This window comes from Mytilus edulis, chromosome 3, assembly GCF_963676685.1.
Source record: "Mytilus edulis chromosome 3, xbMytEdul2.2, whole genome shotgun sequence".
In the NCBI taxonomy this organism is placed as follows: domain Eukaryota; kingdom Metazoa; phylum Mollusca; class Bivalvia; order Mytilida; family Mytilidae; genus Mytilus; species Mytilus edulis.
In genome coordinates this window covers 61,511,229-61,799,586 of record NC_092346.1, presented here as the reverse complement: position 1 = coordinate 61,799,586, position 288,358 = coordinate 61,511,229, and the positions used below count along the sequence as shown (strand labels likewise).

At 32.1% G+C, this 288,358-nt stretch overlaps 10 protein-coding genes across 16 annotated transcripts in view; 3 read left to right on the top strand and 7 right to left on the bottom strand.

Annotated features, from left to right (window-relative positions):
- The window catches only part of LOC139517036 (keratin-associated protein 19-2-like), a 13,317-nt gene extending 2,451 nt beyond the window's left edge, over positions 1–10,866 (bottom strand). Inside the window, exons 1-3 of one of the 2 annotated variants that reach the window (XM_071307625.1) lie at positions 10,792–10,848; positions 9,606–10,180; positions 9,269–9,375 (exon numbers count right to left, since the gene is read on the bottom strand). In XM_071307625.1, coding sequence (XP_071163726.1) covers positions 9,365–9,375; positions 9,606–10,170 — 576 coding nt within the window. In that variant the 5' untranslated portion in view covers positions 10,171–10,180; positions 10,792–10,848 and the 3' untranslated portion in view covers positions 9,269–9,364. Of the gene's footprint in view, positions 1–9,268; positions 9,376–9,605; positions 10,181–10,791 lie in introns of those variants that run through there. The other variant, XM_071307624.1, reaches the window with a different exon arrangement.
- A 20,414-nt stretch (positions 10,867–31,280) lies between these two features.
- Positions 31,281–33,432, bottom strand: LOC139514909 (uncharacterized). Of its 2 annotated transcripts, none has more exons than XM_071304498.1 (3): positions 33,350–33,432; positions 32,239–32,909; positions 31,281–31,515 (listed from the first exon to the last, which is right to left on the bottom strand). In XM_071304498.1, the coding sequence occupies exon 2, from the start codon at positions 32,905–32,907 to the stop codon at positions 32,251–32,253; it is 657 nt and encodes a 218-aa protein (XP_071160599.1). In that variant the 5' UTR covers positions 32,908–32,909; positions 33,350–33,432; the 3' UTR covers positions 31,281–31,515; positions 32,239–32,250. The 2 variants fall into 2 exon arrangements, with proteins under 2 accessions (XP_071160599.1, XP_071160598.1); XM_071304497.1 differs by having other exon boundaries at positions 33,345–33,407.
- An 8,905-nt stretch (positions 33,433–42,337) lies between these two features.
- Positions 42,338–45,481, bottom strand: LOC139517034 (aspartate and glycine-rich protein-like). Its single transcript, XM_071307623.1, has 3 exons — positions 45,418–45,481; positions 42,916–44,209; positions 42,338–42,485 (listed from the first exon to the last, which is right to left on the bottom strand). Exons 2-3 carry the CDS (start codon positions 44,207–44,209, stop codon positions 42,466–42,468), a joined length of 1,314 nt encoding a protein of 437 aa, XP_071163724.1. The 5' UTR covers positions 45,418–45,481; the 3' UTR covers positions 42,338–42,465.
- A 3,055-nt stretch (positions 45,482–48,536) lies between these two features.
- On the bottom strand, positions 48,537–51,788 carry LOC139517033 (keratin, type I cytoskeletal 9-like). Its single transcript, XM_071307622.1, has 3 exons — positions 51,597–51,788; positions 49,139–50,387; positions 48,537–48,712 (listed from the first exon to the last, which is right to left on the bottom strand). Exons 2-3 carry the CDS (start codon positions 50,385–50,387, stop codon positions 48,693–48,695), a joined length of 1,269 nt encoding a protein of 422 aa, XP_071163723.1. The 5' UTR covers positions 51,597–51,788; the 3' UTR covers positions 48,537–48,692.
- An 18,238-nt stretch (positions 51,789–70,026) lies between these two features.
- On the top strand, positions 70,027–72,385 carry LOC139514908 (uncharacterized). The gene is made up of 2 exons (XM_071304496.1): positions 70,027–70,964; positions 71,703–72,385. The coding sequence occupies exons 1-2, from the start codon at positions 70,028–70,030 to the stop codon at positions 71,729–71,731; spliced, it is 966 nt and encodes a 321-aa protein (XP_071160597.1). The 5' UTR covers position 70,027; the 3' UTR covers positions 71,732–72,385.
- An 18,318-nt stretch (positions 72,386–90,703) lies between these two features.
- Positions 90,704–101,586, top strand: LOC139517032 (pro-neuregulin-1, membrane-bound isoform-like). The gene is made up of 3 exons (XM_071307621.1): positions 90,704–91,561; positions 95,896–95,965; positions 97,860–101,586. The coding sequence occupies exons 1-3, from the start codon at positions 91,074–91,076 to the stop codon at positions 97,866–97,868; spliced, it is 567 nt and encodes a 188-aa protein (XP_071163722.1). The 5' UTR covers positions 90,704–91,073; the 3' UTR covers positions 97,869–101,586.
- Positions 101,587–115,943: 14,357 nt separating this feature from the next.
- Positions 115,944–239,990, bottom strand: LOC139517031 (gephyrin-like). 4 transcript variants are annotated; one of them, XM_071307619.1, is made up of 19 exons: positions 239,879–239,990; positions 235,110–235,188; positions 234,608–234,665; positions 234,040–234,132; positions 232,542–232,636; positions 230,192–230,258; positions 229,358–229,489; positions 222,947–222,967; positions 189,686–189,830; positions 184,710–184,841; positions 183,843–183,935; positions 172,874–172,929; positions 158,502–158,680; positions 147,746–147,899; positions 142,932–143,053; positions 142,375–142,462; positions 141,020–141,093; positions 117,447–117,615; positions 115,944–116,351 (listed from the first exon to the last, which is right to left on the bottom strand). In XM_071307619.1, the coding sequence occupies exons 1-19, from the start codon at positions 239,925–239,927 to the stop codon at positions 116,121–116,123; spliced, it is 2,037 nt and encodes a 678-aa protein (XP_071163720.1). In that variant the 5' UTR covers positions 239,928–239,990; the 3' UTR covers positions 115,944–116,120. The 4 variants fall into 4 exon arrangements, with proteins under 4 accessions (XP_071163720.1, XP_071163721.1, XP_071163719.1 ...); XM_071307620.1 differs by lacking the exon at positions 222,947–222,967; XM_071307618.1 differs by lacking the exons at positions 115,944–116,351; positions 117,447–117,615; positions 141,020–141,093; ... (7 more) ...; positions 189,686–189,830; positions 222,947–222,967 and adding exons at positions 208,957–209,711; positions 213,502–213,589; positions 219,204–220,890.
- Positions 239,991–240,405: 415 nt separating this feature from the next.
- Positions 240,406–260,442, top strand: LOC139517027 (two pore calcium channel protein 1-like). Its single transcript, XM_071307569.1, has 19 exons — positions 240,406–240,896; positions 242,642–242,724; positions 243,721–243,841; positions 244,175–244,303; positions 245,171–245,293; positions 245,840–245,958; positions 246,762–246,863; positions 247,785–247,911; positions 248,367–248,571; positions 249,636–249,780; positions 250,295–250,459; positions 250,740–250,804; positions 251,184–251,265; positions 251,594–251,663; positions 252,261–252,483; positions 255,103–255,193; positions 255,457–255,573; positions 256,170–256,336; positions 257,085–260,442. Exons 1-19 carry the CDS (start codon positions 240,642–240,644, stop codon positions 257,219–257,221), a joined length of 2,526 nt encoding a protein of 841 aa, XP_071163670.1. The 5' UTR covers positions 240,406–240,641; the 3' UTR covers positions 257,222–260,442.
- A 2,733-nt stretch (positions 260,443–263,175) lies between these two features.
- Positions 263,176–270,709, bottom strand: LOC139515353 (uncharacterized). The gene is made up of 3 exons (XM_071304919.1): positions 270,656–270,709; positions 268,812–269,025; positions 263,176–263,342 (listed from the first exon to the last, which is right to left on the bottom strand). The coding sequence occupies exons 1-3, from the start codon at positions 270,707–270,709 to the stop codon at positions 263,212–263,214; spliced, it is 399 nt and encodes a 132-aa protein (XP_071161020.1). The 3' UTR covers positions 263,176–263,211.
- LOC139517026 (transmembrane protein 179B-like) lies at positions 268,910–285,683 on the bottom strand. 2 transcript variants are annotated; one of them, XM_071307568.1, is made up of 6 exons: positions 285,287–285,427; positions 278,327–278,529; positions 277,045–277,179; positions 276,297–276,390; positions 275,286–275,461; positions 268,910–269,025 (listed from the first exon to the last, which is right to left on the bottom strand). In XM_071307568.1, the coding sequence occupies exons 1-5, from the start codon at positions 285,383–285,385 to the stop codon at positions 275,327–275,329; spliced, it is 666 nt and encodes a 221-aa protein (XP_071163669.1). In that variant the 5' UTR covers positions 285,386–285,427; the 3' UTR covers positions 268,910–269,025; positions 275,286–275,326. The 2 variants fall into 2 exon arrangements, with proteins under 2 accessions (XP_071163669.1, XP_071163668.1); XM_071307567.1 differs by lacking the exon at positions 268,910–269,025 and having other exon boundaries at positions 273,716–275,461; positions 285,287–285,683.
- Between the last annotated feature and the right edge of the window lie 2,675 nt (positions 285,684–288,358).

The following is a 288,358-nucleotide window of genomic DNA, read 5'->3' as shown; positions in this document are numbered from 1 at the left end:
ATGTGTAAACTGTCAACTTTTGCAGCTTTCATTGATTTCAAAAAAGCATGATACTGTAAACAATTTTTTATTATTTTGTAAACTTGAGTCAAAAGGAGTTAGTAGTAAAATGTTGAATGCTTTAAAATCTTTACACCATACAAGTACAGTCATGTGTGATATCGACGATATCGATATGATATCGAATCGATATCGACAAACGAATACACCGTGATAAAACACACTGTCGATATCGACGAATGAAGATAGCAGGAAAATACAGACTGTCGATATCGTCGTTATCGACAATAACAACACGATATCGAATCGAATCGAAAGTTCTGAATTAAAAAATGTATGAACAACCCAGACGTCGATATCGACAACAGCGATGCGATATCGGTTCGATATCGACATAGAAAATTTTAAACCTCTCCCCGATGATATATGGTATATGGTATACATTAAAGGAGAAAAAAACCATTATCTTTAAGAAGTGTTGACAACCCAGGACTATTTAAGAAGAAGATCACACAGAGGACAAAAGACAAACCCGGTAACAAATAAGACATACAAGGACAAACAACAACATTTGACATTGAAACTAAAATAAATGAAAAACGCAGACCCCGACCATACCATAAATTATTATTGCGTTAACATATATGTATGGATGAATGTCAAGTTAAGATATTTTACATGATCTCTTAAATGCATTGCTAAAATAGACAAAAATCGTATTTAAACTGGCTTTAAAAAGAAAATTTACGGATTAACTTCAACCAGAGGAAGAAAAATATAAACGCACATAGTCTCCCTTTCGAATGATACAATCAATATTCAAATTACTCTCATGCGTTGTCAAATGAAGATCTTCATAGTGTTAATAAAACTTTACGACAAAAGAGATAATTACAGCTTTCCAATTGTGAACTTTTCATTTCTAAGTAGGAACATTCCAACAGCACCTGTATACGGGGTATATATCTCCCAATTGATACAATATTCCCGTGCTTGCATTTCCTATCATGATATTTTTTATAGAGGATTGTTGCTCACAAGGAAGCTATTAAACCAAGAGCGCCAAATGGTGAAGTTGAACTTCGTCAATTTTGCGGACGCCATCACTAGTTGGTTGACTGTTATGGAATAAACGTCTCACAAATGATATAGGATATGTTCCTTACGTCGTAACTACAATCCCGTTCACTCTCATGAATGTGACCTACCGAATTAAACTATTTACCGGATTTGTTATTACATAAGCAACACGACGGGTGCCACATGTGGAACAGACCCTGCTTACCCTTCCAGAGAACCTGAGATCACCCCTAGTTTTTGGTGGGGTTCGTGTTGCTTATTCTTTAGTTTTCTATGTTGTGTCTTGTGTACTACTGTTTGTCTGTTTGTCTTTTTCCTTTTTAGCCATGGCGTTGTCAGTTTATTTTCGGTTTATGAGTTTGACTGTCCCTCTGGTATCTTTTGTCCCTCTTTTATACGATGTAGTTTTAGTTGTTGTTGAATCTATGGGATGTTTGTCGATATCAATTCAATATCGACAACTAAGACAGAGGTTTCAGACCGTTGTTTAAGTAACGGGATGTTTTTCGATATCGACAACCAAGACAAATGTTTAAGGCCGTTGTTTGAGTTATGGGATGTTTGTCGATATCGATTGGATATCGTCGATTTAATCGATATCGACAACAAATACAGAGGTTTCCGGCTGTTGTTCAAGTTATGGGATGTTTGTCGATATCGAACTTATCTCTGTATGGTGATATGGGCTGGATTCCCAGCAATGTAAAGCAATGGACAGCTGTTTTTACATTATGGTCCACATTTTGTAAAATGGACAATGATAGATTGAACAAAAGAGTATTTATGTGGTCATATAAGTATGGAAATAAACCAATTAAAAATTGGTGCTGCAGAGTAATGACTAAGTTTAAAGAGTATAATCTTGAACCATATTGTAATTGTGATATATTGTTAACTAAAAAGGTAATTAAGGATATAGAATGCTTAGCTATTGATTTATATAAAATTGAATGGCATAATAAGCTGGTTTCGAATGAATATGCCAAACTACGTACTTATAAATCATCTAAAACAGAATTTAAGGTAGAAAATTGTATTTGTAAAACTATTGCAGGGAAATGAAGATGTGCTTTTGCAAAATTTCGCTGTGGTGTTGCTCCCATCAAAATTGAAACGCGCCGGTATCAGAACTTGCCTATCAATGAAAGAATATGTTTTAATTGTAATGATGATACCATTGAAAATGAGAAACATGTTATTTTGAAATGTCCACTATATACAGATTTTCGTGCTGTATTGTTGTCTTGCTAATTCTTTTTGTCATGATTTTAATAGTATGTCAGATGACGACAAATTTGTTTTTTCATTAAGTGATGAAAATGTTTACTTTTATACTGCCAAAATCTGCTATGATATTTTACTGAAAAGAAAATGTTCATTATTTTCTTAAAATTTGTATACTTTTAATATGTGTTATGCTTTATATTTTATGTGTGTATATATATATATGTAAATGTATATATCATTTTTATAGTCCGCTCTGATAACTCTTTTCAGAGTGGCTCGTGATTTATATGTGAAATTGTAATTTTATGTAAATGATTTTATAAGAGGTGAGATTCAAATAAAATATTGTCTTCATCAATATAGGTCTCATAATAAAGGGATGTCAACGAGTACTAGAGTAATCGAGTGTCGCTCGGTAGTACCGAGTATCGATTATCAAAATGTTACTCGACTAATCGGTTCATTTTAGAATGTTGTTGCTTTCATACATGTAAGTTTAAACACAAATTATTTTTATTTGGAGCGCCTCCCGATAAATTCTATTTTAGTCAAAACTAATAAAAATTAAAATAAGATTCTAATGCTTGTGTTTAAATTTTCTCACATCAGAGGTACATGTAGGATATAGAAACAAGAGCATTTTTCCCAGGCTTACACTTTTATATTATCTTAGTCAATCCCCCACATCTGTACCGTCAGAGCATATATTTTCATCAGCAGTACTTATGTGAGCCACAATTTGTTCCTGTGAAAAAAGTGCCAGTGGAACTAATATCACAGGAAATATGTTCTGGGAGAACTTTTTTCACAGATGATTTCTATATAATTTGTTCCATCTCTATAAAATAAGATTCCATACTTTACCTGGTAAAATATGTACCGGGTTTTTGAAAGGAGTAGGTCCGGTAAGGACCAATTTTGGCCTCAAATTTCATGTTCATCTGACGAATGATTTTGACCACTTTTTAAACACTTAAGTGTCTGTTTTATTTGAATCAATTAGTTTATGTGAAATATTTTAACTGATTTAGTCATAAAAAACGTACCGATTCAAGCTGAAATATGAAAAATTTACAAAATATGCCGAAAAATGTCATTTTTCAGATGGTTTTTGTCAAAAATGAAAGTGGCCGCATCCGTGTTCATCCTCAACCTTTATATATGTTATGTGTTATCATAAAATACAACTTACATTTAAATATTCAGGATGAACACGAATGCGACCACTTTCGTTTTACACGAAAACCGTCTAAAATTTAACTAAAATGCTAGAATTGTGAAGATTTCAGTAATTTGGCATGACTTACTGGTGCTAGTACCCGATATATGTGCCTTGCATTGTCAAAATCAGCCCAAATTTATGTAGCAGAAGCATTCTACTGTCCAATGAATAACTAAAAGTTTACATTTTAACAATTTTGTAAAACTGCTATATTTTGGGCCAAAAAGGGGTCTTACTGGACCTACTCCTTTGTTCCGTACCTGGTGAAATAAGTTCCAAGTTCATGATATTTGCTCTTTTCCTGGTAAAATAAGTTCTTGGTTTGTGAGATTTGTTCCTCACCTGGTGAAATAAGTTCCTTGTCTGTGAAATATGTTCCACTGGTTAAACAAGTTATCTTATATATTGAGCATTTGTCATCAGTAAGTTATAGTATGAAATTCAAAACAGTGTAGCTGTGGCCATTGATTGACACATTAAATTCATCCATTGACTGGGACAATTTAGGTGAACGTTTGTATGTAACGACCAATGCTCACCATGTACTTTTTAAAGACACTTAAACTATGGGGTCACCAAAGGTTCTCAACACCTAAATAAAGTAATTCGAAAAATTAATCAGAAATAACACGATATTTTGATTTATATCAATTATATAAATCAAAACACAAAGGTTATTCCTGATTAATTTTTCGAATTATTTTATAATTAAAGGCGTTAAGAAACCTTTGTTGACCCCACAGTTTAAATGTCTATCGTAGGTACGTCATGAACAGTGGTTGTTATAGACAAACGTTCACGTAAATTGTCCCAGTCAATGGATGATTTTGATGGGTCAATCAATGGCCACAGCTACACTGTTTTGAATTTCATACTAAATGTTTCGCTGTGCGATATGTTGCAAAGGTACTTACTTTCTGTGAAAATAGGTTTCAGCAGAACCTATTCATCGATTTCTATGAAATATGTACATGTTCGTTTAAAATTAATATCACAGGAACTTATTTAACTTTTTTAAAACTCTTAATATCAATTGGAACAAAATTCATGGAGCTATGATTTTTGTTCCGGAACTTATTTCACATTTGTTCATAAAATCTTTATGTCCGAGAATATGTTGACGAGACAAAAATTTTAAATAAGAACAAATTCGTTGCACCCTTATCGACCCTCAGAAAATGATTAATGGCATCAGTAAGTTTTAATCAGCACTCCTTTGTTGATCAATACATGTGTTTATTAATGATTGAATTTCCCTTATACTGTTGTTAAAGTAATAAATTTTCAATAGATATTAATTAATTACTTTATTAGATTATTACCATTTTATATAACTTAGTACATGTAGTTAATCGCTCGGTAAATTCAACGAGTAATCCATATGATTAGTAAATCTTGACCGAGTTGACATCCCTACTAATAATATAAATCTTTGTTTCTCTGATATTGGCAATTCTAATTCAAAGTCTTTCCTCCTCGAATTTTCTTATTAACATTTTTTTTATTTCGTTCAGAATTTTATTTCGATCAGTTTCCGGATGATAATATACTTAAATCCCGCCTTTTCTTCATGTGCATGTCCAAAGTCAGGAGCCTGAAGTTGTCATTGGTTCGTTTTTGTCACAATTGTTTTCATATCGGTGCCTTTTATTTATAAGCCACTGTACGGTATAATTCGTTTTCTCATTGTTAAAGGCGTTTTCATATCGTTTCGAACTTTTTCACTCGAATTAAATGTTTAAAATTGTCTAGTAGTTTCAGATAAAACAAAATTTGATCATTTACTCTTGTGAGTGTTTGTCAAAAGAGACGTCTAAACTCACAAATTGAAAACACAAGACCAAATTGACAAAAAGACAAACAAAACAAAACAAAACATAACAAAGAATACTAAACTAAATCCCTACCAAAAGGGAAACTAAAGGATAGAACCTACTCCACATGTTGCATTCGTTTCAAGTGTTTCTTGATAGCTTCCTTTCATACATTGAATTGACATAATTATGTCAACATGTTTTCTTTTTCTTTCATGTAATGGATAAAACGACAACAGCAAAACTGATACATCGTCATATAAACCACGCCAATCAACAAACACCGAGAGCTTTTATAGGACTTCCATGTTGATCAATCACTTGCATATCCTTAATAAATATGATATGTACAAAGAACAGCAACCGTATATTCTAAAACAAAATGCACAAAGACATACAATGAGAACAATACACGGGACCTGTTAGTCAATGCGTTTTGTTTAAATATACTTTTTTTTTCACTTTTTTTGGTCAAAAATGCTATTTGTACTGTATAAAAACCCCTCCACTAATTTTTTTTACATGCATACGTATGAAAAATGCGGTTTATATACAACGTTGTTTTCTATTTGGGACTTGTTTATATTTTTTCGCTTTAGCTTGTATTATATTTTCCTTCGGGTTTATATAATCCGTTCATCCTATTTAAACTCTTCTAAATCTAAGAGTCTATCCAAAATTGAGGTAAATTATATGACCTTCTAAATACCGTTTCGATCCTTAACGTCGCTGAAGAGATATCAAATGTCGAAATCCGGATATGGTGTATAAATGTTTGCACCCCATGTTTGCAGTATACTATCTTCTCCGCAAGTTCATTGTTTTCTGTTTGGTATTAAATTGGTAATTAAGATACATGTTACATCTAGTGATTAATTTAGTTGGCAATCGTCAATGGCAGTTGACAGGGTTTTTAAGAACATCAGTTGTTCGACCTGTTAGTCAAATGCGTTTTGTTTAAATATACTTTTCTCTTTTGTAGTCTTTTGGAAAATGTTGTTTATGATGTATTTAGACCCATCTACTAAGAATTTGTTTTACATGCACACGTATAAAAAATTAATATTGGCAAAGTGGAATTATGGATTCTCAACAGATTTATTTTAAGGAGTTGTTAAGGCAGTTTTGCAATTTTCTAGATTCACCATCATCCAAATCCTCAACCCTCACAAATACAAAATCAAGAATGTACAATTTACCAAATACATGTGGTGTATGACCAAGGAGGGTATACAAAGTAATATTAATAATTTTGTAGAGAAAGATATATGTTTATATTAAATCTTGTCGTATACCGTGTGCCTAATTTTATAATTCATTCAACCCCATGAATGTTTTTCACTTAATCATTTAATGACCAATTATAATTAAGATAAGAAATCGCTCGGGCAAAAATAATCACGAATATAATGCCTACCCATGTTAAAACAACCAATAAAGTATAGCTTGCAACAATTATTTCGATTCTGATTAGGACAATTAAAGGTAATTTCTATGTCCGATGTGTATAAGGGTAAAGCGATTGTGTAGGCTCTTCTATGAACCTCCCTTTTGTTTGTAAAGAAGCAAACAGCTGGCACTGTGATTTTTCAGAGGGAGGAGTTTTTGAACAGCCAGCATGAACGGTTGTCGTATCTTGGTCAAATATGTCAATTTCGGAATGCAACACATTGTTGTCATTGTAAAAGTATTAGTAACAAAATGTGTATCATTTTAGTGTTTGAAAGTGTTTTAATTTAATGAAATACATTTAATAAATGCATACCAATTTGATAAAATTCATTTTTCTGCCGTAGTCAATATACGCATGTGCAAACTAATTTTATTGGATAATGGAGCATGGGTTTGTTTACAAAGCTAAAGAAGCACGTCATATTAGAACTTTTAACTTCCATTGTATCGTATGAATATACAGCTTCGCCTCGTGAAGCAATATATTTAGTGAGTGTATCTAGTGTTTTTCCTGGATTTACGGTCATCAGGAATGCTCAACCCCAAAATAAGAAAATTAAAGAAGTAAAATATTGCACTGGTTCCGGTATGTTCTTATATAGCTTTCGTAGGCAGAAACGATATGACGCTTGGAGATTTTTTTTAAGTGTTTACCATAATAACATTAAAACAAAATAGTATATTCAAATATGTTTGAATACATAGACCCTAAATATATCACGGTGTTTCGTTTGCAAATGTATAAAATATCAAGCATAAAATTTAAACAATTTTAGAGTTTGTATTAATATGTTTAATTGAAAAAGTAGCACAAGGGTGCGAATAGTTTTTTCAGCGTGAAATACGATCAAGTTTAAAGACTTTTCAAAGGTATGAACAAAAAGTGCAGAAACAATTTGGATAGCAGTGTTGTATAGAAACAAATTTGTTGTTGTAATATCAAAGTATTTGTACGATAATGACATTTTCAGGATCAACTGATCTAGTAACAAAAATAACATAACTTTTTTCAAGCGCTGATTGTGATTGGGTAATAAGAAGTATTGACAAACAACTGTCCACACAACGCTATACAGAGAATTAAAGATAAAGCAGCTTTGTCAACATGACAATACTGCAGGAGAAGACTTTCTGCGAGGGTCAGCAGTTGCTGCCACTGCCGTGACTCCAACCGTGTTACTCTTGTATAAATATATACATTGGGGAGTCAGGTTCTGTGATTATGCATTATACATGGAATTCTCATTTACCAATTGTAATTGTTATTCTCTAACAATAAAACTTAGCCAATTGTGAAAGTTCTAAACAAAATAATGATTTCCCATTCAAGGGATAGACAATGTTGTTTGTTACTGGTAGAAAAAAAAGGCATGAAAAGCTAAAATAACATAAAATACACCACTGAAACTCTATCAAAGGCAACCCTTTTACACAAAACAAGTGCTCTTTTGGTATTTTTCTTGTTGTTAATCATGGTCAGGTGATTAGTCGTATTTGATCATGTAACAATCGAGAAATACTGTGACTAACACACGACGAACATACCAGCAGTCAACTGTACATGCATTTATGAGTGAGAGGTTTAGCGCTTTTAAACCAGGTTTAATCCACCATTTTCTACATTTGAAAATGCCTGATCCAAGTCAGGGATATGACAGTTGTCCATTCGTTTTTGATGTGTTTTGTCATTTGATTTTGCCATGTGATTAGGGACTTTCCGATTTGATTTTCCTCGGAGATCAGTATTTTTGTGACTTTACTTTTCAATAATGGACTGCCAAATTTAGATGGCGTGACTACATCCTACTATTAATCTTTTTTGCCTTTTTCTTATTCATAGGTCTCGTCTTGAAATTTGGCAAGTGGTCAAGGTACTTATTAATGGTGAAAGACTCACGGTATGCTGATGTTTTGTTCTTTTCCTCTTTTTTTCTGTTTTTTTTTATCTTTACCAAAAAGGTTATTTTTATTCATTCTAGTAAGTTGTAAAAATTAGTTAAACATCTATTGGTTCTATTGTTCTTAATTTTAAAGTGTATTTGTGTGCTTACTAATAGATTTGATTACTCTGTATATTCAAGTGAAGGTATAATGTTTTATATGTTGACCTTTTTCAGTTTAAAACCACATATGATTGGTCACCTTCTTTGGTTTTCTAACCTCTCCTCAAACAGAATGATGTTGAAACTCTTTATTCCAGTTGTTTCAAAAATTAAAAAAAAATGAACTGCTTTTCCTTTGATAATTATGGCAATGTTACTTTGTAAAACATGATAATTATGGCAATGTTACTTTGTATAACATGTTTGTTTTACACCACGTTCTTCTCGCGAGATTTAAAGTTCGATATTGTTTAAATTATAAATGTTCTTTTCTACATAAAAAATGGTTTAAATTCTTCTATAGATCACAAAAGCACAATTAGAAACAGTAGTACATGTCATGTACACGAATCAAAATTGAAAGCAGTAAGTAATATTCAAAATTCTAAGTTTTATTTTAATAAGGATCTTGTGAATTTTGTAGCACTTTGGGACTGTTTCTGTTACTATGGTGCATATGATAGTCCTCAATACTGACCTACAAATGAAAAAAACAGAAACTTGTAAATATAAGGAATATGACGACTAAATTAAATTATTAAGGTTAAGTACACTAATATGAATGTTATTGTTCGTAACTTGTTAAAATTAATTCTGATATTAATAAGAATAAAACATAAAATGCACGCTTGCATCATGCATGCTTGCAATTTTCATTGACATGACATTTGTTAAAAGATTTAGAATAAAAAAATTACTAATATTTACCATATTTTCCTTTTCCAATACTGACAACACCATGACCTTTTCCGTATCCTCCGCCAATACTGTATCCTTTTCCAATACTGACCAAACCATGTCCTGAACCGAATCCGTTTCCGAATCCTTGTCCACCTCCGATACCGTATCCTTGTCCACCGTATCCTCCGCTAATACCGTATCCTTGTCCACCGTATCCTTTTCCGTATCCTCCGCCAATACCATATCCTTGTCCACCATATCCTCCGCCAATACCGTATCCGTTATCAAAACTGATCAGACCATGTCCTTCACCGTATCCGTTTCCCCAGCTTTCTTCGATATCAAAGTCATTTCCATATCCGATATTTCCATGGCCATATCCGCCAAATCCAAGATCTGATCCGTATCCGCCATTATAACCCTGGTCGAGACCTCCGTAGTTCTGCCCGAACCCACCATATCCTCCTTTTCCGTATCCTCCAAAGTTCTGTCCGTATCCCCCGTGGATTTCAATTCCATGTCCATATCCACTGCTGTATCCGTATCCAAAAGCCATTGAGGCACAGAGAGCAAGAGCAACTAATCTCAGCATGGTGTAGGTTCTGTCAAATGTAGAAATAAAAGTGAAATGATCTAGCAAAGCTGAAAGTATTTTATGATGATAATTTCAATTTTATTTTCAATTTAGAAAATATCAAATATCAATTATTAATGCTATCATTTTTCCTATCATTAATGCTTTATTTATTGTGGTAACCGAAGTTTTATTTTTATTTTTCGCATTATATATTAATGTGGTTAAGAATTAAAGGCTCAAACAGTTCTCACGTTGTTTCGCTTAAGGTCGTTGCAGTTGAACTCGACCTTCCATATCAGTAAAATCTATAAGAATAAACATTCCAGGAACTTCTTCTTATGTAAATTGTAATATTTAGTGTAATTAGGAACCCATCATGAACATTTTTCTGTACACGTACTTTTTTGTTAATCTTTTTCTTTACGGAAGCATAACAGACAGTGATGTAAATAAAAGATGCAATTGCCAGTTGCAGGTTTTTTTTATAATTTTGACTTAAAATCAGAAAATCAGAGCTTTATATGTGTTCTATACAAATGTAACACTATTATGTCGTATTAATTAATTAGGTAAGTTAATATGCATGTAAGTTAGTGTAAAAACAGTCAAAAAACATATATTCAGGAATGAACTTACTGTTGTTGTGGGATGTTTTCTTCAAATGTTTTAAATGGTCACCGACACTAGAATAGACCGTTCGTTAGGTTTATATAGAATAAGTGTTTCACAGATTTGGTATGACAATTATTTATTATGACATATAACCGTCAAAATGGACAGTAAATGGGGTATATTATACAACATTTACATAGAAACAACACATATATCACTTATTACATCACGGAGACTAGCAGATTTCACAACTTTATTGCTGAGCACATGGTATTTGACGAAACAAATACCACCAGAAGCACGTAATGGTCTGTTGTAGACTGTTTTATTATTATCTTTGTTATCGATGCTTTATACAGCAAAACATAAATTAAATAAAAACAATCTGTACTGTAATTACCAAACTTGAAATAATACGATATTGTAAATATACTAGTCAACAAAAGAAACGATACACGACTTTGAAATAAAATTTATCAAAAAGTATTAAATATAAAACAAAATGAAATACACTATTTTAAAAAGCTTCCATTTGCAATGTATGTACATGTGATAATGAAAATCAAAACTTGTCGGAAAGTATCTAAATTCCCTGTAAACGACTATAGGGTGCAAATAAGTTTTGCGGAAAGTTGAATAAAAAATCGACAGGTAATTTTCTAAGTACTAAATAAAATTTCAACTTTGTTTAAATATATTCAATATGCTAATCAAGTTGTGTTTCATGTTGTAACTAATGGGTTGAAATATTGTTTTTTCATTTTTTTGGGAAAAAAAGTGTTTTTTTGAAATCTCAAAAAATGCAAAAAAAATAATTTTATTTTTGTCTCAAATCAATGCTTTGGATATGAAAACAACACACAGTAAATTTGGAACATTTCGGATTAGTTTTAAGATTGTGACCGCTTTTTGAATATCATTTTACACATACTGTCTATGGTAAATCAGTTGATAATGTATACATTTTAACGATTTCTCGTGGGGCCGAACTTTGGTAAACAAATAAACGAGGAAACTGTATGAATTTTAAAAACAAATTGATGGCAAACATTGTCTTTACTTTTAAAGGAGAGGTTGGAATCATTAGTTGAAACTTCTGTTTTTCAAATTGTCGTTTTATGTAAATTTTGTAAAAAAACAAAAAAAAATCGTCAAAAAACATCACGAAAGCAAAAAAATATTTTTTTAAACGGATTTATATTTCCATCATGATTAAGTATTACTACCTTCTATATTGGTCCTATAAACGGAAAACTTTATCTTAAAAAAAGTCTTGTATCGTTTCTTTTGTTGACTAGTATAGTTCAAACTTATCGCGTTTCAAATAATTATAAAAAAATCTAGTTTCAATACGGAAGTTATTTAGACCCCTTCATACTCGAAATCGAAGACTTTATTAACAAGTTCGAGTTTTTACTTCAATTACTTCCCTTTTTTCTACTTGAATAATAACCTCAAATATTACAATTATTACGTATATAAATTAGTTCTGATTTTAACGAATTCATTGTATATATATAAAAGATCGAAAGTTTCGCCTACTATACGAGGGAGTTGGCTTTGTTTTTTGCTTGGGACAGATATTTTGTGTCACTAAACAAAACTCAGATTAATTAACATAAATGGGATGATTTGTTATCTATTACGGTTGTTTCGGTTCCCTTATGTGTTTTTGATTCGATTCAAACTTGATTGGTGTCCTTAAAATCATAATAAAACTATGACGGACTGATTCTTTCCTCAGACTAATAGGCGAGTGATATGAGAGCCAAATTCACATTTTTAATGCACCTACCTAACACACGGCTAATTTATATATCACTGGAAAGCTAGAATGTGTACTTTCTAAATATCCCGGTCGTCAAAAGAAATTATGGTGCATTTTTTTTTTAATCGAGGTCAAAGGTCATGATACTTCCAGTAGAAAAATCGAGTCAAAACAAATACAAAAATGAAACAATTTTATAGGAATGCTGTATTACTGTTGGGAAAATATATTTCTATCATAGTATTAATTATTTTTTGTTGATTTTAACGGTACCGCATGTTACGTAACGTTTTCTCTCTGAGTCTTTGAAAATCAACCATTAAGTCACACAAATGTATCTGTAGTCGCCCTTGGATTATCTAAATCTTATTATACCTCCATATCATTTGATTGCACGTATTTATAAACATATATCTGCAAATTTGATATAAATAATCCGAAACAAAATATTTGAAGCAAGGGGAAAATATAAAAAAAGAGGGACGAAAGATACCAAAGGGACAGTCAAACTCATAAATCTAAAACAAACTGACAACGCCATGGCTAAAAATAAAAAAGACAAACAGAAAAACAATAGTACACACGACACAACATAGAAAACTAAAGAATAAACAACACGAACCCCACCAAAAACTAGGGGTGATCTCAGGTGCTCCGGAAGGGTAAGCAGATCCTGCTCCACATGTGGCACCCGTCGTGTTGCTTAAGTGATTACAAATCCGGTAAATAGTCTAATTCGGTAGGTCATATTCATGAAAGGGGATTGTAGTTACGACGTAAGGAACATATCCGATATCATTTGTGAAACGGTTATTCCATAACGGTCAACCAACTCGTGATGGCGTCCGTAAAATTTACGAAGGGATGATTTCAACTTCACCATTTGGAACTCTTGGTTTAATAGCTTCCTTGTGAGCAGCAAACCTCTATCAAGAAAATCATGATAGGAAATGCAAGCACGGGAATATCGTATCAATTGGGAGATATATACCCCGTATGCAGGTGCTGCTGGAATGTTGCTACTTAGAAATGGAAAGTTACATATGACGTGTTTTTAATTGTTTAGAAAGTCCCATGATGAGCTGTACATTAAAATTGAGGAAGCGTATGGTCTCCTGTTAGTTTGAAAGCCTACCAACCGCTTCAAGATCAGACAACAATAGGGCGGATTTTTTTTTATTATTGTAGTGTAATATGTTGAGTCTGGATCATACCGCAATTTCATTTACATCACTAAATCAGATATAACAAGAGTACTAACTAACATTACTAAAATGAGTAAATTGCTGCTAGTATATTTATATCAACAAATTGACAATTTTAACATAAAACATCAAAAGGAAAATATGACCACTCATTGTACGTTAAACTGTGTTTGATTTTACTTTAGTCGGCTGCCGTGTATATTGAGATATCTTATTAATCAAACAACACTTGACAAAGGAGTACTTATTTTAAATTACGCTAGTGATGAACTTCGGCTACTTTGGCACTACGTATTACTTTTTTATATCTTGTTTCACCGCTTCAAACGGAGGACAAGGTTATTCTAATATTGAACCTTTTATTTGGCTTTCTTATGTTAAAATCCCGTTAGCGTATAACCTAAAAGATCGAAATGTCGGACCAATGGGATGTAGGACCATTTAGGTGTCAAAATATTGCGCTATCGGAATATTATAGCTTCATTTTAACTTGTAATCTCATCATTCTTATTGGTCAAAATATCCATACAAAGACAACTTCCTTGGCATGGGCATATACCAGTACAGCAGAGGTTTTGCGCAAAGCGGACACAATATCTACTATGTACAGATTGAATTAAAAATTGGAAATGGACATGAGGGATTTGTCAAAGAGATACCAACCCGTTCAAAAAGCAGACAACGACCGAAGACCACCAATGGGTCATCAATGCAGCAAGAAACTTCAAAACCCGGAGGCGTTCTTCAGCTGACCCCTAAACAAAAGTGAACTAGTTTGAAATGATAATGGACGTCATACTAAGCTTCGAAATAAACTCAAGAAATTAAAACAAAAAGTCATACAAAAATAAGAAAGGCCAGAGGCTCCTGACTTGGGACAGGCGCAAAATTGCGGCGGGTTAAACATGTTTTTGCAATCTCAATCCTCCCCCTACGTGAACAGTTCAAATCTTGTAGAAAGTTGGATAACATCATACCAGACCGATGTTGCCTTTTAACCAACCAAAGTCATACGGAGAACTTTTATTGTTTCTGTAGTTAGGTCGACATTGTCTTGGATAAAATTTTGACCCCAGAAGAAAAATAATGCCATGTAGAATGTATGCCCAATTTTCAATTTTTCTCATCTGTTGATCAGTCAAACTTGTTAATAGTTATCAAAGGTGCGTCCACAAATACGGTGCATTTGTAATGATAAATCTAAATGAAAAAGAGTTAAAAAGAATAAGACAAAATTTTAGAGCTACTGTATACAATATTGGATGTACCTTGGCCTTGCTGAAGCTTTATACATGTACATTGTAACTATAAATTGACCATATATTTTTAGTATTTGTTGAAGCTGATAATATGTTATTAAATTTTCTCGGCGGCGATCCTCGGGCATAAATTAAGTAATTAAAGTTGTTAACCAGAATACTTCCTTGTGTACAGGCACGTCATCTTTAATCGTCGAAATGTTAGTAAAAGCTGTTTTATGTTCAGAATAAAATAGCTCTGTACTTTCTGACTTCAAATTTTGTAGCAAATATTTAGCGATGCAAGCTCGATGGTATACAGATTTAATAGTAAAATTATCATGAGTTATTTTGTAAATCAGATCATTACGTCCACTTGTATTTTTGTCCATCTGATGAGTTAAGCCTTTTTCAACTGATTTTTATAGTTCGTTCTTATGTTGTACTGTTATACCACTGTCCCAGGTTAGGCGGAGGGTTGGGATCCCGCTAACATGTTTAACCCCGCCACATTATTTATGTATGTGCCTGTCCCAAGTCAGGAGCCTGTAATTCAGTGGTTGTCGTTTGTTTATGTGTTACATATTTGTTTTTCGTTCATTTTTTTTTTAAATAAATAAGGCCGTTAGTTTTCTCGTTTGAATTGTTTTACATTGTCTTATCGGGACCTTTTATAGCTGACTATGCGGTATGGGCTTTGCTCATTGTTGAAGGCCGTACGGTGACCTATAGTTGTTAATGTTTGTGTCATTATGATCTTTTGTGGATAGTTGTCTCATTGGCAATCATACCACATCTTCTTTTTATATATATTGTAGGAGATATATGTATTAACACTTGAGCTTGCTACTCAGAGGATACCTTATGAAGTTGTGTAACTTGCTTATAGGCTTTATACATTTGCAAAATATACAAACAGACAAATCAGAATGAGTTGTAGATCTACTGCCCTCGTTGATATATGAGAAGAGACTGGTCGGTAGAATTGGTACATGTAGTACAAAGTCTTTTTACAGAAAAAACAGAAGATGATAGGTTGTACTTACTTTTGAAATATTCATAGCAACTCTTATGATATTTTGTATTTTCAAATGGAACGTTTTTATTTTTTTCATATTCATCGACCAGTCTTTAAACTTCATCTTTTCGTTTTCCCACTGCGGCAATACAACTGTATCTTCATTTAAGTGTTTAATTACATAGTTTCTATGTAGTAAATACATGACAGACTATGCATCTGTGTCAATGAATGGATAGTTTTTGCTCTTTAGCATAGGAAGGGTTTCATTGTGAACTGGACTGTGAAAATTTGACACGACTCGGAAGATTTTCTACAATTTTCCGATACGATTCCTTATTTAGAAATGGGTGAATTCTAAAGAACTCAAAAACTATGTTTCACTTTGATTTGATCTTATTTTCGGACGATTTTATATATATTTAAGCTCCACTGAAGTTCAAGATAGAAATAGAACCGTTTAAATATGAGTTATCGTACTCTAATAGCACTATAGGGAAAACGGTACTATTTATTCTGCCATTGGCGACAATACTAACATTTTCTAATTTTACCACTTTTTATAATAAAAACCTGGATAAAACAGTTATGTGTGGTGTTAGTACTTTATTACTCTATTTTAAAAATTGAAGCCAAATAGTATCATGACCAATTTCCAGCGGAGCTTGTTTATGTTATCCATGCCCACCGTCATTTTGCAGCAAATTTACAAAATTTTGAAAGCCTTTTCGAATAATTCTCTAGAAAATATTTCAATAGGTTTTAAAATTTATATTGTAAATATAAACACTTCAGTTATTCATAGATATATAAAAAAATATATTGTACCCTTACATCCAATCACGGCGCTCCTGAGTTGACTTCCTTCACCTGTCTTGGGTACACAAAAGGCGAACCTAATGCTAGGAAAATGTAAGACTACCGTTTTCCCTATAAGTACACGGAAATCGACTAATATATTCAGTAAAAAACGATAACGAAATAGATAAGGGATTCCGGAAACTATAGTGATGTTACCCAACATCATAAAATTACAGAAATTCGTGATTTTAAGAAATGTTGAGATAAAGTCTTGATCTTGAATGAAAAACGACAACTGATGAGTGATTTGGTGTGTTCTAAAACGGATAGAGTGCAAAAGCATTAAATAAGAAATTTAATTGTAGATCCGAAAAGGTCAAGATTATGAAAATTTTCTTACAAAATGTCAAATATTTAGAAGGAACTCAAAAGCATGCGGAGTTATAGTTGTAAATATTGTTTTTCATTATTTTAAGAATCTAATTCACGTAATTATTATGTCTAAAAGATGAGATACGACTAATTTCTTTTGCTTGAAAAACATGTCGTATTTTTACAATTTTCAACTAATTTCTGAAATAAACGTCAATTTTACAAAAACTGCACCGTACGATTTTGTGACGACCGGGCAAAAATCAAAGTTAAATCATTATTCTTTCATTTAAAAAAGAAATTATCCGTGTGTTAGGTGGGTGCATTAAAGTCCTTAACTAGACGTCTTTTTTCAAATATTACACTCGCCTATAAACAATATTGTAATTATTTAGGAATCACAGCATGGTAGACTAGTTCTGGACCCTCAATTTTCGGACCAAAACATTTTTGACACAGCATTTTATGCTTTTGCAAACTTACTTACACGTGTGAAACTTCTTTTTTTATTATTTCAAAGAGCCATTGCCATTACAATGAAAAGTGTAAATATAATGGTATTTACCATTACATGATAGAAAAAAGAATGAAGCAGTATTTTCCATTCATTGATGGTAATATTTCATAATTTTGGCATTAAAATTACTTATTTCATAATTGACAAAACATACAAAATTTATAGTTCCAAAGCTTTATCTCAAATAGTAGAAGACATAGTTTAAAGTTGGATATATTTCATTATTTATATTAAGGGAGCCTACAATTAAATTTATTCTATACGACTGTATGCATTAATGGGATATTCCATATGCAATTTTCTATACTTTTTTTTATATATATTTTGACGTCGTTTTTTTAAAGTAGCCACTAATTTGCCAAATTTTTTTAGGCTACTTTAACACAGACATTTCAAGAAATTGGAGGGTCTAATGTATTTCCAAGAACGGAAAAAAAACCACATACATGCAGTTCTGATATTACTATAAATAAAGAAGAAATACAGTAGGTGGAAAAGAAATGTATTACGCTAATAAAAGATTGAAGAACTGATATTCTCATTCAATTTAGTTTAGAATTTGATATTTGTTTAATCAGAAACACTATGGGAATTACAATTTTAATATATCTGTATGTATTGGTTTTCATTGCTGTTCTTAAAATAAATAATCGTGTAATTTTCTATAGAAATTTCCCCTATATTTCCCTATAGATTCGGTTTCATTTTGCACATATTGAATTAACTTGATGGAATTATCGCACTTTCAGCAGAGCTGCACTTTTCTCTGCCATTTCAGGAGATACTTGGGTACCATATTTTTTAGAAAGACGTCATGTAGATAAATGCGATAATCTGTTGTCTATTGACATTAGTTTATATGAATGATTTATGACAATTAGTTGAGAAGACCATCCCATTGTCATGTGCACTAATTTCAAGCGTCATCATGTTATTACATAAGCTAAAATAGATAGCTCTTTCGTTAATTTTGTTAATTTAGATTGACAGTTTAACCTACTCTGGGGCGATATGAATCCGATATGGATGCTAAGATCATTCTAAGTTGATATATTTAGAAAAGTACTTAATGTCTTTTTTTGTTGTTGGGATGTACAAGTACCCAGCCACGTCCACTTTGTTTTTGTTTTGTTATATGCATTTGTATTTGTATCCATTTAATGAATTAAGCCTTTTTCAACTCATTTGTATAGTTCGTTCTCATGTTGTAATGTTACACAAATGTTTGGTTAGGGTTGGGATACCGCTAACCGTTGTTTAAATCCGCCACACAATGTACCTAGTATGAAATTCAAAACAGTGTAGCTGTGGCCATTGATTGACACATTAAAATCATTCATTGACTGGGACAATTTAGGTGAACGTTTGTATGTAACGAACAATGCTCACTATGTACTTTTTAAAGACACTTAAACTATGGGGTCACCAAAGGTTCTCAACACCTAAATAAAGTAATTCGAAAAATTAATCAGAAATAACACGATATTTTGATTTATATCAATTATATAAATCAAAACACAAAGGTTATTCCTGATTAATTTTTCGAATTATTTTATAATTAAAGGCTTTAAGAAACCTTTGTTGATCCCACAGTTTAAATGTCTATCGTAGGTACGTCATGAACAGTGGTTGTTACAGACAAACGTTCACGTAAATTGTCCCAGTCAATGGATGATTTTGATGGGTCAATAAATGGCCACAGCTGCACTGTTTTGAATTTCATACTATGTACAATGTACCTGTCCCAAGTCAGGAGCCTAAAATTCACTGGTTGTCGTTTGTTGCTGTGTTGCATATTTGTTTTTCGTTCATTTTATTGTACATTATTTAGGCCGTTAGTTTTCGCGTTTGAATTGTTAAAATACATTTGTCATTTTGAGGCCTTATATAGCAGACTATGTAATATAGGCTTTGCTCATTGATGAAGGATATACGGTGACCTATAGTTGTTAAAATCTTATTTGGTCTTTTGAGAATAGTTGTCTAATTGGAAATTATACCACATCTTCTTTTTTAAATATGATAAATATTTGACCTCTCTACCATTAACACAAGAATTTCTCTCTATTAGCACAGGCACTTGTCTCAGAAAAAGAAAATTCCTATATATCTTAATATAACACAAGGTACTTAACTATATTTTTTTGAAAAATGTCACTCAGTCCCGAATTTCCGTTATTTTCCGATTTCTCGGTTTTCAAACCTACTTAAACTTATTATGCCGTAAATCTAAATTGATATAGATCTATCTACACAATGGTATATAAAACAACTACCATTGTTGTAGAAATCATTTAAGTAGCCTCAGAAGTCGGTCAACGTGATTTGTTTTTGCATACCGTTCCAGTTTTTTGAAGGGTTTTGGAGCCATTGAAGGCCAAAGAAGCTATAGAACAAATGATGCAACATCATGCTTTCTGGGTGTTGACCCCAGACCTTTTTTAATTTGAAAATGCTAGTTCTGTTATAATAATTTTTTGACATTATTTTGGTCTAAAAGCAAAATGTATAGATTCAGTGTAAGACTTCAGTTTCTAGGGACAACATCAACAGACCAATATGCATGATAAAGCAAAAATGTAATTCACATAGTTAAGTCTGTGGCTTCTGTTTTTTTTAAAACTCACGATCAAGTTAATAACAAAGTTACTGAATTACAAAATGAATACAACACTAACAGAATACAGAAGGGCAATCAATGAACAATAGACAAATAAATAAGAAACATTGATCCCGAAAAATCAGGGGCTAAGTCTGAGGGAGAACAGAACTTGCTTCTTGCAATTTGATATGGAGACGAGCGTTTGGTTTTGAAATTTCCTACATGAGGCATTTGCCTCAATGTAGTTATGACCCTGTACTAAAAGTGAGGTAAGTGTTCCTGAGAAATATACCTCAAGTTAAATGAAACCAATTTTCAGACATTTCTAGTATATTTAAATGATAGTACTATTTCTACTTTTATTATTAAAAGATTTGGCAAGTGTTTCCCAATTTATTTTTTGGAGAAAAAGATGAATTTATGAAGAATCTAGTGCTATATCATACTTTCGATTAGACCTGCTGAGTTATTTATTTTCAATACATTGCAAGTCAGGTAATTTATTTTCAAACTACCACAGAACAAACCATTTATTTTTAGGATTATCAAGTGTGAGTTATTTATTTTCAAAATCCTCCCCTCCCAGAATATCAAATGGTGTCCCCTTATACATTGTAGGTACAATGATCGGTAATTTTGAAATAAATCTAAATCTTTATGTTAAATTCTTTGGATGTGTAATGGTTAATATTTTTTTCTGGGCAACCATTATTTATTTATAAGTTGCCATTGGCTTTGGATTAGCTTTCAGTAACTGTGCTAGTAACTACAAGTACACTTTAGTTCGAGATTGATACTTGTCTTTGTTAGATGAGATTTTTTAAAATGTTTGTGCTTCGTGCGGATCTGATGAGTGAAGTCTTTTCAAACTTGTTTTTGCAGAATAAAATTGAGAATGGAAATGGGGAATGTGTCAAAGAGACAACAAACCGACCATAGAACAGACAACAGCAGAAGGTCACCAATACATTTTGTAGGTCTTCAACGCAGCGAGAAATTCCCGCACCCGGAGGCGTCCTTCAGCTGGCCCCTTAACAAATATATGTACTAGTACAATGATAATGAACGCCATACTAAACTCCAAATTATACACAATTTAAGAAACTAAAACTAAAAATAATACAAGATTAACAAAGGCCATAGATTCCTGACTTGGGACAGGCGCAAAAATGCGGCGGGGTTAAACATGTTTATGAGATTTCAACCCTCCCCTATACCTCTAGCCAATGTAGAATGTCTTGTTTTGCTGTTACACCATTGTCCCATGTAAGGTGAGAATCTTGTGTTCAAAAACAAGACAAATCCCGCCAAATCTTTCCCCTATCCTATGTCAGGAGACTGTCTCTATTTGGTTTCTCGTTTACATTTTCACAGTTTGTAATGTTGAATCCTTTAAAACTTACCGTGCAAAAAGTGTTTTGCTCGATGTGAAAGGCCAAACGACAACATATAGTTGCTTTCACCAACGTCTTTTTTTAATCTATTGGATAGATGTTTCATTGGAAATCATGATACCACATTTCCTTGTTTTCAGTCGTCGTCGTGCATATCAATCTACTCAGTTACTCTTTCTGATTCTGAGCCGAGCAGCTGCGTGTTTACTTTTACTCCTTCCACGTAGTTGGTGGAGAAGCAGGTCAAAAAGTATGAAAATTGATAGACCAATAAAGTAATTCAACTTTTTGTCGAAAATAAAGATGTAGTGTAAGCGCATGTCGGCCTCTAAGTGAACCTTTTTGTTTTACAGTTCATCACTAATGTGGATGAGAATAGTTTTTCGGATTCAAGATTAAGTCTAAATTTATCAACTTTTAAGCAAGTTCACACAGGCATGATCCAAAAAGTAACCCTCACATTGTTGATAAAACAAAACCATTTACATTTAGGAAAAATTATAGTAAACAAATATAAAATCACTAACAATGTTACCTCCCAACCAAAATTTAAAAAAAGCTCTTCAAATATAATATAACGTTTTTTTTTTGTATGAATAACGTTAAGCATGCATCAGAATAGAAACACACAATCTTCATTACATGTTTGTTTACCATTTCTTGCATCACGGGTTTTCACTTGGCCTATGTGCACTGGGGTAAAGCTGGTGACCGTAACTGCATTCACGGTCATCCCAAGATGTCAGATGAAAAATTAGGTCAGTTTCAGTATTGTCTGTTAAAGTGTTTCTATATCATTTGCTTTACAAATCATACATTGAAACGATGTAAATTTATAAAAGAATCACTCGAAAATCACTAATTACTTCCGAGAAATGTGCATAAAACGGGAAATTCGATTTGAAAAAATCGTTAAGATGACCGTAAATCATAATCAAAATATTTTCAAGATGACCGTAACATAACACAAGGATGACCGTGATTGGTAAAAAGATGACCGTAACTTGTAAAGGATGACCGTAATTTGTAAAGACTGACTGTAATTTATATAGGACGACCGTAACTTTTATAGGATGACCATCAATTCTAAGAAATATCCGTATTGTATTCAAAGCTTTTTTGTTGAGTTTGTCGATCTCAATAGGGGCTCGGTTAGCGGATATAAATATGTTTCATAAATGTCTTTTTTTTAAACTATTATAATATAATTGGCCATATTTAGGATTTATAACAATGATAGTAAATTGCATATTTCTCGTAAACAATGAAATATTTATTGATATCGACGTTAAAATTTTAACACAAATTGACAGCGATACGACGAAAATTTGAAGAAACATGAATGTGTCCCTAGTACACGGATGCCTCATCTACACTATCATTTTCTATGTTTAGTGGACTATGAAAATGGGATAAAACTGTAATTTGGCATTAGAATTAAAAAGATCATACCATAGGGAAAAAGTGCACCAAGTTTTAATTTTATTTAACTTGAAGCTGGACAAACGGACAAACAAACAGACGAACAGACGAACGTACGCACAGACCAGAAAAACATAATGCCAATAAATGGAGCATTAAAAACATTAATAATGCATACGAATATTTGGTAATCGAGCCCATGTGTATGGTTCCAGAGGAAGCAGATTAAAATCTTAATTTGAATGATATATGCAGGCGGAAACACTTTTGAAATTGAACAAAAGAATCGAAGCTCTGTGTTTATCGAGAAAGCGATAAATGTTAACTGTAATGTTTGATATAGTAACAAAATTTTAAAAAGTTAATAGAAACAAATAAAACGACAATTTTCTTATTTAAAAAAAAAACATTTGCATAAGTTTTCAATGTATCTATTACATAGTAATGCAAAACAATATGATATCAAGTCGACGACATGGTTCTTATCGGGGCCTTTTATAGCTGACTATGCGGTATGGGCTTTGCTCATTCTTGAAGGCCTTACGGTTACATATAGTTGTTAATGTTTGTGTCATTTTGGTCTTTTCTGGATAGTTGTCTCATTGGCAATAATACCACATCTTCTTTTTTATATATAGTATCTATAAGTTGGATGTAGAAAATGCATAACCTCCGATTTTTTTTTATCACGGACAGAGAACATACCATTCTTTAGTTCAGAAATTTTCGTGTCTGCCCTTCCATTATGTGAATCAAGAAAATATTCCCCAAAACAGGTAACGGTTGTATCGAAAAGAGAAAAATCGAGTGCACCTTTTTATGTTAGGGCATGTTTGGGGTGTATATTTTGTCTTTAAAACGTACAAAGCAAGATTATTTTATATAGCATCTCGCTTCAGATTCTATCATTATTATATATCAAAGCTACAGGTTGACTTTATAACGTAAAAGAATGACAGTACGAAAAGATGAAATATATGGGTAAAGTGAGATACCTATCTAATGAATCACAATAAAAGAGTAGGTGTGTTCGAATAGCTATTTTTTTCTAAAAGTACTTGACGACAGTCTTTTAATTTGGATGATGAAAATGGATATCTTCGAAAATATATGATTTTCTTGTGTGTGATAACTAGGGTTTATAATCTTCAACCACTGAAAATGTTTAGTCTGCCCTTCCACGAAATATTTAATTAGAATTTTTTTAAATGCTTAAGAATTTTCAAAAATTCCATCTAACATCCGAACAGACAGTATTTTTAAGTTGAATCAATGCACACAAGATCATTTACTAATGCTCATTAGCTAGTAGATACATTTGTCTTTTAAGATATAACTGACATATAACGATCGATCGTAATGGTGCTATGTGGATAAATTTATCAGTTTTCAAGAGCAAAATTGACAGAGCGTCATCCCTACATTGGCTTCCATTTCTACGATTGTGAGCATGAACTGGCGTAATGGGGAGATAATTTTGAAGAAGTAGAATCCTGACTGTATGAATAACATTTCTGTATATATACAAATTGACAAAGTTCCGCCTTGTGATACGCTTTTCGTACAATACTATTTTAAGGATCTACTTTACTGGAGCTCACCTTCACTAGTTTATTCGAATGATATTTTCAAAATATTTCTGTTATTTTATTTGCACGACAAAATGAAAGACGATATAATATCAATGGGTGTACATGCAATTTTTTGGCATTTTTTTTGAAAAATGTGTATTTATTATATGTCATTAAAAGGAATCCCAGAAACAAAAAAAAATCTTTTGTCGAGCAGTTGAAGGCTGTGCACCGCATTTTTTTTCATTATGCTTGTAAGGTGTCATTTTATCGCGCTTTTGTAGCATGTTTTCCCTTCTTGTTCATTTGCATGTCTTTTGGCAAATTCATTTAAAAAAATTAAACCCTCCACTGTAAAAAAGATACATATGGTAATCTTTGCATTTGAAGCACGTCTTATTTTCTTCTACCTATAGGATAAAACTCTCATATTCATATGTGTATACCAACACGATTAATCATTTGATACAAAAAGATAGTTATATAAGTACGGATATTTCTTAGAATTGAGGGTCATCCTTTAAAAGTTACGGTCATCATTGACAAATTACGGTCATCTTAAAAGCAGTTACGGTCACCCTTGTTATGAATCGCTGATTCTGTTACGGTCATCTCGATTGTGATTTACGGTCATCTTGGCGATTTTTTCAAATCGAATTTCCCGTTTCATGCACATATCTCAGAAGTAATTAGTGATTTCCGAGTGATTCTTTTATAAATTTACATCGTTTCAATGTATGATTTGTAAAGAAAATGACATAGAAACACTTTAACAGACAATACAGAAACTGACCTAATTTTTCATCCGACATGACCGTGAATGCAGTTACGGTCATCAGCTTTACCCCAGTGTATGTGGAAGCCGAATTTATCATGGTAAAGGCAACGACCATTTAAGTTTAAAATAGGGGTGATTATGGAGAAACAATATGTGGTCAAGCTGATGACAACAACAAAAAAACTAAAAAAATCTGAATCCAGATTTTCTCAATTTAGCTAGCGTCGAAAAAAAACTGTTCTCGCAATTTTTCTGACACAGACAAAAAAACATAACCCCACTTTATTTAAGTGAAATGGTTGCTCCCTAGTGTCACTCCACTCAGTGCAAACAGAAATGATATAGGAGATTTAGGAGAACGTGAAGATATTAATGCAATATCAGTACATTTTTTGAAGACTCTAGTGTCAATTGAAAAGGTTTAGTGTTGTTTTCATTAGTTGCTTGCATTGGAGGATATATTTAAACTTCTTGTATTATATAAGCATTAAACAGATTACGTCATAAATGTCACAAAATGATTGTACACATGTATGAAACTCCAACTATACTTCTTTGTCATAACATAAACGGTAACAACAAAAACGGCATGTTAATTATGACAAAATGACTATTTATGCCTTGTCATTCATGTACACCAAATAGTATGTACAAGCAACTTGGGGTACATGTTAACCGTAAACTAAATCAGATGCCATAACATATTTGAATATTATAAATGTTACTAGAACACACCACCCGTGATATCGCGGTTTCGTGGCTGAATTAAAGTATATAACTATGCGTAAGCCTTATTTTAGTATTGGTATTGTCATCTTATAAAGTCATGCCGATTATAAGATACACAGTTTTCTCTACTTTCAAACACTTTCTGATTATGTGGAAAACAAAAGGGTCTGTAGTAGTGTAATTTTTAATCTTCACCATTGTGCTATATTAGCTATTATATATAAAGTTGAATTCTTTGATTTGTCGTTTTTACCCGATGACGGCTGACATATTGGACCTCGTTATTTTAGTATTATAGATACCATATCTCTCTATATTGGTATGTTATCCGGTATCTCTATATTGGTATGTTATCCGGTAAACGCAAATCTGAAAGTTTCTTTATTTGAGTGCTCCCCTAAAATAAAGTTATTACAATCCACCAAAAAAGAAATTGTTCCAGTTACAAAATTTTTAATATCTTACAGGTTTATACACCACTACATTCAAATAATAAATTCTGTTTAAATAAAAGCGAATATTTTGAACAACCAATCTACTTTTCTCATAGATCCTGACATCAAATTACATTCGATTTAACCGGATGACTGGTAAAAATTTGTCAAACATGCAAGGTGAAAAACAGCCTCATTTCAAAGTGCCAAAGTGAGAAATTAAAGACTTATTACTCTTTAGGTATTCGTCATTACTATAAAAAGCCGTGTGCTCGACATAACGAAGATGAAGTTTTATTAAAGTGAATGAATGAAACACTCATGTTTACAAGGAATATTTTAGGTGGTCGATTTTAACAATTAAGTATAAGATATATGACTAAAGTCAGCTTATTTGATTTTTTGAAAATTAGTATGAAGCAGCATATTGTGAACAGTTTCTTTAATGTAGCAAAGGGTTTAATAACATTAACGGTACCAATTGTCATGCACCAGATGCGCATTTCGACAATACATGTCTCTTCAGTGATGCTCGTGGCCAAAATATTTGAAATCCAAAGCTTATATAAAAGATGAAGAGCTATAATCCAAAAGGTCCAAAAAGTATAGCCAAATCCGTGAAAGGAATCAGAGCTTTGCATGAGGGAGATACATTCCTTAATTTATAATCATTTCTAACATTTTGTAACAGCAAATTTTAACAACACAAAAAATCCGTATTTTCCTGGCTACTGGGCTGGTGATACCCTCGGGGACTAACAGTCCACCAGCAGAGGCATCGACACAGTGGTAGTAATAACATTAACGGTACCAATTTTCATGCACCAGATGCGCATTTCGACAATACATGTCTCTTCAGTGATGCTCGTGGCCAAAATATTTGAAATCCAAAGCTTACATAAAAGATGAAGATTTAAAGTGTCCCACCCCATCTTTTGATATGATAAGTGTGATTCACATACGAATATTGAGTCTGTTCTTTGCTTTGAAAAATCAGGTACCATAATTTGTTCTACCAAAGATGGGTTAATCTTGAAAAAATCTTTATCTGAAAGTAATCTGTAGTTTGAAGAGATTAAAAGATGAGGGACGAAAGATACCAGAGGGACAGTCAAACTCATAAATCGAAAATAAACTGAGTTGTTGGTTGCTTAAGGTCCAGTTGCAAGCATATCATGCATGTTCAGGACGAGAACAAATTAAGTTCATGCAGTTAAATTTGGACTGACAATAAAAAATACGGATTTATAGGATAGGGACAGAAACTTTGCCTTGCAACAGCCAGCATACGAACGCTTCACACAGTTGTCAAAATCAAACGCACAAACTTATCAAACGAATGGATAACAACTGTCATATCCCTGACTTGAATCAGGCATGTTCATATGTAGAAATGGTGGATTGCACCTGGTTTCTAGTAGCAAGTTTAGCCTCTCACTTCTATGCCATCGCATAAAATTCCTGTATATTGACAACGATGTATGGGAAAAAACAAACAGGCACAATAGGTAATAATGTCAAAAATAGGGGTACAGCAGTCAACATTGTGTTCATCACTATAAAAACAAACAAATATGTCACCAAAAGAATGCAAAAAAAGCATGTTCACAAGCACATCAGCAAAAACAAAAGATAAGAGAATACAAAAATTTACCGTAGTACAATAACACAATGACGGGATGTATGAGTACCGAGCCACGTCAAATGGATATTACCAACATTAGAATAAACTGTACAAGTAAACAGTAATTTATATAAAAAAAAAAAACAAAAAAAAAAAGAATGTGTCCCAAGTTCACGGATGCCCCACTCGCACTATCATTTTCTATGTTCAATGGGTCGTGAAATTGGGGTAAAAACTCTAATTTGGCTTTAAAATTAGAAAGATCATACCATAGGGAACATGACTGTGTACTAAGTTGCAAGTTGATTGGACTTCAACTTCATCAAAAACTACCTTAACCAAAAATTTACAAAAAAGTTGTGTGATTTATTTTAATGAATGGCAATAATTTATTTTGATTTTATTGAACCATAAAACTAATTTTTAACTCTTCACATACCATAAAACTAATTTTTGACTCTTCACATTTTACATAATCCGATAATCCGCTTGCGGATTATTCAATGTGAAGAGTCAAAAATTAGTTTTATGGTTCAATAAATTCAAAATAGATAATAGCCATTCATTGAAATAAATCACACAACTATTTTGTAAATTTTCGAAATTCATCATCAAGTGACGAGTCACGGAGCCAGTCGGACTAAAATCTTGCCAAAAGGATTAAGTAAAGCTCTTTATCGAAGAATTGAATGCTTCTTTGGTCTTCTTTTTATGCCCCACCTACGATAGTAGAAGGGCATTATGTTTTCTGGTCTGTGCGTCCGTTCGTTCGTCCGTCCGTCTGTCCCGCTTCAGGTTAAAGTTTTGGTCAAGGTAGTTTTTGATGAAAATGAAGTCCAATCGACTTCAAACTTAGTATACATGTTCCCTATGATATGATCTTTTTAATTTTAATGCCAAATTAGAGGGTTTACCCCAATTTCACAGTCCACTGAACATAGAAAATGATAGTGCGAGTGGGGCATTCGTGTACTGGGGACACATTCTTGTTGTAAGTTTATTTGGCTATGATAGCGTAAGTCGGAGCACATATCGTTGCATTTGAGAGAACATAAACATAAACTGATCGATGTTACATTTGGTTTTAAGTCAAACATCACGTTAAAACCCGAGTGCTAAACCCGACTAATTGAACCTCGTGAAACACCAATGTAATGTTATTAATGCAATGTATATATACATCATCTTATTGTTTGCATTGTATGTTACTTATGCTTGTTTTTGATAGAATTGTTCAAATGGAATACTAGTAGCCAATTTACAAAACACAAGTTTTTTGGTAAGTTATCTTTATGACATTTCAAATCAGCAAATCAATTCACAATGCCTTGATAATTAAATAAACTTTTGTTTGCAGTTTCTTCTCATGCATACAAAATATAATTTAAAGAGAGAGATAAAGAGAAAAAACCTTTGCTAATTCAATTTCCTTTCAAATTCAAATTGACTATACACTGTTTGATAATGTCAAAATAACATTGATTAATAATTGAAACAAGATATGTATTCCAAGGCGGAAAATGTTGATTGAAAGCAACAAATATTCTGATGAAACACTGATTTCTTATACCATAATTCAACTTTGCTTCAGTTTGCTGTTTTAAGTTCACACATTCTGTCCGTTCAATATACCGTCGTTTACAAAAGAGAGGCAAAAGATACCAGAGGGACAGTCAAACTCGTAGATCGAAAATAAACTGACAACGCCTTGGCTTAAAATGAAAAGACAAACAGCCAAATAAAAGTACACAAAACACAACATAGAAAACTAAAGACCGAGCAACACGAGCCCAACAACAAACTGGGGGTTATCTCAGGTACTACGGTAGGGTACATGTGGCACCCGTCGTGTTGCTCATGTTATTACAAACCCGGCAAGTAGTCTAATTCGATAGGTCACATTCGTGAAAAGGGAACGGGATTGTAGTATCCTACCTATATCATCTGTGAAACGGTTATTCCGATACAACTATTTCGTTTTAGACTAATGTACTTAGTTTTATGATTAATGTGCACTTCTTATTGGTTGGCGTTGTGGTCCTTCAACGGAGCAAAACATTGTGTTTCATATTAGGATGATCCATCAAAAGTTGGAAAACGAACCAGTTCTAATATTAAAAGACTTGATAAATATTGAATGACATTTTTTTTTGGCGTTCTTTTTAACAACAGTTTTTTTCTTTTCTTTTTTTGTATCATAAATTTTCATTTAGATTTGGACAACAATTTGTTTCATATTAGAAGATACAATGAAGCAATAATAAAACATAAAGAGGATTGAAATCAAAAGAAAAAGGTCTTTTTTGACAAAATAACTAACACAACACAAAAAGTCGAAGTTGTACCAACGGCCGAGTCTTACCTAAACCGGAGATGAACTAAGGTGTACCAGTGGGGTAACCGGTTCCAGTTTCAATTGGAACACCAGTAAACCATGAGTTCATATAATTTTATATGTTATGTTCGAAGTAATATGTGACTGTATGCTAAATTGAAAACACAACATTAGAGTCCTTAAATCACTAATATCTTTATTTGAACAAATATTATACATAGGTTACCCCATTCACACTACGTAGGACGATTTGATACCGCACACTATCACATTTGTTGTATTAATGCACGCAATGCACAATAGTTTGGTCTAGTACCGGCTGGTATATTGCCGTTTCTATTAAGTTCTTTATTACAACTACGAGAAAAACGAAGTGATCAGAATATATCTAAATAAACATGCAGGTGCAATGCATATAGTGAACTGCACATTTATTGGCGGGATGTGAGAGTGCGAGAATATAAGGATGTAAAGAAGAGAGATGAAAATTTAATTGCAATGATTTATAATAAATACAAATGGAAAATATACAATACATGTAATCTTGATGAATGTGTGATATCGAAATAACTAATAGTATATCCCGAAAATACTTTATTTTCAGATATATCCCTGACAACATTAAATGAACGATTCGATATCTTCTAACCATATGGTGTCTCTTTCAGTTTGGTTTGAAATTTGATGTTTCCTGTTAATCGTCAGATTTGAAGTGGCTTCAATTGAAATCTAATACACTATTTATGTGAATTCAATACACTCATTATTTAGAAATGTACATGGATATAGTAAAACACCATATATTTATAAAATGTAACACAAATATATGTGTTTGGATTTCACATAAATTCTATAATAATTGTCAATAAATTAAATGAATGTTTATTAGAAAAAATATATGAAATCTTTATGTTGAAACTTTCTTCCTCAAAACACATATCTATAAAAGAGAAAAACATAATGTATTATAGTTGTTATCATATATTGTATTTTACTGTAAATTATAAAATTTAAAATCTAAGTGAGAACAGAGAAATATAATATTATATGCCTCTGGTGAAACATATACTACACAAGGATAGTGGTCATATTTATTTTGATAGTATATCGTCTTTTCTGGACACTGACTTTTGTCTCTAGATTTTGAGTTACATCTTAATATATTATTCATTGATTATTTTAAGCCAAAGAAAAAAGAATTGAAATACAGCAGGCACAAAACCTGCAAATGGCGAAATTTGGTTTTAAATCAGAGAACCACGTATTTCCGCATAAATGCCAAAGTAAAAGTGCATCATGTTCATAAAGTATACTTGTCTAGAAGAACAAGGATAAACAGCAGTTGCGGTAATGAGAAAAATCGATGTTTGTATCTTGATGTACGCCAACGTTCCTAATTTCACCAAAATGTGTTTCTGAAATTCTTTTTACTAATGGCAAAACTGGAACGATTCATTTACATCTGAATTTTGCAAATACTTAGAATTAGACGTAACATAATCGTACATAATAAAAACGTAGCATTTTTCTTGTCATGTACTAAATAATATCCACACATGCACGTATCTTTCATTTAAAGTCGAATCACAAAAAATGTATGTTGATAATGAGGTTAATGCATATAATAATTTCATTTGAAAAAAAAGTCAAGAATAAAACCCACCTTTTTATAAATTTATCCAAGCACTGATAAACTTCTGCCTCCTACTCCTACATTTCCACGTCTAGGTGATCTGCCGGTTCTTCCAAACCCTTGTAATTGATTTCCGGTTAATCTATTCTGACCTAATAAACTTCCAAATTGAGAACCTCCCAACGCATTCAGAGAAGATTGTTGAGAGAATAAATTCTGACTACCGGTTCCAAAGTCGCTTAGTTTTGTTTGCTGTGTTAAACCTGTGTTTCCACCAAGTGCATTTGATGCAAACTGTCCAACGCTTGCAGGTGCTGGCTGTTGTTGGTTAAGGAATCCAAGATTTCCCCTTTGCTGAAGAGAATTACCTCCTGTGAACTGTTGTAATGTCTGTCTTGTATTCCCGAATGATCCAAGATTTGCTTGCTGTAATTGCGCTTGTTGTAGATTTGCTTGTGGTAGTATTGTCTGTGGTACACTAGCTTGTCTTCCAAACTGAAGACCACCAAAGTTGTGGTGTCCTCCTCTTCTTCTAGATAACAAGGACGATAATCCACCACCTCTTAGAGCATGCCCAATAGCTGCTTCGGGGATATCAACGTCCAATGCTTGAAGGGTAAGCAGGTCATTTAGACTTGACATCTGTGCAAGTGTTAATGAGAAGCATGCAGCTATCGTTAAAATGCAAAACGCCGCCATTTCTGAAAAAAAGTAAAATGTAATGAACATCAATGAGTAAGTAACATCAGAGAATCTATACTTCTGTATTTCTACAATTTGTTATGCTGTATTCTTATATAAACAAATGTCTGCTTTATTTTTAGTCCTGTCCATTTCATCAATTTTTGGTACATGCATACCATGACGTTAATGCTTGTATTGATATACCTTTAAGTTACTTATAACTGCAATATTTTTTGTAAGTTATAGGTACCGAATTAATGCAAGTATAAAAATAATGCCGTTTTAAAGAGTCTTTAAACTAAATGTACATTGTTTGCCAAAGATATTATGTTTCTGTTTAGATTAAAAAAAACTTTACATTAAATGGATTCTAAATGAAACCAGCCTATCCTAAAAATATGTATATAATTAGTTGATTTTCCCCCTTGAAATATCAATATGACATATTATACCTTACGTTTAAAATGTAATAGATCCAACGGCAAAATGGGAGTATGTAAAATATGATAGATACATTTATACACCAGAAAACATAAATATTATGCATGTCAAATTTAATAGGTGTTACACGTATTAAAACATGTAACCTTGTCGGCTTGAAGACTGGACATGATCACTATTGTCCATATCTAACAATGCATTAATCTCATGTCAGTATTAGCTAATAGTTATGACATCGTCATGTATTCAATATTGATGACAAAAGTTGCATGACCTGAAATTGACAATACTGTATCAACAGTTTTGTGTTGAACATTGTGAATTACGGCGTTGTTTCTTTCTTATTTCTTATTTGTTATCAGTACTCTTATATATCTTTCAAACAAACTTTTTTTATAAAAGCTTTTGGGAAGACGACCGTTGTAAAGTGGCATTCAAAAAGGCGATTCATGTCCAAGTTGTGTACCACTAGCAAACATTGTTAAATCGAATTGGCGATATTGTATTGTAAACACTATTTTTTTAAGCTGTTTTAATTTTAAAATGAATTAATGGTCTAGAACCTGTTTATCTGTTTTATAAATTTCCTGCTTGTACTGATCGTTATAATTATTTGCTTAGGTCGACACCATCAGGACTGCTTCATGTAGTAAGGGAGCTACCATTTGATTTTTATGGGGGGGGGGGGGGGGGGGGGGGCTAGGATGAAATTTGAAAAAAATAGGCAGGACAGGAGTTTTGAGTAAAAAAAAAGGCAGGATGTGACACTTGCAAAAAAAAAATGTCAGGATGACAATTTATGTAAAAAAGTCAGGATAAACTAAAAAAAAAAAAAGCAGGACCGAATAGAGTGAAAAATAAAAAGGCAGGACAGAGATTACAACTAAAAAAAAATGCAGGACAAAATTTTTCATCCTACGAATTAAGATACCTGAATCAAAAGTATTTTCTTCTATTGAATGCATATGAGCTTATTCAATATTTAAGATGCTTTATATAGTAAACTGTTTATTTTCTGTTTGTTCAATTTGTATTTAAGTATTTGAAGGACTTAGGCAAGATTAACATGTAATTGTTTGATGAGTTCCTTTTGTTAAATAGAGAAATTTGTTTTTATTTAAACTATACAATTACAAATGTAGATGTTTCACAATTCTAGCAACAGTTAGCAGATGAATGGCGACCACAATGTGTCATTACTTGTAAACACTAGGCCAAAATGGTCAAAGTCCCATAACTCTCGTAAACAACGTGCTTGGCAGTAGAAGTGGTCACTATATCATAGTTTTCTTGTCAACTACACAAGTGCCCATAAATAGAACAGCTAAAACAGAAAAAAGTAAAGATCCATGTCATATGCAGAAAATAACGAATACAAAAAAGTAAAATAACAAAAAACCGAACAACAAGGCAAATCGATAATTCCTTTAACAAATGGCAAAATCTAAAGCTCAAACACATACAACAAATGGAAAACAACTGTAAAATTCCTAACTTTGGATAGACATATTCTTTCTTATGTAGAATATGGTGGATGAACTCTGGTTTTATAGCTAGTTTAACCTCCTCACATACAATTGCGTTATATTAACAACAATATGTGAACAAAACAAACAGACATAATGGCAGTAAAATTGTCAAAATTTTGGTACAGCGGTCAACATTGTTGTGTTATAATCTGAATCACTTTTAAAGACAAACAAATATGTAACAAAGACAATCAAAATGGCATATAGATAAAACATATATAAGCAAAAAATGAAAGGCAAGAATACAAAAATTTATCGTAGCCTAAAAACAAAATGGCAGGATGTGTAAGTACCGAGCCACGCCAAATGACAATTTAGTATAGTGTGCTTCCCACTATGACAAACACACTCATAAAATCATGAAAGATTAAGTTTCTATGACCTTAGAGGAATAGCTTAAAAAAATATGTCATTATACTACAATAAGCCTCTAACAGTCAACGTCCGATAACTCTCGGTATGCATAATAACAATCAATAAAATTGAGAATGGAAATGGGGAATGTGTCAAAGAGACAACAACCCGACCAAATAAAAAACAACAGCAGAGGGTCACCAATAGGTCTTCAATGTAGCGAGAAATTCCCGCACCAGGAGGCGTCCTTCAGCTGGCCCCTAAACAAATATATACTAGTCCAGTGATAATGAACGCCATACTAATTTCCAAATTGTACACAAGAAATTAAAATTAAAATAATACAAGACTAACAAAGGCCAGAGGCTCCTGACTTGGGACAGGCGAAAAAATGCGGCGGGGTTAAACATGTTTGTGAGATCTCAACCCTCCCCCTATACCTCTAACCAATGTAGTAAAGTAAACGCATAACAATACGCACATTAAAATTCAGTTCAAGAGAAATCCGAGTCTGATGTCAGAAGATGTAACCAAAGAAAATAAACAAAATGACAATAATACATAAATAACTACAGACTACTAGCAGTTAACTGACATGCCAGCTCCAGACTTCAATTAAACTGACTGAAAGATTATGATTTCATCATATGAACATCAGGCACAATCCTTCCCGTTAGGGGTTTAGTATCATACCATCATAACATATATGAGAAGAACATAACCCGTGTCATGCCAACAACTGTTTTTAGAATAAATGTGTTTAGTTCCGATGCAAAGACCTTATCAGTGACTCAATATTAACGCCAAAATATGCAATCTTTAATGACTTGACAACAGTATCGTAATTATATCCCTTCTTAATAAGTCTATTCAAAGGTTTTGTAAGTTTCTGAGGTGAATACTGACACCTTTGTGCTTTATAAAGAATATTACCATAAAAAATTGGATGTGAAATACCTGAACGTATTAGAAGTCTGCATGTTGATCTATATTTACGAATGATGTCTTTATACCGATGATAAAATCTTTGTTTTAAGTATGAACTCCTCCTAACTGACAGACGGTCCCTAATGAGTAATGACTGTCTTTATGCTATAATATGTAAAATTGTCCAAGTCTGATACCCTCCATGAAAATTGTCAAGATAAAGTATGTCCACCTACTCAAGCTTCCAGACTTTTTGCGACGAAACAGCGTTCACAAAGTGTCATTTGCTAAAAAAAAAAAGTTAGATGCGTCCCCGTCTCATAAAGTTGAAAAATCTGCAATTTCAATAACACATGTGGACAGAACTACCATGGTTGTCTCACATATCAAAAATCAGCTCAAAATCTGGAGGCGTATAGAAAAAAAAGTCCGTATATAACTGATTTTCAACAATTTTCAAAGTTGTCAACCCTTAATTTTGGCAAAAAAACAGCTGAGCGAAACGAAACTTAAATTTGATCTGTAACTCATCAAGGTTAGCTTACATACAAAAAATCAGCCCAATATCTGAAAGCTTTTAGAAAAAAAGTCCGTATAACTGTGTTTTTTCAAAAATTTATCAAAGTCCAAAGCCCGAAATTACAGAAGAAATTAGCCGAGCAAAACAAAACTAAAGCTTGATCTGTAACTCATCTTGGTTAACACGCATACCAAAAATCAGCCCAATTTCTGAAGGTGTTTAGAAAAAAAAAACTCCGTATAACGGTTTGTTGCGGAATGACGGAATCATGGAATTACGGACAAGGGTAAAACTATATGGCACCGACAACTTCGTTGCGGGGCCATAAAAAAAATCAACCTTGAATGGCCAAAGTCCCATAATTCTTGGAAAGCATTGATCAAACAAAATGATCATGATAGCATAATGGTCTGGTCAACTACAGATGATGATAAACTTGAAAGCAATTGGACATATGATCTTCAATGATCTTAGAGAAGTGTTCTCTATGTACCTTAATGGTGAAATGGAACGAAAATGAAAAAAAAGCCCCATAATAACTTAGGCAAAAAATAACTAGTACAAATAACGATTAAGATTGTGATTGGGATGCTTCACACGATAAAAAACAGACATCGTTCGGGTATTTGAATTAAGAATGAGTAGCGTTCACAATGTGTCAGTATGCCAAAGTAGGCACCAAACAGTCGAAGTCCGAAAATTCTCAGATCATTAAAATGTTATTGAGTCAAAAAGGGAGTATAGTATGGTCATTTATGAATCTTAGTTTTAAGTAAGATCATAATATCACAACGGTCTGGTCAACTACATATGATGTTAAACTATCATCACTAGTTAAAGGGCAAGATGAAGCCCGTCTCAAGCTGCATTAAAGACCTATTGATGGACTATTTTCTGAATAATCAATATTAGTCAAAAATATATTTAAAGTACTGTCACTTTAACATGATCACAATTGATCAAAACACTTGTGACCTACCGAATAGACTATTTACCGGATTTGTAATCACATAAACAACACGACGGGTGCCACATGTGGAGCAGGATCTGCTTACCCTTCCGGAGCACCTGAGATCACCCCTAGTTTTTGGTGGGGTTCGTGTTGTTTATTCTTTAGTTTTCTATGTTGTGTCATGTATACTATCGTTTTTCTGTTTGTCTTTTTCATTTTTAGCCATGGCGTTGTCAGTTTGTTTTAGATTTATGAGTTTGACTGTCCCTTTGGTATCTTTCGTCCCTCTTTTAGTACTAACTAGAGTAGGAAAGTTTAAACCATGTCAATATGTCACAAATTTTTCCAATCTAAATGGCAGTATTTCATAGTCAAATGCTCTTGAAAAACAAAACATTCTTACCAAGAATGAACGATATCGGAAAAACTATATTAATCAAGTAGTGCATTTAGGGTATACATCATATAGTAATATATAAAGTATATTATATACAGACATTTATTCAAATAGAAAACTCTCTAAAATCAGTTTTTCTCACATTAATACTCATTTATCAGAATTAAAGTCTCAAAGAAATCACTGTGTATACTCTAAGTTTTTCTTTACTATACATTTTATACCCCCTCCCCTGTTTCAATTTTTTAAAGAATTTGAAAACAAGACTTTAATTATTGCCAGCTTACCCTATTTGCATATTTTCTGATAAAAAATGCCTAGAACCTGTTAAAAACTGTTTTGATAACATATTGAAAGTATATCAGAATATCATAAATGTAATGTTTAGCAGTCAATCATTACAACATTCAAGATTATATAAAGTATCCAATCCAGCCTCTATCTCCAGTCCACATCTTACTGTATGCCTATTTGTCAATTAAAGAACACATTTTCTGCCTCAAATGATCAATTTAGAATTCTTGTCACAACAGTATCATCTTTAACCATATATCTGACACAATTTAGCTACTATATATACTAGAAGTGTTCAAACAAAGCCATATTTGCAATAGTTGTATGTATGCAGATACCAGTCTGAGATATAAATTCACTTAAAATGTTGTAGAGATGACTGCTAACATTTGATTTTTGCATAACTTCCAATCATAGTTACTGTTTTCTATATCAAGAACTTTAAAATCATAAAATCATAGCATTTACAAGTTAAATTATTTGTTTTATGACCCAGGGGGTAGGCAATTTTCTATGTTTCTTGCCCCTGGGGCCTCAAAATGCCTTAATAATTCTGCTGTTTCTAGCAATTTGGAATATTTAGTACATATTCAGGATAGAACACACTATTGTAAGTTTTCTTGAGATATTTTTGTTTTTCTAGCTTGTATTTATTATGCCGTGGTGACAAAAAAGCAGATTTAGGTGTTGCGGCTTACTTTTGGGTTATCGAAAGGACACAAATACCCCATAAATAATATTCAGGAAGGATCTATGAGTTTCAATGACTGCGAAGAGTAAATATAAGCACTTCTTAACAATTTAACTTACAAATATGCAAATATTATAATTTAATTTTGTATCCAGGACTTTAAGTAAACTATGCATACTGTAAACTGTGAATTTATGCTGAGTCATCATATTTAAGGCCCAGGATTCTATCAATCTTCATTAAATATTTATAAAACTTCTTATTTGAGTTAATTTCTTTAAAATCTGTGAAATAAAGCAAATTTGGTTAAATTCTGAATGTTCCCCTTTTTCACCCTATATAGGTTGCATTTCTGTAAATATTGACAATGCAATTTCCCATAGGAACTCCTTTTACGGCTAAAACTGTACCACTTTTACTATGAAGTTTTGAAAAAAATCTTATCCTAGAATTGAAAGTTCATATGCACCACAATTTTTTTCAAAGGTCAAAATATAGGGCTGTGCGGCATATTTTCAACGTTTATATGCCCTGAACTTCTCAGAGTTTAAACTTACACTAATTTTCTTAACTACCCCTACCTCGAATGAAAGGTTACCACAGATTTCAATGTAAACAATATGCACGTGTTTATTTACTGGTAACATTCCCAAGTTCTGTCTCTGCGATATGGAACACAGAGAGCATAACTGGGAACCAGTATGTAAACAAAATGAATTTTCTATGAATATTCAATTACTCCCCAAAAGAGGCGTGTTTTGAGAAACAGCTGTATTTACAAAGTGCAACCTATAAGGGTTGTGTGGCGTTCTAAACTAGATTTTATGAATTGTAAATGTTTTTTCGTCTAATCTTAAACAGCTGGGATGTAAAATAGTTATCACATTCGGACTTGGTGTGTCAGCGTTAGATCTCCCTCTAGGCTCCGGTCATCGGGGCGATCTTACACTGACACACCGCGTCCTCGTGGGATAACTATTAATGAAATCAAATAGTTTTTGCGCTTGTTAAACACTCTATTCAACTCAACACTTTTTCATATCAAATTATGTTCCCGGGTATCGTTTTTCCTGTTATCACCAAACAACAATAAATGCTTTCGTTGTTTGTTTTCCAAATAAGGCTTTACTTTCTCATAAAGATCTAGAGATCAATTAATTGGATCGAAGTGGTCCGGCACATGCAGTTATTTTCCTTTTTGTGTTTTTCATCAATAATATGGTGGTGTAACCATCAGGCATATAGACCTAGAGATCTAGTGTCTTTTGGTATGAGATCCTGGTCCGTGAGCAGGAAACTGCATGAGGTCAAGGTCAAAAGTAAAGCTCTTACTATTATTGTAGACATAAAAATCAATTTTTGAAATCTTTGGGTTAAAAAAACCCGTTATGACTATTTTCCTTAAAGAATAATGATTGCTGACCCAACAGACATAACACATGGCCGCTGCTGATGAACACAATTGAAGAAAAAATCTTTTAGGAAAGCACTGTAAGAGTAAAATAGCTAACACGTATCAAGTTTTAACGAAAAATAAATATGAGAAATTTACTGTTTTTCAAACAAATATGACAATTTTAAACTCCAAAAAAGGCAAAATGGATTCAAATAGCTTAGAATGAAATTCGAAACAGTGTGGCTGTGGCCATTGATTGACACATTAAATTCATCCATTGACTGGGACAATTTAGGTGAACGTTTGTATGAAAACTAATAAAAACTGATGTAACGTAAGTTATTTGTACTAGTAATTAATGTACGAATGTTTAAACTCAAACTTCCACCCTCTGTCTTTTTTACTATTGTTTCTTTAATTATATGTGTGGACTATTTTTTCCTGAATTTACGTAAAAGTATAGAAGAAAAACAAAGAGTGCATTTTATTTTCTACAGGGTATAATATGAACCTATATTTGTGCAATACACCAAGTTTTATTTGTATGTACGAAGAATTAACTTTCGACCTCAACCTCAAATACGACAATTGAAAATGAACAGACAACATCGTGGTGGTAGAAAGAAGACGGACCAAAACAGATCAGCCATTAGACTACTGTAACAAATTAATACAACGTAAGCTAAAAAAACAAGTAACCGAAATCAAATTGACGCGGGTTCAATTTATATTGTTTAAACTATAAAATTAAACTATATTTTGCCTGTCGTAGTTTTTCAAGAGTCTTTTTTGTTGTTGTTGTGTATACATTCAAAGTATCCTTATTTTCGTATTTGTCTCGACCACTGCTGGGTGCATGAAATCATGTTTAATGTGTGATACCACGTTTACAGTTTTAAACAAGCTAAAATATTTAAAATTTAAAGGTTTGTTCATCTCGGGGATAGTAAACCTGAGTCTTATTAACTACATTTCTTAAATGTTTGGTTCCAACGCTCATCAAATCCGTATATCATTTGGTCCTATTAAGTCTTTTTTTAATCGAGCGCCACATATGTCTTATTCTATAGATTGTATACTACTTCACAATATCTTAATCGCTTTATTTAAAGGTTAGCGACTATTAAAACGTTTAATCCCACTGCATTTTTTAAAATCTGTCATAAGTCAGTCTGAGGCTTAGTCGTTTATTGACGTTAGTGTTTCTCGTTTCTTATATAGATACGACCGTTGGTTTTCTTGTTTGAATGGTTTTCCTGTATGAATGGTTTTACACTTATGTCTAGTTATGTTTGGAGCCCTTTATAGCTTTGATGTTCAGAGTATGACAAGGCTCTGTGTTGAATGCCGTACTTTGACTTGTTTAATTTATAAATTGTGACTTGGATCGAGAATGGTCTCAATGGCACTCATACAGCATCTTCTTATATCTGAATAGGTCAAACTCTTTTTTGTGTGAACTTTTTGACCATTTAAGCTTAGTTTTATTGTAATTTAGTTGGTATTATACTTTTTTGTTAGGATAATGGTATTGGACAGTAAATATTTCAAGAATTGTTTGCAATTCTCAAATATATGCAATTATTTGTTCAAGTTAAATGTGTTGAAGTTTTAACAGATATTTTACAAAAGTCGACACCAAGGGTTGTCTATATCTTACAGTAAGTTCTGAGCTTTAAGTTCACATTTAAAGACGTATAAGGAACATGTCAACATAAGGTACAACAAGAAAACGAGAAGGAGATATAGCAACCCACCGAGACAAATAATTTAAATGCATTTAGAGATTAACATACGATTTTTGCCAATAGAAAATATTGCGGGTATTGGCATTGTTTACTATCAATAGTATTGTTGATTTAAATCATTGCATAATTTCTTAGCCAAAAATTAATCTCAATATATTCAGTAAAACGATGTGTTTTTTTTTGTATTATTTTATTAATTTGTTAACAAAAATACATATATAATGATTTGTTGATGAGCTGTAGCTTTTAAATCCTTGGGCCGATTTCAGCGCTGCCACTCTTTGTGTCGATTGAGACCAACACTATGTGAATATGTTCATCGGTTTAGTATCGTCTGTATCCACCTGACAACAGAAATTTATTAATAAATTATTATTTGGTATATAAATTTTAAAACAAACTAATGCAAAAAGTACTGAAGTATTGTGTTGCTTCAAGTGTGTTCATAACTATCATGGGTAAAATATACAATATTATATTCGATCGTAAAATATTACACAAATGAAATAAAATAAAATTTACAGAATTGGTTTCGTACGAAGCGCTTTCCTGAATTTATCTTAATCGGAATTCGTTAGTTAAGCTTTTACGTAATTCAGTTCAGTAAAAAAAAAAAGAGTGAAATAATGACTCTTCAAACGAAATAATACATTTTATTTAAATCTTTACAAAATAAGTCTAGGATTTCCAAAACGTGGTGTCACGAACATCACTGATGAGACATGTTTTGTTGACTGGTTCATCAAATTGGTAGCATCTAACAGTAATACTTACCAAAGGACTTGACAATTTTAACTCCTCCGAATTTTTTACCATATCCGCCATAGCTTTTTCCATACCCTCCGAAGTTCTTTCCAAATCCTCCGAAGCTCTTTCCGAACCCTCCATATTTTTTTCCATATCCTCCGAATCTTGGTCCGAAACTACCAAAGTTTCCTCTAAATCCTCCAGATTTCTTTCCGTATCCACCAAATCTTTTACCGAAGGCTGGTCTAAATGTATTGAACCTCTTTCCGTATCCTCCAAATCCTCTATTAAAGACTGGTCCAAATGGTCCTGATTTCTGTACATATCCTCCTAATTTTTTATTAAAGACTAATCCTGATTTCTTTCCGAATCCACCAATACCTCTATTCAAGATTGGTCCAAATGATCCTGATTTCTTTCCGAATCCACCAAATCCTTTGTTTGAGACTGGTCCAAATGATCCTGGTCCCTTTCCAAATCCACCAATGATCTTTCCTTTTCCATTTAATCCTTTAACAAAGTCTGGTGCGAAGGAACCTTTCTTTCCGAATCCACCGAAGTTCTTTCCGCTTACACTACCGAAGCTGTTTCCTCCAACAATGTCCAATTCATTGCCGATGCCATTGTTAAGTCCCCAGTCGTTACCATTGTCAATGCCGTTATGTCCCCATTCATTACCATTGTTACCCCATTTTTGACCGTTGTTTCCCCATTCTTGACCGTTGTTTCCCCATTCTTGACCGTTGTTTCCCCATTCTTGACCGTTGTTTCCCCATTCTTGGCCGTTGTTTCCCCATTCTTGGCCGTTCTGTCCCCATTCATTACCGTTGTTTATTCCCCAATCGTTTCCGTTGTTCTGACCATTATTGACCCATTCGTTTCCGTCTTGACCATTTTGTCCCCAGCTGTTGCCGTTGTCGAGACCATTGTTTCCCCATCCGTTGCCAATGTTTTGTCCGTTGTGACCCAATCCGTTGCCGTTGTCGAGACCATTGTGTCCCCATTCGTTTCCGATTTCATGTCCGATTTCTCCCCATTCATTGCCATTTTCATGTCCGTTGTGTCCATTGTCATGAATGTTCTGAGACCATCCATTTCCATTATCGTGTCCGTTTTGGACCCATCCATTGCCATTGTCAATACCGTTGTGTAACAATCCGTTGCCATTGTCAAGTCCGTTCTGGTCCCATCCGTTATCAAGTCCTTTTACACTTTTACCGCCAATTGAACCACCGATAGATCCACCATTCTTCCCACTGTGTAATCCCAAATTGGCATAAGAAACGGCCAAGCAAGCCAAGATAACTGTGAACTTCAGCATCTAACAAAGAAAAAAAATGAAAATCCGATGAATTTCTTAAGTCAGAATAATAAAAAGATCGGGCCAAGTTTTTTGAAACGCGCGTCGACGTACACAATTGTAAGCTTATCTTGCTTGGTATGTTGATGAGGTTTTTTTGTACATTCATATGTTTTTTTTATATTCAAAGTAGAAGAAAATCATTAAAAAAAAATTATAAATTTTAAGATGATTTTATTGTTTTTTTTAAAGCATTATTGTTCTATGTTTGGTATGTATATATCCTAATATATAGTCAAGCTTAAAACCTAATTTTTGAATATTAAACAAGTGTTTGAGACTAATATTTCAAATCTATCACGTATTTTGAAAGTATTATTAGTGAATGAAAAAACATATCTGTTTTGTCCTGCTGCTTTAATTTTCCACTTGATTTTCTTTAATTAATAACTGTTAAATTATAGGCGCTAAATACAGATCACTACAGATCGTTCATGACAATACAATAAAAATAAACAATCGTGAAAATATGTATAATGCGTTTTTCTAGTGTTTCTGTGTTCACTTTGTTATTCCATAGATAAAGATGTAAAAAGTGTTGTTTTTTTTTATCATTGTAGGAACTGTGATATTATAACATAGTATAAAAGAAACAATAAACGACTTAGATATAACCAATATCATAGTAAACGGCAAACAGATCCGTAGGTACATGATATTTAATAAAATACATGTATGTTGCTAGTAACATTCAATCCCATTCAATCTATTTTGTAGTTTGTTTTAGCACGTTTAAAATGAAATCAACTTCGAAACAAAATTATATGTTGAAAAAGGATAAGTATACTAAATTAAATTTAAAAAAAATATATATATAGTCTATAAGAAAATTTGTATTCTATGTACTTATAAATTTCTATGGACGATATTTTGTTCGATAATATTAGATTAGCATTTGCTTAAAAATGAAAAATAGTTTCGGTAGAAATTTGGTTAGAATATTTATTCAATTCGTTGAAGAAACAAAATGGCTAAAATTTATCTAAAAAGCAGTGAAACATCTATAAACATCTTATTACCAGGGTGCAAGATTACACTGGAATTTAAGCAAAAGATCCAATGGCTTTTTAAAAAATGCCCCTTTTAGAGAGTGGAAAATATGCACTACCTTTTTACGAACAAATCCTAACTATTCTTATGATAACGCACTTGTACTAAGATATACTTACAGTGTAGTTCGTTGTTCAGTCTGATGATGGATGAATCTACTGAAGATATTACTCTATATATAGGTAAGGTCTACCCATAATTTGACACTGAATGTTATATCATAATGGTCAATGTTGTACACAATTTTTGACAGGATAGGTGTAACTAACATGTAAGATTTATCCTGTCTATGTTCTGGACATGTGAATCTGCACAAAGTAATTAATGTACGAATGTTTAAACTCAAACTGCCACCCTCTGCCTTTTTTAATATTGTTTCTTTAATAATATGCGTGAACTATTTTTTCCTGAATCATTTACGTAAGAGTATAGAAGAAAAACAAAGAGTACATTTCATTTTCTACAGGGTATAATATGAACCTATATTTGTGCAAGACGCCTTTTATTTTTATGGCAAATTTGGACTACGAAGAATTAACTTTCGATACGACAATTGAAAATGAACAGACAACATCGTCGTGGTAGAAAGAAGATGGACAAAAACCGATCAACTATTAGACTACAAATTAGTACAACGTAAGCTAAAACCCAAGAAACCGAAATCAAATTGACGCGGGTTCAATTTATGTTAATAAAATATTGTTTAAACTATAAAATTAAACTATATTTCTCCTATCCCTGTTTTTCAAGAGTTTTTTTTTTGTCTTGTGTACATTCACTAATTTTCTTCTTTTTGTATTTGTCTCGAACTATGCTGGATGCAGGAAAGCAAATTATCATGTTAAGGTGTATTACCACGTTTACAGTTTTAAACAAGCCAAATTATTTGAAACGTCAAGGTTTGTTCATCACAGGGATAGAAAACCTGAGTCGTATTTAGCACATTCTTTTCAATGTTTGGTTCCAACGCTTTTCAACTCCGTATATGGAGTATTTGGTCCTAAGTCTGTTTTGAATGGAGCGCCCACAGATGTCTTAACATCTAATGTAGACAAAACAAATAAGAAGCCTGCATGGTATCTTTGTTGAGGTTTTTTTCGGTGTATTAACGTGTTGGATATGTATTCTCCTTATCATTTGTTAGTTATGGTTTGGTTGTTCATAAGATAAGGTTGCATATGTTGTATACTACTGTATAATATTAAAGGTTGGCGCCTATTAAAACGTTTTTAAAAACCCGCTGCATTTGTTTGTTTAGTGGATGTCGTTTGTTGACGTCGTTCATAAGTGTTTTTTGTCTCTCATATAAATTAAAACTTTACGACAAACGAGATGATTTCAGCTTTCCAATTGTGAACTTTCCATTTCTAAGTAGCAACATTCCAGCAGCACCTGTATACGGGGTATATATCTCCCAATTGATACGATATTCCTGTGCTTGCATTTCCTATCATGATTTTCTTGATAGAGGGTTGCTGCTCACAAAAAAGCTATTAAACCAAGAGTTCCAAATGGTGAAGTTGAAATCATCCCTTTGTAAATTTTACGGACGCCATCACGAGTTGGTTGACCGTTATGGAATAACCGTTTCACAAATGATATCGGATATGTTCCTTACGTCGTAACTGCAATCCCCTTCCCTTTCATGAATTTGATCTACCGAATTAGACTATTTACCGGATGTGTTATTACATAAGCAACACGACGGGTGCCATATGTGGAGCAGGATCTGCTTACCCTTTCGGAGCACCTGAGATCACCCCTGGTTTTTGATGGGGCTCGTGTTGCTTATTCTTTAGTTTTCTATATTGTTTCATGTGTACTATTATTTGTCTGTTTGTCTGTTTGTCTATTTCATTTTTAGCCATGGCAGTGTCAGTTTATTTTCGATTTATGAGTTTGACTGTCCCTCTAGTATCTTTCGTCCCTCTTTTATACCGTTTGGTTTCCTTTTGAATGGTTTTCCTGTCTGCATGGTTTTACACTCGTTATGTTTGGGGCCCTTTTTATCTTGCTGTTCGGTGTATGCCAAGGGCTTCGTGTTGAAGACCGTACTTTGACTGGTTTACTTTTACAAATTGTGACTTGGATTGAGAATGGTCTCAATGGCACTCATACAACATCTTCTTATATCTAAATAAGACAAACGTTTTTTGTGTAAAATTATTGACCATTTAACCTTAGTTTTTATTATAACTTTGTTGTTATTACACTTTTTTTGTCAGGAAATGGACAGTAGATATTACAAGAATTGACTGTAATTCTAAAATATGTGCAATTATTTTGTTATTATGGTGTATTTAAGTTAAATGTGTTGTAGTTTTTATAGATATTAAGATTTTTAAAAAAAGTCGACACCAGGGGTTGTCTTGATCTTGCAGTACGTTCTGAGCTTTAAGGGCATACGATACAGTTACAGGGAAGGTAATGACGTTGCTAACGTAAAATGTTATTTTCGCGACTTCAAACTATGACATATCGGGAAAAGATGCATTTTTCGACTGATTTTTATCATTCAAACTGATTTAATTTGAAAACGAGTGCTTGGACCCCTATTTTTTAAAACAGCAAGTTGTATCGTTTTGCAAGGAGATTATGTGACCCAAATTTTATAAAACTGTAAAAAGCGCAATTTTTTTAATTTTGATAAACATTCAGCAAAAAATGACGTTTTTTCCTCTATTCATGAACATTTGATAAATATAGAGTTATTTCGAAATAAAAATTGCATAATTTTTAATGATACTTATACAATACAGAAATTACCGATTATTTAACAAAAAACAATTCGTGTTTATCTTTTAAAACAAAAAAGTTGTGTCTTTCTTTCGAAAAAGAAAATACGGACACAAATCTGAATTTTGAGCAAATATCCAAAATTTTGACCTCATTTTACTCAAAAAGTAGCACATGAAGGTATATTTTTTATTACATATTTGATTTAATCAGGTAAAAAATAGCCTATATGCAAATTTTCATCATCTTGTAAATACAGGTTCAAAACTGTATCGTATGCCCTTAGTTCACTTTAAGGCAAGAAAACGAGAAGAAGACACCTATATAGACAAACAATTAAGAGATGACCATACGATCTTTGCCAATAGAAAATCTTGGAGTCTTGGGTTATAGCATTGTTAACTATCAGTATTGTTGATTTAAATCAGTATGTAACTTTCTTAGCCAAAATCAAATCTCAACATATTACCACTCCAAAAGCCTTTTAATCAGTAAAACGATGTGGGTTTTTTTTGGTATTATTTTATTATTTTTTTTAACAAAAATACATATATAATGATTTGATGATGAACTGGAGCTTTCAAATCCTTGGGCCGATTTCAGCGCTGCCACTCTTTATGTTGATTGAGACCAACACTATGTGAATATGTTCATCGGTTTAGTATCGTCTGTATCCACCTGACAACAGAAATTCATAAATAAATTATTATTTGGTATATAAATTTGAAAACAAACTAATGCAAAAAGTAATGAAGTATTGTGTTGCTTTAAGTATGTTCACATTTATAATAGAAGCATGCACAATAATATATGTCATCGTTAAAATATTGCACAAATGAAATAAAATAAAATTTACAGATTTGGTTTCGTACGAAGCGCTTTCCTGAATTTCTCTTAATCGGAATTCGGTAGTTAAACTTTTACGTAATTCAGTTCAGTAAAAAAAAAGTGAAATAATGGCTCTTTAAACGAATTACTACATTTTATTTAAATCTTTACAAAATAAGTCTAGGATTTCCAATCAGTGGTGTCACGAACATCACTGATGAGACATGTTTTGTTGATTGGTTCATCAAATTGGTAGCATCTAACAGTAATACTTACCAAAGGACTTGACAATTTTAACTCCTCCGAATTTTTTACCATATCCGCCATAGCTCTTTCCATACCCTCCGAATTTCTTTCCAAATCCTCCGAAGCTCTTTCCGAACCCTCCATATTTTTTTCCATATCCTCCGAATCTTGGTCCGAAACTACCAAAGTTTCCTCTAAATCCTCCAGATTTCTTTCCGTATCCACCAAATCTTTTACCGAAGGCTGGTCTAAATGTATTGAACCTCTTTCCGTATCCTCCAAATCCTCTATTAAAGACTGGTCCAAATGGTCCTGATTTCTGTACGTATCCTCCTAATTTTTTATTAAAGACTAATCCTGATTTCTTTCCGAATCCACCAATACCTCTATTCAAGATTGGTCCAAATGATCCTGATTTCTTTCCGAATCCACCAAATCCTTTGTTTGAGACTGGTCCAAATGATCCTGATCCCTTTCCGAATCCAATGATCTTTCCTTTTCCACTTAAGTCTGGTGCGAAGGAACCTTTCTTTCCGAATCCACCGAAGTTCTTTCCGCTTACGCTACCGAAGCTGTTTCCTCCAACAATGTCCAATTCATTGCCGATGCCATTGTTAAGTCCCCAGTCGTTACCATTGTCAATGCCGTTATGTCCCCATTCATTACCGTTGTTACCCCATTCTTGACCGTTGTTTCCCCATTCTTGGCCGTTGTTTCCCCATTCTTGGCCGTTCTGTCCCCATTCGTTGCCGTTGTTTATTCCCCAATCGTTTCCGTTGTTCTGACCATTATGGACCCATTCGTTTCCGTCTTGACCATTTTGTCCCCAGCCGTTGTCGAGACCATTGTTTCCCCATCCATTGTCTTGTCCGTTGTGACCCAATTCGTTGCCGTTGTCGAGACCATTATGTCCCCATACGTTTCCGATTTCATGTCCGATTTCTCCCCATTCATTGCCATTTTCATGTCCGTTGTGTCCTAAACCGTTTCCATTACCCTGACCATTAAGGCTCCATCCATTGCCATTGTCATGAATGTTCTGGTCCCATCCATTTCCATTATCGTGTCCGTTTTGGCCCCATCCATTGCCATTGTCAATACCGTTGTGTAACAATCCGTTGCCATTGTCAAGTCCGTTCTGGTCCCATCCGTTATCAAGTCCTTTAACACTTTTACCGCCAATTGAACCACCGATAGATCCACCATTCTTGCCAACGTTTAATCCCAAATTGGCATAAGAAACGGCCAAGCAAGCCAAGATAACTGTGAACTTCAGCATCTAACAAAGAAAAATATGAAAATCCGATGAATTTCTTAAGTCAGAATAATAAAAAGATCCAAGTTTTTTGAAACCCGCGTCGACGTACACAATTGTAAGCTTATCTTGCTTAGTATGTTGATGATTTTTGTACATTTATATTATTTGTTTATATTCAAAGTAGAAGAAAATCATTAAAAAAGATATACATTTTAAGATGATTTTATTGTTCATTTTAAAGTATTATTGTTCTTTGTTTGGTATATATCCTAATACTAGTATATAGTCAAGCTTGAAACCTATTTTTTGAATATTAAACAACTGTTTGAGACTAATGTTTCAAATATATCACGTATTTTAAAAGTATTATTAGTAAATGAAAAAAAAAACATAACTGTTTTGTCCTGCTGATTTAATTTTCCACTTGATTTTCTTTAATTAATAACTGTTAAATGATAGTCGCTAAAAACAGATCACTACAGATCGTTCATGACAATTAGATAAAAATAAACAATCGTGAAAATGTGTATAATACGTTTTTCTAGTGTTTCTGTGTTCAATTTGTTATTCCATAGATAAAGATGTAAAAAGTGTGTTTTTTTCTATATCATTGTAGGAACTTTGATATTATAACATAGTATAAAAGAAACAAGAAACGACTTAGATATAACCGATATCATAGTAAACGGCAAACAGATCCGTAGGTACATGATATTTAATAAAGTACATGTACATGTATGTTGCTAGTAAAATTCAATCCCATTCAACCTATTGTGTAGTTTGTTTGAGCACGTTTAAAATGAAATTAACTTCGAAACTCCGACAGAATGCATATAAAATTATATGTTGAAAAAGGATTAGTATACTAAATTAAATTTAAAAAGAATATATATTAGTCTATAAGAAAATTTGTATTCTATGTATTTATAAAGTTCTATGGACGATATTTTGTTCGATTAGCATTTGCTTAAAGATGAAAAATAGTTTCGGTAGAAATTTGGTTAGAATATTTATTCAATTCGTTGAAAAAAATGGCTAAAATTTATCTAAAAATCAGTGAAACATAACATCTTATTACCAGGGTGCCAGATTACCCTTGAATTTAAGCAAAAGATCCAATAACTTTTAAAAAATGCCCCTTTTAGAGAGTGGAAAATATGCGCTACCTTTTTACGAACAAATCCTAACTATCAGTCTTATGATAACGCGCTTGTACTAAGATATACTTACAGTGTAGTTCGTTGTTTAGTATGATGATGGATGAATCTACTGAAGATATTACTCTTTATATATGGTAAGGTCTACCCATTAATTTGACACTGAATGTTATATCATAATGGTCAATGTTGTACACAATTTTTGACAGGATAGGTGTAACTAACATGTATGATTTATCCTGTCTATGTTCTGGACATGTGAATCTGCACAAAATACACAAAAGAATTATGTAACGAAACACTTGCCCATTTCTTATCTTTTCCATGATATTGTACACTTCATTTTTGGTAATGCATAAGATAAGACATTAATTTTTACAAGCATAAGATATCAAAGTAAAACATTATGGAATCTGCTTTCATTATTTGTATTCTATGGTTTTTTTCATGTTTAAAAATTGAATTAAATCAAAGGTTTGCCGAAATGTTAATAATAATTTTAAAAAATGATGCTACCAGTTGATAACCGATGAAGGCACAAAACAGTTTCCATTGCTTCAAATTTTTATATCGAAAAATATCTATTTGGCTTGATTTAATTTTGATTAATATGAAATTTTTAATTTGCATGTAGTTGGAGATTTCTTTTTCGCCGAGGTCATACAGTGGAGATCACTTCTAACCTCTCATTAGAACTGTCAGAATATCTGTCATAGAACTGTCCTAGAACAGTTCTACCTAGAACAGTTCTACCCTAGAACTGTTCTAAGTAGAACTGTCAGAATCAGTTCTAGGTAGAACTGACTAAATCAGTTCTAGGTAGAACTGTCAGGATCAGTTCTAGGGTAGAACTGTCTAACTCAGTTCTAGGTAGAACTGTCCAAATCAGTTCTAACCGTAGAAATGTCAGAAGAACTGACTAAATCAGTCAGGACTGTAGAACAGTTCTAAATGACGTCACTGCAGTAAGGGCACTTTAGAATTTAGAAGAAATAAATCACTTCCAATTACTTTGCTATAGCAGATTTTCTGTATTTTTTACTGATCAAACGTAACATGTACAAATATCGAAGTGAATAGAAGGTTATCCAACTCATCGGAGAAATATTTTTATAAGATTGCATACGGAAACATCATTATTTACGTTTCTTCGTTCCCCGTTTTTAACAGTCTCTTCCTAAATATAACCCTGCATTTAATTCATGGAATTTTAATCGTAATTTACCTTGTTTGCCTTGGATTTACATTCATTTAAGATTCTGTTTTGACAAATTTTCAAACGAAAATTGTACAGTGGATGAATTATGGGATATTAATGAAAAAAGTGTTGTTTAACGTAAAAAAAAAACTATGTGAATTTGCACCATCTCGTCAATTTAGCCAGACTTATCCACGATTATAAATGATATCTGGGAGTCTGGAACGTCAGAAAAATATACTCGATCTGAACATGAATGAAACATTTGCCCCTGGACGTTCGGCTACAAAAAAAATCATGCATTTTTCTTTGCCTTCTTCAAATTATATTAACAGTATACTATTCCAAGAAGAGAACTTCCCATACATGTACTTTTTATTTTAAAATAAAGTATATGAATCAGTCATGTGAGTGTTGGATGATGCCGTTAAATAGTTTTGTTTTAAAAAAAAACAACATCACAAACTATACAAACTTAAAAAGTCACTTTAGTGACGGTTCATTATTATGGATACAGAGAGGAAATAACGGCGCGCTAAATTTTAAGATATGTCGCTATTAGTCTGCCATTACTGGATATCACACTGGTTCCCGTAAAATTTTGACGTCATAAAACAAAATATCTGACGCCACAATGGAAAAGTGATTGTTGTATGCTTCAAAAGTTCAAGAGGCCGGGTCAGCCAGGATTAGCGATAAGGTGTATTGTGTTCCAAAGTTGGTGTCATTTTTATCATACGATCCGTCCTGACATAGAAATATTATTGGTTTACAATGACTGAGGCCATATATATTTACATGATAAGTGTAAATAAGTTCAGTTTTGGTTGATGTGGTCAAATAATTTTGTTAAAACGACTCGGTCTGATACATGTATATCGAAACTACTGAACTTTGTTTACAATTCAATATTTTGAATAAAAAAGAGGAATTGCAGAAAATTGCTGGTACTCTAAATTGATGTGGAAATTTTTTTGTAGCCAATGTGTTACAATATTGCTGTCATTTGAATTATACAATCCATCGTGATATGTAACTATAACTTAAGTGATTTACTATGCAATTATATATATATATATTAAGATTTACATTATGAAGTGTAAAGATGGTCAGTTTTGGTTGATGCTGTCAAATATAAAAAAGAAGATGTGGTATGATTGCAAATACAGCTATCCACAAAAGACCAAAATGACACAGACATTAACAACTATAGGTCACCGTACGGCCTTCAACAATGAGCAAAGCCCATACCGCATAGTAAGCTATAAATATGGTCAGTTTTCATGGTTTTGGGTGATGCGGACAAATAATTTTGTTATATCCATGAGTCAGTCTGAGATATCAAAACTACTGAAATTAGTTTACGATTCAAAATTTTGATTAAAAAGAGGACATGTTGGCACTATAAACTGATGCGAGCATAATTTTGTTTTCCAATGCTTTCATTTATATTAACAATCCATCCTGCTTTAAAAATATAAGCTCGTGCAATATAAAATTCTACTCGAAACAATATTCCCCAATATTCATGCAATAACCCTATAATATAGATCATTTGTATTATTATGATTATACACTCCATCCTTACATAAAAATATTACAGATTCATTATGCGACTATAAGAGTTACATAAAAAAGAGCAAATATGGTCAAATTTGGTTGATGTGGTCAAATATGGTCAGTTTTGCGTGATGCTGTCAAATATGGTCAGTTTTGATTGATGCAGACAAATAATTTTGTTACACGAGTCAATCTGAGGTATGAAAACTACTGATATTTGTTTCTGATGCGATATTTTGAATAAAAATAGGAAATGCTGGCACCCTCAATTGATGCGAGAAAAAAAAATGCACTTCAATGGGAGCATATAGTTGGAACCCCTCTTTTAAAATGGCTGGATCTGCCCCTGCATGCTGGCACCATAAATTGATGCGAACAAAATTGATTTCCAATATTGCAGTTATTTATATACTACAGTCCCTCTTGACCTAAAATTATAACTGAATTACTGTGCAGCTATTTAGATTTACATAAAAAAGGCAAATATGGTAAGTTTTGGTTGATGCGGTCAAAAGATTTTATTACACGACTCAGTCTGAAGTATGAAAACTGCTGATATTTGTTTATGATTCAATATTTTGAATAAAAAGAGGACATGCTCATTGGCGGATCAAAGGGGGGGGGGGGGGGGGGGGTCCAGGAGTTGGAACCCCCCTTTTTTTGACGATCAATGCACTTCAATGGGAGCATATAGTTGGAACCCCCCTTTTAAAATGGCTGGAACTGCCCCTGCATGCTGGCACCATAAATTGATGCGAACAAAATTGTTTTCCAATATTGCTGTAACTTGTATATTGCAGTCCCTCTTGACCTAAAATTAAAACTGAAGTACTGTGCAGCTATATAAATTTGCAGAAAGAAAGAGCAAATAATGTCAGTTTAGATTGATGCGGTTAAAAGATTTTTGTTAAACAGGTCTGTCCGAGGTATGAAAACTACTCGTAAACAGATATATTACATTTGGTTAAAGAGGTCAGATAATTTTGTTATGTGATAACGAGCCATCCTGACTCCCGGAATAACCAATGTAAAACAATTCAAATAATAATGTCCCCCCCCCCCCATAATACTTACGGCCTAATTTATGTACAAAAAATGAAAGAAAAACAAACAATTTATATAACACATCAATAAAAGATAATCACTGAATTACGGGCTCCTGACTTGGAACAGGCACATACATGCAGAATATGGCGGGGTTAAACATGTTCTCTTGCCGATTATAAATCTGAAATAAAACCGGCAAAACAGCAAAACTATATAATATTAATCGCTATTTTGCCGAAGCCTTTATATTTAGACAAAGATTTCTTAAAACTTATAAATCAATTCTAGCCGTAGAATTTATAAATCAATTTTAGCCGTCGAACTTATAAATCAATTCTGGCCGTAGAATTTATAAAAATCAATTCTAGCCGTAGAATTAGAAATCAATTCTAACCGTAGAGCTGTTCTAGAAGTAGAAATGTTTGGTCAGTTCTAGCTAGAACTGTCTAAAACTGTTCTAGGGTAGAACTGTCAGGATCAGTTCTAGGTAGAACTGTCCAAATCAACTGACCAAATCAGTTCTAGCTAGAACAGTTCTAACCTAGAACTGACTAAAAGGTGTCAGGCTGACAGTTCTACGTACTGTTCTAGAACAGTTCTCCTGACAGATTTAATGAGAGGTCAGAAGTGATCTCCACTGTATATTAGTATAGATAGTTATTACACCAGAAACTCTTCATGAAACCAAATCCTAGTGATTTTTTGTTTTTGTTGAGAACACAATTGATGAAACCTTTCCAGATGCCCAATTCTCTGAAATCAATTTTATATCATTATCTACCGGTCATAACAAAAAGGTTTTCCAGGTAAGATGTTTCAATGCAGTAATTTTAAACTAAAAACTGTATTTTAATGGATGGATCTTTTTAAATAATTCGATTGCCGTAATCATACTTCATTATGACTGGAAATTAAAATGGATTATCATTTGAACAAGGAAACGTGAAAAGCGGTCAAAACCTGAGAAGTGTGCTATAGACATTTTAGAAGGGTACCACAAGGCGTCATACTTCGGCCTATACCCTTCGATATTTTCATCAACGATTATTTTTTTTAATTAAGTAAAAATACTTTGTCCTAGTCTTGTAAATGTCTCCATGCAGCAATTTCATTAAAGGAAGAAGACAGCAAGTACTTAATTACATGATTAACTGTTAAAAAATGTAAACTAAACCAGAGAAATTTGAAGCTATCTCTGTTCGTAATTGAACGAATGAAAAAATTAGTCTTTGATTTATAGTGTAAATGGTATATCTTTATCAAGTGAAATGAAGTCAAACTACTGAGTGTTACTATTAATTTCGAATTAAATACTTTACATATTTCAAATATATGACATGTCAACTGTACTTTCGAATGATGGTCGAGACATCATTTATGTATGAATATCAAATAATTTATAGATATAAAAAAAGAAGATGTGGTATGATTGCCAATGAGACAAATATCCACAAGAGACAAAAATAACACAGAAATTTACAACATTAGGTCACCGTACGGCCTCAACAATGAACAAAGCCCAAACCGGATAGTCAGCTATAAAAGGCCCCGAAATGACAATGTAAAACAATTCAAACGAGAAAACTAACGGCCTAATTTATGTAAAAATTGAACAAAAAACAAATATGCAACACATAAACAAACGACAACCACTGAATTACAGGCTCCTGACTTGGAACAGGCACATATATACAGAATGTGGCGGGGTTAAACATGTTAACGGGATCCCAACCCAACCCCCTAACCTGGGACAGTGGTATAACAGTACAACATAAGAACGAACTATAAAAATCAGTTTAAAAAGGCTTAAGTCATCAGATGGACAAAAATACAAGTGGACGTGGACGGGTACTTGTACATCCCAACAACAAAAAGACACTATAGTCGGTTTTAACTGCTTCTTGGAGCTCCTGTTTTTTGTTTTGTATCATACATGTATATGTGTCGAATTAAAATTAAATTTACTCGTTTATTTACAGCATACCAGCAAAATAAAACAGATTATTTCACTCTTATCGAAAAGTACATTGAATTGAAAATTAGCTATGATGACTTTCAGAGCTCATGTTTTTAACACTTCTAAGAAAACACTCCGTCTTGTAGATTAATGAAGAAGGCACCATTGTCCTAGGTTCGGTGCTCATCTTTTTAAGATTGTTCTTGAAACCAGGTAAAAATAACCAAAACAGGATTTGAACCTTCTCTTATTCTATATTCATATTTAGGCAAATCTTCTCTTTATATGACTAAGACTCCTTCTAGCAAAGCGCAAGGAAACATTTATAACTTCATTTAAACTTTGATAGATAGTTGTCCCATTGGCAATAATTGGAAATTATATTTATATTAAGTGTATATCTATCAATGTATCCTTTGTAAGTATCATCATAATGTGGTCATTTCATGGTTCTCCTAGCGTAAAAATCGTTTTTAAATAACATGACAGCCAAGTAAGAATAAACAAAGTTACTGTGATTCACATATTCGTAAAAAACAAACCATGTATCCAGCAATACCAAGACATGTAATACTTAAAAAAAATCGTTTTTAAATGAATGAATAAATAGAATGGAATTCAAAACAGTGTGGCTGTGGCCATTGATTGACACATTAAATTCATCCATTGACTGGGACAATTTACGTGAACGTTTGTCTGTAACGACCACTGTTCACGACGTACCTACGATAGACATTTAAACTGTGGGGGTCACCAAAGGTTTTTTAACGCCTTTAATTATAAAATAATTCGAAAAATTAATCAGGAATAACCTTTATGTTTTGATTTATATAATTGATATAAATCAAAACCTCGTGTTAATTTTTCGAATTACTTTATTAAGGTATTGAGAACCTTTGGTGACCCCATAGTTTCAAAGTGTCTTTAAAAAGTACATAATGAGCAGTGGTCGTTACATACAAACGTTCACCTAAATTGTCCCAGTCAAAGGATGAATTTAATGTGTCAATCAATAGCCACAGCCACACTGTTTTGAATTTCATTCTATATAGTCATTTATGACAAATCGTTGGAGTTAGAATGAATTTGATGTTTTGCTTTAAGGATTAGAAAATTGAAGAGTAAGCAAACTTTATTTCAGTTATATATGAGAATGTATTTTTAGTGATAAAAACAAAATACTTATGGTAAGCTAGGATAACCATAAAGGTTACATTAATAGTTATACGCTAAATATAAAAATAATTTTGAATTTTTGCCAATGAACCACTATTTATCAGAGTTTAAATGAAGTTACCGGTATGGTTTAAACAATGAGAAACACCCAACAATTCAATTAAAAAAACTAACAGCCTAATTTATAACAGAACAATTCACGAAAAAAAAATATGCCAGACATGAACCACCGACAACCACTGACCTAAAGGCTCCTGACGTGGAACAGACATATAAAGCAAGTGGCGGGATTAAAAATGATTTAAAGCGCTAACCCTCCCCTATCTTGTAACAGTGGTGTAAGACAAGAAACAATGCAAAACAATAAAAGATAAATAAACATGAGAAACCGCAAAAAACGACAATCACTCATTTACATTATCTGTATATTTGAATTATGCAAATAATTCACTTTATAGTTTAGAGCATCGTAAGAATTCTTCCTTACTTCTGAAAGGAATGTAGGGCCAACATAATGACTTTACCGTTATTAGGATTTTTTTCCTGCAAGTAAGAGAGTCGGGCAAACACTTTTAACATTCATAAGAACCTGCGTTTTTTGTCTTTAATAGACATCTATAGTTTGTAAAGAAGATTGTGATTTTTTTCTCTTGAAGTTTGGTTCCAAATAAAGTCGTCAAATGATTTTAACAGATATTTTATTTATTTTTTCAAAGATCTTAACATGACAGCCAAGTAAGAAATGTAAAACAAAATGTATATGATCTGTAAATGATTTCAGAATGGCCCAGGCTTTGACATCGGTTCGTGTAAATAAATGTGCAATTTCCTTGAATATTTTGGATTCTCGTTTTTTTTTCAGATTTATTTAGCTTTGATATTATTTTATATTTTTTTTTCAGATTTATTTAGCTTTGATATTTTTTAATTTTTTTTTTGTCTTCGATTAACGGTTTTTAACTACCTTTTTGTATTTGTAAACTTTTCTCTTTCAGTTTTTCAACTCATGTAAAAACATGTAAAACAACCTAGAAAATAGCTAGCTGTTCGGAAAGTTGATTATCTTCTTTGTTTTGCAAATATTTATCAAAAATAACATTTTAAAACAAAGGTATATACAATAATATACAATGTTTTGAATTCTCATTTTACAAATTGTTATGCAGGATTTTACTTTAAAAAAACCGCTCCCAAATTGAATTATTAAAATCAAATGATAGTTACACACTGTGGATCCCTTCACGCTGTTGATAAATAAGTTAATAACACAACGTGGACTGTTGTATTCCTTTTTTTGACATTTATGCCTTGTTCACACATCGTAGTCACTGTAATGGAATATTATGCGACTGTCATACTAGTGAAAGATTTAGCTAGCTATAAAACCAGGATTAATCCACCATTTTCTACATAAGAAAATGCCTGTATCAAGTCAGGAATATGACAGTTGTTGTCCATTCGTTTGATGTGTTTGAACTTTTGATTTTGCCATTTAATAAGGGACTTTCCGTTCTGCATTTTCCTCGGAGTTCAGTATTTTCGTGATTTTACTTTATACAAATGAATTCACCTAAAATTTGTAAGGGTTCCGCTGAACCATTTGTCTCGCCTACTTTTGCTGTTAATCACAGGCTCAACAAAAATGAGGAAAAAAATCAATATTCCTCTTGATATTTTATTTTGATTGTAAGAAGCTTCTGTCCAAATTTGGTAAAAATCCAGGATAGTTTATGAATCAAATAAATGTTTTAAAAACTTAAACTGCAGACTGAATATAATGTTAACTGGAAGAAAAACTAAGCGGTATGGGCCTTTGCTCATTGTTGAAGGCCGTCCGGTGACCTATAGTTGTTAATTTCTGTGTCATTTTGGTCTCTTGTGATGATTTGTTATTGTTTAATTTGTTATAGTCCTACATTAAGATATGCATGAAACAGATCTATCCCATCGAATTTGAAATAAAGGATACACCAGATATAGTTATAAAAATAATATCATAAATATGTGGTTTGATCGACAATGGTGCAACTATCCACCAAAGTTCAAATAAAAGAAATGTTAGCAACATATTCCTGGTATAAAAGACCCCCCACATGAAAAATATGAAACATTTTAATTGAGGAAACTAACGGTCGAATTAATAACAAACCAGTTTAAGAAAAAAAATATGTCGGACATGAAACAAGGACAACTACTGAACTACAGGCGCCTGACTTGGAACATAAATAATGTGGCGGGGTTTAACAGGTTTGAAGACACCAACCCTCCTCTAACCTCGGACAGCGGCGAAACAGTTCAAAATAAGAATATACTATAAAAAACACAGACCGGACGTGGCAGGGTATTATACATCATTAAAAACAAAAATAAAAAAAGACACAACGTTTAGATCTGTGAGTACTCAAAGCCAACTTATTAAGAAAACACGTATTAAGACTTACTGGTATATCTAGATTTTCAATGAAGGATGATTGAAAGTACAAGTTGACGATAAAAGACAGGGGCGGATCCAGCCATTTAAAAAGGGGGGTTCCTAACCCAGGACAAAAAGGGGTGCGTGTGTTCCAACTACATGTCCCCATTAAAATGCATTGATCTTTAAACAAAAGGGGGGTTCCAACCCCCGGACCCCCCCCCCTCCTGGATCCGCGCCTAAAAGAGACGAATTTAGCTTCCCAATTGCTTTCCTATCACAATTTCCTTAAAAGGGAGTTGGTGCATACATAGAAGGTTTTAAACAAAGGTTTCCAAAGTATAAAATTGATGTCATCCTGCAAACGTTCAACGGTTGCCATCACATGTTTGTTTAAAAATCACATAAGACAACGGATATGTTCCAATTGTCGTTACCCCAATTGCTGAATGTCACATCACTGATTTAGACATTTTTTTACACCACGACAAATACGATATTTGCCACATGTGGAGCAGGATCTGTTTACTCATTTTGGAGCACATGAGACCACTACCGTTTTTGTTTGATTCGTGTTGTTCAACATTGTGTTTTCTATGCTGTGTTGTGTTGTGTAGACTGTTGTTTGGTTTCTGATATTTTTTATTCTTAAACATGGTGTTATCAGTTTGTCTTCAATTTATGAGTTTGGATATTCCTTAACTTCTTACGTATCTTTTACTTCTCTTTGAATATACAAATCAAGATAAAAAGATTAACAAAACGGAATCGCATGAAGTAAAAACTATTTGATAAGCAGCTCTTCTTGAATGAATAAATATATAGATGCAATATGTTTTGATAGATTTGGAGGTCAAATACAGTGTAACTATTAATATTGAATGAGATATTAGTCAATCATATGACGTCATAGCTTTTCCTAAAAAGGTAACGTGCAAAATCATCAATATAGTTTTCTGAACTTTGACATTATTATCAACTCTTACTTTTTCATTATCTCATTCTCTATTATAAAGAAGGTGCATTATGATTGAATCAACCGAGTTAATTTTGTTGACTTGTAGGTGTCAATTAGATATGGTCGCATATAAAGTTTTACGATTTTAAGCCATTGAAACTCATGTTCGAAAATGTCAGTGTTTCATTCATAAATCTTCAAGGAATTTCGATATAAAATATAGAAAGTGAAAATATATAAATATAAATTAGTATTATACACTTCAAAGGTCAGACTGAGCCGAAATATTCAAACAGAGCATACAATCTAAAAAAAAAGTGAATCAAATAAAATGATAAGTTTAATGGTTTCAATAAAAATTGCAGTATTTAAATGTGATTATATTGAATGGGTAAACAATGCACTTTATACATATTGGTTTATACTTTTGTTTTGTTGTTCTGTATTACTAGCCATCTAGGACTTCCGATTGACACGAGAATCACTTAAGGTGGCTCACCCCAATAGTGACCCCCGGTTGAATTTTTTTATTTTCACATATTCTATAGATTTTTTTTTTATACTGAATCCAAAAATGCAAAGAAAAAAGGGGGTCACCAGGCTCGTTTTCTCCTCAAATTCAGTGCTCTGATTCAATTATTTTAGTTTTAATGCTGATATTTCTTTTTTTTTCAATATGAACTCGGTTGACATATTGATAGATACAACAGAAAATTGCAAATCAGCAAAATTACAATTCACAAAATAAGTAATAGAAAAGTATCATAAAAATAGAAAACATTGGCCCCGAGGTCTTAGATTATGGGACTTAGTCTAGTGTTCCGGAAATCATGGAATTGTGATACGAGAAAAATTATCAGATGATTTTCGTGCAGGTAAACAAATCTTTAAATAAAATGTTAAGTATTAAGTCTGTTAAGTCTATAAAGATGTTTTTAAAGCATACTATACGGGCAGAGACATATATACACATATATGTCTCTGATACGGGTCACAAGTTTACCTGTTTTTGAAAGCTGTCCGATGACGTGAAGTTGTTTATATCGCTATCATTTGTTTACAGTTAATCCTTGCGTCATTGGCAAAACATTTTCAAAAATAAATATCCAAGACATCATTTAATTCAACCGGTTTTTAAGTGAATTCAAAATATGGTACGAACGGACCCAAGAGGCGACCGTGTAAGATGAGAATGCGTTTTGGGAGCGAAGCGGCACCAAATACCGTCGACGTCATACATGTGACTTTGTCAGTATTTATATATTCTTTTTTTTAATGTTATGCTTAAATAATGTATATTTTTCTCCTTTTAGACTTTTATGCGAAAAATAAAGAAAGCACTCTGAATTTCTGACCGTTCGTATTTCCTGTTTTGAAGAACGTTTTGCATCACTTGTTTACATCGTCAAGGGTGCTTTCATACACGCCCGCGTTCCAAGGTCGTCAAAGCTATTTTTGAGAAGACCCCTTAAAGCGACCGTTTCCATAGTCTCGATCATCCAGACGCTCCATATCCTATATGTAGAAGGTTATTTTAGATTTCAAATCACAAATTTAAGATAAAATCAATCAATTATCAGCAGTGTAAAGAACAACGTAGAGCGAGCATAACATTACAGTTATCATTCTTACTGCGAACTATAATTATATATTTATACATATAGGATATGGAGCGTCTGGATGATCGAGACTATGGAAACGGTCGCTTTAAGGGGTCTTCTCAAAAATAGCTTTGACGACCTTGGAACGCGGGCGTGTATGTTACATTACAGTAGTGACTGTGTACAGAACAACACAGAGCGATCATAACATCACTGCATTGTAAACTCAAGAGACATCGCCGAGCTGCTGCAAAGTGCTAACATCACCAATATAAAATAAAGAGATGTTGTAAGATTGCCAAAGAGACAACTATCCACCAAATTTCAAATAAAGTTGAGGTAAGCGATATGTCAACCAAACGGCCTTCAACAATGAGAAATTCCAATACTGTATAGTCGGCTTAAAATGCTTTGTTATGAAAAACATAACACAATTCATTGATAAAACTAACGGCTTAATTCATAACAAAACAATTTGTGAAAAACAAATATGACAAGCATTAACAATCACTGAACTACATGCTCCTGACTTTGGACTGGCAAATACAGAATGTGGCGGAGTAATCTAGTAAAATGCCATTATGACCCGGATATGAAGTTGGAGAACGGATCAATTGAGCGAGTGGAACAAACTTGACGTGGACATTAAAAGGAAGGAGAAATGTCGGAAGACTTAAGGAACATGGAGACGAATTGACAACAAGATAGAACAGACATGGAATGAAGGAGATTGGAGAAGTACAACAACAAGCAATATACTGAGTCAGATGTAAGGCTTCTGTTCGCGCCATACGCAGCACATGGCACTTTCAGAAGTTCCATGGCAACGTTCATTCAGAATTCAGATTGGCAAATTAATGGTTATATCATCGATACATTGGTATTACTCAAACCTTTTGAATCATTTTCCTGAAATTGGTGTGAGTGTTTCCGACATGCGGCATTGACGGCCATCTTATAATTCAGATCAGCAACAGAACCATAAAAATATAATTTTTAGCTTATCAATAAATTTTATGACGGACAATCACGTCATCCCAAATTTTTTACTCCAGTCATGTAAGTGGTTTCCAAAAAGAAAACGTTCCCCGTTTGGTCCTGATAAAACATGATTATATTTAGCAATGAACCACTAAACACAATGTCAATTAATAGCAATCGGTCGAAATATAATACCTGGTTCACGGTTAAAATAATTCTTCGATGTAGGCGAGATAACTCTGTACGCTACATATATATGAAACATGTAATGATGCTTCTCTTTGTTTCCAAACCCCTTTTCTAGTCTTAATAAAAAAAAATGTGTTTAGGAGATAACCTCAACTTTACGGGTCATAAGACTTCACTTTCAAACTTCCTTCGGGTAAGTCAAAGTTTATTGCGTGAACAGAGGAGTTTAAAATTAAATCCTTCTTATCAAACAATTAAAAAAAAAAAAAAAATTATTTAAAAAAGGAGAAAACATATATCATCAAACAAAAAAGCAATTAAAACCCGTTTTCTCTGTGAAGCCTGGTTAACAATTATATGATAATGGAGCGTCCTGATTTTCAACACTAATTACCGTTTTTATCCTTTTTTTTCGTTCGGAGGGGAGATAGGCTATATGGGCTAATATGATAATCCCGTTTAGATATTCAATCACAATGCAGGATTAAGAGGATATTTCGCTCCAGAATAATTTCTAAAGCATATTATGTAATTGTTATTCGGTATTCACACAGGGATACAGACTCATAGTACCTGCCAGTTGCCTTATATCCCCTTTGCATGACGGTTCCGGAGATATAAAAAATTCACAGAGAATATGAGCCTATATTCCATGTAAGATCCCGAATAGCATATTATATTTGTTCGATTTGTGTATTACATACACTGCATTGTCATTGCTTTAAACATTTGATGATATTATAGTTTTGGTGAAGTTCATCAGCATGTTAGATTTGATGATAAATGCATCACTTCCTAGATAAGAGAGTAAAACAGTAGTTTAAAATCTTAATTTAAATTAACCATTTAATTCTTTAAATTAAAGACAGATATATTTGAAGCAACTCGCAGAAAAGCTTGTTTTCCATACATAAAAACATCCATATAATATATATAAAACATAGGGTGATCTGCGAGTTGCAAGGAATTCAATGGTTGTTGGTTTGTTTAAGGGTCTTTCAATAATAATTTATTGAATACGATTTTAAATTAGGTCAAACATGGATTTTAACACAATATTACCAATCATACAAGCTACATGTACCGTAAAACAGTAAAGTACACATGAAGAGATTATACAGTATCATTGATATCAATTGTGAATCCAGACGAATGTTGACAGTGAAATTGATCAATATGTGACACAAATTGTTTATTACAATTGTGTTATAGTACATGACATCTGACATAATAATGGCGCATGTTTTTGTCCAGTCACTTTTGGTTCGAACATAAAATCTTGGTGGTATTTAAAATTGAAATATTAGTTGTAATTCCTCAGGGTGATCCATTGTCTACTTTACAATTGTTTGTTTAACTTATATCTTAAAATGATATTAAATTGACGACACAATTTATTTATATCACGCCGAAAAAAGAAAAGTCAAGTAGGGTTTAGGTCTTTTACATACACTTTTTAACATTATAACAGTGCATTTGTCGATAACATGAAAAATTACAGTTTAATTCGAATAAATTTGGCAGAGTGGATATTGAACGGTTCACCCCTACAAAAGGCTTAAATGGTAGCCAGCTTCTACTTATTATCTCTGATCAGTAATAATATGTAAAAAAAATGTCTGTCTAATGTTTCAAATTTTGTATAAACTGAAAAAAAGCCATCCATTGTTCTATTAATAAAATTTTGCATTTGAAAAGCAAAAAAAGTTAATATACTGACATTCGGTCATTTTATTTAATTTGCAAATTTAAAGAGATGTATCTGCATGAAGATGTACGTATATATGTATATCTTAAAATGACTCTAAGCACGAGTGTTTTGATCTATCAAAGGATAAGAAAACAAATGTTCAATTTTGAGAAGTCCTTGACCCTTGAATCCACTTTTCGAACAGATACCTCATTTATTACTGTATGTGTATTGATATGATCTGTCAAATAAAATAACAAATCTATTGTGACAAAATATTTTAAGACCAAATATACATGAGAATCAAGTCACCATGTGTTTTACATTCATGACTTTGGTGCTTGAAAGCTAACTGCACTGTACATTAACTGCATGCTATCAACAATAGCAAAACTTCCTTTTGGAAGTTTATTTTGAATGCGTAAAATTTATCTGACTATTCAACAAGGTCATACTGTAAATGCCTGTCCCCAGTCAAAAGCGTGTGCATTTGGGGTCGTTGGTTGATGTCTGTTATATCTGTTTTTTCGTGTATATATATATATTGTGTTGTCATAAATTAGAAAGTCTGTTTTCTTGATCTAAATATTTCATATTTGAAATGGATTTGGCTCTTCCTTTTTTAGGTCCCTTTGGATATATAGCTTCCATTGCTGATACGTACTATACATCCATCACTTTCAAATGTTTGAAATTGAGCGTTCGGGATGAAAATAAATCAAGAAAAGCGCTTCAGAGGCAGGTTATTTAAGATGTGTTGTTTGCATTGTAATGTCTGGGCCTTTTATAGCTGTCTATGCGGTACGTGTTTTGCTCATAGTCAAAGGCCAAATAGTTAATTTGATCCACGTCATGTGAAATGGGGTGAATATTCTTCTTAATTGCAATCATAAAACATCTTCTTTTTTTCGAATGACCAAATAGAACATTTTTTTACATACATGTCACAGTATTTGGCCTTAATTTTTACTAAACTTTTTTCTGTAAAATTCTAAATCTGTGTAATGATGTTGCATTCATGGTTAGTTTTAAGTGTAATAGGATAAATATGCTAGTCATTCTATTTCTTATTCATAGATTAAGAATGTATCATGAACAGAAAAAATAGTTCATGCAACCTAAAAAAAAAATACTGTCCCGCCTCAATTAATAAATGCTATGTCAAACTGGCCAATAAACTATTTGTTGTAAACAAGTTATTTGGAATATGACAGAAATTAGTAGATATAGTTGGACGTTTGACGTCCATATAACTTATTTACACAAATAAAAAAAAAACGTGAAACAAACAAATATATATTTATATTTTTAGTGTGTGAAGTAGAACAAATAATTATGCACATTTGTGTCATTTTTTTGTGACTTTCTTACATTTAGATAATTTTTATATATGTATGCAAATAAATAATATGACTGTTACAGTTGTATAATTACACACACACACTCTTTTAATCATTTTAAGTTCAGAATCAGATAATTTTCGTAAAATTAAATTGTCATTTACATAATCATAACATTAATGCCTCTCGACAAAAATAACGAGAGCAGTAGTCAAGAGAGCAAGCAGGTTCATACATATAAAAATATGAAATTGTGGTATGATTGCGAATGAGATAAAACTCAACAAGAGACCAAATGACATGGAAAAAAACAACTACATGTCACCGTACTGCTCTCAACAATGAGTAAAACCCACACCGCATAGTCAGCTTTAACAGGCCCCGCATTGGCAAATGTTAAACAATTTAAAGGGGAAAACGTATAGCCTGATTTATGTATAAAACAATAAATGAAAAACAAATATGATATGCAGTAACACACGACAACTACTGAATTATAGGCTCCTGGCTTGAAACAACATATACAGAATGTTTGTGTTCCCCCAACCATCCCCTGACCCGGGACAGTGGTGTAATAGCAAAACATTTATAGCACACAATATAGAAATCTGTCGAAGAAAGACTTGGTCACTTTTGGAAAGTTGTCTCATAGGCAATCATTCTATACTTCTTATTTTAAAATTTACACATCAGATAAAAACAAGACACACAACATGAGAAGAATTTAGTTAGCAAGTACAGACCTGAGAGTACTCTCAGTTAATGAAAGCTAATTCAAAGCCAATAAAAAACTAATAAAACAGGTATCTAAGACTAAAATATCAGTCGGTATTCATCCATCGTATTTAGTGTTAAAACGTAATATAAACTCTCAGAGAACAGCATGATCTTGTGCAAGCCAAAATAAGAGTATCGACAGAAAGCTGTCATAGAACTCGGACAGGTCTATGTGTGGTCTTAGTCTTTAAAAGTAAGAATAAACGAGGCCTCTTAAGATTATCATCAAATAGAACAAATGGTGGAATGATTGATTGGCGTTAAACGCCACTTTCTTCACTATTGGCCATTTCGTGGCAGACAGTTCTTTGTTGTTTGATCGGAATACCCGCAAAGAATTGCCGACCCCTACAGCATGTACAGGAAAAGGGAGGATGGATGTTGTTTTGCCGATTGGTTGATTGATTGTTGGTTGCTTAACGTTCCGTGGCAAATATTTCATGTATGTTCAGGACGAGAACAAATTAACCATAAATACAATGTGTAGATCCTGTAAAAGCCCGTCCGGAATGACATCGGTGAAATTTTGACTGCCACGGGAAAATGATGGTATATTGAACTGGAACAGAAACTTAGCCTTGAAACAGGCCACATACGAACTCCTCAACGAGTGGTTACAAGGATTTCAGACGTGCAAGGAGCGGCATTAGTTTTGGACAAGATAAGTCTAAATGACAATAATCCTTCATTACCACAGTGAGTCGATTCTGCAACTATTCCTTTTGGCTTTTTCCATTTATTGATATCCTAAGAAAAGACACAAGACTAATTTATTTATATTCGGACAACCTTGTTAAGAAAAATAACAATTCGCGCGGGCATCTAAATAAGGAAGTTATATTTAGTGACGTTTTTATAATTTAATGTGAATATTCTATCATGATTTTCTATAAAAACATATAAATAACAGTTTCTTTGTTTTTAATAGTGAAGGAATGTCGAATAAATTAAGTCGTGTGTACTGGCTAGTATTCCTCATGCCGTCACAGCCAGAAATCAACGGTAAAAGGTAAATGACATTTAATGAGAATTTGATCTTTTTGGAAACAATAAATTCTTCCTATTTAGTCATCTTTTCTGATCTATGTATAAATATACTCTTCATAGTTTGTAGAATTAGAGTAAACAAAACCATCAAACATAAAGGTATGTGAAAACGTTTATATTTCCTGTATTGGTTTAACAATAAAAATATTAAATAAATAGTTATAATGTTTTGTTTTAACAAAAATGAAAAAAAAAATATATGAATTTATCTGATGAAGGTTTTTTATTTAAAACATTATACCCTTCTATCAATATGTTAAATACATTTTTATGGAAGTATTCAATAAACGTTTTAACTTATATATATAAATGTGAACAAATAAAGACATGAACTTTTGAAAACATGGCATATCAAACTTTAGAATATATTCAAAACAAACTCAATGAACATGTATACATGTTAGTTTTGTGAAATCTTGAATCGATCCTCATGAGAACCATTTGTGGTCAGCCACCTTAGTCTTGACTTTGTAAAAAACTTTCGAACAAAACATAAATAGTAACTAAATAAACATTTATGAAGTAATTTACATAATAAATATAGTTGTTAAATTTCATTTCAGATAAATCATGATCTTTCTTATTTGTGCCTTTATTTTTGTTTCTGAAATATCCTGCTTACATATTCTACCCTGTGAACCTGGTGATCCGGGTCCTTTAGGATGTGATCAGTTTGTGAGGAACGGGGGACAACTCGGTGTCGGACAAGCAAGTAATCCAGGGAATGTAGGATCATTTGGAATAGGAAGCGAAAATTCTATTGGGTCATTAGCTAACGATGTATCTTTCTTGAACAGTCAAAATATAGCAGGAATGCAGTTTATTGATCCAACGCAGATTGCAAATCCTTCTCAGTTTGTTGATCCTACAGCACAATTTCTGGACCCTACAGCACAACTACTAGACCCTACTACACAATTTTTGGACCCTACCACACAATTTTTAAATCCTACATCTCAGTTCATCGACCCTACATTTAGAGACCAATCGTTTGCTGTGCCTGCAGGTCAAATTGACCCTTCACTCCAATTTATTGACCCGACACAAATTGTAGATCCGTCGTTTAATGAAGCAGTTGGTGTAGGACAAATTGGACAGCCAATTGGGCCTCTCACAACTGGTTTAGAACTCGTTGGTGGTAAATCTAAGATCCCAAGGGTCTATTCAAAGGGGAAATTTATGACAAAGGGTAAAGTTATTGCAAAAGGATATCCAAAAGGAATGATAAAAAAGAAATCCATGGGAGGATATCCAAAAAGATTGATGGTCAGGTATCCGAAAAAATATGTTAAAAATATTCATGGATATCCAAAAGGAAAAATTCCAACGTATAGTAAATATCCAAATGTATACCAAAAAGCCTATAGAAATCCAAAGAACTATAAAGTAGTAAGATATTTGAAGAAAAAATACATGATTGGAGGATATCCGAAATTTGGTCTGGGGATGCAAACTGGATATAGAAAGGGCAGAGCGTACTCAAAAGGATATCCAAAATTCAGCATCAGTAAGTAATTCATTTGATGTCTGATAATCTTCATGTAGTATTGTTTAAAAGGAACTAAAGCTAATATTATTATTTTTTTTGAAGTTGTGAAACATTGATACCTGGTGGGTTTTTTTACAGCATTCAAATGCATTTTTCTCAAAAAGACTAAATTTTGTGTGAAAGGAGGTACTCTCAATATTAACATTTTGGAAGCATGATATAATTATAGATAAACCCGTAAATGACAAAAATTATATAGCTAAAAAAACAGTGCAATACTGCTTAATCAAAACATAATCATATCAACTCTGATAAAAAACAACATAAAATCTCTATCAATGTCATTCAAAACGAATTAAGAATGATTTATTTATATTTCTGGATAAAATTAACATATACCGCCTTAAAAAGAGGTATGAATTCCCATGTATATGTTTCCCTCGTGCCATGATAATCGGAAAGTCAATAAGACCTAGTTATTTTTTTATAATAAAGATTTTAGATAAAGTGCTAAAAGGAAATTTCTGCAAATTTTTATATTCATGTAAACATTGCAAAAGAGCACAGAATTAATGTAAAATATTTAGCATCTCTTTTTGAAAGGATATATATATATAGTAATATATGTTGCTGCTTGTTTCTCTTTCAATGCATATTGGTGTGATATTTTTAATTAGTTTTTTTTTTCATTTCTTACAATGTAAAATCAGCTGTAAATTAACAAATACCTGTATTTTATTTCCATTTTCTTTTCAGGATCTAAGAAATCATTTGGTGGATATTAAACCTTTGAGTAATTGGACCATCTTAAGAAGACGGAGTCTAAAGTTTTATTTAGGTCTATTTGTGTATTATTTATAATAAATTGTTATTTATTTTTCAATACAATAGTATTTATTTTAGTTATGTTAAATTTTTGGTAACGCACTATAATGTATTTGATAAGTTCTTAGATAGTCCCCTCAATGACATATGAGTTAAAAATACAGAACAAAAGGATACTTGAGTAAAATGATTTTGTGTAAGTGCCAACACATATCTATTGTCTGTGATGATCAGATTATGTACATTATAAGAAATCTTTATCACAGATTCATGTGTACTATTGAATTATTCATTTCAAGTTTGTTATCCTTCACAACCTGTGTACACATACAAAGCACATAAAGGTTCACTTTAGGCCAAATATGACCTTCAAAGTTAACTTAATAATAAAATATGATCAAATTGGCCATAACTTGGTTCTTCTTAAATGGATCTATTTCAAAAGCCTTAGTTACTACAATGTTAAACAAATCTCTTCATTAGAGTACACTCTAGTCTTCTAAGTCAGCAAAAACGATGATTTTGTGCATTTATCGTACATAACAGCTTGAATAAAATTTTGGCCGCAACCTAGGATCCAAAATGTTCTGTAGCTAAAAGTTGCCAATGATAAAGTTGAATCCGTAGACACAAAAACTTTCTGGATCAACAGGGAAGGATTAAATTAGACTCATGATTTGGTTTGTACTAAGGAACACGACAGGTGTCACATGTGGATCAGAATCAGCTTTCTCTCACGGGGCACCTGATATCACACCAAGTTTTTAGTGGGGTTCATGTTGCTCAGTCTTCAGATTTTCGTACTGTTTATATGTTTGTTATTTTTTTTTATAACCACGGTGTTGTTTGTTTATTTGCACCTTAAGAGTTTAAATGCAACTTTTTTTCTTGTTGACTGTTTCCGAAACTCTGTATTTTTATGTGAGAAACATTCGATATTAGGTAAAGTCATTTTCATAACAACGTGGACAAGATCATTTTAAAGCGCGTTCAGGTTATCAATTAACTATGGGGTCGCCAAAGGTTCTAAACGACTAAATTAGATAATATACATTTTAAATAACTAGTCGAGGACTTAACCTTGTGTGTTTATTTAAATCTCGATACTGAATAGTACCATTAAGTTATAAAAGGCCCGTAAAAATGTAAAACAATGCAAATGAAAAAAAACTAAAGGCCTGATTAATGTACAAAAATATAAACGAAAAGAAAATGCGATACACAGCAACAGACAACAAATACTGGTGTATTAGAAAGCTCCTGACTTAACGCATCAACTCATAAAAAGCTCATAAACAACTAACGAAGATACAAAATACACAACCTTCTAATCTGAAAGTACTCGCAATTACTGATTGCTAGTCACAGTATAAGTCAATAATATCTTGTTAAAAAAATCACGTACATATATCTGAGACTGGTATGTTATGAATAGTTGAACGAGATTTCAAGATCGGTAAACTGCATACTGATGCTATTGTCCCTTAATTATCCGTTTTGTGTTGTGTTGACTTAAAAGAAAGACCATAGATTAAAGGAAGAAATGTGTAAGTTTTCAAAAATAAGCAAAGAACTAAATTTTCTCAAAATCCATGGTGTTTAATAAATTAAACAGTAAGAAGCCATGTTGAAACGATAAGAGATTTTCGATTATCAGTTGTTATGTAAAAATTAATTTTAAAATCAAAGGTCATGTTTGAATGGTCATCTTCTGTCGCACGATAAATATTGGTATGAAGTTTAACTTTTCAATCTTCCCCCATGAAATATAGCAATTTCCTGAACAGAACGAACTGGAATTTACTTAAAATTAATTAAAATGCATCAATATATATTTTATGTGATGGCGGATGACGATACATATTATTCGATGTGAACTAGGAATGATAAAAACAAACCTAATTTATTCAGGGCATTACTATTTACAGGTATTATTAAAGGTCGTTTTTTTGTTGTTGTATTTAACTGTAGAAAGAAAAACAAACCTTTAGAATGAAATTCAAAACAGTGTGGCTGTGGCCATTGATTGACACATTAAATTCATCCATTGACTGGGATAATTTACTTGAACGTGTGTCTGTAACGACCACTGTTCACGACGTACCTACGATAGACATTTAAACTGTGGGGTCACCAAAGGTTTCTTAACGCCTTTAATTATAAAATAATTCGAAAAATTAATCAGGAATTACCTTTATGTTTTGATTTATACAATTGATATAAATCAAAACATCGTGTTATTCCTGATTAATTTTTCGAAATACTTTAAGGTGTTGAGGACCTTTTGTGACCCCATAGTTTAAGCGTCTTTAAAAAGTACACAGTGAGCAATGGTCGTTACATACAAACGTTCATCTAAATTCTCCCAGTCAATGGATGAATTTAATGTGTCAATCAATGGCCACAGCCACACTATTTTGAATTTCATTCTATATAACACGACAGTATTGCTGTCAGCTTTCAGTTTGTATTTTTTCGATTTCAATAAAATTGCTGCCAGAAAGCATGTATAATGGTTAATGAACATTTCAATAAGATTGATGCCGGAGAGCATGCTCATGCAGTATATAAGTAAGGAGATGGAGTATGATGGAAAGTAAAGCAACACATAGACTTAGGGACATGGTGGTAAACATTAAGTCTATCGGAATGATTTTGCACCTGTTCTATTGGTTGTCTTAAACATTTTTTTTAACTTTAATATCAAGAACAGCAAAACAAGCGCGGTTTCTCTGCTTTAAGTGTATGTTTTAGTGTGAATGTACTTATTTTGTATCATGGATGGATATGGCATATCCTTTGTTTTTCTATAATAACTATAAGACTTTTAAGTCAACGAACGGTCTTCGACAAAATGTATCAATTCTATGTTAGCTATAAAGGGCCCCGGAGGAATACTATATTTAAATAAAAATCTATGACCAGATTCATATAATAAACGAAATATAATAATGGTAGGTAGCGATCAACGACAACTCGTTGATTGCAGATTCGTGGCTTAAGACAGGCACATTTAAAACATGTTACTAGGTTAAATAAGTTTGTGAGCGCTCAATCGTTGATTGCAGAATCATGGCTTAAGACAGGCACATATAAAAAATGTTACTAGGTTAAATAAGTTTGCGAGCTCCCAATCCTACCCTGAACAAGTGACAGTTGTGTAACAGCACATCATAAGAATATATAAAAATAACTTATACTGGTTCAAAGGACAAAACAACGCACTTAAAGAGAAAAGACGAAAAAAACCTAACTAAGAGAACACCGACTAGAAGTATTTACAAATAAAATTCAGAACAGGCAAGGTTAACGAGTTTATGCTTTCTATAATCATGTTATATCAATTTGTTGACTTTTAAAAAAGCGTGTACATAGGGCAAACCTTGTAAACCAAAACATTGAAAAATAAAGTTTTCAATTATTTTATATATGTATTCTTTCTATAAAATTGTACATCTTTTATATAAGTTAGTTGCGGGTTCTGATTCGGGAATGTTTTTCTGGAAGAAAATTTGTGATGATTTTTTCACTGTTCCTATTGATGATTCTTGTTTTTCTGACTCCTTGATATAATACGAATAATATTTGTCATCATTGGAAATCTGGACATGCTTTTTATCACCTTTTTGTCCTAAGTTTAATTTTGGTATACTTGAAATCCACTTTGCTATTCGTCCAGCTCCATGACTCTTTGAAGTTGTCGGGAAATCTATCATGTTTGACTCTCCAATACCACTTGTTGTCGGGAAACCTATCATGTTTGACTGAGCAATACCACTTGTTGTCGGGAAATCCATCATATTTGACACTCCAATACCATTTGTTGTTGGAAAATCTTTCATGTTTGCTAAATGTGACATTTCAAGATTACATTTTGTCGGGAAATCTATCAATTTTGGCACCCCAAAATTACTGTCATCCGATGTGCTTACTTGTTTTTGATTTCTTTTGCTTTTATTTTGTCTTGGTTTTCTACTTTTCCCTTTGCTTCCAATGTTTTTTGCAATGTTTTCGTATTCTTTGAGTCTGGATTGCTTAGTGCTATTTATGCAGCTTTTTTTACTAATAGGTTGATCTTGTTTATTCCTATCGGTGGATAAGTTCCTTTTCTTACCAGCGGAACTCTTTTTCTTTATTTTCGGCTTCCTTTTCTTAGAACGTGATCTGTTATTATCTGATTTTGGTGCTACCGTCAAGGTTGACATTGTATTTATATATGGAAGCTGTTCGCCAATTTTGGGGACCATTTGATTTGGTACGTAAAACATTTTCACGAGATTTGCGAAATACTTACGCGACATTCCTCGAATTCTCCATAATTCATCAATGTGACGAATACGCTTCCGTTTCTTTCTATACTTTACTATCTTCTTTGCTAACTCCTTAGGAATATCTGCTAGCTCCTGCAGATGTCTTGCCGTTGCACAGTTAATATTAAACATTTTCACAATTGTATATGGACCACTTCCATTCCCTAATTACGGTCACGGCTTACACTAACGCCATTGACGTTACCTTAGGAGATCGGGGTACCATGACAATACTGTGACGTTGTCTGACTACTACTGTGTAGACAGATGGACACATAATATGGATGAACTAACGTGCGCAATCACTTGTACAAATAATTTTGTTTTTTCGTAACTAAGACGAAATTTGTAATATAAACATCTAAATTTTCCGTTTCCCGTTAAAAAAAAAACCTATAGGTTAGGTATAGGAATATGTTATTTTATTAAGTCAAATTACGTTGAATCTTTTATCATTTCAAATGTTTCATTGACAACATGAAGTCGACGAACGTAAGAGTTGAAATAAAATTTACATAAATTATAAAATAATCCTTCGTACCTTGTTTTAAAGGGGCACTAGCTGTCAAATTCATTGTAACCGATTTGACTCAAATTCTCATATTTGGTTTATAACAATGTAAAACATTTATCCAAACTATCAAAAGTCTAAAATAAACAGTTTACAGAGCATGGGGGAGATAATATATAGGTTCGTTTCGTGTGTATTTTAGTCCAGACGCCATCTAATTAACTATCGATTTGAGCTCAGATGACCATATAAGCGATGTAAACAAAAATAAAGATACGAATAGATTAAACCAACACGTGCAATTGCATTTTTAAAGGTCTGTTTGATTTTATTTTATAGATTAAAAATAGATGTTTCTCATTGTTTTTAACCATATAAGAATGATTTTATGTGCATCGAATTAGTAATCAAATGATTTACCGTAGTTTCACTTTCATTGTTGACATTCTTTTTCTTTAAATAACCAGTACACGTACAATGCATGCGTTGTCAATCTCTAGCTAGGGGTTAACTTGAAGTTCACATGAATACCGGTTAGAATGATGATGACGTTTTCACTTGCAAGTGAATCAGTCAAAAATTATGTTTAATCGCTTATTTCAACAAAATTAAAGGAAATTGATTGCTAAAAGCAAATTATTATTTCATTATTCCAATTTGATTAATGATTGATCTAAAAAAAATCATACTTTATTTTTTTATATATATCTTAGCTAGTGCCCCTTTAAGAAATTTATTTGACAGAAATTTGGTGTATCAAAAACGTATTTAGAAACCAAAACTTGAACAACAACGAACAAAGAACAACACATTTAACACCACCTCACGCTTGTATTATAAAATAAAAATAAATAACAACAGTTTAGTATTTTCTAGGCCAATCCTATCTAAAATTACGAATCCCCTCCCCCCCCCCCCCCCCCCACCAAAAAAAAATCCTCAAAACTGAAAGTGTTTGTACAATAAAATTGAAAAATAATATAGCCGTCTTAGTGGGTTTATATGAATTTTTAGATTGTTTTATGCATGTTTTATAGGCCATTTATTATTTGTACCGCCCATAGGTCCATAAATTATTGTAGTGTTTATCAACAAAGATTTTCAATTTCATTTTAATGGAAAAACGAGCAGAAATGCATATAATTTTTTTTTTTGGGACCTCTTGATAGATATAAACCTATGGTTTCAGGAAAGGTATCACTGTAATTGGTTGTAATTTTCCTTTGGACCAATATTTGGAGACCTTTGTGACATGTTCACCCCCCTTTTTTGCAATATTTTGTATCAAAGAAATGCAGATTGTTGCCATGGTTGTTGCCTTGGATCCGCCAGTGATATATACATGCATATACATGCATACCACAAATATTAAGCCTTATTTGTTAGAAAGGGTGGGAAAGAGGGTGTTTAAAAATTTTGAGTGTCAATTTTAAGTTTTTTTCCTAACTGTGTATTGCTACCTGAGTCAGATCTTAAAGTGGCATCGACAAGGTTATAGTCCGCATGAAACATATAAACCTATTAAGTATTTTTTTTCTGGAATCCTGTCATGGAGTACTAGTTTTCAATACCTATATAAATGATGGGAGAGTGAGAGAGCATTTAAAAAAAAATGTACACTGAACTGCAGTGCATCTTTAGTTTGGAGCATGGCGTGCACACTACTTTTTGCTTTCTGAGAACACAAAGGAATTTATGTCACAACATCTGGACCTAATCCTTCATAAAAATAAAATATAAAAAATATCAAATATTACGACATTTCAACAAGTCAAGTACATGAGTCTGTGTGAATTTTCCTTATAATTCTATTCAAATATTTGCACAATGATAATGATAATAAACGTGTAACACTAAATAGAAATGCACTTAATAGAAAAATTCCTGGTCGTTTAACAAATCTACTATGTTTTCAAAACATTCTAAAATTGAGTATTGCGTTATTTAAATCCTTCAGCATTTGTACATTGTATAGAACACATATCCTGAAGTTTGAAACCAATCACAAAACTATTACTGTAATAGATAAATATTTGCGGAGAAAAAAGGGACCAACGAATCGAATCGACTGTTTTAACAAACAAATCTTGTAACTAAGCGATTTTCTAATTCAGAAAAAATAATATCAAACAAAGAGATTTCCATCCTCGTTAGGATTTGCTATGCCAGTGTAATGTGCCGGAAACAATACTGATTAAACTGTTTTCGTGACCGATAGTAGGAGGACATGATTGAAAGCAGATAAATATATTTGTTGACTTTCCTATTGCGGTGTAATTTTCAAAATCCCATGTTACAAATCAAAATTAAATCCATGTCATTAAGAATTGAGCATAACTAGTATTTATCAGAAGTTCTAATAAATGAATACATGCCTGCTACATTATTTGGCTTCTGTGACAATACAATGGCTATAAAGTCAACGACTGGAACCTGATTTCAGATTAAAATGTTAGGTGACACACGTTAACTTGTTTTCTTAAGCCCATCCTTGAACTGTTAAAAGCAATCGTTAATTGATCGATTATAATAATCATCACGATTCTACTAAATGTTACTACAGCTGCATGCTTTAAATTTCCAAGCTTTTAAATATTCCGAAACCGTTAACTCGATAGGCAATTGTTTGTCGCCGAGCTTGCTGTATTTGATTTAAAAAGTAAGGGCATCTACTACACATGTTTGACCAATGTGATTTGTTTTGTCCTTCTGTCTTATGATTATGTCCTTAAACAAGTTTCTTTCCATTTTTTTCTTTTTTGGGATTTAGTGATTGCAACTCACTCCAAAATGATTTAACGGAAAACGTCATGTGTTATAGATGGTACATTTGTAAACTTTTGTTAAATTTTCCCTAATATACCAACATCTTGTGATTAGAGGAAGAATAAGTACTGGTATATTCATATTTTCGGTATTTAATTTAGATCGTTTCAAGAATTTTTCTATATATTTCTATGACATGATTTCTTGTATTCAGAATACGTGTGACTTAAAACATTATGAAGTTTACTTAATACATAAATTATCTACAGGAACATGTTAATTTGGTCAGATCTGTCCGTTCTTTTCTTATCTGGTTACTTTTTTCATTTAATTATTTGTTGAATGCATACATCGAATCGAGAGAGAAAAATTCGGTAGTATATTTTTTCCTTTTTTTTTTTGGACATTTATTTTAAAGAATATGTGCGTCTTTACTTTGTATGAAATATTTGTCATTGCATTCAATATCTAATCAATGAAAATTTCTGTCATTTTATGTCTTCTTTGAAAAGACATAAGATATAGAGATGATATGGTATGAGCCTGTGCCAATGAGACAACTCTCCACCCGAGTCACAATTTGAAAAAGAAAAACCACTATTATACTATTAGGTCAAAGTACGGTATTGTATGTTTCATCTTTTAAAGTCATAAGAAACCTCAAATTAAAAAAAAATATGCATATGTTTTTTTTATAACTAAATGGATAGTTTTCATTATACAAATTATGTACATCTACTTTTTTCTGAGGAAAATTCCTGTAATTTGTCCACATGTAGAAGAAGTTTACTTATTTTAGGAAGCAATTCGCCGACATATTTTCCGTATGCATAGTGACCTAAGCGTAAAATATGCCAAAACTCAAACTGTAATCACTGTAATATTACAGAAGATTATGAACACTTTTTTATTACATGCCACTTTCTTGATAAATTTTGGAAAGACATATTTAATCTGTTAGAAAAAGTTAAACTTGGAAAACACATTTTAACACTAAAAAATTTGATTTGGGGTTACAAAATAAATGATATAGAATATTATGATATTAATTTTTTTCTTACAGTTATTATATTTTCAATTCACAAAATACACTATTTGTCAGAGTTTAGAACAAAGAAGATAAATGTATTTTCTGTTTTTAAAACTGAGTTTAGAAATAGGCTCGTTCTACAAAACAATTTTTTTAACCATGAAAGAAAAGGAATATTAGGAAAATTATTTAAGTGTATTTGAATTGTTTGAACTGATAACATGGTTGGTAAAGTTATCATTGTGTATTAATTAATTTATTATCTAATTTTGTATTTATTTATGATGCTTGATAGACATTAATTACAATATTTATATTATAATCTGGTACGAGGCATTATACATTACAAAAAAAAAAACCAAAAAACAGCATAGTTGTTCTTTGATTACTGTACGACTATTATTCTTTCAAATTATAGCTGTCTTACCTGAATAATGATGTAGATCAAAGATAATTACAATCTTTTTCGATATTGATTGAAAAAACCGTTATCCGGAAACACATGGAAACTGATAGAAGTCATCCCAAACTCGGATGAACTATGAAAATTTTCCGAAAATAAGACTATATAATATAAATACTTTAATATAATTAGAATAGCATTATTTGTCTATATTGATGTAATATTTATAATATTTTGTAAACGACTAACAATATGCAGTTTATCTACCTGAAGAATCCCTGAACTTCTGGTACTAATGAAACAGCGACCTTCACTGAGATAGCTGTGTCAGTGGAGTAATTGTTAACAGCGAGCAATACTGTTGTTGAATAAAAAAAAAAAAAAAGCGTAACCCTCCTGGTAAAAATCCGGTGATCGCAATACGCATGGATCTGTCATTAAAATAAACAATTTAAGTATCTGATTGTAAATGTTAAACACGTGCTCAATACCTATGCTTTTTGTGATTTGTTTACTATAAGGTGACAATCGGTAAACTTCGGCTTCAAAACACGGCATTTAATGAGCAGCCATATTTGTTAAGTCATAACAGACAGAGAGAAAAAAAAATTGACGATTATACGATATATTTGCGTAAAAAATGAGAAAATCGTGCACAGAGGACTAAGTTTATGATATATACATGCATTGGTTCAAGAATTGGATAAACATTATTTTTCACCGCTCACTCGTTTCATATGACTTTAATGATTTTTGTATTACTGTATTTTATTTCTTTAACATGATGACTACACAAATAGAATGCTAAAATCGGTAATACAAAAAATTAGATTTTCATGAAATACGATTTCAATAAGAAATTCTAGTGAGATGTGTTGAAAAAAAAAGAAAACGTTTTCGTAATTAAATTGTCTATACTAGTATATGTTCTGCTAGGCATAATAATTGTCGATATTTGTATTATTAAATCTGCCTGTTTGATGACCTTAATATTATCAAAAATCGTGAGTGATGGTAATTTTATTTGATTGGAACAAACCAATAACCTCCGTTTTCGTCATCTTGGTTCAAATTGAAATTTGATTATGACGGGTATGGAATTTAAGGACGTGCATGGGAAAATATTTTGTTCATCCTGCTAATAACAGTTTTTGCTTGATTCCAAAGCCCGTCATCATTTTGGTAACATGAACTTGGCTTTGTGTCACTACAACATGCAATGTCGCAATTATGCAGAAACACACATCTATAGGTGACACAAGTAAAATGTCATTATCTCTTTTGAAACATATACACCGTATTTACAGTTGTCCATACATAGCTATAAGAAGTTGTAGTATGAGTGTCAACGAGACAACTTTTCATCCAATTCACAATTTGTAAAAGTAAACCATAATTTTAGGTCAAAGTACGGTCTTCGACACGGAGCATTGGCTCACACCGCACATCGAGCTAAAAAGGGCAAGACAAATGACTAGTATATATCGGTTTTAGAGGATCAAATCAGAAATAAATCCATTTTGGACCTTGCTACCTATATATGTTGACTTTTGGTGTCCTCCAAAACTGTTGTACAGTATTCAGATACGACTAAGCCTGCACAGAAGGGCCTAAAGTTGGTACAATGGTTGAAACGAAGAAATATGATAAAATTGGGTCAATATAAATAACGTTGTAAAGGACCCAAATCTCCCCGTTTAGAACAAATTTAACCGTTCAATACCACTGATCTCTCATCAAGTTAAAATAGATTGAGTTAAAATACAGGATTTTTTTCAGTATGTGAAATCGTCAACAATTGAAATCGATAAACAGTCAGAAAAGCGAAACGCCATCATATAACAAAATAGAGAATATAGCGTTTTATTTGATTAATACAGCTTTATTTTAGAAATTTCTTTGTCATATTTTATCTTTATTATATAATATCTGACGAATTTAATCCAAGTATTTTAATCTTACTGCAAGAAACATTCCTCTTAGAACACCATTCAAGACATTCAAGTACAAAATGTAATTGTTGAAGAGTTATTATAGATGAAATAGATGCTCCGCCTTGCTGTGTTGAAGACCCATTATTGTTTGTGGGCTGTTTTCTGCTCATTGGTCGCGGGTTGTTGTCTGTTAGGCAGCAACCATTTGATTTTCTGGGGGGGCTATGGTTTTTTTTCTGGACAAACAATCTATTTTTTTCGCGACAAGTCGAAAACAATTTTTTTCTTTCAATTTTAGCATTCCATATAGTGGCAGCTGAGGGTGAAACAAACAATTTTTTTTCTCAGAATCAAAAACAAATTATTTTTTTCTCCCCCCCCCCCTCCCCCCCCGAAAATCAAATGGTTGCTGCCTTAGACACATTCCCCGTTTCCTTTTCCAATTTTATCCGTTGTTGTCTTGTTGGACCCTTCTTCAAATATCCCCTCCAAGAATTATTCATCAACCGTTTTACGTTGGCTCAGGTTGACCTCTTGGTCGATTTAAAGCTGTACCATTCAATTATATACTACCCAGGGTGCAGCATTTCGTCCGTGACAAGGTCAATGGTGTTTCCGATGTAATATCTTTGGTGAAGTGAAACAATGATTGAAACTAAATGCTTCTATCGATATTCATCTATTATAGAGAAACACTTAATTGTGCATATTTTCCCAACCATTTCTGCGAATTATTGGTTCATTAATAGGAATTAATAGCGTCAGGAAAATGACCTATTAATATTAAACTTTTTGTTTTATCTACGATGAAAAGTAGTAGGAGTTTATCGCGTGTATATATTCAAACGTATGAATAAATTATCAATAAGCACTTAATGCAGCATAGAGGAGAATTTTGGAAACAATAGCCTATATACAATAGCAAGTCTGCTCACTAGTGCTGGATTCGATTTAACTACACTGAAATTGTATTCTCACATGTTTCAAGTAAAACGCAGCTTTGACGAATTTTCCATTTCTTATCAGTATCAATAATCTATCTTCTAATAATATGATATCTTGTTCACATTTCCTGTCTTTAAATTCGATTTCCTATCTCTTTGCTTTTACCTGCTTAAAATGTATTTATTGTTATTTCCCTAAAAAGAATTTGCATTGGGTGGGTGTGACACATTAACAAAATTAATTCACTCACACGCAAATTTGAGAATAAGGAAATGAGATAGTATACTTACGAAAAACAGAGAGGTTCAGAGCAACACTGTAACATCAACGACTTTTGTAGCTCTTAATTTCATATCTTAGATTTTGAATTAAGCCGTATTCGATGTATATATATATAGTTTACCTTTTGATGTTTAAAATACAATGTAAAACTAGAAGGATTTTATTCAAATTTGATCGTACGTTTATTAAATATTCGAATTTTAATAAGAAACAAAACTCTTTTAGCATAATCAAACAGTACTTCAGAAGTCAAATTCAACTGACAAAATCCCCAAGTCTTCTTGCACAAAAACTGTCTCTTTTTTTCAAAAGTGCAGTGACATATACTTGTTGTTCTTATTATCTTAGAGATTAAAACACCTATTATGTATTATTCTAAAGAGTAAATAGTCAAATTTAATAGACATGTATATGCAAAACTGAAAGAACAATGAAAATCAAAATGTTAGCTTTAAAACTCACCAGTTTTAAAACTCAACGGTTTGCGATATCTTGCAAAGGTTTGCGTTATAAAACCCAACATAGAAAGAAATATAATAAAATGAAATATTTATTTAGGATGACTGATACGGTTCCTTATGTTTTTATAATTTGTTCAAGAAATAATTAAAATCAATGGCTGTTAGAAGATATAGTGTGGAACATAGTTACAGTGATATAAAACAGTTTGAATGTTTCATACCAGTATTTAAAAAGAATCTTCGATGATAGTTAGTAACCAGTTATCTACCTTGAGTTATATTTCTTTGTTCAGTCTGATTAGCATGCTGTTTTTTCTGTGCATGCACTGATTCTGTGTCTTGGATGGATACTCCATATTTTGTTTTTACTATTAAATTTTAACTTTGAAACTTGTGTCTTGAAGATGATGTAAGCTGTCTTTTTAAAGATCTTTAAAGCTTTAGTTGAAAAGGCGTATATAAAGAAACTGCAATTTATTCACAGTTATACTTGATATCTTAGAATAAATTTTCACGAATTACTTTTGAAAATTATCACTTGTAGTAGAGACAATTTCATGTATATTTAAAACCCTAAATCCCAAGTATAGTAACTGTTCATTGAAAAAATCAACAGTACAAAATTCGAAATAATTTGAGCATCTTTAAAATAATACTGACATTACAAGTATGTTTGTCTGAGCCCGTTACTGTTCTAAAACATGGATGCACTACACATTTTTACAATCAAAACTCATTAAAGATAAGTTAAACTGAGGATGAATATTTCAGCATTATAAAACCTAGCATACACTTTACCCAAATTCTGACTTTTCTTTTCATTGTTTCCAGTGTAGGTTGTGATAGTAGGCAAAATCATATACTCATGTTTACCTGACTTCAGAACAAGTTCTTTATTGCTGAAGAAAAGTTTGTTGATAATAGTTTGCTCAAACGTCCAGTGGCAAATATTCCATACATATTTAGGGGGAAATACATTTTCAATAATACCAAATAGTGTTGATCGACTAGGTTGGAGCGACAATTTAAGACGGCCACTGGAAATAAGAAATATATATGTTATAAAGAAACAGAAACTTTGCCGTAACATATACAGAACCCTTAGCATGTATGCAGTTTTCATGCTATGTATTGTATTCCCCAATATTTATAATTATTGATATAGCATTCTTCGGGTAATTATATATATGTTCCATGTTTAGGTCGTAACTGCAAGAATCCTACAGACAACAACAAAAGAAGCAATAGTTTATGTCTTTAACTTTAGTTGGAATGTGTATCTGCAATTGTTGTTAGTAAAAAAAAATTTTGATGTCTGTCTTTAAATCATTTTGTCATTTCGAAATCCATCAACTCTGAAGTCTAAAATATTGTCCACCAAATTCTGAAAATACCATAAAAATAAATAAAATCCATAAAGCAAGTGTTTCGTTGCAAATCTATCGTTTTCCTATAATTTACAAAGCCGTATTTGGCAAACTCTTCGCTTTTTTTGTTTGTTTTCCATGCTCTTCAACTTTGTAAATTATTTGGCATTTATAAACATTTGTGTATTCCAGCGTCACTGATGAGTCTTTGGTAGAAGAAATGCGCGATGACGTACACTATTATTAATTTCATTTTTGACGAGTTTTATTTTATTTGTTTAAAGGTGTGGTAAATAATTAATATATAAATGTGTATCCTGAAATGGTAATTCACAGTTTCAGCTGCTGATTCTGTCCTACTTCAGTTGATGTCCAGATGTAAGCGATTTATTGGTAATTATTTCATTATAATTAGCGATATGACTTGCCCTATAAAAGAAACCACCTAAAGCACCTGTCTTTTATTGATATTGGACATGAGCTTCTGCAAATCCACGTGTTATCTATAATACTAAAATAACGAGGTCCAATTTGTCAGCCGTCATGGGGTAAAAACGACAAATCAAAGAATTCAACTTTATATATAGCTTATATAGGACAATGGTGTGGATTAAAAACTACACCACTCCAGACCCTTTTGTTTTCCACATAATTATTAAAATTGCCAATAATTAACAAGTTCCGGGTCGAATGCGATACCGATACAAATAGTATATTCACCTGTTACCTATTACCTTATCTGTACGTTCCGCATCTGACAGGCGCACCACCAAACGGTGTAATTAGGATTTTGCTATATACACGGGTCATAATCACAGGGTTGACACTACTAAATTAAATTCAATCATATTGTCAAATTGTTCCCTATTGTAGTATTTTAATCAGTAAGACTTTCTAAGATAACAATACGAATACTAAAAGTCTGGACTTAAAATAAGTCGTGTAGGTACAGTTTTCAATTTGTTAGCGTGCATGACGTAAAAAGCGAATAAAATAATTCAAATTTGTTTATAATAATATAGGACAATGCTGTTGATTAAAAAATTCTCCATTCCAGGACCTTTAATATTACCAATAATTGATAAGTTCCAGGTCGACGGGTTCAAACAGAAAGATTTTGAAAGTAGAGAAAATGTGTATCTTATAATCGGCATGACTTTATCAGATGACAATACCAATACTAAAATAAGGCTTACGCATAGTTACAGTTATATACTATAATCCAGTCACGGACCTGCGATATCACGGGTGTGTTCTAGTATTAATTATATTTTTTATATTCGACCCTTTTCTTCTTGCTTTTATTACATGCATTTTTATAATTTATTTGTTTGCTCTTTTTAAAGCAGTTTCGAATCTCAATAACTTTATGAATTACTAAGAATTTGTCAGTTTCATAGAAAAAGGAAGGATATGGCGTATCCATTTATGACACAAAATCAGTACATAAAAAAACACACAGAAAGCAAATTCGTTGAAAAAAATACTTTTTCATAGTTACATGTATAACATAAACCACTAGGCTACACCTTTGCACGTTACAATTTCATTATGCCACGATTTTTCTGATTGTTGAAATATCATCAAAATAATTTCAAAATTATTACGAGTCGTCTAAAATATTTATGTGTAACGAAATGTTATCAGTTGTGGACATCAAAATTATTATTCTATCAATGTTTATGTTCATTAACGATGCAAACATAATCCATTTTTTAAAGGTTAAAATCTCTATGAAACGGAAACTCCTACACGAGATGCGATCCGGTGTAGATTCTCTTTTTAAGTACTAATATGCCATTAGGATAATAAAAACAAAAAAACATTCCTGAGATAGAATTATCTTTTTTGGAAGGGTACCTGTAAATTGTGGTGCAGGAAATGGGCTCTTTCGCTAATTTTGCACACCCATTTGGTTTGATGAACTGTTATATGACCTTATATTTAAGGTCTTTCCTTTTTCTATAAGGAAAGACCTTACTGTATTTCTTCTGATTATCATTAGGTCTTTCCACTTTTCTGTGGAAAGACCTTTTGTTTTTCTTCTGATTATTTTTTTTTTTCTTCCGCCTAATTTTGTTCTTGCGATTAATATCTGTTTCGCAATATGTCGCTTAGATATTTGGTATATGATATCGAACAGTTTATGCGCTTTTGAAATTTACCCTGCGTAGCCGAATACTTTTCTTTGTAGGAGTTATCTCCCCAAACACTGTTTTCCTTGTGTCCACGACTCCTTCGCAACCGTAAAAGATTACGGCAAATTTATGTTATAAAATTGCTCGTTATATCCTTTGCATGATTTGTCCTATTTCGACCGAAGCAATTAAACTGGAACACCATAAGTGATAGAGACCTAGGATCTTTGATTTGAGGTCCTTGGTCCAAAAAAATGAAAATTAGGTCAAGCTCAAAGGTCAAGGTCATATTCTAATTTTTGAATTAGGCTTATTTCCACTCATTTCCAGAAACCGTATAAGATATCGGCAAATTATTTTGACTAAATTGTTAGTTGCGCCATGTCATAACTTAATAATTTTAGTTGAAAGGGTGCGTAGACAATGAATGGGAGTTTTTGCCCCTATCATATCTAAAATTGTGTGTTAAGTGATATAACTTATTAACCATACATAAAGCCATATGAACTGACATTTTAGACTGATTTTTAATATTTTAATATCAAAATAGATATTAACTAGTGGAAAGACCTTCTATTGTTCTCTGAACAATTGGTTTTAAATTATTATTATTCTTTCCGCCAAACTTTAACGAAATTTCCCCAAAAAAGTACGCGACATGTTGAAATGATATTAGGTATCTAGTATCGGTTGACCAAAAGCTATCTTGTGGTGAGGGCACGACCACATAACATTTCCTTTATAGGGATTATCTCCCCTAACACCGAAAAACTTGTTATCATTCTAACTCCATAACCATAATATGTAGAAAAAAAACAAAGGGTGGAATTTGTTCAGGAACAGACCCTGGTGCTTCGTTACATTTGAATCGAAAAGATTCAACGACTCATTGGTAGGGTTATGCCCCTTTGAAAATTAACAAATGTTGGTTGGCCACTAAAACTAAAAAAACTGTAAGTTATAGCCACCTAGGATAATCACCAATGATCATCAATTCACATGAACATGAAAATTGACCTAAGGTCAAAGGTCAAGGTCATGACCTAGATTTTGACCTTAGCTTGTTATCGGATTTACTAATAACCGTAAAAGATGGCTGATAAAATGGAACTGAGAAAATATGTGTCTTGTCGAGATCTACATTTGTTATGTTGGGTTGAAAATCATTGGACCAACTGTTATGGAACTAGGGCACCAAAACTGTTTTTGGGGTCCGAAATGATGATTGTTTGCTTATAACTCAAAAGTGGTTAGAGATAGAAAGAAACTTTGAATTGCAAAAATGATCAGCATGATAAGATCTACACAGTTAGGTCAAGGTCAGAGGTCAAGTCCCTAGCAACGACATAAAACACCATAGCAACCATATATTTTTGAACTTAGAAGGCTATGAATAATATAAATATGACATTTTTATTACTGGAAATGACATTTTTGTCCCTAGCAACGACATACAAGTCCATAGCAACCACTTATTTTTTTAACTTTAAATGATATGAATAGTACATAAAACATATGAACATAAAAGTCCTTAGAAACCATATATTTTTTAATTAAGAAGGCAAATAATAAAAGAAAAAAGGAAAGACCATTCAATTGTTCATGAACAATTGACTTTTTAATTTTCTTGTTTTTTTCTGAAATATTTCTGAAGGAATTATTCTCTTAAAATAGGCGAACATTTATATTGAAAGCAAACAAAATCGGCAAAATATGTTCTTAAATTTGTCTTAGAATCATGAAATCTCCAATTATCAAGGATATACTTTACATGAAAAAATTATATGCTGTTGACACACATATTTCTGTTTGATTGCTATACTATAATCATAAGGTCACTAACTTATTAAAAAGTATTAAAAAGAAATAAGAAAAAATGTATTATTTTTCCATTTTCAATCCATGTTTTACATTGTGCAGATGTATTCGACAAAAAATTCGTGACATGGGCCATTTACTGTACCGTGACCTTGCAGAGAGCGTGTGACTTTCTCTTCACCATACATTGTATTTAACGGTTGTGCATTAAACCTCCTGCAACTGACGTAAGGGGTTTATTCTGGACTTCGGACGGGAGAAACCCAGGGAATACAATATCTGTATACGCAAGTTAGCTATTTGGGTTCGACACGGAAGAAACATAACTGTTTAATATTAATCCAATAACAAATGTGTACTCAAAGTTTAATTGTTTTAAGTATTCTTACTAGTGTTGAATTTACTTCCACGTGGAAGTGGATTCATCATAAGTAGCATTATATACTTAGATGATTTCTTCCATTATTGTATTTTAGAAGTATATTTTCAGTGATTTCTAGGTAAAGCGATGTATCAAATTAAGCGTTTGCTGTATTTTAGAATTAAGACTGAAGCTATAGCATTCGATATCTTTGTGTGTGTTTTATGAACAGAAAGTAAATAAATGAATTCATCACGAAAGTTTTATTTCTAACATTAGCAGATTATGGATGATTTGATTGTGAATGCAGACAATAAAATAACAATTGTTATTTAAATAACCTTTTATAAATACGTCGACAAATGTCTTATTACATTGTAAAACCGGGGGAAAATAACTTATTAAAAAATGAAATGACTTACAAAGATTTTGTAAGGGAGTATGTTAACATCTGTATATGCCATTATTAAGTACACCACACATATGATATACGTCTGCTTCGTTAACAGATAAAATATAACTTATTAATGAAGCAGCCGATAGTAACCAATCGTTTAAAGTTAATTGTGAAAGAAAATACCAATAAAATGACGTAGCAATGTTACAGGAAATATTAAACATAAGATCTGTTGCTCTGTAGGGGAGGTGATCCTTTAAACTCTCATCGAATCACAAATAGGATCGAGGCGTCTATCTGGCGAATGAACGAGCGGATATAGGAACAGTTCATTCAGTTATTATTTGTAATAAACTGCATAATTTCGTAAAATATATATTTAAAATATATCTAATAATACATATTTATTATCTATGATTGTTAGTTATTACATATAAGCATAGTATTTAATAAATATTGGAATATGTTTCACGTATTACAATTTACCAACATTGTTTCTTGTATGTGGGATTTACAAAGTTCGAATTTTCTCTACAAGTGACAAAAAAGCTTCGAAGACAAAATGTTCGTTTCTTTACGATGGGATGCCGATCCATTTCAATGCTATTTCTAATTATAGTGCTGTGTTTATCATTTGTTGCGTGTTTCCCTTTATCTGAAAAAGACCGAAACTGGCAAAATCCACTCAGTGGGAATACACAAGACATTATGGATATAAAGAACTTTGGACGGCAAATTTTGGATGGTGATTACTTTTTGCAACAAAGCAAAAACATGGGTAATACAAAACAAACTGCAGAAATAAAACAGGAAAATATTGAGAATTTGACAGAAAATATTCTGGATTCTTATAAAGACGAACCTAATAGTTCGCATCCTTTAATACGACATAAACGTTATTCTATGAGTTTTCAATCAGTGCATAGCAAATTGACGCCTTATTTAGATCCGAGTTTTGATCCATTTTACAATGCTCATGTAATGCCATGTAGTTACCAGCTTCGACACTATTGTCTCAATAACGGAGTCTGTGCCGTGGTTCGGGCTCTAGATATAATAACATGCAGGTATGTACAGTCAATTTGCTTTTTTTTTTCCCTTTATTTTATTGCGTAATTATCAAGGAAAGCTGGTTCTGGAACAATAGTATATGTTTATAAACATACATGTTTTAAACGTAATTTCTTTGAACACGACATGTGTTTTTGAATAATAAGACATCTGCTACGGAATGAACTGCTAAAAACAATGCTTTGTTTGAAAATTGCAGTATACAGACAAATTCTGTGCTGCATATCTTATTGTAGGAAAGGTATAACCATCGCGTAATAATATTGAATTTAGAGTAATTTACAAATAGTTATAAAAATGTTTCTATAAGAGTAAATTTTTAAACGAAAATCACTCTGTCAAACAATGCAAATGTTGCACATAGTTTTCAACATAAGACATAATGAATAAAACTAGAAACAATGTTAGCATCAATGAAACAGCAACCAACAAACTTAGGTGATCAAACAAGTCATCTTATATTAAAAAAAGAAGATGTGGTGTGAATTCAAATGAAACATCTCTTCACAAGAGATCAAATGACACAGAAATTAACAGCTATTGGTCACTGCACGGCCTATAACAATGAGCAAAGCCCATTCTACATAGTCATCTATACAAGGTTATTTTTTTAGTCTCAAGTTGTTTCTGCAACAAAAAAAGTTAGGAAAAATGTGCTTGAATTTGGTTCAAGAGCCTTTTCATTTGGTATTTTTTTTTATTTATACGATGATTTTGCAAAAATAAACAGTGATTTCAGGAACAGCATTCGTGTTGTAAATGCCTGGAAAAAAATCATGATATGTCAAAATAAAGGTATTGAAAATATTGTATGCAAATGTTAGTATTAACTACAGTTGAAATGGCTATCAGTTCAGCTTGCAAATGATGTCTGTTATATATTATTGCAAGGTTTAAAAATTTAATTTTAAAAATATCTTTTTCTTCTAATCTGTATGCGATATAAAACACCCAGTATCCTAAATTAATACCTTTTTAATCTATTCTCACATTGTTAGATGCATATGGTTTATCAAGTAGCCAATTATGTAATATTTTATAGAGATTTAAGTGTGTGGTATTTTTAACATCCTCACGACAATGTTACCAATTATCGAGTCCTGTTGACCTTTTTTTCAAGACTATAACATAAATCTGAAAAATTTTACAGACTTTAAACTTCCATTTTTCTTTCTGTTAAATACTCAATTCAATACTTGATAAACATTCATTCATTCAACCTATGCACTAATGCGCTGAAATATATGTTGGGTACGATAGTTGTTTGATGAGTACCAAGTAACCAGTCTTTATTATGAGGAATTTTAGCTATAAAGAAGCTGAAATAACATTGATAAAACGTTTGGTATACAAATTACACCTTATGACACGTGGATCGCAGGAAATCTAAAAGATTGTATTTTTACTGACAACAATTTGAAGTAGAAAAACGTGCAGCATAGTGTTATTTGTCAACAGGTTTTGGACAATTATGTTGATATTATACATGGATAAACTACTTCATCAAAGTGTTAACAAAGATTGCTGACCTTATCTGCCGGAACATACGAGTATAACATCTTATGATTTTACGATGTTTGTTTATGCTCTCTTAACAGCCGTACATATGTTTTGTAGTATTAAACATCAAACGACTGCTTGCAGTACGATGCACATCTATCAACGTGAGGTTAACATAAGATGTACGACGTTTTGCTTTCCTTTATATATTATGACAGAAAGAAAGATATTACCCTACAAAATACTCGAGAAGCCTTCAATCAAACACACTTCCTCTTTGTAGTCATGATAGGTACTCGAGAACTATAAAACACCAATAGCCTTTTTTATTTTGTGGTAATTCAAAGCCACTTATTTTTCAATCCTACATGTGCTGTATACCTGGCAAACATTTTAATCTGTTTGCAACTGTTTGCTTGTTTATTGTACTCTTCCGTCTATTGAAGTTACACGATTGAATCTTTATTTCAGTGATCTAATCTAGGTTTTGTACTCGCAAAACACGCAGAGTGCATATATTGACATGAACTGTTTTGAAAGGTTCTGTGAATAAGTTTAATAATAAAAATCAAATATATAAGAAACGTTTTTGGAATCAAAAAGATAATTTCCGGTATACCTACATATTTTTCATGGTCAACTATTAATAGGTACAATTTACTAACAAAAATGTATATGAAATATATGAAATATATGACATGATGCCAGAATGTGTTTTATGTGAGATAATAGTGTCAACAATACGCTGATGAAGTGATGATATAAATTATTAAGGAAGTCATTGACCGATCATGATGAATTAAAGGCTCAAGAAAAGTTTCAGCCGCACAAGCTTTGTGTGTTTATTTGTTTATCTTTTAATTAATCAATTTGTTTCAAATTAGTGAACAAAGAAAACGATGTTCATAACCATACCGACCGCAGAATATAAGTGCACTCTTATAGCACATTATTTGGCAAAGCTAATAAAACATAACCTAAGCTGTCATAACATAACCCAGGTTGCCATAAATTGAAATAAGATAGACATGAGATTGATTGACAGCTGAAATACCGCTACTAAAAGGATATTTTCATAAATCATAAATGCAGGCGAATAAGAAAGATAGTGGTAAAGATTCAGTGCGCTAAGGAATTATACTACCCATCCCCACCATATTTTTTTATTGAAAGATGACCTCATACACATCTTAATTTTACAGCCCGCAAGAAACATGAGTAACTGTCAAATCAATATTTTTCCGGTTGAGTTTGGTGTGAATCTTTGCAATGGCCAATATCTTTGATTATAGATACTGCAATTACGAATTTATCAAATATTATACTCACTATGCTTCATGCAAAAAAAACCTACATTTAACTGTTTACTGAGATGATCGGTATACTACAATATTCTTTGTTTGAATTGTATTTTGAATTTGCAACGTCCTTCTTTACTACGAACAAACGTAGGCCATGCACGATATGAATTGAACCTGTGAAAAAAATAGCGTATCCTCTTGTAGAATTCTTTGTTAAATTGTTTCGTTAAATTTTTTGAAATCAATAAGATATTAAACAAGTTAAACGGACTCAAATTCATTGAATAGATGACAACACTTTGCATAGCCTCTGTTCAACATGAGCTAACAATATAGTCATTTCGTTTCACATCCTAGTTTGTAGATTAGAACTGACTAACTCTATTTACATTGATTGATTGTTGGCGTTTAATGCCACTTTCAGTTCTTTTGACTATAGCCGCCAGCTATAATTGATGGAGGGAGTCGAAGTGCTTGGAGAGAAGCAACCGAACTTCAGAGTAAAACGCAACTTCATAGAGCGGGTTCGAACACAAAACCGCAGTGCCAATGTAGACACACTCGGTATTAAGACCACACGGTCATTGAGGTTTTCGACAAGTTTATTATGACGCAACTTAACTAGATTTAGTTAATTTTAGTACTCTTTCCATGCCACGGATATCGATTTTATTCATTTATGTACATTTCATTCATTCATATACAATAATGAATAGCAGTGATTACTATTTAACGATGTTTCAGTTAAAAGCATAATCTGTATACCAAACATGAGGTGCGTAGGATTCTTAATGCAAATCTAGTACCTTTGTGTTTTTCTTCTTTCACTCGTTCTTTGATTTAATCTTATGATGCCTTTTACAAATGAAATCACAAATCACTATTAATTTTTAAAATCCGTTAACATGAAATTTCTATCATATCAAAGCTAAAATTTGTCAAAACACGTACTGCTACTAAATAATCATTTAATGTTTCTGAAATAAAAAATGGTATGAAACATCACACCATGGAAAGTAAAAACGTTAACATCTTTATTTGTTTGTGTACCACTGTTTCGGAAACAATTTTGTTTTACATAAAACTCATGTTAACGGATTTTAAAAAATGAAATATAGCCTCTTCCATAATTTTAGGAGTTTTATAATATGTGAATGATCAATCTGATATTGCTACTAGTTTTGTCAAGTAATGGCTTTGCCACTATGATTGGTTACGACTATATAATGACGTGACGGGTGATAGCAGGGGATGTTTCCTCTGTATACGCACATAGTCTCATCCCATGGAGTATGCAATTTCATTTATTTCCACTCCCATTTTTGTATGTTATAAACATCGGTATATTTCTTTTATATTATTAATGAATGGCATATAAAAGTTAAAGGGAAATCTCTTGTTGTGTATTGGATACTTAAATATAGTTACGTTTGTCGTGGAAAAAGATTATGCTGTTTCGATTTTAAGCTCTGACTTTTGTACAATACATAATGATTGATCTTTTACATTTTTTGTCTTTTTTTCAATAGATGTCCAGTTCAGTACACGGGTAAAAGATGTGAAATGATAGATACTGATTATCTATTGGCCCTGTTTGGGGTAAGTAATCATACATGCCGGCACAGCTTCAAAATGAAATATACATGATCATACATTAACAGATTTCCGTTTGAAGATAATCTAGATATTTTGACAACTAGATCTCATTTAAAGCGAGTCCTGCAGTTTATATATGAAATATCATATCTGTTAAAATGTTAAAACAATAATTATCAATTTTATAAGGCACACATTCGCGAGCATTTATAACTTGTTTGTCTCTAAACGTGCCTTTCTTAATTCCGGGATAAATACAGCCATGAGCTGATTGGTGAGAATGTAATGATGCGGAAGTATAGATTGTGTGTCCTTTCAGAATATTTTTTTTGTTTACTGGAAGAGGTGCTTTTACTTGTAAGAACATTGAAGTGTTTATCAATTACTAATGGTTTACATAAACAATAAATTTGTTACGTAAAACATCTGTTCATTAAAGTGTTGTTCAAAACATATCTATAGTACATTTTCGAGGCCTCTTGAGAATTATAAGAGATTACTTCAGAAAAGATCTTCAATACAGTTAGGTTAAACAATCATATACGTATATAATCAAGGACAGTTGACCATAAAAATAATTGAACAATTTTTCATATATGAATAATTATTATATTGATAATATTGGGTTTTTTTTTCTTAATATTTAGAACGTGGGTTTTAATTAAGATGTGGGATAATCAAAGAGGATACAAACATTGACGCAACTTCATAATTATTATATTAAATGCAATTGCAACACTGACAAAACAAGTGGGTTGATTTTTTTCTATGGTGTTGACTTCTAGTCTATACTGACGGAAGGAAGATACAAAGAAAGAAAATATAAAAGATATACGCAATTTCAGGACATCGAACGACCTTCAGCAATTAAAAAACACATATACCATATAGTAACCTATTAAACACCTGAAATAGAAACTGAAAAACAAAAAGAGAAAGAAAAAAATCAAACGAGAACAGTCAACATCGACCTGATTTATAAATACACGAAAAATAGATGGGCTATGCTAAAAAAATATATCATCTTTGGTCATAAAGGACATTTCACAACGTCAGGAACATTTCGAATTATCCACATGTAGACGCATATGTAATTGTATATAATATACAGCATCTTCATACCATAAACCTTCATCTTTTTTTTCACTTTAAGGTTGATATTGATGCATACGATTGAGCTTCTTTTTCTAAAAATAGCTACATTTTCAGAGTTTTAAGAAACACTCACCACTTTAAGAAGATTGTATTCTAAGCCATTGAAGATATTGCTAACTGTTAAATAACATCAATACTAACAATTTCAATAGACACAATCTTCAAGTTACATAAACGTTACACATTCTATATGCGACCAGAATAGCACTTCACAAATATAGTGACAGTTAATCGGCAAATACAATTTGAGCATAATACTTTCCCTTAAAGTTGGGGTTTCTTTCAATAGCTAAAACAGCATTTAACGTTTAAAAATATACTCCTGGAATAGACGATGCTAAAAGAGTTTTTTATTCAACTGTATGAAATTCATTTTCTGTGAACATGAGGAACAATGATAAATGATATTTCACCCAAACAGTTTGAACCGTGGTATACATCCCGCTCCTACTTTTCTTTCTTTAAGTTCATATATTACCGTCAAAATTACCAAAATTTCCACAACATAGCATAAAAAGTTAGAAGTGTAGGTACATGTAATTGTAGGAAAGAACTAATCGTACTGATTACTTCCTTATGTAACAGGTTGATATAAACGTTTAATAAGCAGTTTTGGCAAGTATTTTCTAGATGATCTTCATGACAATTATAGTGATGGATTGCCTTCTTACCTCCTATCATCAGTTGCACTCAATTCCTTCACATCAACGTGCTCTAATTATAATCAAATGATTTCTTGTAGATTCAGTAATAAACAGATGAAGACAAAGAACCACGTAACATGATTCATACATCATCTCCAGGAGTACGTCGACATCTTAGCTTGAAAAACATCATACCAAAACGACCAAGGCATAGAACACAGTCTGCAGAACGTGTCACCTCTGTTGACAGACATGGATGCCAAGTCCGTCCTCTTACATATATGAACTTCAAGCTGGTTTTTCATAAAACTTGAGAATATTCAAGCTTTAAAATGGTTGAATATCTCTTCTTATATCTAGGCACGCGCGTTACCAAAGACCAATTAAGGTAACATGGTTGAAAGAAGTTATTAACACCAGTGCTATCGTTTTTAGGGGGTGGTAAATTTGCTTCCTCTATAGTAAAAAAAACATACCATAAAATCATATGCATCATGTGGGTCTCATGTTATGAATGGCAATATTTTTTTAAAATCATTTTAGGTCATCTGGCCAAAGACCATTTCAGCCATTGCCATCTGTTGGTATCCGTCTTCCTCTTGTCAACATTTCAAATTGTGTACTCCCTTTTTTATAACCACCGAACACAACAAAGCACAAATATTCTGTTACGTTGAAACCAAATTCGAAATTGCAACTTTTGCTGTTATTTTCAAGAACAAATGAAGTGAAATAAAAAGTCACAACGTCATTTTAAGGTAGTTTATAAATGTTGATCTTTGGTCCTGATCAAATTTCCCGAGAAAACCATTTGGTAAGAATTTAATAATGTTACTTCTGAAACTAGCTGACTGAGTTGAAACCAAACTTTCAAAACATCTCCCCATAAAAGACATTATAATTAATTTTTTATAAGCCGATCTGAAATTCAAAATGACCAGCAGAGTTCAAAGTTTACATTGGATCTTATGGAAAATAACAGTGAGTTTTCATTAGTTGGCACCCCAAATAGAGGTAAACAAAAATAAACTATTTAGAATACATAACTTAGTCAATTTGATATAGACCAGAGGCCCTATTAGTGTAAAGGGCCAACATAGGAAAGTTGCAGCGCAGACATTGTATGATAAGATTTCGTAAGTCCTCTGGTCATGTGTTAAGCAATTCAGGCTCATAGGAGCCTCTAATTTAATTAAAAAACATATTTAAGAGGCAATTATTATCCGTTATTTGATTAAATTAAAAGCTTTTTAGGCGTACCTGCAAAACGTTTTAATATTCTGTAGTTAGAGTGTCAGTCAGCAGGCGTTTTGGCTTTGTGAATAATGTAACGTTTTGCACCTTTTGACTGGAAGGTAATATTTACAACTTCCTGTTTATTTTGTCGCAGTAAGACTAAGTTCATGTTGTCTTTAAACGAGATTGAACCTGTATCAATCTTAAAATCATAATGTTATATTTTTGTTCAGTGGATATTTTACATATGAATACAACTAATTGGTGTTGAGATTGTAAAAGCTGTTGGGGACGATTGTTGTTTTTATGGAGATACATTTCTTCTAGAGAACTGCCTCTCTATCAAGAGGAACGCTGTGATATATTATGTTGTTGCAATGTTGTATTTTTGTTCATAACAAATGCAAATCAAACCTGTTGTATTTTTATTTTTTATCTTTTGCAAAATATCATAGTGTTAATTGTGATGTGATTTTTTACATTCAAAGAAAAACTTTTATCATTTTTTTTAATTTCTTTTTTGTTTATAAATGGCTAAATTGTTGAAAATTTAACGATAAAAAAAGCTGGTGAGATTATCAGACTTGCATTTATATTGTTATTTACTGTTACTGTATAGACTATAGATGTGTTAGCTAATGTTGGTGAAAATGATTGATTTTATGTAGATTGTTCAAAAATATAGATGATGGTAGCGAAAGTGCTCAAGTGAAACTCATGTAAATCTGAAGTTACATACATGTATATCAAACTATCGTTTCACATAGGAATTGTTTATGTTAATAGACCTTGTAACACTTTAGAAAAAAAATGACCCACCGAAAGATAAATTATAATTGACCCACCGTAAGATAAATTGTACACGATAAGTATATTCTGTCAGTGCTGAAACCATTATTAGTATGTGGTTTCATGGTGAAGTTAGTACAAATAATGTTTAATACAATACTACTTCTATTATGAAGTTAAGAGAAGAAATCATAATGATCTAAATTTCCTCTTCCATTAATAGTTTACGGAAAGCAAAACATGAAAATATTACTTAAGACGACTAGACCCTGCTGTGGTGAACTTTGCACATGAGTTGATGGACACTACTAAGCTTATTTGTTGTTATTTTGTTTATGCAAAGACGTTTAAAAAATTAGCAGGGTATAGATCTATGTCCATGACATCTGAATGATGTGTAATATTTTCATTTGAAAATTGGAATAATCATTCACTAGGAACGATATAGAAGCATGGTCGGCGATAATTATTGGCGTAGGCTTGGAAAATTCAACAGAGAAAACAAAGTTAAAAACTGTTTTCATTCCAATTTGATTTCTATATAAAGGTAGCTTCATAATATCAAACTCTAGAAAAAAAACCTTTAAACTCAAGTGTAAATCAATTTGACTTTGGAGTAGACTTTTTATTGGCTGAGTGTTTGCACATTGGGCTACTTTTGATGCTTCACTGACTTTTATATATACAGTTATGTTTAATTCAATTTTACATGGTCATATGCCATCGCATTAAGATGCTTAAAGAGGCATTTACAGCTGTTAGACTGGCTTTACTTTTTTATTATTAAATCAGTAGACAGACAAGGTGGTCTTCGTAATTGAAAATTACCACTATACCATAATATAAAACATAATAGTTTATACTGAGTGCTTGTCTTCATGGAAAGCAATTTTCAAATCTTTAGTTACATTTGTTTGTTAAAATATGTATATATGTCAACTGGTTTATAAAGAAAATATTATTTGTGATTTTATATTATTAAGAAAATTATTTTAAAATGATGATAAAAAAGCGAAGATTATATATATGTTAACTATCTGATAATCAAATTAATCTATTGTACACTAATGGTGATAAAAAAGATGTATTGAACACCGGATTTTGTGTTAAAACGACTAATCTGCGCCCACTTGTAGCCAATTATTGTTAATGAAGAGATCGTTAGTGGACGGAACAGGATTACTTAGCTTAGATTAACTGGTTACTGTACACCGGATTAACTCGTTGTCTAATTACTTTACAGTACATACGCTGTTTATCTCTTTATAAATAATTAATTTATTTTTCACATGTTTTTTGACGATTCTGTTTTAATTCGACTTGGTATCATGTTAGTTATTTATTTGTTAAAATTCAGGAATTCTACATATTAAAAAACAAAAAACATAAATGTGTTTTACATTAAATCTTTTTTTTTACTTCATCACTCAACATTTCTATCATTAGACTTTTTCTTGACATGCATGGAATATTTGCCACTGGACGTTAAACAACTAATAGTTAAGAACCTTCGCCAGCCTAAAAGAATTCAAAAAGCGTTATCATCATACCAAATGTATCATTTTTTAGCCAAATGAATACTTAAATAATTATCAATCAAATTTATTCATTTTCATATTTTCATTGTAGTAGGACATTATTCCCTTTCCTGTCATCTCTCAGGGTATTCATTTTGGGTTTATAAGAGACACAAACTGTCTGAGGAATATAAGATGTAAATACTTATATCATTTAAGGTATATATATGGAAAAACTATGTTATAAAAGATTAAATAATGTAATAAAGGAATGGAAAGTTTAGTTGTGTTTATCTCTGACTTTCAATCCTGGTATTTATGATGAGTTTTTTTCACACATATATAATATATTAAGACATCGCGGTTTGTCTGGCTTGCTAAAGTTCGGCTCTACAGAAACTGGATGTGTGTAAAAACAAACACAACAGAATTTCTAACAACTACTCGGAACTAACCTACTCAATTTTAACGTGGTTAAAGCATAAGATGATGAGTATATATGTTAGCGGCAATAAGTGAAATTAGGCATTAAGCTTAAATCCTAGGCAATAAGCTAACGCCTAGGCAGTAAGTCTATTGCCTAAATGATGTTAGGCATTAGTCTTAAATCCTGAAAAATGTGAGCAGGCATTAAGCTTAATGCCTAAAATGTAAATGCGAGTAAATAAAAGACATTTATTCATTTAAATTAAAATATTTTTGTTACATAATAATATTATGATAACTGTGGCCTGTTTATCGACACTGTCCTAAGATTAGTCCTATAAGATATTCTTAGGACAGAAAATATGATATAGTTAGGATCGACTTACGACATTTCTTAGCATTCTGCACATCGAAAGCTATCTGAGGATTTCATTAGCTGGGATGTCCTAAGTATTGGCGTAAAAGAAAATAGCAAATGAAAAAAATGAAATATTGTATCAAATTCAACCAAAAACATTAATTCACACACCGATTAATTATTAGAAAATAATTACTAGTTTTAAATGAAAGGTTATAAATATTTTTTATATTATAATTGTAGATCTAAACTCTTTGAAACAAAATATAAGTAAAAAATATAACTACGTTTTATATTAGAATTGAACAAAATAATTGTAAATAGTAAAAATTAAATATATAATCGGTAAAATCATGTTATGCTTTGAGGGACCTGAATTCGAAGCGTCACGGTTTCATACTTAAAAGTTCATAGGGAAATCTCGTGCATCTTCATATAAATACTGAATACTTCAACTATTTTATTTTATTACTGCAAATAACATACGTTTGAGAATGAAAAGAAGAAAAAAAATCAAATTTCACCGATTTTAACAATGCAAAAGTACAGGACCCAGTGTCATCCTAAATATAAAAAAGAAGATGTGGCATGATTACCAATATGACAAATATCCACAGGAGACCAGAAATAAATTAACAAATAAAATATGTTATTTATATTAAAATGCATCAAATAATAATTTAGAAATATAAAAACTTGATAGAAATTTGTGTTAAAAAATCATTTTGTTATCACGAATTGTCGAACTATTAACAAAGACAATTTACTTATCCAATAAAAAAAATAGAAAATGGTGTGATAAAAAAAAATCCAATCTTAATTTGGTCTACTTTTGACAAGTTCAAACCAGCTCGACTAATGAAGTGTACAAATTTTCAAATAAATATAATTATAATTAAACTGTCAATTGTTCTTGAACAATTGAGAGGTCTTTCCTTTTTTAATGTAAAATACATGTTCCAACAGACGTAGAATGTATTGAAAAGATCAAAGGTCAACCTTAAAAAGCTCGAAAACACACTAAAAATCCTTTAAATAAGGTTAAAAACACTAAATTCGCTATCTGGGACATGACCTTGACCTTTGACCTTTTGACCTTTGTCAAGGTCATTGGTCCCCAATGCCATTACTGAAGACCTTAAGGGTCTAGGACCTTTGGTTATATAGTAAAAGCTGATTTTGTCTTTTCAAAAACCTAAAACAGGGGTTATGCCCCTTATAGAAAGGTCAAATCTCTTTGGTCAAAATGTAACAAAGTTGCGCCATAATGACCCAAACATTTTCCACCATTTAAAACTTCTGTAAGTATAATGGTTTCTGAGATTATCCCATAACAAGGTGTTAGGTCAAAGTTCAAGGTCAACATACAAATTTGACCTTGAGGTATTTTTTAAAGATACATGAAATGATGATGATTGGTGAAGATCCTATGTGTCTATGACTTACGGTTTCTGAGTTTTGGTGGCCAACCGACACCGGTTAATTTTCATAGGGGCATAACCCTACCAATGAGTCGTTGAATCTTTTCGATCCAAATGTAACGAAGAACCAGGGTCTGGTCCTGAACAAATTTCACCCTTCATTTTTTTTCTACCTATTACGGTTACGGTGTTGGAACGATAACAAGGTTTTTGGGTTTCGGAGGGATTACTCCGAACCGACAAAATATTTCGACTCACAGGGTGAGTTCCGGATAGGTATTCATGACACCGATACAAAGTGTGAACATGAAAGCGACACGTCTTACGGTTACGGAGGGAAATTTTGTCAAAGTTTGGCGGAACAAGAAGAATAATAATAATTAAACTGTCAATTGTTCTTGAACAATTGAGAGGTCTTTCCTTTCGCAATGTAAAATACATGTTCAAATAGACGTAGAATGTATTGAAAAGCTTTAAAACACACTGAAAATCCTTTAAATAAGGTTAAAAACACTAAATTCGCTATCTTGGACATGACCTTGACCTTTGACCTTTTGACCTTTGTCAAGGTCATTAGTCCCCAATGTCATTGCTGAAGACCCCATGGGTCTAGGACCTTCGGTTATGTAGTAAAAGCTGATTTTGTCTTTTCAGAAACGTAAAAGAGGCTTTATGCCCCTTAAAAAAAGGTCAAATCTCTGCGGTCAAAATGTAACAAAGTTGCGCCGTAATGACCCAAACATTTTCCACTATTTAAAATTTCTGTAAGTATAATGGTTTCTGAGATTATCCCATAACAAGGTGTTAGGTCAAAGGTCAAGGTCAACATACAAATTTGACCTTGAGGTATTTTTCAAAGATACATGAATTGATGATGATTGGTGAAGATCCTAGGTGTCTACGACATACGGTTTCTGAGTTTTGGTGTTCCACCGACACCGGTTAATTTTCATAGGGGCATAACCCTACCAATGAGTCGTTGAATCTTTTCGATCCAAATGTAACGAAGAACCGGGGTCTGGTCCTGAACAAATTTCACCCTTTGTTTTTTTTCTACCTATTACGGTTACCGTGTTGGAACGATAACAAGGTTTTTGGGTTTCGGAGGGATTACTCCGAACCGACAAAATATTTCGACTCACAGGGTGAGTTCCGGATAGGTATTCATGACACCGATACAAAGTGTGAATATGAAAGCGACACGTCTTACGGTTACGGAGGGAAATTTTGTCAAAGTTTGGCGGAACAAAAAGAATAATAATAAACGGAAGAAATACAGTAAGGTCTTTCCCTTTAGTAAAAGGAAAGACCTTAATAATAATCAGAAGAAATACAGTAAGGTCTTTCCCTTTAGTAAAAGGAAAGACCTTAATTATTCTATAGAATCTCCCCCCTTTTTCAATTGGATAAAATTACTTTTTTTTAAGTCTTTTTGATACTTATTTATACCACACAAACACGAATGTATGAGTTTATTCTGTTTTTCAAAATAACTAAATAAACTTACTAATTTTGAAGATCTGTCAAATGAATGTATATTTATAAATGTAGAATTAGAAATATAATAAAAAAACTACTCTTTATCAAGAATAAATCACCCAATATGCATAAATTCCAGAGTTTACTTATTGCCTAAAATTATCTTCGGCAATAGGATGAATAATCATCATCAGATTTCAGGCAATAAGCTTAATGCCTGAAAATTTCAGGCAATAACTTAATGCCTAGGCGTTAGCTTATTGCCTAGGATTTAAGCTTAATGCCTAATTTTACTTATTGCCGCTAACATATACAAATAAAGGCAATAGTAGTATACCGATGTTCAAAAGTAATAAATCGATTGAGAGAAACAAATCCGAGTTACAAACTTAAACCTAAAAAACACATCAACTATAAGAGGAAAACAAAGAAACAACAGCACTACCGACGTGCAACATAAACAAGCACAAAGATACATAGAAACGAACTATTTGATAACAACTGCAATAATCCCGAATAAGTACAAGACATTTTAACATGGTGGGTATACAAAAGATATTTGAGGATGCGTTAATAAAATACAAATCTAACGACGTAAAAAAATCAAAAGGCATCTTGAGGTTAACATTTAGTCTATACACTATGACAAGTTCTAAATCGAGAAGGTTCTAGAAATGATAGAATTGTATTCAATTATTAAAATCATTCAGTGTTTATTTTGTACCAAATTTTACTGTCTAAGTGTAAATAGGAAAATGTTTGGGACAACATATACGTTTGACCAAACATAATTTCAAACCGTACAATATAATATGTTGTTTAGTCTGTATAAACACTTAATTTCGACATGTTTGACTGTTACATTATAACAGATTGCTCTCAGTACATGCTTAACAAAGAGTTTTCGTCAAAACATATCTGAACTAAACATGAGGAATATACTGCAAATCAACATCTTGATATTAATTCTCCTCAGAGAACCATTTTTTTTTAGTAATAAAAGAGCAATTTCAAAAGTATGGTTTTTCTCTTTTTATAAACAAAGCTGAACCATTTCTTTCGGTCTTTCTTTAAGATTAAAACGAGGTTTACTGGTTTAAAAGATAAAAAGTCGATAGTTCTTTTTTACACTGAACAATAATTTGATTGTATGTAGTCTAAAAATTCTTGGGAATATTCATTTCACAACCCTTAGAGTATAGGTAGTTGCACCAGCTGTAATTATGTAGTCAAAATAATTTATAGGCAATATAAACAAAATGTTTCAAGACTTATACTTTGTCTTTTAGAAATTTCCCATGATGTTCACTTATGAAATAGTTTGAATTAGAAAAAGGCAACATTAATATGCGTCTAAACAACAAAAAAGGCCCTGCGCAGGTATCGTAATGGTTAAAAAATACATTTCAGAATATTTCATATATATGAAGGGTTTGGTGAACAATGTTTCCAAGATGCACAACATCAGACCAAAAGTCTTGATGCAGTAGAAAAAACCAGGCCTTTACATCAAACCCACAGAAAACTAAATAAATGAGACTACATACAAACCAGTAAGATTTTCTTAAGATCGAACACTTTACTGTTGAAGATGTACAACAATTCACTTACCTTGGAAGTATTGTTAGTACATCAGGAGGCACAGACGAAGACATATCGGCAAGAAAAACGAAAGCACAGCAGTTTTTTTCCATGCTAGAACCTGTTTGGAGGAGAAATGCTTTAAAAACTAGCACAGAGTTAAGGATATTTACCACCAATGTCAAATTTGTACTACTATACGGATCAGAAACCTGGAGAAAAACAGCTGCATGTCAAATCAGTCAAAACATTTGTCGAAAAATATTTGAAAAACATCCTCAACATCAGATGGCCAAACAAAAAAGCCAACAATGAGTTATGGAGAAGAACTTAACAACAGCCAACAACTCAGATAATAAGAACAAGAAAATGGAAGTGGATCGGACACACCCTCAGAAAAAAAGACACAACATTACATAGCAATCCCAAGAAGAGAACCCACAAGGACATCGAAAAAGAGTGAGTCAAAAAAAAACAACACCTGGCGCAGGGGACTAACAACCGAGCTTAGTAAAATTGGGAAGACCTGAAAAGAAACAAAACGAAAAACCATGGACAGTAAGAAATAGAGAGAAACTGTAGTTGCCCTATGCCCCCTTGGGACGAAGTGGATTAAGTCAGGTAAGTCAGGTAAACAAGGTACATTTAAAGGTAATGCTTTCTTCGTTGGCAAATGTCATTAGTGTGCACTTATGTACCAATACCCAGCTCAAGATCTGCCGACATTGTAAAAAAACATCAAGACAAGTATTTTAAGCCAAATGGTCGTAACTCCGCGAAAAAGTTGGTAAACCGAAACGAAACCCAACAATAATTTTCACAATAAAAACTGGGAATATATCAAAGTGACAAAAACCCAACAAGAGAGCAGAAAATATTCAATGGCCACCAATGGACATCCAAAGCAGTGCAAAAATTTCGCAACCGGAGGCCGATTTTATGATCAGCTTGCCTTAAACAATTATGTATACTAGTTCTGTGAAATGGATGCCACCCAAAACTCCGAAACATATAAATGAAACAAAATTAAAAAAAAAACCCACACAAGACGAGCAAAGGCTACCGGTTTCTTACTTGTCAGAAGCGCAAACATATATTTAAACACGAATAAATCAATTTTACCTTTCGCTCAGGGTAAAATATTGGTCATAAAGGGCCAACCCGTGGTAAAATCACGATATATTCCATCCCCCATGAATTATTTCTTAAGTATATATATATATATATCTTAATTTTCAATTCTGTTTGCATGTGCATTCCAGCTTCGCTCTCAGCCCATATGTTATTAACTGACCCCATATACACAGTATTAGGTCACTAGCACACGATGTTACTAACAATATTTGTAAGTTTTCATATGTCTATATATGGATGTATAATGAAATGGTATTTCTTAACGTGAATTCAAGTAGCTTACAATAAATTTTATAGTAAAAGTAAGCACTTCAGAAAGCGTTTTTCACAAGTGTTCAATATGTACGGTAGTGTAAAGTGTCCTATGTAATATGAAAATAATCAAATTTCATTCATAGTTGTGGTTTTGTTATATGTTGAATGAACCACCATCCCGAGTGTGGTATAACGCTTTAAATGTTTTCCTTATATCATTACACTTTATCAATTGATATTCAAATAAGAAAAACTCTGGATTGACAGAAACTTTACTCTTGTGAAACACATTAAAATACTTGTGGTTATATCAAAAGAAATTACAAGAAACAAAACCACTAAATGATAAGAGTTGTACTGAAAGCGTGGAAAGAAAATGTGTCAAAACAGATATATTGGCCGCTCTTTCTTGGTGTTATAATAACGCGAAATCCTGTTAGCACACAGATTGTAAATTATATTTGATTGTTTGATTGATTGGCTGGTGTTGAACACCATTTTGCAGCACTTTTGTGTTATTTCGTGGTAGTCGGCTTTGATTTGGTGGAAAACGAAGGAAAGTCTATAGACAACCACTGACCTTAGGTAGGAAAACTTGCAATCATAGGAATTAAGATTGGAGTCGACTGCTCATGCCACGCGCGGAATTCCAACGCATAATCTTAGTGTTCATAAGCTTGTGATACAATATTTCGACTACTTTATATCTGATTTGATATTTATCCAATCCAACACTTTTTGCAACACATTTTACATATGATCTCAAACTTATATCCCTCCGCTTCCGAGGACCCCCGTTAATACTCTGAAACAACTTATGTATATCTATTATATAGTCATTTTATGAAATTAACTGTTAATTTTTAATAATAAGGATGTTCTTATCCCAGGCAGAAAACCCTAGCCGTATTAGTCACAATTTTTTGGAAATTCTGGTCCTCAGTGCTCTTCTACTTTGTACTTGTTTTGGCGTTCGAATTTTTTTCATTAGAGCGTCACTGGTTAGTCTTGTGTGGACGAAACGTACGTCTGGCGTATTAAATTTAAAACCTGGTACATTTTGGTCTACTATTCGTGTGTTTTAATGTCCTATATGTTCGCCCATTTATTTGTATTGTAGTTCTGTTATGTAATGTTGTAATTTTAATGTTTAATTTAACATTGCCATAAAAGTGGGAGGTTTGGCATGCCACAAAACCAGGTTCAACCCACCATCTTTTTTCTTAAAATGTCCTGCACCAAGTCAGGAAAATGATCATTGTTATATTATAGTTCGTTTCTGTGTGTGTTATATTTTAAAGTTGTGTTTCTGTTGTGTCGTAGTTCACCTCCTATAGTTGATGCGTTTCCATCAGTTTTAGTTTGTAACCCGGATTTTTTTTTCTCAATCGGTTTATGAATTTCATACAGCGGTATAATACTGTTGTCTGTACTTATATCAAATGTAAAGGTTCTGTGTCACTTATGCAATATTTTACTAGCCACTTTTATACGTGTATATATGTGAGCTTAGATGAATTTCTATCTGGATAAACAATTATATTTTCATAAAGGGGGGAAAAATAAGAAAATATGTAAGCAGATCTCGTTTGTCACGATACTGTAGATACAACATCTATATAGACGAAACGCGTGTCTGGCGTATTAAATTATAATCATGGTACCTTTGATAACTATATATAAGTATGTCTCATACTATTTTAAACAAAGACAATCATTATTTGGATATTAAAATAAAATACGGTGTGTATGATTTCATTACAGAAGAAAGAATTCAAGGTAATGTCATTGGAAGCGTCAGTGGTTTTTCAGAAATATGCTTATTGTCTTGTATAGATGAGGCAATTCAAATATGTCAGAAAATCTTATTAGATAAGAGGTGCGAGATTGCATTACGTAAGAAATATTGTGTGCAACTGGCATTGAAATTTAGTCATTTGTTCGGACCAAGTTGCATTTACAAGATAAGTGTCCACTCGCAGGGATCGAAATTTGAAAAATGAAGAAACTTAGAAGACGATTTGATACTCAACTGTAAAGCTTACAAATCTGTTTATTAGAAAAGAGAACATCCAACAAAAAGTAAATTCATAAGTATTCAAAAGTCAAACAAATAGCTTGATAATCTCCAACATATTCCTTTGTCATTAAGAAATATTCAACAATTGCCCTGATCTTTGAAAATGTCATATTAAGTCATGTTAAAGCATCTATAATTGTGTTCCATGTTCAGACATACAACATGTACGACATAGTGATGCAACAACCCAACAGTACTGATATGATGCGCTATAATTTTTAAGTTTTAGTAAACATTTGTAGAACTTCGAAAACAGTCCTAGTGGTAAATAAATTTAAGGAATTGACCCTTCCCTTGCCATTATCATTGGAAATTGAACAATAGTTTAGGTGGGATATCAATAAGAAATGTAACTAGGTGAATAGAAAAAAAAACGGACGGCCGGACTCGAAAAACACATTGTACATGCACTCTCTATTCACTAAGCTAGTGAATGAGATATTTTTCTGTTGATTTAATTTGAATATTCCAAGGATTACTTTCAACATGCACTTTCAGTATAAGCAACGATCCGATATCTACAAAGTTTTTGGTTTGTTCAAACAAAAACATAAAAAAACCATAGAAAAGTACTTTGTGTGTTGGAACAGCTAATTTTCCAATGAGGAAATACAAATAATCAAAACAAATACGTTTGTTTCCTTATTTACATGCCGTTAATTATACATTAAACAGAAACAGCTAAGATCTTTTTTTAGATATATTACCAAATAAAAAACATTTTAGTATCGTCCCTACAATGAGTAAAAATAAATACAGGATGTTAATAGATTTGTACTCAATTTAACTGCTATAAGGAAGTCTACAGGTCGAAAATGGGGAATATAGGAGATACATCAGTGAGAATCTTCGCTAGCAAAGGGTTACTGTCCACAACCCTCCGATCCCCGCCAAATGGGAATGGATCGTAACCCTTGGCTAGCGAAGATGGTCAATGACATGAAGCCTCGAAAAGGGGAACTTACTATATGTAATTAGTGGTAAGGGAGGAGCCGCTGGAATAGGTTACCTTTTCTATCTTCAATATGATCATGTCGACTTAGAAATTACCCGGTAAGATATGAAATATATTACAAGGTTACTGATTGAATCAAAAGTATCTGAAACTAATCATATGTCGATTTTGTTAGTCGTAAATGTGTCAGATATTTGGCAGGTTAATTTATGGAATAGCGAATACGAATGATAACTTTAAATATTTTTGTGTCAAAAGATACATTACAGGGTATACACTTTTGTTATTCAATATGCATTATATATATCAAAAAGAAGGGTTACAAAATGTCTTAACTGCCCGATCCAACCACTGGAAATTGGACTGCCCCCACCCGAGGATGTAGCGACCAAAAGCAATTTAAAAATAGACAAACAACATATGTAATCTTCAATATTACACTCAGTCCTTCTAGACCATGCCCATATAATGTACTAATATCACATAAGAAAGGCAAATATAACTTATAAGCCAAGACAACCATATGGAACTTAAATATAAATGATGTGAACTGTTATTGTATTTAAATTGTTGACTTCAAGACCCTTTCAAAGATCACGAGTTCTGTTATCTATTAACAAAATTAGTTAACCTGTGCTATTTTTGTCATTCATGATATTGAAATATAAATTATATATGACTTTATTGCTTCAAAACATTTATGCGAAATTATTTTTATAAAATCTATTATAATTCATTATTTTCTAAATGTAAGTTTTTCTAATTTCCACGACTTGGGACAAATAAAGCAGTACACATGCCCCAATGCACAACGATATTTATTAAAATATAAATTGAACTACTTGGGAACATAATTAAAGTGGTAAAATACATTTGCCAGAATTTTGAAATCTATATCAATAAATGATATTTACTAAAAGGTGTTATGATTCAGTGACGAATTCCCTTCCTCGAATTATTGCATAACATAATGAAAAAAAAAATGGAATGACTAGCAAGAATGCTAAGCGCATAAATAATTGTTTCATAACATAACAATCTTTATTATATAACTATAATCATATCGCTCATAGACCAAATTGTAAGGATTCTGCAACTTTTATATCGGTGTTAAAAGTATTATAAATAAACAGTGCTTCCTTTACTGTGAACGTAAAGGTCAAATATACACCTTGAAAAATATATCGCAACACCCTGTTTTTCTTCTCACAAACCAATATATGTTATCATAAAATATAATTTATGGTTCCAAAAGGAATATTCATCATATAATTTTTTGACACGATCGCAGGCATACATCAGATAAATAGGTAGAAGAAAATTTTCGAATTTGATCAAGTAAATTTTTTATCAAGCAAGATGATGTCGTAGGTATTAATTATTATTAATGTTCAACCATGCGTGCGTATAAGTGAAAGAGTTCAATAGCGCAATCTTAATGTGTCAGTCATAAAATAAAACACTTGAAACAATGTTCAAAACCGAGTGAAACTACTTTTGACGTGAATCAACGACGATAATCGTCTCCTCATTCAATTGTCCAAAGTTTGAATTTGTTGATGCATTTGTCTGAACTATTCATGGTGTAAAGTTTGAATTTGTTGATGCATTTGTCTGAACTATTCATGGTGTAAAGTTTGAATTTGTTGATGCATTTGCTGAACTATTCATGGTGTAAAGTTTGAATTTGTTGATGCATTTGTCTGCGCTATTCATGGTGTAAAGTTTGAATTTGTTGATGCATTTGTCTGCGCTATTCATGGTGTAAAGTTTGAATTTGTTGATGCATTTGTCTGAACTATTCATGGTGTAAAGTTTGAATTTGTTGATGCATTTGTCTGCGCTATTCATAGTGTAAAGTTTGAATTTGTTGATGCATTTGTCTGCGCTATTCATGGTGTAAAGTTTGAATTTTTTGATGCATTTGTCTGCGCTATTCATAGTGTAAAGTTTGAATTTGTTGATGCATTTGTCTGAACTATTCATGGTGTAAAGTTTGAATTTGTTGATGCATTTGTCTGCGCTATTCATGGTGTAAAGTTTGAATTTGTTGATGCATTTGTCTGAACTATTCATGGTGTAAAGTTTGAGATGAATCGTCGATCGAGTAACTCGATTGACATAACTAGCCGTCTTGGGTGAGTACCGCTAGTTTTGAGTTAGCTCAAGCTTTGTAGAAGAAATTGTAAAGACTATACAACAACAAAAAAGCAACGTTTGATCCATAGAATGAGAAGACGGTTATCATCTTTGATAGATCATATGTGTACTGGACATATTGAACATATTGTCATGTTTATTGTTATCACCGACTCATATTTTTGTTTTCCAAACAACAAAATGTGCTATAGAACTTTTCTACTCGGAATCACACAAAGTTATAAAGTTATCCCAAGACATCGTCTTGTTTACCGTAATAAAGCTACTCACATTCGTTAAGTTTATTATCCTTTTTAATTATTTATGACATTTGGTATACTTTCAGGGCCATACATAATATTACATGTGAATATATTTTGGTTTGAGAAAAAAGTACGTTTTTCTAAGAGCATATGGTTTAATTTATAATTGAGTAGGGAAATTTGAACAAATATAATAAGATGGCTAATGAACCATTTTGGGGCTGTAACATAAGTGGGAAGCCTGGCGCTACTTAAAGAATTTAACATCCAATTTCTCTTTAAAAATCCAACTCTACATCGAGAGGTACAATGTATGTAGAAGCAAAGTAAAAATTCGAACGGACAACACGATGCAACCCAAACAATTATGTCCATAACATTGTTTGAATGTGACTATTCGATGATACCTTAGCCTTTTAGAAAAAAATATCCATAAACTGTTCTTTCTTGTGTATAGAATACTTGTGACAACTTCGATCCTGTTTCTCAAACTCAATTTTGTATACTTTAAATCTTTGATCAGTAGAAATTCTTCCTAAACTGTTTGCGGAAGTCATTACACTTGATATATTCTTTTAGCGAATTGAATACAATCTTAGTTCAAAATGATAATTCATCAAACATCAAATACTGCAGTAAATATAAAAAGAAATCGGAAAATACGGTTACATACATTTAAGATATATCATTTAAGAGAAAATGCTGGATTATCTATGATTACTTAGTTCAATAACCTCTACAAACTTGAAAAGCCATACAAAACAAATGGTTCAAGAATTGAAATTTAACTTGATATCAAGTGACAAGAAATGAAGAACATAATGACTGTATTTCCTGTGATTTAAGCTGACATTTATCAGAAGATGCGTTCACTTACATAGTTACATGATTGAAGATGATGGAATGTCGAAGAGAGAAGTCAAATTTTCGTTAAAACATATAATAGGAGGTCATGGTGTCCTTAATTCAGTTCTTGAAACAAATAGACACAGATGTAATACCAGACGAAAACATGTGACAGAAGATACTAAGTAAACAATCGAAAGCATAAGTCGGAGAAAACTGAAAAGTTTAGGGGTCAGCTGGAAGCGAGATTTTTTCGCTGCAGTAAAGGAGGCATTGGGCTCCATTCTGCTATTTAGTAGGATTATTTATTTTGCGTGTGCTTTTAATAAGAATTGGAATACAATGTTCTTTCGAAATAAGACTTTTTTTATATTTTGTTTAATTAATAAATAGTTGTGTGTATAACAATCAAAAGATGCACCTAAGGGTATATTGTTTCGAATTTTGAAATTGTGCATACTTATTGAAGATAATAACAGAAGCATGTGTCGTCCTAACCTGTAAATATATATCTGTTAAATTCGTTTATTTCAAGTATGAAAGATAGATTTATACTTTTTGGTGTGTCTGATCTTAATGCCATTGTTTCTCTTTCGCTGAAGTAAGTGAAAACAAATTGTACTTTTTAATTTTGCATGTTTAAGAGACTGTAGATGTATAAAAGGTTTATCGCACGATGTATTGCTTGTGTGTTATTTATGAAACTCTTACATGGTGTCTGAAAAGCAATGATAAATTTCAGCCGACATTATTAGAAATAGTATGATTAAAAGTTTTTTTCTTTCTCTTCATTCCTATATATTTTGGGTTAACATACAGTTATGTTGTCCGCTTTATTCTATTGCTTATATGTCTACATTTGGCTTTATACTTTGTTCCTATATATAGTAGCAAATGTATATTTCAGCATACTAATAGCTAAGGTAATATGCATCGTTATCCAGTTATTTTACACTTACGGTTCTGTCATTACTTATACCATGGAATTGTAAATTGTCATGCATTACTCAGATAGCTTTAAACTAAAACTGTTGGAGGTGTCCTGATTGATAAACATGGTCTATTTATTAGTTGAAATTGGGCTTCTAAGAAGTTTTTTGTGTAACTGCGAGTACTCTCAGATCGAAATGTTGTTTCTTTATTCGTTCTATTATTGTTTTGTATTTAATACTCATCTGTTAAGTTTAGCCCTTTTCAACTGATCTTTTTTAGTCTGTTCTGATACTATGTTGATTCACCACTTTCAAAGGTTAGGCAAGTGTTGAATGCTTGCACATATGTTTAACCCAACCCCATCACATTCTTTGCCGGTGTGTATGTCCAAAGCCAGGATCCTGTAGTCTATTGGTTGTCATTGGTTTCTGTCTGGTGAATTTCATAAAAGGTTACTAGCTTAAGTATTGCCGTTTTCTTTGTTGTATTTTTTCACATTTAATCACCCAAGAACCTTTATAAACTGTTATGCAGTATGGATTTGTTTATTGTTGTGGGGCATACGGCGAACTGCAGTGGTTTACGTTCTTGTCCTTTGGTCTTTTGGTGGACAGTTGCTTTATTGGTTATCATACATCATCACATTTATCATCAATATACATTTTCTAATTTTTAATGTTGATGTTTTCAGTACAGTAACAAACTAAAATTATCAAAACAAATAAGAATATTTGTAAATTGTTTTAAATAAATGAAAAAACAATACCAAGGAATACATATTCGTTTATTCAATTTTTAAAAATCTCGTGTATGTATTAAAGCACTAATCCTAATAATTCAAAAAACCCGTAAAAAGCTCCTTATAGGTAGCTTGAACTTTAAATTCGTTGACAACGATATTAAACAACGATGCGTTCAACATGCAATTTACGCAATAGTCTGATAAACTACAACCGACCAATCACCATAGCTTTTACAACTTCACCTTTAGTGACCATCTGCTTTTGTGCAGATTTAGGCGGTAGCATTAGTAAAACATTAGAAGACGACATTGAGAGCAGCCGACTGCTGATCTGGTTTCCTGTACTTAAAGCTGTTGGTAAGTGTTCATCATCTGTCCACTGCAAAACTGCTCTATGATACTCTGGTCTAGGGTCAAGTTGTATGTCCTTTTCTACCTAAATTTAAGTAAACAAATAAATGATTTAAAATTTCTGAAAAATATCAATACAATTCCTTGAGCTGTAAATTTGATATAACACAATTCATTGAAAAAAAAAACAATCTTGATTATTAGACTTGAGTATAACCTCATAACGGTATTATTCCTATATTGCTCAGAATTTTATTACTTCTTTTTGGCCTTCGGACGTCAGAGCTTTGTCAATACAGAAAACTTTGAAATCGCCTATTAACAATTGAGAATAAGTAACTCAAAATAGGAAAACTGGAACCATGTTTTCATAGTGTGTCCCGTTCTCATACAAATTGACCCACTTAAGATATAAGAATTTACACTGTTTAACAGTCCATTTCTGGTCAAATATGTCATTTCCGACATCTTCATGGCATAAAAGTGATATGCTTACTGATATTTCTGCACTCAAACGGACTGGTAATAATACGGTTAACATGTTATGATAAATAACTTGTCCATGTCTATTATAATAAGAGGATACATGGGATATGCGTCAACCCGACGACACAAATAAGCAAGAGACAACTTGAGTTAAAATACTGCCTTCAACAAAAACAAATGTCGAAACAGTCTGCCACTCTCCTGTAGAATTATAATGTTTGACAATTTGTCGTTCTAGTTGTTTTGACGCAGACAATTTGGTGCTCGTTCATTTAATCTCTACTTGATTATAAAAAATGATAGCAGAGTGTCAATTTGATATATATAAGATGTCAGCTGTTCATACTAACCTTGTGAAGATGAAATAGTTATGATTTATGATTCAAATACAAAGAAAAACATGTCCCGTTTTTTAGCATGCAGTATATGAGTGTGTATGTGTTTTAATAAATGAAAAGGGTGTTTACCTTTTTTTTTATTTAAAAATAAGATGTTGTTTGATTGCCTATTATACAACCCTCCGAAATATACCAAATGATACAAGAATTAATACAACGTTGATCACCATACGGCCTTTAACAATTTACCTCATTTGACGCATTAACTTTCTGCCAAGTATTATCACCACTCCTGAAGGATTTGTATAGTCCTTGCCACTACTAAAGCAAGAAAGCAAGCTATGTACGTTACTTACCTTTACATTCAGTAGTGTCCGTTGGTAATTAGGACACCCAGACATTTTCCGTAATGTGGGAATGACATATAGATTGCATGTTACTACTGCTGACACTGGATTGCCAGGCAAACCAAAGAACAGTGTTTTCCCCATTGGACCATTGACTGTGGCGAATGTTGTTGGTTTCCTAAAGAAGATAGAAAATTAAGACATTATTGTGAAAATGTAAGCTTTTAAGGTTGTTTTTTTTTTGTTTTGTTTTTCATGTGTACTATAACTACCTGATGATGCAATGCAAAAAAGCTCGTCCCATCTTTATATTTCAAATTCGCCAGATTTGATTTTACTGATTAGTATCTAATTTTCCAGGCTCTATATAATAAGCGTTCTTCCGAAATTATTTCCTCAACATAAAATGTAACAGATCAAATGTTCAAGTCAACCACTTAAATAAATTGAATTATTTGCGGTACGAGATCGAACTGCTTTAACACCCCACACACCCCTCCCAACTTTAACTTCTAAGGGAACATAAAAATTCTATAAAAGTATTTAAATAAAATTTGAAGTACAATAACCCAGTAAATGTACGTGCTTATATGAAATAAACAACAATATTTATGTACATAGTAAAATTAAAAAAAAAACCAGTTTGATAACACAAATCCGAACGTATACAAACAAAACATCTTTCGTGTCAATAGTACGGGGAAATGAAAATCAGTACATGCGGTATTGGCACACCGCCGCCATCTAATCGTTTGATGATCTTGCAAATGTGAATTGACCTTGCTAATTACACTGATAATGGAGTAAACATTGACGTAATCCGTTAAATTGACGTAGATTTTAAACCATAAAGAAGAGTGTCCGAAAAAAACAATTGCCTCTTTGGACGAAGATACCTCTTTTTGTATGATAAAGGTGAGAAAATACAGAGAAATGAAAAGCTTTAACGGTAAACCGCAAACATCTTATACAAATTGTAGATATGGAAGGTTACGTGTTATCAAGAGGAATGTTACGATAAGACAAATTACCTAATCAATTGCCAACATGCAGACCAGATACCTAATTTCATTTTTTATGGCATGTTGCATACAAGTGACACATACGTATGTAAACTATGTGTAATCACACTTTCCAATTATCATTTTTGCATTCTTTACGATCATGTTTTATAACTTTTACATTACTTTTTTTGACTGTCATTGTGAAAACAATTATATTTTTTTTTATATATTGGTCTGTATTTATTTAACGTACTAGTAATCGAATTCAAAGAGTAGCGTTACAAGACTTTTTTTAATACAAAAACTATCACTTTCACTAAGTGTTTGGATATGCTACAGTCAGCCAAATATCGATGATAAAATAACAATTACATGTTTATTCTTCCGTACTGCATGGAATTACATGGAATAACAAATGTGTTAACTGCAGCCAATGTCTGTCTTACATATTACTACAAATACTATTTCATTATGTTATAGTACGCTTTTTGGCTGGGTGTCTTTTTTTTGTTTCGTTAACAATTAAGTTTGCCATTTGTAAAGAAAACACAGAGGAAAAATAAGAAACGGCATTTGCAAATAAAACTTGAACTAATATATAATTATAGGATCCTGGCTCCAACTAGCTGAAAATCACGGAAACATTTTCTTATATGCTATAAAAAAGAAAATCACAAAAATACTGAACCCAGAGGAAAATCCAATCGGAAAGTCCATAATCACATGGCAAAATCAAATGACAAAACACATCAAAAACGAATGGACAAGAACAACAAAACTAATATATAACCTGAAAACCAACTCGCACCGTTGTGACACATAAAGATGATGAAGATACCAGGGTGTTATCAAACACCATCAGTCAATCGGATACCTAGAAAGGGTTGATAGTTCCTGTTTCATTCATGCTGCTTTTGACAATTTAAACTCTATAATAAGTCGCATTTGGTCATGTCACAATCACAAAAAAGAGGACACGATTGTTGGAACGACAAGTGAAACAAGTCCGCATTTATCTGCATGGGACACAGATATTCCACCATGGTCAATTAAAAGGGCATATATAACGATTGAAAGGCAATTTCAGTGAAAATGAAAATCCAACTGAAACTCCTTTACATTATTAGGTAAAACTTAAATTAAAACCGAAATTAAGTTATCTTTCAGAAATCGTTTTTCACTCATTTTGATACAATCCAAGGGGCTTTATCCTGGAAAAAGAGAAATTTGCACCACAGTAAAAAACAAGAATGTGTCCAAAGTACACGGAAGCCCCACTCGCACTATCCTTTTTTATGTTCCATGGACCGTGAAATTGGATAATAATCTAATTTGGTATTAAAATTAGAAAGATTATACTATAGGGAACATATGTACTAAGTTTCAAGTTGATTGGACTTCAATTTTATCAAAAACTACCTTGACCAAAAACTTTAACCTGAAACTCCCACTTTCATTTTCTATGTTTAGTGGACCGTGAAATTGGGGTCAAAAGTCTAATTTGGCTTCAAAATTAAAAAGATAATATCATAAGCAACAAGTTTACTAAGTTTCAAGTTGATTGGACTTCAGCTTTATCAAAAACTACCTTGACCAAAAACTTTAACCTGAACGGACGGACGCACAGACGAACGGAGCCACAGACCAGAAAACATAATGCCCCTCTACTATCGTAGGTGGGGCATAATTAGTAGACTTGGATTTCATGGTAGCTAGTGTTAAAAGCGGGTAATCCAATACAATCTTGTAAACATTTAAAAACCGGTCATTTTGGACGGACAGATGGACAAAGCGTCGCTTTACTTGTATAGCCACTCTCCAGGGCGTATTAAACGATTGGTAATGTGACATAAAAGAATGCATTAACGCCAAAACAATACAGTGTTCACCTTCTTTAAAAAAAAACTACTATCTTTTAGCTACACGATTTGATAACGACTAATATATATTTTTATCAAAAAGACATTTAAAAGCATACTGGGCTGTTCTTGATACTTCGTTAAACAATCTATAAAACAGATTACTGCATGATACGTTTCGTTAATATCAATCTTTGAATTAACACAACCATTCAGAGGTCCCCGTACGACTTACACAAGGGAGGAGTGCACATAATGTAAAATGGATAATTAAATAAAAAAAGGGAGGAGTGCACACAATGTTTAATGGCTAATTAAATCGGAAAGGGAGGAGTGCACACAATGCATAATGGACAATTAAAACGCATTGATTCAAGAGATATTTCAAAAAAAATCATGATAAATGACTAACATCAAATCCGTGGTAGAGAAAACACATAGGACCACCGATGAGATTTCAAACTGTGGGCAGACTCAACAATATAGGGCAATGTTAAAATATAGTTAAATATAATTACTTAATACAAAACATCCTTCTTTTATCTCGATCAACACAGGAACAATAGACACAGCTGAAAAGGTGTAATAAAATTAAAACACCAAAAGAAACCCCAAAAATAAAACAATGCTGTTTAAGTGCTCGCAGTTACTGAACGCAAGTTCAAGCACTAAATATTGGTAATGAAATCATGCATTTCTTTTCTTCGTAGGAAGTGATATACACATGAATTAACAACTAAATTATCCATATGAAATAGGAGGCATCTAGACAATCTAAGGTCTTCAGCAAAATGTCAAGTTCTAAATCGCCACAAGTAAAAAAAAAAAAAAAAGCGCTGAAGGAAAATCGTACTTTATAAATTTAGTCCGTCCAAAGGGCTTGTCTTGATTGACCTTCACCAGGAACACGCAAACTCAAACATTTGAAAGCAAGGACATGCACGTGTCAATGCTAGCACAATGAGGGAACTAAAATAGCCAAATGCATTTGAGGGAGTTTGAATTTTAGTTTCATGATGTTTAGACTACTGATCTGATGATACCATCGGGGACTATTAATTTGCAAGGAACTTACAGCGGTATACTACTGTTGCCTTTATTTATCGACGCAACTTGTTAAGTAAATTAAAAAACTCTTTATAAATGTTGTGCGAATTTCTGGATTTTCATTCATCGGGAAATTCTGTGAAGATATCTTTAATGAGAGTAGAATGTAAAAATGTTGATAATTTCTTTAAAGATGATGGTCGATCCTATCTTGATGAAAGAACAACTGTCCATGTCTTCTTTATGACGTTAAATGTTATCAATGGTTTTATTTATAAATACACGGTTTTGGAAATAAACCGGCAGATACGATAGCCCCTAAAATTAAATATGGTATTAAATTGGCGTATTGATAAGAAATGTTATATATCAATGCATTATATGTTTTGCAAAAGATATAAAAACAAAAAATCAACCAACACACGACATTGCTTTAACTCAAATTCGATTCGACAGTAGGTAAGTACTTGTTTGATTGAAAACATGTATAATGAGTTAAATGGAAAGCCGAAGATAAGATGGAGCAAAGTTTTAGTGCAAAGAACACAGTGAAACCATAACAAAACCAAACAAAATATCAACTGTCTTTTAAGAAGTACATTTAATGAAAAAATGCTATAGCAACAAACGAATACACAATATTTACCATCAAAGTAGCTATGGTGTAGGCATCAATGATGTCAAAAATAGAAGAAGAACGGAGTGAAAGTAATTAGTACGAACCTGATATATAAACAAGAAAATGTCAGGTACAAAGCGATTATATCTGTATCTAATTTACCATGTCACAGAAAAAAACTCAGTAGAAGTACGAGAGACAAGAAAGTTGCCAATGTAGTAAAAGATTACGTAGGTTTCACATATAAAAGAAGTATATAAGTTGCACAAGTAGTGAAAGTTATTACCTTCCACGTAATTGATTTTTTTTATATCGATGTAAAAGTCCGTTAAAAGCAAACAATCACTGTATAAAACAAGATGCTTCATAATATTTTTTACTCTTTAACACCTTTACTGTAATTAAATCAAGTTTTACAACTATTTGAAGCAACAAGATTTTTAACAAAGAGAAAATTTGTGTTATTGCAGTTTAGAATAATGAACGAAATTACAGTCAAATTTATAAATAAGTTATTAATGTATTTAACATGCAGAATAAAATGTAAACACAAATATGTTTATAACACCTTGTTAAAATGTAAAGTTGTCACACATATTGTTATCTGCAACATAATATTGCTTCGAAGGTTTAAAACTTTTTGGGTATATCAATACCGACCTCTGAAAGGTAGTCAAATCGCAATAAACCCCCTATGATGAAAACCCATATAGTTTTATTAGATAGACCATTATAATCTGACATTAAAGTAATTCAACGAAGTAGGTATAATCAAAAGAAACCGTTCCATGCCGACTAAATCGCAATCACCCTTGTATTATCAGGTTAGATTATACCACCTGATGGTAGTCGTTCAACCAAACTAACGATCTCTTCGCTTCTACTTCAGTCGTGTTAAAGTCATTTTACTTTAATGGTCATCTGACCAGTGGCCACTCCATACATTTATTATCATTGTCAGTAATTATTGTCAAGTTTAAACCGTAGGAGCACTGATTGGCAAATGTCTGAAATTTGTTCTGCAAGACTGCAGCATGTTATACATTTCAGACAAATGAGAATTAAGTGGAGAGAGTTTTAATAAGATAATGATTGAAGCTTGTAAATATATTTTGCATTGCATCAATCTACTGTTAATGTATCGAATGAAAATAGCACATCATTATTCTGACATTATTATATAATTAAACATTATGTAAGAAGGAAACAGAGTTTAGATATTTAATTGAAAAGTTATTTCATTATTAAGTAGCTAGGTTACTTATATAGATGAAATTATAAAAAAAAAAAATTCTTCAATTGTTATGCAAACAATATACAAAAGTCAGGTCAAATGTTCTTTCCGTTCCACCGAAGGTCCAAATATAGAAACTTAATCCGCAATTGCGACAAAACATTTTTTTCTTCTTCAAAACTTATGAAAACCATGATCTGATCATGAGTCATTTGAAGCGTGGCATTCATTGATGCAATTTGTGAAGCATATTAAGAACAGAAATCTTATAAGATCTAACACAAGAATTTGTTTGAAACCTTGAATTCGTTTTCGAAAATATGTTGATAAAGCATTTCCTAAATAAGTTATTGCTTAAGACAGTTTCTAACATGTTTTCGGACAACACACAACTAATTTTCCTACAAATTACAAGGCTGGCCGCTTTATATATGATTGTCCCCGAAATGGCGAACTTTCAAAATGTAAATTAAATTAAACTATGCCTTATTAAATCTTTTGCTTACGGTTATAATGATGCTAGTACGGTCTCAAAGTAACGATAATTCTTTTTCAGGATAAACTAGAAATATATGGCAATATTTGGCAAGAGAATGAATGTCAATTGAGGCTGAAATTACTCTATTCTCGAAATGAAAAACTAACATTACGATGTGACAATCAAAGAGCCTGGTAGCGTTGAGAGAGAGATAAAATGGCTTGTTAGTTTCCCTAGATATAAATTCCAGAAACATTGAAATCGACATGACTAAATACTTTAAATATTCTTCATACTCATGCAAACTTAAACATACATTTGTACAAAGGCTCTACTGGTATCTTCGTAATTCAAATTATTTTATTCTTTAAACATTACAATTATGTTTTCTTATAGTTGTGTCATGTTTCAAGCATGAAGAGATATGTGTCGTTTCAGATTGAACTGAGTGAAAAATAAATAAGTGATACAAAGATAAAAGTCGCTACTTTGGTTGATCACTCTGCAATGTGTTACAAAATTGAAACATTTCCATCTGGAACTTCTTCAATCCAAAAATCACATTTAAACCTAAATAATATTTTCGTCCAGTGATTCCACTAAAAGCGACAAAAGGTTTGAACACGTCTAAAATTAACCTTAGTCTTCAATTCCCGACACGGAACTCTCAATAGTGTAAGTGGGTTTATATTTGAAGAGATTAATTAATATTCCACCAGAACAAAGCTATTTTCTACCATAAGAGTTACACGTGTAAAAATTGGAGACTGCATGATATCGTATAAAGTCAGGAATATGACAGTTGTGTTTGTCAATGAATGAGCTTTTGGTATTGCCGTAAGGGAGTTTCTGTTTTGAATGTTCCTTGGAGTTCGGTAGTTTTGTTATTTAACTTTTAGCTATTACGTCATGATCAAAAGATAAATATATACAAAAAGCAGACTCATAACAAGAAAGTTGATCTGCTAATAAATAAAGGTGTTTTCATACAATAAATAATGTACAAGAAAAGGGTATGTTGTTTTCAAAGTCAAAATTTACAGATGTTAATTATATTTACAGTTTAAAACTTTTTTTCACCAGGTGTTTTGCAGTTAAATGATAGAAAAGGTAATTCAGTAAAGTTATCAAACAGAGGCACCCATTTTTCGAAAAATACAATCATGGAATAGACATGTACTCGCTAAATTGATAAAATCAAGTCCTTTTATTAACATAAATAAGCAAGAGAGCACAGACTAACATGAACTGCATGCTTTACTTAACATTTTGAAAGATCAAGGTCTTGCAACAGGTAGCACATACAACTTAACATTATCATTGATTCATGAAAATAAGGTCAAGGACAGTTAAACAGTATCAGACGGACATTTACACCTTACAATAAATGTTTTCATAAAATTTTGTTGATTTATAGCATCCGAAAAGGAACATAATAACGAAAACATAACGTTGGCCAATGGACCAAGACAATGAGTCAAGATTACAAGAACCCTCTCAAACGAACACGAACACCTCAAAATCACTATATTCACTCAAATATAGTTCACCTGCTGCTTGCTATATGTAAGAAACGGACCTAAAAGGTTAACTCAATCATAAAAATAAGAATACAAGCTAAGCAACAGTAGTATACCGCTGTTCAAAAGTCAAAAATCGATACCGAAAAAACACAATCAGGTCAGATCAATGATTAAGTCATGCTCAGTCTATAAGTTAATTTTCAGACCATAGCTAGTGCAGTTAATTCAGAACCGTTCAAACAATTCGCCTGCATCCATTAAAGCCCCAGTGCCACTAGACCACGATCGCACCACGCTCACCGCGATCTAAAATAAATATAGATCGTGGTGAGGTCGCGGTATGACCGGCATGAAAGTGTAAATTTTCGTTGCTTTCACGATGCTACTACGTCCTCTCTACGCTTCTACAAAGATCCCGCTACGATTATACCACGTTCTCACCGCGCTTATTCTGCGACCTCACTACGCTTATCAAGATCATTCTACGCTCTTCACGCTCTCACTGCGACCATACCACGAGCTATCCGATTGCAACACGATCTTACTGCGATTATAACACGTTCTTACCACGATTATACTACGTTCATAGCGCGATCTTACTACGTTCTCAGCAATAACGTCAGCATCGTGTTCCATATGAATACAGTTCAATTCCTTCTATTTCTGATTAAATCGTAGATTTCTCGGAAACAATACAGTCATACCACCAAAATCTACCAGAACACGTGGGCACGGTGATAGGAGTTGATGTAGAGGCAGAGGGAGCAAAGTAACGAATCCTGATCAAGCAGAGATGTCGGACCGACCAATCCAACCTAAATTTCAACCTATTACTGGTCAATAAAGCTCACTGACGATATTTTAGTGAACGATAGCAGAGATGACATAGATGTATCAATATATATAGGAAGATGTGGTATGAGTACCAATGAGACAGCTCTCCATCCAAGTAACAATTTATAAAAGTAAACCATTATAGGCCAAGGTACGGCCTTCAACACGGAGCCTTGGCTCACATCAATTAGCACACTATAAAGGACCCAAAATATTACTAGTGTTAAACCATTTAAACAGGTAAACTAACGGTCTAATCTATATAAAAACGAGAAGCATGGTCTTAGTGCGCTCTCACTACGCTTCGACTACGTCCTGATTTCGCAACGACCGCATCACGATTGTTTTGAACATGTTCAAAGTTGGCCACGCTCTTCACGATCTTGAAGACTGTAAGCCAAATGTGAGAAAACATCTGAAAAATAACTCAAACTTCTAACAGGACAATATATCTTATGATTCAGAGTTTCAGATATTGTTATGATCAAAATGTCTGTTTAAGCCTAAAATTTGTAGATTTTTATTTTAAAGAAGATATGACTATTTTGAAAGGACTTTCTCACAATGTTTAAGGGTAAATCATTATGTTGGTGTCAAACATAACAAAACAATTGTCGATTGAGTTGTTGTTTATGGTAAGTGTAGTCTCATGAACCATTGACATATCATGTATTTATATTTCACATTCCATGCAAATCAACACTAAATTAAATAATTTCCAAATAAGACACAATTGGTAAAATTACATTTCAGATAACTATTCTAAAAACTAAAGTCCACAAACATAAAATGTCGCAAGTAAGTTATGATACTGCAATAAACCAGAAGAACTGTACATTGTATGTGGTAGTTTAAACGAATACCCATATATCATTGAAAAGTCAAACTGTCTGCACTATACTCAACATAGTTGATATGATTTTTTCCAAGATGATAGGAGAGCATAACGGAAACAGGAGTATTCGACACAATCACACAATACAACACACCACAATTACCATCAACATCCGATTCTTCCGACAAAATAGAAGAACAAGAGACATACGAAAACACAGGGCCAAGATAGTTTGACCTTGTATGGGTACACATTGTTGTTGGGTTTGAAGTTTCAATTAGATAACAGCACGACAGGTCAATCAGTGAAACAGGAAATGCATACCCTTACGGAGCACTTGCGATCACTCCAGCTTTTTTATTGGTTTTGTTCAGTCTTAAGTTTTCAAAGATTTCAACCAAATAAGATCAACAGCAAGCAAATTCGACGGTGAATTAAGCGAACCTAGACAAGTCATTTCAAATTCAGACAAACCTTGTTACTAATTACCCGGTTCTAACGATATCAATAATTCTAACAACAACTGTATATATCTTCTATCTAAGCCGTTTAAAATATCTTTATCAATAAAACATGATGAAATTTAAAAAAAAAAAGGTTGATTTCAGATTAAATAAATTAAGATGCAAAATTTAAAAACAATTTTGAGATTGAATATGTTAAGCATGAATAAGACCTTGTATACTATGATTTTGACACTATCTTGTCTATTTCACCCGCTGTTCAATGTGAATCTAATCTTTCTTGTAAATATATTGCATTATAATTAGGCCAATCAAGAAAGCCACAAAGTGTTTGGTATATGATAACCATCTCAAGCTATTTCAAACATCTGGATGATAAACAACATTTACACCATGATGTCATTAAAAGTAACTAGATATCCTGCATTTATCATGCGTTATCCTAAAACAAGGTCAAATTGCGGAGAGACCCACTTTCTGAATAATTAAAAGGTATCACTTGTATTAATCATACTATCGAAGGGTCAATTAAATAGTACCCAATCGGTTGAACGCCCTAAGTAGTATATCTAATACAAAAAGAATATTTTTTTGTTGTTGTTACAAAAAATAAAAAACGACCAAACGACAAACAACAGCATACAAAACAGAACGTAGAAAACTATTGAGAAAGAAAAAAACAAGAGGCTCTCAAGAGCCTGAATCGCTCACCTTAATTCTTTTGGTTAAATCTCTCATCAATGATTATTTTGGCTTTTCAATTTATTTAAATGTTTTTTTGGATCGTCCTATTTTCTTCAAAAGCCAAAAAAAAAAATCATTTTCTCCTATGTTCTATTTTAGCCATAGGAGCTATGTTTCTTGACATACAAGGAAATAAAATATAAAATTTATACTAGATACTCTGAAACTCATTTAGCCTAAGTTTGGCTGAAATTGATACAGCAGTTACAAAGGAGAAGATTTTTAAAAGTAAGTTAACATGATGAACAAATTGTGAAAAAAGTTTTTAAAGGGCAATAACTCCTTAAGGGGTCAATTGACAAATTTGGTCAAATTGACTTAATTGAAGATCTTACTTTGCTGAACATTATTGCTGTTTACAGTTTATTTCTATCTATAATTATATTCAAGATAATAAACAAAAACAGCAAAATTTCCTTAAAATTATAAATTCAGGGGCAGCAACCCAACAACAGGTTGTCTGATTTATCTGAAAATTTCAGGGCAGATAGATCTTGACCTGATAAACAACATTACACACGTCAGATTTGCTCTAAATGCTTTGGTTTTTGAGTTATAAGCCAAAAACTGCATTTGACCCCTATGTTCTATTTTTAGCAATGGCGACCATGTTTGTTGATAGATCATAACTTCGGATACAATTTACAAACACGATACCCTAAGGAACATTCAGTTAAAGTTTGGAAGTATTTGGCCCAGTTGTTTCAGAGGAGAAGATTTTTGTAAAAGATTACTAAGATTTACGAAAAATGGTTAAAAATTGACTATAAAGGGCAATAACTCCTAAAGGGGTCAACTGACCATTTCCGTCATGTTGACTTATTTGAAAATCTTACTTGCTGAACATTATTGCTGTTTACAGTTTATCTCTATCTATAATAATATTCAAGATAATAACCAAAAACAGCAAAATTTCTTTAAAATTACCAATTCAGGGGCAGTAACCCAACAACAGGTTGTCTGATTCATCTGAAAATTTCAGGGCAGATAGATCTTGACCTGATAAACAATAATATCCCATGTCAGATTTGCTCTAAATGCTTTGGTTTTTGAGTTATAAGCCAAAAACTGCATTTGACCCCTATGTTCTATTTTTAGCAATGGCGACCATGTTTGTTGATAGATCACAACTTCGGATACAATTTACAAACTAGATACCCTAAGGAACATTCAGTTAAAGTTTGGAAGTATTTGGCCCAGTAGTTTCAGAGGAGAAGATTTTTGTAAAAGATTACTAAGATTTACGAAAAATGGTTAAAAATTGACTATAAAGAGCAATAACTCCTAAAGGGGTCAACTGACCATTTCCGTCATGTTGACTTATTTGTAAATCTTACTTTGCTGAACATTAGTATGAAATTCAAAACAGTGTAGCTGTGGCCATTGATTGACACATTAAAATCATTCATTGACTGGGACAATTTAGGTGAACGTTTGTATGTAACGACCAATGCTCACTATGTACTTTTTAAAGACACTTAAACTATGGGGTCACCAAAGGTTCTCAACACCTAAATAAAGTAATTCGAAAAATTAATCAGAAATAACACAATATTTTGATTTATATCAATTATATAAATCAAAACACAAAGGTTATTCCTGATTAATTTTTCGAATTATTTTATAATTAAAGGCGTTAAGAAACCTTTGTTGACCCCACAGTTTAAATGTCTATCGTAGGTACGTCATGAACAGTGGTTGTTACAGACAAACGTTCACGTAAATTGTCCCAGTCAATGGATGATTTTGATGGGTCAATCAATGGCCTCAGCTACACTGTTTTGAATTTCATACTATTCCTGTTTACAGTTTATCTCTATCTGTAATAATATTCAAGATAATAACCAAAAACAGCAAAATTTCCTTAAAATTACCAATTCAGGGGCAGCAACCCAACAACAGGTTGTCTGATTCATCTGAAAATTTCAGGGCAGATAGATCTTGACCTGATAAACAATATTACCCCAGTCAGATTTGCTCTAAATGCTTTGGTTTTTGAGTTATAAGCCAAAAACTGCATTTCAATGATTTGACCCCTATGTTCTATTTTTAGCAATTGCGACCATGTTTGTTGATAGATCATAACTTCGGATACAATTTACAAACTAGATACCCTAAGAAACATTCAATTAAAGTTTGGAAGTATTTGGCCCAGTAGTTTCAGAGGAGAAGATTTTTGTAAAAGATTACTAAGATTTACGAAAAATGGTTAAAAATTGATTATAAAGGGCAATAACTCCTAAAGGGGTCAACTGACCATTTCCGTCATGTTGACTTATTTGTAAATCTTACTTTGCTGAACATTATTCCTGTTTACAGTTTATCTCTATCTATAATAATATTCAAGATAATAACCAAAAACAGCAAAATTTTCTTAAAATTACCAATTCAGGGGCAGCAACCCAACAACGGGTTGTCTGATTCATCTGAAAATTTCAGGGCAGATAGATCTTGACCTGATAAACTATATTACCCCATGTCAGATTTGCTCTAAATGCTTTGGTTTTTGAGTTATAAGCCAAAAACTGCATTTGACCCCTATGTTCTATTTTTAGCAATGGCGACCATGTTTGTTGATAGATCAAAACTTCGGATACAATTTATAAATTAGATACCCTAAGGAACATTCAGTTAAAGTTTGAAAGTATTTGGCCCAGTGGTTTCAGAGGAGAAGATTCTTGAAATAGTTTACGACGACAGACGACGACAGACGACGGACGACGACGGACGCCAAGTGATGGCATAAGCTCACTTGTCCCAGATTCTGTAACACGTGTGTTACCAATCGTGATGATCAAATATATACACATGCGGTCATGAGTCTAATATGATAATTTCATGTTCTCTTGTATGAGTTTATATGACCTGATGTAAATATGTTTATACTAGAACACACCCGTGATATCGCGGGTCCGGGACTGAATTAAAGTATATAACTATGCGCAAGCCTTATCTTAGTATTAGTACTGTCATCTGATAAAGCCGGTCATGCCGATTATAAGATACACAATTTTCTCTGCTTTCAAATCTTTCTGTTTGAACCCGTCGAACTGGAACTTATCAATTATTGGTAATATTAATTATTTGGAAAACAAAAGGTCCTGGAATGGAGTATTTTTTAATCAACAGCATTGTCCTATATTAGTTATAAATAAAGTTGAATTCTTTGATTCGCTGTTTTACGTCATGCCCGCTAACAAATTGAAACTTATTTTCAGTCCAGATTTTTAGTATTCGTATTGTTATCTTAGAAAGTCTTACGGATTAAAATACTACAATAGGTAACAATTTGACAATTTAGTAGTGTCAACCCTGTGATTATGACCCGTGTATATACACGGTGGGTATGGTTGTCCTGCGAGAGAACGTACTGTGCTGGTGATTTGGTCCTGTCAGGTGCTGGTGGGTCCTGATTCTGTGCTGGTGGGTTTGTTTACATTGTATCAGAACGGCAATAAAACGACTGTTTTGTTGCTTAATTTTTCTCTGATGCGTCATAAGTACTATGCAAAGTATATTACAACAATATTATATTGCAAAAGTCGTACAAGTTCGTTAAACGGAATTGTCCTGACGCTGTGCTGGTGATAAGAAAAACGGTCCTGGTACTGTGCTCCAATGTCCTGGTTCTGTGCCTTTATATTTTAGTTAAAAGAAGCATATATTCAAGATCATTGATGCTGCATTGTTATTGACTAATAATTTTTAACTGTTGTCTGCTTTCTTGAAATTGACATTGTTGTGAATCTGTTTACTGTTATTATGAGAGATAAAATACACCTATTTTTTTTAATTTTTTTTTAAAATTAACTGTAATTTTATTTATTGGCCTGTTGATGGAACCCTTCTTGTCCCTTTTAAGATAAGAAAATATGTTAACGATTTTCGGGATTACGATCATTTTGCAAGATTACCAAAATACGTTGTAATTTATACAATACTTATATAATGCAGATGATGTGGTATGTTTGTTGTCAATGGAAAATTTTCCGTAAGAAACCAAAGAAAGTATGTGTTAACAACCATACGTCATCGTACGACCTTCAACAATAACCGATAAAATAAAAATGTAAAAGGTTTTGCATAACTAGAGGCTCTAAAGAGCCTGTGTCGCTCACCTTGGTCCATGTGAATATTAAACAATGGACACAGATGGATTCATGACAAAATTGTGTTTTGGTGATGGTGATGTGTTTGTAGATCTTACTTTACTAAACATTCTTGCTGCTTACAATTATCTCTATCTATAACAGTACTTTCTGTGGAAAATGATATTGAAAATCTTCAAATTTTAAGAAAATTGTTAAAAATTGACTATGAAGGGCAATAACTCCTTAGGGGGTCAATTGACTATTTTGGTCAGACTGACTTATTTTTAGTTCTTACTTTGCTGTACATTATTGCTGTTTACAGTTTATCTCTATCTATAATACTATTCAAGATAAAAACAAAAAAACAGCAAAATTTCCTCAAAATTACCAATTCAGGGGCAGCAACCCAACAACCGATTATCCGATTCATCTGAAAATTTCAGGGCAGATAGATCGTGACCTGATCAACAATTTTACTTCCTCTCAGATTTGCTCTTAATGCTTTGGTTTTTGAGTTATAAGCCAAAAACTGCATTTTACCCCCATGTTCTATTTTTAGCCAAGGTGGCCATCTTGGTTTGTTGGCCGAGTTACCGGACACATTTTTTTAACTAGATACCCAATGATGATTATGGCTACGTTTGGTTAAATTTGGCACAGTAGTTTCAGAGGAGAAGATTTTTCTAAAAGATTACTAAGATTTACGAACTAGAGGCTCTAAAGAGCCTGTGTCGCTCACCTTGGTCTATGTGACTATTAAACAAAGGAAGCAGATGGATTCATGACAAAATTGTATTTTGGTGATGGTGATGTGTTTGTACATCTTACTTTACTGAACATCCTTGCAGCTTACAATTATCTCTATCTATAATGAAGTTGGCCCAGTAGTTTCAGTGGAAAATGTTAGTAAAAATTTACAAATTTTATAAAAATTGTTGAAAATTGACTATAAAGGACAATAACTCCTTAGGGGGTCAATTGACCATTTCGGTAATGTTGACTTATTTGTAAATCTTACTTTGCTTAACATTATTGCTCTTAACAGTTTATTTCTATCTATAATAATTTTCAAGATAATAACCAAAAACAGTAAAATTTCCTTAAAATTACCAATTCAGGGGCAGGAACCCAACAACGGGTTGTCCGATTTATCTGAAAATTTCAGGGCAGATAGATCTTGACCTAATAAACAATTTATCCGTGTTAGATTTGCTCTAAAGGCTTTGGTTTTTGAGTTATAAGCCAAAAACTGCATTTGACCCCTATCTTCTATTTTTAGCCATGGCGGCCATCTTGGTTGGATGGCCGGGTCATCGGACACATATTTTAAACTAGATACCCAAAAGATGATTGTGGATAAGTTTGGATTAATTTGGCCCAGTAGTTTCAGAGGAGAAGATTTTTGTAAAAGATTACTAAGATTTACGAAAAATGGTTAAAAATTGACTATAAAGGGCAATAACTCCTATATGGGTCAACTGACCATTTCGGTCATGTTGACTTATTTGTAAATCTTACTTTGCTGAACATTATTGCTGTTTACAGTTTATTTCTATCTTTAATAATTTTCAAGATAATAACCAAAAACAGTAAAATTTCCTTAAAATTACCAATTCAGGGGCAGCAACCCAACAACAGGTTGTCAGATTCATCTGAAAATTTCAGGGTAGATAGATTTTGACCTGATAAACAATTTTCTAATAGTCAGATTTGCTCTTAATGCTTTGGTTTTTAAGTTATAAGCCAAAAACTGCATTTTACCCCTATGTTCTATTTTTAGCCATGGCGGCCATCTTGGTTGGTTGGCCGGGTCCCTGGACACATTTTTTAAACTAGATACCCCAAAGATAATTGTGGCCAAGTTTGGATAAGTTTGGCCCAGTGGTTTCAGAGGAGAAAATTTTTGTAAAAGATTACTAAGATTTACGAAAAATGGTTAAAAATTGACTATAAAGGGCAATAACTCCTATATGGGTCAACTGACCATTTCGGTCATGTTGACTTATTTGTAGATCTTACTTTGCTGAACATTATTGCTGTTTACAGTTTATCTCTATCTATAATAATATTCAAGATAATAACCATATAACGGCAAAATTTCCTTAAAATTGCCAATTCAGGGGCAGCAACCCAACAACCGGTTGTCCGATTCGTCTGAAAATTTTAGAGCAGATAGATCTTGACTTAATAAACAATTTAACCCCATGTCCGATTTGCTCTAAATGCTTCGGTTTCAGAGTTATAAGCCAAAAACTGCATTTGACCCCTATGTTCTATTTTTAGCCATGGCGGCCATCTTGGTTGGTTGGCCGGGTAACCGAACACATTTTTTAAACTAGATACCCCAATAATGATTGTGGCCAAGTTTGGTTAAATTTGGCCCAGTAGTTTCAGAGGAGAAGATTTTTGTAAAAGTTAACGACGACGGACGACGGACGACGGACGACGCCGGACGACGACAGACGCCGGACGCCAAGTGATGAGATAAGCTCACTTGGCCCTTCGGGCCAGGTGAGCTAAAAATGGAGAGCAAAAATATAGAACAAAGGAATTACTGAGCGTTTGAATCATATGTCTTTAGCAGCTTTAAACACATTTGTTTGTGAACAATTGAGTGCTGACTATAAGAAAGACAATAGTATTGCGGGTTTGCTTGTTTTGGGTTTTTTTTCGGGGGGGGGGGGGGCCGGGGGGGATGGGGGATAAGTTAAAGCGAGGTTACAGTGAAAGTTTTAAGCTTGGAATACTTTCCCGTAAGATTTAAAAGTTGTATTTTAAAAGAAAAATGTATCTTATAGCTATTAAGAATCACTTGCTGTATCTGTAAGATATTTTCAACATTTTTTTTGTCTGAAGGGTTATCAGGTATTTTTTTTCGAAAACCTAGTACACACTAACAAAACTAAGATTTCTTAGCTTTTTCATTTCAAAATTCCAAAATAGCTTGTTAGCTAAACCGTGAGGTCATTTTTAGGTAAGGTAAAGTACCCTCCTTTCGAAGTAGCCTGGTCCTACAGACAGAAAGATGTGTCATTTGTCGGACTAGTCTACTCTTAAAGTAGGGTAGTTTACATAACTTACAATGACTTTTCTGTTCAGCAAGCAAGATAACCAAAGTAATCCCTTTGTCTACACACTCATTGAAATTGGCTGTAATATTGCAAAAGTTCAAGCGATAGGGGCAAACTTACCGAGTAAAAAAAATCAAAATGTCTATCTACCTTGCACATTTTAGAAAATTCAGATCAGATAACGAAACTGGGTCCAGCAACATTTATAAGCAATTTAAGATTTTGACCCTCACAGTTTCCATTCACCACAAATATTCTCGTTACAACGAATCATTTAAATACAAAAATACGAGTTGCAGCCTTTGGTTATCTATTTTAAAATAATTGTATACGGATAAAGATATGAAAGGCAGCAGTGTCACCTGGGTGAGGAGTCCATGTCATCTGAAATAAATGCTAAGCATATATCTAGATAGCGACATATAACCATGACATTAAAAAACTCTCTTCTTTTCGATTTTTTTCGAACAAATTGACACATAAAATGAATTATATAGTATTGTGGAATTTTTAACTTGTGTTCAATTCATTGGTTACACCTTTTACTAGAATAACAATCCTGTCAAGTATGAGCTGGGTAAAATATTTCAGAAAAGAAGATGGAAATGTGAAAGTTGCGGTGCGTCATGTGCAACAGCATACGAACAGCTAACATGCCTCGTCAGGGTGGAAGCTAAAAAGTCCACGAAAATTTGATTTAAAACCTTTATTCGTTCCAACAAAGTTAATGATATTTTGTTGAGGATTTAACCATCTACGACAACAAGATTTTTTTTTTAGAATTTACAGCTCTTCTATAAATACATGCAAAGCAAACCTTGTTTAAATTGCTTGCTATGATTGTTTGGATGGTTGTAAACGACAGGTAAGTAGTATGTTTACTATATACTAGAATTTGTTTGGACAATAAACATTAACTTCAATTCCTGTCAGTTTGTATTTGTCCAATCAAATCCCAGTATGTATTGAAACTCCGCCTACCTATTGTTTGAAAATATCCTTGGAGCAAACATAGCAAGCAAGTCAATCAAAGTTATTTTTTGCATGCTTTTAAAGAAGAGTTTTACTATATAATGCAAAGAAGCGTTTAAGTCTTTCGCCAAAAAATACTATCAATTTCTTTTTGTCCTATGTAAACTTCCGTACCATTTCCTTCCATTCATGATCATTAAATTGAACTGTAAAATATTTCTTGGTACCTTCTTAATTCCTTTATAAGTCTTATGTAAACATAATTATGACAGTAACTTTTGTGAGCACAAGATTCACTGCACACTTTTAATTAAAGTTCTGCTTAATCAAACATTAAAATGTGAACTTAAGTTTTGAGACTTTTTTAATCGACACGATTGAGATTTTTGCATATGAGAACATGTTTTATCTATTAGTTGAAAATGCGGCTTTGAACTAGCTTTCAGTACCTGTGAGCATGTGTTGTTCAATAATGTGTGTCTTTGTGTTATTATTTTTGTGATAAATTGTTGTGTTGCTACACCACTGTAACAATGAAGGAGGAAATGGGGGGGGGGGGGGGGGGGGGGGGGGGGGTTGAGTAAGAAGGGAGGTGTATGCGGAGCGCTAACAAACATGTCTATGCAGCATGGGCTTTGATCATTGTTGAAGCATCAATGTAAGGGGGCCATTTAATATCTTAATAAAACTATTTTTATTTCAGATAGTATATATTGTTATCTGATATTGGACGAAAGAGGTTGCCCTGTTATGTAATTGTGTAATATAAGTAACGATCATTTGAAAACACATATTAAACAGCTAAATGGATGCACAAGAGCTAAAATAGGAGTCATAGATCCTATTGACAATAATTATCTGCCCAATTTTATTGATTTTGTAACATTTGTTTCAAATATGAGCAACTTCTTATCCAAAATCACCAGCACCGTATCAGGACCCACCAGCACAATGACAGGACCCACCAGCACAATGACAGGACCCACCAGCACAATGACAGGACCCACCAGCACAGTATCAGGACATGAATAAATTGAAAAAATGCTAAATTTTAATAAATTGAAATGTTTTTTCACAAAATAGTTTTGTCGTGTGGATTGCGGTATAGAAAGCGGACTCTATGAGCATTTTTGTTTTATTTTTTCAGTTCGAGATTTTCTGAAAATGAGCATTTTTGTGTTACGCTTACTGAAACAGTTTAGAGGGTCAACTTTTTAATGCTTTACATATGAACCCATAAGAAACAAAATTGAAAAATCTCAACTGTTTTTTTCAATTTTTTATGAGTGAAAACGTCAAAAATCATAATTTTCGTCTTTGTTTACATTTTTTCATTGATCACCAGCACCCGTCAGGACCGAATCACCAGCACAGAACATTCTCTCGCAGGACAACCATACCCACCGTGATATAGCATATTAATCCTGAATACACCGTTTGGTGGTGCGCCTGTCAGATGCGGAACGTACAGATAAGGTTATATGTAACAGGTGATTATACTATTGGTATCGGTATCGGACTCGACCCGGAACTTCCTAATTATTGGCATTATAAATTACGTGGAAAACAAAAGGGTCTGGAGTGGTGTATTTTTTAATCTACACCTTTGTACTATATTAGTTGTATATAAAGTTGAATTCTTTGATTCGTCGTTTTTACGCGATGACGGCTGACAAATTGGACCTCGTAATTTTAGTATCATAGATGGGTACGAAGTCCCCTATTACAGTAGAAAATTCAATAACAAAAAAAAAAAAAAAAAAAAATCGGGAAAATTTCCCGAATTTTTCATTGTACTAATGAACTCAAAATCGTTCAATTTTTTTTTGTCGGTTTTTTTAATTTCCGAATCTGCGCAGAACACATAACTCTACTTCCTTCTTCCGGTCTTGTTGTCGTGAGATTTTGATTAGTCTAGTAAAATATAAGAACTCAAGGAACACAATACTAATATATTTTATTTTTAATCATTCTTTGTCTTTGGTATGAATAGACGTTACCTGATGCATTGCGTTTCTTTGTTAACATTGAACATGACGTCATAACTTAAATAACGTCACAAGTAAAATCCCTAACAACAGAACCAAAATCGGAAACGTTACGGTATTTCCGTTTCTTTTTTTTACAAATATTTAAGTTACAAAAATTAATTTAAACAAACTTCGTCCCAATTCACAGGTAATGCCTGCCTCATATTAAATGCACAGACATACACGTGCCATTATATAATGACGATTTTATTAGCTTTGTTTGATTTATGTCTTATATTAAAATAATATGTTAATCATCGTTTTACCTTTGAAACATTTAAAACTAGAGGCTCTTCAGAGCCTGTGTCGCTCACATTGGTCTATGTGCATATTAAACAAATTACACAGATGGATTCATGACAAAATTGTGTTTACTGAATATTCTTGCTACTTACAATTTTTTCTATCTATAATAAACTTGGCCCTTTCGTTAAAGAGGAAAATATTTTGTTAAAATTTACAAAAATTTACCAAATTAATGAAAAATTTAAAAAATTGACTATAAAGGGCAAAAACTCCTTAAGGAGTCAACTGACCATTTTGGTCATCTTGACTTATTTGTAGATCTTACTTTGCTAAACATTATTGTTGTTTACAGTTTATCTCTATCTATAATATGTGGACGAAGTCCCCTATTACAGTAGAAAATTCAATAATAAAAATTAAAAAAAATCGGGACAATTTCCCGAATTTTTCATTGTACTAATGAACTCAAAATCGTTCAATTTTTTTTTTGTCGTGTTTTTTAATTTCCGGATCTGCGCAGAACACATAACTCTACTTCCTTCTTCCAGTCTTGTTGTCGTGAGACTTTGATTAGTCTAGTAAAATATAGGAACTCAAGGAACACAATACTAATATTTCATTTTTATTAATCGTTCTTTGTCTTTGGTATGAATAAACGTTACCTGATGCATCGCGTTTCTTTGTTTACATTAAACATGACGTCATTACTTAAATAACGTCACAAGTAAGATCCCTAATAACAGAACCAAAATCGGAAACGTTACGGTATTTCCGTTTCTATTTTATTTAACAAATATTTAAGTTACAAAAAAAATAATTTAATTAAACAAACTTCGTTCCCATTTACAGGTAATGCCTGCCTCATATTAGTATTCAAGATAATAACCGAATTGGCAAAATTTCTTTAAAAATTACCAATTGTGAGATTACAAGCAGTTACAAGCAGTTGTCAAATTCATCTGAAAATTACAGGGCAAATAGATATTGACTTGATAAACAATTCAACTGCTTTGTCAGATTTGCTCTAAATGCTTTGGTTTCAGAGTTATTAGCCAAATTCTACATTTTACCCCTATGTTCTATTTTTAGCCATGGCGTCCACCTTGGTTTGTTGGCCGGGTCACCGAACACATTTTTTAAACTAGATATCCCAATAATGATTGTGGCCAAGTTTGGTTGAATTTGGCCCAGTAGTTTCAGACGAGAAGATTTTTGTAAAGGTTAACGACGACGGACGCCGGACGACGCCGGACGCCAAGTGATGAGAAAAGCTCACTTGGCCCTTTTGGCCAGGTGAGCTAACAAAGGAGGTATTCCCGCATACTACCTTGTTTCCCTTTTTAATATATTTAATAAAGAAATATGCTTAGGACATGCTACTCAATCCCCAGTTTAATGTCAAATTGAAGTTAGCACGAATACGGATACATATGACACATGTACAGTTGTTTTCCATTCGTTTAATTTGTTTGAGCTTTTGAGTTTGCCATTTAATAAAGGAATTTCGAATTCAATTTTCCTCGGAGTTTCCGTAATTTTGTTTTTACAAATGAGACTGAGTTATTCACTCAAAAGTCAATACCACATCAGCAAGTATTTCTTAAGCTTATTTTGACAGAATTAATCCAAACTCTATTAGCAAATGCTTTCATTAATGTTTGAAACAACAACAAAATTGTAACTTGATTGTGATGTCAACTTTGTGTGTAATCCTCATTTAATGTTTAATAATGAATTCTCAATTTCTATGTTTTCTAGTGATCAAAATATTAGTTTTCAGATGAAATGAACAGAAATATATAAACATGTACATATACAATTTCGATATCTACTACTGAAATGTTAACTTTTAAGGACAAATGCTCAATTTTCATTTTTATAATGATCAATAACATATTTATTTTTAGTTGCAATGACATATACATAGAGCATTTTAAATATCAATTTATTGAAACGTTAATCAAATAAGATGATCTTTAAATTTATTTAATGTTTTAACGATCAAATTATAAGTAATCATGTAAAATAAGAAGCAATATGTACACATATGAAATTTCGAATATCTGTTATTAAAACGTTTTTAAGATGAATCAGTCAAAACAAATTCGGGTAAACATCTGGAAGTTACATACGTTGATGAATTACAATAGTGCAATAAACAAAATTAATTGATTGAAAAGTTATATCATTTTAAATGTTATGTTATGCAGTTGTAGTATTTAATTATCGTTGTATTATATACTTTCAGATCAAGGTCATAGTAAAGAAGCATCCAAAATAGGTCGAAACATCAAGAAAACACTTTGTAGTTTAACACATAATAATTCATTATGTTTTCTTATCTTCAATATTTATATATTAAAATTTCAATCTTTTATATTCAAATCTTCGAAAAGTATCTGAAGGCCTATCTACATGTAACAACATGACAACTCAATCAAAGAGGAATAATATGCATCATTTCTATCACAAGTTCAAAATCATTATTGATACATCTTACAGCTGTCACTAAACAGATTAACACTACTTACCCCGGTTTCATAAAGACTCTTCCAAAATGAATATCAGCTTTTAAGTCTGTCTGTAAAACACTCTTCAGTAAATCCTGTTGTAATAACAAAGGAATATGCCATCATAAGTTTGTTGTGTAAACCCATCATAACAAATCTGGATTATCCATTGGATATTACAGACGAAGTCAGGGGTACAGATGTTTAAATCATACTATTTACTGTTTATCCATATCATATTACCTGGTCAGTTAGTTTAAAACAGTTATAGCAAAAAAGCATGACAAAACATAACCCTGTTAAAACTTTTCTGCACCAGTTATCACCTTTTCACACCCAAACTTGAATAGTCACAGGAATACATAAAATAGAGAAAACTGTAATATGTTTAATTGTTTTGGTTAAAACATTATAATCATTTCTTTAATATGATACTATAGAAAATTTTAGAAGAGTTATACTAAAGTGCTACGTGCTTTAAATCATATAAAACAACAGTTTGAACTTTTATCAGGTTGAAAATCATTCGAAACAGGAAAGTTATGTCTAAAACAAAGGCATATACATAAGTAGGATTTGTCGCAATTATTTGAACGTTTTGGTTTTCAAATCAAAAACTTATCATATTTATTTAGGCATTCAAACTTTTTGGATTTAAATAAAGGCAACAGTAGTATACCGGTGTTCGAAATTCATAAATCGATTGACATAAAAGAAATCCGGGTTACAAACAAAAACTGAGGGAAACACATCAAATTTAAGAGGAGAACAACGCCACAACAGAAACATTAAAATGCAACACAAATAGAAACGAACTATAATATAACAATGGCAGTTCAAAGTTACATACATAGAAACTATATTCTTTACACATTGTGAAAAGGCAATGCAATACCATTTTTGTTTTAGGTGATTGAGCAGGAGTACTGATATTGCCATGATCAGCTGTATATAATATGTAGGAATTAGGTCATTTAATTCGTTAAATTAATAAGGGATATTGCTTTCGTTTGAGTGTATGAGCTTTTGAGAAATGTTAGAGACAAACTTGTGTCTTGTAAACATTTTGTCATTTTATATATTTAATTTATTTCAAGTTCCTAATTCAAGGGGCTAAACAGTAGCACTATTGTTATTTTCCTTTTAAACATTAACAATACCCAATGAAGTTTATGTAATGGTTTTACTACCAAACCTTATTTCACGAAACACAATTTTATATTTAACAATAAAAAATTATAAAATATATTCACTCGTTAGGCCGATATACGTTTTCATACTATAAAAAAGCATTATTACTCAAAACATGGACAGCAAATAGCAAGAGACATCGACAGGACGATTTATAAAATAATGAAGGAACTTTGAGTACACACCTTTTCTCCCATTGATACACCTCCAGTTGATATAATGACATCTGTTTTCTCTAAGCCAATCTTTAACACAGTGAGAAGAGATGTAGGACTGCAAAAGTAATACTACAGATTATGTTTCAAGATTATGTATTTGGATCTTATCGGATTTAAATAAATAATCAAAAACGACACATGCATATAAAACAACAGAAATTTAAATACAGTGATACCCTATAGATATCTTTCATTTAACCTCAAATCAATCAATAAGCGGGGGTGTATAGTGGTTCACTATGTCAGCTTCTCTGATACTTTTTTTATTCGAGTGTCATTGATGATTCTTTTGTAGTGAAAACGCTCGTCTGGCGTACCCAAGTATTATCCTGATATCTATGAGTTTATCCATGGCAAAGTCTTAACAAGTAACCTCTATAAACCGATATGAATTATGTCAATATCGGCTCCAAATTTCTGATTTCAAAAGTTTTGAATTTCAATCAGGCTGAATATGTAACACGAAAAATTCAGACATGATGCACTCAAGAGTCTGTATATATTTTCCTATATTATATACATACGTATCTTTAGCAACTTTCAGGTCTACAACAGGATATCCATATTCTTCAAGTTGTGTCATCAATGTGGTCTTGTTTGAATCTCGTATTTTACCCTCTCGTAAAGGTTCGTCTGGTTCTATTAGCTACAGTGATATGGAAACAAAATGTTTAATTTTAGGTGCACTATCAGCACGCCATAAAAATTGTTTACGGATGAACAAAACATCATAATTATTGTAAAAGTATTTAGTTTTTACTACCTAAATTTGAAACGTATATATTAATTCCTTGTTTAGGGTCATAAAAAAATCATTCCTTGTGAAGAAGCACACTGACTCACAAAAATTATGTTTCTTGACATTGTATTGCCGATCAATTACTATAAACAGTTTCTTTATATCTACTTAAGTTTTGTGCCAAAATAATTTGTTATTTCAGGAGAATCATTTCTGTGAAATGGAGTAAGTCCGGTAAGGGCCGATTTTGCCTCAAATTTCAAGTTCAAATATGCCAAAAAAATGTCACTTTTCAGATGGTTTTTGTTAAAAATAAAAGTGGCCGCATCCGTGTTCATCCTCAACCTTTATATATGTTATGTATTATCATCAAATACAGCTTACATATCAATATTGTGAATGAACACAAATGCGGCCACATTCATTTAAGACAGAAACCGTCTAAAATTTACCTAAAATGCTAAAATTGTGAAGATTTCAGTAATTTAGCATGAACTTAATGATGCTAGTACCCAATATATGTGCATTGTATTGTCAAAAACAGCCCATATTTATGTAGCACAAACATTCTTCTTTCCAATAAATAACTAAAAGTTTACATTTTAACAATTTTGTTAAACTGCTATATTTTGGGGCCAAAAAGGGGTCTTACTGAACCTACTCCTTTAAATTATTGTAGATATTGTTTTATTGAAACCTTTTTTATTCAAGATGTCTATCTGTCTTTTATAGTTTTAAGATAATAGAAAAACACATACAGTATTGCTTAAAATTACCACCATTAAAGGGTTAGATCCTTATCTTATTGTAACCGATTAACGGGATTTGACATTGGTAAAAAGTAAAATCACAAAAATACTGAACTCCGAGGAAAATTCAAAACGGAAAGTCCTTAATCAAATGGCAAACTCAAATCATAAAACACATCAAACGAATGGACAACAACTGTCATATTGGTGACTTGGTACAGGCATTTTCAAATGTAGAAAATGGTGGATTGAACCAGGTTTTATAGCGCTAAACCTCTCACTTGTATTACAGTAGCATCAAATTCCATTATATTTACAACGATGCGTGAACAAAACAGACATAGTAGGTCAAATTGTTAAAATAGGGGTAAACTACTGTAGTTATTAAGAAGAGCTGTGTTAAAATCAAAAGCAAACATATAGGTGCACAGTTCCAGTTAGATAAAAAAAAAAAAAACTGTTCGGTATTACAAACTATTAACATTTTACGAAAGAATCTGATAAGTATTTTACTTGTAATACTGAGCAAAGTGTCATACATATGTTTACTACTACCATCGGGTAGACTGCGGATAGACTATCAGTTCTTGTAGGTATATAATCCCCGCTCAAAAATCAGTGCAAGTAATGACATTCAGTTTTACAATTGAAGTTTAGAAATCATGTCATTAAAATGAAACCAAAATTTTGCAACTCCCTCATACAGTGTTCGTATTCCAATTACACAATTCTATTTAGCATATATGTAATACATTGGTTTCTGTTAAGTAAGGAGTCATACGTACAGAATTCCCTATTGACAAGTGGCAATAATAATTATTAGAACAATTACTCAAAAAGAAATTAGCGTAGGACATCTTTTTCTTGATAAAAATAGATACGGACAAATGACAGGGTATCTATAATAATTAAGATAAAACAGCTGTGCACTTTCTATTACATATAGAAAGAAAACATTCATTAGTCTATTCTAAAACTGTGGCCTTGTACTATTTAATACATTCATTAATTGATAATAGCTGTAGGAATTTAACCTTTTTATTTTCGTATCGGTTTGACTGTTTATAATTGTCTCCAATACTAGTACAAAATATTGATGTCTAGGAAATAAACATAAAAACAATTGATGGTTTTGGTCTCGTTGGATATATTTGTCCAAAACGATCTTCTTATCCAATCAAATTACCACTCGAAATGTAAAAAACCTAACACTCCCTGTCTAGTAAAATGCCTCAAATAAAACTAAAACCTTCCATAAATACATTATCGATTCTTTTCTTAAAATTAAGTAGAGCATAACTTAAAAAAAAACAAAAGGACATGATTTTCAACAAATATTTTGAGTAAATGTAAAAATAGGAAGATGTGGTAAGATTAAAGATGAGACAACTCTCCACCAAAGACAAAATGACATATAGGTGAACATATATAGGTCAGTGTACGGACTTCAACATAAAGCTAGTCTAGCACCACGGATTGAAAATTGAAATTGAAAAAAAAACAATTTAAACGAGAAAACTAACGATCTGATTTATGTGCAAAAACAATAAACGAAAACCAAATATGATATACAGCAACAAGCGACAACAACTGTATTACAGGCTCCTAATATGGGAAATACACATACAAAATGTGGCATGGTTTCTGGTGCTAAACGCTCTTCCTTACTTGGTACAGTGGAGCAACAGTTAATTTTCCTTCAAGCAGAGAAAAGACTAGAAAATGAAATGTTTACATAGACTAGTCATATGCACAAAATTGATAATAAACTTGAAGATAACAAATTTTCGTTACAACAACAGTTGAATTTAAAATTATGCCTGAAACAGATGCACTGATCCCTATTTTAAAATTAGATTTTACTATGATTCCATGCATGCTTATCAAATTTTAGTCTCCTGATTCAATTATCTATAGACTATAAACTATATTACTAGAGAGGAATATGTCTAAATGACTTGTCACTTGTTCTCCAATTCTTGGATTGTATTGATCTACGTGTTTGTTTACTTGTTTTCAAAAATAAAATATTGTTTATAGTTATTCATCTAAACGAGGTTTTATTTCTATTTAATATCTTATCAATTGTTCTTTGCATACATCTTTTTAGCATTTCTTTTTTTGTAATGATCGATTTTGTTTAATGATTTAGGTGTCGTTTGCCATTGTTACGATGAATAACACTTCAATTGCATTGGATTTAAAAGTGTGTATAACAACTCGTTACATTAAAAGGCAGAACAAACCAAATCCGATTTACTATCCATCTCAAATACAAATGTTAAGGCTTAAATATATAAGTTTCTGTTGCAATGATAATTTCTAAACTAAAGGAAGAAATATATTAAGACCTGTCATGTAATGTTGTCATCTTAGTGTCAAAGTTAACATTTCCATAAAAGCGCGATGTTTGACTAGCCACACAATCAGGTTCAAACCACAATTTGTTCATAAAATATACTGTACCAATTAAGGAAAATGGCATTTGTTATTTTATAGTTCGTTTCTGTTTGTGTTGCATTGTCGTTTGTTTTATTGTTGCACTTTAGGGTTTCTGTTGTTTCGTTGTTTTTCTCTAATAGCTGATGTGTTTTCTCGGTTTTAGTTTTAATTTAGTTTAACCCGGATTTGTTTTCTCTCAATCGATTTATTACTTTGGAACAGCGGTTTACTTCTGTTTATTTAAGAGTCAATATTTAACCCTCAAATTCTACCAGCATGGAAAACAAGGTAAGACTAGCTTTATTTATATAATATGAATATAGTTATAAATTTAAAACTATCTTCTTGTAACCGTGAGTTGTTCCGGATCTATTTACTAGCTAATTCAAACTGATTTTAACAGTGCGTTCGTATGGTGTGCTGTTACACAGTTGTCAAACTTTTTGAGACACTAACAAACATGTTAAACTCCTTATACTTGTGTTTTGGTCTCTTGAAAATAGCGGTCTTTTTGACAATTAGATCTCCTTCTTTCGATAGTTCATGGGACACATGCAGCTACACAGACTATCAGGAGCAGTAATTCTTACTAAATTGTCCACACCATTGTGCCAATGTGAAAAACCAAACATTGATATTTGCACTGGTCTTAGGTATATCTGTAGTTTTACTTGCAAATTGTTATTTACTTGCTATATTTACTAATTAAATACAGTGTTAATGTAATTTGTCACATTGAGTGAAGAAAATCACAGATAAAAGAACAAATGATTTGCTGTTTTTCATGAATTTTGCATAGATTCGTGTCACAATTTAATGATATCTAAGTGTTGAATTTTATGAGAACACAGTTAAGGTGAGTAATCGATGTTGCTATAATTTTTAAAGTCTTAAATTGCTATAAAATTATTCAAAGGTACTTCCCCCTCCACAGCCCATGAAATAAATTTTGCTCGTAATTAAATTCAGCAATTTTCGTGCAGTATCTTTATAGTATACTATTTAAATGGTGCAAGTGGATATTTTCTGATGAAATCATGAACTATAAATGTTCTATTTATTTATCTAACATTTATCAATATATACAATTGTATTATTTCCAATCTGTTTATATGATTGCAAGGCTTTATACACAAGGACGTCAGATGGAGTGGGAGCAAATAAGTCTCTGTAATTCAATAATCAGTAGATGACAACTATTTCAAAGAGAGACAAATCATTTTAACTCCTTTCGACTTAAAATATTAAATTACTACGAAAGGAATTCAATGTAAACACCCACTTTTATAGGAATGGTATATATCTGTCTGATGATTCCATTCATAAAAACACAAGTTTCTAAATCTACAGTTTTTATTGATTTCCTCACCACAAATATGTCTCGGGAGTAACAGACAGCTATACATACCTCGTTGCCGGTAGACATAACACCAACAATGGGTATTCTGTAACAGGTTACATGTGTCACACCAACAGTTGCTAAAATGCCAAGTTCTGATGGTCCAAGACACTGGCCTTTCGATAATACAACTTGTCCAGCTTTAATATCTGAACCTACAGCTCTGTGGGACAAAAAGAGAACATTTGCATTCCTTCAAAAATAGCTTTACAAAATTATGTTAAGCAATTGAGGTCATGACATAACATTTAATAGTCTTTTTGATGCCTTCTGGTGCATTTTACGGAATTCCAATGAGCCTGAAAAGTAATCACCATCATTCATAAACCATATTATGTCATGGCGGAAATAAAAATATGAGTTAAGACAGACACATTTTAAGTCATTCATAAAACTATTTTGCAGCGCCAAATTCTGACTGAAATGTCATGGAGTATGTTTGCTTTTGTTGTCTTGTTCAGCATCTGTGAGAGTTAAATACTAATATTAAGGTATTTACATATATCCTCCTGTTTATATAGGAAATGTCAATCTAAAAAACTATAAACAAAGCTTTATATACCATGACGTAAAACACAAAATGTATAATGCTGTTAATATCATTGAAAGACTCTGTTAATCCTTGGTATTTGATGAATTTATGTATTCCCTTCAAAGGACATGTTTTACGTGTATTAGACTATTCATTATAATGAGCAAAATAATACATAGCCTTTTGTTAAACGTTTTGGCTTTCTAAACGACTAATAGATATCTAGGTACAAGTACGCAGTTAAAGATTAATTATAAAAAAGAAGATTTGGTATGATTGCCAATGAGGCAACTGTCCACAAGAGACCAAAATGACACGGACATTAACAACTATCGGTCACCGTACGGCCTTCAACAATGGGCAAAGCCTATACCGCAGTCAGCTATAAAAGGCCCCGATATGACAATGTAAAACAATTAAGTTTGTTTAAACGATATACTTAATTGATTTCGAGAATTTGCCCTCTAAGAACTCTAGATGAAGGAATTTAGTTTAAAAAAGACAAACATATAATGAGTCCTTTATATGTATGCGAATAATCTCTGAAATATAATAAAATAACTATTGACAAAATAATGCCTTACAAAACACTCTCTGATAGGAATAACACGAGGGTATTCATAAAAACCAATAAAGAATAAACATAGGTTTGAAGATATAAATCCATTATCCAAAATATAATTTGATTCTTACGCTCCCTCATTAGAATGGACGACAGACATATAATACGTGTATCAGTACAGAATTCGATAATACAATAATTTCGACTTTGGCTGTATCCGCTTTACAAATCATATACAGATAATAATATTATCCCACTATTTCTAGAAAAACGCGGGAAAATTCATTCATTAATACGTATAAATAAAACTCGGGGCGATTTAGAGCTTGGCCTGTCGTGTAGGAGTTAAGTATATTTTTTTTATCATTTCATAATAGAAAAGCAGTACTACAGTTTCTTACGCTCCCTCATTAGAATGGACGACAGACATATAATACGTGTATCAGTATAGAATTCAATCATAAAATACTTTCGAATTTGGCTGTATCCGCTTTACAAATCATATACAGATAATAACATTATCCCACTATTTCTAGAAAAACGCGGGAAAATTCATTCATTAATACGTATAAATAAAACTCGGGGCGATTTAGAGCTTGGCATGTCGTGTAGGAGTTAAGTATATCTTTTATTACCATTTCATTATAGAAAAGCAGTACTGAAGTAGTTATATTGTCGCCAGATACGAAATACAAATAAGAAATGACTATGAATGAACTGAAATTTTTTATGGTATGAATATAACGCAATGTGGGGTTAAAACCAAGACTGCAACCTCACTACAAAACATAACAATCTATAGGGCAGATGTAGGTCAGGTAGAAACGGTGTAAGTTGTGACTTATTTTTCTTTTCAAGTGCAATAATTACTTATGAATTATACATATGTAAGTACATAACAGCTAGGTATATTACATACAACATGTTATGGTTTTTAACCAGAATCATATCATATTGGCAAATACTTCAGTAACCATCTTTTCTCCGTTAGATGTCGGTGAAAATCATTACAATAGACATTAGGTTAAACGTTTATGTCAGCACTTCAATAATTCATTGTCGGACCACCCTACTGGATGAAAAGATGAGCATAAGTCATTTACAGACTAAATTGGCCATAGGTTGTCTGATCATCGTCAATGTAGGTAGCACGTCAACTGCACTGCGTCAATACATGTATTTACCATTAACTTCTAAATCTTTTGTTGAACTTTTTGAGAGCTGTACCATCAATTACATTTATATAAATTGTTTTTTGCAATATCTTGATATTTTTTTAGTATATTCTAATTATGATATATATTAGAATGAATGTTATACAATTATTATATGTAAAATAGCAAAAATTAACACCGGAAAACTGTCCAAGTAAGAACATTGTTTTGTAGAAATAGTTATCAAAGGTACCATATAGTACACGTTGAAAAATGCCCTACGTACAAGACAGTGTTTCTTTTTTTTCAGCATTTATGTGAAGCAAACTATTACATGTATGATGAAATACATGAATAAACGACAGATAAGACAGTTATAATTAATTTTAAAACTGCTTTAAAATAACTACTAGTCAATTACCAAATGTGCTCACAATTATAAATAAATGCAACAAATACTATGATTTTGTGAGCGATATACTAAACTTAAGAAATAATTTATGGGAGCTTGATATATCGTGATTTTACCACGGGTAAGCCCTTTGTGACAAAAATTTTACCCTGAGCGAGAGCGAGGGGTAAAATATCGACATAAAGGGACAACCCGTGGTAAAATCACGATATATTCAAGCTCCCATTAATTATTTCGATTCTAATAGGACAAATACGACAATTCTTTTGGATCGAAGCGATCTAGGTAGAGGCAAATATTTGCCGTTCCCATAAATAAACGTACTATTAAATTGGCGTAAGAGAACGGAGTAAACTGAATAAGTGACATGATTTAAACTGTTTACAATAACGTATTAAGATAGTATTGGATGAATTTAAATGATAATTGTACGTCATATATGTATAAAATAACTTTGCTTATGAGTTATACCACATTTTAGCATCGTTTGTTTACGTTTCCTTGTTGTGATGATTTTCGGTTTCACAAGCGTGTATTTTCCCGTAAATGCTTCTATTCTAACGTCATCATTCTATGACGTCGATTTCCTCATTCATAAAAAAGCATATGACGTAGGAGCACGATCGGAACAGCCCAAGCAATATATTCATATTTTACCACGGGTGTGTACTCAAAGCGTTTGAAAGACGTCATGTTAGAATTATGCATATAAAATAAGCTTCCATGATATACAAATATATATGTTACAGATTTTTCAAAATATTTCAGGCTTGAAAATGGGATGTTGAGATGTACGGATCGTTTAAGTCTCAGTAATAGTTTTACATTTGAAACATATAAAACTGACGTTTGTCATCCGATAATTTTTCCAATGTTGTAATAATAAGCAAATTAATATGGCCAACAGAACAGGTATTATTTTTATTTATTTTGATTATATGCAGTCTCTGCTTCATAACAATTACGTGCATGACATGGCTATTTCTTTACATGATTGCAGCAATAAGAAATATAAGATATTTTGATTGCTTCTAATTTCCATAGATACCCGTCATGTTGGCTGCTGTCGATCAATTTTCAAGCAGAACGTTTAGCTGGTAATACTTTTTCAGTAAGCAACAACTAGAACCTTAATTATTCATCTTTAGAGTAAAAATAAAAATTATTCGGAATACTAAGGATTTTCTTATCCCAGGCATAGATTACCTTAGCCGTATTTGGCCTAACTTTTTTGGGGGAAAATCCTCAATGCTCTTTAACTTTTTACTTGTTTGGCTTTATAACTATATTGATCTGAGCGTCACTGGTGGGTCTTATGAAGACGAAAAACGCGTCTGAAGTATCAAAGTTTGAAGCCTAGTACCTTTGATAACTATTTACACCACTGGGTCGATGCCACTGCTGGTGGACGTTTCGTCCCCGAGGGTGTCAACAGCAGTAGTCAGCACTTGGGTGATGACATGAATATCAAATATATGGTCATTTTTTATAAATTAACTGTTTGCAAAAGAAAAAAATATTCGAAATACTAAGGATTTTCTTATCCCAGGCATAGATTACCACAGCCGTATTTGGCACAACTTTTTTTTTTGAATTTTGGATCCTCAATGCTCTTCAACTTTGTACCTGTTTGGCTTTTTCACTTTTTTTATCGGAGCGTCACTGATGAGTTTTATGAAGACGAAACACGCGTCTGACGTATCAAAGTTTGAAGCCTGGTACCTTTCATAACTATTTACACCACTGGGTCGATGCCGCTGCTGGTGGACAATTCGTCCCCGAGGGTGTCAACAGCCCAGTAGTCAGCACTTCGGCGTTGACATGAATATCAATTATATGTTGTTGTTGTTTTTTTTTATAAATTAACTGTTTGCAAAAGAAAAACATATTCGAAATACTAAGGGTTTTCTTATCCCAGGCATAGATTACCATAGCCGTATTTGGCACAACTTTTCTTTGGGAATTTTGGATCCTCAATGCTCTTCAAGTTTATATTTGTTTGGCTTTTTCACTTTTTTGATCGGAGCGTCACTGATGTCTTATACAGCCTGGTACCTTTGATAACTATTTACAGACGAATCGTAATTAACGAAATTTTGTATTTCTATAAGTCGATTAAAATGTTTGATAGGATTTGCTGGATAAAACCATCGAGAACAACAATCCAGCAGCACGAGCTAGCTTCATTTGCTCTGTAGATGTCATCTTAAGGTCTTCAATAATTATCACAACTGAAAGGTGGACCGACAAAACATTAACACAGAAATTAAGTAATCAATAATCAATCAAGAAAAAAAACCACTCTTTGAGCAAAAACAGACGATCAGTTGTTTACTTTTATTTTTCACGTTCCATGCCATTTGAAATCATTCAAAAGCATCAAGTTTAATATAATCTGAGATATACTGGAGGTGAGAATACTCTCATATAGCGAATAATGATACAATTAATTAGAAAAAACCAGGACCACGACAACATAAAAGTGCTGCAAGTGTTTCTCTCGGTTAACATACTTTGTTATACATTTGTACATGTTTATATTTGCAAATATCAAGAAAAAACACAAAAAAACGTAAAATGTTGTTCACAGTTACGGAGATTTTTTTTTTATTTTTAAAGTGCTAATAGTATGCATATATCTCACAGTAGTAGAATTTTTTTATATGGCCTATGATGAATTATTTTTTCATAAACGAACATAGTTTGAAAAATCTTATTCACACTTCAATGAATCTTGAATAGCCTTTTAGGCTACTGTGAGGCAAGGGAAACAAAAAAGTCATTGCCTGTGTGTAGACTTTTCATGAAGCAAATAGGTATGTTATAGACTATACAAAATATTTCTGGTTTGAAGATGGAATGTTGAGATTTAAGGTTCGTTTAAGTCTCAGTATAAAATTTATAACGTATAAAACTGTCGATTGTCATCCGATAGTTTTTCCAATTTTGTTATAGTGAGCAATTTCATATGACCTTCAGAACAGGTATCATATTCAATAGCGTTGAGTATATGCAGTCTCAGATTCTGCTTCATAAAAATTACTTGTATGACATGGCTTTTTCTTTACATGATTACTGCAATAAGATATATTTGATTGTCTCAAATTCTATTGATGCCCGTCATGTTGGCTGCTGTCGATTAATTTGCAAGCAAAACGTTTACATAATAATACCTTTACAGTAAGCAACAACCAGAGTCTTTATAATTTATCATTTCGAATCGTAATAAACGAAATGTTGTATTTATAGAAGTCGATTTAAATGTTTGATAGGATATGCTGGATAAAACCATCGAGAACATCAATCCACCAGCTAGCTTCGGTTGCTCTGTAGATATCAACTTACGGTCTTCAATAAATATCACAACTGAAAGGTGGACCAACAAAACATTAACACAGAAATTAAATACATTTTATCAATAATCAAATCAAGAAAAAGACGTTGCGAGAAAAAAATATTTTCGAAACTGAATTTTGATATGTTTTTATGTATCGTTCCAAACTATCGACAAAAAGACTAATTAATTTAGAGCAATACACTAACAGATACATAGTTTTTTTTCACGTTCCACTCCATTAGAAATCATTCAAAACCATCAAGCTTAATATAATCAGGAGGTAAACTGGAGGTGAGAATACTCTCATATAGCGAATAATGTTACAACTAATACGAAAAAAACAGGACCACAAAAACATACACGCTCTATAGGTGTTTCTCTCTGTTTTAGTTTGTAGCCCGGATTTGTTTTCTACCAAATCGTTTTATGACTTTCGAACAGTAATATATATACTGTTGTTCACATGTCAATGAATCTAGAATAGCCTTTTAGGCTACTGTAAGGCAAGAGAAACACAAAAGTCATGTTTGTGAAAGAACATTCAATGTCCGGAGATGAACGGGGAAAAGGGGGGGGGGGGTTACAGCTAGGTGTAACTAAACTGTCAATCAAACAAAAATCGAGCATTATTTCCATTAATCTAATTCTAAAACAAGACCCGCAATTATACGTTTTATATTGATACACGCAATGCAAACAAATGCAATGTATTCTAAAATAACTTTCATTCATTAACAATATCATTTGTCACTATTGTAAACTCCAAAATTCTTGAAGCACACAATCTATTTCATTAACATATTAAATTATACCATAAGGTGATAATGACAAAGATAAGAATAAAGATGCAGTTGATGTTAATAAGTTGGCATCAATTTGATTTTACAAATTGTATTATGGATTGTCAGTTTTAGAAAAGTAGATAATGCGATTCTTTCAGTTTTTGTTTATTACCTTGATTTGTGTCTATTTAAATCTATTTATGAAATCTGAATGTCGATCAACTATTGTTGTCTAAATTAAGTCAAAACCAAATTCATACAGAAAGAGAAGCCAGACAATAATAAAATGCCAAACTGTTCGATCTTACATCAAATAAAATATACAATATAATCAGTTATGGGAAATTTTATCCAAAATATCCAAATGTAATGAAAAAGCACTTTTAAAAATTGTATAGAGAGTTAAAAGGACAAGGAATCACATCAAAGCATTAAATACAAAAGGGAACTTTCTTTTAAGAAATGAGCTGAACATAAGTTTTAAGATGAGACAAAGAATTCAGCATCTAAATAATGATTCAACATTTTCAAATTAAATAGAGGTTAGGGTATCTCAGTAGAAAAGACGAACAGATGAAATATTCGTTAAGAATGAGTAGCTTCATGGAATTTTTCGAAAATAAATTTGAAACATCAAAGGTAATATTTCAAATAACATATGGACAAGAAAAACTGTTACCAAAGCTCACAATGTAAAATTAATAACAGGCATTTTTACACCTATGAAAACAATACTTCAATGCTACTTTTGACGTGACAATTCACAATATAAAAGTTGTCTCATTATATAGCCTGTCTGAAACCTAAATTACACATACATTACGGATTACCCTTGCATTAATGTATTTTACAGTACTATGAATTTGTTTGACATATACCTTGCAATAGATATATTCATTACACGTTTATGTATACTATGTGCAGTTCATATAATGGACTATTTATATACTTGGTATATCCAAAGTATAAAACTAGAGATCTGTTAAAACAGGTGTTACAAACAATGCAAAAGAAGCAGTTGTAAGTCGCCAAAACTTACAACTATTTAACCAGCACAGTAACAAAGAATCAACATAACATTCATGTATGATGTAAGATCGATCTTTAAAACGGAAAATAGTATTTATATTCTCATTTTCGGAACTTGCAAGCTGCAATATGTTGGCGAAACAGACACAAAATTCAACATCAGACTTAATAATCACCGATCTTTTCATACAGGAGACCGAATGGATAAAAGATGGACAGGAGTAAACAATTGTACGCGGGAAAACCTACATCTTCACGACGGAAGTACATCAAAGAATATTAAATGTGCATTATGCTTGTCAAAGTGAGAAATGAGAACGCTGCCGTTCAAAGACTTTCTCGCTGTAGGTAAATCGTGTGTTGTCTACATTAGTTTACTATTCATTTGCTTGTGATGTTCAATCCTATATGTATAGAATAAGAAAGACATATTCTGCAGGTGACTAATTAAACAACACTTATTTACCTTACACACACAGTATTTTTTTTAAGTAAACTTCACTGTATACGCATTATTAAAGAGAATTTTCTACCGTGTGGCCTTTGTTACAACCCAGTTCTTAAGAGTACAGTTGTCTGTGATTGTAATTGTCTGCGGGATATATTACACTTTAGAAAGGGCCTTTGGTATACATTGTTACACCACTTCCTGTATATTTGCTTAAGTCTGTTAAGCTTGCACTAATCTCTTATATCTATATACAATAGTGTTTAAGTATAGTTAGATATATTGTATAACTCCACAACCACCTGCGCAATTGTAGTACTTTGATATAAGTCACATTTTTAGTCATTGTGTTATTCATATTCGGATCGGTTATTGTTTATTAACAAGATATTGAAATTTTTGAATGTGTGTAATCTTTTCCACAACTCGAATGCTGATTATTTGTTTTTTTCATCTGAAACACGAAACATAAACCTTCGAAATTGAATCGTTAGTGTACTATCTATCCGTATATAGAACATTCAACCGCGAAACAATACGACCTATGCAAATAAGATGCGTCTATAGTCCCAAAATAATCCAAAAGGCAATTTTCTTCCAACAGACTATTGAAATCCCAATGGGTACCAATCGCGCTGCTCTTCTTGCAAATTTGTTTTTGTATTCCTATTCAGCAGAATTTATCCAGGGCTTGTACAGAAAGGAGAAAAGAAGTTATCCCAGTCTTTTAATTTCACCTTTCGGTATATTGATGATGTACTGTCTCTTAATAATAATAGATTCAGCGATTAATTACATTTAATATATCCAAGTGAACTTGAAATAAATGATACTACCGAAACAGATAAATCAGCTTCATATTTAGACCCTTTTTTTTTCTTTATCGAAATGACTACTGATGGTAGGTTGAATACCAAAATGTATGACAAACGCGATGATTCTAATTTTCCTAGAGTCAACTTTCAATTTCTGTGTAGCAACATCCCAGCGGCACCAGCATATGCAGTATATGTGTCTCAGTTTATAAGACACTCTAGAGCTAGCTCAAAGTACGTTGATTTTGTTGAACGGGGAATACTGCTTTCTCAACAGTTGCTAAGACGGGGCTATGGATTAATCAAATTAAGGTCATCACTCAAGACATTTTACGGTCGCCATCATGAGCTGATTGGCCATTATGACAAAAGTGTGTCAGAAATCATATCTGATATTCTTCCTCAGTCATAATAACCTTCAATCATTACCGAACATAACAAAGAGATAACACGACAGGTGCCGTATACGGTGCAGGAAATGCTTACCCTTCCGGAGCACCTGATTTCACTCCCGGTTTTTAGTGGAGTTCGTGGTGTTTCTTATTTATTATTTATAACTGTTGATGTAAATGTCCTTTGGTTTTGTGAGTCTTTGTTTACTCCTTGGTTTTGATTGTTATTGTCTTTATAACAATGTCAATTTGAACGAAATACAGTTAAATTCATTTTCATAGTTCTCTTGTTGTACTGTCGCCGCGCTGTCCTAGATTAAGGTTGAAGCAGAGGTCACAAATGTTTAAAAATGCCAAATCAAATGCACCTTTCACAAATCAAGAAGCTTGTTTTTCAGCGGTTGTCGCTAATTGTTGTCTGTCATATTTGTATTTTATTTGTTGTTTTAGCATTACTCAGTCCATTGATGTTTTCTTTTTTTTATGGTTTCACATCGGTTATGCCGGGGCCTTTAAAAGCTACCTCTGTGGTATGGGTTTTGCTCATTTTTCAATGTATAACGACGAGCAATAATTGTTTACATACTAGTTTGGTCTCTGATGGATAGTTGTGTCAAAGGCAATTACCACATCTCATTAATAAGTAATTTCATTTTTGGTAACGATAGTAACAGTCATCAGCTGTTAATCCGTGCTGCTAGTATTGCATTTAGCTACATGAACCTTGAGCAACCATTGCAATTAAATGCTTGGAGAGAACTATAAATGGTCCAATTAAATGCTTTTGGAACTGTTTCATCCTACATGTGCAATGACTAAACCATAGTTGTGTCTCATAGAATACGCTGCTGGTTGAAGTGGGCGTGTACCAATTTGGGATTCTAAACGTCGCCTAATTGATTAAATTTCGCGACTAGTTTTATACATTGAATCTGTTTAATAGTCCACAAATTCCAAATAAAGTCCTTTAATCTTTGATTTAATCTTAAAAAATAAATAATCTTAATCTTATCTCACATTAATGAATAATGCCTACAATTAACATTATGACTATGAGTATGACTTCTTCTGGTAGCTTCCGTCCCTCTTTTGAACATCATTCTCGGATAACCAAAAGTTGGGTTTGCTCACAATACGGATACCTTTTAACCTTTTTGGGAAGTTGTAGTAAAAATTCGGAAAAAAATATGATTATGAAATGAACTTGTTATTTTATTTTCTCTCAATATCATACCATTTAACAGATTAAAAAAATATAATTCATCTTCTTGTTCATTGCTGACATTACTTTCAATAACCTACCTTATATCTTGTCCAGCCTTTGGCAAAGACATAATTTTAATCTCTACTTCTATCCTGCCATCATCAGCATCTCTCACCAAGACTGTATCTTCGACTTGCACAACTGCGTCAGCTCCTGGTGGCAGGGGTGCGCCTGTATTGATTCGCATGCAGTATCCAGGCTTTATGGAGTCAGCAGGCTGTCAAAGTCAAACGATAATCTTATAGAAATCAATTGCATTAAAAACTGAACTCTGCATTATCATTTTGCTTTAGAAATTCCAGGTAAAATTAAAATGAATCAATCACAATTTTGGCATTAAAATTAATGTCGGTTTTCCCTTTAATTTACTATTCACCATAGCCTGGAAAATGAGATCCATTTTGATAAAGGATATACAATGTAAATGAAAAAAAAATGTGTCATGCTTGAGCATTATATTCCGAGAACAAACCACAAGTATGAGTAAAAGGAGATTCGTGGTATATGTCCGTGCAAAGCAACAATGCGACACAAAAAGGACGCCAAGAGGACAGTATAAGTATACAGACTGCATAAACAACATTTGTCTATACAATATGTCAAGAGCGTATTCGCTCTTTGACTTTTGAACAGCGGTATATTACTGTTGCCTTTATTCGTATAAAAACACACAATGAATATCACTCTCAAAGTCAATGCAAGCAGAAGAAAATCTCAATTATATGGTCGTTTTTATAAATTTCCTGTTACATAACTTTGAATTTTTCGAAAAACTAAGGATTTTTTTTATCCCAGGAATAGATTACCTTAGCCGTATTTGGCACAACTTTTTGGAATTTCGGGTCTTCAATGCTCTATCTTTAACTTTGTACTTGTTTGGCTTTACAACTTTTTTGATCTGAGAGTCACTGATGAGTCTTGTGCAGACGAAACGCGCGTCTGGCGTATTAAATTATAATACTGGTACCTTTAACTGTTAAGACTATTGTGCTTTTCCGTTGAGGTCAGATTGTTTTGGTGAAAGAAGAAAGAGTGCATGGAGAGAATAACCGAAAACTGATAATCCTTGACAATTGATAATTAAGATTGGAGTCAAATGCACCTATGCCGATCGGGAATCGAACCTACAACTTCAGAGTTCACAGGCTGGATATACCGTAGTGCAAGTACTAAGACCACTTGGCCACCGATGCTCCCTGTACAAAATCGAAGAGCACCGACGACCATGTTGCTTCTCTTTGACTTATTGGGTCGTATTGTATTGTCCCCAGGGCACCTTTTCCTCCTTTTACATATATATTCATCAATATATAATTTCTGGTGGAATATTCAAGAATCTAAGACCTAAATTACTATGTGAAATGTTTCATTTCACAGTTACATGTATCAGTGTATTACTTTTATTGGCGGGGATGCGAAAGTGACTTCAAGAACAGACTTAGCACTATCCAGTAATTACTTATCAACCCTACTATACCATCAGACTATTAATTGTACAAGGACCTCCGGACAATCAACCTGTAAATAGTTTTGCTTAATAAAAGTGTAATTTTCATTAGGAAAAGTGATTTTTCACTAAAACTACGAGACTGATTTAACTTGTATCATTTATCTTTATCGCTATAACAAGTTAAAAACTTTATTTTTACAGTCATGGAAAACGTTAATTTGATTTTAACATATTTTAGGCAATAAAATCGAGTTAACAGCAGCTGTCACTCCCCCGAAGACCGTCGCAAATTAAAAGCCATTACTTTCAATTCTTTCTACTCCCACAAACGGTTCTAAATGTCTCCCTTGTGCTTAGTTTATTTCAAGTAACACAGTAATACCTCGGTTTACTTTGAATGTTAAGATCAGAAGATTCCATTAAAGAATATAAGGATAATTTTCTAAAGAGGTGCATAGCTCAGTCTAGAGCTCAGTGACTAAGACCTCACATCTGTGAAATTCCGTGAATGTTTATTTAGTTTTAATGAGGACTTTTGTGGTTAATCATTTATATAAATAAAGGAATCCATTATTTGATGATTTCACGATAGTATATAAATAAATTTATTAATAATTTCAAATTACCGTTAACATATTTTTTAACTATGATACAAAATAGATTTCGTTTTTTATAAATGCACATTTAGAAATCTGTTAAGTTAATAAAATATGATGCATTTGATATATAAAGTGTATGAACAAAAATTCGAACAGATTTAAATAAAACTGCGTCTATATATTTATTGATAACGTGTAACATAACTTATACATTGTTGAACACATATGTAATAAAGACATAATTCAAACCATGATTTTTTTCTTAAGAGGTACCTAAACCATTTTTTCAGGAATTAAAAGTGTAACCAGTTTTATTTTAAAAAAATCTGTGACAAAGGTATTGTTTAATTGGTACATAATTATTGGGGTATTTATCAAAACGTTGACAACTGTCAACACGTTGTTATTCCGTCGAGAGTTCTTGATTATCGATCCGTCCTCGGTACCAATGTTGTGGCTCTTTGGTGGGATTTGCTTTAGGAATGCACACAAGCTCGATTCTTTATACAATATGTAGCTAAATTTCAATCAAGGGCAACTCTCATAAGAAACGTCAAGGAAAATGGAGCAAGCTGTCAAAATAACATATTTTGAGAAAAAAGGTAAAAAAAAAAAAAAAAAAATTCACAACATGCCTAAATGCAATTTTTGTTTTCTCGTGTCCTTTGACTCCTTCTTTTTCACGTTAACCATCTTGCTTTTTAATTTCTAATTTCAAAGTGAGACCTTTCTCTTTATAAACACCAAATACCAAAACTCTTACAGTATAAGACAGTTTTACAATCACACGTACTTTCCCTAGTTGAAAGTACTGAACGATCCAGTGAAAAGTTCATAAATCCGAGTTCATTTGTTTCATTTTTCTAAGAATGTTTCCTCATTTCAACACATCTTTCAAATATCTGTATATTTAGAGTTAATTTGACGAAAGCAAAACATATGTAACAATTTTTAGAAACGAGCATAGTACCAAATTTCCTAATAGAATAAATGTGCCTCAAATAATGCACTAAATTTTATGATCAGCTTTCGTAAGATCTTTAAATTAGTTAATAGAAAATTTAACCATCGTAAAGATGGTGGTAATAAATAGGCGATAATTGAGAAGACATGAAATTGTTTCATAATATAAACCTGATACCTACTCATAATTTCTTGTAGAAAAAATAATCCTTTTTATCTATTCTAATTTATTTTTAAGCACTTGTAAGACTTTAATTAAAACAAAGTAGAAACTGTGCTCTTATTAAATGCACTTGGAAAACCCATGTTGCATCGTCATAATAATTAAAACAAACTAACATTACATGTACAAAGCAATTTTTGGCAAAATAATTCAACGTCAAAGATTATCTTCAAAAGAAAAGGAAATCTTGTCATGTTAGATTCTGAATAATATCCACCCATATTAGATGAAACTATGCTCTAAATTTTAAGAGATTAACATTGCTAATGAAAGTATGACATGTCAGAAAATAATAAGGTGATGTTTCCGCAAAAAAGTTTGAAACTTAAACTCAGCGTGGGTGTTCTGAAAAACCTTTCTAGTTTTTAAAGTTTCATTTGGTATAATTGTTCTATTATTTTCATAACTGGGAAAAACAAAGGTTGATGTTCGGTCTGATGTCTATCGTATATCTCTTGTCAGGTATCATAGGTAGATGAGGGACATTCAAACTCATCTTGTCAGGTAACATAGGTAGATGAGAAAGATTCAAACTCCTAAGTCGAAAATAAACTGACAAAGCCATTGATAAAAAAGAAAATACAAACAGACACACAATAGGTCACAAAACACAACATAGAAGGTGAACAACTTTGGGTCACTGTACGCAAACAAATTTTATAAAGCCTAAAACAAAACCTCAAGATTATTAAATTAAAAAGGTCCTAGATCTAATGTTGTCCCACCAGAAGTACCATGTGTTGCATTTTCTAGCTAAAAAGACACATATTCATGTTAAGCAGTTGTGGATGGGACATACAAATAAAATCTAAAACGACAAATGCCTAAATATTTAAAAGAACTTTTTGGTAAAGGTATTTAAAACCATGGATACACCACACGATAATATAATAATGTCGTTTCCTCTTTGTTATCCCACCAATTAAACAGCAACGTCCTCAAAACCGAGTCTAAACAATTTCTAAAATAATCATCGAACACCGGAAGTCTAGATTATATCTTAACGAAGTGCCATGTTTCTGTCAGTGCTCGTCATTACATAACAAATAATATACACTAAGATGACTCCAGCGGTAAATCTTTCATGGACAATCCTTAGTACAGAAATGTCAACTTGATTTCTACGTTTTAGCTCTTTTATATTTCTTATGACACTAGTACATTCCTTTAATCATTCCTCAAAAACTTTCATGTCTTGCTTTCCTTAGAATAATTCAGTGTTGTGAATGAATTTTTTTCTAAAGTTGCAATGTTAAATATTTAATTTGCATTGATAACTTTTTACACATAATATACCAAAACAGGATATAACATACATATACTTAATGACTTGTTATATTTTTCCCAATCATAATGATCCTACAATCGCAATTATCAACTCAGAAAACACAAATGAGTAAAACTCCGTTTAGAACGTATGCAATTCATAAAGTAATGTTTTATATTTTTAATATGTTGCACCTGTAAAGTTAGAGTAAAATTCGCACTGCTTTCTTCATTAAACATTCAGAATTATAAATAGAAGTAAACAAGTCAGGTTGAAGATTGATACCACCTCTAATGGCATATCGTTATTCCCAAACGTATTCAATATGATCGTTAAAAGTTAATATAAGATACAAGTGAGAGGTTTAGCTAGCTTTAAAGTCATAATAAACGAGTGACCTGTGAAAAACAATGTTATTCCAATTCTTGAACTAATGCATACAAACATCATAAACTTAGTCTTCTGTGCACGATTTTATTATTTTTTTTTGCATAAATTTCGTATAATCGTAAATTTTTTTTTCAATCGGTCAGTGTTGTGAAAATATGACAGGTAATTAAAGTTCGTGTTTTGAAGCCGAATTTTAACGATTGTCACCTGTTTGTTTATATTCAACAAAAAGCATGGATATTGAGCGCGTGTTTAACATGTACAATCAGATAATAGTTTATTTTAAGGACATCCATGCGTATTGCGATCACCGGATTTTTACGAGATTGGTCACACTGAGGTCACTTTGCATACGGAAAATATTTCGGGGAATTGCTTCCTGGCAGGAAGCAATTAAAATAAAGTAAACTTCTTCTAAATATGAACAAGTTAAAGAATTTTCTTCAGCAAAAAGTATACGTACATAAGTTTCATAATGAAAACTATCCATTAAGTTAAAAAAAAATCATATGCATTATTTTTAATTTGAGGTTTCTTATGACTTTAAAGCAAGGTTCAATCCACCATTTTTAACATTAAAAATGTCTGTACAAAGTCAGTAATATGACAGTTGTCATCCATTCGTTTTATGTGTTTGAGCTTTCGATTTTGCCATTTGATTAGGGACTTTCATTTTGAATTTTCCTCGTTCAGTATTTTTGTAATTTTACTTTATATACAGCAATCTTAGGGAAGAGTCAAAAAGTAAAACCTTTACTGAAAGTAAACTTCTAAAACAAATTGCAATGAAACCATGCTTCATTATTATAATACAAATAAACTCATCATAGATACCAGGACTAATTTTTTTTATATACGCCAGACGCGCGTTTCGTCTACAAAAGACTCATCAGTGATACTCGAATCCAAAACGTTAAAAAGGCCAAATTAAGTACTAAGTTGAGGAGCATTAAGGACCAAAATTCCTAAAATATTTGCCAAATACAGCTAAGTTAATCTATGCCTGAGGTAGAAAAGCCTTAGTATTTTCCACTGATTCATATTTTATAAAAATGTCTTAAAAAATAGACAAATTCCTTCACAACATAACAAGCTGGAAACTGTATGAAAAAAGTATGATCAAATATTTCCCCGCGTTTCGCTAGTAATATCGTGATTGTCTCTTTATATCATGGGTAAAACAGTTACACGTAAACAAAAATCAATGAATCCGTATTGATATTGTAAAATCAAATTATTATGCATCTTCCATTGTGAGAGTGTGAGAAGACCAAGACGACAATGATAGATTTGTCAAACATCTTTCATAAATATTAATTAATAATTAATCAAAGTAGCCAATTTGCAATAAATGGTTGCCTCACACGACTGATACCGTTATATTATTGTTTTGAAATAACTAATTTCGGTTGGTCTAGTTCAGATGGAATTCAGGATCAGGGGAGTCCATTCTGTCACGCCAAAATTACAAATTAAGGGTAAGTAAGTATCTAAGGCTTTTAAAAAGAGTTTGACATTCATAGATGATAGTTATTAGTGATTTTTAATTAATTCTAAAATACATATGTGTAATAGAAGTTGAAGCTATGTTGTATAGGTTTAAGAATGATTACATATGTTTAGAGGTGGTATCAATCTTGTCATGATTTGTTTACCTTAATATATTACTTCAATAAATATGTTTGAATGTTTCATGAAGAAGGCAGTGCTTATTTTACAATTAAAATACAGGTGCTTCCTTTAACAGTCTTACCAATTTGCGGTTTGTGAGGGAGTATTTACGAGTAAAGCATCATTGTTAAAAATGAGTTATATACATTAAGAAGTTTGCTGTTATTTTCTGTTCGGTTACTTTTGTTTATAAAATGTAAATAAACTCACCATAGATACCAGGATTGAAATTTTGTAATTGCGTCAGACGTGCGTTTTGTCTACAATAGACTAACCAGTGATGCTCGAATAAAAAAAGTTAAACAGGCCAAATAACGTATGAAGTTGAAGAGCTTTGAGGACCGAAATCCTTAAAGTTTTGCCAAATACAGATAAGGTAATCTATTTCTGAGGTTAAAAAAATGCTTAGTATTTAAAAATTTTGTAAACAGTTAATTTATAAATATGACCATATCTATGATTATGATTTGTTATTTTCCTTTTTTGTATCTTCCGCCTCTACTTTCTCACCTCCTAAATATTTAATAACAAGTCAATGAAACTTTCATGGATTCTTCACATCGTTCATCTACAATTGTGATTTTTATTTCCCGAATAGTTTTTCGAATTTCAATTAAAATTTTCAGTTTCACTGCTTTATCTTTGTGTGTCCATTTTATATTATCTGTATCACCTAATAAGAATGTCTTAAAACTTATCTTAAAATATTTACCATATAATGAAATTGTGCACATTCTATTAAATCATGATCCAATTTGATTTTGTGGTTTCCCTAAGTTATTCTTTTGCCATTGTTTTATGATGGCGTAATGATGTAATGTTGTGAGCTTTAATGTTGTGAGCTTTGCTCGCAACATCTCTTATCTAAATAAGTAAAACCGTCGTGTAAAGGTGTGTGTTTAGACATGGATCTGAAAAGGGCACAACCTTATCTTTCGATCACATGTAAATCTATGAACTTTACGTTTATCATATAAAAGAAAAGCCTTAAAGCATAATAAAAAGTATTTGGAACGGTTATTTAAAAGTGCACATAACCAGGCGCTGTCCTAAATTTATTTTCAGACCGATACAGCAGGATCAATTTTCCTATGTATTTTAATACTACAAATTCATGCTATTCCAATAAATGCTCCAATGAAAACGAATCTCAATCGGCATTGGTAATAACAATTCTTAATTGCCTGTATACATGCATTTGGTAGCCAGTATCAGGTTAATGTAATTATTTACTCAAATTTATGTTTTCAAATTCTAAATTAAAAAAAAAAATGAACACCTCTTGAATTAATATCTATCCTTTGTTGAAGACTGTATGTTGCCCTCTAGATGTGCTTTTGCTACTTTTTTCGTTTATTATGTTGTCTTATTGATGCACAAGCAACGTTGCCATCGTATATTTATGCTAACTGAAAAAGACATTGTGGGAACAGAAGTGCCAGTTTAGAAATGAAGTATAATGCACGTGCATTACCATTAATTTGATTATTTTAACATTCAACAAAGCATTACAAACAATTAACATTAGTATGATTTAAATCTGTCAGGAGCCAAGAGTACAAAGATACCATAATTTTATTTGTACACTTTAATGGGTTTGTTTTCGAATAAGCATTCAAATTCTGTCAAAGCTCCTGGCCAAACAGTAAATAAAGGCAACAGTAGTATACAGCTTATCAAATGTCATAAATCGATTTAGAGAAAACAAATTCAGGTTACCAACTAAAACCGAGGAAAAAACATCAACTACGAGAAAAGATGAAAACAACGAAACAACAGAAACACTGAAGTGAAACAAAATTTTTATACAACTTTAAAAGAAACCTCATAAAACTTGCCATATATTTCTGTATATAATAGATAAAGGATACATCATTTTTACAATGACGTGTTACTATGCTATCACAGTATGCCGATCCCAAAGACAGATAACCAAATGTCAGGATGAGTAATCGAGATATGAATTTAAAATTAAATATTTTTTATCAAACAACATGCAGGTGTAAATTGTTCATTCTAGTAAGATAAACTGGATCGAAATAGTTGATGGAGTAGCATGCTTACTAAGTTTTTAAATTGGACATCAAAATGACGATTTTAGAACTACCAAAGATGATTTATATATCAACAGTACTACAATTTTACCACACTTTTACAGTATTCCAATTTGCAAACACCACAACCCAGTTTTGATGCTTATAAAAGCCAATTTTTTATCACGTTAGAATTTCAAGCTTGATGACATTAAAAAAAAAAAAATTTCCAATAGTGGATTTGCGTTGAAGCAAAACGAATACGCACTAGTATATATAAATATCAATCAAAACTACTAATTGATAATACTTTATATTTTTTTGCGTTCAGGGCTCTTTTTAGTATTTATTTCACAATGGAACACTAAAACCTCTAAAATTGAAAGCCACGGATGTATGATTATGTGAACACGTAATGAGCTATAAAGTATATTAGGCCAAATCTCTCGTAATTTGGGGTCCCAAATGCTCTTCCAATTTTATTTCACATATTTTTTACTATCGGTCGTTCCTCTGTTTGTATCACTCTGCTCAGCTCTTTATAAACTTGCATATCGTAACTTTGCGACGTAAAAATACGTTTACCGGATTTGTTTTTTTTTTTCTATCGATTTATGAGTTTCAAACAGCGGTAAACTACTGTTGTCTTTATTTACCCGGTCATAATACCTTTATCCCAAACATACCAACAACGTCATATTGAATAAACCGACGTTGATTATTTTCATCTAAACTTATCAAGCTTTCTTCTAGTCTGCTGGCGAAACAAAGAAAAAACTGGTTATATCATAAAAATACGTAAATATAACCCAATAAACTGATTTTCTGGTGGCCTGTATATTTATACTGTAAAATATAGGTTGCTCAACACAATATAAAGTCATTTTCAACACGTTCATTGTGATCACTCGACAAAAAATATTCATATTGAGATTGAGATTCGCAGCTGCTTTTTACAATATCAATGTGCAAGCATCCTGATAATCAGTACTCATTTGTTTCGAGCATCACTAATGATCGGATATGTTCCTTACGTCGTAACTACAATTCCCTTACCTTTCATGAATGTGACCTACAGAATTAGACTATTTGTTACAACATGAGCAACACGACGGGTGCCATATGTTGAGCAGGATCTGCTTACCCTAACGGAGCACCGTTTTTGGTGGGGTTCGTGTTGCTAATTCTTTAGTTTTCTATGTTGTGTCATGTGTACTATTGTTTGTCTGTTTGGCTTTTTCATTTTTGTCGAGTCTTCGACTTTAGTCGAAAAAGCGAGATTAAGCGATCCTACATTCCGTCGTCGTCGGCGGCGTCCACAAATATTCACTCTGAGGTTAAAGTTTTTGAAATTTTAATAACTTTCTTAAACTATACTGAATTTCTACCAAACTTGGACAGAAGCTTGTTTATGATCATAAGAAAGTATTCAGAAGTAAATTTTGTAAAAATAAAATTCCATTTTTTCCGTATTTTACTTATAAATGGACTTAGTTTTTCTGCGAGGAAACATTACATTCACCCTGTGGTTAAAGTTTTTAAAATTTTAATAACTTTCATAAACTATCCTGGATTTCTATCAAACTTAGACAAAAGCTTGTTTCTGATCATAAGATATTATTCAAAAGTAAATTTTGTAAAAAAAAAAATTCACTTTTTCCGTATTTTACTTATAAATGGACTTAGTTTTTCTTCCAGTTAACATTACATACAGTCTGCAGTTAAAGTTTATAAAACATTTATTAGATTCATAAACTATCCTGGATTTTTTACCAAACTTGAAAGCTTCATTCAATCAAAAGACAGTATCGAGAGGGAAATTTTTATTCATGTTTTTCCTCATTTTTGTTGAATCTGCGATTAACAGCAAAAGTAGGCGAGACACTGGGTTCCGCGGAACCCTTACACATTTTTAGCCATGGCATTGTCAGTTTATTTTCGATTTATGAGTTTAACTGTCCCTCTGGTATCGTTCGTCCCTCTTTTAATGAATGTTTAGAAGACAAAACGCGACTCTTGCGTACAAAACAGTTAAGTTTCATTTACCAAAAGTAATTTAAAACTTAAGTCAAATCAATCAATTTTGCTTGAGGGAGTTGAAACCTAAATTTCGAAACTTATCAACAGAGAATCTAAGGAAGAAATTTGATACATCATGTCAATAATCAAAACACTTACTACTAAATTGATGATACCCTCGGGAGCTTACAATCAACAAGCAGCGGTATTGACTAAATGCTACAAAAATCTTAATAAAATGTGGTAAAAAGACACATGTTTGATAGAAATATACTCTTGCTGACCTGTCATTCACAATTTTTCGCTGATTTATACCTTTCCAATTGAGACTGGAAACTTTCAAGATCATGTATATATCATGTATCAACGTATTGAGGAGGTAAGTGAGGTCCTGTCAACAAAAGCTAGATGGATATATTCAATGCAATCCTTATAACAAGTTTATTTATCAGATTTTGTTAAAGGGTTATGCACAGTAAATAAGTGAGGAATATGACAGCTGTTTTCCAGTTCGTTTAATGCGTTTGGGCTTTTGATTTTGCAATTTGATAAGGGACTTTTTTCGATTTATATCACCGTCGGTCAAATTCTTAGAGGCGAGGCTTATGTGTTCTGTTTCGAGGACGCCGGCGTCAAAAAATGTTTAAAGTTTGTGATTAGAAACAAAAATAAGGATATTGCATGACACACAAAAAAAGCGAGACAGAATAAGTACTGAGGGTAGGAGTCTCCTGTTAGCATGCATCAGTCGCCATGCCAATTCACATTCAGTCAAAATGTCAGAGTCGGGAATGAACACAATCGCTAAGAGTACAGATCAGACCACATTCTAGTACCTTCAGATCACAAAGACCGTTAAAAAATGTCGATAGTAAGTTATAAGACACCGACACATCGTATCGGTCAAGTACGTGATTTTGAACGTAAAACCTGTGTTCTGTCGATTCCAGTCGTTCTCATGACTTAGTTATTACTTTGTTGGAGCAATTTGTGTACGAGGCGCTAACACCTGTTTATGAAGTCCGAATCTCGTGAACAGGCAGGAGACCAATAAAGGCAACAGTAGTATACCGCAGTTAGAAAGTTATAAATCGATTGAGAGAAAACAGGGTTACAACCTAACACTGAGGGAAACACACCAACTATAAGTGGAAAACAACAAATCAACAGAAACCCTGAAGTGCAACAATAAGTCAAACGACAATGCAACATACACAGAAACGAAATATAAGATAACAACTGCCATTTTCCTGACTTTTTAAGAAGAAAGGGTAGGTAGAACTTGTTGTGTGGCTATCAACTGAGATATGTATTCGTCTTACGATTGAGCAAACGGTATGTCACTTCTGACAAGATTGCACACGCTGAAATTTCTCGCCCTCTTTACAAATCATTGATATTATGTTGAAAGTCCTCAATATAAAGCTTTATTACAACTGTAACATAAACCTAACATTAACAAAAAAAACACATTTACCAATGAACAATGAAAAGGAGGTCAAGGTCAGATGAACCATGTCAAGAAGGCATGTACAGCTAACAATTCTTCCATACAACAAATATACTTGACCTATTACATATAGTTTTAGAAAAAAAAAGACCAAAACTCAAAAACGTAACTCTGACCACTGAACCATGTAAATGATGTCAAGGCCAGATGACACCTGCCAGCTAGACATGTACACCTTACAATCATTCCATACAATAAATTTAGTTGACCTATTGCATATAGTATTAGAAAAAAAAAGACCAAAACTCAAAAACTTAACTTTGACCAATGAACCATGAAAATGAGGTCAAGGTCAGAGGACACCTGCCAGCTATAAATGTACACCTTACAATCATTCTATACATCAAATATAGTAGACCTATTGCATACAGTTTGAGAAAAACAGACGAAAACACAAAAACTTAACTTAAACCACTGAACCATGAAAATGAGGTCAAGGTAAGATAACACCACTTGCCAGTTGGACATGTACACCTTACAGTCCTTCCATACACCGACTATACTAGACATATTGATTGTAGTATCTGAGATATGGACTTTACCACCAAATATTTACCGTGTTCACTGGTCCATGAAATGAGGTCGAGGTCAAGTGAAAACTGTCTGACGGGCACGAGGACCTTGTACGGTACCCACATACCAAATATAGTTATCATATTACTAATAATAAGAGAAGAATTAACATTACAAATAATCTTAACTTTTTTTCAAGTAGTCACTGAACCATGAAAATGAGGTCAAGGACATTGGACTGACGGAAACTTCGTAACATGAGGCATCCATATACAAAGTATGAGGCATCCAGGTCTTTTACCTTCTAAAATATATAAAGCTTTTAAGAAGTTAGCTAACGCCGCCACATCACTATCCCTATGTCGAGCCAATCTAATTAAAAACCGATCTCTCATCGCTCCTGTTTCTGATATGTCGCGTGGGAGATCTAACGAAACCCGCTTTGAGGTCACATGTGAGTGACCTCGTAGGTGTGTCTTTTTCGACCAATGAAATTGAGTCTTCCACGATCTTGGAAGTTTAACGTAAGGCAAAGGGATGTAACTCATTTTATTTACGACGAAATCGTCAGTCAAAATAATTCATAAACTTTTTTGATTGGCTTATTAATAGGTCGTCAACTCATTTGCATATCTTTATAAATTCATGACTTTTAGTTCACTCACATGTGACCTCAAAGCCGGTTTCGTTAGATCTCCCACGCGACATATCAGAAACAGGAGCGATGAGAGATCGGTTTTTAATTAGATTGATGTCGAGCTTTCTGGGACTTAAGTCGCAGGCTCGACAAAAAACGGGTTCACGTTTGTCAGAGATTCTAGTTTGATGTCGTCAATCTGTGTCAATATCTATGAAAAGATCGAGATATGACGCAGACCTTCTACTTTCTGTAATATCCTAAAAGTTTTCTAGGATTTATGCGATTAAAGCAGTCATTGAAATATTGATTGCGGAGGGACAGAAATCATAACTATAACTGAAAGTTAAATTAAGAACTTTGCAAGATGCTCTTTCTATTTGTCTTTAGGTAGATTTTTAATAAATCTGCGCCATATGAGTTTATAAAAATGTCTCACAATATATGTGCTCAATAAGTACCCATTGAAATATCGACTATTTTCCAAAAAGAGCAATACAGTTGAGTGCTATTCAACATTCAAGATTTGCGTTATACTTTCAAAATTACACACAGGCAAGACAAATATTGGTGTTTAAATTTTATCGTAAAAGAAAAAGTAACTTACTGATACTTATAAATGAAACTAAAACTAAATGATAATTACACCGATGTATGTATCGCCTTTATGTTATTTGTTATTGTATAATGAAAATGTTGTAATTTTAATGGGAATACTTAAACATGTTATAAATGTAAAACGAACCAAGTATATTGTAACTTGTAATGTAGATACTTGACTTATCAATTTGATAATACATATTTAATTTGGATTGAAATATAAATTTGATAAAAATTTTCTCAAAAAATTAGCTTGTAAATCTTGACATGTTTGTTGGCATTACAGAACCAGTGATTTCCATGTGTTACATGAAAGTTGATACAGTATCTGCAAACCATGTTTATAACATTCAACTATTCCAAATATTAACAGAACATCAAAAGCCGAATGCAGAGGCCATATGCAAAAAACATGCAAATCTAGCTGATTACTAACAAATCAAAAGATTTTTATGTCATAAGTTCATTCCAACAGTGAAGATTATAAAATAATATGTGTCACAGGTGATTTAAATGGCAGCATTATATAACTTACCACGGAGCCAGCTGTTGAATCACCTGTTACTAATCTGTTACCCTCGCCGTCGGATGCTAAATAAAAAACATAAATATTTCTAAACACCATGTAGGACAAAGAAAATATTACACTAACCATATAATTTATGACTGTGTGAAAATAGAAATTATCAAAAAGGATAAAAAACAAAACAAAATAACCCTTAATATTAAGATTCAAGGATAACTTTTCACTATTTAAAACCATACTTCATGTCAACCTTGAGAAGTTACATCATGATGCACGATAATAAATATAAAATAGTTTGCTTCGGATATGAACAGGAGTATTAGAACTACTGTGGTATATTAAACAATAAGTCACATATTAAGGATCATTGTGTCCACGCATACTACTTTTAACCTAAATAATAGACAAAGCAGTATTTAATCCTGGTATCTATGATGAGTTCATTAATTTCTATTTCATTAAATATAATGTTACAGTAATGAAGTGCATGTGAGCATTACTCTTGGATAAGTCAACAGACCGAGATGTCACATCTTCATGTACGGGTGCAACAATGTACAAATATCAATGAACATTTGATAAAACACGCAAGTATTGATATATCCGAAAAGTGAGTACTAATTATAATATGATTTTCAAAGTGCCCGTTAGCGTACTCCGGGAGTTGTCACCAAATCATGATGCCACTCTATAATGCTTTTTGAGACCGAACAAAGTATCATGATCATCTGATTGATCATGTAGCAGAAGTTGCCTCCCCAAAGTTCTTAGTGAATAGCATTAACTTGTCTTAAGTTCAATGAGCATAATTCTTGAAATGAAGATAGGTAAAAAATACGCTGGGTTGCAAGTTAAGCAAGTAGGAAATGGAGTCAAAAGTTTTTCCAGCCTGAAGAATGTCCATTACAAACCTCACTAATGATAAAAAAAAAGTTGTTATTATATTATGGAGAAGACAACACAAGCAGATATGAAGATGGGACATATTGGGTTTATCTGGAAAACACTCGGGCTGTTGATCATAAAACTTCGTTCACATGAAAATTATTCACAGCATGACATAAAGGAAGTTATGATATATTATCAACGAGTGCGTACCAAATTGTGTTATTTTTCTTAAATATAAGATGTTGATGGTTTTATAGCATAGATTGAGATATATCAGAAAAACAATAGCTATATCGAATTTGAAATCAGTTTAGTAAACGATTTGTTTTATCATTATCATTATTTTATTATTTTTATTGCAGTCTCCTTATAGTTATGTGTCCGCCATTACTGGACATCACAAAGGATAACGTAAATTATTGACGTTACAATAGAACATTTCTGACGCAACAAAGAGAAACTGATTGTTGTACGACGTCAAAACTTCAAGTGGCGCAGATTTCCAAAAAGCGATGAGTTGTATTGTAAAAATTGTTTACAGTTTATTTTCTTTATCGGAGATTGTAGATTAAAAACGAATTATGAAATATTGAGCACAGTTGTCTTTGTATTATGATGGTACAATTGCACCAATAAGAAACAATAATATGCGATGCAAATAAATCACTTAAGGGGGTTCGCGGGTCTAAATCCTTTATATAGGATTTCTCTATATTTTTCTATAAATGAACTTTGTCTTATAGTTAATAGAAAAATAAAATAAAAAAGTGGGGTCACCGTTCATTTGCGCTCACAATCTGCCTTCGAAAGAAGCATACATTTGTGTAAAGGTGTTTTTTTCTGTTGAAGTAATAGGAGAAATAAAGATAATATCGAAATAAAAAAAGAAATTTATTACAGAAATCGCTAAAATTTTACAATAATTTAGTTTAAGTACAGCTTATATGGAAATTGTATTAAAAAATATAGATCACCGATGAGATAAAAAAGATATTTCAATTCTAAAGCCAAAATATGGCATTTTTCCACCAAAGGGAGATAATTTGGAACTTCTTCAATGATGTATACATTTTAAAAGTCATCTGGGGCCAACACGAATTGATTGTTTTGAATGATTTGTGTACCATATGATAAAGTAACAACTGCAAAAGGTAATAAATAAAATTTGTAATGAAAGACAAATGTTTTATTTTTTTCTGAAATTTTAGTACCCTCGAGCCTCCTTAATTGTAAGAAAGTGACAGTCATTTGTGTGTTCCATTACTGGCTGCCATTTTGTATTTGGAATAGGTGATAATGTGTAAGTGTTCTGATATGCACTTACTATGCTTTCGTATTGCAGAGTTATTTCAGTTTTGTTATAAATCACAGTTTATGTTTAAACTTCGCAAAGACTCGCCAATATACAACTTTATACATATTTTAACAATATATGCAGATGTTAACATGACACGGAATCTGCAAACATCTGGATATCTTAATATGCATGTACTTATGCAATGTAACCACCCTAACCAATAATAAAGCCAACGTTAAATAAAGTCAACAGTAGTATATCGCTTAAAACTGATGGTATTTATTTTTATACCTTGATATTTGTATTGTTCATGCTCTACAATGACAATAACACTTTATTAATTTTAAAGTTCTTTTATTCTGGATTTTCCTGAGGAGTAAGAACCTTATATTTATAATTTCTTAATTTATTGACTCTGAATTTAAATAAAAACGGTAAAAATACTGTAAGTACTGAAACACAGTCTACTGAGTTGATTATATCCTTCGGAACAAACAGTCTACCAGCAACGGTATCGACCATTTGCTTGTAAACTGAAATAAATGCGTGCGTCTGAAGCGCTTTTCTAGATTTATATTCGTCAGGAACGCTCAAACCAAACATTTCTAAGCGAACGATTTGTAAGACATTTAAAAGAGAGGAGCTAAATAACAAAAAGGGAAACTGAGAATATGGTCAAATTCATCTTAAGTTAACCTGCCTGAAGGAGTTGAAACAAAAGTTACTTAATACTTTCTAATTCTATTAACGGTATATTTCACAACAATCATGTTCCCTTTTTACGAATGTGACATGTGAAATTGGATGTTTTGTCGGGTTTGTACTAACATCAGCAGCACAACGGGCGCCTGAAGTGAGGCAAGATCTGCTTACACTTCTGGAGCTATGAAATCACCCCCATTTTCGGTGGGGTCGTGTTGCTTAGTCTTTAGTTTTTTCTATGTTGTGTTTTGTGTACTATTGTTTGTCTGTTGCCCTTTTTTTTAAGCCATGGTTTTGTCATATTATTTTCGACTTTTTCAATTCCTTCTCCATACGAAAATGTCTGCACCGAGTCAGGAATGTGATATTTGTTATCCATTCGTTTAGTGGGTTTGCGCTTTTGATTTTGCCATCTGATTAGGGACTTTCCGTTTTGAATTTTTATCAGAGTTTGGTATTTTTGTTATGTACGTTTTACGTGAAGTTAATGTTTCAATGGCTTCTTATAGGCCATTGTCTTGATAGAGATTAAAAAGAGTAAAAGGAGGAAAGTTGACATCTGATAATTAAGGTTGAATTTCTCTAGTGATCTATCATACATTATTTTATACTAGAGCTTTTTAAAGCTGACACTACGGTTTGACTCTTCCTCAAACTTGAAATCCGTATGGAAACCTTTAATGTCGTTTGGTATTAATGGTCTAAAGGACAATGGTTGACCGGAGCATAAGAGCAAACAACAATAAAAACTAAAACATTTTGTTAACAAACTACCATAAAAACAGTTTGTAATTTGTCAGGTATTTCTTAAGGTTTTGATGTTTTCCTATAAAGTTTCAAATCCGTCTTCAAAGTGGTTAATCCGATAAAAGGAAGAAATCAGTTTATTAATATAAACTCGAAAAGTAGTGATGCAATTCTACGAACATGTGTTTGAACATCTAAGAGACACTTGTCTGATAATATCCAAAAGAAAAGTTCGTCTTATAAAGACATAGAAAATTTCCCCTCCCCTTAAAAATACTGGAGATCTGCAATTAATAATTATCATTATTTCGATTCTTTAAATGCGACTGATAAAAATTCATTCAGTTTTGATATGATCTTTCAATAAAAAAAAGGAAGTGAAAACAGCTTAAATGTTGGATAAAGATGCAATTATTAAGACTTTTTGAAATTAGTAAAGAAAATATATCAGATTTCAATATATGCTTTGTATTGTCTCTTTGACACATTCCCCATTTCAATTCTCAGTTTCATTTCAATAGATATTAAAATAATTGATGAATTCGATGTAAAGCTTTTAAGCAAAGCGTTGCATGGAACCTATTACCAAATATAATAAACCTATAACTCATAATAAGTGAAAAAATTCACATGACCAAAATAAACTTTTCTTCAAGCAGTCGCTGAACCATGAAAATGAAGTCAAGGACAATGGACAAATACCAGACGAAAACTTGGTAACATTATGTTTCTGGAAACAAGGTAGAAAGCATCCAGGTCTTACGTCTTTCAAAATATATAAAGCTTAAAAAAAATAGTTTACGCCGCTATCCCTTCAGGATTGTAATCCATATGTCTCTCATACTACTTCTTATGTTGGAGGCAAGACAAAGGCTCCGAACAAGCTCATACATATATCATGAAAGAGAGGAGAAAGATAACAAAAAAGGATAGTCAAACTCGTTAGTCGATAACAAACAGCCGACACCGTGATAAAAACACTAAACAATACAATACACTTTGGAGAACTGGTCAATCAAAAAATCATGTAATTCTCTTCAAGTCGATGTCAATAAATGTTCTTTACTTAATTACAGTTCTATTATGAATGTTATGACGAAGCTATGGATAAATCATGACAAATATTTTCCAGTGGGTAGTTCTTTCTTTATTTTAATGGTCCATTTAGTACATTCAACATTAATTATATGTATCACTTAAGGAAGCTAGATAAGTAATTATAAATGACAAAGTATGTACTAAATCGTTTGAATTGACAAGAGTCAGTCTTTTTCGGAAGCCAAAAAAGTATTTATATATACCTAGACAAAATTATAACAAGAGTGCACACGCTGAAATGTCTCGCCTTCTTTACTAATCATTGATATTATGTTGATAGTCTTAAGTATAAAGCTTTATAACAACTGTCACATAACTTAACCTTTGATAACTATTAACATTAACCAAGATAACAAAGACCAATGAACCATGAAAATGAGGTCAAGGTCAGATGAAACATGCCAGACAGACATGTACAGCTAACAATGCTTTCATACAACAAATATAGTTGACCTCTTGCTTATATTTTAAGAAAAATAGACCAAAACACAAAACCTTAACACTGAGCAATGAACCGTGAAAATGAGGTCGAGGTCAAATAAAACCTGCGCGACGGACATATAGATCATATAATATTTCCATACACCAAATATAGTTGACTTATAGCATATAGTATTAGATAAAAAGACCAAAACTCAAAAACTTGACTTTGACCACTCAACCATGAAAATGAGGTCAAGGTCAGATGACATCTGCACGCTAGACATGTACACCTTACAATCATTCCATACAACAAATATAGTAGATCTATTGTGTAAAGTATGATAAAAAGAGACTAAAACACAAAAACTTAACTATAACCACTGAACCATGAAAATAAGGTCAACGTCAGATAACACCTGCCAGTTGGACATGGACACCTTACAGTCCTTCCATACACCGAATATACTTGCCCTATTGCTTATAGTATAGTATCTGGGATATGGACTTGACCATCAAAACTTAACCTTGTTCACTGATCCATGAAATGAGGTCGAGGTTAAGTGAAAACTGTCTGACGGGCATGAGGACCTTACAAGGTACGCACATACCAAATATAATTATCTCGTAACTTCGTAACATGAGGCATCCATATACAAAGTATGAAGCCTCCAGTTCTTCCCCCTTCTAAAATATAATTTTTTTAAAAAGTTAGCTAAACCGCCGCCGCCGCTGCCGGATCACTATCCCTATGTCGAGCTTTCTGCAACAAAAGTTGCAGGCTCGACATAAATCGACGATGATTTAAATTAAATACGCTAGAGTACCAAAATTAAGAGATAACTGTATTGTATTTGAAGCTTTGCGGACGTCCATCGGTAGTTTTACTGTCGCAAATTTAGTTTACCTGGCGACGCGGAGCGGAGACAGGTAAACGGGTATTTGCGACAGTAAAACTACCGATGGACGTCCGCAAAGCTTCAAATACAATACAGTTATCTCTATTCTAATGCAAAACAAGTTCATAATTAAATTTCAATCATTATTTCAGTATAAAATCTTCATTAAAGAAAATTCCGCGAAAAGATGTTATCTTCTTTGGTCCCTACACTAGGTGACGTCATAGGTATGCTTCCGGCGTCAAACATAAACACCGGGCGTTTTCTGGCTTCTGTGCCGCTTCAGAATGTAATAAAATTTCATAAAAAGAAGATTTTTAGGCGCAACAAGTGAGTTTTTTGTTTATTATTGTAGAAATAACATGTCAATACATTCCGAAATTCAAAATGTCGGCTTCCTTAGTTACAGACAAGGAGATAGAGAATTTTACGCTTGCTGTAATCTTATCAAAACAATTGTTACAAAATAATTGGATCTCGATTGGATGCCTTAAGCCTCGGTCACACCTTAACGGATAGCTCGAACGGATGCCTTAATCCTCGATCACACCTTAACGGATAGCTCGATTGGATGCCTTAAGCCTCGGTCACACCTTACCGGATAGCTCGAACGGACGTCTAAAGGATAACTTTGTTTCAATCCGTTCATGTCCGTTAGATGTCCGTTTTTATCCGTTAGATGTCCGTCTATATCCGTTGCATGTGCGTTACGCGTACGTTTTATCCGTCGACGTCTGTTCTGTCAGGTGGAACATTTTGAGCATGTTCAAAGCTTTGAACGGACGTCCAACGGATAAAATGTCCGTTGAACGTCCGTTAGGCGTCCGTTTTGTACGGTACTCGTCCGTTTTGTTTCCGTTTTGTATATCTACGTGTCCGTTATACATCCGTTGGAGGTCTGAACGATCAATTCACCAACGGGTTCTACCGGACGTTTAACGGATAAAACGGATGCTGAACGAATGAGAAACGGACTTCTACCGGACGTATAACGAATAAAACGGATGATGAACGGATCTGAAACGGATAAATGCCAATTTAAAATATGGCGTCAAAATGCCAATTATTGGTATGGCAAATTTCTTAAGGTTCATGATTTTTTTTTATTCATAATCGATCTCAGAATAAAGGCACGTCTTCACAATCAAGCAGCTCTTATTCAGGCCAGACACTGCCCTTTGGCGGCATTTTGAAGAACAAACCAAAACCAGTTACACAGAATTATTTTGAATATTTATGCGATTTACATGTATTATTATTGTCGCCTTAATTCCGCATATCTTGTTCATCCGTTTTATCCGGTACGCTTCCGTTAGGTGTCCGTTTTATGCGATACTCGTCCGTTGGATGTACATTCGACATCCATTCTGTGCGGTTCGTTTCCGTTTCTCGGACGTTGCATATCCGGTGTGTGTCCGTTATGCATTCGTTACACATCCGTTTTATTCGGTCAATACATCAACGGACTCCCAACGGATAACAATTTTGTCAACGGACAACTTTCATTTTCATCCGTTTGGTATCCGTTCGTGATATCCGGTGAGATGTGACCGAGACTTAACGGATAACTTTTTTTCAATCCGATCATGTTAGACGTTCGTTCATATCCGTTAGACGTCCGTCCATATCCGTTGCATGTCCGTTTAGCCTACGTTTTATCCGTCGACGTCCGTTTGGTCCGGTGGAAATTTTTGAGCATGATCAAAACTTTGAACGGACGTCCAACGGATGAAATGTCCGTTGAACGTCCGGTAGGCGTCCGTTTTGTACGGGACTCATCCGTTTTGTTACCGTTTTGTATCCATTTCGTGTCCGTTATACATCCGTTGGAGGTCTGGAAGATAAATTCACCAACGGGTTCTACCGGACGTTTAACGGATAAAACGGATGTTGAACGAATGAGAAACGGACTTCAACCGGACGTATAACGGATAAAACGGATGATAATCGGATCTGAAACGGATAAATGCCAACTGAAAATTTCGCGTCAGAAATGCCAAATATTGGTATGTCAGATATATTAAGGTTCATGAATTCTTATTCTTATTATTCATAATCGATCTTAGAGTAAGGGCACGTCTTCACAATCGAGCAGCTCTTATTCAGGCCAGACACTGCCCAGTGGTGGCATTTTGAAGAACAAACTAAAACCTATTACACAGAAACATTTTGAATATTTATGCAATTTACATGTATTATCATTGTCGCCTTTAATTTTTCCGTATATCTTGTTCATCCGTTTTATCCGGCACGCTTCTGTTAGGTGTCCGTTTTCTGCGGTACTCGTCCGTTGGATTAACGTTCGACATCCGTTTTGTCCGGTACGTTTCCGTTTCTCGTATGTTGCATATCCGGTGTGTATCCGTTATGCATTCGTTACACATCCGTTTTATTCGGTAAGTATATCAACGAACTCCCAACGGATAACAATTTTGTCAACGGACAACTTTTATGTTCATCCGTTAAGCATCCGTTCGTGCTATCCGGTAAGGTGTGACCGGGGCTTAAATTAGGTTTATAGTCATATCTTAGCCTATGTGTTGTCCCTTATTTATAGACCTATGAGATACTTATACTAAAATTAGTAAATTGGTACAGCATAGTATAGTAAAGAACGTTACGTTAAAGAATATCATATAATGTTTATATATCTTTTTCATTATTAAAAAGATAACTCATAACGAAAACTAAATTATATATTAGCCATTTTATTATGGTTTTTGTAATCAGGTCAATTACTTACTCATTGGTACCTTATCTATGAATTTGGGCCTAATCAATTATAACTTTGTGACCAATGTTTCTATTTTAACAAGATAAACAAGTTTATTAAGGTCTTTCCTTTGATTATAAGGAAAGACCTTACTATATTTCTTCTGATAATTATTATTATTCTTTCCGCCAAACTTAAACAAAGTTTCCCAAAAAAAAAGTATGCGACATGTTGAAATGATATTAGGTATCTAGTATCGGTTGACCAAAAGCTATCTTGTAGTGAGGGCACGACCCCGTAATATTTGCTTTAACGCGGTTATCTCCCCTAACACCGAAAACCTTGTTATCATTCTAACTCCATAACCATAATAGGTAGAAACAAGAATGTGTCCATAGTACACGGATGCCCCACTCGCACTATCATTTTCTATGTTCAGTGGACCGTGAAATTGGGGTCAAACTTATAATTTGGAATTAAAATTAGAAAGATCATATCATGGGGAACATGTGTACTAAGTTTCAAGTTGATTGGACCTCAACTTCTTCAAAAACTATCTTGACCAAAAACTTTAACCTGAAGCGAACGGACGCACAGACGAACGAACGGTACAACAGACGAACGGACGAACAGACGGACGAACGGACAGACGAACGGACGTACAGACCAGAAAACATAATACCCCTCTACTATCGTAGGTGGGGCATAAAAATACATAGCCGGCAATCCAAAACCAAAAGAAGAACTGATAAAATAATGTCAACAAGAAAGGCAATGAAAAGTCAAACATAAAACATATCAAACATCCCCTAATACATTTTCATTTATCAACTTACTTCTTTGCTAGAGGTTCAATTTCATATTATTCTATATAATTGTTTCCAGTATTTCCATATTAACTGTAGTCATTAATACTGTACTACAGACTATTGACTATTAAAAGAAAAACTGCAGACGAAAAAGAAGTAAAGAATAAAGATTCCAGGTTAAAACTATCATGTGACGTTATTTAATGAATCAATTTAAAATTTCGTTATTTCATCTTACTACAGGTATATTGCAGTCATTCTAATATTAAGAAAACGTCAAATACAATTGTGAGTTTTATGTTAAAATTATCATTCTCACTAATACAGTTGGTAATCCACACGAAGTATTTATGGGTTATAAAATAACGTTTTCATTTGTAAATAAATGCTTATGGAAAGCAACAAATGCTCATGCTGGCTATGTCTGTATAAAAGAGGGACGAAAGATACCAAAGGGACAGTCAAACTCATAAATCCAAAACAAACTGACAACGCCATGGCTAAAAATGAAAAAGACAAACAGAAAAACTATAGTACACACGACACAACATAGAAAACTAAAGAATAAACAACACGAACCCCACCAAAAACAGGAGACGCTCTGAGCGTCATCACTCATTTATGTTCCCTCAGTTTTTCTCTTGGTTTGTAAACTCAAAATAGATGAACGAGTTTTTAAACTACTGTTGTCCTGTACTCAACAGTGTTTGTATTAGTGAAACATAAAACAAAACAGATTTACAGATCTTACAACTTCGACCATACATATATCTTTCTTTATTAATCTTCGATACATTTAAAAGCTTGAAGACACATTGAGGTATCAAGAAGTTGTAAGCACGTTCTAGCAAATAGTATCCACCATTACATTCACAGGGGATTTTGATTGTTCAAACTATAGTCGAACAGAAGGATAATACCTGAAGGATCTGAAATTTGCTTACACGCACCATATTGACTTCATAAAGTCCCAGATAACTATCGCATCCTATCTGAACTCATTGAAAAAAAATCCATGGTTAGTAGGTAACATCAAAATTCAAATTGTCGCCAACAGAGAGTGACTACCCAACCGACATAAAAATCGCATTATTAGGTTCCAGCTCAAATATAAAATCATTCCTTAATGCAGAAGCAAAATAAAACAAACCGAAATATTGGACGGAATAAAAGATAAAACACGAACGGATGGGCAAACAGGGTGGTTGCAGTATACCACTTACTACGTTAGTGTCTTATAATAGACCCATCAAATACTTTCCATTTAGCTACAATCATGAAAATACCTAAAGATAAGGTAGTGGAAAATTTTTACTAATGATTCAATGAACAATTTCAATTTCGGGGAAATTTAATAGCTTTGTTTTTTCAACATGAATTGTGTCTACTTAAAACAAAATCTTACCAACAACAGCATAGCCATCTTTTATAGAAGCTGGAAAAGGTGGTAATGGATCTTTAGCTGTGACATCTTCTGCTAGGTAACGACCGAGACTTTCTGGGAAAAGATGAAAAAATATGATTAAAGGATAATAAGATCATATTTTCAACCATGTTCGAAAATGACAGTTAATCTTAAGTTTAAGGCAAAATCATTAGGCAGCAACCTTGGATTCCATTCGATGATACGAGAAAGGATCAGTATATACTAAGAAGATAAAGTCTTATTACAGAATGATCCTGGTATAATAACTCGAGCCTTTTGTGTGGTTTCCAGGTAGCTATTGCTCAGATGTATTTCCTATAAATATGTAATAGTGAACATTTGTTTCGTAGTAACCAGGCCTTCTTGTATATCAAATGGCATAAGTTATGTGAATTTTGAAGATGTTATCAAGAATCACAAAATTGAAAATAACAACCATTTGTCTTATATTATGATCCCTGAATAAATCCAACTATGATTTTACATCGACACGGAAACTTTCAGAGATCCGCCTAGATCTGCATCGCTTTTATCCATTTCGGAAATGATGTTGACAATAACATTTTGAAAGGCACGACAAACGCAAATTGATGAGAATAATTCATCAACCAAAAAAAAACAACACCTAAAAAATCCAATGCCATCAGCAATTGTGTCTGTAACCTTAACTTGATTTAAATAAAATAATTCATCAAATAAAAAGCTCTTTTTTTCAAAAAAAAAATCTCAATGTACAGGTAGTGGACAAATATGTTTAAATGAAAATTGGGTGAACCTACAACATTTTTGGCTACTGTATCATCCATACAATAACTCTCCAGAAGTTTTCGTCAGTTTTGAACTTACTTTTATAGAATACTTCCTCTGTTCCTAGAACATGTGTATGTTTTATCACCGTGCTGACAGCTTCCTCCACTGTTATGATAGGATATGGAGATTCTCTAGGTCTGTGTGCGACTCTGGTTGCATCTACTTCACCTGCATCAAGAAATTTTATGTAATTCATACACACGTTTTTAACTTTTATCCTTTTTTTTTAAATTCATTTTTACATGATAATGTAACTTTGATCTGGAGGTTTTTTAATCTAGATCATTCACCTGGCAAACAATACCCTTCAGGTTTATTTCTACCTCAAACGTACCCAAACATTTTTGTTTTGATAATTTTTCCAAACATGCAGCTTTAATAAAAGTATAATCAAGTGAAATGCACAATAAATTGAAGCAATTCGTTTTAAAAATAAATCAAGTCGCAATCCGTAATCACATTCCCAAATGAAATGACCCTCTATTACGCAGTCACTACAATTCCAATAACACTACAATAACTAAGCTTACCAATTGTAAATTTTTCCATTTCCAGCTCTGTTCCATCGTATGGGGTTTACATATCTTAAACGTTATGCTCATGTTTGTTCGCATTATATAAGACTTCAATAACATAACTGATACCATAACGCCCATTGTGGATTTGTATGGTGAGTGTTGCACGCATAGCAGAACCAATTACTAAAAAGTACCTGTCGTCGCCTCCTGTCTTTCTACTATTGTAGATCATGCCATACCTTCAGTTTGTATTTGTTTTATATGTAGTCTAAATAGATCCATGAGATTTGAACATCGGTAAATTACCATTACCTCTAGTTAAAGTAATAATTGCATTTTAAAATCCTGCATCGCTGATACTTTTACTTGTTATTGTGTATACTGTAAACCAACTTATTTTCGCGATCGATTTATTTTCGCGACTTTCGCCAGTATAAAAATTTAAAAAAATATATAAATCGTCGCCAAAATGTTAAACGTGGATCATTCCTTATTAAAGAACAAGAAGAAAATCGAAAATCGCGAAATTCAATAGCCGCGAAGTGAACTTAAAAGGGTAAAACGCGAAATAAAGATTCCGCGAAAATAAGTTGGTTTACAGTTTATAACAATTATTGTTTTCAAGAAGAAAGAAAATTACATCGAAATTCGTAGTATGTTGTGTGTAAAGTCACACAGAGCCAATTGATAGTTTCAGACATCCTTTCTATGTGTTTGACTAAATGTATATGTAATCATTTTTGATGCACACAGATTTAGTCTATCTTATATATTTTTCTATATACTATGAAAAATAACGACAACAGTAATAATCCGCTGTTCAGTAGTCAACTTTCAATTAAACAAAAACAAATTCTGGTAACAAGTAAACACCGAAACAACTTATCAACTATAACAGGAAAACAAAGGAACAACAGAAACACTGAACTACAATAAAAGCAAACGCCAATATACATATAGATAACTATCGTCATATTCCTGAAATGTAACAGGACATTTAAAAATAAATATGGTGGGTTGTCAAACCTTCCGCTTATACGACAATATTGAAAAAAACTGTTATCACAGAGATATGTCGGGCCTTTTTGTAATTGTAATTTTGATTTTGCAAATGTTGACATTAAAATAGCAATAATCAACATGTTAAATAAGTTAGGCAAATATTCAAAGTCAATGAACCATGACTGAGATACTTGGCTGAGCAATCTACATGTAAATGAGATGTGCTATTGCTAATACAACTGCATACCAAATATCATTGACTTATTATAAGCCGTTCCCTTTAAACCAACATAAACACAAGCATTAACTTGTAAACACAATGTAAGAGTTTCAAAGTCAGTAAACCATGAAGAGGGGGCAGGGCCAAATAATCATCATGGCAATGAGATGTGCCAATGTTAATACAACAGTAAATACTGTATACCAAATAAGATTGATCTTCCTATTATGGTTCACCATAAACTAGACCTTATCACAAACTAATACATTGTTGACGCCGCCGCCGACGCAACAAATAGCATACCTGTGTCTCGCTTTTTGACTCCGTCAAGCGAGACAAAAACTGCTAAAATGACAACAACACTCAATTGCAAAAAAAAAATCATTTACGGGCTAACGTAGTTATGGAGCCATTTGATGTTTTTTTTATCATTAGGGATTTTGTGGATTTTGTATTCCTGATTATTAATCTATTTAAAGTTTCTGTTTGTTTATTTATATTCTTCTTCCAGAATTGAGAATAGTAAATCACTGACATTTCAGTGAATAGCTCATCTACCTACTTTATGATTCATATTAATGGAACGTTCTTGATTACAAAACTTTGAATTTTACGAAAAACTAACGATTTTATCATCCCAGGCATAAATTATTTTAGCCGTATTTGGCACAACATTTTGGAATTTTGGGTCCTCATTGCTCTTTAAACTTTGTACTTGTTTGGCTTTATAACTAGTTTGATCTGAGCGTCACTGGTGAGTCTATGTAGACGAAACGCGCGTCTTGCGTATTTAATTACAACCTTGGTACCTTTGATAACTATTTGACGCTTTTGGTTTGTCTTTCTTTTTTTACAGTTTTCAGTTTCAGTTTATCTGTTTAGTTCTTTGAGAACAGGCAATATCTTATTATACTTAAGCCAGAAGTTGTTATTTGAGGGAGATATTTTTTATATATTGATCTAGTGGTTTCCGATCATATTTTTTATATTTTTTGACAGGACAGGACAGATACCAAATGATGACAAGAACTCGGAATGTCAATTTGGCAAAGAGAGCATACTATGTGATCTATATTTTGAGCTACCGCCACTTACAAGGTCAAAATCACAGAAGAATATTCTTTTGTCAATAAGCACACATTTTTTCCTGAACTATAACTAAAGTAAAGGTGTTACTTTCAAAAATCAAAATACAGAAAACATGGACATTGTGAATTCTTGTCATCAGTTGGTTTATTTATTTGGCTTCTTTCTGAAAAATATGCAGCACTGTAGCTTTTTAGTTGGACACAATGCTGTTGTTTGTAGTAAGAGATGTTAAAACAAACTATTAGATATAGGCTCCTTATTTGGGACAGCCACATACATATATAATGTGGCAAGGTTAAACATGTTAGCGGGATCCCAACCCTCCCTTAATTTGGGACAGTGGTGTAAAAGTATAACATAAAAACGGTACGATTGTATGCTTCGTTCGTTAATCATTTTTCAATGTGTTTGAGCAATTTACATTATGCTGTCTATTATCTACGGAATACTCGTTATGGTATCATTCATATAAGATGTGTTTGATTTGCTTAGGGAAATACTACATGTAAAGAGCATTTTCTAAACATTTTCAAATTTTAAAATCAAAACCCACTAACTACAAATTTTCGTAGCTTTTGTATGATTTATTCAAAGCAATATTATAGATCAAACATATCAAAACCTATCAAGAGATTAATCTTTACATAATCTAATTATAGCATTTATTAATATTAGAGTGGATTAATTGATTAACAAATATTCAGCTTTCGCTGAATAGGAAATCCTTGTTATTCATGTATCATTTTTTAAACGTATTATACGGTGTAAACATATAGTTTTACTTCTTCTAAGTATATTATTCTCGGGTATCTATTAGTTAAATTAAATGAATTCCGTTCTACTTGCTATTTATGCAACTAGAAAAGGCTTATTTCTCCTACGCTGTCGTACAAATTTGAGTACTGTCTGATATATCTGTTAATCTGTTTGTTTGTATATTTGTATACTATAATAGTTAAATCATCTTAATTTCAATGACGCGACCTTATTTTTATAGAACAATATCGTGATATGTCAAGAATGAAATCGAAACAATACTGATTTATCTATATCAACCACACTTTTGAAGGTGTTTTGGACTGACTTTCCTCTATCTAAACAACTTATGGCAATTTGAAATGTATTGTATTTGTCTCAACTCAATCAGTAAAACTTCGAAGAATATTCTTAAACTACTTTTATTTGTCCTTTAGATTTAACATCGACTACAAAAAATGGAAAACAAAGTCTAACACATCGACTTTTCTATGACGAAAGAGGTAAAAAAAATCTGAAAACTTAAAAAGCTAAAATGATGTTGGGAAAAAGGCAAAACGTGTTTGAAGCCGGTCAAATTACATAAATTTATTATTTGGCACTATTAAAAGAATACTAAGCTTTATTCGAATATTTATAGAACAAAAACAAGAACATAAGGTTTGCAGCATGTATTTTTGTGGGAGATTTACTACATAACATTGATCTATAATCCTTTTATACATTGTTGGGCAAGAAGTCAGAAACATCTTCATTCAAAAAGTAAAACATAAGACATATGGCTTGTTTGCATTGGCTTGGAACAAAAAATTTGCTTTCATAACAAACATGTCTTAGAATAAAATTACTTATGGCTAGTAATTAAAATATTCAGTTCATCGTTATCCCATTTATACAGGGTTCACAGCATAGTTAATTAGCCTAACTTTACTTTTTTCTCCGTTGAATGGAATTAATGTGATGATCAAACAATGTAGCACCTTTGATCTGGTTTATCTCAGAACTTTAACAGCTGAAACATTAATACGTCCTTGGATAATCTTTTTTAAACTCTATATTCTAAGGAACAGTTGTTTAGACAGACAACTTGTTTATTGCACTATATTCCCCTAAAACATGAATAACAAAGTCAAAATCCAAAAAACAAAAACAAAGACATCACTACCCATTACATTATATGTACCAATAATGGTTCCGTCAATATAGACATTTTACCCATGTTTCACCTTGAAAATTTATTTTTGTGTTGTATGGTTGTGTCTCATTGTCGTATAACATAAAGTTATACCACTATTTAATATTACAAATATTTGTTAAGAATCGTTACTGTATCTTTCTGATTAATAACGAAAACTGAAAGAAATTATGTGAAATTTTAACCATGGAGAAGTGTAAATTCTTTACGGACCGAGCTAAGTAGTACTCACTTTGTTGATGATGCAATCCATGTTGATGGTGATGATGTTCGTGGTGATCGTGGTGATCGTGGTGACCGTGATGACCTTGCTGATTATCTCCATGGTGATGATGGTTTTCTCCGTGATAGCGATGTTCGTTTTTGTGGTGACCAGACTGTTAAAATAAAAATTATCATATTTCATGACTGAATATCAAAATGTTGCAAAGGAGATATATTGAAAATTGCAGAAAATTGCACACTACTTGAACTTGGGAGGGTCAAACGATATTGAGTACTTCCATTAAGTTGTGTCTGGAAGACAAATATGCGTTCAAACTAGCAACCGGGAAACTTTTTTTTAAACAAAATTTGCAAATAGGACAGATACTTAAATCATTTAATCATTTAAAAAATGCAATTAAAGTGCTTTTCTTGAACTATTTTTACTTGTATAGTTTTTGTTTGACTACGTTAAAATAATTTGTCGATATCGACTCGATGTCGTAAATATCGTTGAAAGAGACAAACAATTGAAGACAGTTTTTAAAGACTTGTATGAATTACATATCCTTATTAACATGGCTAAATTTCACAATTTAATTAGGGGCATAGAACTAGATAAAATAAATAGAGAAACAAATCATGAAGAACAAGGTTTTTTTAAATTAAGATATTGAATCGATCTCGTCGATATTAACAGCTTATTACCAATATACTTCCATGATCAGATAAACATTTGTAACATAAATTTTCGATATAAAACATATATCGACAACTTCAGTGCATGGGTAAAGTGTAAACTGATGAATAAAATCAAATCTGAGGTAACTCTTAACATCTTAACAACGTGTTTTATAGTTCTTTCATTTGTCTTTGTTCTATTATTAATATTACTTTTACTGTTCAATGGTTTTATGTGATATTCGTTTGACGTGGCTCGGTACTTATACATCTCGTCAATGTGTTTGTATTTGCTTTCATTTTTTGGTGGTTTGTTTTGTATATGCGACTTTTTGTATTTCTTTTGTTCTTATAACGTGACTCTGTACTTTAAAAGATCCCGTCAGTATGATATTGTTCTATTATATGTCATTATGATATATTTCTATTATGAATTACTATATACGTTGAACCACAAACGTCAAAATCATTCAATCGCGTAGTGGAATTAACTATTTGTGGATTCTTATAAATTCTATATATAACTTTTGGACTAGTTTAAATTTCGGTCTATTTCTGAAATTTATTCTTACATACTTTTGATTTTTTAACCCTGTATGCTAACATTGCCTATTTAAAATTTTAAAATCGTTTGTATGCACATTGAACGACAAATTTATGTGACGTATAAAATTTTCTGACGTCAGACACTCAAATCAATGAATGTGTTCGTAGATAGTAGATGTTTTTGGTGTTCTGTTAAATTGTTCCTTTTAAAATTGTTATACGATGATGACTGATGTACCCATATTTTGACTATTTTATTTATTGTGTCTGTTCATTTAACGCATCAATGTAAATATAACGGAATTTGATGAGACTGTCATTAAAGTGAGAGGGTTAGCGCTATAGAACCAGGTTTAATCCACCATTTTCTACATTTGAAAATGCCTGTACCAAGTCAGGAATATGACAGTTCTTGTCCGCTCGTTTTTGGATACGTTTTGTTTTTTGATTTTGCCATGTGATTATGGACTTTCCGAATTGATTTTCCTCTAAGTTCAGTATTTTTGTGATTTTACTTTCTACTATATAACAGATCAAAAATAGATGGCAAAGCAATTTAGTTATGTATATATAAAAAAGAAGATGTGGTATGATTGCCAATCAGACAACTATCCACAAAAGACCAAAATGACACAGGCATTAACCACTATAGGTCACCGTACGGCCTCCAACAATGAGCAAAGCCCATACCGCATAGGCAGCTATAAAAGGCCCCGATAAGACAATGTAAAACAATTCAAACGAGAAAACTAACGGCCTTATTTATGTAAAAAAAAATGAACGAAAAACAAATATTTAACACATAAACAAACGACAACCACTGAATATACAGTATGCTGGTCTTTAGAGGAAAATAATATCGGTCAAAAGAAAGTCTGCACGATTTTTTCATTGATTCATGAAGTAAACGTGTATAATATGCAAGCTTGGGGATATTTGAGACATTTATACGATTTTTTTCTCGTGATCTTTTTACAAAGCCTTACCGTCTCCTAAAATACAGTTTCTAGTTTACAACATAAAATATACAAGATTTATCATAGTTATAAATTTTATTTTGAAGGAACTTATTAATGTTTTAATTCAGTCAGTCGACAAATTCACAAAACGAATAAAGCCCGAAGAACTTAAGATTAAGTTTTGTTTTGTTTTCGTAGAAAGTCATACATTCAGTAAATTATGTTTCGAATATTTACGCTCTAACAGATTTTTTTACATCAAAATAAATTCAAATTTACACAACTATTTTGTCTGCATAAAACTTTAACATCACGAAATAATATTATTTTGTAGGTTCAGGTGTTTTCATCATGTTCATGACATTGACCAGTGAAATTTGAGCTTTAATGCCATAATAAGGTTATAACTAAATCAATCAAAATCGGGTTTTAAGACTTATTTATCTCTCTCAAAATATTAATAGAATACCATTGTATTTTCACTTCGGCTGTAGAAGAGAACATATATGCTTAGCAAGAATAAGGCTCCAGAGTAGTGTTCTAAGGGACCATCTATTTAAAAAAAAATCTAATCGAGAACGCACTGTGTTCCTGTGGTCGAGTAGAAACTACTTCTCATTATTTCTTCAAATGTCCAAAATATAATGAAATTCGAAGGAATACTATCGGGACGATCTCTTGTTTTAATCTTAAGATTATCTTATATGGGGATGGTCTAAAAGCTGACGAGGACAATATGCAAATATTTCATAAAGTTTCTGAATACATAAATAAAACAAAACGTTTTGAAAGTTAATCTAGTATATGTACAATGTATATATATTATATATTTATACTTTTTTTATAAATATGATGTAAAATCGAGTGGATTGTCCGTTGTAATTGATTGTGGTCGAACGTGTGTGTTGGTTCCAGTGACTGTCTAGAAAAGTAAATAAGAGTTGACTGTTTTTGTCGTTTGTTTTTTTTTTGTTTTTTTTTTTTGTTTTTTTTCCCTCACTTTTTATTGTTTTCCTTTATTTTATTTGTTTTGTATTTTTTGTATTTTTTTTTTTTATTAATATTTTTTTTTTTGCGTATGTGTGTGTGTTTATTTATTCAATGTATCATATGCTACCATAAAATGAATATACTGTTGGCACGTAATATTGTATGTTAAATAGATTTTTTTTTGTTTTTATTTTTAGGGAGACGGATTTATAAAAGTTTTTCCAAACTTGTTTCCGAATCCCATATTTGAACTTTATGTAACATTGTAATATTTGTCTTGACATTTTTCATTAATAAATACTGTTTAAACTAAGGTTATAACTTAAGGATGTACTTAGGTGAGGTTTTGGAATTTGTGTCAAATGTTCGAACTCCTTGGTGTTTTTCCATACAATACAATGTAAAATATTTTGCCCCATAACACACATTTAATTTTTCATATAAGACATAACAGCTCATGAAAGGTCATTTACCAAAATTTTAGAAGATTCTTAATTTTCTTTCTTTTGTTTTGAGACCTAATTATACCAATGCAAATATATGGTAAAAGTCCGAGTCAGTCTTTTCCCGCCATATTTTAAATCTCAAATATCTCAAAAACGAGGTCCATGACCTATCAATATGTTTAGCTTATTGTTATCCAGCTATAGTATCAATTTTAACTTCATAATTTATTAATTTTCACCTAACCTCATCTAAGTACGTCATCCTTAAACGAATAATAATACAATAACATATTATATTTTCGATTTATTTTCCTACATCTCACAAATAAAGTAATTTCAAGATATTCTGGTGTGATTTTTGCATTTATGATGATGAAAATTTGTAAGGGTTCCGCGGAACCCAGTGTTTCGCCTACTTTTGCTGTAAATTGCAGGATCAACAAAAATGAGGGGAAAAATCAATAAAAATATTCCGCTTGATACCATTTTTTGATTGTAGGAAGCTTCTGTCCAAGTTTGGTAAAAAAAATCCTGGATAGTTTATGAATCTAATAAATGTTTTAAAAACTTTAACTGCAGACTGGATGTAATGTTAACTGGAAGAAAAACTAAGTAAAAGTAAAATACAGATACACAGGTACAAAATATTAACAAAATTTCCTTCTAGATACTAGCTTTTGATCATAAACAAGCTTCTGTCTTAGTTTGGTACAAATAAAAAATAGTATAAGAAAGTTATCAAATGTTTTAAAAATTTAACCACAGAGTGAAGGTGTTGTTTCCTGGCAGAAAAAAAAGTCCATTTAAAGTATAATATGGAAAAAATGGATTTGTCATTTTACAAATTTTACTTCTGGATACTATCTTATGATCATAAACAAGCTTCTGTCCAAGTTTGGTACAAACCAAGGATAGTTTAAGAAAGTTATTAAAATTTTAAAAACTACAACCACAGAGTGATGTAATGTTTTCCCGCAGAAAAACTAAGTGCATTTATAAGTAAAATACGGAAAAAATGGAATTTTATTTTCACAAAATTTACTTCTGGATACTATCTTTTGATCATAAATAAGCTTCTGTCCAAGTTTGGTAGAAATCCAGGATAGTTTAAGAAAGTTATTTAAATTTTAAAAACTTTAACCACAGATTGTATGTAATGTTTTCCCGCAGAAAAACTAAGTCCATTTATAAGTAAAATACGGAAAAAATGGAATTTTATTTTCACAAACTTTACTTCTGGATACTATCTTATGATCATAAACAAGCTTCTGTCCAAGTTTGGTAGAAATCCAGTATGGTTTAAGAAAGTTATTAAAATTTCAAAAACTTTAACCACAGAGTGAATATTTGTGGACGCCGCCGACGACGACGACACCGACGACGACGGAATGTAGGATCGCTTAGTCTCGCTTTTTCGACTAAAGTCGAAGGCTCGACAAAAATGAACTGCAGTGTACTGTCGTGTGTATTTTAATCATGAGTATACATTTATGTATTTTCATATACCAGTTAAAGCATCCTTGGAAGGGGACTCAGTGACAATGATTAACAGATCTATTTAACACTGGATGAAATATCAAAGTTCTATCAACCATGGACAGTTGTTTTATTTGTTTGAGCTTCAATTATTGATATTATACCAAATATAATTGGAAAGGCCATATAAAGTATTAAAACAGTAATCAAATCTAAATCTGATATAAAATAACAGTTATAATTCTGCAATACTGAGTTCAAATACACACTGTAGATACAAAGAAAAAATAATCATTATAAACAAGCGGCCGGTTTATCACCCGGACGATGCATACATGAAAGAAGACGCATAAATCGTGCCGAAGAACTCGATCTGTATTCTTTTGAATGTCTTATTTTGGGTTTGCTACCTGTAGTTGAATCTTCTTTATATTGCTGCATGAAATTTGATCATCTACAAACATTTACGGATAATTGTATTCTATGAGGAAGTCACGATCAAGATCATGATGTCAGAATTTCAACATTATCAATGACATATGAAAATGAGGTCGAAGTCAGATGTTTACTGTCAGAAGACATTTATAACATTATATAATAGATTTCATAACAATCATTCAATACATCCGATATAGTCAACCTATTACTCAAAATAAATGCTTACGAATGAACCATATGACGTTTGTCTATAGATATCTTTAGAAGAGGGGCAAAAGATAACATCTCATAGATCAAAAACAAACTGACAACGCCATGGCCAAAAAAGAAAACAAGACAAACATAAAAATAGACAAATGATATAGTACATAAGACATGACACAGAAAACTAAAGACAAAGCAACGAACCCAGCCAAAAATTGGTTTGGTTAGGTTTTGTGATTTTGTTGTTGTGTTGCTGTATCTGACATATACATATGTACCTAAATAACTATTTATGAAGACTTATCTGATACATTAATTCGGGATCGAATATTGTACCCACTCCATTATAAATCATTCATAATTTCGTTTCTGTTACTTTTTTTTTAAACATGTAATCGTGTACCTAATATTGACATATTATTTATATGTCTAAATGGTCGGTTTCACTTTTACACTTTTATAGTCACACTATATGTCAGCATAGTCGGAAGTAGATGAGTAAAAGTGACCGAGTTTCTATACTTTTTGAAAGTCATTTACATATCTATGGTTTGATTATATATGCCTTCAATTCATAGTTTTGTACCAAATCTCAATCGGACTAATGCCGTAGACCAAGCTAGCATGGCTTGATAAACAATTGGTAATTACACCCATCAACAGAAATTTAATGTAAAAATAAACAGAAGCTCAATTAGTTTAACTTTGAACAGTGGACAGTTCAGCAATTTAATTAATGTAACGTAATATAAAAAAAAATGAATTTGTCAGTGTCTTGAATGTCATCTTGCTACATGTGGAACCGGAAGTAAAACATTAATTTTCATTAGAAAACTGGCAGCGCACCCATGTACTTTGATTTTTTGTTATTTTTGGTATTAAATTTAAGATCAAATAACATATATATCCACTTTGGCAACATATGATCATAACGCATGCTATTTTAATTAATTATGTGAAATTATTGCTTTTAAAGTCTTCAGAAGAATAACTTATAAAGCGCAAGTTTCATTACAAATATCTATAAATGACTGGCAATTAGCCATTCCACGCCTCTTTAACAAATTCCCTATGCTTTCGTTTACTTCTAACTTCATAATTCTATTTTGTAAATGAACTATACTGATCAGAAAAATCTGTTTTATACCTATTTTTTGTTAACATCGGAATACCGCAATATGTAAAACATTTTTGCTAATAAAAACAGCAGAGTATCTTTGGTGTTGACTACTGTCAATTGCTATTTTGTTGCGGTCATGCTAAGAAGATATGCAGAATAAAGTTTCTTCATATGATTCTTTTTATTAATTGTGAAGAAAAAGTAAATTATAACGAGGCAACACACTGATATATATTGGTTTCTCCACCTTGACCTCATTCATCATAAGCTAAATGGGGATTGTATACTTATTGTACCTACTACGAGTTCAAAATGTTAAAATATGTGTAATCCCATTCTTTATCTACCATTGAAAATTAATCAACAACAAAAACATAAAGAGAAAAGATAAGGACTGGAAAGACAACAATCAATTTGTAAAACATTCACCTCTGAATATGATTTCATATCCTTCTTTCAAAAAACATCCATTGATCGATTGATAAATTTCGTATACATTATAGCGAAGCAAGAGGAAGACGAGTCGACAATAACAATCAAAACCAAGGAGTAAACAAAGACTAAAAAACCAAAGGACATTTACACCAACAGTTATAAATAATAAATAAGAAACAACACGAACTCCACTAAAAACCGGGAGTGAAATCAGGTGCTACGGAAATACTTAGTAACATAAACTAAACAGTCATTGTACGCATTTGATGGGAAAACAATTGTTTTGTTTAACTAGAACTATTTTCAAAATAGCAAATGCGTTTGTTACAAGTATATCATACCATCAACCAAATAAGTTGACATTGTGCTTACAGTATCCTAATCATAGAACTTTAACTTTCGTCAATGATTCATGAAATGAGGTCGATGTCAAATAAAACAGGTATGATGAACATGAAGACCTTGCAAGGAATCCATATACCGAATAGTTATCCTATTACTCATAATGAGTGAGAAATTTACATGAAAAAAGTACACTTTTTTGAAACTGTCGCTTAACCATGAAAAATGAGGTCAAGAAATGGAAGATATGACAGACAAAAACTTCGTATCATAAGGCATATGTCAGTTTACAAAATTTGAAGACTCTGGGTCTTCCACCCTCTGAATATAAAGCTATATACAAATCGCCGAATTGTAATCATTAGGTCTGGCATACTACGACTTTCGTTGCAGGCGAGACAAAAACTGTAAGGAATTTAATTTTACTAAAATGTCGGTCTGGTTTAATTTTTGCACAAACTCTCGAATAAAATTGACGGTACTAATTTTCTTGCACCAGATGCGCATTTCGACACTACATGTCTCTTCAGTGATGCTCGTGGCCAAAATATTTGAAATCCAAAGCTTATATAAAAGATGAAGGTCCAAAAAGTATAGCCAAATCTGTCAAAGGAATCAGAGCTTTGCATGAGGGAGATTCATTCCTTAATTTATAATAATTTCTAATATTTTGTGACAGGAAATTTTAATAACACAAAAAATCCGTTTTTTCATGCCAGTACCGAAGTACTGGCTACTGGGATGGTGATAGTCGAATAAAATCAATTAGTTCAGTTTGGTGCAGTTCAAAATCAATCATATCTAGGCATTGGTAATGTTTTAAAATTCAGAAATATGGAATACGATCGCCGATTATACGCACGTGGATTCGTGATACTGTAAATATTAGTAATTAAAGATTGAACTTTTATTACTTTATCCAGAGACATATAATGCAATTGTATTATATGTCTCTGCTTGATCAAACGGTCCTGGTGTGAAATAAAATCGTGAGAAACCGACCTCACCTTTTTCGTGGTTTTAAGTTTGCAAAGCGTTTTTTCATTTATTGATGGCCACTTTTTTATCCATTCGTTGGAACAATAACAAGATCTACTACCGGAAATAATTAGACATAATGGAACATAACTCAAGGACATCCTACATCCTACAAGACTTAGGAACCAGACAACAATTTACACCTCCAACTGGTTTGCCTTCAGCAGATTCTGCCTCGTCATTTAGTTTCAGCACCGAGTCCACTGACTTCTTTTATAAGGTTTTACTACTTGAATGAGTTTTGAGAGTAATTCTATCAATAACATGTGGGAAGAGTATGTCTTTCAATAGAGTAATGCTCCAATTAAATTACTTTTCATAGTATGCACTTCAAGATTAATTATTTCAATATAATATCTATATTTTGTTATGACAAATCTACGCAAATCTAAGTTATTGATCATGGACCAAGTAAATGAAGTTAATTAAACATTTTATTATTTTCTTTTATTTTCTTTTGTGGAATTCTGTACATAAACTTTTTGTATTGTAATACGTGTTTCTGTAATATTCAGATTTATAGTGGTATTACTATAGAAGTTTATAAGACATTATTTTTTCTTCTTAGAACCAACAAGCATTCTTATTTGATACGGTAATAATTAGCATGGTGTTGGTTTTTTTTTTTGTCTTTAAAGGAGCACTAGCTGTCAAATTCATGGTCACCGATTTGACTCAAATTCTCATATTTGATTTAAAACAATGTAAAACATTTATCCAAACTACCAAAAGTCTAAAATAAACAGTTTATAGAGCACGGGGTAGATAATATGTAGGTTCGTTTCGTGTGCATTTCAGTCCAGACGCCATCTAATTAACTATCGAGTTGGCCTCAGATGACCATATAAGCGATGTAAACAGAAATAAAGATATGAATAGATTAAACCAACACGTGCAATTGGATTTTTATAGGTCTGTTTGAATTTGTACGACTTTGCCCCCTGCAAAGCTATAGAAAAACAGTACATTAACGGTTGTTACACGGACCCTTTTTAGACGATACACAGACTCTTTTTGTAGTTGTTACACGGACACTTTTTATGAAAAGAATCACTCGTGCATGATCAGTGAGTTCATGGGAACTTTAACTTTCAATTAGATTTGAACTTTTTGGTTCACCGACTTATTTCCTGTCTTTTTATTGAACAAAATATTTACGTTCGCATCAATATCTTTTTTTTTCAAACATTTCCAGTTAATTAAATACTATTCATATCAGTACACTAAGGAATTAGACATTTAATTTCAAAAGGTTGGGGTATGGTTTTCTCCTAAAATAGATCTTTTGATCCCAAATTTTATGAGAAAAAAATTATTATGGTTAACCAGATGACAAATTAATATTTTGCATGATTCCTGATTTTCCGAATACCGTTAATAGTGCTAATTTAAACAAAAACATTTGGGTGATGGCGTTGAAAAGTAAATAGTTAATATACTCAAAAAAGAACATGCCGCCCACTTTATGAAGCAAAATACTCGGTCAATAAATGTTTTCTTCAATATATGGACATGAATAGTATTTTGGACAATGTTGATAATAAAGAAATGATGATACTGACGTGTATAATTCAACAAAAATAAGACAGGAAATAAGTAAATAAAAAGCAAATCTAATATCAAAAGATAAAATCCCTATCAACTCACCAATGCACGATTGATCCTATAAACAAAAAGTGTTCATGTAATACACGTCTAAATAAGCAGCAAATCTAGAAGAAAATCATTCAACTTATGTCATCAATTTTGAGCGGTAAGCTGCGATTGGATCATATAGTAACACGTGTTTAATCCCGATCAACACACATGGGGGTCCAACTTTATGTCCCCATTTAAATGCATTGATCTTCAAAAAAAGGGTTGTTCCAACCCCTGTGACCCCCACCACTGCTTATTAAATTCATGTACTTGGCAACCAACGCGCGATTTTTTTTAAGAGGGGAATGGGGGGATTGAATGGCTCATCCTGCATTTTTTCATAAAAAATAAAGATCACAGCCGGTGTATTTTAAAATGAATTAGCCCCCCCCCCCCCCCCCCCCCGGCAGCAGTTCTTTTGCGCCAATTGCTGTTTTTCAGGGGTATCATTTGCGCCAAATTTTATTTTCCAAATGTATCAATTGCGCCAATTTTCGAAACTCATTTGCGCCAATTTATCTGTACACATAGCCATCATAAATAATAATGATTGTATATATTTATTCTTATTTTTGGCTCAAAAAGTATCATATGTTCGGCGATATTTCACCATGAAGATGAGCATCTGGAGAGAAATGACTTAAAATGCACTAGACCGTCAATGTAAAGATAGAAAATAAAACTTATTGCTTTGCTGAATATTTAATAAAGATATACTAATGGAGAAGAAAATAAAAGCTTTTGCTGATTATATTTTAGCCACATATGTTGATGACACAGTGCTTTGTTCCCACCATGCGTATGGGCTCTATTATTATTTGAATTATTATGAACTGTTTTATGCATTTCAACCTTCAAAGTTTGTGTTTTTGGGCAATAAAGTGAAGTTACAAGCTACTACATACATTAAATTGGGAAGTACCCATGCAGCAGCAGTAAGAAGAATATATGTTTCAGAAAAAGAACATTTGCAGTGTAAACTGCCGGTTCAAAGTCCGAATAAAGGAGTAGGGAAGTAATTTTTCTTCTAATTGGCGCAATCGTATATTTTGATTTTGGCGCAAATGATACCATGTAATTTTAAAACATGTGGCGCAAACGTAGCATTGACGAAAAAAAGTTGTGGCGCAAAAGGACGCATTTTTGGCGCAAACGGATCTCTCCCGCTTTCCGTTTTATTCATAAAAATCAAGTTATTTTACTCACCACTAAACTATTCCTTAATATATTACTTTTTTACGAAGTTGCATTTTAAAAAGTCTTAAATGTGTACAACATTTATCTTTTACTTGAAATAGTTCTTTTTTTTTATCAAATTATTAGATTCCTGATTTTTTTTCATGAAAAAAAATCTCGGTTGAAGGGAAATGAAAAAAAAATGTGTTTATACTATAACTTAAATTTACTGCTTTATGGCTAATCAAATTTCTCAAATGTTTAGTCTTGCTAAGAGTATTATTACTTGAAACGTCGTACAAGTCAGATAAAAAAAACCAAAAGTAACAAAAGAAACAGGCCGGTTACAACCAGCCGAATAGTTTTTCTGCACTTGTAGTCAGGTCTAGGTACGAGGCGATCCGGCAACGGATGTTACCGGCCTGTTTCTTTGTTACCTTTGTATTTTATCTAATACTTATTTTATAGATTAAAAATGTGTTTCTCATTGTTTTAAACCATATAAGAATGATTTTATATGGATCGAATCAGTAATCAAATCATTTACCGTAGTTTCACTTTCATTGTTGACATTCTTTTTCTTTAAATAACCAGTACACGTACACTGCATGCGTTGTCAATCTCTAGCTATGGTTTAAACTGAAGTTCACATGAATATGGATTTAATGAGGTCGACTCATTCACTTGCAAGTGAATAAGTACACGGCCGACACTCGGCTAACCGATAGATTGGTCGGTTAATCTATATTGAGTATGCGGCTATATTGGCGATTGGTCTGTTAATCGGGTTGGTTATACGTCTGTTAAGAGTAAAACGCTTAATTCAATGTAAAACTATTAAATATACAGATTTTCGGCATGTTATAAGAACCAAATCAAAAAAAGAAAAGTGTCTGACAAAATGATATATATCATAGAACATTTTGCACTTGTAAAAACATTTCTTAGTCTGCGCAGTTTTCAGTAAAACTAAAAGGCGTCGCGCAAGTATGTAGTATTTATGCTTATACGCATAGCAATTTTTTTTAATAAAAGGCAAAACAAACAAATTTAGATATCATTTAAAGGACAAAAATAGTAATGTGGTTCTAAAAAATAAATTGACATTAGTAAATATTTCATAATTGTAAAATAACGTGAATAATACCACGTTTTAGTGAAAATTATGGGAATAAAGTCTGTTAATGGGTTAGACAATTGAAATTGTGTCAGTTAAGAGTTATTTAGCCACGACAATAATTTTGCTACGTTTATATTTTCCCCTTGAAAAATTTAAGAATAAGATGTTCCTGAGTAAACAAAAATGACAATACAGTGCCCAGTATCCTAGAAAGAGCATTTTTATTTTGACTTTCTTTGCATTTTATTGAAGGGTGTGTCACTTCAATATAGCGTGATATGGATTGGCCTCTGGAATATGCATGAATTTTTTATTGACGTTTTCAATTAGCCTTAATTTTTGTGTCTGTTCGAAGTAGCACGTTCTCAAGAAAGTGTCTTTCTAATACAACACAGGGTACATATAACGTGTTCTCGTTCACATATGAACATGATATTTGTCACTGGACGTTAAACCCTAATTCGTCAGCATCATCCAATTGGTTCTTTTCTTCTATTACTTAATCATATGTTGTTTACAAATCACTCTAAAGAAGTAAACGGAAAGGAGCGAATGTAGCTACATTTGGTTATTTTAAGTTTCAATTCATTTTATTCGGTTCAGTTCCTTTCTACATAAGTGCAGAGGAGAAATACAGTTGTCTATGTTGGCCGGTGAAGTCCATTTCGCGATTTCGCCTTTCATATTCAATAGGGCAAAAACGCGAAATCGCGAAGTCGAAAACGCGAAATCGAGAAATCGGTTTCGCGTTTTCGCGTTTTCGTTATATAGAATATGTAAGGCGAAAACGCTAAAGCGCTAAAACGCAAAATGGCATTAACCTGCCGTCATAGTTGTCCGCATGTAAACTTCTAGAATTTGTCACCAATATAAGTACATCGCAATCCGTTACTGTTTCAACAGCCATCGGTGTTTCATGTGTGTATTCTTAAACAAGTATTATTTTTCTCTCGGTTTTAGCAATGTATCACTCTCTGCTGTCCTTATATATTATTCTTTATTTTGCGTTTCCATCCAGATTCTTGTGTATACCATGAGGGTCCGGATTGGGGGGTATTGTTTATTTCTGTATTCTTTAAATTGTTATGTCATTTTTTCTACATTTTATTTATCTTACTCATTATTCTTTCTTTATTTTTCATATTTTGTCATTCCAATATATTCTACTTACTGATGTTTAGTTACTATCTCTGATTTATATACTGGTTACCAATGTAGGTGACAAATTTGTGTCATTCATGACAATTAAACAGAATCAACATGATATATGCGATCATTCTTGGATGAAATAATATTACTTTAATATTGCACTTTTTGAAACCATTTTTATCAATTTTCAATTTCATGTGTTGTTTCCGTATATGTTATGTTCATTGCTCATGTGTTGTTTTCGTATATTTTAGCCGCTCGTCTTGAGCCTACTCATTTGATCCGATAACACCCCATATAGCAATAAAATTATACTTTTATTGCCATTCATAACTCTTAACAGACCAATTAACAGACCGGGTTTTATACATCCGACCCATTAACAGACCAGGTTTTAAATAAAGATTGATTTATGTCAGCAAAATACAGATTTTCGTGTAGATTATTCACACAATGATATCAATATGGTTAACAAACATAATGGTTTCTTTTTTCGATGTTAAAAATATTGAATGCAAGTAAATTTAACCAATGTGTCATTTTGTCTACATTTTATGTGTGTAAAATGTGTATAAATTTATTGAGGAGTAACCCGCCTTTTCATTTTATAGATCGTACATCGAAGCTAGAAAAATAATAATTACACCACTGAATTCAGTACATTGAATTGTTTTGTTAGACATGAATACTTTTTATGATGAAAATATATTTAGAAAGTTATACAATGAAACATGCTGAACTTTCAATGATTTTCTCGATAACACCTGATTAACAGACTTTAGCCAACCCGATTAACAGACCAACCGCCGATATAGCCGCATACTCAATATAGATTAACCGACCAATCTCTCGGTTAGCCGAGTGTCGGCCGTGAAGTAATTATCAATGTTTCTTCGCTGAATTTGACAACATTGAACCATTTTGGCTGCGAAATGCGAATTTTTATTTCACTATTTCACTTTCATTATTGCTTGAACAAAAAAAATCTTACTTTAGATTTTTTATATATCTCGTAGCTAGTGCCCCTTTAAAATACCAATATTATTGAGGTGAGCGTCTGTGTACGGATTTATTCTGCAATGTATGAGTTTTCTGTGTAACTTTGTGTTTATATTCCATTTGTTGAAATAAACTATGCTATGTCAGAGAGTAAACACTCGATCACAATATAAACACGGTGTCGTTCCCTAGTAAGTTTTGTCTCAATGACTTTAAATATAAATGGGCAAAATACAGAATAAACTCGTTCCCTAGTAAGTTTTGTCTCAATGACTTTAAATATAAATGGGCAAAATACAGAATAAACTGAGGATAAAGAAAAAAAGAATATTAGAAAAAAGAAAATAAAAAAAAGAATATTAGAAAAAAGAAAATCAAAAAAAAGAATATTAGAAAAAAGAAAATCAAAAAAAAAGAATAAAGATTAATGAAGACAACAGTACAAAAAGCAGGTCTTTGTGATTAAAATAGATTCAATTTGTCTATAATAGATATGACAGCAGCAGTACACACAATAGTTTCTTCCTTATTGGTGTGATGTTGGGTTGTCTCAACGACGTACATGTATAACTCACATATTGACGCAATCAGAGACATATAATACATTGTATTATATGTCTCTGACGCAATTCATTTACCAGTATCCGGTTTTTAGGACAAAAAAAATAGTAGCAAACTAATAATTTTCACAGCTACTGAAACGCCGTTAAAAAATCTAAGTTCTGGTATAAAATAATATGAAAACTAGGAAATTGACAGAGGCTGACACAATAGAGACAGAGACATTTATACACATATGTGTATACCTGCATATGTATCTAATAGAGGGTACCAGCTGAAACCCAATCTTCAACTTGGTACAACGATTTTCAAAAGTCACAAGTCAAAGATTAAGGTTACTTTATAAAACTATGGATATCACTTTTCGAGGGAAAAAGTTTGTTTTGTATTTGTATAGCATGAACCATAATTAAAAACTTAGTGAGACGTAGAATGTCGAGGTAACTTGATACTTATAAAACTAGAAAGTCACAAGTACCTTATTTGAATCACCTGACTTTAACTAGTTAATTCAAAATTACTTTAATCAGACTGCTCAGGATCAGTAAAATAAAACATAAAACAAACAAACAACAGAGCTGAACATTTTGCTCACTCTTCATAAAATTGAGAAAGGAATACAATTCATTAAGGCCGGTGTAATAGTATTTAACCCTTATGCCTTTGCTTAGCATATTTTTTACATTTCACCAAAACAAGTTATTAAGATTAAATGAAGGTCACAAGTCAAATGATTTTGCATGAAAATGTAAACATTACAACATTAGATATTAATTATATCCATTATACAGTTTCTAAAGTAATTCAGATCAAGTACTTCATTCTCAAAATAACTGAGCCCATCTAAGTGTAAAGTCATTATATAACCATAAATCAGGTGGAAGGTATTAATACATGTAAGAAAACTAAAAACACCTGATGTTTAAATTAAATGCAAATAACTTCCATTTTAGAAACAGTAAGTTTAAACCAATATCATAAACTAGACTCTGTCAGGAACCTACATCCCAAACCTTGTTTCTATGCATTCTGACTCAATATGAATAAATTGCTGCATGGCAATTAGTTAAGAGGGAGTCATTACGCATCATACAACAACCTGTATCAAGGTATATCAAAAATCCATGATTTAAAAAAAAACCAGCTCATTGATAAAATCATGCATAGTGCACCACTTTTTATTTAAAGAGTGACAGGAAGTCAGTTTGTATTTCTTCGGGTTATTTTATTTTGAAAATTCTCAAATTGAGTTACCGGTACCTTTTCTGAATAAATGACTTAGGTGAAGTGCTTCAATTTAGATATTTTTCTTGTTGATATGGTCAAAAAGATTTTTCAAAAAGGGAGCATCAATAATACTTTTTTTATAAAACAGATTCAAAGGTTGCAAAAAGTGAATGAAGATGCTCTAATCAATACAGGCAACAAACAAAATAAGACACTGGAACATGTAGTGATGTACTTTATCATTAATTATGTTACTTTATTTCAATATTGTTCAATAAATTGCAACCTTTTACAGTCCATTTCATTCAAGACATGGAGAAATAAATGAAAAGTACAAAACTTCCATTTCTATGTGTTATGAGAGGTGCATGATTTTATCAGTCACTGTTGATATGGGCAGGTTGTTCACTTAGATGTTACATTTTTACAACTATAAAATAAATTCAGCAACAAATGGTCTCATTAGAATTGAATTTCCATTTATCTATCTTTATGTCTCATGAAAAGATATATAGCAACCAATTTTGACGACAAAAACAGAATCATAAATCTGAGGGATTCATAAATGTATCATTTACCCAAGATGCCTGGTTTTTGATTTTTAAAAAGTCTGAGACATATTAGTTTTATTGACTAGAATATTCAACACCATTTTTAAACTAAGCATTATTCAGTCATCATTTTTTGTTAGAGATTAAAATCCAGCTAGGCCACAGCAGGTAACATTATCTATAAACCTTAGAATGTACCATTACATTGAATGATAAGACTAGACTCCGACCTTATTTATAGTATAGGATATATATATGTCAAACCTGGCTCTATTTCCTATATATAAATTCTTTTGATGTATAATAAAACATTATTCTGTAATTAATGAAGAAGTAGTGTTTTCCAAAGTTTGTTAATTCTCATGTTACCTAAAAGTCTACATAGACTCTGTTAATTGTAATATGTTAGCAAAATGTCTACAAAGATAACAATAAGTCCTCCTTTTAACTGTATCAAAAAGTAAATCAGCCACCTCTTCTGGTTCTTTATTGCTTTTACTAAGCTTTATTTGAAGGAATCAAATTTAAATGTTAATTAGGGAAGTAAGATACTATAGAAATAGAATGAAGCCAAATCAAGTTTAAGTATAATTGGAAATGATAACTTCAAACATTACAAGAAATATTAACTTAATTATATGACATATCACCTTCTAGAACCAATAACATATGTAATTTTGGTATTTAAGGAAATTTGATTGAATATTAGACATGTCTGTTAATACAGCATGATTTGAGTACATATGTATATACAAAATAATTATCAGATTATGTTGCTGTACTTTTAACTAAATAACTCTCCTCATCATGTAAATCAATAAAGAAAATATGTTGCCATATAAATGCTTAAAACTGCTCATTTTCTTGATTTAGAGATCATTTTTTGTCATGATTATTATCTTTATCTTTCATACAGATTTAGTACAAATAAGAAATAAAGAAAAACTGCACAAAAGATCTAAATACTAATGACAGAATAACAATTGTTGGTTACTTTAATGCTCATGAATAAAGAATTGCAACAGAACATTGAGCTATAAAGGCACCAATCAAGGATTTGATTTTTAGGAAGGGGCAGGGGTGCTGAGAATTATGAATTATAGGTAAATTGTTTTGCACAGGTACTTTCATTAATGGTGGGCAACTAAGAAAACCATTTTGGAAAAGCAAATTGTACTAGAATATTGATTACCATTGGAATCCAAGCAAAAACAGATGTTTCTTAAAATCATTTTTTGTTGAAATCCTATCATAAAAAGAATTTCTCAATATTTGTGATCATTCTTAAACAAAAAGTAAGTTGATACCATTTGTTTTATTTTAGGCACCTTCAATCAATCTAAAATAACTTATTACACCTATCTATCAGTTGAAATCCTTTTATTAGAAGACATTTCACAACATCTATCCCTTACTTTCAGTTTTCTTTAAATCTATTCTTGACACAAAGAAACAATTTTGGAAAGCATTTCAAAATATCAACTTTTTTACAAAAAAATATTTTCTAAAAATATGTTAGATTTAAACAGATTGCAAGAAGTTACTTTGTTTTTAACATTATGGCACCTGGAATCAATTTGGAATAGCTTCTTATCTTATTTCATTGATATCCTAGCACTAAAAGATGCTCCTACTTCTTTTGGTTGGTCTTACTTGACAAAGTACCAAGACCTCAGACCCCAGAGTAGAAAACCTGTGGTAAAACTTATAAATACTTATATAATCTGGATACAAAAATTGGTAATGTGAAAAAAAGAGTCTCTTGACCTATTGCTTAAATAATCTCAGAAATAGTACAAAATACTAATATTTAACATTGACTGATGAACCATGAAAATACATGACAAAATAAAGAGTGAAAAACTTATTATTTTAGTGAATTTCTTAGTCAAAGGATTATAAGTGTGCATAAAATCATCAGACCAGAAAAAAATTCAAACTTAATATGTAACTTGTCATAATATAACAATACACCAAATATCAAATCAATATCTTCAAGCATGATGAACGCAGTGTGGAAAACTGATTAATTGGACAGACAGACAGACAGCTAAAGTGCAAACCTAAAGACCCCTTCGACTTCAAAGCATGTAGAAAATAAATAGAGGTTTGTTCTCACAGCAACAATTTAAAAGAATTTTACACAAATCTGTAGCCTGCCATCTTCATTCCTTGTTATATTGAGAGGTTAATGATAAGATTGTTTGGAAATTCAGTTTTTATTTTCATTCTTTTCATTGTACTATTTACCAGAATGTTTTCTTGTGAATTTATAATTAGGAGTGTCCTTGTAAAGAAAATGGAAAACATTGATGAGTATAATTTCTCAATGTTTGCAGGTGAGGTAATATTTTGCCACTTGATATTACGGTGCATAGGGATTACATTATATAATAGTATATTGATAGTTGTTGCTAATTGATGGTGTTTCAGCATATATTATTGTTTCCTGGCTTAGGCATTGTGGGCTAACAATGTCTGTAATAGGTCCTACAGAATCTGCCAGTTTATGTGTAGTATAAGTGTACACATGTGACACATTTACTTCTGCATTATCAGGCATAGCTGATGGTTCTATTGAATCACTATTAGGTTGATCTTGCTCAAAATTTTCGAACTCCTTGAATTCATTTCTTGCATTGTAAGTTTTCATTTTCCGCCTCCTTTTCATACTGGCCATGTATCTAGTATATCTTTTCCTCTCGTTATCAAATGGCATAATTTTGATAATCCCTTCCTCTGGATCTTCTGGCTTATCACTAGAATATGTAGAAATAATTTGGTCCCTTGTCACTTCATTTATTCTTCGTCCTGGGGGTAAAGTCCATAACACTCCATCTTCTACATGATCACCTTTGACCTGAATCTGCCAGTGATTCAAATTACTCAGATATAACTTCATATTGACCATAACACTACAGTTGTGTCTATCCTGTTTGTGTGCCATACCTTTACAGCCTACAAAATAATGTCAGAATAATAAATAGAAAGGCTAGAAGCTTCATACCATATAAATATGAAGATATGCTATGTGTACTACAATGAAAAGGCACTAATACAACATCAGCTATACCAATACCAGGTCTGGACCTGCGTTGCTGCATGCATGCAACTGGATGAGCTAACATGTACACTAATGCATAACTGATCATTCCCTTTCACTGAAGCACAGAAATGTTTTCTTTGAACAATGAGTGTTATAAATTTTTCAAAAAATCCTCAAAAAGGAAACAGGTACAAATTGCCTACCTGCAACAACTCAACATTATGAAGCTGCATACCATATATAAAATCATTCCCTTTCATAGAAGTCAAGAAAATTGCTTTCTAATAACAACTCAAGCTGTAATCCAAATATAAAATTATTCCCTAGAAAAGTTTGTCAATTTGTTTATAACAAAGGTCTGTTGGATGGATGCACATACAGACAGACAGTGTTGAGAGGTTAAAAGACATGCTTTTGTCTTTGGCGATGTAGGTAAAAACAAAAAGGCCCACATAACGTCTTTGATTATAGACAGGTTTCTATATAATTTCAAGAAACAAAAAAAACAACATAATTCTAAATTCCAAATTCCGTACAAAGTGTGCATTAAATAATTAAATAAAATAGACAGTTACAAAGATTCGTCATGAATAACAAGTCTGACATGAACAAAAAAATATTCAGAGATGATAAATGACATTGAAAAATGAAGTTCCTGTCTTCATGGTCTTGGAACAGGCATATGAAGAGGTATCAGGGTTAAAATAGTTTTTTAAGATCTCAGCCCACCGTAAAATCAGCCTTGATCAGCAATCTCAACATAGGTATTACATAAAAAGAACATACAATAAAATTGGAAAAGCACATTGCTAAATAATAACTGAAAACAACACTTTAGATATTTTGTGTATCCAAGTGCCTATCTGGATTTACCTTCATCAGAAACATTTATACCAAAACATTTGTCAGTCAAGGATGTATGCATACCTGAATATGTTAGGAGCTATAGGACCACTGGGCAACATTCGAAATAGAATAGAGAGACATAATCTTGTGCAAGCTTAGCACTAAATAAATGTATCCATTTGCTATCATATTTCCACACTAAATCTCTATATTTTTTGTCAAAACATTTTGTAAATCTTTTCAACTTTTTAGGATACATATATCCCATCTGAAAAACTTTTTTCAGTTATAAAAATATTATGTTCCGTAAAATCTGAGACTTAAAAGCAAACACTTTTGAAGTACTATTACATTAGCTTTCTTTATAATTTTCATCTCTGGAATACAACCACTAATTTATTGCCTCATAACTTTCTATGTTCAATTCTGCAATTTCAAGCATTCATGGCTACTTCCTCTTATTAAAGTTCTAATATAGTGACAGTCATTTCATTTCTGAAACCTTTCAATGCATATATGAGAGCACTGGTTTCCAGAAGTTTGGTAGTTAAAAAACTAGTACTACTGATCTGTTCAAATTTCATATATTCTTTTATAATTCAAAAGAAACTTTCCACAAGGTTTCTACAGTGTTCCCAAGTTTCTAAGTTTCATTTAATATCAAATTTACCCCTTTTTTCTCACATATTTACAAGGTTACAACCATGCATACGATTTTTTGTTTAAAATATGTACTCCTTTCTTGTACATTTTCTCATACTTGGTCCAATTGGAGTATTTATAACTCATGTAAGACCAGTATTGCAATAACAAAACTGAAAGAACAGCATTTAAATTCCTCCTCCTGATACTTTATTTCATTTGTCCACAGGCCATAGCTAAAATGTATTTTTTGTTCGGTTCTTTTAAACTTTTTTATAAATAACTTTTGTTCTTTTGTGCTATTTCATGGTGGACTGGTAAGTTTTTATTGGTGGAGGGTGCCAGAGTGTCCATAGAAACTACAACCTTCAGTAGGAAAAACTACCAATCCTAGTCAATTAGGATTTGGAGTTTAGTGCACCTGCTATGTGTGGGAATCAGGAGTCTAGTGCACCTGCTATGTGTGGGAATCAGGAGTCTAGTGCACCTGCTATGTGTGGGAATCAGGAGTCTAGTGCACCTGCTATGTGTGGGAATCAGGAGTCTAGTGCACCTGCTATGTGTGGGAATCAGGAGTCTAGTGCACCTGCTATGTGGGAATCAGAGTCTAGTGCACCTGCTATGTGTGGGAATCAGGAGTCTAGTGCACCTGCTATGTGTGGGAATCAGGAGGCTAGTGCACCTGCTATGTGTGGGAATCAGAGTCTAGTGCACCTACTATGTGTGGGAATCAGGAGTCTAGTGCACCTGCTATGTGTGGGAATCAGGAGTCTAGTGCACCTGCTATGTGTGGGAATCAGAGTCTAGTGCCCCTGCTATGTGTGGGAATCAGAGTCTAGTGCCCCTGCTATGTGTGGGAATCAGAGTCTAGTGCCCCTGCTATGTGTGGGTATCAAACTCAAAATCTTGTTGCTGACAGACTAATGGTAGTTCTACTAGTTAAGGTTCATGTGGACCCATTGGCTAAAATGGCTGCATTTTCACCTTAAAATTTACTCGATAACAGACAAACCTGTGCATCTGGAAAAGTTTTAAGGCATAGCATGACCTAGATAAATAGAATTCAAATGCATTGTATTATTTAGAAAATTCATAACTTAACTGGATTTTGCAGTGCACTTTTTTTTGTCCCTGCAGAAGATGATAAAATTAACAAACAGTTGAGTTTCACTTGATATGTTCCACTCAGGTTCAAAGTTTAAATCACTAATTATTGTCAGGTATCTATTGTCCATCTATTGTACATGTCAATCAATACAGCTATTTATCTAGAGCATGCTTTGCCTCAAATTTTTACAGATGCACAGGTTTGTCTGTACTCAGAGTAAATTTTGAGGTGGAAATACAGACATTTTAGCCAAAGTGTCCGCATGAACCTTAAACATCTCCGCCACTTAGGCCCTTTAGTTCAGGAAAGAATGATATTTTCGCTAAATTCATATATGCTTACTACAAAACTCAAAATTTTGTGCATTTCTTTTACTTTTAAAACTTTTGGCATCTACCATACCTGATCTGGTTCATACTGAAAAGTACTTTTTATCATGTTTATATATTGAAATATAAAAGTCTGTTTGACTTTAATACCACATCAAATGAACACCTGGCTTTTGTTATAAACAGTCACCTGTAGATCATTATAATGGAGATATATCAAAATTGTTTTTATTAATTAGATCTTAAAGAATGCAGAAATTCTCATTTGGCTGACACTAACATTTTCTGCCATTTATTCAAATGGAACATGCAAAACTTAATTGGCCGTCTGAAATTTGAGAAATTAACAAATTTGAAGGTTAACTTAAAACCTGTGAAATTTCTAAAAATTTGACATGTTTGAAGTCACTTTTTTTTAAGTGTAAATCATTCTCTTCCTGCTAAATTTGACTCAGACTGCACACAGGCCCATGCTAAAAATAACAACCATTGGGATTTTATCTGTTTAGAAAACAGTATCAATATGCAAACTCATATAATACAAAGATAGGAATCTCGTAATGTTAAAGAAAGCTTGCTTTTCAAGCTTTAAGATGGTTTGCGGTATTTTGTATCATTTTGGTTGCATATTCATAGTATTGGACATATATTCAACAATTCCTTTTTAGCTCTATAGGACATGAAGGGCCCATTGGAGCTTATGTCATCACTTGGCGTCCTTTGTAATCTATCGTCGTCTATTTAAAAAATCTTCTCTGAAACTATTGGGCTAATTACCATCAAACTTTACATAAATGTTCCTTAGGATATCTTGTTTATAAATGTATCTGAAGTTTTGATCCTTTGACAAACATGGCTGCCATGACTAAAAATAGAACATAATGGTCAAATGCAGTATTAGGCTTGTATCACAAAAACTACAGTTTTTAGAGCAAATCTGACAAGAGAAAAATGTTGATTTGGTCAAGATATATCAGCCCTGCAGGTTTCAGATGAAAAGAACAACCCATTGTTGGGTTGCTGCCACTTAATTTGTAATTTTAAGGAAATTTGGCAGTTTTTTGTTATTATCTTGAATATTATTACAGATAAAAATAAACTGTAAAGAACAATGATATTCAGCAAAGTAAGATCTACATAAAAGTTAAAAGATAAAAGTTGTCAATCTTCACCTTAAAAAATTACTGCCCTTTAAAGATAACTTTAAACAATTTGTTCATCATGTTTGCTAACATTTAAAAATCTTCTCCTCTGAAACTACTGTGCCTAATACTTCTACACTTTAAATGTTCCTTTAGGAATATAGTTTATGAAATGACTATCCTAATTTTTTATCAATCAACAAACATGGCTGCCATGGCTCAAAATAGAACACAGGGGGCAAACTAAGGATGGTGAATAAAAATAATACCTTTAAAGAGAAATGCAAATGCGCCATAAGCTTTTGTTACAGTAATTATATTAGAATGTAGGAAATGGCAATTATATGCATCCAACATTGTTTTTCAAACTGGGATTGGTCATCAAGGCTTTATTTCATTTTACTTTCAAATTGTTTCTGAAGAAACAAAAAATCAGCATCTTATGTTGGGGTTTTTTTATAAATAATTTATCTGGCAATTAAAATAGTAAGCAAATTAAATTTAAAAAAAAACAAATACTGATTTTGTTCCTCATTTGGAGTATTGAACAAATGATCTGTGATTGGTATACATTGTATCACATGACATTCCTTGCAATATATTTAATTTGGAAGAAACTAACCCCATACCACTTCATACCATTTCATTTTTTGGTGTTACAAAGACAATCTGGTTATATCTCTACAGGTTCCACATACACCACAAATTAATGTAGCCTTTCAAAATCTGAATATTAAATTCCCAATCAGAACAAAAATACATTGCTACCATAGCAGAAAATATACGACAAACATAGCACTGTTATGAAGTGACATTTTAAGATAATTTACTTAAATTTGCTAAAGTCAATTGATCATGAAATACTTTATTAGATCTACAGAGATTATGAATTCATCCCCTTTTAAAATTGTCAGAACTTTTCAGTATCTAAGGAATTCTAAACGGCAAAAGAATCAATATGTGCAATGTTATCCGTTTACTCTAGGGCTTGTATAATTAACTTAATCTTACGAATTACGTTTTAATCTGATATTACTAATATTTTCTTGTTCTTCAGCGTAATTTTTAGATTACTAGAAAAGAAGATAGAAGCTGAACATTTCTAAAGATTCTGCAAAGTTGATTAAATTTGACACAGAGTATTTAAAACATCAGAGGTATTTTCCAATATGCTATATGTTATGCATTTCATGAATCTTTTATTGTTCAAAGATGCATATGTATATAATCTTTATTATAGCTTAAAAAAAATAAAATAAACAGTTTAAAATGATACAGTCAGAAACTACTAAATTTTATGTTGATAACTGAAGAAATAAGCCATGTGGTGGAAGCATGATCTTTTGCTCTAATACTTTGAGAATTTATCCTGTAACTGGTGCATTCACTAAATTTATAAAGCCTGCTAAATCAACTACATAATTCTATTTTAATGTTAAACAAATAAACCTAATTTACTAATTTTCTTCTTTGATAAGTTGTTGCTTAAACATTGGTAATGGAAGTTTCTTGTCTTGAAAAAATTAAGATAATAAATATTTTTGTACAATTATATTGTTAGAAAACTATAGAAAACTACAGCATCATAAAATAGTACTTTTAAAATAGTGATCATAACATATAACACAGTAAGGCATAGTGGTTAGTTGCTGTCTAACAAAGGAGTAGGTCCGGTAAGGGCCGATTTTGGCCCCAAATTTCAGTTTCATCTAACGAGATATTTAGGACACTTTTTAAACACTTAAGTGTCTATTTTAATTGATTCGATTAGTTTATGCTAAAGATTTTAACTGATTCAGTCATTAAAAACGCTCCGATAGAAGCTTAAATATGAAAAATCTATCAAATATGCCAAAAAACGTCGCTTTTCAGTTGGTTTTCGTCAAAAATGAAAGTGGCCGCATCCGTGTTCATCCTCAACCTTTACATATGTTATGTATTATCATCATATACAACTTACATTTCAATATTATGAATGAACACGAAATGCGGCCACTTTCATTTAAGACAGAAACCGTCTAAAATTTAACTAAAATGCTATAATTGTGAAGATTTCAGTAGTTTAGCATGACTTTATGATGCTAGTACACGATATATGTGCATTGTATTGTCAAAAACAGCACATATTTATGTAGCAGAAGCATTCTACTTTCCAAAAAATAGCTAAAAGATTACATTTTCACAATTTTGCAAAACTGCTTAATTGTGGGGCCAAAAAGAGGTCTTACTGAACCTACTCCTTTGTTATTTTTTTGTTTAGGAATTGTTAGTTTTCTTGTTTGAATAGACACATAATTTTCCTATTACAGACTTTCAACTTATGAGTAATGTGGATTCATTATTATTCGTTAGTTATCAATTTTCTGGGATTTTGTTGGTACATGGAAACCACAAATTCAAATGTTCAACAAATTTGTTGTATGATTAGAAGACATTCTGGTACTTGGTCAAGAAAGAATAACTAAAAAAGCTACTATCAGTGCAATTTTGTTGGAAAAGTAACTGTTTTCTGATGTTATTGTTGTGAATAAAAAACATATAACGGTAAATTTTTCCCCAAATTGTATTGATATGTAAACTTGATTTTTCTGCTTTTGGTTGGTTTTCTTGACCAAGTACCAAAATGTTCTTCTACAGTGTAGGTATCCCGTCAAAAAATTATAATCTTCAAAGACCAATATCTTGAATAAAACAACTTTTGCAAGTACAGACCATGAGGAAAGATTAAACAAAATTTAAAAGAAACAAACTCATTTCAATACACAGGAACAAGATAAGGTTAAAGAAATATGCTCTACAAGGAGACTGCTTTGTCCCCTAAAAAACAAAATTCTTAAGTCAAAATTTCTATAGACAATCGTCCATCAAATCGTTTATCATGTTTTAAAAATACTAACTTTTTTACATATTGATTTAAAGTCATTAACCATGTTAACCATGGTGTCTATAAATTTTAAAGTAGAATACCAAAAATTTCATTTATGTGATGTTAACATGTTTTTTAGCCTATAGTATTGTTTGCTATAACAGAGTATTGAAACTAAATAATGATACTCGATTCATCTAAATTTTATTGATTACAACTGACAATTTATTTATTTTTTTTTTGCAAAAATACATCAGTATCATATTATTCAATGAGTTTATTTCAATGAAATATGAACATAATTTTTATATGATCATGACAAGATGAAAGTAAAATAAAGATCACTTTATTGGGAAAATTAGCAAGCACATATAATATTATCTTTTTATGTGAGAACCAGCTTATCACTAAATTGACTTCATAAAACATTGATATGATTAAAAGATGTGACTATGGGGTACCACCAAACAAATCAATAAAGAAACACAACTGAAGGTCACCAAACTATCTTTAGCAACATACAACTGCCATGCTGAATGTGAAGCTCTAAATCACACAAAGCTTAACACTTTCATGACTTGTGAATAGTACATAAAACTAAACCTTAAAACACTTTATAGGACAACTTTGCTTGGTAACATAAGACAAGGGAAATTTTGTTTTATAGATTAAGACATAAAGTTTTCCTTTCTTCACCTAGTATTATCAGCTCTAAATTTTGATATCAGCATCAGTGCCTAAGATTTTACATCAAAAATATTTAAAATTGCAAAAATATATTTTGTGAAAAGTATGAACTATTTGTGGATTCTTATAAATTCTATAGAACTTTTGGACTATTTAAAATCTCGGTCTATATATAAGAAATTTATTCTTACATACTTTTGATCTTTTAACCCTGTATGCTAATATTGCCCATGTGAAATTTTTAAATTGTTTGTATAAATATTGAACAACAAAAATATGTGACCTATAAAATTTTCTGACGTCAGACACGCGAATCAATGAATGTGTTTGCAGATAGATGTTTTTGTGTTCTGTTAAATTGTTCCTTTTAAATTATAACACAATGATGACTGCTGTACCCATATTTTAACTATTTTATTTATTATGTCTGTTTTAAGTTCATGCATCATTGTAAATATAACGGAATTTGATGAGACTCAACAAAGTGAGAGGTTTAGCGCTATAGAACCAGGTTTAATCCACCATTTTCTACATTTGAAAATGCCTGTACCAAGTCAGGAATATGACAGTTCTTGTCCATTCAATATTGATGTGTTTTGTCATTTGATTTTGCCATGTGATTATGGACTTTCCAATTAGATTTTCCTCTGAGTTCAGTATTTTTGTGATTTTACTTTTTACTTAGTTTAAACATATTTTATTGTTCAAAACAAATGGATTAATTAGACACAAGTTTTTCAACTTAGTTCCGTCTTCTCCATAACGTTTTACTTGCTCTTTACAAAATGCTTTATGAACCATATAGATAGCCTCCTATGATGAACATATGGAGAATTTTACAATAGCTTAGTAAAGTAAGATTAGTGGTTAGGATCTAATGATAGTGGGATTTTTTCATAATCGTAATTGGACTCTCATTGTTTATATTCAAAAACAGTCATTACAAACATTTTCATTACTTTTAAGTGAAAATGGTAGTTTCTGTGTAAAATTTCAAAGTTTTGTATTTTGCTGAACAGTAAAAATGACTGAACATATTTAGAAAAACACTGCACAAGACGAACTGTAGCATCAGTAGGAAAATAACTCGTAAAATCCTGTGAAAAAGATACAAAAGAAGAGTTATATGAACAGAATGGCATGATTTCCAGTCATCGATGACAAAACTGACACTCACAACTTGACAATCATCATCAGAGACTGGTATACTTACCTCTGAATGTCTTCACTTTTTGTATCAGATTCTTGATACTTAAGTTTTTAAAACAATTTCATACTTCTTTCAAGAAGAAAAAAAAACTCATGATAAGATGAAACATTCAAAGATAGATAACTCTTTTTTGTCTTGCATGCAACATAAATGTCTTATCCCAATCTGTCACGAACTGAACAACACCTGTCACAAACCACACAATACTGCTCAAAGGGTTTTTTTTCCTTTTTAATTTTTTTGTGTGTGTCTATCTATCTAACTGCTCTCATGCAAATCATTGAATGCACGAGGTACAAGAAATTCGGCTAATAATCAGATCAGGTGCACAGCTAGTTTTCTCCTTAAACACTGACTAGAAAAAAAATATTTTTGAATCATTCTAAGCCTCAGAGCAGAAATGCAGTCATTCTGTTCAGGCAACCTCAGAGTACTAAAGAGGTGTTTGACAAAATTTTTTTTTTTACATATCATCAAAAAGGAAGTAGTGTCACTAGAAATTACAACAAACTAAGTCTTTAACAAATATTGGGTTCTAGATATTACTTCTCAAATATAGATATTTGGTACATACCTTGGACACATTTGCCATAACCACCACAGTTCCGTTTACAGTTTCCGTGACCCGGACAAAATAAGTACCAGTTCACAACATATTCATCTCTTATCATCTTTTTATCTAACAGTGTTCTTTTTCTTTGTCCTTCTTCAGTCAACTCAAAATAATCGTCCAATCTATTTCGATCATGTATAAAATTTCCTCTTTTCCAGCTACCCTGGTCTACAGCTGAATCCTGCCTTTTTAATACAACAAGATCCTTTTTAACATGTCTCTTTCCTTTGTTTAAGTAAATCCCTCTAATTTTATGATGTTTAGCAAAAAATTTATGAATACCTTTTCCCACTTCACATTTAACTGTTTCAACACAACCCTTTCGTTTTGATAGTTTTGTATTATTCAATGGCTTTTTGAAAACACCATCTTGTTCACTTGTTTTAATAATACCATGCGGTTCATTTCTTTTAAATGCACCCTGTTGTTTTTGTACTGTGCTAAATGAACTAAAAGGCCTTGATGGAACAGACTTGGTTTTAAATTCTCCCATTTTCCTGTATGACTTTGGAAGAGTAATTTTGTCTGTTAATGAATCTGAATCCATGTCATAAATACTAATATCTTTCTTAACAGGGTTTTCATCTTCTGATTCAGAATAATGAACCATTTCATTACTGTCACTTAAATCAGCCTGAACACCAACAGATTCTTGAATCACTAAATCGTCATTACTATTTTCATCTGCATTATTATCTATATCATTGACATTTTCATCTAATATCTCATCAATATACAATATACTATCGGAATTACCCATACTTTCAATTCCATTGCTCCATGATAAGTGCTTCTGTTGGATTTCTATTGATGGAACCCCTTGTGCATCATGGATAACTATTGAATCATTCAAAATGTTTTGATTGGTCGACAGATGATTCATATTGTTGCCATCAATAACTGATTCATTCAATATAATCTGATTAGATGATGATGTCAAAATATTACTGCCAATTACTGATTCATTTAAAATGGTGAGGTTTGAAGAAGGCTGATTCACATTACTAACATTCCCTGATTCATCCAAAACAATCTGATTGGATAACTGATTCAAATGACTAACTACTGATTCATTTGATTCCATATTAGATGTTTGATTCATATTATTAATATCCATCACTAATCCATTTAAAACTAAATGTTGATTTTGTTCACTTTGGTTTGATATATCAGCAGAATTGACAGAAGAACCTGAAAATCCACTTTGCTTATTGACTTGATCACAGTACATTTTTTGTATCAACTGTATTTCAGCTTCTTCAACGCTAGGTATATTTTCAATTTCAGGTAGGTCTAATGACTCTGTGTTTACAAAATCTAAAGAATTTTCCTTTTCAAAGTTCGTTTTTGGAGGTGATGAAATTTTCACTGCCTCATATATCTGAGAATTCATACCCTGCTCTTCCTCAGTGTAAGTTTGCTCAACAGTGTTTTGTTCAATAATGGGTTGTTCAACAATAAGTTGTTCAGCTGTGTTACCATTGTAGTCATCAAAATTTGCTTGAAATCTCTCATTTTCCTTCAAGCTGTGCCTTACCATTACTCCAATAAACTTTCTCTGATGTTTTGACTTTTTCTTCCTTGGTTTAGGAAATTGTTTTGAGTATTTCTGTAAGACACTGCTGGCAATGTCCAAATGTCGCTTTTCCTGATTAAATTAGAAATTAATTTAATAGTGAAATACCATTTAAATAAGACGCTAACAGGAGACTTCTTGGTTTGATTTTTATTTTTCAGTTTCATTCTTTACCCTCTCTTTTACAACAATCAAAACTGTCTAGGTTCATTAAATGGTATTTACCCAAGTGTAATCAAACTCAGTTTAGGGGTCAAAGTTCAAACTGAGATGTTCTAGTCCAAGGCAAACTTTGCTATCCAGAGAGGAGGGGATTTTATCATAAACCTTGGATGAAGAAGATGGTCCAAGACTAGGAGACTCAACTTCAGACCAGTGGAACAGTCTGTTCATGTGATTCAGAGTTCACTTTGCAGTATGCACAGTTATTAGACTAGAGGACTACAAGTCATTAAAACCTTAAATAGCCTTGTGTTAACAATTCGCTTAACAAAATAGCCTTGTGTTAACCGTCCACTTAACAAAAAAGTCTTTTGTTAACAGTCCACTTAACACAGAAATTAAATTTTAAAGAATTCATTTACCAGGTATCTTTTTAATTTTTAAGTTTGCATGTTGCAAATTTATAATGCCCTCCAGCAATACAAATCAAAGTGTTAAAAAATCAGGAGTGGCATGATTGTAAGAGCTGTGTTCATAATTTCAAATCAAATTTGGTCTCTCATTGAGACATGGAGGTGGACATAAGTATATAATTTTTTCTATTAAGCTGGTAGATTTCTTGATGAAATAGTCTTAATAGTGTCTTCTTCAAATACTAGCTCTAATACGATACTGACTATGTTACTGGCTATTACATAATATAACATGCATATACACATTTTTATCACAGATTCACCAAAAACGGACCCAAAGACCAGAAAGCATTATACCCCTTACTATTGTTGACAGAGCATACAGATTTATTGTAGACTTCTGGACTGATAATTAACATCAAAACTGAAGCATAATAATGTGATAGATATGTTTCTCTTGATCAAGCAATGGATATAAGTTAATAAATTGAAAACTTTTGAAATAACTGCAATAAAAGCATAAGGGTTTATTCAGGATTTATTATAGGGCTTATTTGAACGACCTAGCTATAGATTAGAACAAAAAGCAGAGAAAAAAGTGTTATAATGAAGATGACAACAAGGTTAAATGATGAATTGTGATTTTTATATCTTTACAAGTCAGCAACTAAAAATAAGGGATTAAATGTAAATAGGAGGAAGATCAGGAGAACAATAAGTGATGATAGATATTTAATTAAGTAATATGTAGCATCGTTCAACATTAGATTCACATTAATATCTCCTAATTGTGAAGGTGGCAGACAATGAGTCTGATGTACACATTAACAGCTATAAAGCAAGGTCTCGAGAGTCAAGTAGGTATGACTGACATTTATCAATCAACATCATTGTTTACAGTAGAAATTTCATTTTTCAAACACCTTGTGACACGATAAAATTTCTTCAGCAATTGCTCAGAAGCATAGAACTTACACAGGCAATAAAACAATCTTAAATTGGTTTCTAGTTATGTGTGTTCTATTCCTCAAAGCTCTACTTTACAAGTAAGAAATATTTCAGTTGTCATCCCTTCATCTGATGTGTTTGAGCTTTTGATTTAGCCATTTGATCGGGGACTTTCCTTTTTAAATTTTCCTTGGAGTTTTGTACTTTTGTTATTTTACTTATTACGTGATCTGAATAAAAGCTGTATTATAAATAGTTTAATATTGAATGAAGCCTAACTAAATTTTGTACTTTTAGACTTTTTTCCAAAAATCAATTCCTATGATTTTTTTCTAATAAGATCAATATCTTATTGATCTGTACTGACAACCTGCAATTACCCCTTTGCTGAAAGAAAATTTTAAGTTTTATTCTTTCCATTACGAACAACAACAAAAAATGTCAACCATGCCTTAATCTAGAAAATGTCAATAGGCAAAATTAAATGTCAAGTATGGGCAACAGCTTAACATTCTAACTTAAAACTCAACATGAAGCAACTATTAACATTAGTAAATCATTTCAACAATAACAACAATAACTGAACTAAGAAACATTAACTTTACCTCCTCAATTACATGGGCTATCTGAAGCAAATTTTATAATTGTTATATAGTAGGGGTTTGATTGTTCTTAGCTTAAAGGTTGATATAAATTATACATGACTATTTACACCATTATCTTTTTCTCTTTTACAAATCATTTAACAATTCTTAATCCATCAAAATTCAAATGACATGTGCTTCATCATTCTCAGTCAATTATTGGCTTTTGAAAAATTACCTGATCAAAGTTCATTAGTGGGGACTTCATTAAACTGCTCGTACAAAAAGATCAGCAGTGGGTGATTGTTCAGTCGGTAAATGTAAATGGATGTAAACAACATAGGTCATTGTACAGCCTTATGAACAATGAGTAAAACCTTACATTATGGTATCCATAAATGATTCTAATATGACCGTTGAGTAAACACCCACAGTAATATGAATATATTGTGTGTCAGATGATGGACAGTGTCATGATCTATTTGTCTTGTCTTATTTTCAATTTTTCACTTATAAAAAAATTTAATGATATTAAAAAACTAGAGGCTCTAAAGAGCCTATGTCGCTCACCTTGGTCTATGTGAATATTAAACAATGGACACAGATGGATTCATGACAAAATTGTGTTTTGGTGATGGTGATGTGTTTGTAGATCTTACTTTACTAAACATTCTTGCTGCTTACAATTATCTCTATCTATAACAGTACTTTCTGTGGAAAATGTTATTGAAAATCTTCATATTTTAAGAAAATTGTAAAAAATTGACTATGAAGGGCAATAACTCCTTAGGGGGTCAATTGACTATTTTGGTCATACTGACTTATTTTTAGTTCTTACTTTGCTGTACATTATTGCTGTTTACAGTTTATCTCTATCTGTAATAACATTCAAGATAATAACAAAAAAACAGCAAAATTTCCTCAAAATTACCAATTCAGGGGCAGCAACCTAACAACCAATTATTCAATTCATCTGAAAATTCCAGGGTAAATAGATCGTGACCTGATCAACAATTTTACTTCCTGTCAGATTTGCTCTAAATGTTTTGGTTTTTGAGTTATAAGCCAAAAACTGCATTTTACCCCTATGTTCTATTTTTAGCTATGACGGCCATCTTGGTTGGTTGGGCGGGGCACCGGACACATTTTTTAAACTAGATACCCCAATGATGATTGTGGCCAAGTTTGGTTAAATTTGGCCCAGTAGTTTCAGAGATGAAGATTTTTGTAAAAGTTAACGCAGGACGACAACGGACGACGACGACAACGGACGACGACAACGACGGACGACGACGACGGACGCCGGACGTCAAGTGATGAGAAAAGCTCACTTGGCCTTTCGGCTAGGTGAGCTAAAAAGGTGAGATAACTCTAGTAAACTAAATCAAAGTATAAGATGACACCTTCCATTGTGAAAAAAATTATGTTGATACATTCTCATAGTTTTGATCAAACTTCAAATTTGTACATATCTAGTAAAATCATCATTCTGAAATGCACTAAATTCAAAAATCAATGAATGATTGGTTATTTTTACAGTAATCTCAGAAACAAAGCTGTGAGGTACAATAAAATTTATAACTTGGTCCCTAGAATTAAAAAAAAATAATTGTCAAATCAATCAATCCTATCAAAACTATGATGATCATTGCTATTAAATGAATACGTCATGACATATCCAGTGCTGAGATACATTTTACATTAAAAGATGTAGTGTGATCTATTGCTCCTTACTTTATTAGAGGTGATTAATGACCTGGACTACCCATGAAGGTCTCACACATTCGGCAAAAGAGATATTTATACCCATGCTCTTTTTTTTTTAGTGTAAACAAATGCATATAACAAAGAAACATTCATAAAGTACTCAAATTTCACAGAAAATCTTTGTATGAAAATTGAGATTTTTTTACTTTGAGAAGCAGATTCACTAAGGGCTCTTCAGGGTATTCAAATTTTCAGGAAATTAATATCATATGGTATCCTGAAAAAATCATCACAGATATATACAAAATGTGTATCAGTTAGCTTTGCAGTAGGGGTATAAAAAAAGTATTTATTTACATCTATGTTCCAGACCATATGAGTATTTGGACCGTACGCGTATGGTCCGACCATACAGGTACGGTCGGACCGTATGAGTATACGCGTATGGTCCAGTACGAGCTGACCATACATGTTATTGGATCATATGGATTAAATTTAAACAAACATTTATCACAATCTTTATTTTTAGTTTTACAAATTGTTATTATTACAATAACTAGTAGACTGATAAAATGAACAAACGAACAATTGAAATTAGATATTTGTTTAATTGTATATCTGAATCCTATTTTGGCACTCTCGCCCAAGGTGACACTTGCTACCACAAGTAACGTTATATTTTTTACATTTACATGTTTGCAGTTCATGCATTTTCCTTTGCAATTGCATTTTTTTGTAAAGTTGCTAAATATTCTAAAACAATTGTCCATCCACATTATGTTTATATATATTTACGATATCTATGATTTCAATGATCATAATTCAATTAATGTATTACTGATCGACAGCCTAAATACAAGAGATTAACAGATTTAATTATCTTAAATTTTTGAAATATTAAAATATAAAGTTTTTATTTCAATTACCATTGAACTTTTTTATATCAATTTGAGAGTTAAGTTTTGTTGATGTTATATGCATTTGTATCTAATAAACTTGACCAACTTCCTAATATCAGTCAGACCGTATGAGTATTTTGAAAAAGTATGCATACCGTCCAGACGGTACGCGTACGGTCAAAATACTCATATGGTCTGGAACATCAACACGGTTTGATTAAGGCTGTTTCTCATATTAAAATCCAATGGGAGAGTCTCATGGTCTAGCAAAAAATGCAAGACAAATTTCAAATTTTATATTCCTAAAAATTTTTAAAATAATATGTTGGAAATGATAATATTTCATTGGTAATGTTAATGTTATTTCTTTTGTACATTTGAAATCAAAAGCCAAAAAGGGTGTCGTTATACCTTCTGCTTTGACAATTTTTCATGTACAGTGTGTCCTAAACAAAATTGTGTGTTAAGTGCATCCAAACAATGTGTTAACATATTAAATGATTTTGTTGAGCATATATATACAACAATTCTTTTGTCCACATACATAAGAATGCACCTCTTGAACAAATGTGACATGTGTTAACTTTGAATTTGACCTATATTTGTAAGTTCCTAGACTGTCATAATATAAAATATATTTGGTAGAATTATACTAACATTAAGATAAAAAATTTCAAATCAATCTTTTTTTCAATATTAAAAAAGACCATTAGACTCAAGTGAGTAAAGTGAGGCAAAACTCAAACTAAACCTTTGCTTAGTAGTTCTTATATTTCAAAAGGTGATGTTGAAGCATAGCCAAGTTCTATTTTTCACATGAATTGAGGGTTTTAATTATGGAACTGGTCAAATTCAAATTGAACTTGCTTTCCTGTAATTTGGCATTGCACAAGGTCATGTTTTTCTCTGGCTGTTTATGACGTCTTTACACTAAATCCATTGGATTTTGGATGTGTACGGATTGATAGTTTAGTCTTAGATGCATGATTTGTTTTATTAGTTGTTAGTGGCTTTAAACTAGCAGTCAGATAACTGCGAGTACTCTCAGATCTGTTCCTAGTGTCTTTTATTGTCGGGATGTACAAGTACCTGGCCACGTCATCTTGTATTTTTGTCCATCTGATGAGTTAAGCCTTTTTCAACTGATTTTTATAGTTCGTTCTTATGTTGTACTGTTATACCACTGTCCGAGGTTAGGGGGAGGGTTGGGACCCCGCTAACACGCTGTCTTTACCATAAATTACTTAAAACCTTTACTAAATTTTTCCATAGATATAAAGATTTGGTTTTGAAGTTTAGTTGTACCTGTAGAAAACTTATTTCAAACGGGATAGCACATCCTCATTTTTACGGAAATGTTTTTAACCGTGCCCGAAAATTTAGAAATGATCCATGTAAACTTGTCGCTCCTTTAAATAAACTTATTCTAAAAGGTTAGGTACCTTTTCAACATTGTAATAAGATCATTAAATATTGTTTTTATTGGTATAAATATTGATTTTTTTATCAGTAAATTAAAAGCTCACTAAATATTACTGGTATGTTATATACATATACATATTCATGGATCTACAATCTGTCGATACCTGTAACTTGGCATTGCACAAGATCATGCTTTTCTCTGGCTGTTTATGATGTCTTTACACTAAATCCATTGGATGTTGGATGTGTACGGTCTGATAGTTTAGTCTTAGATGCATGATTTTTTTATTAGTTGTTAGTGGCTTTGAACTAGCTGTCAGATAACTGTGAGTACTCTCAGATCTGTTTATTGTGTCTTTTTGTGTCAGGATGTATAAGTACCCGACCACGTCATCTTGTATTTTTGCCCATCTGATGAGTTAAGCCTTTTTCAACTGATTTTTATAGTTCGTTCTTATATTGTACTGTTATACAACTGTCCCAGGTTAGGGGGAGGGTTGGGATCCCACTAACATGTTTAACCCGCCACATTATTTATGTATGTGCCTGTCCCAAGTCAGGAGCCTGTAATTCAGTGGTTGTCGTTAGTTTATGTGTTACATATTTGTTTTTTTCGTTCATTTTTTTACATAAATAGGACAGTAAGTTTTCTCGTTTGATTTGTTTTACATTGTCTTATCGGGGCCTATTATTGCTGACTATCCGGTATGGGCTTTGCTCATTGTTGTAGGCCGTACGGTGACCTATAGTTGTTAATGTCTGTGTCATTTTGGTCTTTTGTGGATAGTTGTCTCATTGGCAATCATACCACATCTTCTTTTTTATATTAACCCTGCCACATTATTTAAGTATGTGCCTGTCCCAAGTCAGGAGCCTGTAATTCAGTGGTTGTCGTTTGTTTATGTGTTATATATTTGTTTTTATATAAATAAGGTAGTTAGTTTTCTCATTTGAATTGTTTTACATTGTCTTATTGGGGCCTTTTATATCTGAATATATGGTATGGGCTTTGCTCATTGTTAAAGGCCATACGGTGACCTATAGTTGTTAATGTCTGTGTCATTTTTGTCTCTTGTGGACAGTTGTCTCATTGGCAATCATACCACATCTTCTTTTTTATTTTGTAAAAAATTTCAAATTAGGCAATCTCAGCTGATTCAATACAAACCTAACATTTACATTTTTAACAAAATCGACATAAGGCTCAAACACGAAAGATTTGTTGTGATTAGAGGTTCCTAGCATTCTGTTAAATTGAAAAGATTTAGTTGAAGTTAGTAAACTATTTAAGAACCTTTAAAGGAGAAGGGCATTAAGGCTCTTAAAAAGCCAAAAATATAGTGAATATATAGAAGTGAGCATACAAGAGAACAAACATGAAGTCAATATACAAGATAACACATTCTCATGGTGTGCTATTAGACCACTGTCTAAGGTTAGGTTGGTGTTAAGGGATCATGCACATGTTTAACTTACCACATTCTACATGTGTTATTCCAAAGTCAGGAGTTTGTAATTAAGTGGCATTTTTGTGGATCTTGTATTTGAGATAACTTTTGCTGGTTTCATTTTAACTAAAACTATGTCAAAGGTCAAGAGTAACCTAACTCTCTTGACCTAACTTTGATATATAACTCAGTCCCTTCCAATGTTGCATCCTTGTAAAAACTTATTTCTACATATAAAAGTTATGTGCACTGCAGGTCACAAATCTATAACAATGTTCTACTACCATAGGGGTCAAAGGTCAGAGTCAAGGTTAGAGTGACCTGACTTACCAGGTAGGCATACAACACACAATTATCCCAAGATGCAAATGCACACCAAGTTTGGTTTTTCTAAGTTTTAATGTAACAAAATAGTGAACCAGACATGAATTGTACAAAACCTTACTTAATAGAGGTCAAAGTCAGGGTCAGAGTGCTTTTATATATGACACACCCCATCCAATGATGCATCTGCATACCAACTTTGATAAACCTATGTTCGATGATACAAAAGTTATGCGATAGACACAAAGCAGGACAGATGGACATACAGGCAGACATGGTGATTCCTATATAACACCAAATTTTTTTGCAGGGGGTATAAAAATTAACTACCCAGACATAGTCACAAATTACTGCTTGGTTTTGTGATGTCAGACAGACAAGGGTGAAAATAAATGCCCTCATCAGCTTATGGTAGGAATGTAAAAGCAGATTCCATTACTTCATATTTTTCTGTAGATTTTCAAATGGCATGTCAAATCATTTTTCAAATTTTATGACAGAAATAGTGAGAGGAAAACAGAAATAAAGTCACCAATTTGAAGTCAAAATATGGGCATGATCAGATGAAAATGGAGTTCCTGTACATGTACCTTAGATCTCTGAAAATAACAATAAACTTCAATATAACCTACCTTTAACTGTTTTGTGTCCTGATGAACACCTTCACTCTGCAGATGAGAATGGGTTTGTTGGATTTTTGAAGAATTGTCTTTAAGTAGGTCAACTGCATGTGTTATTCCAGGGAGTGCAAATCTAAAACATTCCTGGAAGTAAAAGTATAGAAATATGTGAATAAAGGTGCCTACAATCATGGCATATTGACGATACATGCAGAAAAGAGTGAAAAAACATAAGAAAGGCTGGGTGCTTTCATTTGATAATGGAATCATTTGGGGGAAAAAGAAGCTATATATGGTGTAAAAATGCCTTGCCATTTTCAGCATGAAAAAAAAAGTCTTGTGAATTTTTTTTTTATGAATGAAATGTAAATTAACTTTATATCTACACATTTGCACTAAAGGTAAGGTCATGCATAATTTCCTTCCTAATTAAACTTTGAAAATGAAACGATTATTACTGCAGTAAAGTTCACTTATCTGATATGAACTAAAGTGAATATATGCCAGAGCAAAAACAGAACATGTACCTATTTATACATATCAAATATTTCTTTAGAAACAACTTGTTAGAAAATTTAATTCTAAAATCAACTTAAGACTGAAAGATGGTGCCTCATATACTGCACACAACAGAGATACATGTATGATAAGGCAACAATAAATACCAAATAAGAGAATGTACAAATAGTGTTTATTTTAAAATTGACCTAATATGAAAACTTAACATTAAGTGCTGACAATTAAGATGATGAAAAGATACTTCTTAGTCTCGCCTGCTATGAAATTCTCCAAGGAAAAGGTAAAGATCAGAACACAATTGAAAACATTTATAAGTCCAATACTTACCTCTGAACCTTTAACACTTCCAGGAAGATTAATAATAAGACTCTGACCTCGACTACCACATACAAGTCTGAAAGTAGTTCAGTATTAATTTTGATAAAATATTGAAAAATAAACCTTCAATATTAATATGACTTCACAGTAATGATTACATGAGTTATCAATATAATACATTTTAAATGCTTAATATAGCTATATTTTATTTTCTTCAAGTGTGAAAAAAATCTTTCCTTTTTTTTGTCAAGATTTGTCCATTTCAGATTTCATATTCTGTATTTCTGTCTGTTGGATAAATAATAATGACTGCTCCAGACAATGATTATTATAAGGACCAAATTTTGTGACTCTCATTATGAAAATAAACATGGCTGCCTTTTACAATCATACAATATTTATTTTTTATTCTAGGCTTTTGAGATGTTTAAGACATAAACAAAATGTGAAAAATCTTTATCTGAAAATCAATATTATAGAAAGAAATCCAGTTTTCCAAAATTTATAGAAGAGAACAAAGCATAAAATTTTCAAATTTAAATTATTTTCAAGGAAAAAAATCAACATAAAAATAGAAGGCAGCCAGATATGTGGTATATATATGTTACAGTAAATAGGTGAAATTAGGAATTACACGTAATTACTAAACACTTCAGTAAATACCTGTAATTACTAGCCAATTTAGTAATTACATGTATTTACTAGTTGTTTCAGTGATTACTGGTAATCACTGATTTTTTTTGTCATTTTTACAGCTATTTACTAACTTGATGTTTTTGTTTTAAAATTAAAAACATAATTCAAGATACCAAATAAGAAAGTAAAGGGGTAGGGATGTTAAGGGCGCTAACTTAAGGATGTAGGAATATAATGCACATCCAAAGTGCATACTCTTTAGTGTTTGTGAATTGAAACTGGAAAATGGTTGTTTTATAGGTTTTGAAACTCCGTAAATATATGTATGCAAGACAATGATATCTATCCAAAATCAAACTAAAATCTCCATCATGCACTGTGGTTCAAAACTTTAAAAAAACATTTTCTCCAAATATCCTGGATTTCTACCAAACTTGGACAGAAGCTAAATGTTCATAAAATAATACCCAAAAGTAAAGTTTGAAAAAAAAAATCCTTTTTTTCGTATATTACTTATAAATGGACTAGTTTTTTCCCAGTTAACATTACATACACTCTGTAGTTAAAGTTTATAAAACATTAGATTTTATAAACCATCCTGGATTTTTACCCAATTTTGAATGAAGCTTCTTACAGTACTAGTCAAAAGATAGTATCTAGAGAAAAATTTTAATATTTTTTCCTCATTTTTGTTGAGCCTGCGATTAACAGCAAAAGTAGCCGGGACTATTTGTTCTGCAAAACCCTTACAATTTTAATAGCTTAATACATCGATAACCCATCTCCAGCTAGTGGTTGATTTGAAGGTCACATGAATATGTATTCAATGAGGTCCAAATATTCACTTGCAAGTGCACAACTCATCAACCTTGTTTCTCAGCTAATTTAACAAAATAAAACCAGAATGGCTGCTAACAGTGAATTATAATTTTACTATATCATTTTTATATAAAATGATTTAACAAAAAAGAAAAAGATATTTTTTTTATATATCTCGAAGCTAATGCACATAACAGTTCATTCCAGTTCTTAACCTACATAACTTTATCTTATCTTTATAAGGTAATAAGTCTAAATATTCTTCAAATTCAAAGAGTTCTTTAAAAAGTTAAGACATAATGCTTTGGGAGAATTTTCCATTTCTTATTTCCATGTCTGCTGAAGTTGGTCAAAAATTATCTGTATAATGCTCAACTTAAACCATTTTGGATTAAAACTAAAGTTACTCTGATTCAACCAAATATTTGAAAGTCCATATTTATTCAAGATATTTTTTATACATTCAAAATTTTAAGAGTACTAACTGATCTTCTAGTTAGTATTACACAGCTAAAACAATGTTGTATTATGGTCAGGTGATCAAAAGTTATGGTTGTTTTAGCAGTCAGTAAATAGGTGTAAAAATTCATTTTAAATTTAGTAATTACTGGTAATAACTGGGCCGTTTAAGGAATTACTTGTATTAACTAAGTGCATCGGGAATTACCTGTAATTCCTAAATTTTAGAATTACATGTAATTCTTATTTCACCTATTTACTGTAACATATATATGAGTGACCTATGCAAATAAAACATTCTTTTTTTTTTTTAATTTGTGGTTTACTTGTACCCAGGAAAACCACGAAAATTGGTATTCAATAAACAATAACGATTCCACAGTATCTATACATGCTATAAGCAAATCACTAGTAAATGATAAGTAATGGTAGTCTCAAACTATACCTTGAGAGCATGGCAAGTTTTGTAACTTGTAAAGATTGTGTTATCATGGCAATAGTAATACCAATAGCTTCCTTCTCAAGAATGGCTTTAGTTGCCTGTAAGTAAAAATCTTTACATATTAAAATATTAAATCAACATACCTGTTTTAACAGGTATTGACAGATAGTGTCAATCGAAAGTGTAGTTAGTGACATAGAACATATAAAATGAAATATAATGTTCATACATCCTACCTTTTAAAACCTAAAAACAACTTAGTATAAAAAAAAGTGACATTTAATTTTTTTTGTTTTATTCCCTTATGGTATTACAATCCACACTATGACTGGAAAGAGCAGGATACAAATAAAAAAATGATTTGCTGAGCGCAGTCTGATACGACCGCAGCAATCGTATCTTGAACAGTTTGGGAAAATTTAAACACAATATTCAATCTTGATACTGTCTGAATTTGGATTGTGATCAAATTTTTTACATAATATTGGTTTCTAACGTAAAACAAATGTGTTCAAAGATCTTCTACATCTATTGCGCAATACTGTGCAATTGAAGATTCTTTCTTGAAACTTTTCAAAAATTTAAAATTTGAAATTTGAAATATTTTGATATTTAAATGAATCCCTTAAAAAATTGGACCCCCTCCCCAAATTTTTGAAACCCCCTTTGGAGCAATAACCCCAAAACTGAATCCAAGCCTTTCAATTATTATTTCCCTTTGTTATATGGAACCTGGTGGTACATTGTCAGAGAGATCCAGACACTTACACACAAGTTATTCTCTTGAAACTAGAAAAATGCTTCTTTGTGGGCCCTTTTTGGCCCTCAAGTCCTAAACTGTTGGCCAAATAACCCCGAAAATGAATCCCAACCTTCTGCTTGTGGTATTTAACATTGTGTAACAATTTCAGAGCAATCAAAATACTTATACACAAGTTATTGTCCTGAAACTAGAAAATGCTTGTTTTGGGCCCCTAATTCTACGACGGTTGGGACCATTATCCCCAAAATCAATCCTAACTTTCCTTTTGTGGTATTGAACCTTCTCAAAAAATTTCATAGAGATCCATTTACTGTAACTAAAGAAATTGTCCGTAAACCAATGTGTCTTCGGGCGACGACAACGACGCAGACGACAACATCATACCATTATAGGATCAAAAAAAAAAGTAATATTCAATTGTTAGGGGGAGAAAAACTCATGAAATCAAAAATAAACTTGTATAATTAAATCTGTATATTAAACTCAATTCTAGTCAGTAAAGTTCTTGAAATAAGAAAGGACTAACATTAGTAGCAGTAGTGATAGTATTCTTTGGTAATTATCGTGGACAAACAAACAAATAAAAAGTAAAAAGAAGAATAAAACTGATTAAACATATGTAAACACAGGTGACAATTCAAATGTAAACAAATTGTTCCATACAGTAAACAGTGGGTATTAGCATGAAGGTATAGGTATGAGCTAAAAGGAAACTTAACATTGAGTAAAAATCTATACCTCAGGAGTGACATCCCTTTGAGAAAATCCTGTTCCACCAGTTGTCAAAATCAGATTCAACTTTTTAACATCAGACCATTCCATAAGTTTGCTCTGCAAATAATATTCCAAAAACATACTTTAAAACAAAATTCAAATGTAAGACTACATCTATTTCTATAACATGAAGTAGATAAATATACATATATAGTTACAATTCTGGCATTTTACAGTTTATTGATTTTATTTTACACTCTCTTTTTTTGTATGGTTTTGTTTTGCTTTGAGCATGTTAATTATATTTGTGTTGTTCCATTTACAGCTAATTTTTTTTTATTCTGAGTGCTAAAACTTAGGTTGTAACTTCTTCTTTCAAAAATAGCCATGGACAATATTAGGTGTTCTAATTAGGTCTGTTTTAAAACTGTTTTGAGTTTTGATGCGTCTTAACATTTTATCAGTTGCTGTCACCAAATAATGGTCTTTGGCATACCTGACAGAGGTTTTTACAGAAACATTTTGCATAAACCAAAACAAACTAAGTATCATATGATTTTCTTTTATATACAATGTTATATTTAAAACTTACCTTTATTTTATCAGCATCATCAGATACAATTTCTCTAACTGATACAGATCCAATTATTCTGTAAGAAAACCATAGTTTATAGTACATGTAGTACCACTATATACATTTGTACCAGTGTACTATATACCAGCTTACTACAGCTGAATATATATTATTAAGTAAATGTTTATAAGTTTGCACCAGAGAACTTCTATTTAGAGCTTTAGAACCTATCAGTATAAGAAAGTGTCATGTGACATTACACTGATTTTCTTTCCACTGATGCCATGTTCCTTTTGAATGTACTGTAACTGTTCAATTTTAATTAAGAAATGCATTAAATTTGAAATGTTTTCATTGAAGTTCTCTGTGGGATAGATTACAGATTTTCTTTATTTGTTTGGAAATTATTTGTGGAATAAGTTACAGAGTCATCTGATTCTCTTTTCCTCTTTCAAGTTATGAGTGGAATACAAGTACATATCATACCATGTTATATAGAAGTCTATCACATATCACTTACAGATTTTCTTCTCGAATGAGCCGACAAAGATTGGTACCACTTCTATCTTCAGCTCTATTTTCTGAACAACTGTCACTAACTAAAATATGACAAGAATGTGATTTTATAACCATTTTACAATAAAATATCATATATGTAACAGATCTTCCAGAAAATTACCAGTTATTTCCCTTAGTACTTAGTAATGTTCTGATGATTGATTCAACATGTATCATAAAATGGTCAATTGAGGCAATCCAACTAAATAATCAAACAAAAAATTTCATAAGCCATAAAATAAACACTTTACATGGTAACAATATGCGTGATATCAGTCTGCACCAGACTAGTAAATATACAAAATTTTATAATGTCATTACTAAGGGGAAAGTTTTGATAGTTTCGAGACTAGTTGATGTAAAAGTTTTTGGTGCAGACTATGATATACACATAGAATCAATTCAAATATAACAAAGCACAAGAAATAAAATCATAAATATTAAGGAAAAAAAGTACAAAAAGTTATTATCATTAGTAATGAACATGGAGACCCTGTGGTCACCTTTTACCATTCACTAGCATTGCTAGTTGCATCCAATTTGAAAATAGTATTCATAGTAGTAATAAATTGGCAATTAATGAAGAGAGCAATTGATAACTTGGGAACCAATTGATTAATGGCACTGGCTAGGGTTACATGGAAATGTAATAATAATAAAATAATTATTGTTACATTGGAGACTAATTGCCGGCATGCAGTGTTGGGTAAGGAACCGATTAATTGACAAGTATAACAATAATAATTGAGTCTATGGTTACATTGCGTTAGTGTTACATTAATGCAAAATAAAACTTAAAAATTTTATTTGAACATTGCAATATATATTACATACAATTTTTTAATTTTTAATTTACAATGTCAGTTTCTACAAATCCTGTATGTTGTTTATGGAAGCATGATTTAGTCAGATGCATTTGAGTGAAACTGTTCTAAGCAGCCATCACAAGCAAGTGATGCAGCAATGTGCACGTCTGTACATGGTACAATTATTCCATTTTGCAGTTATCCTTTTTTGAAGTTAAAGGGATAATTCGCGATTTTTCACTTTTCATCTTATTATGTTCATAATACCATAAAAAACATATTCACCAAGTTTTATTTTGATATGAAATCTAATAAAGAAGAAAATTGGGAATTATTAATTTTATTTCTTGAAACTTCCTGACTTATGTGACGTAGTTTAAGTCTTTGATGCATGCCGGGAGTGAAAATATCTCATTCAAGTCTTGTTCGTTAACAATCTAATTACGCGATTTAAAGCGCATCGACGACTCTTGGTGTAGCTATTAACCAACGAAAAATAAGTGATAGCCATGCAACTTTTAAAATTAGATCGTGTGGATATTTCAAAACGAATTTTAATAATAAAATTCATTCATACAATAGAACATTTTTATGATTTATTTTCTACAAATACTTTAAACAAACATATGAAATTGACATGATCAATAGTGTATTAAAAATACATGTTTGTATTCTGACGTTTTTGCTTCATTACAGCAAACGTTTTCACTGGCTTGTACGGTGGAAATAAAATGTGTATTGTTTTGTGACACCTAAAGAATGTTGAATGCGTAGGTTAACTCATGGTAATTAAAAGATTAGCATTATGTAATTCTAATCCTTTGATCCTCATTCAATGAAATCTAGGCGTCACGGTTCACTGGCATTTCAGGTGTGAACAACATAATTGTAAACGGGAGTCCTACAAAATTTCAGACACATGAATGTAAAAAAAAATAATTAAAATTAATTAACGGGAATAATAAGATCGCACAATAACTGGATAGCTGTTGTATATTTTCATATTTTTGCATAAGATCACTTTTAATGAATTATGACTTTTGATTACTTTAGTGACGATCAAACACTGAATTATTTTAATTGAAGAATTTATAAATAAAAATAGCCTTCTAAACACGAGTTTATGAACTAAAATTTGTACTATTTCAAATTAGGATAGGCAGCCTTAAATATTTCAAACAGATCATTAACAATTGCAATTATATATTTTAGTCCATCCGAAATGATCTTTAATTGCCTATTGAGGAATTAATGTGCTCATCAAAATATTTAAAATCTGACAACACATGAAGACTTCAGATATTTAAAAAAAAAGTTTTAAAAAATTGACAGGAAATTAAAGGATCTAATTGGAATGATATCTACAAATTACGAACAGATATGCTTTTCAAGTGTGAAAAACATCGACAAAATTTATACATAATCGGGAATATGTCCTTCTTAAAATACTCTTCGTCTCACACCGTAACTATATATAATACTTTTGCTATTTGACCAACGATGTATAAAAAAAGACAACGAATTTTATGTCATCTTTCCCTATTTTTTAATGTAATTATAAGTCTGTTTCAACTGGCAAGAATACCACTAAAGCGGACAAGCAGTTTCTTTAAATTGCTGTCATTGAATATCTAGAGAGAAAATAAATCCCGAAATTGAATTGAAACTTTGATACTCTATAGTTTTCCTGGAAAATATTCACATCCCTCGGTATTAGTGTACTTCCAGTGGCGTATATATTACATGCATTTCGGAACAATTGTGACGAAGACGAATTTCTTCCTTTTTTCGAGAACAATCTAATTGATATATAAATGTCCTTAACTTCGATGAGCCAGAAAAGTTATATATCGACCTGTATTTAAATCTCTTCTTCTTCTTCTTCTTCGTTGGGTATCCAATAGTCTATCGATATTTGATGATTACTTTCTGTTGGCATACGTGGACTTGTCATTTTACAAAACTTTTACCCCCAATTTACGCAAAATGTATGTTTCTTTCTTATGTTCTATGAGCTATAGTTCCGTAACTTATTATCCAGGCGTATATACGAATGGTCGACAAGTGCGTACCTTTTTTTAAATCAATATTTCTGGTATGTTCCAATCTGTCCTTCACCATTGACAAACGAGTATATATTACATTTTACCAAATACCCTTGGAAAAAATTCGTATATAGATTTTTATTTCATCAGATCTGTTTGGTTTTTTTTTGTTTTATTTATATTTTTATAAATAATTTTCTTTTAACCAGAAATGTTATTCGTAAACAAGCGTATATGTTTAGTAATCACTATATATTATATCACTTTCGGACACGCAAGATAGAGATGTATATTATACACCTAATAGTTCAAAACGGAAAGTTATAAGTTATCGGCCGTGTACACTTATCAGTACACTAAGAAGTGAAACGATGCATGAATTTGCAAACTCGACAGGAAATCGCTTGAATACCTGGACGTGTCACCTCGCACCCCCTACAATACCTTTGGGAGTAATACCTTTAGCCATGCGGGTGATCAGTGGAGCGAAGATCCTAATTTATTTGAATAAAGTTTATTACATAAAAGAATTATGAACTAATTAGATTACCGAAAACAATTCAAGTTTCACGGATGACTTATATATGATTTGAAATTTTGACTTTTTCACTAATTCCTATATTATCAGTCTAAAAATAACAGATCATGGTTATTAAAAAAAAAGAAGAAAATTTTCCGTATCAAGTTAACTAGTCGGATAAAACAACCGTACGATTGACGAGATATCGACACGCAATTACGACTACATCGGGTTACTGTAGTTCTGGTCCTTAGACATATCGTGACTGCAAATCGGACAAGGTAACAAAATGGCCGACCGTTGAGAATTGATACTCTAAATTTAAAATCGATGGTGATCTCTTATCTAGCAGAATAAAACTTTGATATCTATAAATTTGAGCATTTTTATACAGAATAAACATAATATCAATTTTTGATTTTTTTGCGAAGTTTCCCTTTAAAGAAACTTTCAATGTCTGTCATAATTCATATGGAAAAAAAAAAATTAATCTTGAGATTTTTATATTATATTGTGAAGGCAATTCAGTAATATTATCATTTGCTGAAATGTTTGGAATTGGTGGAATTGATGCTTTCATTTTCCGAGTCCAGATATTATGTGATCGTTATTTGTTCTTACAGGTGAAAAAATTCAGAGTTCAGTATTTTTTTAATTTTACTTTTTGAGAATCAAAACTATAAGGTTTAAGTTTATTAAATCTAACGTACATGTACATTAAAGTGCATAATTAATATGTAACGATAACGCAATGTAACCGTAGACTAAAATATTATTGAAACATTCAAAATTTATCGGATCCTAGCCCAAGCATGTATTCTGGCAATTAGTCTCCAAGGTAACAATAATTGTATTATTATTGTTACATTTCCATGTAACCGTAGACAGTGCCTTAATTAATTCGAAACTTAAAACAATATCCCAGCTGACTTTGAATAAGGCCCTGGTTTACTTTTTAATCAAATGTGGGACAAGCATGAGAAATTGAGTACTGACACAAAACGCAGAAAAAAAAAACTGAAACATGAAGCAGGCACATGAAATGAAACATGAGAAAACGAGAAACGTTGAAACATGAAAAGGTAAAAAACCTTGCATGAAAATAACCCTTTTATATGTTTACCACCCTCTTCCTCGTAGAGTGGCAATTCAAATGTCACCCAACCTTCAACCTGGATGAGATGACAGGATCTACCTTTTGTTTTTATTTCTAATTTGTTCTTCTAAATTGCATGAAATATTTGCCACTGGACGTTAAGCAACCAACAATGACAACTATCAGCCAACCCTTGTGATTAGAATCAGTGAGTCGTGTAACATAAAATCGATTTTGTTGAGGGGAAATCAAGGATGTGTCTACCTGTTAATATTCCTATACTCATCATACTAGTTGTAAGTTTTTCGCTCATTTTTATTTACGATTTTCTTCCCGGTGCCAGTTGGAAATCACAAAACTAATGCGGAAAAGTAATAATCCGTAAAAAGGAAGTACAACGGACCTACAAATATACGTTAACAAGTTGCGCGGTTTTATCATGAAGGAAATTAATTTGTTAATCATGATTAAATATAAATTAAACAATTATATAAAAATAATGAATCCCCTGCTCTCAGTTTTTTAATCATTAGAAAATATAAATCCTCAATCTCCCATACTTCTTCTTCTGTGTATTAGCCTCCTTTAAGTAGGAGCACCTCCGAATGGAGTATATACCCTTAATGTCGTATTAAAATTTGTAAACACATTAAAAATATGTACAGCACATGCATATAAAAGAAAGAAAGTTGTTGGTTAGATTGAGGAGGAAAGGACGATAACTCTGTCTGTATGGGAGATTGATAAATCCTCGGAAATGGTATTTAACTTTACCAGATAAACTAAATTTCGGAACGATATCGGATTTATAAAAAATACGCCCCCAAATTGATGTCTGCTAGAATAATATTGGAATCTGGGACCTTCCAAGTCACAGACTAACATTGTGCTTTGTTATCAGCAATATATCATAATTAACCTATTCATATGTAGCTCTGAAATGAAAATGAACCATTCATTTCGTATAAAAATATAGATCTGTCGAGGATAGGTCTGCATATGATGCATCTAGAAATTAAAATGTGAAATGGCAGAACCACAATCAACAACACAAGTGGTTATTGAACTGTCTGGGGGAAATGCCTCAGCTGCAAAGGATTGTGAAGTTCAGCAACAGCAAAGTAACAATCATCAAATTACTGACACTCAAAAGAATGGTCCTGTAGTTCAAAATGGGCCAAAAGTTAAAGATACCTTGGAATTGCCATCACCTATTGTGAGAGCACATTCAAAAGAATCCCTCAGATCACAGAGTAGCATAGATCAACAATTAAAAGAAGAGGTATTCTGTATATTAAGATAAAAATAATCCTTTTTTGTCATCAAATGATCAACACGATAGGTATCAATAGCGGAGCAGGTACTGCTTAACATCAAAAGAACACCTTTGTCCAACCCAGATATTGATGAGCTTTGTGTTGCTCAGTCAAGTATTGTATGTGTTGATTGAGCTCTTTGGTTTGCAGACTGCTATTTGTCTGTTTTCTATTGTCATTGCATGATTATTATAACAACGATATGCTATACAAATCCTTGATATATATAAAAATGTCTACTCTCAAGAAAGCTTGCACCTTCTTTGAAAAACAGTTACAGATAAACCAATTTCCAATAGGTAAACATTGTAAAGTAAATCCACTTTAGTTGAAATGATTGTACTTAAAAATTGCACATCCTACATGTATATAACACATGTTTGAAATTTAATTTCAAATACAAAATAAAACAAAAAGGAATACAGACATTTACTATTTAGATTGAACAAATGGAAGCACATAACATTTAGTTCTGTTCCATATGAGATGAGTCAAGCCATCATCTACTGCTAAAAAAATTCTCAATTAAAATTCCATCAACATCATTCTGATTAACTTTTATGCAAGAGCTACACAGATCATGGACTCTAGGCAAATTTAGACTCAAATATACAATACAATACAATACAATATTTTTATTGTCAATCAAGGACGCCCTTAAAGAGCAGTATAATTACAAACAATTTATTACAATGATCATTATTAATTCTTAATGATATACAAATGACAAAATATAGAACAAAGAAAATAAACACAAAAGCGAAATTAAAACCGCAGATATTTGTATACAATGGTATATGCATATATTCAACATGTAAAAATGTTATTCAACTGTTTATGTATACCATTAGTGATGTAAAATTTAAATTTGGTCTATGAATGATTCACTGGGTCAGCAAATTGGCATCATTTACATTTTTTATCAACTTATCCCTCTCAGTCCAGAGACTGATTATTAAATTACATAGGTGTTTTAGAACTTTTAGATTCTCACAACCCATTAGCCATATAAACATATTTTCAATATATATCAGTAAAAAGTATACAGTTTTTGTAACAATTTAGATCCAAGCTATTATTTCCAGAAAGAATTAGAATTAAAATTTGAGCAATGAGAAGAGCACAATGGGAAAAAAAACCAAATAAAACTTATAAAAAACACATGCCAGAAAAATTGGCCAAAATTGAAGTAATGTTTTGAAAAGAAAGTCCATATTATATACTAGTTTCTACCAGGAATATCTTTAACTGGTCATCAGTGAAATAGTTAGCTTTAGGCTGTCATAGTTCTGAATTGGGGCAGGCACTAAGCAAATATATAAGTTCATGAGATGAGTTTACACAGATTTTACAACATACATCAGGTACATTGTGGAAAGTAAGTGGTATTTATCATCAAAATGAAAACATTTGAATTTCAAAAGACAATAATTAACTCGTTTAAATATAAATAACAAATTTAAGACTGCTTCATTTGGCCCATTTCAACACTTGACTGACCTCTATATTCTTGTTGTTTAGGGGCAACTTAAAACAAAGGTTGTATTCTATAAGTTATTTTAGAAAATAATACTTACATGAATTGAAAATTTTAATTTTAATTTTCAAGACACAATTGCATGTTATTGCAAAGAATACTTTAGAAGCTTACTCTCAATACAAAAAGCATGCATACACTGAATGATATAGACTTGTACTGTTGATTTTCCAGGATTTGGTACTGGCCACAACATTAGTAATAGACGCCAAATCTGGTAGAAACTTTCAGTATAAAACAGAAGCTAACTACGTAAAGTAAGTATATTTCAATATAGATAAAACTTATAATCGTATACAATTAATACATAAAAACTACATTGACAACATCATATGGAAAAATTGAACACATCTTATTATTGTGAATATATTGAAGTACATTAATACATAAAAAAAAACACAATTTGATACAAAATAGATTACAAATAATGTAGCTCATATTCAATTTTGAAAAGAAAAGAAAATATTAAAATGTTTATTTTTGTTTGTTTTCAAAGATTGAATATTGTACAGTTTATATTTGTAAATTGTTTTGTTTTAAAATTGTTTTAACAGTATTATCATGTCTAATAGATTTATTTGTTTGATTATTCAAAGTTTGATTATTTTCTTTGAATTTAGAATGATTCATTCTTCTTTGTTTTTGTTGAAATCAAACTTTTTAGTATCCAGTATGAGAAATAAATATTCAGATATTTTAATTTGTGTGCTCACTGCTGTGTTTTGATTGAATTGGTAATACATGTCAATATGCAAATTTATAAAATTAAAACCCAGAAGAAAATGTGTGTCTCATAAAAAAGTTTATGTTATTTTTGGTAAGATAAGTACAAGGTTTATTAACACACACAATATAGAACATTCTTGTGCTTATAATATCAGGTCCTTGTATCTGATTTATTAAAAGTCATGAACTATGTAAAGTTAACCTCACATAACCTTGTGCACTGAATATACAGTTCCAATGTTTCGTTCGTTCGTAGCTTTATCAATTACTAGTGTTATGAAATAATATTTAAAGAAAATTGTTTCTAAATAAAATTAATGACTTTCTTTGTGGATATAATGGCTATTTGAATAATGAAAAAATTAAACTTATCAGACCCTTTTGACTTGATAAATGTATTGTTTCTTGGTAAAGTAATCCTTGCATGAACCTCATTATCATTAAAAATGTAATTGTATAATGTGGGGTTCAATAATATTTAGTCGAAATTTACTTGTTACAAAAACACATAATTTTCTTTTTTACAGGTTTTATAATTTGTACCATTCTTGGGTATTAAGATGGTTGTTATATCTGTTTATTGCCATAGATCTTGCCTTAGCTATGTTTGAAAAGCCTGCAAATCCTGACATGCTTTGGCCAATTGGGGTGAGTTTAATTTTATATATTTAATGTTTTGTTGGGGTATAGAATCACCCTGTCAATTAGCCTGTCTGTCCGTCCATGTTCCTGTTCAATCCATCTGCTTGTAGATATTGCTTCAATCAAATGTTATAAAACTTATACACAATGCTAATTACCACCAAACACAGATAAAATTGGATCTTGAGTGGCATCATTTCTAATGTTCTCAAGTTATGTCCTTTTATTGACTTGCACATTTAAAAGTAGGGACATCTGTGTCTCATGGACACATTCTTCTTTTATATTGTAATTTATTATAATTTTAACTACATTCTATTTTATTCTTATTTATTTCAGGCAACAATGAGTGTAGAAGTTCTTTGTCTACTCTTCTTCCTGTTTAGATTCTGTCATGCAGTGTATTTCAGTATACCAAGAATATTTTGGCGGGATACTAAAAATATATTGATTTTAGCCATTATTGTTGTAAGTGTAATAATAACATTAGATAAGATGTATGTTTCATTATAATACGTTATTCTGATTGGCTAACTGCGCATCTCACGTTATTCCTTAAGCAACTTCATCACACAATAAAATTTATCATTCATGATGGCACTAAGTCCCACAATAAAGTGCACAGGTAAATTAAATAGAAACTTGATAAAATCATGTTTGCATGATTGTAATTATAAGTATTGAATGCTTCTTTGTAACTTCATAGGGTTGTAAAAGCGTTGACCGTGCGCACATTTTTAGAATGAAGCTTCATACAAAATGTACTTCTGTCAACGCTTTTACACCCCAATGAAGTTACAAAAAGAAGCATTCAATTCTTAAGTGTTGCAAACATATAGATATAGGAAGATGTGGTATGAATGCCAATGAGACAACTCTCCATCCAAATAACAATTTATAAAAGTAAACCATTATAGGTCAATGTACAGCCTTCAACACAGAGCCTATGCATTTTAAAAAAAAAATCATGTTTATTTAGAAGTGTTTCAGGTATCTAAGAATAAATAATTGTTTGTAGAATGATTGGTTTAGGCAAATAGCAAATCATTTATCATAACAGGAGGCTAATTTTTGTAAAAAATAGATTTCAATTACTTATATAAAGTCAACTGAGAAAAACTGGAAGCCTCCCTTGAATAAAAACAATGCATGTAACTTCTTACTTATATATAAATACTTGGCTTTTAAATTTTTTATTTGAGCATTCCAGAAAAGAACCTCAGTTGCAAGAAATTGAAAACATGTTAATTAAATTTTAACAGATCACAGATCTCTATAGATTGTATTGTATTATCTTTTCAAAAGAGTAACATTATCTCATCTTGTGTTTTTCAGCTAACATTTTTGGACATGATATGTTTCCTAATTTGGGATAATGTGGCACATGATACAAACCCTATAAGATGGTCCAGACCACTTCGTCCACTGTTTATCATCAACTTCTCAGATGGAAAGCAGGTAACTTGGTGTTTGTATTTATTCAAATTGAGTTTTTTCAATCAAATAGACCTTTACCAATTTTTATATTTTTTCATCAATTCAGGTTTATATATTGGTTTAATAATAGTAGTTTTAAGTTAGTTTAATATGAATTAAAATATACATGTTATTTTTCAGAAAAAATCCAAATTGTATAGTTTGTTTGGACGGTAAAGACTAGTTTGAAAATTCAGTTATTTAAAATTTTTGATCGAAATGTTTGTAATGATTAATGTACTTGAATAACAGTACAAGGGGAATTAACTTCAGGGTACAAATTAACAATGAAAATCCACTGAGAATAGATATTCTTTTTTTTTTTTTAAAGTAAAAAAGTGTAAATGCATTTTTTCATGTTAAGAGAGAACTTGGTGTATAATGCACCATATTGAAGAGATTATTCATTATATTTTCATATCTTTAAAATTCTTATAGAGTTTGAGTTGAAAAAAAAATTTAGAAAAAATATATTTTTATGTGGTAGCACAATAGATAAAAAAAAATCTACTGTTTTTTTTATTACAGATAAGAAGAGCATTTCGTAATATAAGAAGAACTGTTCCTGAAATACTCAATATCTTAGTTCTATTTTTTCTAAGTATTGCTCTGTTTGCATTACTGGCTTTGAAATTATTCAATAAACGGTAAGACAATGTAAGACTTCACAAACGTTTAAAGCTGAAATGTCTGTGTGCCTGCATATAAATTATTAGATCAATAAACGAAATTTTTTGTTCAGCTATAACACAAGTTCAATTATTCATACACATACATTAGAAGTTTAAAATATACGTACATTAAGAGTTTAAAATACACACAAACACACATATGGTTAAGTTATATACAGTGGAAATGGTGCTACTGGTTGTTGATTTGGCTTCAGAAACCACTTATATGGCAAAATGAAAATAAGCAGTGGCATTTTTAATAAATTTCCTTGAATGCCATCAGCTTTGAAAGATAAATATTCAATTCGCATTAAAAAAAAAAGTTGTTTCATTGATGTTTCTGTAGGTAGTTCAGATCTACCTATACAGATCACTTTGGCTAGCACATCTATAATGATAAGGATTTTAGTTCAGTGGCTTGCATTAACAAAAATAAATGCACTTGATCTTTTTGAAAGTGATAAAGTTGTGGGTTAACCTTAGGATTTTTGGTGTTTATCCACATATAAAAATGATTATCTTGAAATTTTATTGATGTGCTTAAATATCATTAAATTCCAACAAACAAACAAACAATAATCACACTGTATCATAATTCTTAGCAGCAATTTCCAAGATTGTAGTTTTGAAATTAAGTTCACACATATCAATGCAAAACATGTCATTAAACGAATAAAATTAGCATACAAAAGTTTATCACAAATTATATTTAGTAACATGAATATATTTGTTTTTTATTTTTTATTTTTATAAAATTAATGTATATATTATTGTTTTAGTAACCTCACATATCCAGATGGAAGACCTTATTTTAAAGAATTTTTTGATAGCATATGGGACCTTTATGTTTTAGTTACAACTGCCAATAACCCTGATGTCATGTAAGAATTTTAAACATATTAAGAAATTCAAAACACTTGCCATGCCTGCACTATGATTGGCTTTATCATAATTTGAATTTTGAGTACTAGTACTTGGTGTATTGCCAGAAGATGCAGGAGTTGAAACAATCTTAAGTTTCATCATTTCAAACAAATATTGCTTTTATTTCTGTTTTTATCATAACAAAAAAATATAACAAGAATACAGAACTCCAAGGTATCAATTCAAAAGAGGGAGGTCCATAAAAACATGACAAAATCAAAGGAATAAATGGAACAGGCATTTCCTGAAGAAAATGGTGTGTTATTTGGGTAAACCTGGTACCTCTAAAGAATCAAGTCTGTCCCTCACATCATCTGATACAGTCCACTTTTGTTTAGGGGTAGCCTTTGCATTTACACACATGGGAGAGTAATCAATGAATTGCATTTACATGTAAAACTGTTGAGGTATATTTAAGATTTAAATGGATAAATCCTATCAGGAAAATTCAGATAAAGTAAGAATAGAGCTATAGTGGTTTCTGAGTGAAATTTTATAAAAGATTGATCAACATCAGGCTCGAGTGATTTGTTTAAAAGACAAAAAATATTATTTCTATAACAGAATAAGTGTTTGTACATTAAAATAGTAACCATTAGTATAAAAGAGGGACGACAGATACCAAAGGGACAGTCAAACTCATAAAACGAAAATAAACTGACAACGCCATGGCTAAAAATGAAAGAGACAAACAGACAAACAATAGTACACATGACACAACATAGAAAACTAAAGAATAAACAACATGAACCCCACCAAAAACTAGGGGTGATCTCTATAACTTTCATGAAATTAGGACTGTGTTTGTTTACTAGCTTAAATATTGCTTATTTAAAAAAAGAAAAACTGATTTCAGTTTTAAATCATTTTTTTTTCAGGATGCCAGCCTACGACGAGAGTAACTGGTTTGCGTTTTTCTTCATCATTTACATCATTATTTGTTTATACATATTCATGAGCATAATTTTAGCTGCAATTTACTACAACTACAGGAATAACTTGAAGGTGAGTGTCTTTCATTTACTCTCATATGTAATATAGGACTGAACAAGTCAGTCTATGAGTCATCACCAGGCACTATATTTATGTGCATTACCTACTTTTTATTTGGATAAATTGTATCTCTTTTATGTTTTTCTTTCTTGTAAGCAGTATAATTACTCAAAGATTTGAGTTCCATGAAAGGAAAACAAACAACAGTCCATTCTGAGTCTAACAGATATTTTCTGAAAATGCCTTTTTTTCATTTTTTCCTTTTTGTTATTAGTCTTGAATATCCGCCATACATAAAAGTTAATTATTATTATTTAAACAACTTTTCTGACAGCTAAATTCTTATTAAAACCTTGTTAATCAGGTAATATAATAAAAATTTCTAGTTTTGAGACTTATATTTTGTTACATATTAATGTTTATTTAATTCAGTGTGTTGGAAGTATTTAATATTTTTCTTTATTTAGAATGAAATAAGAGCCTCTGTGTATGGAAAAAGAAAGAAATTGGGTGAAGCATTTGAACTTCTGAAGGTTGACAAAGGTGGAGATCAGATGGTTGTTACTTATCAAACATGGTGCCGTCTATTGAAAAAAGTAATACCAAAGAAAAGCCAGGCACATATAGACCTCTTGATGAAAATACTTGATACAGATATGAACCATCAAATAGGTAAGTCATTTTAATGTAGGACAGAACTCATTGTATCTGTCTTCAAATAGAAATTAAGGTATCTTTAAGGATAAATTTGGCCCTCAGCCATGTGGTGCCAAAAGGATCATTTCCATATGAAAGGGTTTAACAATTACTCCACAGTTCACAACACCATACCATCAAGAAATTCCTATATGCTAAAATTATAAAAATTGTAAATAGGAAATTTTGCAATGCTTTTATAATTTTGAAAATTATGACAGGATATATGTGTCAAAAATAAAAATTCACATTTTTAGCTCATCCGGCACAAAGAGCCAAGTGAGCTTTTCTCCCTCTTTTTATTTCTTAGTTTATTTTAAAAAAATCTTGTACCCTAAAACTACTTGACCAATTTAACCAAACATTGCCACACTCATCTTTGGGGTATCTAGTTTAATAAATGTGTCCGATGACCCCCACCTGCCAACCAACAGGGATCAAAATAGAACTAGTGGTTGAATGCAAGTTTTGTCACTTTTGAAATCTGTTATTATAGTAGAAAATCTGACAGGAGCAGAAATGTTCAGAATGTTGAAAAATACCTTCTGCCCGCCTGTAAGTAATGACTGATATACACCTAGATACAGGAGTTATTGCCCTTAAACAATGTTTTTCCCCAATATTTTTATTTTTTGGTACCATAGGCGGATCCAGGTGGAGGCCCCAGTTCCCCACCCTTTTGTGGGAAAAATTTGGTTAATTATATAGGGAATCACTGATGCATGACTGGAGCCCCCCCCCCCCCCCCCCCCCCCCCCCAACCCTTCTAGGTCAGTCAGCGGGCTTATGAATAGTTCTGGATCTGCCACTAGCTACTATCTTGAAAACTAAAAAAGAGAAACTTGAAATAACAAATTTATCAACAAGAAAAGATCTACAATAATTTTAGAAATAGTAGAAATTGTCAACCAACTTCTCATAGGAGTTATTTCTCTTTAATAAAGATACTTACCAATTTTTACAGTTTTTCCCTATTATCTTGAAAACTATATTAAGGTATGTGTGAGTAACAATTGTCAGAAATTTTCTTTATTTTTCAGAGAGAAAAGAATTTCTTCAACTAGCAGACCTCTTGCAACTTGAACTTTCAGAAGTAACTGATAGAATGACATTTTTAGAGAGATATATTCCAACTTTTTACAACTCAACGATCAGTAGAGGACTGAAAATAGGTGTAAGGCATAAGTAAGTCGTTATTTAATTGTGGTTTATCTTTATGTTTTTTATGCCCCTTACAATAGAATGGTAGCTCTATTTTTCTTGGCTGTACAGTAGTCTGTTATTTCAGTCCATTATTATGTGAAATATTCTGTCCACCTGTTCCTCTGTTCAATATCATATTTTAGTTTTTAATTGAGATATTTTACCATGAATTTGTAATGGTATCAACTTGAAATTGTGTATTATGATGCGAAATTTCGAAATCATCTACCAAATACAAAATCATGATTGTGAATTAACCTTCACTGAACATAAAATTTGTGCAATATCCAATTTGTCCTACAGGAAAAGAAAATTATTTTCTAATATTCTTATTTTTGGATCTTTAAAGTCATTGAATTTTAAATTGGCCATTGCTAAATAGTAAAATACAAAGGATAGATTCCTTTGAAATCAAAATATTCTTAGAAGCATTATTTATGGTAAATCATAAAAAAAGATTATTTTATTTCTATCATATAACACATTTATTTTACAGAGCTTTCCGTTATTTCTTTGATTTCCTGATATTTGTGAATGCCTGGTTCATTGGATTTGATGTTGACAAAGCAGATTGGTTCTTCCTTGCCATGTTTACTGTAGAAATACTTCTCAAGCTCTACACATTTGGACCAAAAGAATTCTTTGTTAGATTTTGGAACTCGTAAGTCCAAAATTCATCTTTCAATAAAACTATTTCATTAATTTTTATAAACGCATGGATCAGACTGTTATTCCACTGAAAACAACTTTTCTTCTGTTTTTTAATTTCAAAACATTTTCGTTATATATGCACTTTCATATATGACTTTCACCAGTCTACCCTCCCACAATAAACATTTTACAGTGTAAAAAAACAGAGACAAGAGAAAATTAATATTAAAGAAATGTTCTTAAAATGATAACATTAATTTTCATGAATAACTTATATTATTCTTCTTCAGATTTGACTTTCTGGTTGTGTTTTCAGCTGTGATAGCCTCAGCTATAGAGGCTGCAGAGGGGGCATGTAAGTGCATTCTTAAACTGAAATAAAGTAAACATTTAATCTGTTTTATCTTATACCTTGACTGAAAACAAGCTTTTGTCAAAAATTGCTGGTACATAGTCTTGAGGTTAGAAATTTATTATTGTAACTTAAAATGCATTTTGGTAAAAAATCAATAAAGTCAGTATATGAAAAATCAGTCATATAGTATGAAAAATAGTGTTATAATAAACTTATTGTGGCTAAGATACTGTGGATTTATGAATACTGTTAATAATATTTTTCAACATGTGAATATTTATTACTTATATTTTTTCTGAGGTTTAAGAATAATCAAGCTTTTTTTTCATGATTGTTAAATATATCAATAAAAGCTGACAAAATGGTATTTTAATTGCAGCACGAGAAGAATTTAAAACATTAGATTTACTGCTGGTGTTGAGAGTTCTCAGACTGGTAAAGATTTTTGGAAGCATACAGAGGTATTGAATTTATTTATGTATGAGCAGAAAGTCTTAAAACTATATTCTGAAACAATTAGATTATAATTCAATTCTTCTACACCATCCTTTATTGTATATTTGAAGTTGTTTCAATTTGTTGCAGTGCAGGCATTTAAAGACAGTTATTGAAAATTCTTAGTTTATTTTTATGCCTAATATGGTAATTGGTCTGTGCGTCCCTGCATCTGTTCATCCATATGTCTGTTAACTTCAAAATGCAGAATTTGATGATTCTTGTTACATCTAAAATTTAAAACTTTTTTGTATCTGTATGAAAGTTTGCATAATATTACCCTCTAAATTTCAGGTTTAAAGTTGTATTGCAGACAATTATAAATATTGGACCATCTATATTTACCTATGGTGGTGTCATATTTGTAAGTAGAAATAAAATCAAAATACATTGGCTCAATATATGAGGAATCACAATCTACCATTATATCTATAATTCACTAATACAAAGCAACAATTGCTGTGAAATATTCTTTTTTATTCCCTAAAAACATGAAAAATTCTAAAACAAGGCATACAGCTTATTTCATAGAAGAAAATCTTGTTTTGAAATTATTATTACATATATATTATTTCCTCTTCTTTAATATTAGGATATGCCCCAAGAACAAACCCTTTTTGCATAAATTTATTGTGCCAAAGACCCATTTTGTATTGAGTCCATCATGCATTGTGTCTGCATCCAGTTACATCTGCTGTTAATATGAATTTAAGCACATTTTTTTTTCTCAAGGATATTTTAAATGAAAATCAAGAAGATAGAAATGTTATTTATTCCAATTGTCATATGTAAATGTACTTGTTTAATATGTTTAATTCCTAAAACACTCTGGACTCACTTTATCCCAACATAACTTATCCCTTTGTATAAATTATCAAATGTTTTTTTTTTAATAAAGTTAGATAGTAAAAAAAAAAAAAGCTACTTAATGACATTAGACTATAGATATGATTTCTTACAGGTATTTTACTATATTTTTGCCATCATTGGGATGGAAATATTTAGTGGGAAGTTTGATTATTATGGATATGAAACCGAGGAAGGAGACGAGAGCCATTTCTGTGGTAATCCTCAACTCAATGGTACAGCTTTCTTCAAATTTCAGTACTGTAACAACAACTTTAATGATTTCCTCAAGTCTCTAGTCATTTTGTTCGAGCTTACTGTTGTCAATCAGTGGCATGATATCCTTTCTAGTTATTCTTGTTTTTATTTATTATTGTTTTGCACTTTGCTTCTCATTGAAACTGATTTACAAACAAAAATTGTCTACATTTAGTTTGCTTTGAGATGTTTTGCATTTATTGTAATTTGAGTCGAAATGTTTTGAATTTTATATTATTTGAGTTGAAATGTTTTTAAATTTGAGGAACTTGTAAAGTTTAAGTAGGACTATAAACAAATAACATACTGGATAATGAGAAATTTCTGAGAATATTTATTGTAAAGAATTTGCAACAGGAAAGGTTTTGCAAAAAATAAAAACTTGCATTTTAAAGTTTTTGCAGCAACATTTGATAGCAACTACAACTGAAATCACAATATCTAATATTACATTTTTGTCTAATGTTTAGCAATTGATCTATAATGAGTACATGCATGCAAAAATTCCTAAACCTGCAGTAATCAGTTTCAGTGATTTAATTTTATGTTGTATCTTTGTTTTATGCATATTTTAATGTCATCTAACCACATGTCAACCAATGGAAATACAAAATGATTTACTGAACCCTTAAAAATTAAGGCATTATATATGAGGCACTTTTTTTTCTGCTTATTTCGAAATTTTAACATTGGCAAAACAACCAAACAGGAAAAGTTTCTGTTTTATTAGGTTGATCAAACTACTTTACAGATAATGGAAGATGATATGGACAAAAGATTTTATTATTTTTTGGAATGCACAAATGAAGTGGATTATTTAATCAAGTCCCAGTTAAATACATAAATCTGTGTTTAATCCTCAAACATTTCCATGGTTGACAGTTTGAATGCTTTACTTTATCGTTTCATTGTTGCACTTTTTCAAATAACAAGATCCAATTAAGTCAGGAATTGATACAACTTTATTATTAGGCCATGTAATGGCTTCAATGTATCATGTCTCTTTGAAATTACTTTTTCAATGCATATTTGTTTTGGTCCAGCTGAAGCCTGCCTCCTTGTGTGGGTCTTAATCACTGTGATTCCCCGTTGGTTGCCTTGAGCTGTTTTCTGCTCTTTTTTTAGGTTTGTTGTTTTTAACACATGCCCCCTTTCCAGTCTCAATTCTATGGCTTTTTAATCCTATAGCTAGAAAAATCTTCAGCTATTACATATAGGTTGCTTTAGTTTTGGTATGCCCAATGTATATTACTCTGCTTTATAGGTTAAAACTATTTAAGTGCAAAGTCTTTGCTTGAAAGTTGAATTTTCAGAAATAATATATGTTGGATTGATAAAGTTCATTTTCTCACCTAAAATTATGCTTTTGGTTATACCATAGATAATATTATGCTCACAATTTAGTATTAACATCTACAAGCTTGTAACCAAGGCATGGCACTGATTTTTGGTGTTACTCTATTTTGAAATTTAGATAAAAAACTGTAATGAAAAAAATATTTAAATCAAGCAGACCAAATTTTCTTTTTTCATCTTATTTTGTGATAACAAAGTGCAAAGCAAGGCAAAACTTATGATAAGGATACTTGTTTGGCCTCTTGAATTCTGAAATAAAAAAAACTCTTGAAAATCTACCAATTAACAACCTTCTTACAGTAGGGCAAAATAACCAAATCTGCCAAAATAGCCTCATTTTGTGATCTTGACACTTATATTTAGATATGAGCAATAGCTTTATCCAAGAAGATATATTACTACTATTAAACAGGAAAGTTCATTTTTGTAAAATGATTTTTTGGCGAAAGCTGTTGCTCATGCATATTTGTGTGGTATCCATACTATACTCAATTTTGAAGCCTGCCAACATTATAATGGATATTGGATGATAGTTAAGGAAAACAGACTTTCAGTAGCCTCTATTTCAAAAAAATGTTTGGAAATTAAAGTCTAAGTCATAATCTTATTTAAAATAAAATTATTCCACTATTTTATTTAGAAGTTATGAATTTGCTTCATGTAATTATCTTCTTCATGTTGAGCATTCTTTGACAGATGCTTGTACAATAAAAGCATTGTTGAGTATAGTAATGATTTTTAATATTTTAATGATGTCCTAGGCAATTCTAAACATGTGAGGTCTTAAAGGGATATTTTGTTAAAAGATATAACAAATTAATTTATGATTTTCTTTTAAAAAATTGGTTAAACATTTAGACCATTTATGATAAATTTTGCCAAGGACAAAAACCATTTTCATTACACACTCTTAAGCCAAATAAGCTAGATTTGTAGATCATATTCAAGAAGAGAATAAGGCAATTTGTTTCCTTTTTCCCCTTTTATTCAGAACTGTCCTAACTATTAAACCTCTTTTTAGACTTAAATTAGACAGTAATATCCTGTTATCATCTCTTACAACTATTTGTCTTCCATGTTGTTTATGTTTTTTTCTGAAAAAAAAATGTTATCAAGTGGCAGATTCAGGATTTACCATCAAATGGAAGCATTACCGTTAAAAACACAGATTTCTTGAAAAAAAAAAAATTTCTTCGCAGCAGTTTGTATTTTATTTACCCTCCTTAATCAATCCTTGAGGCTACTATCTATGCTTATTTGGCTTTATGATTATTTCATGTTCTATTTTGTTTCTGCTGTTTTTGCTAACACTTTATAGTTTTTGAAGCCTTAACATTAGCCACTGATTGCATCTGGTTTTGTGGCTGTCACCAGTAAGGCTGCTAGAATCTACTTCTTTATGTTTCATTTAACCTGTGTTGTAATTGTTCTCAAGTAAGTTAAACTTTTACTTTATTTCACTAATGATTATTTCACTTTTGTTTTGTATTAATCTCTGCTTCTGTTAGATACTAATTTGATGGTCACACCAATTTGATTTTACATTTTTGCAGTTTTTAAAAATCAGTCATGACTGTATAACTGAATATTCTTGAAATTGTGATAAGAAACTTTTATTGATATCTAAACTTATTCGAATTCATGTTATACATAATTTTCCCCGTCAAGTAGAACAATAATTGTATTTTGCATTGTAGTATTTTCATTGCATTCATCTTGGAAGCATTCATTTTGGAGTATACTATAGATAAATCTGGAAAACTGGAATCTTGTGTAGAAAGTAAAATAAAAGAGCTAGGACTAGGCATTGGACAGTAAGTATAGTCATGAAATAAAAATTAATTTAATGGGGAAAACAGCTGGGTTCTTTCATTTTACAGCAAGCAATGAGACTTAAATGGTATTCATTTAACTTTGATAACTGATGAATTCAATTACATTTGCAGTGCATGTGAAAACTTAGACGTGATCTTTTACTGAAAGCAAGGAATTATTTGAATTTCGAATAATTTTGAATTTTGGAAAATTGTTAAGAAATGTAGGATGAATATTAACCAAATTAAGTAGGCCATTCATAAATGGCTAAATGGGCTAGTTATTTCATTCTAAAATATAAGTGAAAGAAACATGAACCTTAGCCATGAGTGCATCGGGATACCTCTTTAGTATGGTCAGTTTTCATCATACATTCCTTATCAATTTTACAGAATTCAAAATTATTCCAGATTTAAATAATTCATTGTTTGCAGTTATTAATGTAATATGGAGCAAATGTATGATAAATCAAAGATAAAGTGTTTGAAAGGAGTCTTATTGCTATATCAAAATAAAGATAGTTGAACCTAAACCAGTGATAACACAAGGCTTCTTTTATCATGAAATACCTGTTACATGTTGTTTCTACTTTTAGGGGCACCAGAAAGACAAATGCCCAGGAGCTACAGAAGGATGATACAGAACTGGTTCCCAATGAGCAATTACCAGAGCCTTCCTTAGACAATGATGCTGAATCAGACACAGACAGTATACCAGATTTATCAACAGAAACTGGGTTAAAGTTCCATCTGAAAAAGAAAAGTAAGGCCATCTAGATAAAGATATGAGTTGTCTGTCCAAATTTAAAAATAAATGTTATTATGTAGCAGAGAAGAGTCACTTTTTTTAGACTAGTTAGCATGCCACTAGTTTTGAACCTGTATCTCTTATGATCCACAAATTGACAAAAAATGTGATAAGAACCTGAAGAGCTATGTTTCTGCAGATAGAATATTGATTTTTCAACCTAAGCAGATGATTTTGTATGTTTTTTAAAATTTTATAGAGCCTGATAAGTAAAGATTATCGAGGTTTTCTACACATTGATATTGTAAAATATCAGTTGCGAGCCACAATGGGAACTTTTTTGGCAAGTTTGCATAAACTGAAAAGCTACACGTTGTATCGAGCGGCTGATATTTCACAATATCTATACGAAGAAATCCCGATTATCTGTTTATCATTCTATGACTGGTTTTAGTCCCCTCAATTTTTTCTCCAAGATTAGAAGGCCAAAAAGTTGAAAAACAGGCCACAGAAGAGAAAGCCTGTTAGAACATTTCTGAATTAAAAATAAAGGAGTTGTGAATTGATAATGAAGAATAATATTGTCCATTAAAGTTGTGTTGCATACTTTATTTGGAAAATAACTTTTTAGATTAATCATAGTTTTTATGGTATTCTGAAGATAATCAGTTGGTATATTCAAAGGTAGAGTGTATAATTCAGTTCTGTCCAGTGATTTTTCTTTTTTTATTGTTTTGATTGGTTTACAAAAATATATTTGTAGGTCGTAAGAAGGTGGAGGTTTTACTTCAGCAGATGTTTGAAGGAGAAATAGACCCAGAAGATGAAGGCGATTATTTTGATGATGATCAAGTTAAAGTTAATGTTCCAAGAAAATTGACTTTAGATACTGTTTCATGATAGACTGCAGTTTGTTTTCCACTTTTACTTATGGAACTCTTAACTAAGCATTTCAACTGTTAATATGAAATGTGTGTCATGCTTCAAACAAAGGTGTTGATAGTATATTTTTTATCTTCAGTGATATTTGCTGACACTATATTCTGCTATGTAAATAGTAGTTTTTTGCTATAACAACATTATTGTTTACCAACTGTCATCAATAAAACTTTGTATATTCAAAGAGCCTTAAGTGTATGTATCTGTAACTAGGTCTTTTATATGTCTAATTTTTATATGACAATTAACAATATGTGAAAGGGAGACTGGGATGCAAACTTCCAAGGACGAGAATTCATTGGTTCAATTTTTTTTAAATGATCAGAATCAGTTAATTTAAAAAAAAAATCACATACACAGTAAAAGTTCATTAAAAAAAATCTTTAGAAGTTGAGGCTCATTTTTAGATTCATTTCCTAAATTGTAGGTACAAAATAGGGTATTTGATGTTTAAAGTGAATCAATATTACATACAATGAAAATTTTCTGTGGATGTGTTTACAAAAAAATGTAATTGAATTAATGAATAGTTCAGCATAATTCGATCATAACCAGTTTATACTTGTAAGATTGCTTGTGAAAACAGTATCTGAAACTTGAAGTTTTTGTGATTAGCAATTGTGCTACAAGATAAAACAAATTATAAGGTAGAGCACACTAAATTGCATATACCACATTGGTTCTTTATCCCATATGTCAACAGACATTTCAAAAGTGTTGTTGTATACACAAATAGTGAAAGTCATACTAAGTTATTCATAAAATATTGGGCATTTCTTATAATGTACATTTATTAATTTATAACAGTTCTTTTGGACTTTAAATGGGATAATTTGATTGATGACAAATGTCTCTGTATATAGTTTAACAGTCTCCCCTATTGATTTTCCAGAGCAAATTGGTTCAAACTTAATTCATGGAAAATTTACATTTTTCACATTTTGTCCAATAACTCACGTTCTGTTCACATAGCATTGCAGAACTAACTATTTCTATACTATTTATTATATACTTAACATAATTATAGTGTTGGGGAAGGTTTGTATCATGTACTAAGGGCACATTTACATTTACACAAATGGCTGTTGTTATTAAAGTATCTATCAAATGTTTAAATTTCTTACTGGAAACAATACTCAAATGTGTCAAGCTTGCCAGTTATATCCTTACTGTTACAGAAACCCTGAGTTAACAAACTAATATATAATGGTCATATCATGTTTAGTTTTATTATTTGTGAAATTTAAAATTTGTTTTAAAGTGGGTTTTTTTTTTAACCAAATTTATTTGTTTTGTCTTTATATGTTAAAGTCTTGTTCAGTATAATAATATCTATTTGTTGACAATACTCAAATACTGTTGTAAATTTATGGACTTCTTATTTTTTTTTATAATTTTGTAATAGCTATGACAGTGATAACAATAATGCCATGGAAAAATGACATATTCCTGAATGCACATGATATTACTAAACTGCAGATACTTAAAACATGTATTGACTAACAATATTGCCAAAAATTGGATATTAAGGTAATTAAATATACATTTGCACTAAAAGAATAAAAAAACAGTATCTTTTCCTTTCACTGTGTTCTGTTTGTATAACATGTTCAGATATATTTGAGTATACTATTGATTATAGATTAAATTGTTGTACTTTCAATCATTTCGTTTACGTTTAATTGACTTTGTCTAAACAAACATAAAATAATCATGTGCTAAAATGCTCTAGTTTTGACACCATGTGATTTGTTTTTACGTTATAAACTGTATAGTTTTAGGAATAAGGGTTAAAGGGATATTGTCTTTCATTTTTTATAATTGCCAAAATTCTGTATAGATACTATCCCTTTTGACTTCAAACATATTTATAAAACTTACGCATTGTAGATATTGTTGTTCACTTTTGTAAAGGGAAATATATTTATATAGTGCAATAGTTATTGCATTTAATTTGTTTATTTAATGTAATTTTATTTGTTTATGCTTGAAATAAATGAAGTCAAAAGATTTACATGCAGTGCAATATATTTTTATCACAATGTTATTTGATTTTGTATTAGTCTTCTACAACTTTTCTTGTTTTAAAGTTATTTTCGTATTCAACTGAAAAAAGAATAGTGTTAGGCATTGCCATCATTTGCCCATCCACAGACGAGGTCTAACAGTACACCAGTAAGTTTCAAGGGTTGCTGGGTATCTTTTTTAATAAAGAGGACTTGCATAAATATTCTCTTATGAAGTCAGCTGCCTAATTTGAAGTAATGTAATGTATGTATGAATAGTCCTTATGATTTGCAAACTTTCTGGTAACATGCAACCCAATTTAGCCAAAACTTATCAATATGACCTCTATAACTGTAACACATTAAAGGAATGTAATAAGATGTTTTTTAGGCAGAATATATCCTCACTTATCAACTGATAATTTTTGAACTAATATGACCCCTTTAAACAATATAATACACATCAAGGGAAATACCAAGTTAGCTGGAATAGTTGAACACTCTTCTACGAGATTTTTATTCTAAAGACTGAATCTTACATTAGAGTAATCTACAATCATGAATATTAAGGCCCTTGAAATGGGCAAAACAACTTGAATGCAAAACTTATTATTCTCTCTTTTTTTCTTATTTCAAAGGAGTAGGTCCAGTAAGACCCCTTTTTTTGCCCCAAATTATAGCAGTTTTACAAAATTGTTGAAATGTAAACTATTAGTTATTTATTGAAAAGTAGAATGCTTCTACTATATAAATATGAGCTGTTTTTGACAAAACAATGCACATATAACGGGTACTACCATCATTAAGTCATGCTAAATTACTGAAATCTTCACAGTTTTAGCATTTTAGTTAAATTTTAGACTGTTTCCACCTTAAATGAAAGTTTCCCCATTTGTTTGAGGCCAAAATCGGCCCTTACTGGACTTACTCCTTTATTATACAATCAAAACCCATTTTGAAGATAAAATTGTTTATTGTGCATCATATTAAATGTCTTTCTGTCACACAATGCTGCACTTTGCACTACCCTTTATTTGAAGTTTATATATGTCTAGTCATGAAAGTCTACACCAATAGCATTGGTGTCCAGAATATGTTGAATAATATATATTTTGTCTATAATTATGTATATTAACAATGTATCTTGTTACTTAATAAAAATTTTGAGTTTAGAAATTTTTCTTTCATTCAATAATCTTTAAAAAAAAATTGACCTTCCATGACTTAATTTTTATATGGCATATTTTTATGAAAAGAGAATGAATATATCCAAGAAGCACAAACTACTCATTACAAGGCTATTTTGTCATACAGTGTAGTAGATATAATGGCCCCTGAAACGAGTCAAAAGAAGAACATAATGTTCTGGTTTTGACTCTTACAATTATAGAAGACAGCAATCAAAACAGTTATATCAGACAACAACCGCCACCAATCATTTGTTTACAGGCTCCTTGCTTAGGAGTAGCACATTATATGGGGTTGATTATGTTTATGAGTGGTCAACCCTCACCTGTCCTTAGACAATGGTGTACCATTTCAACAAAAACATTATACAAATCTGTTGAAAAAGCATAAAAACATAAGATCAGTGCTAAGAACAGACACTGACTAAAAAAAAGATACAGACCTAATAGAACTTCCAGCTACTGAAAGATGGTGCAAAGCATAACTTAAGCTTATAAATATTTTTGTTTTCCAAGACTAAAATGTCAATCTGTCAGTACACGTCCAACATATTTATATGGAATATATTTTAATTAGTCTGGGGAAACCATGATATCTGTGCAATGCCAAACAATGGATTCTTCACCAAGCATGATGGAGTTGTTTATAACTGGAAACATCTTGTGGTACCATTTAAAAAAATATTCAATGTAAAAGTGTTTTAAAAATTACATTTAAGTTGAGGTTTATTTAAAGGACATTCGCATTTACAATAATCAGATCCTTATCATGTTATCTTTCGGTCGATTTCGTTGTCATTTTATGCCATGATGAAACTCCTACATACGTGTTATAGTAGTCTCAGTGTCATGGCACAGTCACCTAGTTTTTGGCATATATGAGTGTGCATAGCCTTTTGATTTTCAGCCTGTGCTCTTAATTCTGAAATTATTAATGTCCTCCACCTTAGTATCAATATACCAAACTCACCTGCATATGGAATATACATTTTCTAACTCATTCGAATGGATAACAACTGTCATATTCCTCACTTGGTACAGGCATTTTCTGATATAGAAAATGGTAGATTAAACCTAGTTTTAAAGCTAGCTAAACCTCTCACTTGCATGAAAATACCTATACCTTGTTGATAAATATTCCGTATCAACTTCACTAATAATACACGATGGTTTTGAAAAGTAGATTCTAGGTACTGACGTTATTTATCTTCTTAATAACGTGTTATAGTGTTCTTTTATTTGTCTTGTGTAAATTATTACTTTTTTTATGTTTAGTCTTTTTTTGGTAATATCCATTTGACATAGCTCGGTACTTTTACATCCCGTCATTGTGTTATTGTGCCAAAATGAATTTTTGTATTCTTGCCTTTCGTTTTTGCTTATGTGCTTTGTCTATATATCTTTTGTTTCTTTAATGACATATTTGTTTGTTTTATAGTGATTAAGATCTGAAAACAATGTTGACTGCTGTATCCCAATTTTTGACATTTCTACCTATCATATACATATGTCTGTTTGTTTTGTTCACACATTATTGTCAATGTTATGGATTTTTTTGCCACTGTCATAAAAGTGAGAGGTTTAGCTACCGAATGCCGGTTGTTCATGGGATTTTTGTCAGATTTTCGGAATCCTCTGGTTTTATCCATTTGAATGCCTTAAAAAAATTGCCAATTGACCCCTTTTTTCTTTTTATTAATCTTTTACATGTATTATTATAAGCCATCTGTAAAAGTCTTATAAAATCTTTATTATTTCTTAATAGTTTTTGAGAACTTAGTCTTGTCAATGATAAAGCTAAGAAAAATCAAGAGAGAACATATTCCCGCAAAAATTTCAATTGCTAATATCGCGAAAACAACCACATTGACCTATATATTTTTTTTTTTTGGCTTTTCTGGTTCCTTTATTTATCGTCTATCAATATATACAAGTGTTATGAAAAGCTTGTTACTTAGAAACTGAGTAGCGAACTTCCTAAACATAAAAAAGTTCTTAAACAGGCACATTAAAAAATCAAAATCATTTAAGGTATGTTAACATAGATTATCACATTTCGTGCCATGGCGATAGCTCAAGCCCAGTAGTCACTATTTTGTTTTGAAATGAAATATTATGAATATATGTTCATTTTCCGTAAATTATCACTTTATAAATTAATCTATTTAAAACATTAACATCAAACACAGACAACCACAATTATTACCAAGTTATAAGCCTGCCCGTGGTGTCCTTGATGAGTTTTTAGTCCTTTTGATATGTCTATATACCATTTTGTTCTTTCTTTGTAGACATATTTGATTTTTTTTTATAGTGATTTACATAATGATACGATGTTGACTGCTGTATCCCTTTTTTACATGTGTACTTATTTTGTCTGTTTGTTTTGCTCACAGACTACTGTCAATACAAATAAATTCAATGTTACTGTCATTTATATATGAATTTCCTTGGAGTTCAGTATTTTTTGTTATTTTAATTTAATGTTTTTGTGCACTACATTCACCCTTTTTCATTGTGTCAAAGACTTTACATAATTCCATTCTAAAACGAAGTCTTGCTTAAATGGTTGATTGACCAGACATTGGATTGAATTGTTGTTACATACATGTAGTAATATGTTACACTGTGAATGAGTTTTACTGGTTACACTGGAAAAAATATACATGTATATGGTGAATCAAATCATTAATTTATTTGTGCGATTTAGAAATGTCCAGCAGATAATGTGGCAAATCAAAGTTTGCATGTAACACATCTAAGCAGTAGGTTCAGGTCGCCTTATCCTTTCTCTATCAGACGACGAATGACGAAGTCGTCTATTTCTATTGAAACGCAATATTCCCAGAGCAACTTGCAACAGGAAGAGAATACAAGCCATCCAACAATCTGAAAGGTAATAATGAGATAGTGATTTAGTTAGGTAATCTAGATAAATATAGCTACTGTTATGTCATTTTTAAATGATTAAAGGATAAACAACTGCCACTTGAGATCAGCCCGGTCTCAAATGGTCTTAGACATATCTACATAACTTTGACGCAATAAACTCAAACAGCTGATATAATGGAAAAGACGGGATGTAGTGTATAAAAAAATTCAACAACTTGAATACTCCTAAACACTCTCTTCAACACCTAAACCCATGAAACCTTCAACATTATTCTTTTCTTTTTTCACCATTGCATTGTCAGTTTTTCATTCGATCTGTGAGTTTGAATGTACCTCTGGTATCTCTCGCTCTTCTTTTATATAGTATTGACCCATTGAGACTTTTCTTTGTACATTTTTTTTTCTCACATAAATGGAAATGAAAAAGCGGAAAAGTATCAATATATAAAAAAATTTAAATGGCAAATAAATCTAACAAACACTGTTATGAATAAGCCGACAATCTCTTTTCTTAATTATTTTTTTACTTAAGCCGACAATCTAATTGTAGAACACAGAACACATTAAAATGAAATCGCTCAATAGAAACCAAGAACTCTTTTAGAGAAAAATCTGAAGGGAATAATGAAAGAATAAGCAAATAATTCTGGGGATTTTACATGAATATGACAATTTAAAAATAAAAACAGACCGAGAGAAAAAAAAGGTGTGAAGAAGTTCAGATTCACGAATGAATAAACAATACATGTAAAAGTATTAGAGCACACACTTCAATCGCAGGGAAACTTTATACAGCTTTTGCAAAATTTGACACCAAACGTGACGCTTAGATTCACTAATATATTTTCAGAAACAAGAGTTATAACAGATATGGGCAGCTATATGAACAAAAAATAGTTTAGAAGAATATTCAAACTTTTAAAATTATTTCAACAGCTGGTAATTTGTCTAAATAATCAAATCGGTTTAGACAGCAACTAGAAGTTAAGCCTCAAAGTATAGTACTTACCTGTGCAACATTCAGTAAATTTACGTAGTCTCCTGGTGTAAATATGTCTGACGTATCTATATTTGTCCATCTCCTGTTATTTCATCACCGCAGCTTCATATATATAAATTAAAAGATGTAGTTACAGCAGTACATTGATTTAAAATAATACACTTTCCAATTGTATAAATAAATTTTGTTTGTGGTATTTTGTCCGAAAACATTATTTGTTTTCAATTTTGAACCTTTCGCATTGACTACTGTATACATGTACTCAAGGTAAGCATTCTATTCTAAATTGTATACTCGATCCCCTTGCGAGGACCTGAATTCCTAATACGATAAAATTTCTTCACGAATCCAGAACTATGAATGGTGCCGTGTAGAAGACCAATCAGCAATCAGCTCAATTTTATCGAAAAAGGTAAACCTCGAGCTTACTCCGAGTGATAGATCGACGATTTTTCATTGTCTATGCATGCAGGCGTTAAGACGCAATCACAGATCAGCGGAATATAACAACTGAATTATTCGGGTTAATTGAATTAGTATTCATACAACCTTCAATTTGCCCTCAGGTGAAAATTGTTCCACATGATCAGTAAGTTCATTTGTCAAAAAAAACCATCGAAAAGTGAAATAAGGGGAACACTAGGAATAACCATTTCTCTGAATCACCCGGCCCACAAAAACATCATCCATATACATGTAAAACAATAGTCTATATATTTTCAACCTAAAACGTAGAACTAAGCAGACCTCGAAAAATCTGATTGCGCGTGCGTATATGAGTATTTGTATTCACATTTGTGTTTATATCAGGTTATGTGACCATCGACAGTCTGCGGAGATCATTTTCATGGAATTTTTTTTCTATAATAAGAAACTATAATTCACGAAATGCTAATTCATTTTAATCGATCCCGTGCATCGCTAATTGCTTTTGTTTTTGCAATTTTTGGCAAATTGGGTACACGTTTTAGTATGTTATAGAATTTAAATTGATAATATGGGTCAAAATCGGTGAACAAGAATTTGACAGCTAATGCAAGTTTAAAAATCAATTTCATCGTATTTATAAATACGTACAAAAATCATTTTGATACTTTCATTTTTTTTATGTTACTGCTATCCTGATAAAGAGGGTAAATGTTGTAAATAAAAAACAAGATTTCATGCTAAGTGCCTATCTTCATTATTTCTAGTCCTTCGTGAAATTTGGACCATTTAACTAATTTGGTTTGGTAGATTTTGTGACATTGGATTGTTTTTTAAATAACGTACAGCAGACATTTTTTAATTATTTTAAAGTAATGCTCTGACATTTTTTCAATATTGAAATAAAAAAAGTTATGATTGCCAATGAGCTGTTCACTGGAGAACAATTGACGTAGAAGTAAACAACCATAAGCCATAAAATGAGTTTTTTTCCATTAACACTTTTCGATATTACAGGTTTGACAAAACATCTATACTCCTGTCTGAATTAATGAAAAAAGTATAAACTAACCTCTTCATATCCGAATATTCTAGTGAGCGATCACAAAATACTTTATTACCAACACTTATCAAGATTCCACTGACCAACACCAGCATGCTCAGAGTTGAATTTATCAACATTAGTTAGTACTGTTAAAAAAAGTAAAATCACATAGAGCGACTGACCTCCGAGGAAAATTCAAAACGGAAAGTCCCTAATCAAATGGCAAAATCAAAAACTCAAACTGTCATATTCCTGACTTGGAACAAGTATTTTCTTATCTAGAAAATTGTGGATTGAACTTGGTTTTATAGCTAGCCAAACCTCTCACTTGTATCACAGACGCATTGTCAACGATTTGTGAACAAAACAAACAGACAATAGGTAAAAATGTCATAAATAGGGGTACAGCACTCAACATTGTGTATTATCTTCATCACAATAAAAAAAAAAATTAACAACGAAGCACAAAAAGGCATTTATCAAATTTAACAATCTCATTCATTGCTTTTATATTTTGTATTTCATTTATGTATGATAAATCTATCCATAAAGGATTGAAAAAAATACGGGACCGAATCCTTACCCTGACAGGCACATGGGTATATTAACATTTACTCTGACGTAGAAACGCGCATTGGCGGTAGATCAGTTGATCAGTATGTAAACGTCACACAGGTAGAGATGTAAATTGTTCACAACTCGTTTCAGATATCGACCAACTATTACTTTATTTAGACCTCTTAATTACTGAAGACCATATGCTGTCCTCTAGATGTCTGTCAAACTCAAGACATACTGATTGGAGTGACTACTATAATGCAATGAGCAAGCAAATTGAAACTTGCTGAAAGTATGTGTAGCAGAAACGGACTTCCATATGATAATCAAAAGAAAGGCATTATTATAAGTTATTTGAATTACAAGTTGCATTCCAGGCATAGATAACAATAGCCGTATTTGGCACAACTTTTTGGAATTTTGGGTCATCAATGCTCTTCAACCTTGTACTTGTTTGGCTTTATAAATTTTTGATATGAGCGTGACGAAACGCACATCTGACGTATCAAATTATACGCCTGGTACCTGTGATAAATAGTAACATGACTGGGTCGATGCCACTGCTGGTGGACGTTTCGTCCACGAGGGTATCACTAGCCAAGTAGTCAGAACTTCGGTGTTGACATGAATATCAATAATATGGTAATTTTTATAAATTTCCTGTTTACAAAGGAGGGACGTAAGATACCAAAGGGACAGTCAAACTCATAAATCTTAAACAAACTGACAACGCCATGGTTAAAAATGAAAAAGACAAACAGAAAAACAATAGTACACATGACACAACATAGAAAACTAAAGAATAAACAACACGAACCCCACCAAAAACTAGGGCTGATCTCAGGTGCTCCGGAAGGGTAAGCAGATCCTGCTCCACATGCGGCACCCGTCGTGTTGCTTATGTGATTACAAATCCGGTAAATAGTCTAATTCGGTAGGTCACATTCATGAAAGGGAAGGGGATTGTAGTTACGACGTAAGGAACATATCCGATATCATTTGTGAAACGGTTATTCCATAACGATCAACCAACTCGTGATGGCGTCCGTAAAATTTACGAAGGGATGATTTCAACTTCACCATTTGGAACTCTTGGTTTAATAGCTTCCTTGTGAGCAGTAACCCTCTATCAAGAAAATCATGATAGGAAATGCAAGCACGGGAATATCGTATCAATTGGGAGATATATACCCCGTATGCAGGTGCTGCTGGAATGTTGCTGCTTAGAAATGAAAAGTTCACAATTGGAAAGCTGAAATCATCTCTTTTGTCGTAAAGTTTTGTTTTCAACCGACCCTCATTATCAATTTCTAGATGTAAGTCAAGATGTGAAGCCGACTTGACTGTATCTGTAGTATCCTTTATCTCCAATTCGATGGGATAGATGCGTTCCACATAGTCACCAAATTTTGAATTGTTTAGTGAAAGAACGTCATCTATATAGCGGAAAGTAGAGTGAAAGGATATTGCTAACTTCTTATCTTTCTTCCTAAGAAGTTCCTGCATGAAGTCAGTCTCATAATAATAAAGAAACAAGTCGGCAAGTAGAGGGGCACAGTTTGTTCCCATTGGGAAAGTATGAAATTTTCAAAATACTATGGATATTCTTATTCCAGACATAGATTACCACAGCCGTATTTGGCACAACTTTTTGGAATTTTGGGTCATCAATGCTCTTCAACTTTGTACTTGTTTAAATTTATAACTTTTTTTTATCTGAGCGTCACCGATGAGTCTTGTGTAGACGAAACGCGCGTCTGGCGTATTAAATTATATAAGCCTGGTACTTTTGATAACTATTTAATTTGGTTTTAATTTTGATAAATGGTGAATAGTATTAATATCAATATGATGACTTAATAGTCATCTTCAATAACAATGGTATATAAAGTATATAAGATATCTTCTTAAGTTTATGAAATATATGAAGATATATTTACATAAGATATATTATTGTTTTTAAAGAAATCTCTTATAGTATACACGCTATCTTATATAGTTTATGAAATATCTTATAAATCATATCAGATATCTAATAAACAAAAAAGATATCATATAAACTATACAAAATATCTGATAAACTATATTAAGTATCTTATAAAGTTTATTAGATATTCAAAATATTTTATTGTTCAAATATCAAATTTACATTTAAACAAAGGGATTGGACAAAAGGCAGTGCCTATACTTCTTGAAGTATTTTATTGTGTATACGTATATAAATAACTATGCTAACAAAGTCAAAGCAAGACCTACTGAAGGACGGTGTCGAATTTTATACCAGATATATATTAGATATCTTTATGATACAATAGATAGTAAACCGGTTGTCCATTGGAATGATTTATTATACTTCCAAGGTTTTCAAATATTAATGATTGTCATTACTGATTAAAATATGTCAAGACGCACTAATAAATAAGTGGTCACTACATACCAAATATTTTGGTTTGTTCTTGGTTTGTTCTTGATTTTCGAGCTGCATAAGCCTTGTAACAACCGAGTATTAGTGTATAAAATATGCATGCAAACACACTTATGTAGACGGGGATATTACAGTTTTCTCTACTGCTTGACCGCATCATCAATTTAGAGTTAGCACCCCCTTTCTCAAAGTCTGCATATAGAATGCATATCCCATCAAAATTAATCTGAAAGAGAAAATAGTATCTGGGAATGCAATAAAACTAATAAAAATATTCATCTACGGTCATGGTAATAGTCCGGCGGCTACAAGCATATTTCAGACGAATTGTGCACATCCTGCTACAAGCATGAAATTTGGCATAGACCTTTCTCAACTATTACTCTTTTATTTCAGATAGGGAGGCATTTGAAAAAAAATGTCTCACTTCCGGTAAAATCCAAAATGGCGGACTTCATACTTAAATCAGCCTAATATCGAAGGCTAGTATTTGTAAAGGTGTTATTATCATGCTAATATCATAATATTTGGTACAAATCTTTGTTATGTACTACTTTTGGATAAATTATATAGATTAGATGTCTTCAAAAACACTACTCCCTGTAATATCCAACATGGCGGACATTGTACTAATATAAGCTTAGTTTTTTTAGGGAGGGTAATTGACATGTGTTTTAACGTATTGCTACTATCATTACGTTGTGCAGGAACCGGTTTTTTTTTTTTGGTGCTTCTCATGAATACAATGTATAAGAAATCTGTCTTTAAAACCCCTTCTTCCGGTCATATCGAAAACGCGGACATAGACATATCAATTCATTATTTAAATATTCAACTTTTTTTGTGCTGGTCATTAAACTTTTGGCTTTACGTTATCATCAAAACCACTAATTATATTCTGTTGTAAATGTTTAAATACAAAGTTGACACTTCCGGTAAAAAAAAAATGGCGTAAATTTCAAAGATGTGTCCTCAATCAATTTCTTCGATGTATAGTTTTGGATAGATTGATTAAAACAAAATAAAATCACTATAATACTAAAACATTTTAAAAATTACATGTACTACTATTTGGCAAAAAATACATGTTTATTCACAGTCATCCCAACATGTACACAAAGCAGTTCACGGAGACCAAATTTTCCACATTAACAACGACCGCGACATCCTTTCTTACATCAACAATGTAAAAGCTTCTGACAAAAGGATGAGGCCTCAGAAAGAGTTTTTTTAAAAAGGATCCTCTTTGTCCCTTCGCCATCCGTTAGCGCCTGGACTGGGTAGCATAAGAGCCAACCCAAAGCTCGTCCTCTAAACACCTGCCCTAGTATATTGCACGTTTTACATGCTGGAACTAGACCAAGTTGAGGAAATAGCCTCAATTAGCCTACCCTTTTGTGCAAATAGTTATTTCCTTGGATCGTTAACCATGTTAGCCCCATCTGATAAATTGTGCGATCTTACAGGATTTAGGTTGATCAAACATCATTCTTTATGTTAAAGTCACATCTTCAAATGCAATCAATGTCTCCCACACAGTCTTTTTTCTTTACAAACAAAGAGAGAACCGTATCACGACCGGTAAAGGCATTGGATACAATAAGTGTGTGTGATCACTCATTGCCTAGTACATTTGAAAGGCCATTGATAGATATTAATCCAAAATTTATTGCCTTCCCAAACACACTCCATAGTTCGTCTACCACTATGTCACGGAAAAGCAGTAATGACAGCATCATCAGTTACGACTGTTCGAATCATGACTCGTTTAAGTTGGTGTTTCACTGCATCAGACACATGCACCATGATTCTAGTGTCAGCCTCTTAATGTGAACATGGTGATAAACTTGAAATACATCACGTGGTGGATAACACTGAACATCCTGAGCATTTGTTGCTACAACTACCATACTCATCAAAGATTTCATCCACTCTTGTTACAGTTTCAAGGTATTTTATTGTGGTAAGGACATAATACCCAATCAGCATACTCGTTAGGAAACACCATGAAACTGTAACAATAGTAGATGTAGTCTCGGATGCGTACATAGACAATACTAGTAGTTTGAAGGCTGCTACAAGAAGCAAGAGCTACATTTTGGGGAAAGGGAATACACAGACGAATCCAGGGTCAAAACAAATTCCTCAAAGTTAGCAAAGTTTTTGGAGAGATGACGACAATAAGAAAGACCTTTTTAGTTTTCATTCACAGCAGCTTGCTCAATAAAATTTTGAGGAAAAGGTAATTGTAGCAACAAATGCTTAGGATATTCAATGTTATTCACCACTTGATGATGTTTCAAGTTTAGCACCATGTTTACATAAAGAGACGTACACTAGAATTAAGATGAATGTGTCTGATGCAGTGAAACACAGACTTAACTGAGTCATGACTCGAACAGTCGATACTGATGTCATTGCTGTTTCGCTATTCCATGACACAGGGGCAGACAAACTTTGGTTTGCATTTGGAAGTTGGAAAAACTTTAGATATATATCTATACATGACCTTTCAAATGCACTAGGCATAGAGATTACAAGTTTGCTGGAAAAGGAACTGAGTTGGTGACATGGATGGCGTTTGAAGATGTGACTTTAGAATTTAGATTGAGGCTATTCCCACGACTCGGTCTAGTCTTTTTCAGCATGTAAAATGTGCAATATACCATGGCGGGTATGAATGAGTAACAGGCTTGGAATTGGTTCCTATGCTAACTAGTCCAGACGCTTATGAATGGCGAAGGAACAAAAAATATGATCCATGGGAACCCTTTTGGACAACTCTTAGTGAGGCCTCTTCATCTTATCAGAAGTTTGTACATTATGGATTTAAGACACAATACCAGTCTTTGTAAATGCTCTCCGATTGTGAATAAACATGTATTTGCGGCCTAACGAGTTTGCTAATTGGGTATTTTGTCCTTACCTCGATAAAATAACTTGAAACTGTAACACGAGTGGATGAATTCTTGGATGCGTATGGTAGTTGTAGCAACAAATGCTCATGATATTCTATCTTATCCACCACGTGATGTATTTCAAGTTTAGCACCAAGTTCACATTAAGAGGCAGACACTAGAATCATGGTGCATGTATCTGATGCAGTGAAACACGGACTTAAACGAGTCGAACAGTCGTTACTGATGATGCTGTCATTACTGTTTCGCTTTTCCGTGACATAGTGGTAGACGAACTATGGATTGTGTTTGGAAAGGCAAAAAACATTGAATTAATATTTATCAATGACCTTTCAAATGTACTAGTCAATGACTGATTACACACACTTAGTGTGAGCCATGCCTTTACTGGTTGTGATACAGACGAGCTTGGAAGTGGCTCTTATGCTACCCAGTCTAGGCGCTAATGGATGGCGAAGAGACAAAAAGGGTCCCTTTTAAAAAAAAAATTCTGTGGCCTCATCATTTTGTCAGCAGCTTGTACATGTGGATGTAAGAAAGGATGATGCGGCCGTTGTTAATGTGGAAAATCGGGTCCCTCGTACACTGTCTTGTGTTCATGTGGTTGTGATCGTGAATAAACAGGTATTTTTGGCCGAATAGTAGTAGAAGTTTTAAAAATGTTTTAGTACTTTGGCGATTTTATTTTGTTTTAATCAATCTATCAAAAACTCTACATCGAAGATATGGATTGAGGACTCATCTTTGATATTTCCGCCAGATTGGTTTTTTTTTACCGGAAGTGTTAACTTTGTATTTAAACATTTACAACATAATAGAATAAGTGGTTTTGAGGAAAACTTAAAGCTAAAAATTTCATGACCAGCACAAAAAACAACATTTTCTTTACATTTTGAAAAAAGTTGAATATATAAATAAAAAATTGATATTTCTATGTCCGCCATTTTGGATATTACCAGAAGTTAGGGTTTTCAAGAAATAAGTCTTATACATTGTATCCATGAGAAGCACCAAAGAAAGGTTCCTGCACAATGTAATGATAGTAGCAATACGTTTAGACATATTTCAATTAACCTCCCTAAAAAATAAGCTTATTTTTGTACAATGTCCGCGATATCAGATTATACCGGAAGTAGGGTTTTTAAAGACATCTAATCTATATTATATATTCAAAAGTAGTAAAAAAACAAAGGTGTGTACCAAATATTATGATAGTAACATGATTATAACACCTTTTTACATACTAGCCTTCGATATTATGCTGATTGAAGTATGATGTCCGCCATTTTCGATTTTACTGGAAGTGCGACATTTTTTTTCAAATGCCTCCCTATCTGAAATTAAAGAGTAATAAGTGAGGAAGGTCTATGCCAAATTTTATGCTTGTAGCAGGATGTGCACAATTTTTCACAAAGCCGCCGTACTATAATGGTCATTTTTTTCATAGGGTTTTTAAATATTTACAAACTGTCTTTCAATTTTTAAGGTGAAATTTCCTAAATAAGACATCTGTAGAAACCTGTTTCGGACACATGACATTTATAAAGAGGTATTAACTTTTTCATCAAAACTGGTTACTCGATAAAAGATTATGTTATGTTTTACGGTATTTAATTTAGATTATCTTTCTTTTTCAACATATATGTAGTCTTCTCGATTTATTTTTTTTGTCTGTTTTCATCGGAACAAGGTTCGTTTGAATTGCCTGGTGACTAATTCATAATGTTAATTTTTGCTGCAAATTAATTGATTTTGTTGACATTTTCTTGTGAACTACTCTTGTCTAGATTTTAACCTATATAAAAGATGTGTTTAATGACATATAAACCGTAGAAAAATATATACATGTATTGAGGTTGCTAACTACGCATAGCAGCATTTTGATAACATTAACGGCAAAAGATGCACATTTCGACAATAGATGAAAGAAAATCTATAGAGCAGAGAATTTTTTTTGTGTAGCTCTATTTTAGAACATGTAATTTAAACTTGTTGAAATGAAGTTAGTTTAAAATTTGTCAAAGTAAGCTTTAATAATTCCTTTTTTCAATTCAGATTTATTATGCATGTATCTAATCATAGTATGCGACGCGTAACAGTTTATAAGTAGGTGTTCTCTTATATGCATTTGATACTGTGCATTTAATGTACGTTTTTTGATTGAGTTAAGTCTGTCAATTGATATTTTATCGTGTGTTTTTCTATGTTGTGATGTTATGCTATTGTTTCAGAAAAAGGGAGAAGGTTTGGATCCATTAAAACGTTTAATCCCGCTGTAAATGTTTGCACCTGTCCTAAGTCAGGAATCTGATGTACAGTAGTTGTCGTTTGTTTATGTAATTTATACGTGTTTCTCGTTTCTCGTTTTTTTTATTTTATATAGATTAGACCGTTGGTTTTCCCGTTTGAATGGTTTTACACTAGTAATTTTGGGGCCCTTTATAGCTTGTAGTTCGGTGTGAGCCAAGGCTCCGTGTTGAAGGCCGTACATTGACCTATAATGGTTTACTTTTTTTAAATTGTTATTTGGATGGGGAGTTGTCTCATTGACACTCACACCACATCTTCCTATATCTATTTGTTATAGATAAATTTCAGACTCCATTTATGAAAGAAAATCTATAGAGCAGAGAATTTTTTTATTTTGTATCAATTTAAAATATTTTTCACTTCAAACGATAAAGTAAAACTTCTTCAAAACTTATATATGATGTATAGATCGGCGTCCGCAAAAAAGAAGATAATGAAAGTGTTTATCTCTTCTTCAGAAATAAGTATTTCATTGAATCTCGATATTTATCATATTTTATAATTTTTCTAACAATGACGTTCTACCTCCATAAGCCTTGAAATGTCATGGCGGGTCACAATTTTAATATATAAATATAGTTACCATATATTAGTTAATATTATATAAAAACGGGTACATTGTTTTAGACAAACATAGCACACCCCTACCAAAAAAAATCTTTGAATTATCAACATTAATCTTGGAATTATCAACTTTTATCTTGGAATTTCCAACTTAAATCTTGGAATTTCCAACTTTAACCGTGTTTTAGTTACTACATACGGAACATAGTCGCTATTATCTGTGATTAAGATATTCCATTTCGTTCAACCAACTTGTGATGGCTTTAGTAAAAATAAGAAGTGATAGTTTCATCTGCACCATTTTGAACACTAGGTCCAAACTGGATTCGTACAGTCATAAAAAAAATTCATAAAATTATCGAACTGACAACGTTTTTAACAAAATACTCTTCCTAAATATGGTTATAAATTCTGTTGCAGGTTTAAAAAGCTACAGCTTTTCTTTTAATGACGTATCAAATATTGGCTATGCATATGGGGTAGTTATATGGGAACGTGCACATAGGACAGTCAAGCATTGTTTACGATAAAAAAAAAATGTGCTTATTTTGGATTTAAAACAGCAAAACAAAACAACACTTAATTCTACCAATTTTAAATTTTAGGAACGATGGTACAACTAAAAAAATTATTTACATGTAGTAATACAACCAAGTCATCAATTAATTGTACAGTTTAATAGTATACTCAATACCAGTAGGTAATGTCGTAAATCAATGTTTTAATCTAAAACCATTAAGCGGTTGGTTCAGATTGTCCAATTCTTTCTCTATCGGATGGCGATTGACGAAGTCGTCTGTTTCTATAGAAACGCAATATTCCTACAGCAACTTGCAACATGAAGAGTAAACAAGCAGTCCAACAGGCAATCTGAAAGATAACAATGCGATATTGATTAATCAGATGAAAACAATGCACATACTACTGCTAAGTCATTTTGAAATGAGTGGGCGGAATATTATCAGTGCAACTTGCAACAGGAGGGTATACAAGCAGTTCAACATGCAATCTGTAAGACAACAATGAGCTTGTGATACATTCAGATAAACTACATATAGCTACTGCTGTGTCATTTTAAAATGACAGAAACGAAGAATCTATGCGATTTGCAACTTGAGATCGACCTGGTTTTGTATAGTCTTAGGCATTATAACATAACTTGGATGAAAGAAGCTCAAACATCTGTATAAATGGAAAATAAGTGATTCAGTGTATAAAACACCTTTAACGCTGTTCTTGCATAGTAGTGCGACATTTAGACTTTCAACCTGTTTAAAATCCTTCACATCACTGGAAGTTTTATACAGCAATGAAAACCGACACATAAGAAGAGTCCTATCGATAAATAATACTAAAAAGTTTAACATGGCAAAGAAATTTAACAAAAACTGTTATAATTAAGCCGACAATAAATAAAAGCAACATTAGTATACCGCTGTTCTAAGTGAAATATTTAACAAGAGAACACAAATTCGTGTCACAATTAAAAAAACTGAAAAAATCAACCACAAGAGGAACACAACGGAATGACAGAAACACTGAAACGACATGATGGTAGAATAAAAAAGGACATCAAGATAACGTGGCAGGATATAATGTATAGATAAGCAATTAACTTGAACAGACTGCATAAATGTAATACTTTCAATAGAAGATCGGTTCAAGCTTTGCCTATAAAATTCATACCACTCGTCTCTGTGCTTACCTGTGCAACAGTCAGTAGTCTAGCATAGTCTCCTGTAGTAAATGTGTCTGAAGTAGCCATATTTATCCATTTTATGTTTTTTCCATCACCACAGCTTCATACATATAAAAAGAAGTGGGTGTAGTGCTAATATTAGTAGCATTATTATCAGTCGATACACTTTCATGTTCCTTTTATGGAAAATTGTAAGAAAATATTTTTTATGAATTTTGTCAGGAAATTTAAGTATAATTAACTATACTGACAAAGGTTTTAAGTTTTCAAAAGATGACACATTCAGCTCATCCTATTAATGACAATAGCAACATTTTTTTTTTAAATAGTTTCATTTGATGCTCAATTCAACAGCAAGTTTAGTAAAAAATAACATGAAATATTGAACCAGAAACTACAATGATAAAATAGATATAAGCTCGCCTCTAGTTTATATGCCTGTCTTCTAAGTTGTCAGTCATTTGGTTATGTTGTGTCTTGTGTACTATTGTTTGTCTGTTTGTCTTTTTTCATTTTTAGCCATGGCTTTGTCAGTTTATTTTCTATCTATGAGTTTGACTGTCCCTCTGGTATCTTTCGTCCCTCTTTAAAAATATATTTAAATATACTATACTGACGTTCAAGCAGATTCTATTAATATAGCACTTTCGCATGTTTGAAAAACTGTCAATATTCCGGGTTTGTATTCATTGAGTCCAAGAACATTATTTTCGTTGCAATTTTACGTGAATGAAATGAGATGATATACACTTACCTGAAAATACCCGAGTATTCTTTTAATTGATCACAGAATACCTTATAACCAACACTTATCATGCAAGCGTTGATCAATAACATCACAAATAGTGTAGAATTTATCAGTATAAATGGCATGACCCACATTGCTGACCTGCAAAAAAAAGTCCACAGACTATCATTGTATTGCGACTTTTTAACTAATATGAAAATTGGTAATTTGGATAAAAATGATAATCTAGTTAATCCTGTAATAGAAATCATTTGCCCGTCCAAACTTAGACCATCGTCAATGGTTTTCTTTTTATAAACTATATATGTTTAACCATTCAAGGGATTTGTTGTTCATGGCCTTTTTTATTTTCTGTTAAATTTATTAAAAAGTGGTTTTATACGATGTTCGATGTAGATATCAACGAATTACATTTTTTGTATTGAGCTGTCTATTATTGACGACCCGATCGTATGTTTACCGTTAAAAGTTATTGTTGTTTGTTGCTTTTTTTGTATCTCAGGTTTTTATTAAAAGAAAATTTGCACAATGATTGTTGAAAATTGAGAGACCGGGACCTAAAGAAATCACAAAAGTTGAAGTCACTTAAAAAATAGAAAAGCACCAAGACTTTGTCTCACGTATTTAGCTGATTACTAGGGAAAAGGAATTGAAATAGGTGCTTAATTGTTTCTGTGACTACGACAGAAGAGTGGAAAGATTTTTTTTTCTGGAATGAAAGGGGAGGAGGAGGATAAGAGACACACATAAGATTCAGTGACCATACTGAACGTTTTTAAAATTTGGAACTTGCTAAAAGTATGTTGCAGTTTTACTAACGTTACTATTGTGAAAATGAGGGGCATTGCTTTACTATGGCCAAATAATTTATTTGAAGTGAAATATATAATAAAATCGGAAATGCTTAATAATTAATATTAATTCTATTAATATACATTAATAATTGAAGAGTTGCAAACATATTTTACGAATGCCTAATTCAACTGTAGAGACGAATAGTCGTAGTAGTAATGCATGAAAGAAGGAGAATGTGACATCACGAAATATATTGAAAATTAAGTACAACTCCTCACAGCTACTGTTTCCCTCGAATAACATGAAAGCTCACTAACATGTGTGACTATCTGACTGATGAAAAATAAAGAAATCATTGAGGAAAAAAGGTTCTATGCTTCCTTATTATTTTATATATTTCATAACACTTCCCTGGCATTCAAATATTTAGGATTTAGCGTAAATGATTAAAATGAATCAAGACGCCCGATTAAAAAAAGTGGTCACTTCATACCCGATACTTTGGTTTGCTCTTGATTTCCAAACTGCATATGCGTTATAACATCCGAATCCTAGTCCATAAAATATGCATGCAAACACGCTGGTATAGACGGGAAAATTACAATTTGCTCTACTGCTTGACTGCATCCTAAATCTAGAGATGCCATCCCCTTTTGCAAAGACTGCATAGAGAATGCACATTCCATCAAACTTTATCTGTAAGGAAAAAATGACAATGGAACAAAACTAAAAAGTTTAAATCGCGCAGTCTTTCCCGTAACAGTTTTTAAAAAGACTAACAATGACATATACAATCGATTTATTGAACTGGCAAATCGGTATATTTCATTTAATCTGCAAGGCTCGGTTGACTGATTCTACTCGTACCGAAAAACGTAGGAGTTCGGTTTAAAGGATCACCTCGACCGTGCAGATTAAACTATTTTTTTCCAATTTGATTGGCCACTACCGGTTTTAACATATAAATGCTTTGTTGAATCTTACCGTGTATGTGTATCCCATTATCAAATGTGTCGCCATTGAGGTCCAAAGGTTAAACAAAATCTTTGTTTGATTTCTTCAAAAAATAAATAATGGTGGTTTTTTGATATGTTGATTCCAATCATCTATTCAAAATTTGATATTGGTCCATATTAGCAATAAGTCCAATTTTTCACAACATTTTCAGCTCTTTGACCATGTTCATAATTTGTCAGAAACCTGTAGTTTGTAAAATATTTAGTAAAAATCTAAATTGATAACTATATCAAGCTTGACTGTAATGTTCATAATTGCCTCAAATGTTCAGGGTTTGACATCTGCTTTTTTATCAAGCCTTACCTACTAACTGACCAATTTATTAAAACAATGTATATCTAAATTAAACAGGTCGAGAACTCTAAATTTCCTGACGTCAGAATATATTTGCATAGTAATTTCCTAAACACAAGGCCAATGATGGCCTTGAAAAACTGACCAATCGACTCAATGAACTACAATGCATTGTGGGCTACTACGAGTTTACTATCACTTGAAAATAAACTCATCATAGATACCAGGACTAAATTTAGTATATACGCCAGACGCGCGTTTCGTCTAAACACGTGGAATTAGTGGAAAAAGTGAAAACTAATGTAGCGTCTGGGATTCTCAAAATAAATGTGTTTGTTCTGCGAATATGTTTATTGAATAAAATTGAGAATGGAAATGGGGAATGTGCCAAAGAGACAACCCGACCATAGAAAAAAAAACCAGCAGAAGGTCACCAACAGGTCTTCAATGTAGCGAGAAATTCCCGCACCCGGAGCCGTCCTTCAGCTGGCCCCTAAACAAATATATACTAGTTCAGTGATATTAGATTTGATATTTGATATAAGAAACTAAAATTAAAATAATACGAGACTAACAAAGGCCAGAGGCTCCTGACTTGGGACAGGCGCAAAAATGCGGCGGGGTTAAACATGTTTGTAAGATCTCAACCCTCCATCTATACCTCTAGCGAATGTAGAAAAGTAAACGCATAACAATACGCACATTAAAATTCAGTTCAAGAGAAGTCCGAGTCTGATGTCAGAAGATGTAACCAAAGAAAATAAACAAAATGACAATAATACATAAATAACAACAGACTACTAGCAGTTAACTGACATGCCAGCTCCAGACTTCTGTAACGTGTAACCGGACGATCAATGGATCCGTATCTGAATAAATCAGGATTTCAAGTGTTCAACTTAAATTTGCACCACAACAAGTTGTCCTATTTAAAACAATCAACACACCCTTATATGAATTCACAATGTCAAATATATAAGCTACACAATGCACATAAATTAAATTACAGGGTGAAGTTCTTCATTCACTATGTATACACACAATGCCTTATTACAGAATATATACACACAATGTCACTATGCAATCACTATGCAACATGTATCAGACCGATTTATTCACAATGTCACTAACAGATTATTATGCAACATGCATACGGCCCTTTATTACACCATGTCACCAACAGACTACTTTGCAACATGCATCAAGTAAGTATTACACAAAACGTATGAACACAAAATCACATATATACAACTTCTATTTACAACGTCCAGCAATATGTAGTATCACTTTGTTAGTCTCCAACTAACCACAATAACACAATGACACAATTACACTTGCACAATGTTTCAATTCACAAGGAATATATATATATAACACAGCTGAACTCACGCACTAACTATCCCTTTGAGTTCCCACACAATGAATATTATCCAACTGGTAAGGTTTAACACAGTGCACTTTCACTAATACACTTCCACAATATAACAACTTGCAACACCAGCAAGTAAACACCTTGTATTCTCACTAATACAAATCTATGAAGTATTCACACTTCCACATAGTACAACTTGCAACACCAGCAAGTATACACCTTGTATTTTCATTAATACAATAACCACTTATATATATCAGATTCACTTTATACATTGTATCACAATCACTATTGCAATATCCACATATAAATCCGAACACTATTTATATATCCTTTGGAATCACTTAATTCACTCTACTTACCAGTTGGAATATTTAATCCTGATGTTAACACTTCAACGGTCCACATATAACTGACAAAGTTTCTCTGTCTTGAGCTGCCTTATATACTACGATATGGAACGGTCCATTATACGTGAAGGGGTGAAAATCAAGACTATACCAAAATTAGGGGTGTTTTAAGTAATACATGGTGCTCCAACTATGGAGAAACTTATAAACATATAAAAACACAATTAACAGGGAAAGACAACTGGAGTTTCACATCGAAATAAATAAACTATGACCGATTTTCGTTACACTTCAATTAAACTGACTGAAAGATTATGATTTCATCATATGAACATCAGGCACAATCCTTCCCGTTAGGGGTTTAGTATCATTCCATCATAACATATATGAGAAGAACATAACCCGTGTCATGCCAACAACTGGTTTTTGAATAAATGTGTTTAGTTCCGATGCAAAGACCCTATAAGTGAATCAATATTAACGCCAAAATATGCAATCTTTAATGACCTGACAACAGTATCGTAACTATATCACTTCTATTCAAAGGTTTTGTTAGTTTTTGAGGTGAATACTGACAGCTTTATAAAGAATATTTCCATAAAAAAATGGATGTGAAATACCTGAACGTATAAGAAGTCTGCATGTTGAGCTATATTTACGAATGATGTCCTTATACCGATGATAAAATTTAGTAAATGTTTTGACAAGTTTGTGATATCGAAAACCCTGGTGTAATAATTTTTCAGTAATACATAAATTTCTCTCGTTAAAATCTAAAATATTGTTACATACACGAGAGAATCGTACAAGTTGAGATATATAAACACCGTAAGATGGTGACAAGAGAACGTCACCATTTAAAAATGGATAATTAACGATAGGAAATGAAAAATCATCTCTTTTATCATAAATTTTAGTATTCAGCTTTCCGTTAGTGATATAGATATCAAGATCGAGGAAAGGGCAGTGGTCATTGTTAGTATAAGCTTTATTTAAAGTAAATTCAACAGGATAAATTTCTTTAATATACATACTGAAGTCGTCATTATTGAGAGCCAAAATATCATCCAAATACCTAAAAGTATTATTAAATTTGTTTATCAGATGTTGTTTCGATGAAATATATATAACATAATCTTCAATTTGCATGCGCAGATTAAAAATGTATTGTTTACGGTCTTCACAATTCGACTTTCTTTTTCGCTTTGTAATAGTAGTTGAAAAGGTTTGTTCCATAGTTATGCACTGTACCTGTGTACTAATTTCACGTCGTGATACAGTGAAATTTCAGATGAAGTGACCTATCTTCAGAACGTAAATGTTTTGAGCTCTTCAAACATGTATAATGTCATTTAAAAACATTTCTGCCTCGAAAAACAAGAAAAACTGGCACAGAAACACGTCTATCTGTACTGGATGTATAAGTAAGAACGTCATAATATTCAGTATGTTAAATAAGTGTTATAAAAGTGGGTAGGAATTGTGCTTGATATTCGAGTGGTGAAGACATAATTTTTTAATTAGTTTACAGCCGATTGCAGGTTAGATAAACTATCATCCTTTAAGAGTAGACAAGTTCGATTATAGCCAATTTACATAGATATAGGAAGATGTTGTGTGAGTGCCAATGAGACAACTCTCCATCCAAATAACAATTTTAAAAAAGGTAAACCATTATAGGTCAATGTACGGCCTTCAACACGGAGCCTTGGCTCACACCGAACAACAAGCTATAAAGGGCCCCAAAATTACTAGTGTAAAACACTTCAAACGGGAAAACCAACGGTCTAATCTATATAAAAAAACGAGAAACGAGAAACATGTATAAATTACATAAAGAAACGACAACTACTGTACATCAGATTCCTAACTTAGGACAGGTGCAAACATTTGCAGCGGGATTAAACGTGTTAATGGTACCAAACCTTCTCCCTTTTTCTGAAACAATAGCATAACATCACAACATAGAAAAACACACGATGAAATATCAATTGGCAGGCTGAACTTAATCAAAAAACGTAAATTAATACACTGTGACCGAATAGATTTGATGTGCGATATCTGAATGTAAATGCACAGTTAATAAAATATTAGGGATAAACATTCAAGGCCAAAAAGCAAACAAATAAGTCCAAACAAAGCCATGGCAAGACACCACTGCGAAATATTTAACCCTACGAAAATTATCACATTTGAAAAAAAACGGTTTTGATAATACAGGTAAATCTTGAAGTTTATACAAATGTAGTAAGTGAAAATTAGAAGATATTCCAAATAATCAAAGCTGGTATAAGACAAGTTCCATATAAATATATAATAACAAAAAGGCATTATAAACAGTATCAACAGGTCGAATTGACAAGAAAATACGATTTGAGAGTACTCGCAGTTACTGACAGCTAGTTGAAAGCCAAAAACAATTAATAATAAAAAATCATGCATCAGAGACTAAAACTAAAACACATCCCAGGGATTTAGCATTTAAACGTCATGAACAGTCAGAGAAGACATGACTTGTGCAATGCCAAAACTAAATGTATCGACAGGCAGTAGGATAACGAGGAGCGACTTCTACAGAGACAAAAATCAACGTGTCTGTGTCTCTATACATCCCGCCTCAAAAGAAGACACAATTTAGTTATGTTTTAATTTGCTAATGACAAAATCGATATTAGTGCCAATGTAAACTATATTCAGAGATCTAATTACAATATTGGTACGATAATCCTTACTTATAAGTTTGTTTAAAGGTTCGATAAGTTTACACGGATCACATAGTGATTTCCTTGCTTTAAGTACTATATTACCTAAAAAATTAGGATGTGAAATACCATTTTTATTAAGTTTTCTACAGGTACAGCCAAATTTACTAATCAAATCTTTCTATCTATGAAAGAATTTAGTAAAAGTTTTAAAAATTTATGGTATCGAAATCCCTGACACAACAATTTCCCAGTGATGCATTGATTACGTTCGTTAAAATCAATGACATCCGAACACACCCGGGCAAACCGAAAGAGTTGGGATATATAAACACCGTATGATGGAGCCAAAGGCACATCGCCGTCTAAAACAGGAAAATTAACAATAGGAAATGAAAAATCGTCTCTTTTGTCGTAAATTTTAGTATGAAGTTTCCCGTTTGAAATTGAAATGTCTTTAATCTAGAAAAGAACAACTGCCGCTGTTTATGTTAGATTTCGTTTATGTAAGTTCTTTTGGGTAAATTTCAGAAGTATATTTAGAAAACTCTGGATTATTCAACGAAAAAATATCATCCAGATAACGGTAGGTATTTTTGGATGTATCAACCAAATATAACAATGATGGGTCTTTACTGAGTTTGGTCATGAACTGAGATTCATAGCAATATAGAAATAAATCTGCTATTAAAGGGTCACAGTTAGTGCCCATAGGAATACCTACTACCTGACGATACAGCTGTTGTCCTGTTGACATATTGCAATATCTCAAATTATCTAAACCCTGTGGATCATATTGGATGCTATATTACCTTTCAAGTTTTCTAAAAACGTGCTTTATATATAATTATATATAGAAAGAAGAAGATAAGATATGAGTGCCAAATGAGATCTCTTTCCATCCAAGACGCAATCTACTAAATTAAGTTTGTCTTATGGGTAATTGTGTTTATCACTGTTGTTTTGTTGCTGTCTGGTGGACAAATACATGAAATCTCCGTTTCATCACCAAACATATTTATGGCTATATATCGGGTAATTCAAACACGAGAACATAAATATGCTAATCTATGCATTGCCATAAAAGGTAGTGTTCCCGACCTGTTAAATACACAGGTAAATTGTAAATTGTTAAAAAAATTAATTACACGTACTAGGATGTAGTCTAAAAATATCCGGAAAGTTTGAGATCAATGACAATTTATACTCAAATCTATGTATGAAAGTTTTTAGATTTCTATAACTATTAATTAAAGTTATAGAATTTTTTAAAAGTTGATATATATTTCATTAGATATCTTTTTTTAGTTTGACATGCTTTGTATCGCGTTTTATTCACATGTCTTTTCTATACCGATTTCTGTTATAATATAATAAAGTGAAGATTTTAGACTTTCAAAATCAACAAAGTTTGGAGGGACAATGCAAGACTGGCCTACTGAAAACACATCTTATCATAGAACAAATGTAAACATACAGTGGTCAAAACAACTGATACATGTAAAAGAACAACACACAGCATAAAACACTAAATCCTCGACAATATACCTTCAGTTTTTACAATATTCTATAATAAACAAACTGCTGAACATCGAAGTAAATGGAAGTAGAAAAAAGGAAAGCAGAATGAAACACATATCCCATATATGTGTGGTATAAATATGATTTCATCAATCATAATTCACAATTATGTATAAAACAATGAAAAATTTACCTACCGTATTCACTCCAACAGGAATAGATATTGCAAATCCAGATAGAAATATACAAAAATAAAGTAAAGTTTGTACAAGCAGCTGTAAATCAACAACAGCCATTATATACCGGAACTTGGAAAACCACACATGACGTTGCGTAAAAAATAAAAACTTGAAAGTTGCGTACGGCTTTCTTTCCGATAAATATTGCTTATAATAAGGGCCTTGCTATTCAGCTGGCCTTGATTAAAATTGTTTGAAAATTCATACTATATATAAATAAATATTTGTAACTACATGTAAGATTATCCTTTAGTAACACTGCAACTAATGACCAGCGTTGTGCAATGCGTATCTCGTCTTTTTTTTCTTGTTTGAATTTCCTTACGGAGGTATTCACAGAAAGAGCAGTCTTTTATTTATTACGTCATCGTAAACTGGACGCGTCTAACCAGGACAAATATTTCACTTAGTTTTCTGAACAATTCGAAAAAAGTAATAACATATGACATCACAATACCCAAATTGCACCAAGTACCAAGGTTGCTTATATCAAAAAATATAGCAGCAGATATCTTACAAATTTTCTTAGACTAAACAATTTGCATTTTTATGATTTAACATTATGCACTCCTCATTACAATATCAAGGATTGTTTTGAGGTCCGTTTAAACCCATTTTTCTATGATTCGATATAATTTAAAAAATTAAATTTGTGGAACTATATAGAAAATTAGAATACATCTACATAATGAATACAATATTGAAACTTTGTTGGGATCTGAATATACGTAGGTTAAAAAAAAATAGAGGCTGTATCGCTCACCCGACTCTCCTTGTGTTTTTGAAATCATATAAAAAAAGATCAAATTTGGCTACAAAGTAACAACACTTGGTCAGCACCTCATTAGGAAAGGAACATTTACTATATGTTTGGTTTCATTCAATTCAGTGGTTCTCTAGAAGAAGACTTTTGTATGCATTTCCCATAGTGCCTCAAGTTAAACTAAGCCCCCCGCTGGCGGCCACCTTGGATGATGGATCCGCTACACAATAACAACACTTGGTCAGCATCTCATTTGGAACATTCATGCTATGTTTGGTTTTATTCCATTCAGTGGTTCTCTAAAAGAAGACATTTGTATATATTTCCCAGAGGTTCTTATGTTAAACTAAGTCCCCCCTCTGGCGGCCATCTTGGATGATAGAGTGGCTACAAAGTAACAACACTTGGACAGCACCTCATAAGGAGCATTCATGTTGTGTTTGATTTCATATGATTCAGTGGTTCTCTAATAGAAGAGGGACAGTCAAACTCATAAATCGAAAATAAACTGACAACACCATGGCTAAAATGAAAAAAGACAAACAGACAAACAATAGTACATATGACACTACATAGAAAACCAAAGAATAAGCAACACTAACCCCACTAAAAACTAGGAGTGATCTCAGGTGCTCCGGAAGGGCAAGCAGATGCTGCTTCACATGTGGTACCCTTCGTGTTGCTTATGTGATAACAAATCCGGTAAATAGTCTAATTCGGTAGGTCACATTCATGAAAGGGAAGGTGATTGTAGTTACGACGTAAGAAACATATCCAATATCATTTGTGAAACGGTTATTCCATAACGGTCGACCAACTCGTAATGGCGTCCGTAAAATTTACGAAGGGATGATTTCAACTTCACTATTTGGAACTCTTGGTTTAATAGCTTCCTTGTGAGCAGCAACCCTCTATCAAGAAAATCATGATAGGAAATGCAAGCACGGGAATATCGTATCAATTGAGAGATATATACCAGAAGTCATTTGTATGTATTTCGCGTAGGGTCCTATGTTAAACCAAGTCACCCGCTGGCGGCCATCCTGGATGTTGGATCGGCGACAAAATAACAACATGTGGTCAGCATCTTATAAGGAACATTCATGCTATGTTTGATTTCATTCCATTCAGTGGTTCTCTGAAAGAAGACATTTGTATGTATTTCCCGTTAGGTCCTATGTTAAACATCTTGGAAGATGGATTGGCTACAAAATAACAACACATGGTCAGCATCTCATAGGGAATATTCATGTTATCGTTTGGTTTCATTCCATTCAGTGGTTCTCTAAAAGAAGTTATTGGTATGCATTCCCCAGGGTCCTATGTTAAACTAAGTTCCCCGTTGGCGGCCATTTTGGATGATGGATCTGCAACAAACTAACAACACTTGGTCAACACCTCATAAGAAATATTCATTCCATGTTTGGTTTCATTCCATTCCTCGGTTCTATAGAAGAAGTTCAAAATGTAAAAAGTTAACGCCGACGACGACGGACGACGGACGCCAAATGTCAAAATTGGTGCAATTTGGGTACCCTCTTGCTAGATAGGGTAGAATAGATTATTCCAAAAATGATATATCATTTTATTCGGGTTCGACAAAAAAAAAGTATGATACAATATTTCAAAAGATCTTCGCAAAATATACGAAATATTTTCATTTCTGTCACACAACACAAATCCGTCACTCATTTTATAATTATATGGTCATTTTTATAAATTTTCTGTTTACAAAACTTTGAATTTTTCGAAATACTAAGGATTTTCTTACCCCAGGAGTAGATTACCTTAGCCGTTTTTGTCACAACTTTTTGGAATTTTGGATCCTCAATGCTCTTCAACTTTGTATTTATTTGGCTTTTTAACTATTTTGATCTGAGCGTCACTGATGAGTCTTATGTAGACGAAACGCGCGTCTGGCGTATAAAATTATAATCCTGGTACTTTTGATAACTATTTATATAGATTACTTCATAAAATGAGTGATTTGTGTTGTGTGAAAGAAATAAACAATTTGCATATACACCCTTCCTGTGTCAAAATTTTATAATAAAAAAAATGTTTCTATGTGCTTTGCCTATTTGCCTTTATGTCTTTCTTTGTTTTTATAGTGATTAAGTTAATAACACAATGATTACTATTGGTGACATATTTAACTATTATGTCTGTTTGTCCTGTACAAAGTCAGGAAAATGGCCATTGTTACATTATAGTTTCTATGTGTGTTACATTTCGGTGTTGTGTCGTAGTTCTCTTATATTTGATAC

Coding starts and splice junctions, on each gene's coding strand:
- LOC139514909 (XM_071304498.1), bottom strand. CDS start 32,907: ATGGCGGCGTTTTGCATTTTAACGATAGCTGCATGCTTCTCATTAACA.
- LOC139517034 (XM_071307623.1), bottom strand. CDS start 44,209: ATGCTGAAGTTCACAGTTATCTTGGCTTGCTTGGCCGTTTCTTATGCC. Junction 42,486..42,915: donor TAAAATTGTCAAGTCCTTTG/GTAAGTATTACT, acceptor TTCTGTTGTCAG/GTGGATACAGACGATACTAA.
- LOC139517033 (XM_071307622.1), bottom strand. CDS start 50,387: ATGCTGAAGTTCACAGTTATCTTGGCTTGCTTGGCCGTTTCTTATGCC. Junction 48,713..49,138: donor TAAAATTGTCAAGTCCTTTG/GTAAGTATTACT, acceptor TTCTGTTGTCAG/GTGGATACAGACGATACTAA.
- LOC139514908 (XM_071304496.1), top strand. CDS start 70,028: ATGATCTTTCTTATTTGTGCCTTTATTTTTGTTTCTGAAATATCCTGC. Junction 70,965..71,702: donor ATATCCAAAATTCAGCATCA/GTAAGTAATTCA, acceptor TTTTCTTTTCAG/GATCTAAGAAATCATTTGGT.
- LOC139517032 (XM_071307621.1), top strand. CDS start 91,074: ATGGGATGCCGATCCATTTCAATGCTATTTCTAATTATAGTGCTGTGT. Junction 91,562..95,895: donor CTAGATATAATAACATGCAG/GTATGTACAGTC, acceptor TTTTTTCAATAG/ATGTCCAGTTCAGTACACGG.
- LOC139517031 (XM_071307617.1), bottom strand. CDS start 239,927: ATGAGCGAAAAACTTACAACTAGTATGATGAGTATAGGAATATTAACA. Junction 230,259..232,541: donor AAACTTGCCATGCTCTCAAG/GTATAGTTTGAG, acceptor AACTACTTTCAG/ACTTGTATGTGGTAGTCGAG. Junction 229,490..230,191: donor GAAGTGTTAAAGGTTCAGAG/GTAAGTATTGGA, acceptor TTTTACTTCCAG/GAATGTTTTAGATTTGCACT.
- LOC139517027 (XM_071307569.1), top strand. CDS start 240,642: ATGGCAGAACCACAATCAACAACACAAGTGGTTATTGAACTGTCTGGG. Junction 240,897..242,641: donor ATCAACAATTAAAAGAAGAG/GTATTCTGTATA, acceptor TTGATTTTCCAG/GATTTGGTACTGGCCACAAC. Junction 245,294..245,839: donor ACTTCTCAGATGGAAAGCAG/GTAACTTGGTGT, acceptor TTTTTATTACAG/ATAAGAAGAGCATTTCGTAA.
- LOC139515353 (XM_071304919.1), bottom strand. CDS start 270,709: ATGGTAGTTGTAGCAACAAATGCTCAGGATGTTCAGTGTTATCCACCA. Junction 269,026..270,655: donor AGTGTTATCCACCACGTGAT/GTATTTCAAGTT, acceptor TTTCTCTTTCAG/ATTAATTTTGATGGGATATG. Junction 263,343..268,811: donor AGAACAAACCAAAATATTTG/GTATGTAGTGAC, acceptor ATTACCTTTCAG/ATTGTTGGATGGCTTGTATT.
- LOC139517026 (XM_071307567.1), bottom strand. CDS start 285,385: ATGGCTGTTGTTGATTTACAGCTGCTTGTACAAACTTTACTTTATTTT. Junction 276,391..277,044: donor GAATACTCGGGTATTTTCAG/GTAAGTGTATAT, acceptor ATATGTATGAAG/CTGTGGTGATGGAAAAAACA. Junction 275,462..276,296: donor GACTACTGACTGTTGCACAG/GTAAGCACAGAG, acceptor GTTATCTTTCAG/ATTGCCTGTTGGACTGCTTG.